The sequence below is a fragment of the Rhipicephalus sanguineus genome, chromosome 11 (genome assembly GCF_013339695.2).
Source record: "Rhipicephalus sanguineus isolate Rsan-2018 chromosome 11, BIME_Rsan_1.4, whole genome shotgun sequence".
NCBI classification, from domain to species: domain Eukaryota; kingdom Metazoa; phylum Arthropoda; class Arachnida; order Ixodida; family Ixodidae; genus Rhipicephalus; species Rhipicephalus sanguineus.
Window position 1 is genome coordinate 135,247,235 of NC_051186.1, and position 244,278 is coordinate 135,491,512.

The 244,278-nt window shown below is 46.2% G+C and overlaps 2 protein-coding genes across 2 annotated transcripts in view; one reads left to right on the forward strand and one right to left on the reverse strand.

The window, feature by feature from the left end:
• LOC119374614 (saccharopine dehydrogenase-like oxidoreductase) overlaps window positions 1-4,335 on the reverse strand; it is a 199,011-nt gene extending 194,676 nt beyond the window's left edge. The window contains exon 1 of the mRNA XM_037644780.2: window positions 4,071-4,335. Coding sequence (XP_037500708.1) covers window positions 4,071-4,245 — 175 coding nt within the window. The 5' untranslated portion in view covers window positions 4,246-4,335. The remainder of the gene's footprint in view (window positions 1-4,070) is intronic.
• A 6,728-nt stretch (window positions 4,336-11,063) lies between these two features.
• Window positions 11,064-233,128, forward strand: LOC119374617 (protein brunelleschi). Its single transcript, XM_049420300.1, has 24 exons — window positions 11,064-11,425; window positions 29,806-29,920; window positions 31,981-32,047; window positions 41,659-41,843; window positions 46,104-46,276; window positions 53,937-54,091; window positions 67,223-67,294; window positions 75,413-75,532; window positions 86,312-86,375; window positions 88,270-88,363; window positions 111,790-111,936; window positions 115,390-115,600; window positions 128,944-129,070; window positions 146,140-146,332; window positions 153,972-154,057; window positions 157,368-157,490; window positions 165,462-165,502; window positions 167,391-167,533; window positions 183,625-183,774; window positions 183,827-183,910; window positions 189,595-189,689; window positions 196,063-196,161; window positions 212,142-212,266; window positions 232,950-233,128. The coding sequence occupies exons 1-24, from the start codon at window positions 11,158-11,160 to the stop codon at window positions 233,115-233,117; spliced, it is 3,105 nt and encodes a 1,034-aa protein (XP_049276257.1). The 5' UTR covers window positions 11,064-11,157; the 3' UTR covers window positions 233,118-233,128.
• Window positions 233,129-244,278: the final 11,150 nt, after the last annotated feature.

Here is a 244,278-nt window from a genome sequence, read left to right on the forward strand (position 1 = left end):
ACCCTGCCCGAGAACATAGCTTCATTGTCCAGCCCTGACACATTCCATCACCAACTAATTACACATTTCATTGAGGTCACCCATTAACAAGGCTAGATTTGTATTTATTGTGTCCGTTTTGTGCATGTATCATGTATTTATTCTGTATGTATTATGCATTATGTACGTATTATGTATGAAGTGTTGAAGTTTTCTATGATGTACAATAGTTTCTTTCTGTTCTTTGATACCATTTATGTTGTGTTGAATGATGCGATTTTAAAGCCCCCTTACACAATGCCCAACGGGCCTGTAAGGTATTTCAAATAAATAAATAAAGTAATGAAACATGGCAAATTTTGACAAATTTCACTGGTAAAACCGAAACTCGGAAAAGCGCAACAGCCATACTCTTTCAAGACGTGTAGAATGAGCAAGCCTCGTTGTACCAACCATCTACTGACTTTGCTTTGTGGCTGTGTGGGTTTCTTTTGCAATTAGACCACCTAGGGCGTACGTACGTTAAAAATGCATAACTAACACGCCTGCAATTTCCGTCGTGAACAGTGACGTCATTCTGGTCGTCTGCTAGTTGCACTCACGGGAGATGTGGTTTCGGTTTCGCCAGTGAATATGGGTGAATTTCATTGCTCCGCAATAATTACCAGAGGCTGATTTCTCAAAATCTCAAAGTGGCAATGGCCTTTTCACAGGAAGGACAGCAATTCTTCCATTTGAACCGACCGTCTGTCTCCACTAATTAAAAAGTTAAATTATTTATTTTATTTTATTAATGTCGTAAAAACTGTGTCTGGTCATTTTAAAATGTCTCCCACCACAGAAAAAGTAAGTATGAAGGCAGTGAGCAAAGATTCCATTTCTCTTATTTTTGATTATTTTTGGACACATTTCTTGAAACACCCTATACATTAACAATGCCAGGACATGTAGCACTGTCAATGTGCTAATGTACAGCTAGTATACAAGCTGCATACTAGATGATAGTACAGAGCTCATTTTGGTTTTCGTTTAGGCTCGCTGGATGGTCACACGGTTAAAGTTCATTGTTTTTAGTTCCCCAATGCCATTTTGGAGCAGGTTTGGAGCAGTTACTAACAAATATTACACTTTGGAGCAGAATGGAGCAGCATTTCTCTTTTGGAGCAGTTTGGAGCAATTGGAGCAGCACTTCCATCACTGCAAGTTCTTTTAATGTGAACTCTTGTTGCAGCCGAGAAGCACACCTGAGATACCTAGAAGCCGTGGCACTGTGCCCGCTCAGCAAGATACCACAGGCGACTACAGCTTGTGAAATACCTGACAAATTCTGACACCTGTATGGTATCAAAACTTAAGTGCCCTGTGTACTCCTGGACAAACAGCACTACACATTTTCATAAAACACGCATGAAACAGCCTGTCCGAGTATATACATGTATTGTTCACTGAAATTAATGTAATCAATGATCCAGGGAAAACAACGGCCTCTTACAAAAACTTATAATTGCATCACGCAGTAGTTCTCTCCAGCTCAACATTTCGAAACTATTTATGCTACTTGATAAAGTAAATTCAATGCATGGGCCAGTTGGCATTTTTTGCTAGGGGTGAGCCCCAAGCCATATCCCTTCCATTGCCTGAAAACATTTAAGGAGTACTGACACAAAATTTTGAAGGCGAGATAACTTGGGGGATAGATTTCTGTGGATACGCACATAATCTACAAAATATGAATGGCTAATATTGCTTATAACGTATTTAAAATCAATTTTAAAGTGTGCATCACACAATGTGAAACACCCCATCTCACAACATCAACTTGGTCTCAATGGAAACAGCCAACAGCCACCAGCATCATGAGGTTGTGTTGGCTGCCATAATCCTTGCAAGCACTCTCTCCTAGGAGACCTTTTTTCGACGAAAAAAAGGGAGCACCTCCTTTACAGACTTGCACAGGAGTACAAAGGCTGACGTCCTTGCCTAGGCAGTGCATTTTTGGGGGGTCGTGCATATTTACATCCCGGAAAAGATTACAGCAGCACCCAGGAAGCCTTCATTGAATGGAGTTGTCAACACGGAGCTCATGTGAATGCGGTTTTGTCTTCTCACATAGCCATATATGTTCACATAAAAACCATTCTAGGTCCCACCTCACTTGGTGCTCAGTGAAACTGCGACTGGGCACAGTAAAACCATCTCCAAATAATTAAACATCTCAAGCAGTTGTGATAAGCTACTTATTGGAACAGAAAAAACAAGATGTCAAAATTTTGTGCCAGTACTTTTTAACACTGCATTGTTTCTAGACACGAAGTAGATTAGTGGAATAAACTTTCGCATATGAACTTCCAATTTTGATCCAAACAATTACTGTGTGCCTCTCTCAACACACGGCAACCTTGGCTTCACCCTCCTCTCATTCCTGGGCGTCATGGTCTGTACATAAAGAGTTCAATCCGCTCCTCAAGCTTAGATACGTACAAAGCAAATGTTGCACGCACGCTCTTGCTCCACAAAATAATGGCATTGCAGTTTATGGCAGGGCAAATGCTTCGATGCTGAAGTTGCCATTTGCGAGACACTGTGTGTGCACGTCTTTGCAGCAGAGCAAGGCAATTGCAATGGGCACCGTTGAAGTGTGAATGGTGGTTTGGCATGCTGAATTCATCTACAGGAAAGGCTTTTGGTGTAGCACAAAAGGAAACACCGACACGAGAAGGCACAAAGGAACCCCACACAGCGCTGTGTGGGGTGCTGTGTGGTGTTCCTGTGTGCCTTCTCGTGTCCGTGTTTCCTTTCGCACTACACCAAAAGCCTTTCATGCGAGTAACCAACAAGCCCACGTTGCAACCCTCATCAACAGGAGACAACTGCAATTTACTAGCTCATTGCCTGTACCATAATGCGATAGTATCTTCAGTTAAGTGCTTCAATTGAGTACTTGCCTTTAGAGATCTTTCCAATTATGCATAGTGCTCACCTTTCTGCTCCAATGACTACTCATAATTACAGCAGTAACTAAACTTGACACCTTTTTCTATGAAAAACCACAAAAATGACTTCTATGTGCACACTTGGAGCAAACAATGATATTGAAGAAAGAATGAGCAGGCTGTAGTAGGTATTGCCTCTTGGCACAGTTTGGCCAAGCAATCACATCACTGCATGCCTGATGACGCTGTGCTCTTTGTGCACTAACTTATGCGTACAAAGGGCTATGCTTGTTCACCATGTTACCCACTGCAGGTAATAAATACTTAAGCAACAGTTCATATCAAAAGACATAACAAGTGGAATACATGCTTCACAGTCCAGTGTACTATTTTGTGATTGTAAAACTTGCAAGTAAACGCAAACTATCCCAGCCACACAATCTATTATAATAAGCAACAATGATGCAATTCACCTAGATTTCTTTTTTCTTTTCCGATTGCCCATAGGTGTTGGTATTCGAGAACTATTTGATGACCATTCTGAGCTTCAAGTAGTGAATATTTCATGCAGGCTTGCTCTGAGGCAAATAATTCGTTGCTAAAATTTTAAGAATATTCGCACACCTCAGGAGATAACATAATAGCAAGGCCTGATACCCATGCGATTCGTACTATTTCTGTCAATATTGTTTCTTAGCGATTATTTTCTGTGCTTAAGTGTTCTACGTGCATCATCATAAAATATATATTCAGATACGCCGTAGGCTTATTCGCGGCGACGATCTGAAGGCTCCCGAAGCGATCCTTTCATGACTTCCGCCACCGAAATTGTTTTTAATTATTTGGCAGCTGTCACCACAGTGCGTCGCTGGTACATATTCCGAATCCGGGCATTCTGCGCGGGAGTCGACTGTTCTACTACTGAGCCACAATGCTGCTCTCAACTGACCTTTCAAATAGTCGGCACAGCTAGTTATTGAGGTGCAAGTGCCAGCAACAAAATCGCCCTTTTTTTTCTTTTTTTCAAAATGATGGCGATCAATGCGATGGCATGTTAATTCACTAACTCGCCGAGTAACGTTTCCAAGACATGAAGGCGAAGAAAAAGAACAGCGTCAACGGAAATCAGTGTATGTCATCTCGGTCGACACCTCCTACCTTCTAGGCTGAGGTTCTTGGCGGCTTCGCGCAGAGTGCTCCGCAACTTCTCGGCGTTCCTCCCGGCGACGCCCCACCGAAGGCCCTCGGAAGAACGGTGCAGCTCCTCCACCACATACAAGCCCGTCACACCCGTGGCGCCGAAGAGGACGATGTCGAGCTCTCGCGAAGCCATCCTGTCGTTGTCCACGCTGCGCACCTTCTACCGCTTTCGAAGGCGTGTCGCTGAGTCTCCCCGAGTTTCCGCGTGCGTTGTTGATGCAAACTACCGTGCAACTGTGCGGTGGCTTCAAGTGAGAGTGGTGATAGCAGTGATAGCACGCGTCGTGTGTAGCTATGATCCATGCCAGTGGTGGCGCACACGTCGCATCCACAGTAGCGAGGTGCGCCGGTGCGGCCGCTGCTACCGTATCGGCGCACCGGATGAGATGCATAGTCCGGATTTTGCAATACGCAGCAAAAGAGATTACACGTGTTACGTGTCCGCGTCCATAATGCCGACATGTTTCGTGCCAGGCTGCACAGCGGCAACAGGACGAACAAATGACCGCGACGCTCTTGGACTCTGCATGATCCTGCGGCTGGATAAAAGGCTAGCTGCCAGACAAATTTACTGTAAAAGTGCTGCTTGCTGATCAGCAAGCAGCACAAGCAGCCTTGGGGGGTGCAAATCCGTGTTACATCGCGGCTAGGGAAAGGGGGGGGGGGAGAGAGAGAGCTGGCATAGCTTGGGTGGGCAAGTGCCGGTGTGGCTTGAGGGTGGCAAGTGCCCCTTTTGCACCCCCCTGCCTACGCCCATGGCCACGGTGGCCCATGGCTGAGCCAGTTCTTCATACTGAACTTGAGAAAACCCGCGAAAAGAGACGCAAACATTAAGTTAGGGCAAATTTGATGTTTCACCCCCCTTTTTTTAACATTCTGAGAACATGTGTGTTTCTGAGGCCAGTGTGGTTTTCAGTTATTTCTCAGTCCAGCGTGGTGTATTCCTTTCCTTCGTGTATGCGTCTTCTTGCTGTTCTTCTCAAGTATCATTAATGAGCAAGTAATGAAAGCCAGGAAATGGATCGTTCTTCCTGAATATCTTCAGAGGGTGTGTAATTATGCAAATACTGAAGTAACCCCGCAAACATTTCAATTAAACATGTCATTTATGCGCATTTTTACATACGCCATTGTAATTGATAAACGTATCACTTTCATTAATTGAATTTTTAATGATATAGCTAATCCCAAAGTCGAGTTCGGAAAGGCTGCATGCTCAAGCTGGGGCTTGGCCAGAAGTTTATTTCCCGAGGGAGGGGGGGGGGGCGTAAAAATACCGAGAACATCACCTGACTACGTGATACTGATTTGCAGTCAAAGTACATGTGAGCAATAATTGCATGGAAAAGTTCATATTTTTGTTTATGGGGTTTAACGCCCCAAAGCTGCTCGGGCTATGAGAGACGCCGCGGTGGAGGGCTGCAGACAATTCAATTTGACAACATGGGGTTGCTTAGCGTGTCAAGCAGCGATGAAACGCGCCGGCCATCTCCGTCACGCGGATGCGCATGGGGAGATGCTGGAAAAAGGGGGAGGGGGGCGTCGTTTTAGCAACAACTGCGAACTTTGATCAAACGAGGCATCTAGCATTTCGCCTCTACCCATGTAACACAAAAGAAGCTATTTCCCGTCTAAAAGACGTCTTGAACGGCTATCAAAAAGGGCTAATAGACGTCTTGGTCAAGACATTCCCGTAGCCGTAGACGTCTATCCGACGTCTGATAGCTGTGCTAATGTCCCGCTAGTTGACGTCTTTAGAAGACGTTTTGAAAAGACCAAGATAAGACGTTTTATAGACGTTCTTGTTTTTTCGCCGTTTTCGAAATTTTGGACTTTCGAAATATAAAATAAACTAATATAACTGTCTTTGCAGATGTTTGGTCGGCAGCCTGACGGCTACCATAGGAAGATAGAGATTGAAGGGACCGAAAGAGCTCCCGCGAGAGCACTTTCCTGTTTTTCTCACACTTCCTATGTCAGTCGTCGAGCAAGTGACCAAACAATCAAGCAAGATCACTAACATACGTACATACCTGTTCACCCACGCATGTCCCCACTGTTGCATATATAAGTTTTCGACGCTGAGTTTGCTCGCGTTTATTGCGGACCGAATTAAGTTGTTGCGGTCGCTCGTATATGCCGCGTGAATTATTGGCTACTTCAGCACACCATACATATCCAATTTTCATGTAAAAGACATCGGTTTATAATAAATTTGAACACGTACGCAGGGGATCAACACGTATACTGTACTACATAAATGATGTTTAGCGGATGGCGCGCAAATAAATAATCGCGCTTCTCAGCAACAATAAATTATCCCATGATGTTGTCAAATCGGCTTTATTAATGAATAAAGCACAACCAAATGTGGCACAAAACACGCCGGAAGGTGACCGCACAAGGTGAAGCTGAGTGGCACGGCAGCGACGTAAATAAAATTCTGCATGAATGCACTCCAAGTCTCGTCAAAGAAACTGCACTGGCTTCCGCATTAGCTGGCGTGGTCTCAGGCCCAATATCTTGCACAAACAGCAGTGAAGAAAAGCTGCATACAGAGAAAGCAAGTAAGCTACGTAGGATTTACAACAAATAACAGATCATCAAGTCACTCTAAAGAAACATTTCCAATTACAGATATGATAAAATGCTGTCATGTATTAAGAAACGCAGTGATGCTACCGAGGACTTCTGATTTGGAGCAATTTTTGGAGCAGCAAAATTTCCGTTTTGGAGCACTTTGGAGCAGCAAAATTGTCATCTTGGAGCACTTTGGAGCAGATAATTTTGCATCTGGGAGCACTTTGGAGCAGCGAATTTTACATCCTGCAGTGCAATACAGAAGCATATTGCATTAACATTCAAGCACCTCAGTATTATTGTGGGGCTCTTATGAAGGCTAGAAATATTTCGATTCATTGCAAATCTCGTGGAAAAAATCATCTCAGGAGCATAGGCGTGCGCACAGGGGGGGGGGGGGGGGGGGCGCAAAATCTGCCCCGTACATTGACCCTTGCGATAGCAATTATATGGACACTCTCGGCGGATTTTTGCCGTCGCCGCTGCCGTAATTTTCCGTATAAAGTCCAAATTATTAACATCACCACGCGCATTCTATCCGCGGGTAAAAGCTCGCGAGCGCTGGCGACGAACGCGGCTGAAGCGGATATTAAACTAGCTGGCCGTCTGTCTCCGCCGCACGGACAGCGCATGAGATAACATCTTCCCGCGTGCGGGCCTGCCGTCGATTGCTCATCAGACAGAGAGGAAACGCCCCGCCCGTCTTCCGTAAGGAGCATGAAGGGACGCCAGGGGAGCGGAAGGGGGGGGGGACCGCATCGTTCGAAGGGCGCAGTCGCTTGCGCGCGCGCTATCTCGAGGCATCAGGAGACGGCTCGTAAACTTGCCGTGCTCTCAACGCTTACTTCGCGTTTAGAGAACTCAGAGCAAGAAAACGCTTCGGTTCCTGGAGGGGCTATATTCCCTTCAACCAGCGTTTTGTTGAGTTACGCGAGATCGGATCCAAAAGAGTTAGCTGCTAGTCTTACTTCGTTTCACAATACAATTTTTGGTATCGCATTCATTGCTTCGCTCTTAAGCGAAACTGAGTTTTTTTAGGCGGACGTGTAACATGGCGTAGCCGCTTCACTGTGGGCCGTCAGCGACGGGCCCGCTACTGACAGCTGCGCATTTGCGGCTGCTCCGACCAGGAGATATGATTTTACTAATGAGATGACATTTTTAAAAAAGCAAGCAAAAAAATCGAATTGGAACCCTATCACGTGAGCTCGAAACGGCAGGGCCTTTTAGGGGGTATTTACCGCAGAGTGATTACCAACTCGGACGTGCTGGCGGAAGGAATTACGAAAAAGCTGTTCTGGACGAAGATCCATGGATAATGTATATCTGAGGGAAAGTGTCAACGCGTTTCCACCGTTCGCGTGCTCTTCTATAAACGCGAAGCAAGGAAAATTCGATATTGTCCCATATATCTACTGCAAGCGATTCCGCGATGTCCGGAAACAGAAGTGACAGACATTTTAGCGGCACTCATGTAGTTATTACTGAACATTGCTTTCCTTACGTGCCGTGCGACGCTTGAAACGAGCTATCAGCAGCGTTTCTGGAACAGACGACGTCCGCCGATGGCCTTTGCGGAGAGCGCGTTTTGCTGTCGAGCCGACTTGCAGAACAGAAGCTGCGTCGGCACCGTGCATGACATCGTGGCTTACTTGGAACGCACGCGCGAGCGCTATTTATTCAGCGGAATAATTCTTGGTCCATGATTGCGACTTTATTGGCAGCCCCAAGATCGAGCTGCACATGTTCTGACGCGCCGGCGGTGCGATTGCCGGTGATAGACGCCCCCGAACCCGAGACTTTGGCGCAAATTTCGTCGATATTATCAGGATGGCGCAGTAAATACAATTTGGCGCACTTTGGCGCAGTTGGCGCAGGAGTGGAATCACTGGAAACGACAATCAATCATAACCGCACCTACAGGCGAGGCGCCTACGGTAGAAGCTTTGCACTTTGTCAGCGACAGGCCGGCGTAGTTGTAAGCATGCTTGCCTAAACTATGTCGGCCTGTCACTAGCGTGCGTGCGTGGAGCCACGAGCTGTAACGCGCAAAACATAATTACTCAAAATAGGGCGAGTCAGTCTGGCTTACGATTCGCACCGGCGCGTATACTATAGTTTCGCGTTCGACCACGCGGTTCAACCTCGCAAAGAACTGTTCACAGTTTAATCACAATGCTAAAACCTTTCAGTAAAAACGACGAAAGGTCAGGTGCACTTACCGAAAAAAGCACTCTATCCGAACGTGCACGCGTTCTTAGCTGTTTGGCTGCAACGAAGGTGGTGAGCAGAACAATCGCTTCTTGAAACGAACGTACCGACGAACGTACCGTCGCAAAAAGCACAGTAAAGCTTGTTTCACCAAATACTGATGGAAAATATGCGACAGACAGTATGATCACCGTTACTTGATGCCAAACAGCCCGTAATCCGTTCATCGCTACACGTAATCCGTACAACGCTACACGAAACGCAAATCACCGCCGGCCGTCGCCTAGCTCTGCTGCCGATCGAGCCGCCGCAGCCGCCGCGAACTGGCGGCTGGCGCGAACTAATGGAGGAAGAGGGGAAAGGGGGAGGAAGGAACAAGTATTCTGAAACAAGCCTCACCCTTCACTTGACCGAGCTGAGCACAGCGTCACTATTCAACAGAAAAGACACAACGGTTCTCACAAAATAATCCCGCCTATTGCTCAATATTTAGTGAACATTCCTGCCAATAGGTGTATCTGCCATCGTTCGCTGTTGCGCGAGCGTTGCGCGGCCTTAGCCGCCTTGGCTTGAAAAGAATATACTTACCAAACTGCTGATAGAAACGCGCCTTGCGGAGCGAAACCAATTATTTTGAGGGCTTTGTTTTCTGCGTCTCTTCTTTCACTAAAGCGACAGTCACCGCTCTTTAGACATGCCGTTTTGGCGTCTTTGCGCTCGTGGACAAAACATTTGAAGAATCATTTATATAGTCGTTGCGCGCGCACTTTCCCCCAGAATGTCTAAAAATGTCTCAAAGTAGACGTTGTGGACTTCTTTGGCACAATACACTCTGGCTATGTCGTAGCTGTTGAAAACGGTAATAAACAGTACGCAGGCATATTTGAGAGGCAAGTGCTTTATTTTGCAAAAATGTCTATTCTTGATCTTCTCATAAACCAAGACGTCTATAGCCGTCCGTAGCCGTTTCGAGACGTCTTTTAGAGGTTTTGTGTTACATGGGTATTGAAATGAGAAGGCCGCGACCAGGATCGAACCAGCGTCTTTCGGGTCAGCAGCCGAACAGCTTTAAACCCCAGGAGCATATATGGGACCATGAGGCGATGCGAAGCCGGGGCACTTGCACGATCGCGTTCCGTTGGCTTTCGTTGGGCATGCTACCGACCTCGCGTCGTGGAACGCGAAGAGGAACGCTACGCGCGTCGTGTCTTCTCTCTAGTCTTGCAGTTAATTCTCACAGGGCGAGCGGGGAACGCGGTCGCTCTTGGCGCGCTTTCTCTTTCGCTCGGAGTCGCGCTCGCTCTTTGCGCGCTTTCTCTTTCGCTAGGGAGCGGACACTTTCCCTGCATTTCACCGATCACAAAGCGGTGATAATGAAGGGACCACGTAAACCAAATTTACAATAAAATGATGTTTAATGTATACACGGTGTTTCACACTCTTTATATGATGTACTGGGCGAATTTCACGGAAGAGTTTCACGGTTTACCGATGATTCCTTCCGGAGCTTCATCATCATTCACCCCGTGGATATGCTGTGATCTTTTCCCCTTTTCCTTAATGTTGGCAGTACAGTGCCTCTACTATGATTAAATCTACCTTACATAGGAAAAAAAAATGAAAACGCAAATTCTCTGTCCTTCACGGCACAATATTTTTGTCCTTTCTCTCTAATTTTCTGCCACCAATACTCTAACCGTCTCTTACTTATTTCATTCGCGGGCGTGTTCAGCTTTCCATTGTTGTCCCTAAAACCCAATCGTGCCCAAACGTACACCTGGGTGGATATCTCCACATTCAATCAGGACATGCTCCGTCGTTTCCTTATCTTCCCCACAGCATGTGCATTGTTCTTCTTCTTTACTGAATCTCGCTTTATAACTACGCGTTCTGAGGAACCAGACCTCAAACAGTAAAGCGCTTCCCCTACGGGTTCGGCACGGTAGCGCTACGGTGCGGCAGTTTACAGAAACAGTTTCACGCGTAGGCGCCTAGGAGGCGCTTTCGCCACTCTACTGTAGCTACACTATCCACACAACTGTCGGAGCCGACGCGTCTCTATCACCTAGGCAACTACAAAACCTCCGCGCATGCGCAGAGCGTAGCGCCACAGAATACTTATACTGTAGCGCGTCGCGTAGTCGTGTACGTACCACGTGAGTGATGCACCTCGCTGCCTCGCTGCCAGAAGTTTAGCTGTTCCCTCCTTCCGCTGTTGAGGTGCAATGATTTTCTCTCATACTTACTGTGCCTGATGATGAGCTCTTCTGCCGTGGACTTTGACGCTCGGCTTGAGGACCACCAGTGCCTGTTGGTGCTGGTGCAGCCACTATCGGCGCCCAGCACTGAGCTCTGGGAGCGCGCCGTCGAGCACATCAAACGCGTCCGCTTCACGCGCCTCAGTGAGCAGCCCGAGGGAAGCCGCAATGTGTGGCTGCGCTACTCGACAAGCTACCCGACCGACGGAAGCCTCTGGGGAGACTTCCAGGCCCACCGGCGCGTCCTGGGAGTGCTCAGCGTCGGTGCGTATCCACAGTGCTGTCAAAGGAGTGGTAGCATTTTGTCACCATCAGCAACACGAGACCTTGTTTGCAAGTTCTTCATTCGCGGCTTGGTAAACATTCATCCTTGTGTAGACACAGGGAGAAGACTTGTTGTGTTCTGTCCTATCCCTTGTGTGCCACCGGGGGAGAGTGATGACATCTCTTCCGGGTCGCATGCGTTAGGAGCCGTAATTAGCGGCTGCATTTTTTTCTACACATCTAGTGTTGCGCGGAATGAATCTTGCACAACAAACTCCGAAATCACAGCAGTGACACTTACTTTGTGCACCTCACTCTCGAATGCACGGCGCCCTGCGGTCCACGCCGGCTGTGGCGACCCTCCCCTGGGCAAATGGGCCTCCGCTCGCCACCGTAGCTTGGAGATGCATGACGTTGATGATATTGTTTGTACACTTCCGTAAAAGTGGCCATTATGTAGCAAAGAACTAGCGCAATTTGTTGGCCCTGGCATAATTCTTGAACGCGTAAATGATGAACATTTACACCGGTGTCAGTCACTTTTTGAGCGCGATCGGTCCTGATTCGGATCGAATTTCTTGATCGTGATTGGCTTCTTTGCGCAAGCTGCAGAAGGGAGCCAATCACTGTTGAGCAGTATGATCAGGGATGGGCTTATTCACGATCAGCATTGCACCGTGTGCCACCAGTATCAAAAGCACGGAATACTGTGTGAGTTGGACATCCACACTCAAACTGAAGCGCACTACGAACAAGGTCGGGAAGTAGACAACACGGGCGCAAGAAAAAAAAAATAAATAGGCGGGGGAAATCTTATTTTGAGGTCTTGCGGATGCATGCCGCTGATTGCCCATAGGGCAAGTGCTTAGTAAATGAAAGATTAGTAGATGAAATTGGACCCGTGTCGCACACTTTTTGTCCTTCGTCTTTTGCACCCTTCAGTTTGAGGAAAAACTTTAAAGGCAACTGGATGATTAACAATAGGCACGCGTAGTGCTGTCTTCCTCTTTTCTTTTTCCTTCCTTGCATTAAGGACGCGTATTGGGAATCACCACCAACTCGCTCAACAACAAGTATTGCTGGATAGTTCAGAGCAAGTCGCACTCCTCCGCCGGTGTTTATTCACGGTTCTCGTTTTGGGGATAGGGGGTGTTGTCAATTTACTGGAAGGGAGCAGAAGGAAATACAAACTATGCAACTGTACAAATCAAACACGACCTAACAGTGACATCACAGCAATAATAACTTGTTATTGTTTTAAAGGTGACTCAATTTGGCATATGATATACATCAATTAATAAAATTACAATGATGCTAGATGTAGTTCCTGGCAGAACATGTTTTGACAATACATTTTGGTGGGCACTGATCACGTAGGGAAGGTAATTGAAATTGCTTGTGGCACAATGGGGAAAGATTTGTGTCTATGTGCCAATTTCACAAGCGTGCTGACATGTGATGCGATGTGTGCAAGAGCAAAGGGCACAGCTATATGCAGGGAATGCACCTGTGAAGCAGGGGCTGTCTTGTGCCTGTTAGTCAACATCACGTTTAATTTCTGAGTTATGGCTTGCTCTGTTTTTGATAGCTTCAATTATTCGTATTTAGTATTTTGAAGAGTTGACCAAACTTGAGAGGGGTATTTTGATTGGGGACGTGTGAAGGCTAAGTAGGTGAACTGGGTGGTTACACATATTTCAATGCAAGTATTGTAACTGTTTCAGTGCTTTGGAAAAAAAGTGGCACTTTATGTGGCAGGACCATGAAAGATTAGTATAAATGACCACTAAACATTTGTATGAGGTGGTTCAGGACAGTTCACTACTGTTAGTTTGGTATGCAAAATGAATATGGAATGATGAATTACATTTCCAATTGCTGAAATCTGTTAACCACTTGGTACGGCAACTATACATGAAATCAAGATCACTTTGAAGGGCCGTATGATTGGCAGAAGAGGTTACAGCTTGATAAATAAAGCAGTCGTGTTACTGTAACATAACTGCTTTTATTAGTGATGGAAGAGCTGCTCCTAAAGAGAAATACTGCTACGTGCTGCTCCAAACTGTGATTTTTGTTATACTCGGATACAGGAAAAAAAAATAGCGGCTTTTCACCGTCCCCCTTCCAGCCAATGGCGTTGCCATGTCATTGTGACGTCGGTGCCAACCCCATTGTGCCTACAGGCAGCGCTTGGACCTAAGCTTATATGAGTGCGTCTGCGCTGTAATGTAGTTCCTCTGGAAGCCTTCATTTCGAGCGAAATTTAAGTTCAATTTTTTTTTATTTCCCGATTAGAACACAACACGTGAAAGAGTTTATTGGTAAGCTGGACCAGTGAATTGCAGCTTTATTGGTGGCGGTGAATTTCTGCTCTTCCAGGTTTTCCCTCAACTGCTTAATTCTGGTTTTGCGCATTGCTGGCTTTCTTTTTCCGCCATGGAGTAACGAAGCGGTGACCCTTTGAGAGATTCTACACCAGGCAGCCATCAGTTTGACGGGGAGAATAAGTGGGAACCACCCGCTAACGTCGTCTGCTATGCACAACCATAATATTAACAATTTACTGGCGCAATCAGTGAGACATAAACAAGCAGTTATTGCCACCTGTCGCAGTCACTGGTCTGAAAACAGGCGTGTAAAGCAACGCACACCACAGATGCAGGAGGGACAAAGCGGCAGAACGCGCAACACTTCACGCTCAAGACAAAACACCGCAGAGGATGATGACGACCGGTTTGTATCACACAGGGTATTGAAGCGCCGATCACAGGCAGTGCCAAGTGCTTACGCAGCAAACAAAACACCACAGCGATCGTCGTTACCAAACTCTGCGCACAACACATAAACAAGGTTTTTCGTGGAATTCAAACTGGGTTGAACGGCACTAAAGTCAGCTTGCGAGAGCTTGATCTCACTGACGACACTGATGGATTGTTGCAAACAGCGGAGGCGGCTATTTCGGTTGAGGCCCGTAAGCGCAGAAGAACACACTTTTTGATTCCTCTCGTGAGCACGGTGCGAAGGCAGTCGGCTGCGATGACACGGGGACGCCAGTGGCTGGAGGTGGGTCCTTTGACGGTGCAAAGCTGCTTTTTTCTAGACCTGCACATGAGTAACTGCTCCGAACCTGCACCGAAACAGTGCTGAGAAAGTGAAGACAAGGAACTTTCACCGCTTGACCAACTTGCAAGCCCTAGAGATACCAAAAAAAATTTGTACGCTATCATTCTAATATTCTATTAGTACGCAATATCGGCTCTGAACTCATTTAGGCAGCAAGAACTGGCACATCAGGCATGTAACTCATATAGCGTTTTTTTGTTTTTCAATTGTTGACAAGCAGGCTATTTCGGCAAAATGTGAAAATGACTCGGATTGCTTTGATCCCATGCTGACTATCAACTGCGGCTTTGGCAACAGTTATATGTGACTGTGGTTACTTCTATAATGTGGTGCTCAGCTTTGCTTGTTTGATTTCATTTCTGCCACAAGAACTGGTGTTTTAAATATGTAGCTCATTTCATCATCATGGAGCATCCAATAAACAACCGTCTTTTTAATTGTTCGTTTTGTGCAATTTTTGTTGATTGTTTTTTATGAAATATCTTTAATAATAAATAATAATATTTATGAGGCAGTTTGGCAGTGCTTTGAACTCCAGGAATTTTGCCACCTGCTGCTAAAACACCATTAGCTGCTCCAGACTAGCATTTTGTCTGCTCCGGAATCACATGTGGCTGCTTCAAAGCAGTACTTTTTATGCTTCGAAATCTGCTCCAAAAAGTAAAAAGTCACTTCCATCACTGCATATATGAAGAAGGGTTTTTTTTCAACACCATTTCTGAATATAATTTATTCACATAGAAAAAAAAAATCCCAGAGCCAAGATAGTGCGAAAGACACAGTTAAAGGCAGGTAATATTGAAATAAGGTGACACAATCAAAGGCCTTCAAGAACTCATGAAAACCACAATCTTCATGTTGGCTCAATTCCATGTTAACATGTCGGTCCATTGTGAATTCTAAGAGGAAGTGTTCTTGAAATGGCGTTGTGTGCAGCTGAAGAATTCATTTCATTCAGGATGATGATAAATTTGAGAAGAAATTATGTGCTAAACCAATTTACAGCTAACAAAGGCCAATCAAGTGGGGCGACATTTTCTAACTAAATCTTAACGTCCTGTTTTAAGTACGGGAATAACTTCAGCAATTTTCTATTCTCTGGGTAGCTGACCAAAGGCAGACTACCTGACGAGAGAAAAATATTGACGAGACATTGAAATAATATCTTTCTTTAGTGTTGTGAAACTTCTGTTGTCAAAACCACATGAAGTAAAACTGTTACAGTTAATAATTATCTGAAACATGCCTTCAGTTTTATTATTTATAGTTGCTATGGGGGGTAACTGAATTCTGGAGAAGCAGGGACACTAGGATGACCTTCCTGACTTCAGAGAGACGACACATAAAGTCAGGCTGATAAAGACTGGTTCGGTCTGAGTTTAAAATTAAGCATAAGAAAAACATAATGCTCGCAACACTGAGCTGGTTCATGTATCGGTTTGGCACACATTGCCTCAGGGGTCCTATGTTTACTGGGGACTTCACAATTTTCCATTTCATTTCTATTCATTTCCAATTATGTCTTGTGGCGAGTGCTTGGTGCATCCACAATTTTCATCACGAGGGGGAAGAAAATGGCTCGTTGGCAAACTGTAAGCAGTTATTATTGTTTCTACACAAATATCAGAGAGATAGGGTGAAGGCATTCATAAGCACGGCCACCTTGTCAGCACTGCATTGCATGTGTAGCCCTTGGAGGCACCGATTCTTAAGCTCTCTCTTTTCTTTCACTTGCTAATCATGCTGAGAACAGGTTCCCACCGACGTTGCTCTCAGTGAGGACTGAACCTGTAACCTTCATATTACGGGCAGGAAGTTTTGTTCTCACTTCCCTTTGTTTCTTTGCACTTCAATAAATCTGGTAAACATCTCCATGGTATCAGATTGTTGGCTTCATATGGCATCACGTAAATGTGAGTGACACTGCACACACATACGAGTGACACTGTGTACGTAAAGCAAACGAACACGAATAAAAATGTTCCAACAACACAACAGGGTTTCAATTCTTTGCATCTTGTGCATGAAACGTTACACCACAGGCTTCATCAGGAGAACTACGGCACGATGCCCCTTGCCAGCATGTGCATTCGTACCCCAAGATGCTTGCTGATGTCATTCTCTGCACTGCTACACTACAACAGAATAAACTCTTACCTGAGTAAACTGATTGTATGCCATCAAGAGCGCAACTCACTTAATGAAGCTCCACACTTTCTTTCCCAGGGTTTCTGCTTGGTATAGTATGTATGCATGGTGCTCAAATGCTACTCAGTCGAACCTCGATATAAAGGATTGTACTTACAGCTAAGAAACTGCATTATATCATGAATTTTGTTCAGTTCATATTTTGATCATGCAGCACTCAAAAAACATCATAGTTTGTAGCTACCTAAACGCAGGTTATTGCAAGAAAATTATACTTGAGCGTTTGATTAAGAGAACTGGTGCAGACGGCACCCAAGACAAGGCACCAGCGTGGTATGCAGCTTCCGTTTGTTGCATGTGGCCTGTGCCATAGCAGCAAGCCTTGGATGCAATGGTTAACCGCACTTACTGTTCACAGCTGTCTTAGACATTGCCCGCAAGTTAAAAAGGGAGGTAGTCAAACTACGATTCATTCTTCACTCAAAAATAAGCAGTCTTGTTCATGTTACTTCTGACATCGGCTTACATTACATCATGCATCAGCCTCAACGGACATTTCTTCACGAGTGTTGTTCTTATGTCTTCCTCGCAGGCCAGCAGGGCAATTGCGGCCTTATTTCTTAATGTGCACCCGCATGCGTTCACAAGTGAGCACCTGGCCCAGAAAATGGGCATTGTCTCTCTCTCTCCATTTGGAATATATATATTGAGTTGGGGGATGTGTAGGCTCCATCCAGTTGAGTGTACATTGGGTATGTATAAATTTCTGCTCTTTTGCTATTATGGGAAGTGGAAAGACATCCAGATGGGATGGTTATAAGGGAATCTCAAAAGATCAGACGTAGTGAAACCATAGTACTGAGCACTGTTAAGGGATCGTGAACCATTGCTCGGCCTTGGTGAACAAACACATCCTGCGGAAAGCAAACAGTGCTATGAATAGCTGTGCAAAATCTTGCAGTCTTGCTCAGCAAGGAGAATTTAGAAGAGGAATGCACAGTTGTCGTCTTCTAAGGTGCCCTATTTTCATACAGAGGCCTGTGCTCTTCAGAGCTGCCGGTGCCTGCTGTTTGATGTCAAACAACAGATAGCATGGTATATTGGCCAATAGCCAATGTGAACCAAGAGTGGTGTTTGGATCAGTTGTGCTTTTTGCCGGAGGGTGCTGCCATGTGCCGCGCTCCACAGTGTGCTAACATTACACAATGAGCCACACTTGCACTCGGGAATCTCAGCGGGAGAGAGCGATTGCGTCTCATCACATGTGCTCAAGGTCATTATGCGCACTGACATAGCTTATTTCCCCTGTGCTGTTCGTCCCTTTGTAGCTTCCAACATGCTCATCGAGATGACAGAAGAGAGAAAGCACTTAAAGCGCGCAACAAATCCCTGTAACTCTGCTTTTCTTGACAGATTCAAGAAATTTTTGCATCAGTCGATTCGTGATGCAATAAACTGAGGTCATTCGATGAAGAACTGAACTGTATTTGCGCAAAAGACTTCATTGCCTCTAGAAGAGGGCAACGCCTAGTGGTCAGGCCCGCATTCTAAGGCACCACTAGCCCTCGCCATCATTTCGGTCCTCTGGACGATCACGTCTGGAAGAGTGATTCACGTGGTTACCTTTAATTGTGTATCAACTGTAATACATAGGGAAGAGGATCTGCAAAGAGATGTGATCATCAGCCATTATTATCGGTGTGCTACCATGCATTTGATAAGTAGCACATTTTGCTACAACATAGAAGACATGGTACTGCAAGAACCACCAGGTTGATTAATCTTATAGGTATGTTGCCCTCTGTAGCATACTAAGAACAAGCAGTTTTTGTGTTGTAGTTTTGACCAAATTCTTTGCAATGCACTGCCAAATGGCTGAGAATATGCCTTTACCATCAACTGAAGGGGCTGCTCAGGGTTTGTCCGAAAGGTAGTGTCTGCGATTATATTGTGAAGCAACTATACACCGCAGTGCATGCATGGTTGCTCAGTTGCCTGTGGCCATCTGGAGAGTAAGGGCAGGTTTCTTTGTGGAACTCCTTTTCATTTCCCTTGCAAGAGGTAGTACAGGGCTTGCTTGATCAAAGGATTGCCATCAGGTTTTGTGTGAACCTTGGCAAATTTGCACTGGACACATTTTTCAGAATAAAGGCGGCCTTTCATGATAATTGTTTGTCAGAACGTCAAGTGTACCAATGGTGCAAGGCCTTCTTAGAAGGTCGTGAAGATGTCAGCGATGAAGCCCACGCTGGACAGCCGTCAGTGACCATCACCGATGAAAATGTCATGCGTGGGATAGATCTTCTCAACTAAGACTGTCGCTTTAGTGTTCGTTTAGTGGCACAGACATGAAGCATTGCAAAAGGTACCCTTCACAGGACTTTTAGAAGCAATTGGCAGTCTGAGTTCAGAGGATTCCTCACATGTCACATTTTTCAAGCGAAGCGTGTATTGCTTACTCGTGTCGCCTTCGGCGTAGCTGCATGGTATGTGAAAAAAAAAACACTCCTCACCCTCAGCTGGCATCCTGGAATCCCTCTACTTCCGCAAGAGGCATGCTGGATCACACCACTTTCCCAGCCAATCACAAGCACTCCCTTCCTCTGGTGAAGGGAAAGGAGGGTTCGCTCGCTTCACGTGCATTGTTTCTGGAGAGTTCAGTGCTAGCTGTGCTATGGGTAGGGCGTGCTTGGTCCGCTTTGCAGAAGAGGAGGCAGCCTTGTAGGAATGACAACGGAAGCATGCCAGTGAACATTGGGACGTGGACATTGGTTGATCATCGGTGAACGTGTACGAGGGTTGAGTGTGGGTTGGTCAAGGGTAGGGCATTTGGTTTGATGGGGATTTCATAAGGGATTGGTTTACGGCCTCACAGAGTTTGACAAGCTTCGTGTGCCCTCTTGTTTCTGGTAGGGGAAGGTGTGTCACATTTACGGCAGAGCTGTTAAGCTCGACGTTTGCCACGTGTGACGTAGATAGTAAACTGTCATCATCGTGAACCGGCACGCACTCTCTTCATTCTCTTCTTCATCTTTGTGCTCTTCTTCCCAGAAGACGTGCACCAGTTTGTTTGGCATGGGATGCAATAACTCTTGAGGCCCAAGAGAACGAGTATATAGAGAGAAAGAGAAATTCTTGGCGAGGCGAGATTCACACCCACTTACCCACAATCCAAAGGCGAGCGTCGTAACCGCTCGGCTGTGCTGGCACACTAGCAGAGCATAGCAGAGCCTTGTATAGTATATAGTATAGCAAGGGGGTGAGAAGGGGAATTGAGGGCGAGGGGGATTGATACGACAGTGAGGGGAAGGAGGAGGGGATAGAGTAAAGCATAGCATAGAAAGACAGAAAAAAAAGAGAGAGAAATAGAGAGGATATAGAAAGAAAAAGGAGCATGAAATAGAGAGCGCGAAGGAGAGGGCAGAAAGAGAGAGCGAGAAAGAAAGAAATAGAAGTAGAGAGAACAAAGAAAAAGAGAGCACATACTGCATAATGTAGCAAGTGGTGGGAAAGAGACTGGTGAGAAAGTAAAAGCTTAGCCAAGCCAAGACCAGCTAGGAGCCCACCAGCTCTGCTGTGACCCAGCCTTGCGCAACTTAGTGCAAGCTGCGCTAATTTTTTGTTGATGATGGTTGTTAAGCCCGTCAGAATTTACAACTGCACACAGCCCTTGAAGCAGCCCTCTATCAGTTCTAGAAACATGAATTTCATTCATTAATACATGAGTTACCAGAACGTTATCTAGTTAAAGATTTAAATGCATACAGGAGCCTATATTGGGCTAGTCTCGCGTTGATATGACGGACCCCTGCAACTGCCTTTCACTGGGCTCTGGGGTCCTACCTGTATAATAATAACCAGCCATTGTATGTATGTTACACAATAAAACTGATTGATTGATTGATTGATTGATTGATTGATTGATTGATTGATTGATTGATTGATTGATTGATTGATTGATTGATTGATTGATTAATGGCTGTCCAGCATGAGCTTCATCACTGACCTGACTTGTGGAATGTCAAGGAACTACTCCACAATCTGGGCAACATCCAAGAACTTCTAAATGAGTTCTTTCAAAGATGCTGTGTGCGTTTATAAGAAATACACTTCAGTTCCGGGTGCACAAACTTTCTCCATGACTATAATGTTTTCCACAAAAATAGTAAGGACAGTGTCATATCATCTGGCAGTGTAGCCATTATTCTTGACAAAAGGATAGCCCGTCAGAATTTACAACTGCACACAGCCCTTGAAGCAGCCCTCTTATCATTTCTAGAAACATGAATTTCATTCATTAATACATGAGTTACCAGAACATTATTTAGTTAAAGATTTAAATGCATACAGGAGCCTATATTGGGCTAATCTTGCGTTGATATGAAAGGTTTAGTGGAGCAATTTCTTATCTCTCCTGGCACTTATCTGTTTAATAAGGAGATACATATTATAATCTCGCAGACGGAGCGTATTCCTCTATAGATCTCGGCATTGCATCTTAAACCCTTTTACCTTATCTTAATTGAAAAGTTATTAAAAATACTTGCAGAAGCAACCGCCTCTTGACAGTTCTAAGCACACCTAAATCAAATGATCTCCTCTCCAGGTTCTGCGGAAAGTTCACTCAGCTGATTGGCAACAGTTCCGAAATTTTAGTGTTATAAAGTGGGCTGACATGTGCGCCTCAATCATAGATGCTGCTGTAGACTGCTTTACTGCTTTTCTGATTGATGTCACATCCAAGTCCATCCCAGAAACAAGGGCACTGTCCGGCAAATGCAGTGTTTCATGGTGGGAGGATGAGTGTTGAAAATGCGCACAATAATTAGAATAAAGCATGCAGATTGCTCTGCGATTTTCTCGCTGTAAAGTCCCAAGGATGGAGGACATGCAAACAAGCTAGAAGGGAAGGTGGGCAGAAGTCCTTTGTCAGGCATCAACTTTTATTCAGATGAGGTGAAAGTCTTGAACAGAGTTAATACAGTAAGGGGCCGACGATCATGTTTACTACCTTTGGCAAACACCGAGGAAGACAGCTTGGAAGATCCAGGAAACTTCCCTGGCACAGGTTTTGAAAATTGACACTGTTCATCACACTACTCTCGAACGTTCTGAAGATTCAAAACACAAGAGCAGCAGCCTTTAGAAAGATTTTCTAAAAGCAAGGCACTCAACAACCATTCTGCTTGGTAGAGCTTGAGGCAACACTAACCTGTTGCAACCATTCTGCTCCAGATTCTGATCATCTAATATATGAAACAAAACAGTTACCTTCTAAGCGCAAAACAAGCTCCTTTTTCTCTACAATGCCCTATGGTCTTTTAGCCACATTCCCTCTGCTTGGAAAGACACCATTGTAGTTCCGATTTTTTGAAAAACAGTAAGGACACTTTTTTGGTACAGTTGTAGTCCCGTAGCATTGATGAGCTGTCCTCGCAAACTCTTAAAAAATAGTTAACAGCTACCTGTTTCATATTCCTGAAAACAATAATGAAGTAGTCCCCCGAAAGTGTGACGATGGATCACCTTGTTCGCATCAAGGCCTACTATCTGTAAGCACAAATGCTTAGGCTTCATTTTAGATTCGTAACTACTATTGAACCCCGATCTCGTACACCTGAAAGAAAGATAACTCAGAGTGTTGAATCTGCTGAAGATGTTCACACATACAAAGTGGGGTAGCAATAGAAGATGCCTTCTGCATTTGTATAATAGTCTCATATGCTTGCCCTTTGACTATGGCACTGTGGTGTAAGCATCGAGGCACGAAGCAGACGTGGACAAAGAACACCGTAGGCAGGTTCTCTCTCCTTGTCTGTTTCGTGCCTAGATGTCTGCATAAGTATGCGTTACCAACCATGAGGAAGTGTGTATGGTAATGGAAGAAGTCCAGTGTAATCCCGCCAGTCATGACAGAGGAAGTAAATAAAACTTTTGAGGAAATGCGGGCAAGGCCACTGGTGAGGACCAGGTGGCATCAGATCTGTTTAAAGACAGTGGACATATATTACGCTAGAAAAACTGGCCACCCTGCATAGGAAGTGTCTTTTGATAGTGAGCATACCAGAATCTTTGAAGAATGCTGGCATCATCTTAATCCAGTAAGTAGCCAGAAATTTTTTCGAAGTGGGGGCGGGGGGTGGTTTAACTATACTTTGTGTATGTCCGTGCGTTTGTATGTTGTGTCCGTGTCTGCATGTATGTGTGTATACAAACACACACATGCAAAATTGAAAAATTTTAGAGGGGTTTGATCAGCCCCTCTCCCCGCCACCTCCTGGCTACGCCCCAGTCTTGATCCATAAGAAAGCACTTGGAAAAATTACTGTCCATTGCCTACAAGCTATTTACAAAGGTAATTGCTAATAGAATGAAGGCCACATAAGAATTCAATAAACCAACGGGCCAAGTAGCATTTCGTACCGGCTACTGAGCAATAGAGCACATTCACTCAGGTGATAGAGAAATGCGCGGTATATAACCAGCCTTCATAGACTACGAGAATGCATTTGAATTGGTCGAAATCTCAGCAGTCATGCAGGCTCAACGGAAGCAGGGTGCCGACAAACTGTATATAAAAATTCTAGTAGAAATCTACATTGGCTCCACAGCCCACCATAGTCCTCCATAAAGAAAGCAAGAAAATTCCAATAAAGAAGGGTAAGGCAGGGGGGTGCGATCTCTACACTGCGTTTTTACAGGATGTTTTCAGAGCCCTGGATTGGAAACAGTTAGGGATAAAAGTTAATGGGGAGTACCTTAGTAACCTGCAATTTGCTGATGACACTGCAGGTTACTTTGCTTTGCTGAGTAACTGCGGGACAAATTACAAGTCATGATTACTAAATTGGACAGGTAAAGCAGAATGATGGGTGGGAAAATTAATATGCAGAAAACTAACCTAATGTTGAACAGCCTCAGAATAGAGGAGCGTTTTGCGATAGGTAGTGAGTCACCGGAAGTGGTAAAGGAATACATCTACTTAGCATAGGTAGTGAATCCGAATTATGAGGCCAGAAGTAACTAGAAGAATAAGAATGGGGTGGAGCACATTTGTCAGGCATTCTCAGATCATGAAGGGTAGTTTACCACTATCCCTCAAGCGAAAGGCATATAGCATCTTGTCACTGCTTACAAAAAGAATTCAACTTAAATTGAAGAGGACGCAGAGAGCCATAGAAATAAAAATGATAGGTGTAATCTTAAGGGACAAGAAGAGAGCAGAGTGGATTAGGGGACAAACCTGTGTTATGCAAATCTTTGTCGAAATCAAGAAGAAGAAATGAGCATGGGCAGGGCATGTAGTACAAGGCAAGACAACTGCTGGCCATCAAGAGTAACAGACTGGATTCCATGAGGTTAAAATTACGGTGCAAACACGCAAGACGCCCACAAGGAAAAGACACGACACAAGCTCTGACTAACGTGTTTTATTCCTTCATACGTCAATGCATATACAGGGTGTTTTTTTTTTGACAATACAGGTCTTTTATGAAAATTCTATGACAGCCAGGCCCTTGTTGTCTGCACTAATGAACTCTATACTGAGGCGGAAAAACTTTGCCACACCTAAAGTTACATTCTAATGACTAATTAACAAACATTCGTTAATTAACTTTTTAATTATTAACTTTAGTGCCTTTGTTTATATGGAAGGGTTGTTGGACATGACAATTTATAACATGCCCATTTTTTTAAAATCACGAAAAACGCACGTAGTTTCAGATAATAATCACCAAAATTCAAGGTCCCATTGTAGGTGGAACCGACACTGAGCACACCGGGTGCGCAGGAAATCTGCCATCCCTGTTGTGAAAGACCGGAAGCTCCTGTGACAATTTTTGAAAAAAGGCGCTTCACAGCAGAATATGGTAAGGAAAAACGCCAAGTCGTCCCAAATACCCAAATGGGCCTCTTATTCTTTACATTTAATTAAGGGGGTGCGAATATTCGAAATTTAGAATATTTTTCAAATAGTGTTTGCTATTCAATTCGATTCGTGCTGGAATTTTGCTATTCGAACTATTCGAACTTCCCAAAGACAAATACAGTCAACGTCTGATTGAAAGTGACCCCTTCAGATTTTCAGTATGCTTCACAGCATTACACTCTCGTATTGCGGCAAAGCTGCCTTTTAAGCACTGTTACGGTCGAACTTGGCCAAAACACAGTCAACGTCCGATTAAAAGTGGTCCCTAGATTTTTGGTGTGCTTCACCTCATCACATCCTCGTATTGCGGCAAGGCTGCCTTTCAAGCTCCGCTACGGTCGCAAATGTATTGACTCAAGAAAAGGCTGGTTCCAACATGGAGATGAAAGATGTGGCAGAGGTGGGGGCTCAATTAATGCTGTTTTGGACCTGAAATTTGGGCAGGAAGTCTGAAAAATCGGACGCCGAAGCTTTTTAGCATCCAAAATTTCAGATGTTCTTATATATCGACATCTACGAGGCAGATTTGGAACTCCGGACTTGAAGGGAGCACACCCTTGTCCACCACATCAGTTGGGCCTCCACAGGAGTTGAAAGAGGAGGAGAGGCTGAGGAAATGGCATCTTTGCCTATCACATGTTAAGTGTTGTCTCTAGCAACTGGGGCGCTAGCTCTCGCAGACAAGTGAACGAGTTCTTTGCACTTCTTTCAAGTTTAACAAATAAACTGCTAAGCATTACACATTTTAGAAGCCATGGCCATCGACGAAAGTGGTCAATCATGCATCAGTACACCATTCATACTACTAACGGAAAAAGAAAAGATTCATGCGCAGAAATAAATAATCTGCTAATAAGTAAGCAATGCATTCGCTAATAACTGCCGCAAATGTGAAAGAAAACTTTCAATAAATGTTCGGTTGCTAGAAAACCAGCGGTGTGTCGTATCTCTTTCTGTCCTCGTCGAAGTAGTTGGCTGATACCCTCCTCGCCATAAATTGTCACGTCCTGCAACTCTTCCATATGAACAATGGCCCTAAGGTTAATAATTAAAAAGGTAATAAACAATTTTTTCTTAATTATTCGTTCAAATTGAACTTTAGGTGCGGCAAAGTTTTCTCACCTAGGGAAAGTTTTCCCACCTAAGTTTTCCCACCAATATCATAGGTAACGTTCGTTGTGGTGTATACCTTCGGGGTCGAGCAATGCTTGAATATAGCTTACTGAATACAAATGTACAAATACATAGGAATACAAATGTAATGTTTTTAGACTCCTATGGCTGATAATTTTAAGGCCGTTAGCGAAACTGACTGTGCCCGGCGCATAGCAAACGCAACTGCTCTGTTACGTCAGACCGGAACTAGCCTCGACAAGGAAGCGACAAAAAATTAAATCAAGTCGCGCCGAAGGAGAATCTCTTCAGGAAAATTAGCAAGCATTCTGAAATACACTAGTAGGCTGCTTATTGTTTGCATGCGATGTGTGGTGCTTGTCTGTTTCTTTCTTAAACTATAAACAGGCATAAAAATCTATTTTGCCTGTGTGCAAGAAGATGCACCGCAGCGGCTGCTCCTGAGTTTTATGCTTCACAGGAAAAAAAAAGGTTGATATAGCATTTTTTTTTTGTGCACAGCTCGAAAGAAACAGATAAGCACCAAACGCCACAAACAAAGGTAAGGCGATGAACTGGCGTAAGTGAGATGACTTTCCGCTTTTCATGAAATGGTATGGCCACGATGCTCCTTCATTCAAATTTTGTCACTCCCGTGTCACGTGTAGTTCCGGTCTGACGTAACAGAGCGGTCGTGTTTTTTGCGTGCCGGGCGCGGTCAGTTTCGATATAGGCCTTAAAATTTGATGATGAATGTCTCGAACTACGTGCGACTTTCATGATTTATAAAAAATGGGTGTGCCATAAATTAGCACGCACTACAATTTTCTAATATAAACACCTGCCCTCAAGTCAATAGTTAAAAAGTTCATTAACGAGTTTTTGTTCGTTAGTCGCAACAGTGTCATTTCAGCTGTGGCAAAGTATTTCCCCCTCGATGTGGAGTTCCTGTGCAAAAATGACAGGAGCCTTTCTGTCATAGAATTTTTATAAATAATCTGTATTGTTTAAAAAAGACACCCTGTATAGCCAGGCAACCCTTAGTAAAGCCCTTCCATAGATGTTGTTGCTGTGGCAGTAATTTTAATAAAGTGCTTTCTTTCCCGTCCTTTCATCTCATGAGTGAGGTGAGACATAGAGATTGTCTCATTCTTATGTTATCATTGCACCAAGATATATTCTTGTGCAGTGCTCAAGGATTTTAATGGGACAACTTAGGGCTAAGTAAAACACATACTTTCAATTGCACCGTCTTCAATTCAGGTTGTATCGGCCTAAATTCGACTCAGACGCGTAGATCAGAGCCAGCATTATCTTTAGAGACCAGATTCGTCGCGTCGTGGCATGGTTATCTAGAGCAGTTGCGTATACCAGTCGTTATATTAAAGCATTTGATGTTGCGTATGAATCCGTGAGTACTGTACATATTGATAGCTTACATGCGAAGTCATAAACGCAGATTCGTAATGTAGTGGTACTCGAACATGGTGGCTTTGATGACGTCAAAATAGCGTAATTATGTGGGGGGGCTCAACTGCATTAATGTGATAGTGATGTTGCTGGAATGTTCTGGCCTCCGTGCATGAATAACAAAAGAACCTGCATGCAATGTACAGAGCGTTTCACGGAGAACATCAGAGTGTGGGTTGATTGCTCAGCACCACTGCTGGCCGGCGGCTGCAACAAGCCTCACGCAGGTGCAGTGCACGCTGTCAGAGGTGCTCTTTTGCCACCCACAACTGTCTGCTCCCATACTTCGAATTGTCGTGAAGTGAACCATTCATGCGCCAAAAGAGTGTGAGTGCGCGAAGCTCACAATAGGTGCACAAAGCTTGTTGCTGGTCACCAGTGGCGTCAAGTGGCTGCCATGCACTATGATGCCGCTGTGTACTGATAACATTAACGTGACATCAAAAACTTTGTGTCCCGCCATGTTGGTACTCCAACAGCGATGCAAGCCATCACCCCACCTGTTATGTCATATGTGTATTTTGTGCACTTGTGTTGTAATTGATTTTAGGTCTCTCTCTGCTGCGATGTGGCATTTTTCATTGTATTCTATTGGTGATATTGGCGACACTTATAGTCATGCTGCTGTTTGGTCACATTTGACTCTTATGCCAATAAACACTGTGATCATCATTAAAAAAAATGGTACCGGTTCAAACCGACATTTATACGATAGGAACAAACTATGTGGCATTTTCACGCCCTGGCTACCTGTGTTGATCCCAGGTAAGAAAGCAGCAGGTGAAGAAATTAACTTGCACCCATGCTCAGTCTGCCTGAAAAATTAGCGCAACAAAAGACAATAAGGAGAAGTCGCAGTTGTCTACCTTTAATGTGTCTGTTGTCACTTTTTTTTGGCTAATTTACTTCTTCAGCCCAGCAGTTCTTCTAGTGCCACTTGAATCTAAAAATATTGAGTGGGCACATAGTGTTGACTGTTAATACCCGGTCTCTGTTAACCCTTTCACTGCCAGGTTTTTTTGGCACTGCTGCACACTCCCTTCCGGGCTTTTTTTCCTGCACATTACGTGGTAATTTTCTGTTAACAATGCAGCCGGATGCTGTTAAGGACGTGTAAACATTTTTGTTGGGGTTTATCTCACAAAATTGGAAGCAGTGCTCATTACAAGCAATGAATTGATGAAATAATATAATTACCCAATAATTCATAGTTGCTGATTCACGAATTATCCATTTTTCTGGAGACGGAATTAATCAAAAGCTCCTGAATTTCTTCTTCTGTCAAATAGCGCACGCATGTGTCACGCTGACTCACCATGGCTGCGCTGCTGAATCGCTGGCAAAGAGACGCGAGCCGACGCTGATGTGGAAGCATGCACTACGTCTGTTGTGAAAAATTTCACTACAAGTTATATTTGTTTATATGTTCTCTCCATAGACGGCGGGACATGCCCGCGTTGTATTCTTTTTTACAAGCGTTCTCTCGCAAGTGGCAGGGAGTCATTTAAAGAGGCAGAACAAGTATACTCGGCATTGTCAAGGCGTGTGTGTGTGTTATCTCGGGATTGGCAGTGAAAGGGTTAATTATCATATTTAACCATTATAAAAGAACATTTCTAGTGGCTGTATACTTGCACACCACATTGTTTATCTGCATAGATTGCTTTTCAACAGTCAAGCATCTTGCATCATCTGCGAAATCCACATCTGTCCCCTTTACATTTTACAGCTCTCATCATAGGTTCTATGTGTTACGCATTTGACGAGGCATCACAAACAGTAAGAAATGTGGCAGCCATTACGTCATCAATAAATAACCGCACCCATCGAGCAGTGCCTGCATTGTGTCTTTTTCATGTTAAAGAGATAGGCGGGCAAGCGCGGACACAAGAGAGAAGTCAAGACGCCACAAACACCACAGACACCACGGTGTTTGTGGTGTGTTGATTTCTCTCTTGTGTCCATGTTTGTGCACCCTGTCTTTATAACACGAATACCTACCAACTAGCTCAGCTCTCCATTATTCTAAGTGTCTTCTTTTAGTTATTTGCACTAACATATACAGCTCCATTTCAACATGAGAGCACATCTGATCTTGTGCTCTTGTCCGACAGCCATGTTCTCGTACAGTGAAACGTGGAGTAGCAATAGCATCCGTGCTGTGGAAGTGATCAAGAATTTGCCAAACCTCAAGTTTCAGAAAGTTTGTGCCAGAAACAGACTAGGAGGGCTGCTTATTGCTGTGAGTTATCAGTTGTATTATGCTATTAACAGCAGGTCAGAATACGAAATAGTTCTGTGCTGTGCTGCGATGTAATCTGTAATTTTAGGTGCATGGTATAGGCTGCACTTATAGCGGCCTTTAACATGCGCTGGAAATGCATGAAATGTTAGTCTCAAGTTTCCTAATAATCTCAGCAGTGCTTCAAATGTTATTTGCTCTGCACCGTAATTCCAAATGTAAAAGAACTAGCAGAAGAGTTATCTTGAGAAACAAGACGGCTTCTAAACTAAGGCAGGGTGTTGAAATACTTGCCTTGAAGTTTGCACATACCGAGTGATCACCACAGCATTGTCACTGTCGTGCTTGCAGGCGAGTGTGACCAGGATGGTGTGGAGCCACTCCATCGGCTGCACGAGAAGCTTGTGCAGCAGCATCCGACAGCCATCGACTCGCGCTGCCTGCTCTTCGGGGCGCCCTCACCTGGGTGAGGCCTAATTTTCGGTGCACGAAAGTACGTTGCAGCCATTTAGTGTGCAGGAGACCTATCGAGGACAAGTTATGATTGCTTATTTAATACAATATTTCAATCATTTCACACTTTACAGTATCTTTGATAGCTGGGCAGGTGGATATGAATATGTCGATACAAACAAGTAGTTTCCCTTCTAACTTGTCCCATCTTGCTGTGCATTGTGAATCAAACAGCGCGCATAAGTGACCAGGACACGGAACGGGAACATACAACACACGTCAATTTTGCTGTGCAGTTTATATCAACGCGTCTGCATTGTATATTGCAGGCTTTAGACTGCTATTCTGTAGACGGTCATTTGATAGCAGCATCCTGCTTTAACAGTCACTGTCGTTACAATGTGAAACAACGTTTTGCTAAATGTTCTCATGCATTCGTGAAATATACTCTTGGAAAACAACAGAAAAAAACTTAAAGCCAGCTCCATGCCTGTGAAATCTGGGTAAACAGCGGAGCTGGCAAGCAAGCGCCAAACACCTTGCAAACGCAAATTGAGTTTTTTCTTCACTTCTCTTCTTCCTCCTTCTTTCTTTACCTCCTTTCCCTCCTCCTGAACTTCACTTCTTTTTCCCATCCCCTTGCTGAACTACACTGTACACGGTTATGCTGTGGTTTACCTTCTCACCTCCGGCTTTTCCTCCTCCTTTCCGTCCTCACCCTTGCATCAGTCCTCCTTACTTTGGCTTCCCATTCCCTTGCTAGGCTATACAATACGAGGCTAAGCCATGTTCTCCTCCTTTCCTTTCTCCCCACCCCCTTTCCCACCCCCTCGCTACACTATACTGTGGATGGTAATGCTATGCTCGGAGCTACTTGGCACAGGCCCGCTTTCTGCGGCGCCCATCTGCCAAGTTTCCCAAAATGACGGCTGGCACAACCTCAAGCGTAAACAGCTTCACTGTTAAGGTGTCACACCTGCTATGTGACGACTCTTGCTGCTAAACAATCCACGAAATGCGCGGGCGATGGTGAGCAGTCGTGTTAAACAGTTGTTGTATGTGCAGTTGGTGACCGATGGCATGTGTGTTCACATGAAAACGTGCATACTTTATGTACAGCATAATTTATATTCAAATTCATTGTGCTCACGACATGTTCATCAGTGCAATTATGACACACTTTATAATAATTCCAAGGGCAGCGAAATTTCAAGTAGTGAGTGACAAACCTATAAATAACTATATACAGTAAAAGCTCGTTAATTCAAACTCGAAGGGGACTATAAAATTGTTCTAATTAAATGGAGTTTGAATTAGCGGGCGGGCGCTAGAATGAACAGACATCGCGCCACACCGTGCGGAGAGAACCCAGAGACGCCACCTCTGGACTCGTTCCCGCAAATTAGGCGATACTCCACATTTGTGGCAGGTAATTTTGTAAATTAAGTTCATGCTCAAACAGCGAACAGAATTTATTGATCAGTCAGTGATATGCCAGAAACAAGCAGTGACTTGCATTCATGTGAGCAGTGAGCTTAATGCCAAAATATACGAAGCTATTTGTGCTCCATAACACATTCATTTACATGACACAGTTAACGCAATCAAAATTTAAGGTCTTTCTTTCTTAGTTTATTTATAGAACAATATTGAAATTGTCCAAGGGGACACGGCTAAAGGCAAACGTTACCTGACTGGGCCGTGCCACCCATACAGCAGTAGCAGCAGATAGACGACATTTACAACCATAAAATCATACATGGAAATCAATCACTGCACTTGTTTTACACAGATGAAAGTAATGAGTAATTTCAGTGATCATTCTGGGCCGATTACTGTGCGGAGGGACGAAAGGGCTCCCAGTTCGAATTGACCATTGTAGATACCGATGCGTTTGAATTATCGGGAGTTTTCCCCCATAGAAATACATAGGGCTGTGCCGGGACCAGGGCGTCTGTTCGAATTAACCCAGTTTGAATTAACGAGCTTTTACTGTATTGGTAAGCCTGGGAAAGTGCGATTAATGATGAACATTGCTTCGTGGCTACATAATGACCGAACAAATGTGTGCAGGCCGGAAGAAGATACCGGGGAGCAGGCAGCCCCCTTGAGCAGCAAGCTCCGCAGCACCCAGTGCTTGGTGAGGCGGGAGGGTCTTCATTTATTGGGTCTGCTAGAACGACAGCACGCATAGAGCTTCTTACAATTACCTAGAGGGAAGACTGCTGCTGCAATGCTGTGGTATACATGAGAATGCTAGGATGTGTCGAATTTGGATTGGCATTGCTCACGAAGAGCCCGGACACCTAGACGACACTTCAGGGTAGAAGCGTTCCTCGCATCAATTTTGTATTGAAGGAGCCTGTAATGAGCTGTTTTTTCTTAGCATTACACAGAAACAAGTTTTATTTAACTTTGAAAAACTTCTGATTTGGTGTGCAATTTTATGAAGCGTAAAAACCATCAACTGGCCACTAAACTTGGAAGGCAGATGACAAGGTCAGTGTTTGCTCTACGACAGTTTGTTGTGTGTTTCTTCCTTTAGTTGTTTGATTTTGTACTACGGGTGAGTAAACCTTTATTGTAAAATGTTGTACTTGCGAATGAGATATGTTCAAGGAGGTTTTGATTTAGGGAAGCTTTGTTTGTGCAGCTGTATCCATGTTTTGCTCAACGCCAACCGACTCAAGCCTCCTAGACACATTTACTATAACACAGTGCCCCTTAGTAAGCTTGCATAGACAGAGGCACCAGATTTCCCTCTAGGTAATATTGTGAGAAACTATGGTTGCACAATGTTAACGTTCGGTCACACTGTCACTGACTGTGAGCTGGACAAGTGGCGCCATCAGTGGCAACATCAAGCGCTGCTTCAATATGGCCGCTCTTTATGAAACTTAATTACATTGTGATTGTAAACAAGCAAAGCACAACCTTGTGAATGTTTTTCTGCTGTCAGAGCAATAGTTGGAAATCTTGATATTGTGCAATATTTTCAGTTTTGTTCATGATGTTATTTTATCACGTAAGATAATTAAAGCTTGTTTTATGTCACCTGGAATTATCTTTGTTGCAACAGTGTTGTCTGTAATGTAGTGAGACATTTTACTTTTTTTGGAAGTTCTTGCATAGAACATTGAAGGAGTTTGTTCAAGATCAGCATTTAAACAGAGTGTCACCCTCCGAACTTGAGCAAAATTGCATGAGTGCGTGAATTGGGCATTATTGTAGGGGGTAAATGCAAACTTAAAGTTGTAAATACTGGAATGTCATCAAAACACCCTTAGTACTAACACACACACACATTGTGATAAAAGAGGAAGACAACGCATTCAGTGCCAAGCGTAAATTAGTGTGCCATTATGAAATTTGTTGCGCTATGCTTAAAACAAGAGACTGGAAGTATCATCTGCAACAGACTGATGTAAAATTCTGTATGGCAGATGAAAAATTTGGGGTAGACGCTATCTCATTCGGAAGTATATTTCATTCTTCAGTTGTTCGGGGAAAGAGTGAGAACTTCAATATATCTGTGTATCATTTTTCGATCGTAATGACAACTGGCAAAAGACCAGGGCACAAAAGATAGATTGTTTATTGGGGTCGATACATATATAGGGCCGTAGGGAGAGAAGATTAGTCTTAACAAGTGAAAAAGAAGCACGTTGCACACGAGCAGCTGATGACGGGAGGCATGCACCGGCACTGATGTGATGGAGCCAACACACCACTGGTAGGGCAAATATCAAAGAAAGAAGCTAATTTTATGCTCAAACCATGCCACAACAAAGTTGATGCGAGAAAGAAAAATTAATTATATAGGCCACACATATTGATAAATACTGTACTAGTACTTATTTTATATGCCTGTTGGAGGCATCTAAGACCAGCACTGATCGTATAAATACGACCAACAGGCATATGAGACCAATACTGATCAGATGATTACCAACGATCGACGTCGACGTCTGTGCTTGCCTCTTTCGCTGCACTTTGTGCGTTGCTTCTTTTGCTGGTTACAAGTTCACCCAATATTTTTACCGGCTGCAGTTTGCTTTCTTCACTGTCGCAACCACAAGACAATATTCTAGCACAGAGCCATGCCGAGGCTTCCTCTCTAGCAATAACCGCAGTAGACAATACAGTTTCCACAATGAATGTTTTATTCTTTCATTCATTCGAGCAGATATGGCATGCAGTCAAAGTTCATATTGCTGGGCATGCAAATATCTTCTGTATTCTAGATTGGAATGACACGTGCAGTGTAACAGTTCCTATAATATAGTTGTTTAGTGGTGAAATTTTAAGTTTGGATTACCCTATTTACTCGAAACTAACACGCAGCAAAATTTACAGCGAAAGCTGTTATGAGATCACAACAGCCGATTTTGGTGTCGTAGTTGTCCGCCGTTGTGGCCGGTGTCTGTGGCCACTATTGTGCACAATGAGAAGATATCCAAGATCGAGCATGATTTGAACCCGGGCCCCCTGCATGGCAATTGATTATTCTACCTCAGAGCGATGCCGGTGCTTCAAGCTCCAAAGTAAAGTCAGGTGTCAAACAATGGGAATTGTGCAACGAGTGGGTGGTTCAAAGCTTCCCACCCATTGCTAAGGGCTCAGCCATAATTATTCATCGTCATCAACTACAGCACCATCAAAGTGCACATAATGCCTTACAAATGTGTAGCGGGTACCGTGCTTATCTGCAGAAAAACGAATAATGGCATAGTGGGTGCTTCCCCTACTTTGCAAAAGTGTGATGATTTATGGTGTAGTGGGTACCTTGCAAATGCACTTCCAGCTGTGACCCCAATAGAGTTTAGAACGGGCTCAAGAAAGGCCGCTTCTCCGGCTTTCGCTGTGACTGTGCTGCGTGTTCCGCGCAGACCTGGTGCTTTCCTGCATGTTCAAAATAAACATACACTTGAGTATATTGTTACCAGATATAAAACATAAAACTGGCAAACTTTTTAGAAAATTGTGCATTTATATGCATATATTTTGTTGTTGTTGTTGTTGTTGTGTGTTGTACGCATGCGTGAGGGTTCCAGAAGATGAGCGTCGATTTAATAAAAATCAGTTGCGAGTGTGCGCTTGTCTGTGTTACTTCTACGTCCTCGTTCTTGGTTTGCGCCAACGATTTTCTAACCAGCTATGCACCAACTAGCCCGACAGCATACGTTATTGGCATACTTTTATGTTGACTAGAAAAAATCTCAATTTCATCGCAAGGGCGAAGCAATGAATGCGATAGCAGCAAATTTTAATGTTATACGAAGTAAGGCTGGCAGCTAGCTCCTTTGGATCCGATCTCACGTAACTCTACGAAACGCTGGAGTAAGAGAATGCGACCGCTCCGACAACAGATGCTCTTTTCGCACAGTCTCTTCGCGTTGACAGCGCAGCACGTAGAAAGGTATGCGAGCCATCCACTGATGCCTGCCGAGATAGTGCGCTTGCCAGCGATCGCGAGCGCACCGTTAGAATGAAAGTTCACGGTTGCTGCTCGAGCGACACCCCATACCTGTGTCCCTTCGTGCTCGTTAAAGATGGGCGGGGCGTTTCCTCTCCGCTTGAACGGCAGGTCTCCTCTCCGCTTCGACGGCAGGTCTAACACACGGGGGGATGTTATCGCACCCTCTGAGCGACGGAGATGGTCCGGCTCGTTTGATCTCTGCTTCAGCTGCATTTGTCGCCCCCACTCGCGTGCTGTTTACCCGCGGGTAGAACACACGATGCTTGGGGATGTTATCAATTAGGACTTATATGGAACATGACGGTGATGGCGACACTGACGGCGAAAACGCGTCGAGGGTGTCCATGTAATTGCTACTGCAATAGAAGAAAAGGAAGAGAAACGTGTACACAGGGGTCCACCACAGTTAAAGGGAATATTTAAAAAGGAACAGTTAAAGGGAACGGCCGGCCGGTGGATCTGCGAGTGATGCTGCTTCGTCGTTCGCTACTGTCTTTTGCGGCGTTGCCAATCGTCAAGAAGTGCACCATCATGCTATGAAAGACCACCACTTACAGCATTTAGTGCGCTTGCACGAAACTCGTTGCAGCCGCTGGCCAACCGGCACGCGCTCCATTGTTCCCTGCAGCAGCAGGGGACCCCTGTGTACAATTGGCCTGCATAAAATGACAACTTTATTTGTGCTTTCGGTCACTACTGGGTACGCTTACTGGGTACGCTACGAGCTTGTTACCTAACAGCTTGGTCTACAAAGTTGTTTTGAAAAGTTTGCATGCTTATTTTTGTGGTCGGGATATTTTTCCATTTTTGGCCATTATAAACTTCCTGGTCGACATGCAGCTGAAGATCTCCCTTTGTTTTCGCTACTCACTGTCACTCACTCGTGCGTACACATGCACACGCTTTTTTTGAGCTGTGATGCAGCTTTTTTCAGTGTGCAGGAGAGCCTTCCTTTGACATGAACTTTAATATTGAAAGCGGTATGTCATCATTTGCACTTGGTTGGCAACATGCAATGCATGCAGGTCGTAGTCGCACACGAAAAAGAGAAGTCAGGCAACTTCACCGACTTAATGTCGTGAAGGCTGGTTAAAACTGCGGAGCGGCTGGTACCATATTGCAAGGCATGGTCTGCATCAGTACAGACGAGGCGATGCGAAGTGAACATTCCAGAATGAATGCAAGCTGTGGAAACAGCAGGAGCGCCCATCGCGCTCCTCTTTGCCACACCACCTGCCTCACTCCCGACATAACTACGCCTTTGCTCCTCTCTGCCCATCTTCACCCTCTCTACGTCACTACCTTTTTTCTACCAGGCTCAAATCGCTACACTAGGCTTTCCTCTCACCCACTTAGCTTTACCCATGCTCTCCCTCTTGTCAGGGTTTGCTCTCGCAGCTGGGCTAGAAAGTGGATTTACATACGCGAAAACGGATTTACATACGCGATCTACCAACAAAGTGCACTCATTTGCGATTTTGTGATGGTAATAACACTGCGTATGAACTTTTAAGACAGGGGTCTCCAACTCACCTCACTTAGGGAGCCGCAGTCATGAAATTTAGTCCCGCGAGAGCCAAGACAGTGATCGAAGGTGGGAGCAGGGGGGGATGAAAATGTCTGCCAAATGTCCGCCCTACAGGTATGACCCACATATGTGATATGGGAAGGCCTTTCCCATATCCCATATATGGGTCATTTTTGGAGAGGATTTGGCGTCAGGACTCGAGAAACATATCGTTACCGATCTCCAGGATGCCTAAAATCTGTGTGCCGGTTCTGAAATACAGTAGACTCCCGTTAAGACGAACTTGAAGGGACCGCGGTCATTTGTTTGTCTTATCAGGAGTTCGGCTTATCAGAAGTGCCCCCAAAATGTGACATGCTAACATGCTAAGTGCATCCAAATATGTTACTTGAAAACATTGAATGCATAGACTTACAATGGGGGTGAGACGACTAGAAAAAGCATTTATTTGGCTCAGCTTGATAAAAACTATGCTTTCAAGTAGAGTATTTACACCAATCTTAAGAGCACCCGATTTCATGTGTTCAAAAATGAAAATGCTCATGAAGATATTTGCTGCCACATTTTAATGATAAAACTGTAGCACACGCCTATGTTGACGATTAGAAAAAAACTGAGAGACAAGCACAATTTTCCTTCAAAGAATGTAAAACTTATTGTCCTAGCAGTTCCTTTGCTTCTGTGAGCCTGTTTTGCTGGCTCTAAGATCACTTCTGGATACGCCTCAGTCGCGTGCTGTGGCCTTGACAAAGTCATTTTACGCCGAGTTGCTTAAGAAAGTCTGCAAGGTTTTCTTCGAGGTCCGGATATTATCCCGTTTTTGGCCAGTAGTAACTTTTCCTGATCGACATGCAGCTGAAGATATCCCATCGCGCTACTCACGGTCACAAGCCTCGTGCTCATGAAAAAGACACGACGTTGCTATATTCACTGTGCAAAATAGCCTTCCGTTGTCGTGCACTTCCATAGTCAAAATAGCTCATTACAGTTTGCACTTCAATGGGGACAGATACAACGCGCACAGGTCCTACGCGAACCAACGTGAATTGACTGCAAAATGTGCTCGGCCGCTATTGTGTGATGGCGATGACAATGCGCCTGACCCCTCTGACGAGAGTGTGCCGCAAAGATGGTTTCGGTTTTGTACTCGATTGTAACGCACAGATAGAGTGTACTACATAGGGGTAGTGGGGTGAGGGTGAGCTCTCCGGTGAGGCCACTTGCATCGACGACAGAAGATGGGGCCACTGCGACTTTCACCTGGGCGTCGCAAGTGTGCTGGGCCGGCCGCCTACCAACCTATTGATGCACCTGCGCTCTTATCCAGTCTTTGAAGTGAATCCGCATACTTTTTAACTATTCAGTCTGCCAAAACTGCTTATTGCATTTGAAAACAAGCAGGAACATTTCATTTACAACAGGATACAACAGTTGAAGGGTCATGAATTTGTGCACAATTTTCATCTGTGTAGTCCTGTTCAGTTTAAGGTGCTTGGCCCTCTGACGCTTAGTGCTGTTAGCACTGTTCAGGCCTTTAACCAAAAAGTGCAGGCGCGTAAGAACATAAAAAGAAACAACTTTGAGACTAATTTCCTCACTGTGAATTGTGGCGAAAATGTTTGAAGCCCGTGTACTTAGGGCGGTTCGTCTTAAGTCAATTTTTTTTTTTATTGAGCCTATGGGAAACCAAACAAACGGTCCCATGTTGTTCGGCATAAGTGAGAATTCGTCTTAACCGAGTTTGTCTTAACGTGAGTTCAGTGTATAGAAGTTTTGTTCAACGGTTATGTTTCAACACATGGTGACCGCAAGGTGTGCAGTTTTTACAGTGACAGCTGTTATGTTATCGCAACAAGGGCAGTATTTAGTGCCATAGTTGTCCGCCGCCGACGCCGCCGGTGTCCGTAACCGCTATCACGCGAATTAAGAAAAAATATCCAGGATGGAACGGGGTTCGAACCTGGGCCCTGTGCATGGGAGCCCAGTATTCTACCCCAGAGCCATGCCAGTGCTTGAAACTGCTAGCAAAAAGACCCTATACAGGCTTCGTATCAGGAAGGAACCACGTTAACATTTGTAATGTAGCGTGGTAGAAGAGTAAAATAACAACCAGGCGTCACACAACGTGAATTCTGTAACCAGGCATCACAGAATGCGAATTGCACAACGAGTGGGTTGTTGAGTGCTTCCAACCCAATACAAAGGGCTCTGCCGTAATTTTTCATCATCATCAGGCACAGTTTGTAACCCCCCTGCTGTAACGCCTCCGGGCAAAGCGGGGTTATGTATGAATAAATAATAAGGAATAAAGTATCAACAAAGTACACATAATGCCTTACAGGTGCTTAGCGGGTACCACAATTTTCCACAGAATGAAGAAAAGTGGCATAGTGGCTGCTTCCCTACTTCACAAACATTACGGTGATTTATACTGTAGTGGGTTCCTCGCAAGCGCACTTCTTTTGGTTGCCTAGGAAGCCCATGAGGCCCCTATGATCCATTTCCTCAGGGTCTCAATAAACTTTTCTCCTTCTCTCTCTTTTTCTCACATTACCATATGTTATATAGCATGGTGGTAAGAGTGAAATAACGACCGGGCATCACACAAAGCGAATTACCTAACTAGTGGGTCGTTTAAAGCTTCCATCCCATTACAAAGGGCTCAGCCATAATTCTTCATCATCATCAGCCATCGCATCAACAAAGTGCACATAATGCCTTACAGATGGTACCTCGCTTCTCCACAGAATGACGAATAATGGCGTAGTGGGTGCTTCCCAACTACACAAAAATTATGATTTGTGGCGTAGTGGGTACGTTACTAGTGTACTTGTATTAGTAGCCCCAAGAGAGTTTATAATGGACTCTAGAAATTCCGCTCTTCCAGCTTTCGCTGTGACTGTGCTGCACTTTCCGCGCAGGCCTGGCTTTTTTTTTTGTGTGTCGTAAGAAAAAGAGATATGAGAGAAAGACTTCCGTGTCTGGGCCGGGCCGGTGGCAAACGTGGAGGCAGCTACGGTGCCTCCACGTAGCTCCACACGTAGCTGCCTACGTGTGCACGATTCACGTGGCATGATGTTCAGTATGGTTAGCAATGATATAGACGGTGACTGAGACACCACTTCAAGTGAACAAAGGTCGTTTCTCTAAACTCATGCAACGCAAGGTAGAATGAGGTAAGCAAAGTGCGATACCTCTAGACCACGATCCATCTGGCTGTGTCCCAAGTGCAACGGGCAGCTCCGCAGAGCCGTAGGCCTAACGAGTTACTCGGCAGCAACCTGCACCCAGAATAGGTGCTGAAGAGGGAGCCACAAGGAAACATCAGCTCTGTGAGGAGGCTCTACTCCGTTCGCTGCGTGGAGCAGCTGATCGAGCGATCGGCGCCCATCGTTCCCTGAAGGTGTCGGAACGCCCCAATGTCGAGCCCAAATACGGGACAACCCCACACCCGCGGCCACCCAGCTCCCTGAGCCGCGACTCCCAGAGTCAAATAGATAGATGCTACTTACAGAAAACTTATATCTGAAAACTTGGACCACCTATGAGCCTTCTGTACTCGCTCACTTTGGGCTTGCCTACAATCCACGTGCTCTAGGCCTCGCTCTCCCAGGATGCGAACTCCATAGCTCTCGTACCAACAGTCTGACGAGGTTCTTAAAAAAACAACTTGCAAACAAAAAGAAACTCTTAACATGTGAACCATTTCAAACACCACAGCAACCAATATCCTTACTCTCAATAAAGCCTGCTGCCTACACTAGCGTTCAAAATCCCCCCTAGGCCTACTCTGATCCCGCTCAAACAAAGGTTGCCCCGAACAGATAAGACTGTCGTCCGATCTTCCAAGAGCTCCCTGTTGGGCAGTCAGTGTGGGACCTGACAGAGAGCCGTTTATGGAACATGCGGGCTCAGCTCGCACCGTAGTGTAACGAACACAGACATTTACTCTCCTTTTGCGCAACTGCAAGCCCGCCAGCCGAATCTTACAAATAACTAAAGTAAACATGAAAAATAACCCAATAGAATGCCAATATAACACATACACACAAAACAACTCAAACACACACACAAAGTAAATCAGTTCTTCGGAATCCCGCAAGGTCGCAGTGACAAGGTGGCTATTTTCCCTTTCTTACACACAAAGTACTGCGTGTGCGGCATCATCGACATTCGACTCGCAACGGGAGCCTGCGGGAACGAGCCATGGTTGATTCCCCACGGCCCTCCCATTAGAGATGGCTGTCCAACAGCATTTCGGAGCCCCAAAGAGGAAGAGTTCCGCTTCTCATGACCCCACAGTGGCGCCAGCCGCAATAGTGTTCCTGTATATGATACCGCAGGTAGCATGTACAGGAACACAGGAACACTATCGTGGTTTAGTAGGAACATTATTGCCGTGTGTAGGAACACTATCATGGTGTAGCGTCCCTGTATATGCTTCCTGCGGGAGAATATACAGGGATGCTGCACCGTGATAACACAGCATTAGCTCTCGCTCGGCGGCGACTAAGCCAACTACATGTGCAGGACACGCAGGCGGCATGAGGCGAAAATAAAAAAAAAATGAACCCCCACAGAGAAAGCTGTTGTAGACACTACAAACATGGCTTCAGTTTTGTACTTGATTCTAATGCGCAGGCAATTTTCGCGCTTGTTCTATCTAAAAAAAAAAGAGAGGCGCTTGTTTGATTCAAGTAGATATGCTAAACTTGCATGGCACCCTGATTTGCCGTGGGTGCAGCTTTATCCAGAGCTGGATGGTGACAAGTTGGAGCGAGACATCAGCGAGTTTGCAGCATCGCTGGCATGGGTGCTGGAGTCACGCCGTCTGGAGCGCTTGTTCGACCGAAACAACCCATCAGCATCTGCACTGCCCCTGCTCAAGGCACCATTCGAAGATTTTGTTGGCCTTGACACTGAGTCCAGGTAGGTCGTCTGCCGTATTTACCCTAATAACAGTCATACTTAAGCCAAGATAACACCCCTGAATTTTCAATGCGATAGCGTTAAAGAGCTTGTTTTGCAGAAATTCCGGTGTCGGCGTCGTTGGTTGTGAATGAAAAATCACCACCTTGTCCGTAACTGAAAAATTGAGAAAGATGCAAATAAAATATATAATAATATATCTTCGGTTAGAGCGAGAATCGAACCCGGGCCGTCTGCATGGCAAGCAGCTGTTCTACCACAGAGCCACGCTATTGTGAAACTGCTTCGGAAAAAAACACCATATGAATGTCATGTAGTGGAAGGAGTCTCCTTAAGGCATGTAATATTGTGTGGCAGAAGCGTAGAATTGCATCAGGCCTCAAAGCATGCGAATTGCGCAACCAGTGGGTTTTTTAAAGGCCCGCCCATTACAAAGCACTCAGACATATGCAAAAAAAATCAACAAAGTGAGCAGCTGCATAGGTTCGCATGTTGCCTTACGGATGCGTAGCGGGCCCTTCGCTGATTCGCAAACCGAAGAATTATGGCGTATTGGGCATTAAACAACTGCACTTGCAGTTGGCATTCTAGGATAGTTTGAAACGACCAATGTTACACGTACATTCGTTCATTTCCTCCTTACGGCACGGTTGAGGCGTGCACCGAGAACCGAAGCGAGGATAGCAATTGAGAAGGCAATGCGCACGGGGCCTGATTACGCTATCGCGTTCTACTCTTGAAGGCTAAGCTCAAGCATCCTCCACGTTCTTTCACCAAAATTTGAATTTTTCTTTTACTCCGCTTAATGGTTGAGCCCGGAACTTGCTGTCACGGTGGTTGCAGTGCCGACGCAACATATTCACTGCTTTATGGGGCGGCTACTGTGCTGCATGCTTTGACCTTGCTTCGTTCCATTTTGGCATGTCCAGTTACAGATCTGCCATTAACCATTTCCCTGCTGAGCCTTTTGGCCAGAAATGATACAAAAATAGCAATTTTTTATTTGCCTATTTGATTCTATATGTGTGTTCAAAGAAGTGAAAAATATAATGAGAGGCGCTTTATTTGCAAGATCATGAAAAAAAAGATTCTTTTGAAAATTTACAAAGGATTGGCCTCTATGCACTGCACCATGGAGAGTGTCGGAGCTTCTCTAGTCCTCAGTGCAGAAAAGGCCTCTTCAAAATTAAAAGAAAAAAGATACAGCGAAGTGACAGGCGAAGCTGTGTAAAAACACCTTGTTTTCCTCTATCGGCGTCCACTGCCGATACGCCAAGACACGGTTGTCGTCATCCGAATCTGATGGTTCAGATAAGATATGATGCTCTGTGTAGTTCCGGCCACACTCAGAGGAGAACAGAAATTCTTCACTCTCCCAGTCCGACAAAACTTCGATGAAGAAGCGTCTCTTTCTTTTTGTTATTTTGCAAGTGCAGCTGTTGCCAGTACACGCGTGCACACAGACACCGGAGGTCGCCATTTTTAATTCTGGTTGCAAGAATTAAGTTTTTCTCGACCGAAATGCATGCTTTTAGCATGTTTTTAAATTTTTGACGGAGCCATCTGTCGAAGCCAAAGAGAACTCTGCAAAATGCGAACATTCGCCGCCGTGCTGACATGGCACGAGCGGTTGGCGAATGTGAACCCGTGGAGAGCCACGGGAAGGAGAGTGAAGAGCAAAAAAAAGCAAGAAAAATGTGACGTGCACGCAGCTTTTGTTTTGTTCGTAAGTTACTTTTTAAAGTGTTCACTGCAGCACCGTAGCCAGAAATTTTTTCCGGGTGTGGGGGGGCTTCAACCACACTTTCTTTGTGTTTGTGCGTGCACACATATATATATATATATATATATATATATATATATATATATATATATATATATATATATATATATATGCACGCACGTTCACGCAGCACTGTGAAAATATGTCGATTCTCAATCACTGCAGCCTCAATATCGAAACATTTCAGTTTTGCATGTGTGCACACACACACACACACACACGCACACATATATAACTTTCTTGGGAAAAACTATTCTATTTCTTGGGAAAAACTATCAATGCTTTGTAAGCGCGTGAATGCCCAAGCCACACGAAGGAGCGTTTGCATAACAAAACACAAGAGGCAGTTCGTTGCATGTGCTGTGGGTGTTGTGTACTTAATCCCGTCGTCTTGTGGTAAGAAGTACGTTGGGCAAATGGGCAGATACTTGAACGAGTGTTTAAGAGAGCATCACTATCATGTCACCACAGCTGTTCAAGGTCATCTCGGCATACATTGTAGACATTGTGGTTGTAAACCAGAATTTGAAAAGTGCGCCGTTGTCGCGAAACACCGTGAGCAGCTTACGCGGGAAATCATAAAGCTAATCAAATGTAACAGCTGGGTTACCTCTGTGTAAGCATGTCATCAGTTGCCCTAACCAAAAAGGAAATCGCGTATCTGGCTGTGATACAATAGGTTGTGCGTTTGTGCTGATGCGTGCCGGTGTTATCAGCATGATATATTTCTAGCATTTTCGCTAATAAAATTTAGTTGAAGTCAGCGCCTGTGTTGTGTCCTTTCATACGTCCTCGTTCACGTAACGCTGTGCAAATACTATATCGATTACAAATCACCCACTAGCCCATGCTCCCATTCTCTCAAGTGATTGAGAAGACACTTGAGATGTGGACGAAACAATATTGTCACGTGGTAGTTACGGTGAAGAAGATACCAGTCAGGCTGGTAGAGCCCAAACTCTTTATTGGGCGAACTTGTGTCACGAAAATTAACTCAAATTAGAAGCAATGCACTCTGTGCACTGATAGCGGCGATGCACAGTCGTCAGCCATTGTTAATCTGATCACCTCTGGAACGCGCCGCCTTTTATATATCAATGATTGAACCTTCCAGCGTTATCGCTAATGCTCGTATGAGCTCTCGAACAAACTTGACTATTCGCGCCCTGCACATAATCATAACGGAGCAATCTGAAATCACGAAGCTTCCCAAACATTGCTGCCCGGCCTTCAACCCGATTTGGTGGACTAGTAGTTACGGTGCTTGACGGTTGACCTGAAGGCCGTGGGATCGAATCCCAGCCGCGGCGGCTGCATTTCGATAAAGGCGAAATGCTAGAAGCCTGTGTTCTTGGATTTAGGTGCACGTTAAAGAACACCAGATGTAAATTATGCGAAAGTTGCCCAATCACACTATTGCATTCTGCTCTTGATGGTGAAGCTGAAATGTCCACAAGCTTTTTGTAAAAATTAAAAAAATTCTTTCAGCTTTTTTTCATTTTCAATCATGATCTTTTCCAGTACATCTCTGTGCATTTACACTGTAATTCTTCCTCATAATATAGTCCCTTGCTGTAGTGATATTCTCATCTTCATTTCTTAATTTTTTTCGTTCTCTCGGTCACGCACAGCAGATGTATTTGCTAGGGGTGTGCGAATATTCGAGTTTCAAATTCAAATCGAATAATACTCAATCGAATAATTTGATTCGACTTTAGAATAGCTAGTATTCGATGTTTCGAATAATTCGACAGAGCGAATATCTGAAACGCGACAAAGGCGACTTGGTTAGGGTGGAGTGGCTGAAACTAATGCTAACGTCGTTGCAGTGGGCATTTTGTTAAAACATTCCCCGAAAGCCTCGTTAGAAATCGAGCACCTGCTTTTTGTAAAGCATATTATATCATTTTCGCACGTCAGAGATCCAGCAAAGAAGGTCAGTGAGCAGACGGGGAGACTGAAACTGCTAGCGTACAAAAATAATCAGCACACTGAGCTCAGACCTTATAGCCAGTATGTTAAAAAATTACTTCAATGAGCCCCTGATCCCAAGAAAGGGTGTTCCTTTAGGTAAAGCATGGAGATGCCCTTCGTCTAGGTACCGCCAAAATCGCGTAACACCGCGGTGAGAGAGCCTGAAGTCAGATCATCTGGAATGGCTTGCGACAATATGTAGTCTTTTGGTAACAGTTACTCACCGTGTTATGCGCTCGATGACATAAACATTCAGTTTTTTTCGTTCTTTCTTTCAACTTTCAACAAAATCTTGTGTATTCAATATTCGATTCGATATTTGGTATTTTTGGCCACTGTTCGACACTATTCGATTCGAATTCGATTCGAGGTGAAATTTCAGTGTTCGCACACCCCTAGTATTTGCCTGTTTTGTCGACCGAGCGCAGGCACGTGCAAGGAAACTGCAATGGACTAAAGATGCTTGCCCTGCTGCGCACTCAGTAGCTACCAATGTGGTGCAGGCAGTTTCGTCGTCGGTGTGGAGGCCGCCAGCGCAAGCACCTGGGTGACCTGAGCCTGCAGCTGGGTCTGGCCCGTGAGGCACATGCCCTTTACACCGAGGCCCAGGAGCTGCTGCGAGGGGTGCCTGACTGGCTCTGGCTGGCTGCTACTCTCGAGGGGACTGTGGCCGCAGGTACCTGACTCTCTTGTTTTTACATCAGTCTGGCCAGCCAGTATTGAAGAATAAGGATCATGTGGGAAAAGGACACCAGCACTTAAAAAATAAAAAGTTATTCCAGGATCTGTCCTGTTTAAAGGCACACTAAAATGAAAGAATAAATCAGTTTAGACAGACAAATTATTTTTTCAGAACTCTATTGTCATTATTGTCGACATCATTGGATAATTATTAGAACAGGCGAAGATGGTCAAAGTTTAATTTTTGAATTTTGCGCCAAAACTGTGGCACGTGAATGTCAGTGTGACATCACAAATTTAAAAGGTTTCTTGCATATTTTGGCCTATTTGTTTGGTGAAGTTTTCTGAAGCTTGGTATGTTAAGACTTTGGGTCCCTAAAAACAAAATCTAAACATTTTTTACGGATAAACGATTGCTGTGCGTCGGCTCTTGCAAAAACCCTCAAAATCTACGAGGTCATGTTGAGCTGGTACCTCAAGGTGGCACATTCCCTGTATTTTCTTTTTGCACGTCTTGTTGCTCACCAAGTGTTTGCTCATCATAAGACTTTTGTAATGGGAAATTGGGATTTACTAATGCAACAAAAATTGTTTTTAAGCACCAACTGCTTTTAGCTCCCGTTGTCAGCGGCCTTCAAGTGGCCTTGAGGCAAAAGCCAGAGCCATTATCTGTGCATTGTTATGAGAACAAACAGAAACATCCAGGCAACCAGCCAAAAATCTTAAACATGCAGTTTTCGGCTGCCAACCCTTTCTACAGAATCATATTACATGCGCTAATTACAGCCCAGACAAATTACAAAAGATATTGCTTCCAAATTCTTTTTGGCGTTTGTTCACCTATCACTGGAGCTGTAACTTTTAGCACGCGGAAATTTTATTTGTCATTTTCAGTACTAACATTCAACAAGAAGACACAGGGCATCATAGACTTGCTCTTTTTAAATGCCAATGCCACACCTGTGCTCTTTTAATCACCAGCATTTGGTGAGTAACCGGTGTGCAGTCAGAGCTAATTGCAGAGGCAATGGTTTCGCTGTACGGGTTGCTGCCTTCTTCAAGAGAGATGGCACTACGCTTTGCACGGCTCGCCAATGTGATGTCATGTCGTAGCCGTATTCGCAGCTTTAATACAGTAGAACCCCGCTGTTACGTTCCTCACTGCTGCGTTTTCCCAGCTGTTACGTCGTTTTCCGCCGGTCCCGGCATAGCTCCCATAGGATACAATGTATTGGGAACCCCGCTGTTACGTCGTAACTGTCGGACCGTTCCCGTATGATACGTCGTGAAGTGCGCCCGGAGCCGACCGAGTGACTACCAAAGAGAGTGGCCATGGTGCATTTTCACGCAGCTTGGCCTCGTTTGACCGTAATATTAGCCGCATGAGAGGGGCAAGCAACAGAATCTTTCAATTGATGCAAAACAAGCATGGCCTTCAAGATTCAAATTGCAAAGATGGCGTCTATGACGTAACTGCTCGCGAAAGCAAGGCCTTCGAGATTGGCATTTACCATTGACAAAAGCATAGCACTAAAACTTTAGCGCAAAACGAGCACGGCGGACAAAGAAACGACGAAGACAGGCGCTAACTTCCAACTATCGTTTATTAAAGCAACACACACATATATACCTGTCACATGTGATTACACAGATATCAGTCAACGCAAAAGGGGGCACTTATATAAATAAAAGCAGCAAAACTACGCAGGACCTACACGTGCGGGTGAATTTAAGTAATCTAGTTCCTTTTTTGTTAGTGCGATGGATGGCTTGCTGATGCAGCTTCCATTAGCAATCGCTGCCGCCTCAATGATGAGCCTGATGCTATCCTTAGGGTGAGATGCCAACACTGATGTAGTGTCAAATAAAGGCACGCATTTACATTCTGCGCAATGAGCCGCCAAGAAACCTTCACTGCCTTTTTTCACTTTCTGATTGTGCTCGAGCAATCTCACATTCAGGCATCTGCCTGTCTGTCCGACGTAACTTTGACCACAAGACAAAGGGATGTGATACACTACGCCCTTCACACATTCGACAAATTTGTTTCTGTGCCTAATTTTGCAGCTATTGGAAGGCCTTCCTACCGGACTGGTTCTGGCACATAACTGCGACAACTTATTAGGCGCTGAAAACACAACTGATATCCCCGCTCTTTGACCAATCTTTTTCAGATTGTGGGATATACCATGCAGGTATGGAATGACAGCCACCTTCTTACGCACTGCTGCCTGCGAATTAGTGCACAGGTCACTGCTCTTCGAACACTTTCGGAGCTTCTCTGAAACAGATACCAGCAGATGACGTGGATAACCAGCTGCCTTCAAGCGAGCAATCTGCCCGCAGAAGCTTTCATGCATTTTGTTTGGTTTTTGTTTGGTTTCAATTGCTGATGGCACTGTTTCTGTCGTCACTACCCAGTAGCGTGCGTGTTATTTCTTGCATGCACAATGGTAAGGGTAACGTTACTTCTTAAAATTGACGATTGTCTTGTCACTGGTTTCATTCGCTGCTTGATGACTTCTTGTGGTCTTCCACTGTTTCTTTTTATTAAGTAAGTGTAATAAAATCACATTACCGGTAATCGGATATGTCTCAAGTAGTTTCGTTTTGCGGTCGCAAAGGGCAACACAGCAGTTTTGTGTATTTACTCCACTTTGTGCTTTGAAGTGAGCTGCACAGTCTAAGCATGTCTCCAATAGCTTGTCTGATATTACTGAGAAATATTACACGTGGCAATTTTATTATTTGTGACAAATTTCCATTGTAATATCATCCTGGCAACTTGGAAGGCGTTGCAATGCGCGATAAGCGCTTCTAGCAACGCGACGTGAATGTTTGTGCATTTCCATTCATAATGTGGTTACATTCGTGTGCCAGAGATTCTCTCATATATAAACATATATGTTACCGCTCCTCTGGTTGCACGAACAAACACAAATCGTACGAAAACTGAAACGCACAGAACTGCGCTCTTCTCCTAAGGTTTGCGCTCCTATACCCTCTGCAAAGTTGTGATAATATTAACGACCGCCATGTTGGATATACAGTGGTGCCGCCTATTGGCCGTGAAAGTTGCAAATACGCAAGGCAAAGTGCAAGATTTCTCCCATACAGTGACAGGAAACAGTGGCCTCCATATGGACCAGTGCACAGTGTAGCGTGGTGTTGTGTGCCCTTGCGCACATGCGCTGTATTCATAGGCGTGCGCAATACATTGACTTAATAGGGAGGGGGGGCGTCGCGATGCACCTTCGTCCCCCCCCTGAAGAGGAACCCTGCGAATGCCTATGACTATATTGTCATGTGGTCGTGACAGTGCAGAAAGGAAAACGCAGTCAGTAAACATGAAATGCTTTATCGGGCGAACTTGGGCCCAGCAAAAGAAGTAACACTCCAAGTGCAGCGAAAGCGGCAAGCACACATGTCGGTAGTCGATTATCTGGTCAGCAGCAGAGCGTGTCAGCATTTGCACGTGTGGCATTGTAGATTCCAGCATTATTGTTGGTGGCCAGATTAGTTCCAGAATAAACTCTCTTTGTTTGTGTTGGGCGCACAGTCTTATCGGAAGATTCTAAAATAATAGGGAATGTTCCCAGATATTTGGGCACGGTTGGCAGAAGGTAGTGGTTACACGTGTAACGGGCCGGTTACTTGAAAATAGAAAAAGCAGCACGCATGGTATTGCCCCCCCACTCTCTCTGAAAAAGCATTGTCCCAATGCTTAAAACAACATGGAATGGGGAAAAAAAAATGCATGCACAAAGAAAGTGCAATAATAAAGCAAAAAGTACAGTCCTCAGGTTCGCTAATGTGCAAGAAATGGCTTAAGGCATACGACATGGACGAATTCAGGTCGTGTGCGGCACCCCTGAGAGTTCGTAATGCCGTCCAGGACAACCTCGTAGTCCAGTGAGCTAAGACGTCGAGTAGCTTGTATGGCCCAAAGTAACGTCGAAGAAGTTTTTTGCCGAGTCCACGTCGGCGTATCGGTGTCCAGACCCAAACAAAGTCTCCGGGTTAGCATTACATGTTGTGTCGATGATTGTAGTGACGGCTGTCCACCCGACTGTAGCGGCTGTCCACCCGCTGCAAGTAGGTAGCAACGCTGGGATTTTCTTCATCAGTGATGTTTGGCAGGATAGCGTCGAGCATCGCTGCCGGGTTCCTTCCATAGACCAACTTGTATGGTGTCATCTGTGTTGTTCCTTGTTGTACGCAAAGGTCACGTACGGAAGGATGGCATCCCACATCTTGTGCTCTATGTAGACGTACATGGCCAGCATGTCGGCGATGGTCTTATTTAGATGCTCGGTGAGGCCATTGGTCTGTGGGTGGTAGGCGGCGGTCCGGCGGCGGCTTGTTGGGCTGTATCAAGATCATGTGAGTTAGGTCAGCAGTAAAGGCCATACCTCTGTCAGTGATAAGTACCTCTGGGGCGCCATGACGAAAGACGATGTTCTCAACGACAAACTTGGCTACCTCGGGGGCACTGCCTTTGGGCAGCGGAGGGGTGGTGATGTGGGATTCGCATCAAAAGTCTAGACGGGAAGGTAGGTTTTTCACTGAATCATGGTTGTCAGAAGCGGGTACCACCTGACAATGGCAATTTCACGGTGATAAGAATGGTTGGAAATTCCTAGAAGAAAAGCTTAATTCTCATTGCTTTTTGTTGTGTATCTGCCATATCGGATGGATTCAAGAGCCTTTGAAGCGTTTATACTTATTGGCTGGACTGTTTATTGTGACTAAGGTATGACTTCATATTTTCTCCTTCTTGGGGACAGGAAGTTTGAATGAAGCATGTAAAGTTTGAGATCATCGAAGTTGTGCATGTATATATCTTTCACGACATGTACCTTTGATGCAGATGAAAGTGACTATTTCTGGGTCCTTCTACAGCCATGCCACATCTACACCATGTAATTCATTCTGCCATTGTGAACTCATTAACACTGGCTTTGTGCTCATAGCCACACTTTGGCCTTGCACCTGAAAAGAGAAAATTGCTTGCGTATTCGACAGTCCTTTCCACAATGGAAAAGGACCATCGACGATTGGATCTACAGTGTTGCTAGATGGCACAGCATGGTCAGAGCAAGGCACTGCATTACCCTCCTGAAATGTTTTGATGTGTTGCTTCAATGCTGATTGCAGGTGGGTAACAGCTGTGCCAGTTTGATACACTTCCTAATTTTTGCACGAAGTTGAGCCAAAACCGTGAAATTTCTTGAAACGCTGCACCAAAATGCCCCACCATCCTCAAGGTTTTCTCAGTTGCGCTAATTTTAGGAAGAAATGGAGGCCTCGTTGCTACCTTCAGTTCTGGCAACAACATCCACTGCAGAAGCGTTGACTCTAACCCTTAGCTCACCGCGAAAGAAGAAAGAAAGGACAGCGTTTCTAAAATTTCCTGGCCTTGTTCTATCGTTTGCAGAACGCTTTTTAAGCCACTTTCGCTGCAGTACACCGGTGCTGTGTGAAAAAGCGGACTAAAATTTAGAAGGCGCTGTTATACACCAGAGCACGCCTGTCTCGCACCCAGGCTGCTGGCGAGCCGAGCGGATACTCTCGCACCCAGACGCCGGGCCGCCGGGCTGCCAAGGCGCGCGCGGGCTGCATCAAGTAAACAGGGCAAGCTGTAGTTCTGAGACTTTAAAGTGCGAAAAAGTACCCGTTCACGCCGCTTCAGCGTATAAGAGCTCGTCTGGGCACTACTGCGTCGTCTTCGGATGCCAAAATAAGCAGCACAACAAGAGGATATTAGCGTTGTCTGCGACGATTACGACGCGCCACGGAAATAGTGCCGGTGCGGTGTTTTCAGCTTCGCCGCGAGTGGATAACTGTGGTTCAAGCAAAAAAAAACTAGGAGCCGAGTGAAAATGCGCGAGTAAGTACACTAACTGCGTGTATTCTGCAGTGTGATGTCCACCTATTTCATTTTGCGAACCTAATTTGCGTGACACGCAGCTGGGTTGAAGGCAGGCGCGAGCTTTGTGTGGGGGTGCACTTCATACCTTTGAGCGTTTCCTTTGACGAAAGTCTAGTGCAAGGTAGCGCTTTCAAGCACAAGCAATCAGCATGATTTGCCACTTTCAACGTATAGTATTAAGCTTTAGTGCTTTTGATGGCATCCACGCCTTCGAGATTTCGTCTTCAAAAGGTAATAAATGGCACGGTGCTCCTCAACAGCTGGCCAGAATTTCGTGCTTTCATTTCAGTGTTTGATGTCTCCAAATTTATTTGGACACGAGGCATCCAGCTGCACATAATACATATATTGGCACGTAAGTAAAGAGTACTCGCGCCAGTGTCCTTTACGTCGCAGGCGTAGCTAACCGGCTTAACTAAGAGTAGCACAGTTTCGCTTGTAAAGTACCATCGTTACAAGAATAAAATCGCGCAGGTAGCTTCCAAAAGGGATCGCTGAACGATACTGCAGGTTATACTCTCTGATAGCACGCTTTTGTGAGCAAGACGCATTATTGTAAGAGCGCTCGTGAAACAAAAATTACGTTCCGCGAAACTACCCGTAAAGCGTACTCTAATTGTTACGCGATGCATGCTGAAATGATTAGCTTTCACAAAACTTTGTGCACAACTTGTAATATGGGGCAACAAAACATCGTTTCACTCTTTCGCGAGCTGCACTGTAATTACGATTCACGCGTACTACAGTGAGAACGTTTTTTTTACAAATATGTAACAGCGTACGTATCTGACGAGGTTGCTTCCGCAGCCCACTCAGCACGTACTGTATACATTGTGGACTTGTATGAACAAGATGTTCTTGATGTTCCAATAAAATCAGCGAAAATGTCCAGGCTAGAAAAGACGCGAAACACGCTCTCGAACGGGCTGAGTTTCGGGAGTTTCACGTTTGCTCTGTGTAGCGTCTGCTGGCGTGGCAGCCCGCGCATGTTGTTTCGTCGCGTGTGCGATAGATGGCGCGATGCGCGATGCAAATATGGCGATGCGCATGGAATTCGCTGTGTTCTGGTCTATACTACCTGTCACGAGACACAGCACATTTTGTTCCTTAATTACTTATGCGTGCACGCCCCGTATAACTACGAGTACTAGTATGATCGCTGATGTCTAAAAAAATTACTGGCGATCATTCAGAGCTGTGTATGATGTTTCTGCAGCCCTGAGAAATGATAAACAAAAACATATGCCGGTTTTCTTTTTTCGCCACCCCCACTCGCTCCTGCTTTACGAATCTCCCGAATTTTGAGGTCACCAGGTTGGCAGGTTCACATTAGCATTGGCTGCGCCTGTCAAATGATTTGGCAGGTGCTGCAAAAGCTAACGACGACTTTGTCATTGTTTGCACTGCGGAGCGGTTCCAACACACTGCTTTTATTGAAATAGCAGTGCTCACGTGCACTGTGCATGACCGATGTTGAATGGTTTGTACATATTTTTTCTTTTCTAAATGTAAGCCTTCTTTGTTACACTGCTCCAAATTTGGGATTTCGGGCTAAAAAATGGAGGGTTTTTCCCGCATAACCTGCTCCAAATTGGATTTTTGCACTCCAAAAGCAACATTTTGCTGCTCCAAAAATTGCTCCAAATCCTATTTGGCTGTTGCACCTCTTTGATTGCATTAACAGTTGACCTTTTCAGCATTTTCAAACCAATGCCTGTTTCAGCTGCTGGAGGTGAGGACGGGAAGCGGACCGGCGCCGTAGATGAGGGCTGGGAGCAGCTGCGTGAGAGCTGTGTCCACTATGCCAAGTACTCCCCGGTGGCAGTCATTCAAGCCGAGTGTGCCATAAAAGCAGCGCGCTGGCTCACTGCTCATGGGGTCAGTGTTTATGCTCAGTTCTTATACCACTTGTTGTTCATCAGTTGACACTGAGATCAACAAGGCTTCGACCGGGGTTAGTTGGTAGACCATCATTCTTTTGCTGCGCTGTACTGTTACACTAGGACAAAAAAAGAAAAATATCAAACACACATGTGCGCAAACTTACATCTGTTTTTTGTTCGCAACACGTACACACACACACACACACACACAAACGAAAGGGTGGAAGGCAGGTAAAAGAAATTGACAAGATGAGTGCAAACCCAAGGCTCAAAGTGAGACGTGTGGGTTGATGTAAGGGTCATCTATGAAATTGACAGTGGGGTTTCCCAGCCTGACAGAAGGAGAGCTGACATGGTTTGTTGGGTCATTTTTCAGCATGAAGTAAGCTTCGTCAGATTTCTCCCCTTTTATCGCGATAGCAACTATACGGACACTCTCGGCAGGTTTTTGTCACCACCGTCGGTGTTATGTTTGGTATGTGTGTGTTGTGTGTGTATATATATAAATATATATATATACAGTCAACTGCCGATTTTTTCGGACTCCCTAGGGACCGCGAAATCGTCCGAAAAATCGAACTCATGCTTTTTTATTCAGCTGAAGCGGTCAAAGCGCCCCAGCCACGTCCGAAATAGCTTTAACGCCTCCCAGTACAATTATCAGGCATTTTGGTGCGCGCCCAGGCTCTCGCAAATACATTCGGTACCTGCCGCGAACCCCGCTTAACTACGTACGTGCCGACCGCTACTTTTGCATCTCGTGATGAGCGCCGCTGATAACAGCAAAGCGCGGAATAGATTATGGCTATCTCGCATGAAGCGTTTGTGAACGATGATGCGGAACACAAAGACTGTGGCGGAAGAGCGGACGACTCGTCCGGTTTTCTCCGATGCGTGTGCGCATGTAAACGATGCGCACACACATCACCGAATCGCCGCCGATACGCAGCATTTGCTGCGTGTCAAGCCGATCGTTTCTAGTTGTGTGCAGCACATCGCCAACTAAGCTGACGCCGTCACTTTACTGTTGCTGTATCGTACGCACGCATTTATCATGAAAGGGTTCGTGATGCACACTTAGTTCCTGACTGCACACGGGCGTGGCAATGGCGAGCTGGTTTCGTCCGCGATGGCAACGCGTCTGCGGCGCACGTAGCGGTCTCGCACAAAGACGCAGCAGGAATGGCGGCGCGGCGCATTTGGGTTCTCACCTATTAAATGCGTGCAGTATGCATGCAACTGCGCTAGGCCACGTGCACTACCGAGCAGTGAACTGAAGATGCTTATCGTAAGGGTTGTCAGCGATTAAGCCGTACTGGCGCGTTTGCTAGCTGCCGCCATCACGCCTCCGTGCATTTCCGCTGCTTATCCGTAACATCGCCGCGATAGCGGCCCCTTTGAATTTCTGGCCTGCTTCACCCCATAACGCTTCGTCGTTGCGGCAAAGCTGCTTCTGTCTCGAACAGATCGACTCGTGTAAGCGCTGGTTCGAACCTACGAGATAATAGACGCGGCAGAGGTGGGGGCTTCAAATAATGCCTTTCGGACCTGCAATTTGGGCAGAAAGTCCGAAAAATCGGACGCGGAATAGCTTCAGCGTCCGAAATTTCGGACGTTCTAATACATTGAAGTCTATGGGGCTGGTGACGGTGCCGCGAAAGCGTCCGAATTTTCGAGCATGTCCGGAAAATCGGGCGTCCAGAAAATCGGCAGGGCTGTTGACTGTATATATATATATATATTGTTGCGTGGTTTTTACCTACGCTAATATGGCATAGTGGGATATACCCTGAAAAGGCAGCTGGAAAGAAGGTGAAGAAGTCGACATTGTGTTGTGAGCTTTGCTGTGGCTTGCTACTGACTCAATATTGTATTTTTCTCGTAACATTTTTGGTGGAGGTGCTGGGTACTTTTGTTTGACGACGAAGCTCCGCAGTGGACGCCTCCTTAAGTCTGCAACCATGGCTCCGGGTGAAGATACGCCTTCGCCAGCTACGTCGGCAACATCTCCGACAACAACAGCCCAGTACGTCGCCTTAACGCAATCCCGTGACCCCGGTACCTTTACTGGGGAGAACAACATTGATGTGGACAAGTGGCTCAGCATGTATGAGCGCATCAGCAAGCAATATGGCTGGGATCCAACCGTTATGCTGGCAAATGTCATCTTCTACCTCGACAAAACTCCTCGCGTCTGGTTTGAGACCCACGAGCACAAAGTTACAAGCTGGGACATGTTTAAACAACAGCTCCGTGACCTTTTCGGCAACCCATTTGGTCAACAGCTTGCTGCACGGAAAGAATTGGCCGTACGTACTCAAACGTCAACCGAGCCCTACTTGACCTATATTCAAGACATGTTAGCCTTGTGTCAAAAGGTTGACCACAACATGACTGAGGCTGACAAGATTTCTCACATTTTGAAGGGTATCGCAGACGATGCGTTCAATCTGCTCGTTTTTACCAACGTCACGACCATCGACGCTCTAAATGAGGAGTGTCACCGCCTGGAACAAGCGAAGAGTCGGCGCATTCCGCACCAGTTCCATCGTCTCCCCAACACCGCTGCAACGTCGTCTTGCGAAGGAACCCCTTTTCAGCCGTCCACAACTGACGATGTGACACGCATCGTCCGACGCGAACTCGAGGCTGTGTGCCCGGCTGCCCATAAACCGACGTTGTCCGAGACACCGGCCCCCGCTGTCGCCCTGATCCAGGTCATTGTCCGCCAGGAATTCGCCAACCTGGGTCTGTGTTCGACTATGTGCCATGGGGATACTGACACCTCCATAGCCCCTGAGACAACATGCTGCCGTCAGTACCCTGTTCGTTCCAGGAACCCTTCTGAATGGCGAACAGCAGATGATAAGCCGATCTGCTTCCGCTGTGGTCGTGCAGGCCACAGTGCTCGTTACTGTCGCAGTCAATGGCTCTCTACTCCTCCTAGCCAGTATCCCGCTTACAACGGCCCCTTCCGCACAATGAATGGCCGTTATCCGACCCGCACTGAGTCTTCAGCATTCGCCGCCCCTGAGGACTATGGCCGCACCTTCCCGTCGTCGCCGCCTCCAAGCCGTTCCTCTCGTTCACCAACGCGTCGCCACTCGCCCTCGCCGTCATTTAGCCGCCGCATGTTCCCGGAAAACTAGGCTGCGCAGCTTCTGGAGGTGAAGCCGCCCTGTCGACCTTACCCCAAAAATCCTCTGTTGCCCTTACATCTACACCAGAACACACTTGAAGTACATGTTGATGGCACTCCTGTTCAAGCTTTGATCGACAGAGGCGCTCACGTCTCTCTCATGAGTGCGGATTTTCGTCGTCGCATTAAGAAGATTCTGACGCCACCCTTGACCAATGTGGTACAAGTCGCGGGTGGCGGCACCGTTCCTGTCATTGGGATGTGTACAGCTCAGCTTACCGTTGCCGGTTATCAGGTGGTCGTCCTTTTTACTGTCCTTGCCACATGTCCCCATGACCTCATACTTGGGCTGGATTTTCTGGCCACCAATTCTGCGCTTATTGATTGCTCCGCCGGTGTGCTGCGCCTTGAACTGCCACAACTCAGTGACCTCCCGTCCCAACCTTCGTGCCGATTACATTGCAGCGACTTTATTCATCTGCCCCCGCAATCTGTTACGTACGTCGATATGTTGTGCTCACCAGCTGTGTCAGACGGTGACTACTACGCTGCGCCTCTTCCCGACTTGCTGCTCACGCATTGTGTTGCTGTTCCCTATACGGTTCTCAGCATCACGGCTAACAGGACCTGGCTACCAGTGGTAAATTTCGGCTTCGCAAATCAAGTGCTCCCACAAGGCATTTCCGTAGCCCACCTTTGTTCGCTACTAGATTCACCGGTCGAAGCTTTCGCCTTAGATGCCGCTGTTCCTACGCAGCGGACGCCACCGACAACAAATTGTGGCAGCCGTCAAATTTTTAACATGATTGCCACTGATTTTCCGCCTGAACGCGTTGAAGCCCTCCAGCGCGTTCTCGAGTCCTACCAGGACATTTTTTACTTCGGTGACCGACCTCTAGAGCAGACGTCCGTTGTCCAGCATCGCATACACACAGGTGATGCCAACCCTGTTCACCGCCGCCCCTACAGAGTGTCTGCGTCTGAGCGGAGCGTCATCCAACAGGAAGTAAATAAGATGCTAGCGAAGGACATTATAGAGCCGTCCTCCAGTACCTGGGCGTCTCCGGTAGTGTTAGTTAAAAAGAAGGACGGATCGTGGCGCTTTTGTGTGGACTGTCGCCATCTCAACAACATCACAAGGAAAGACGCCTACCCTCTACCTCGGATTGACGACGCCCTTGATTGTCTGCATGGTGCCGCGTACTTCTCTTCCATCGACCTCCGTTCCGGATATTGGCAGATTGCTGTGGATCCCGTGGACCGAGAGAAGACGGCCTTTGTAACACCCGACGGCCTCTACCAGTTCAAGGTCATGCCTTTCGGCCTATGTAACGTCCCAGCCACATTCGAACGAATGATGGATTCTCTGCTTCACGAATTCAAGTGGTCTACGTGTCTGTGTTATTTAGACGACGTAATTGTGTTTTTGCCCACAATCGAAACGCACCTTGAGAGACTCTCAGCAATTCTTGAAGTGTTCCGTCTCGCTGGACTTCAGCTTAATTCGTCCAAGTGCCGGTTTGGCCGCCGCCGCATTACGATCCTTGGGCATATTGCTGATGCCTCCGGCGTACAGCCTGATCCGGAAAAAATTCGAGCTGTGAAGGACTTACCTGTGCCGACAACCGCCAAAGATGTTCGCAGCTTTGTGGGACTCTGCTCCTACTTTCGGCGGTTTGTCAAAGACTTCGCCGAAATTGCTAGGCCTCTCACGGAGCTGCTCAAACAAGACACGCCCTTTAACTGGGGTCCCTCGCAAGCAGCAGCGTTCTCCAAGCTCGTCACACTGCTCACATCTTCCCCTGTTCTGGCCCACTTCGACCCTTCTGCGCCAACAGAAGTCCGCACTGACGCCAGTGGTTACAGAATCAGCGCTGTGTTGGCCCAGCGCCAACATGGGCAGAATCACGTGATAGCTTATGCCAGCAGGCTGCTGTCCACTTCGGAGCGCAATTATTCAATCACGGAGCGCGAATGCCTCGCTCTGGTGTGGGCAGTTGTGAAATTTTGCCCTTATATATACGGCCGACAGTTTACAGTGCTCACCGACCATCATGCCCTTTGTTGGCTCGCCTCTTTGAAAGATCCCACAGGTCGTCTCGCTCGCTGGGCACTCCCTTTGCAGGAGTATACCTACACGGTCGTGTACAAGAGTGGAAAACTGCACCAAGACGCGGATTGCCTATCACGCTACCCTGTGGCTGACCGGCACTCTACGAGCACTGCCTTGATCGACTGCGTATTTTTCCTCTCCCAGCTGCTTTGCGTCGGCGACGAGCAGCGTCGGGATCCGCATATCAGTCAAATAATGCAACGGATGCGAGCCTCCTTGCACGACGCCTCTGTACGCATGTTTGCCTTCAAAGATGACACCTTATGTCGGCGTAATTTGTCACCCGCCGGACCCGATCTACTGCTGGTCGTACCAAAGCACCTACCTGCGTTCCACAGTCCTCCACGAGCTTCATGACGCCCCAACCGCTGGGCACCTTGGCGTTTCTCGCACGTATGACCGTGTGCGCCGCTGCTTCTACTGGCCTGGCCTTGCACGCTCTGTGCGACGTTATGTCAACGCCTGCGAGGTTTGTCAGCGCCGCAAGAAGCCGTCGGGACTTCCTGCTGGGTATCTTCAGCCTATCGACACCCACCGGAACCCTTCTTCCGAGTCGGTTTGGATCTTCTCCGTCCCTTTCCAACATCCACTTCAGGAAACAAGTGGGTTGCCGTTGCTACCGATTACGTGACCCACTACGCAATCACGCGAGCCCTGCCAACCAGCTACGCTACAGACATCGCTGATTTTTTACTTCGGGATCTTATATTAGTGCACGGTGCCCCACGACAACTGTTGACAAACCGAGGCCGTACTTTCCTTTCCCAAGTGATTGACGATATCCTGCGTTCCTGTTCCACCCAGCATAAGCTCACGACCTCTTACCAATCCCCAGACAAACGGGCTGACAGAGTGCTTAAACCGGACCCTGACAGACATGCTTTCGAAATACGTGTCGACCGACCATCGTGACTGGGACCTTGCACTGCCCTACGTGACGTTCGCGTACAATTCCTTCCGGCACGACACCGCTGGATACCGTTTTACCTTTTGTTTGGGCGCGAACCAACGTTGCCATTGGATACCTTCTTCCGGCTGCTGCAGAATCGACCACAGAATACGCACGCGATGCTATTGCCTGCGCTGACCACGCCCATCAGCTTGCCCGAAACAGATTGACGGCTTCTCAAGAAACACAGAAGCACCGTTACGACGAGCGGCATCGTGACGAACGTTTTCCAACGGGTTCCCTCGTTCTTCTCTGGTCCCCAACGCGACGTGCCGGCCTCTCTGAGAAGCTACTCTCTCGATACGCGGGCCCATACCGCGTGCTTCGACAAGTGACAGACGTTACATACGAAATTGTCCCGGCTAATCCCACCAATTCTTCTGCTCTGTTATCCCGTGAAGTCGTCCACGTATCCAGACTCAAGCGTTACCACCCTCCTTCTGCTGTGGCCCCATAGACGTGCCGGGTCGGCGCTTTTGCCGCCGGGGGTTGTGTTGCATTGTTTTTACCTATGCCAATATGGCATAGTGGGATATACCCTGAAAAGGCAGCTGGAAAGAAGGTGAAGAAGTCGACGTTGTGTTGTGAGCTGTGCTGTGGCTTGCTACTGAATCAATATTGTATTTTCCCCGTAACATTTTATATATAAATAAATAAATAAATAAATAAATAAATAAAAAGCCACAGAGAAACATAATTCGGAAGAAGTATTTTCCGAAGTGTGCAACTGGGGATTCGAACCTGCAACCACGCTCTGCAGCACACCGCATTAGATAACTGCACCACGCAGCATATGCCCTCCACCATACTAACAGCAAGGTATTTATATGCACTGTTTATCATTGACGATATGCAAGATTGGAGGTGCTTCAGCATGTTCGCCATCACTCATCAGATGGCGTGAAGGGCACACTTTAAAGGTCGTCGCGCTGCTCGTACGTCACAGGAGTTATGATGGTACTTTGACCTATGGGGCGTGGTTGCCCGTGCTCACGTGGGGGAGGTTTGTACATCTTGTGCTTTCACCGCAAAGTTTGTGTGAAAGCTATAGACCGCACGAAGGTCACTTCACTCACTGCAGCAGCTGCGTTTGTGAAAGAAGTGAGCTTCTAGCTAGAAGAGCCAAAGTAGTGGCTAGTTGGTTGTACATAGATGACGCTTGCAGCACTATGCTCAAATACAAAGAAGTAACAACCATGACAGTTGTTAGTATGCACTCGTCTTGTGTGTACCTGTGTGTTCTTTTCATGTGTCCTGTTTCGTGTTTGAGGAGCGCGCTGCAAGTGTCGAGCTGTGAGAGTTGTTAGTTTGCGCTAACCTTGTGTGTGTTCTTTTCGTGTGTCCTTTGTGCTTGACCAGCGCTCTAAAAGTTTTGAGCTGCTTGCCGTTCTTCGTGTGACGTTCCAATTTGTTGTTATCGCATTCATGGCTTCGCCTTTGTGGCGAAACAATGACTTTTTTAGTCACGTAGCAATCCTTGGTATCACTGAACATAGGCTTGCAACCACATCGTACACAGTGTGCCGCCAAATGCCCTGGCGACTGTAGCGCTGCACGCACATCTCTGCTCTCTTAATTTGATGTTTGAAACACCTATCCAAAATCATGCCGTAAAAGCTGCAATGCAATCAGTTTCTCCTTGTTCCAAAGCTTTGTATTTTTTCTTGCTTGTACTTATTGTTGTCAGGTCAGCAGCATTAACCTTTTGAGGGTCGAATTTTTTCGCGAAATCCAGTCCAAAAATGTGTAATTTTTTATTTCAGAAATAAATTCTTCAGACGATTTTATTTAAGAAAAAAATTGTCTAAAATTTTTTTTCGTGACCGTAAAGTGACAAAAAAATCATTTTTGTTGCTACATACACATGGTTTATTCGTAGTAAAATCAAGCAAAATCCTGAAAAAAAAGCTTAACCGTTTTTTATAAATAAAAATTATGCATTGTATTAAACGTAGCTCCCAGACACACAAAAATAAGTGCACCAGAGTACTTTTACGGTTAAAAATGTTCGTGCTCTAACAGAACTTTTCAGCGTGTGATAGTCATTGAAGCATGGCTCGCCACGCGCGCTTTTCAGATGTCGCTCCATGATCGTCATCGGAGTCTTAACTCGTCAAAAAATCCTCGTCTGACAAACTGAAATACAATTAATCAGATTCTGATTTGGCACTTGGGCAATAGTCTGCATCGGAAGAATCGCTGCTCGACTCACTGGCAGCAGAGCAACCGGCGTGCGCTTCCATAGCATAAGCGAACTGCGTCAGTGAGCGCACGGAAGAAAACTGTATGGTTGTGCGCCTGTCCGGAAAGCAAAACGAGTGAAAAATCTACCGTAATCCTTCGCCTTATCGCCAACAAGAAGTAGTTAGCTTTTCCGAGACCCCAAAACTGGAAACGCAATCACGGCGTCGTTTGTGTAATTTAGCGCCGCACGGAAACAGATGTAATCGCGCCCCGGGGTGCAATAAACAAGAGAGTAACAAGCGGTCACCCTTTGAGAGATTAGAACCCAAACAGCCATCAGCTTTGTGGGCGCAAGAAGCGAAAACGACTCGAAGGACGAAATCGAAACCAACCGCACCGCGTGCGCGCGTTCCGATGCGCAACTGAACGCCGCCGCGCCGCTTTGGAAAGCAAAAAAAAAAGAAAGATGGAGAGACATCGGCGCATTAAAAAAAAAGATGCACGTATTCCCGAAGCGTGGCAGCACATTCCAAGCAAGAGAAATGATCGAAGAAAGCGCGCGTTTGAAACCAACCACTCCGCGGGCGCACTCGGTTGCGCAAGTGATAGCCAGCGTGCCGTTTTGCGAAGCATAAAAAAAGCAACAACGGAGAGACTTTGGCGCATGAAAAAAATTCCACGTATTCCCGAAGCGTGGCAGCACATGCAAAGCAAGAGAAATGATCGAAAAAGGCGCACACTTTCAATCAGCTGCACCGCGAATGCGCTCGGATGGGCAAGCGATAGCCGGCGCGCTGTTTTGGGAAGCAAAATAAAAATACAACGCAGAGACATTGGCGCATGAAAAAAATTCCACGCATTCCCGAAGTGTGGAAGCACAGGCCAAACAAAAGAAATGATCGAAAAAGGCGCGCGTTTTAAAAATAAACGCTATGCCGTACATGTACGACGAAAACCCTTTGGTACCAGGAAGCTTCTGCTGTACATGTACAGCGAAAACCCTCAAGGGGTTAAGGAACAGTCAGTTTATGGACCCACCAGACAACTCATTTAGTCAGACAAGAAGGAAGAATAAGTGAAATTTTTCTGTCAACACACTCAAGTGATGTACCGGTAGGCACTAACATTTATGCCCCCGCAGGGTCTATTATTGAATCAAAGGTAAACATTTGGCAGATATCTGCCTGTTTGGATGCAACAGGATTTAAAGAGGCCCTCCAACACTATTCAACCCCCCATTTTTTACTTGTGGGTTGCATAGACTGATCACTGGGGATAATTTTAGCATAGGTCTAAGCACCGATATCAACTGGTTTAGTATTCTAATCACGGAATGAAGTTGCTACATCACTGCTGATCGTATCAGTGCGTAGTGGCGCTCGCCAGAACCATAGAGTTTCCTACAATACTTACTAGAGGGAACTCTGGCGCTAGTGTCTATGGGAGCTGCAATGCATCGCGCTTCAGCCAGCATGGGAATCATGGGTAGTACACGGATTTGTCTAAACTTCGTTCTTTCGGCTCCGTTTGGCTCCGCGTCGCCTGCATCCGCTTTGTCGCAAAACGAAGTTCAGCAAAAATCAGCAGTTTCACTTCACCGCTTTAACTTCTTTAGGCTCACCGATTCAAATCTGGTCACGAAGTTCACAACGATTCAGTCTTTTATCCGAAAGAAAACCAAAACATAGCAATAAACAAAGCCACAAGTGCGTTCGAAGCCCATAAGCACGAAGACTAGGCAAATCCGTGTACTACCCATCATTCCCATGGTGGCTGAACGATCGCAGTGCCAGAGTTCCCTCTAGGTCATTTTAGGAAACTCTATGGCCAGAACTATTGCAGGCGGAACTGACGACGATGCGCGCCAGCCTACGATTGGATAAATGGAATGTTAGAAGTGAGATTACTATCGTGTTTCGTTTTTCTTTTCTGTGCTTTTTCAGTGAACTCCAAATAGATGCCGTCGCAACAAAAAAGATCACTACAGCCACAAAGCACTACAGAGGCGCTGGCTGCCAATTCGCCTCTGGTTTTTTTGCCTGCGCCGGTCAGATGTCCATACGAAACGCTTCTCCCTCTTCCCTCTTCTTGAGCTGCCTCTTTCCGCACGTGTGATAGGCTCTTGATCGTTGTTGAAGTGGCGCAAGTAATCCTCTTCGTTGAATGACCCTGTAATTCGTCGGGCTGCTCACCGAACAACCCGCGTAAAGGCTACCGTGTTTCACCGCCCTCGCCGCTCCACAAATTCCCTTCTCAGAATGAGAGGAAGGAATGACATGGAATGTCGTTGTAAGGAACAGCAGACAAAGCCTCCAGAAGAATTGATGTCTAGGCAAGTTGGAACTGGTTATGCATCTTCGAAATGGGCAGCGCAAAAACAAGGACAAAGGAAAGACTACACACCACAGAGCGCCTGTGGTGTGTAGTCTTTCCTCTGTCCATGTTTTTGCGCTACCCGTTTCGAAGATGCATAGACAAAGCCTCGCCAGCCTCGCTTCAAAGCAGTAGCGCCTGCTCAAGTTCCGACAAGTCAGGCGTCAGGCACCACATTTATTACCATGGTAACGACGTCAACAATATGTTGGAAAGGACAAGCAACAATGGTGTGCAAGCTTCCCCTATGTACGAGCTTTCAGCTCATTTCATTGAGGCTCTCTGGAACATCACAGGGCGAGTGAAATGGGGTCATGTGACCGTGCTAAAATCAAGTTGAGGGTAGGCATTTTCTTTCTTGTATTTTGAATTTTCTAGATCGAATAACTACGGACTGCGTGCCGCTATCGTTGCCGTTCTTGCTGCACCAACCTGTCCGTACTTCAGTCTACGCAACCCACGAGAAAAAAGTGAGGCGTTGAAGAGTGTTGGAGGGCCCCTTTAAAGGAAAAAAGAAAACTTCCACCAAGATTTATTTTAAATTACCCAACGTTTCAAAGCCTGACCAGCTTCTTTTTCAGGGCAGAGCACAGCACCGTATGGACTAATCCCGTTGTCAAACTGCTCACGGTGCTGTGCCACCACTGTGCTGCGTTCACTGTTTAGTTTACGAATTCTTGTGTTGCTGAATTCTTTCTTGAAAGTTCTTAGTTTCTCTAAGATTTGGGGTGGGGCAGTTGATGTGCATGATCTTGTACACTTCAGCCTGCACGTTTTTTTAGGTCGAGGGAAGCCACCGATGGTGGTGGACGGCTTGTGGGAGATGTCGACCCCTGCCTTCCTGAGTATACGGGCTATTGCCTCTCTGGCACCTGTGATGTATGGGAATTGACACGGGGAACAGACGGGTGTTAAGGACATCATAGTCAAAATCAAGAAGAAGAAATGGACAAGGGCAGGGCATCTAGCGCGTAGGCAAGATAACGGCTAGTCATTAAAAGTGACTGAGTGGATTCCAAGAGAAGGCAAGCATGCGACGGGGAGGCAGAAATTTAGGTGGGCAGATGAGATTAAGAAGGCTGCAGGTATATAACGTGGCAGCAGCAAGCACAGGACCGGGTTGATTGGCGGAACATGGGAGAGGCCTTTGCCCTGCACTGGGCGTAGCCATGTGGATGACGACGATGATCGTTGTGGAGCCGCAGATGTTGCCGCCTCTTTCCTTCTGCGGAGGGCTCGGCAGATATGTGCATTTGTGTGGCCGTTAGTTACTCTCTCCCTTTTCTCCTTCCGCAGCTGTGGTGACAGGATCTTTTGGGCCCTGTTGACAAGGCTTAGGACCACGGAAAGCTTGTGGCAGATGGGGTGGCTGGAATTGAAGTGAAGGTAGTGTCCTGTGTGTGTTGGCTTTCTGAACGCAAAAAAGGAGAGATTTCGTCATTGCCTTCTCACTAGGACATTGAGGAATGGGAGAAACGAACAATTTTTCATTTCCACCATGAATTCTATGTGTGGTTCTACGGAGTTCAAGCGGGCAAGCAAGTTCTGAAGCCCGGCAGACTTCACTACATAGAAGCAATCGTCCATGTAGTGCTCAAATAATTTGGGTTTGGGGTCGAACGCGGAAAGCACTTGCTTTTCAATGTCCTCCATCGCGAGTGCTGCCACTGTGGCCGAGATTGTGGCCCCCATGGCGGCCCCACTGGTCTGTTGAACAAGTGCTTTAAAGGCATAATTCTGCCTTTCAAGCGTATACTATCCGAGCAAATAAGTATAGAAACAAATGTGTAAATAAATAAATAAATAAATAAATAAGTAAATAAATAAATAAATAAATAAATAATCTGCATGCTGCACTTCTGACTCTTGCAAATCTAGAGGTGCTTTAAAGGAGCATATGCTAAATTAAAAAATTATAAATAGATGTGTGAACTAATCAATGAAATAAATAAATTAACTAAGAAATAAGTCAATAAACAAGCTAACTAACAGATAGATAACCTACCATTACACTTTTGGCACATGCCAATTGAGGTGGAAGTCCTATATGCTAAATTAAAACCTCTGTGCCTTTTCGTACCTGTCATCAAAATTATGTGTCACCACTATGCAGTGTGCTACACAGTTTTGCTGGTTATCCACCATAGCACAGTGGAATGGCTCATGAATTTATTTCTCAATGCTTTGTTCTTGATATACATAGCTTTGTCCCACTCTCTGGTGGATGGCAACTTGGGAATTAGCCAGTGAAGTGACGTTAGAAACATTTGTGTAGTGCCAGAGGGTTAATAAATGGGCTTTGCATGTGCATCAAGTCGGTTTCAGCTCCTGCTTTGTGTGCTATAGTGCAAGCCTTGGTGTCATGCAGCGACCCCTGGGTGCAGCGGAGTTTGTCCAGAGTGTCGTCTCCATGAACATGGCCCAATCAGAGTCGGAAAAGGTATGCTTAATCTTTTATGCACGAGGGAGGTAGAACTGTGCACTATACGTTCACATGACGCATTCACACAGCACGCTCACACAACACATTTGCATGAAGCGGGCAATTGCCAACAATGTCGATGTTGATGACCTGAGCATGTCAGTATGCACTTGCAGCTAGCTTGCACCTCTTTAAATGCGGTTTGTTTATTGCAAAGGTTTTTTAGTTGTACTGGCTCATCTATTTTTTCTTCACGTATATTCTGCATTTTCAATGGAGGCAGAAATGTTTGAGGCCTGTGTACTTAGATTTAGGTGCACGTTAAAGAACCCCAGGTGGTCGAAATTTCTAGAGCCCTTCACTATGGCGTCTCTCATAATCATACCGTGGTTTTGGGACATTATTATTATTATTATTCATGTATATTTGCACTAAACAAACAGAAAAGGTGCGATGGTTCACGAAAAAATAAGTTAATTATTTTGCAGTAATCTCTGTCGTAAAATGGCTTTGTCCTTGTCACTTTTACCACCAGAGCTTTGAAATCCAGAGGTCTGAAATCCCAGTGGCAAACATTTTTTTCACAATCCTATCCTTTAGTTGAGTTCCGACACAAAAGTTTGAACACAAAATAACTGCTACATCTCATACTGGCAGCAGATATGTCTCATCTGTGCGGTATCGGCCACAAATGCAGCTTAAAACATGTTTTATCTGAGTTCTAAAGCTCGTGCAAGCACCAAATTGGAAAATGAAGCACCTAGCGATGTATTCATCAACATAAGTCAGTTTGTAAACAATGTACGTCACGAGTTTTGGCAATGTAAGCTTGTAAGCTTTTAGAACACATAATTTATTCTCATCTCGTAACCTTTCTAGATACAAATTCATTCTTCTCTCCCAATCAACATGGCTTCCGTAAACATTTTTCATGTGAAACACAACTGGTTTCGTTTACACATGACCTTTTTGCGGCATTGGACAGCGGACTAATCATTGATTGTATATTCTTGGACTTCTCTAAAGCTTTTGATCTTGTTTCTCACCAGTTACTCTGTTTTAAGCTAAGTAAATTAAACATTGACCGCAATATATTAAGATGGATCGAATACTTTCTCGCTAACCGAACTCAGTTTGTCACCACCAACAATAACAATTCACATGAGTCTCCTGTCACTTCTGGTGTGCCACAGGGGTCAGTTTTGGGCCCTCTTCTCTTTCTTGTTTACATCAATGACCTGCCTAATAATATTCTATCATCAATTAAATTATTTGCTGATGACGGTGTTATTTATAGAAATGCTTGCACTAATACTGACGCTAATTTCCTGCAACGAGATCTTAATGAAGTTTCTTCCTGGTGCACTAGATGGAACATGCGACTTAACGCTAATAAATGCAAGGTAATGCGAGTTTCTCGCACCTCTAGTTCTATTGATGTTCCCGAATACCTAATTAACGATAGTGTTTTAGAAAGTGTTTCATGCTACAAGTATCTTGGAGTAAAATTTACCTCTAATCTCTCATGGCACACTCATGTCACCCACGTAACTAACAATGCCAATCGCACTCTTGGCTACCTACGAAGACACTTTTCAAGGGTACCTTCAGCCCTTAAACTCATACTATATAAAACCCTTGTCCGTCCTAAGCTCGAGTATGCAAGCGCTGTATGGGATCCCGGCACTAACACACTAGTTGAAACCTTAGAATCCGTCCAAAATCGGAGTGCACGTTTCATCCTTTCAGACTATGCACGCACATCTAGTGTATCATCTATGAAAACAGTTTTGGGCCTTCCACTTCTTTGTTCGCGCAGGAAAGTGTCTCGTCTTGTTCTTTTTTATAAAATTTACCACAATCCACAACTAAAACAAGACCTTTCCAAACCACACTACATGTCATATAGATGTGACCATCCCCACAAAGTACACATTCCTTTTTCACATACCAAGTTCTTTCACGATTCCTTTATTCCCACTACCTCGAACGAATGGAACCACCTACCCTCCTCTGTTGCCCAATTGGCCGATGTCACTGCTTTTAAGGCTGCTGTTGAATGCGATGTTTACTCTTAGCAGCATTTTTCTTTGTTCACTCTTATTTTTCCTATTACTATGTATACTCTTACCCACTCCCTTCTGTAACGCCTTCGGGCCCTGAAGGTACTGAAATAAATAAATAAATAAATAAATAAATAAATTAATCTCGGTGATGTTGGACAACATTCGACATGACGGCGACACTGGAGATAGTGCGCCTCTCAGCATCTTGTACTGCCAGGCCCAGCACAGCTTGTTCATACAGTTCGTACTTTTGCATACTACTGGTTACCGGAGACTGTATGTGATGGGCAACACTGGTAGCGACATCTGATGCACACCTGCTAGCTCTCTCAATTTTCTGGGAGACTCCTGAATTTTGAGCAGTCCTGCCAGTTGTACTGGCGGCGCGGCCATAAATCTCCCGAAAAACAGCCCTAACCTCCCCACAAAAAGAAAACAAAAGATGTGATTCTGAAATTTTTTGGCGTTAGTTTATCGTGTGCCAAATGCTATTTTCACCACAGTACATTGATGTCGCAAGAAAAAAAGCAAACAAAGATAAGGAAAGGGTTACCAGCTGTTTCGGGACATGGCACATTTTGTCCCTTAATTAGACACGCGTGCACACGCTGTACGATTACGACTACCACTACTATTGCTGACATCTAAAAACTTTACTTACTTTATGTGCTCAGAGCTGTCTATGACAATGCTGCGGCCGTGACAAACAATATAATCCAGCAAGTTCCATGCCGTGAAAACTGTTGGACAGCAGACCTGTCGCGCCTTTCTTCATTTGCCTCGTAAGCTTTGGCAGTGTTTTCACTAAGTATTTTATATACAGTAATACCTCGCTAACTTGAAGTAGTAAGAACAGGAAAAAAATTTGAGATGAGCAAAGTTGCGAAAGTTGATGTGAAAAGTCGAGTTCTAACTAAAAGCTTTACCACTACTCAGCAGCTTCTTAACAAAAGTGTTGAAATGGCTCTTCGTAAATCTTTAAAAAGAAAACCAAAGACATACCAAAGCTGACAACCAACTGTGTATTGCGGCACCACCTTTTTATTTAGTGTAGAAAGATCAAGTAAGGCTGTATTAGAGAAGTGAGTTGGGCTAGTTGGTGAGTATACAGACACAACTAATTAGTGCAAAAAATTACGGACAAGGTGAAGACAACAGACAGGACTTGGCACTAACAGGACTAGTGCCAAATCCTGTCTGTTGCCTTCACGTTGTCCGTGGTTTTTCGCGCTAATTACTAGTTATGTCTGTAGCATAGGTCGGCAAAAAGGGGAACTCGCTCAGGCTCACTCATAAAATATATTTTGCCTTTAGAGCTCACTCGAACTAGCACTCACAAAAATTTTCCTCTACTGGACTCGCTCAGACTCGGACTCACCAAAATATTACTAACTCGGACTCACTCGGACTCACGGCTTGATCTGAGTCTGAGTGAGTCGACTCATGAGTGAGTTTGCCGACCTATGGTCTGTAGTCAAGTTAGGCCGGTCTGCTTCATGGTAGCATTTGGACCTAGCAATGCGTCCTCGTGGTGCTTCACACGCTGCATGTGCTGATTCTGCCCACCGCTGCACTCAACTTTATTTTGCATACTGGTTTCGGCTGATGTCGGCACCCCTTGATTAGCTGCATCGACACTGTCACGTTCACCGTGTGGAGCCTTCAGCACCACCTTGTTTAGCTTAACAAAATGGTCAAGCCGGCTGATGTTGAAGGAGAGATTGGTGTAGCCCACCCCAAAGTCCAGAGCCTCTTCTGTCCACTGGAAGGCTGACTGCTCTCACACAGTGCAGCCACACGATGAGTGCTGCTTCAACATCCGCAAACTTCGAGCCTCGAGTCGGCTTTGGTGACTTGCTTTGCTTTAGCAGTGTTACCCTCGCCACACCGCTTGGCCAACGAAAAAATTTGTGCCGTGTACGTTGCTCGAATGGAACGAATACAGAAAGTGCACCTCAAACTGTAAACAAATTCTGCTAAACAAAACTGACTGCACCAAGCGTGCTATTTTGTACGGCCTGCCTCTGTGCACGTCTATCGCATGATGACAATGATGTCTGCTGCCTCTTCTCTTTGAAGCGGGAGATCGACAGGCTAAGCCGAATCTGGCAAAAAGAAATGCAAAGAGGAGAGTAAAGTTAAAGGGGCCCTCTAACACTCTTCAACCCCCCATTTTTTACTCGTGGATTGCGTAGACTGAAGTACGGACAAACTAGTGCAGCAAGAACGGCAGCGATAGCGGCACGCAGTACGAAGTTATTCAATTTAGAAAATTCAAAATACAAGAAAAAAAATGCCTACCCTCAACTCGGTTTTCGTGGGGTCACGTGACCACATTTCACTCTCTGCTGTGACGTCGGATGGCGCTCCAATGAAATGGGCTGAAAGCTCTTACGTAGGGGAAGCTCGCACACCATTGTTGCTTCTCCTTTCCAACGCATTGTTGATGTCGTTGCCATAGTAGCAAACGTGGTTCCTGAAACCTGACTTGTCAGAACTTGAGCGGGCGCTACTGCTTCGAAGCGTGGCTGGCAAGGCTTTGTCTGCTGTTCCTTACAACGACATTCCGTGTCATTCCCTCTTCTCATTCTGAGAAGGGAATTTGTGGAGCGGCATGGGCGGTTAAACACGGTCGCCCCTACGCGGGTTGTTCGGTGAGCAGCCCGACTGTGCAGCGACAACAATTCAACGAAGAGGATTACTTGCACCGTTTCAACAACAATCATGAGCCTACCGCACATGCGGAAAGAGGCAGCTCGCAAACGTACAGACGCAAAAAGAAGGAAGAGGGACAAGCGTTTCATATGGACATCCGACCGGCGCAGGCAAAAAAAAAAAAGAAAGCCAGAGCAACCAGAGGCGAAATGGCAACCGGCGCCTCTGTCGTACTTTGTGGGTGTAGTGATATTTTGTTGCGACGGCGGCTATTTGGAGTTCATTGAAAAAGCACAGAAAAGAAAAACGAAACACAATAGTAATCTCAACTTTGATGCAACGCCGTTATTACTTCTAACGTTACATTTATCCAATCATAGGCCAGCGCTCATCTTCGTCATTTCCGCCCGCAATAGTTCTGGCAAGCGCCACTACGCGCTGATGCGGTCAGCAGCGATGTAGCGACTTCAGCGCGTGATTAAAATACTAAATAATTTGATATCGGTGCTTAAACTTATGCTAAAATTATCCCCAGCCATCAGTCTACGCAACCCGCAAGTAAAAAATGGGGGGTTGAATAGTGTTGGAGGGCCCCTTTAAGCTTAGAGAAGATTTTATCAAAATGGAAAGGGAAAAAGATGAGTCTTTTCCAATGCACCCTTGTTAAAGCCGCCGCTATCGCCATGGCGCTCGCATTTGCTGGGCATTTTTCTCCACCAATGCTTGAGCTGCCGCTTTGTAGCCTCCAGAGCTTCCTAGCTGGGTGGCTCGCTGGTTCCATGAGAACCGAGAGCCCTTGACAGCGCACTGTTGTCGTTCATCATGCCCATTGCATTTTACCCAGAGTCCTGAGCACCAGGCACCGCAGGATGCAGGCCAGTGCGCTCTAACAATATGCCAGATTGTCTTTTCTGCATCCTGGCACAAGGGCCACGTTGTGTCGAGCTCGGCAGTGAACTTGGCTTGCAGCAAATGCGTCTATCATGTGACATCGCACAGGGTTGCTCGACAAAATTCTTGTGCCACTAGGTTTTGACTTAACATTTGAGGACAGCGTCCGCTTTGTTGTAAGTGCAGCAGACTTGAGCAAACCTTGGGAAATGGTCCGGCGGCGAAGCTTTTGTTCGACTCTCACATATCCGACAGTTGACACTGAAATACTTCGAGATAAATGAAAATAAATACAGTGCACCATTGGGACATCGTTCACTACAGCAGAAAATTTTGACAGCTGATTGTTCAGATATGAGAGTTCCAGTTTGCGAGGTATTACTGTACCTCCTAGCTGACTAGTTAGAAACTTCTTGGTAAGTTCGTGTTGGCATCGGCGAAACGACCCAGAGCGTCACCACTGCCATTTCGTTGCTAGCACCCAGCGTCTTGGGTGCACCATGGCTGCTGAACATAAATAGCAATGTTGGAGTGAGAATGACCTCCGCATAGTTGCACGCATGATTCACTGCAAGAGGGGAAGGGTGAGTGGCCCATGTGGCCACTCACATTCATATACTTCGCTTGAATTCATGTTGTGCAAGCGTGGGTGCGAGCCTAGCAGTTATGGCACTTGACTGTGAGGACCCGGGTTCAAACCCTGCTTATTCACTCCCCATTTCAGTTACACCTCCTTTCGATCGCGTGACGTTCCCTTTCCCCTCTCCAGCTTTCTTCTGGTGGCACGACCTGTTTGAAAGAACCCCGGATGTCACCGGCACAGAGTCCGCAGCAGAAACCGCTTGACTGTAATAAACTAAAGTATCCACCAGTTTTCTTTTGCCACATTGACCCCTTACCTCCTTCCCCGCTTTACGAATCTTCTGAATTTTGAGGTTGGCAGGTATGCTATGATGCAGAGCCTAACAAGAGGCACAGGAAGTTAACATCGCAGTGACTTACCTATACGCTTTAGTAAAACTTGCTGTCGGGCTAGTTGGTGCATGTTTACAAGAAAATTCGACGACGCAAACCACTGAGAAGAAAAGACGAAAGGAAAGAGCGTCAACTCGCAACTGACTTTATTCTTGCAAATCCACTGCAATATATATACCATGCCACACATGCGCAATAACACACCATGCGTCACATCCAACATTCGGTCACTCTCAATGCACGTGCTAGTTCAGAAATCTGTCAAAAAAATCAAATTCAGCTGAACGCAGTACCACCGACGTATTGCTAATACAGATATCTTTTTTCTTTTGGATGGGGAATGCTTCTAGCATCTCTCGCTCAATCACCTCCTTGCTTCTGCCTAGAATAGTGATATTGGCAAATCTTGCCTCACATCCACACGTGCTGCAGTGCATAGGCAAATGTGCCAAAAGGTTTTTTTTTTATTGAAAGAGCATTTTCTTGTATACTTATATGCTTTACTTACTTTGCTGTAAAGCACTGACAGTGAGATAATCATTAACTGCCTGTACTGTCATTATTTTTTTTCTACAAAAACATTGGCGCGACTGAAAAAAAGAAATGTTTGAATGTGTTATACTTGGACAAAATGTCACAAGATGTCGCTACCAGACCTGCTTCTGCCATAAATGGTTCACGTAACCCAGTGTCCACAAACATTAGGCAGTCTAGGAAAAACTAAAGCTCTCTGCTTAGGATTGTACTGTGTAGTGGACACATCAGTGCCTCCATCACACAGCAGTGTCTGAATTGGCCCATGTAGTAGCACAGTTCCACATCCTGTTGAATGGACAAGTGTACCATGCGTGGTACTGTGTGCCTTCAAAAGTGCCACTTACATGTTATACTCCATTACAGCTGGTGCATGAAAGCAGGTAAACATATAGCAGCCAACTGCCACAAAGTGCAACTCTAGGGGCTCAATGAAAAGGTCACACCAACATGGTGCTAGCTTCCATTCTCACTCCTTCACATGCTGTTTTAGAAATGATCGAAGCGAGAATGGTTCAGTATGTCTAATAATGTAGCAGCTCCAGGGCTCACACAAATCGTTGCCTTTTTTGAATGACGACAGTGACCAGATAAACATCGCAGCCACTGGCAAGATTTGTGCAATGAATCAAGGTTTCCTAATTGATATTCATGGTCTTTCTAGCTCTTTTGCTAGGACCTGGTATAGATAAGTGCCTTGGTCTGATTATCAAAGAAACAAGCACATGCAGTGCACGACAGGAGAGCTGACTATGTGGCAGAAGCTAGCCACTGGCATCACCAGTATGACTGCGCATGTAATCGTCACTGTTTGCAAGCTTGCCTTGTGTGTCATGGGGCCACCAAGTACTCTTCACAATCGAAACTGGTACCGGTGATAACGCACGAGTATTTAATATAGTGCAATCTTCTCGTGCTGGGGCAAATGAATTTCTTGACCACAATTAACGAGTGCGAAAAACAGAGCCTCGGAAGTAGTTTTTTGAACAGATGCAGGATGTGTGTGTGTCTGCAGGTCTCATGGTATGGCTCCCTGGCTGGTCTCTACCGCGAGTTGGGCCTGGGGCGCAAGGCAGCCTTTTACACCCGTGTGGCTGCTCTCAAATGCATGGCAGGGAAACCAGACCCTTTCCAGGTAAACATCCCTCTCTGGATGAACTGTATCCTCGTTTTTGTGACAGCACTGGAAGAGAAGCGGCAGATGCGTGAAATGCCCCAGTGACCAGTAGTGAAGTCTATGCTGGACAAAAGAAGTGAGCATGAAGTGTCACTAATGAACACTTTGAATCACTAAATGAGAGTTTCACGAGAAACATGATGTGGAAAACACCTGACTTGTAATGGAATGTGAGGCGTACAAGAGGGCTTTTTAATATTTGCCTATTGAGAATACTTCACAGGCTCTAGGTAGGGCATGTGTGAGAAGAATTGCACTCGTAAAAGGAATATTTGTTCACAGGGACAGGTTTACATGTGTATTTGAAATGTAAGTATGGTTTGAACATACAGGAATAGAAATAATTACCATAAAATCCCAAGCAAGTGCCCCCCCCCCCCTACAGCGAAAGATAATCCAACAAGATTTGGAGGGGCGGTGCTTGCTAGGTCGTAGATCAAAATTTAAGATGGTGGTGGAAAAACCACTCACGATAAATAAGGCACACCCATGCTTCTAATAAAATGCTTTATTGAACACACATGCATTCACTGTTTTTATTCACCTCATTGAGTAAATAAAAAGAGTGACTGAAACAATGAAACTGGCGGGAGGGAAGGGGGAGGGCTTGCTTGGTCAATGGCACATATTTCAAATCTACCGAAAAAGGGAGGGGGGTCACTTGCTTGGGATTTTATGGTACCCATTTTAGCAAGAATATGGGCGGTTCTCACACCAAAATGACAAGTACAAAGCATGATATGTAGCTGTGGAAACTATGAAAAAAGAAGTGAGGTATACGTGGGAATAAGACAAAGCGGCCCTCGCAAGGAACAAGAGACATGCATTTTGTGCAGTATTCTCTGAAACAGGCTATGTCATTTTAAATGCATTTGAGAAAATTCCTTTTGTTTGCAATAAATGGGTTTTGCCAGTAAAGGGATGGCATGAAAACAGACACAAAGAGGGTACCACAGTTGTGTGTGTGCAACTAGTTGTATGTCAGGCTCAACCATACAAATACTATGAATGTGGGTTAAATGTCTGAAACCTAAAGCATGGAAAGTATTTATTTTTAACAACACAACAAATGAGTATTATCATTAGGTATTAATGGTAGTAAATTTTATTTCTGCCTCAAGAAATACCGGGACAGGGGAGCCACAAACAAATCTGTCATAAACAGCCTCACTGAGCTGCAGTCCCTAAATGCAGGCAATTCGAAAGCAAATCATCACACATACACGGTATAACCAGATTTCATTAGAATTGTTTAAGATTTGGATATACTATACTGACCAGAGTTGCCAGATACTAACGAGCTAACAAGCAAATAATCATCATGAAAGAAGCCAAAAAAAGCGGCGCTACTTTCGCAAAGAAGCCCAAACGATGTGGAAATTTAATAAATTTTCCCAGTCTCGAAAATATTTTTAGTTATAATAAAAAGATGTCTCTCAGATACGTAGGGCAGTTGAAAAAAGTGTTTTTAAGTATCTTGTACAGCGAAAACATGCGCAACTATGGACGAGAGCACACATTTTTAACATTGTCTTCGGGTAGTCTCCATTAGGTTGACTGATTCAACTTAAAAACGCAGCGCTAATTTAAACATGGACAGAAGAAACAGCAAACGAGGACAGGCGCTGTCTCGTTTGCAGTAGTTTTGCTTGCCGTACCAAAGAGCTCGCATCCAAACTCTTCTAGATCATTTAGGTTGACTGCATGCTTGCCAGTGCATGATTAACGTTACTTGTTGATTCCCTTATCATATGTTTGACTTCAACGCTCAACTACTCAAAGTCATCGACAAACGCGATATTGATGAACGTGATGATCACTAAAACAACTATATTTGCTGGGAAAATGCAAATAAGCCAAAAAACGTGACAAGCAGCTGGAAAATTCTACAAGCGACTCGACGAAAAAAAAGTCCAAATCCGCTTATTATAAATGGAACTGGCAACTGTGATACTGACTGCAATTTCCCCAAATGCTGTGGAGCTATGTAGCCGAAGAAAAAAAAGCCTAGTTTTGTGTGACACCCAGGCTAAGTATGTACAGGCAGGTAGAGAACAATAAAAATTTCAATTCATTTTCTGGAATTGCCTGTGACTGAGCAGTGAATGTGACAAATATTGACTCGTAGCACCAGAAAAAATGTAAAAATTTAAAGAAGAGAAAATGCAAACTCTGACACAGATGTGACAAAAAATTTATTCATTTCCGATTTTCCAACATTCCTAACATGACAGCACTTCCTAGATGTCTAGTGTGTTGCTTTTTCAAATGTTCACATGTGTGCACACATCATATAGTCAAATCCCGCTACAACGAAATTGACGGGATGTGTGAAAAAGTTGGTTGTCGCGGAATTTCGTTGCAGCGAAATTTCATCTATAGACCACAAAAGTTATTGAAGACCTGATGATCATGACTCGTCCTTTGGTCCTGGCAAGCGCATGCATTGTCCTTTGCATTTAACTCTCGCTAACTCGGACGTACTTGGCCGCACACCGAGTGAATGTACTTTCTCGTGTATAACACGCACAAAAATATACAGAAAATTTAGCGCTATACTCGGGGTGCGGGTTATACACGTGGGATTTACACGAGCAAATACTATAGGCCTCCAACGCTCAAGTTTGCGCAGTGCCGTCCACCGCCCCAGCGGAGAGAGGGGAAAGCTCCGGTAGCTCGGACGGGTCGCTGTTGCTTGGTTTTCCCATTGTGCGCGCGGAGAACGTGCTCCCCGGGCTTTTATCTCGCATTTTTCATGCTATGGGTGCCATTCTTTCGTCGTACTCGAAAGCAGGCATGCAGTCCTGCTGCATTGTGAACTTTCACAAAAGTTTAAAAATGATGAACAGCCGAAAACTACGCGTCAAGTTCTACCGGTTCCAATGCAAGCAGTGCGAGGAGCAGAGCCGTCAAGAGTGGATTATTGCAGTCCGCCGCGATGCTTTCGCGGTCTTGTCACCTTGAAGCAATTTTTGTCGTACACAGTATTACGAACTATTAACGGGAGAAACGCGATGATCGTGCTCATTTGAAAGGGAAGTGCGTTTGTGAACGAAAGCTACAACAAAGAGACAGCCGCTGTACGTTTCGAGATTGCGCGCTGGCTTTCCGACTCAACCATTTGTAATGTGACAGCAGCGGAGCATGTGGGCATAATACACCACAGTTTAAATAACGTACCGTTAGTACTAAGTGTTTAATTCAGCTGATTGCGGTACATTTCCCGTCGCGGCTCCCTGTAAACAGAATTAAGCTGCATGTTTGCACTGAATGTTTATATTGGCCTTGCACGGGACACGCCGTGATTGCTTAGCAGGCTGAAGTGTTGCGCTGCTAAGATCGTGGTCATGGGTTCGATTCACGCATACGGCAGCTGCATTTCGATGGGAGTGAAATGCAGTAACACCGGCGTACTTAAATTTACGTACACATTAAAGAACCCCAGGTGGCCGAAATTAATCCGAAGTCCCCCACCAGGCGTGCCTCGTAATAATGTCATGCGTTCGGCGCGTAATATATAGCCTTGTATGCGCGTGAGCCGCGGGCAATATAGAGTTGCCGCTTTGGAAACGAGCTGAAAAAAGAACCAAGGCGGCAATTAAATTTTCGATGGCTTCACGAATTCAGATGCGCTCATCATCGGGCACAAATCTTGGCATAATCATAAACATGAGCGATCCCAGTGGGTATTGTATACTAGTATGATGCTGACCAAGCGAGCTGTCGAAACAACCAAAGCGACATTCGAATAAGCGAACACGGTGCGTGATCAGGCGTCGATATTATTCGAAATGAAACACGCCTCTGCAAGAAACATGCATGGTCAAAGTGGGCATGAAAAATAATATTTTTTTGAGCGTATCATTATGCTGTCAAAGGGAGCTCTAAAAAAATCGAAGGTGACACTAAACTTGCGATCCGACGTTGTTATCATTCGATGCAAGCCTCGGCAAAAGTGAAAATCCCACGAAACTGATCACTGCGCATTGTGATGCAGCCAGTGACTCAACAGGGCAGATGTAAATTTATGCTCTTCACACTGAGCTCATAATAAATTTAAAGCCGCACGACAAACTTGGCATCCAAGCAATCGAAAAGTTAATAGAAAACGCACGTGAAAGCGTGGTGGATGTTTGCTGACAGCTCCGAGTAGACACAACTGCCGCAACGAATGTGCATTTTACTGGTAACGTAATTACAGAACTCGCGCAGTCAGTTCCCTATTCATGTCAAAGAAATGTGCCCGTCCAGCATCGGCACGCACGTAGCGCTCGCACAAACAGCATCGTCCTTGACGACCTGCTCGGTCCCGAAAAGGTGGTTGATCAACCGCCCTCCTCTGGTGAGATTCCCCCCGTGAAAACGTCTTTTCCATCTCTGGGATCTTTCTAAACCTACACAGCAAGCGACACGTGAAGTTGCACGTGCACGGCAAGCAGAAAACAGCGCGTGCAGGGTGCGTGAACGTGCTGAGACAGCGCTGTCAAAAGGCAGGCGCGGGGAGAGGAGCGACCGGTTTTTGCAAGAAAGGCGGCGAAACGCATGCGACGCAGCACCCCCTGGCCAAGCTTGGGAGGCCTATATGCAGGCTACCCTCGAAGCGTGCCGAGCGCGCAGCGCCGCGAAGGAGCGTGCCAAAGTTCGCTAGAGGCTAACTGAAAACGAAGTGCCGAAGCTCCGCACTACCACAGTCATAAGTGAGCGAAAGGAAGGCCGAAACGGTTCGTGCCGTTTTACGACTTTATTGCCTTTAATCTTTCTTCCGGTGTGTTAGCTGCGTACTTGAGCGTATTTGCTATCGATGATTGCGACGATAGCGACTGCGGTTTTCTGCGCAGCGGTTGCGGCAAACAATAGTTCCATTTTCAATCTGTGCGCGTTGGCCATGCGCGTGCCTTCAGAGCTGCGTCGTTGCCATCTGTGATCACGTCTATCGCGGTTTTGACCGCAGCATTGCTTTGAGTCGGTGCGTGTCGTGGTCGCCCAAGATCGCGTCGACACGACCGCATTTGTGTTCGCAGTGGTTGCTGCAGAATGTAGTTACGCTTGGACTAGGTGTGCGCGCTGGCCGCACGTGTGCCTTCAAAACGCCGTGGATGTCATTCACGATCGCAGGGCTTGTGACAACGAGCAGTAGTTTTGTTTTGAGTGCTACGTCAAAACAATGGCAGGAGTTCTTGAAGAGCGATTCACGCGCATCCAACCCGCCGGCAGCACCATGGCGGATGGACGATCTGTTGCCGAGCACCTCAATGGCGAATAATTTACTGGGATGTGCTTGTGGTGGCAGAAAGCATGTCTCCGATGAAGACATGGGTCTTGCGACGCGGCCGCACAGCTCTGGCAACGAGAAATGGTCGAGTTTCTAGCGGAATTTCGCGGCAATCCTAGGCAAGCTCCTTTTCCTTATGTGGTGGCACTCGTGAAAACTTCGTTCAAGCGGAAATACCCAGAAAAAGTATTGGTTGTGACGAGACATTTTTCGCATTGTTTTCTATAGGCGGCTGACGGGGAATCGAAAATTGTTCGTTTTGGCGGAAATTTCGTTGTAGCGGTATTTGTTATAGTGGGATTCGACTGTATTCAGTGTTTTGTCAGCTCCAATCCATCACTTGTGTTTACAGCTGAGTGCCTTTAACAATGGCTTCCTCTAATACATGTGTCGAGTGACAAACAGTGGGAAAACAGGAGCAGCTTCATCATTGAACTTGTCTTCCATCACGACCTTCACAAATATACAACATATTTGCTTGCTCAAATGTCGGCTTCAGGCTGAGGCTCGCCAACTGTTGCTCAATTGACGTGTTTATGTCACGTTGCAACCTCTGTGCCTCTTTAGAATACATAAACCCAGGTGCTTTTTCAAGATCATCCCATAAATTGCACTTTTCAGGTATCTGTGAGCTTAGAATGACTGAAAGTGAAGTTAGTTGGCAGGAATTCGCCGTAATAAAAGATAGTTGTGCAGACAGGGACACAAGCAAAAGAAAACAGCATTTAGTATCAAGAGCAGGCAATATGTGCAGAAAAATTTAACTTAGGAATGGGGGTTTCCAATGCCATAAGCCTTTCACCAATGTGTTTGACACGACCTTAATGAAAACCAGCAGATAATGAAGAAAGCCCTCAAAGTTCCCTTCCTTCATTCACAAATGTGTTGTCATGTTGCAGCTCAGGCTTATCTTCCTTGTATGCAAGCAGTTGTGCTGCTGTTAGCTTAACAAAGCTGAAACTCACAGATGTGTGCAAGATGATAAGCAGCACTGATGCAACTATTGTACAAGAGCAGCTTCTCAAGCTTCATTCTCCATGCTTTAAGTGCTATGCCGAATGAACACGAGGAGAAGTGTTTACTTTATTTCAGCTCGAAATTTCCTATATGTTGAACTCTGGGACTGACATCATTGCTTGCTGACATGTTTACTGCTTCAGTCACTGTTACCAATATACAGAGAAGAATCTATTGCGGCCCTGACTTGGCAATTCATTTTGTTTTTTTCTCGCGCTTCGTGTTACGGGATAGGGACGAGACAGGGACTCCAAGACAGGTGGTCCTGTAGTCCCTGTAGACCACCAGCTAGCCCAGTTCATCGCTTTGCTAAACTTGCTGGAAGGTCACGTGAAATAGCCGTTTTGCTGTGGGTTGTGTTGTTCTTTAACACGTGGTATCCCGAGCTTTTTTATATTATATTTTGTTTTAAATGTCAGAATTTTAGATGACTTAATGAGAAAACTGTCTGTCTGTCCATCCCTCCAACTGTCACTTAGGGTTGCCACCTATTCCCGGAAAAAAAAAAACAACAGCCCTTTGACGGGGGAGGGGGGGGGGGGTTAACAAGAGATTAAATTAATGTTAAACAATAGATGCAATGTCAAGTCTTTGGCATGCAGTGCCATTTAATGTAACGTTGCTTTCCTTGAGCCAAATAAACCTAATGCAGAAACAAAAACAGAACACTGAGCTAACCAGCTAGTCTAATTGCTGGCATAAAAATACCCGTGATTGGAATGACGCTTCGCTTATTCCTCTGATTTTGATGCACTGAAAAGGAGCCGCAATACTTCGTCCATAAAAAGCTCTTCTTTTTGTCTGAATCCAACAGGTCAGTGGCATTACAGACACAAATGAACGTTAAAATGTATAGAGTGCACATGCCACAAAAATGTCCGATATTCATGTACCACACGCGCGCAATAATATGCTTTATTACAATGATCGCTACGCTTGAAGGGATCCTAGAAAGTGGTTGACTAATAGCGTAAGAGTTTTGGTGATTGACGATAAGTACTTACTGTTGTAGTTGTTGAACTGATGCTTGTAAAACACACACACAAAAAAAAATAATCGCGATATGACAGAAAAAAACGTCCAATGGCGGCCGGTGCGGACCGGCAACTGACCCACTATCCAAAAAACCGGCCGGGCCAGTCTAAAACTGTACAGGTGGCAACCCTACTGTCACTTAAGTTGAATTGCTATGAAGAAGTTAGTGTATAAAGCGAAGTAACTCTTCTTAGCGGGGATGGCTTTCGAACCTCGGGCCTCACGGTCCAAAGCAGAGTGTTTTACCTACTTGGCTAAACAGCCATGCTTGCAGAATGTGAATACTATATCAGAACTGTGTGAATGCATTGTACCGGTGGTACAAAACAAATGTAAAAGTAGAGCACTTTCTATAAAGGTGTATCTATGATAGGCTCGGAGAACGCAATAATGACGTTAATGATGCATGTGGTGGGTGGATCGCAATCTCTTGTATAAAATGTGAACCTTTGTTCAGTTCATGCACCATTGTATGCTTCATGAAGGAAAGAATGTGACTTTTAAGGGCTCGTTTCTTAGTTAGACACAGTATTAATGAGAACCAACAGACAATAATGCCAAAGAAAGTATAGGGGATGTTATTCATTGTTATTAGGATAAAGTGTGAAGAAAGTAAAGTGGACGAAAAGATAACTTGCCGCCGGCAGAGACCATACCTGCGACCTTCGAATAACGTGTCCGATGTTTTACCACTGAGCTACGGCGGCGCTCATCCTCCCATCCACTTTATGTGGTATATATGTGCATTTAAACCTAGGAGTGTTAGTCAGCGCCAGTCGCAGCCATGGCAGCAAGTGTGGAACACTCTTTTTCTGCCTGTTGGCGTCACATAGCACGTGACACCAACAAGTTATCGTTTCGTCCACTTTACTTTCTTCACACTTTATCCTAATTACAATGAATAACATCTCCTATACTTTCTTTGGCATTATTGTCTGTTGGTTCTCATTAATATTGTACACTTCATGCATGACAAGCTCACAAGACAGATCATTGAAACTGACAGCATCCCGAGATTAGGTCCCGAATGCATTAGCACACAGTCCATGGACCTTTGTGATAATGAACTTGTTTTTCTTAGGAAATAATCTTTTGTGCATGAGCAGAGATCTTGTGTAGGCATATAAAATTGGGGTCTGGAACAACGAACACCTATTGGTAGTTTAAACTTTGTGTGTAGTCTTGTTCTTCATTTTGCAATTGTTCCCCCTGTGCTATACATCTTGAGGACTTTCTGTGAAGGCTTTGTTGAAATATTTGGTTGTGGTGTAATAAAAGCCCTCTCTAGGGCACCATGTTAAGCCAACATGGAGGATTGTGCATTTCAGTGGTAGCGAAATGTGCGTTCCGTGGGGCTGTTCCAGATGTCAATGAATGATGGAACAAAGATAGAAGGCACTGTGCTGATGCTGCTCAACAATAGCATTCCAAGGAAAGCCACACCAAGGAGATTTTTACAATAAAAACTATGCTTGTGCGTCACTTGGACAGCACCTAAAGGAGACTCTGTGTGGAGTTTTTTCTTTCTTTTTTTAGTGGCACACACAGCAATTGACACTCATAATTGTTTCTCTTCCAAGTACTTTTCGTCGAGCGCTTCTGGTTTTCTGAATATTCAAATGCGACATGCGCGCATTTAAGCGCGCATGTCGCTTCATGTGGATGCACGCCATGCTTCACGCAGATTAGGATCCTGGGAAAAAGTAAAAGCAAGGTAGCGCAGGATATTTTGGAGGCATATCACATAAAGAAACGGGGTATCAATTGTGTTAGCGAGACGTCACTCAGCCTGTATGACTCGGAAGTACGGTATCTGGAGAGAATGTGTCCGATAGCATGATTAGGTAAGCGAGCATGTTGCGCATGTGTTGATGAGAAGTGGGTGTATATTAGCCTGTTTCCTCAAGGAATAAACAGTTGTAAGTGAGCGCCCGTCCTGTCTTGTGTTTCTTCTTCTGTGTGAATGTGAATTTGGCGCGAAGTTGACTATTTAATTCATTCAGGAAAGTCTTTTAAAAGATAAAACTGGCACAAAATCAATGGTTCTGGTTCGAATTGCGAGTTATATTGCATACACATGATATCGGAGCATAAGTAAGATGAGGACCAATTAGCTGCCAGGATACTTGTCCCTGACAGTGAATTAAAGGTCATATGTCAAGAATAAATTACCTTCAATGGCCTGGCCCCGACTGCCCACTGTTCTGCCTAGCACGAGCGCGTCAAGCCCGACTTCTTCCTGGCACCTGCCAGAATCACCAGCGCTCCCACAGTATGTATTGTGGTGAAGCATTCTGATAGCATCTGCAGGGTTGCAATGCATGGTCAGCGTTCAGTGCTAGCATGTACAGTTGCTCCCATGCAATAAGTACATGTGCGATTATTTGTGCCCCTAATAGTATTAATTATGGAGTACGATGAAGCGTGAGTGAGTTTGGGTGATGATAAAATGTACTGTGCACACGGGCAATGGAAACAGAGAGTTCTTGTTTGCTTTTTTCTCTTTCGTTTTTTAATAGGCAGGCTGCTCATGTTCTGGTTAAGGTGATTTTTCTGATTGCAGTGGACATTTTGACACCTGTCACTTGCAGAAACTGTATGGGCTATGCTCGCAGGGTCACTATAATGCTTCACAGCAACACTCACCTTGTATATTGCAGTGAAGCCAGCATATGGCAGTTTTTTCATGTGAAGAGCCTGATTAATGGTGGCTCTCTGACTGTTGGTCTTGCCTCCTTGTTTGCATTACTGCAGGATGCACAGTTTGCACACTAAAAAGAATAAGCACCAAAAAGTTGAACTGTACTGCTCTAACGTGATCTCAAACATCATTTTGTATGCTCCAGACCTGCTCCAACGTGCACTTTTTCAGCAACAAAGCTGCACCAAAATACAGTTTCTTCCGCACCAAATCTGCTCCAAAGCAGCCTTTTTTTGCTCCGAAAATTGCTTCATATCCTAAACTGGCTGGACCACCACTGCATCCTCTAACAAGCCCCTTGCCTAATGTGTGCTCAAAATTTGGCATTCATTTCTGAGGTGAAATTGCAATGAAACACTTTTGCAGATGAGGGAGGATAACATCTATTTACCTTTCTCAGTGCTGATGGAGGTACTGCGCACAATTCAAATAGATGAATGATTAACCTATTAACCTGTGTGTGAACCTCCAGAGGTCCCCAGGTTAACAGGTGTGGCATTAAGGCTGTGATCTCAAATAAGCTTGTGTTATTTAATTTTTTGGCAGTGTGAAGAGTTGTTGATTTTTGGTGAAGCATGCACTATGTTTTATTCCCCCGCAGTAGATGGGGGGTGCAAGAGGGCAGGACTAGTCTTGCAACTGTGAGAGCTATCCATCTTGAAGCTTTGGTCGCAGTGGTTTTCAAGATTATTGCAAACTTTGTTGTCTGCAGTGCTACCAGCTTCTGCTCAAAAGCCTGCCTGGGTACAGATTGAGCCTGGACAAGCCAGCTAAGGGTGAGCTGCCTGGTTTTCATGTTTACTTGACAGCATGCGATCACGTGACCATGGCTGATAAGGGGCGGGGTAAACCAAAAGGGCCAGGGGGCTGTTCATCAGGGACACCCACAAGCTGGTACGATAGGTGGCTGCTAAGCAACTAACCGTGGCCAGACTTGCTTTGCATCTACACTGCCAACTAGGCCTGGTTATTCTCAGCCACTAATAATTGAGACTCGACTAGGTGGGGTGAAGTTGTCCGTTTCTGTCTTTTATTTCTCGTCAAGGGGGCATTTTATTTTAATGTGGAGCAAAGAGAATGGCAACGGTGGCATGCTGCTTGGCGGAGGCACACCTAGTGTTGACACAGAAGCACAACTGCAAAAAAAAAAATGGCTGCGGCTTAGCACGGCTAGGTCTGGTTATGCAAGCGAGAGCTTGTCTACCCTCGTAGCCGAAGCACAGTTTGCCAGCCGAACGATATGGCTAGTCGAATGTTCTAGGCATGGAAGAAGTGTCCTTGGACCTAAAGGGCTTCCACTCGATCTCAAAGATGCCTGACAAAGAGCTTGAAAAAGGTGCAAAGCAGACCTTTTCTCATATATTGAGCCCACCTTCATGTCCGACACACAAAACATGCTGTCTGCTCCAACGCCATGCCTTAATATACTGGTGGCTTACTCCACTGGGAGGGGTCTCGAATGCCATCATTGCAGTGCTGAATGTTATTCCGTCCATAGGCAGGCAAAACAACATATGTGCTGAATGTAGTAAATAAAGGCACTAGCAATGATGCAAATAATTACAAATGAACACGTGTGCAACCTAAATTCGCAAGAGAAAAAGAAAAACCTTGGAATGTGCAAAGGCAGTAACAGCTGAATTCTTATTGCCAGTTGGCACGATTTAACGAGCACACTACTTGCATCCATGTACAATGTCTTCTGTCACATGAAGCAAAGAAAAGAGAGTGCTTGAAAACATTGGGAACACAAGTAAGACGATAGTTTATCAAGAAATTAACATGTTGCATAAAGATTGTGAGGCACACCACTTGTTGCACACTTACTGTAACAGGCTAACAGTGCAGCTCCAGTGTTAAATAATTAGTCTGCATATGAATATAGCTCCATGTGCATCACCATATTTAATTTAGAAAAGTGCTGGTCAGCCTTCAAGGACGAGAATGTACAGCACGAGGTGTGCTCGCCTTTTGTGAAAGGGAACAGTGCCTCACAGAGGACAAAGGGAGGAAAGCACTGTTTCGTTCCCTTTCAATCCAGCACTCTTCACACTTTGTGCTAGCATTGCACGAAACCAAGAATGGTTTCCAGATCTGTATGCTCGAAACTGAACTGTAAGAGCAAGCTTATTCAGCTGATGCTTCAGGCAAGGTTCACTGGTAGCAAACTCGATGGCTGTGCTAGGCGTTACCGTGGCTGAACGCGATGGCTTGAACAGCATGTCTGGCTCTGTAATGCTGAAGTAAACGTGCACTAGGTCATGAACATTGAACTCCTCGATGCTGCCAGACACACCCATGCAGTGTCTTTTGCTTGTCATTTCCGGCATGTGATAGATGTGCATATGTAGACGTCACAGGTGTTGTGGCCAATAATTTTGGGAAGCCTTGTAGTGATATGAAGTAGTCAGTGAAATTCGTTTTAAAAATATCTGTGCACCTTTCACTTCAAAATGAAAAAGAGCAATGAGAGGTCATTAGCAAAGACACATATAGTAACTATATCACAATGAGCTATTTGAACTTGTGCATAGATAACTGCAATGTGGTGGTGGCTAGATGAGACTGCAAATAAACCCAATGCGGATCTAAGGCCTTCTTGCCGCAGTGAACGTGTTGCCTAATAGCTAGAACACTTCCTGTGTGTGGATGGAGTCTTGCTGGGTGCAGGGAGGATGGAAGGTTGGCCCAGGCTTCAGATTCAACTGCTGCAAGACCTGCTGGTCACCGCTCGCAAGATGGACGACCTGCCATTGGCTGTCGGGTATGTGGCGCATTGACATCTTAAGACCGTTTGGTGTCTTCCACTATGTGCAACAGGCTCATTTCCCACTGCTTTAGGGAAATGTACGTGCTGCTACGATCTCTCAATAGATTTAGAGAAGAGTCAAGGAAATGACAGGAAACACAGGCTTTGGATTGGGATTTGGTTGATTGGTGAACTGACTTTATTTTGCTGGCTTGGAGCTCCTGCAATGGGCCACATGGGAGCACGAAGCCTTGGTTGCTGATAGTTGCGTAGGTGAGCTGGGCCTCACAGTTTGTTGTAGCATCACAACTTTGCAAACTGCATTCTTGGCTTGGTGTACCCCCCCACCCAAAAGCTGGCGCAACGTGAAAATTCCAAGAAAGCTATATTCTTTCTTTGTCTGAGAGGATAGCCTCTAAATAGATGTTCCAGCTTATAGTAGTTCTTGCGACCAACGCAGCTACCTGCTAGGCTAGAAGTGCCGTGCACTAAGAGAGCAGAAATTTGCACTTGCAGTGAAGCCCGCATTCCATAAGCTTTTGTGGGTGGGTGCACATTGTAGTGTTGTAATTTCTTATGGTTATCTGAAGGGAAGACCACGATGTTAGAATAGTTTAGGTGGAGCGACGGCGCGTTGGAATAAGGAGAAATTTGGGACCTCTTTCCCTTTCTTACCGAAAGGAGGCGCGCACGGGACGGTGGCCGCCTGGCTATACCCAGCACAAACCTGACGCTTCTAACATTCGGTGTTTTAGCGTTTTTAGCGATATCGTAAGGCCCTGCGAGGATTGTGTGGTATATTATCATACAGATAAGTTAAATATAAAGACTTAGTAGTGTTTTATGCATGACGGTTCGGCATGCGGCGTGAAGCTCATAAACACCACCTACGGCCCCGGCAACACCGTGGCCTAGGCGATCGTGCCCGCATTTTGTCTACAAAAGTAAATGTGCAGCTGCGTGACGCGTGTTGAATTCACCCTTCGTTTGCCCTCGAAAGATTAAGTGATGTATTTCCGGTCAGCATCATATAAAGAGCAGGTATCATGCGTAAGGGGCATTTCGCATATGAGATCAAGTGACCCTACAGAATCTTTTACTACGAACCGCTTATTTGCAAATTCTGTAAACATTTGCGAGAAGACGAATGCTTTAATGTAATGGAACAGAGTTACTCTATTTTGGTCTTTCGGGGCGTGCACTAGCATGTGACGCGCCGCTCCCACGTCGGAAAATACAGGATTGAAATAGAATGCAATAAAGTGGGCGACAGCTTGTGACCGTGGCTACGAAGCCGCTCTTTGATACATTCGAAATAAATAGACTGCAAGATATACAGGGTGTTTCAGCTAAAAAGCACCAAATATTAAAAAATTAAGAATAGGCGCTACGTGTCTCCAATTAGTGCAGTATTGTTCTGAGCCATATAGAGCACATCAGAATATTTTTTGCAATCGGCCAAGCTCGGCAATTAACAAAGATTGCTTAATTAACTTTTTAAATAGTAACTCTAGAGAAAAGTTTTCAACACAAAGGTTGTAGCGCTTGTTCAGGAACATCGAATTTTTCAATCTATGCTAAGATAACTCCCCTGCTTAATTTTCTTCTGGCCTTTCTTTAAAGTGCGCGAATTTTAAAAAATACCACGTGACTGCCGCCTAATGCGCGTCGCTTTTAGTGCCCTGAAATGTGAGTGGAACGAATTATCAAAGGCTGCACGAAGGTCGATTGAGCAGGCTACCGGTGACTGCGATGGACGCCAATTGATGATAGGGGCGTACCGTCTAAAGGAAAAAAAAAAAGTCTACGAAAGAGCGGCCACCACGTGTGAGCGAATCTTTTATCTCAGTCCTTCATCACGCTGTCACCCTCACCCCTTCCATTGCGTTTCTTCATTGGTGCGAAAAGAAAAGAAAAAAATGTCTACGCTGCATCAAATGCTGCCTATGGTCTCATGTGGCATTTGCTCCGTGGCTGCCACTTTTTCGTTGAAGAATTTTTTTTTGTTGTTGTTGAAACGGTATGCTCATTTTGTCACTTAACGTCCATCGCAGTCATCGATAGCCTGTTCCATCGATCTGCGTGCGTGAAGCAGCCTTGGATGATTCGTTTACCTTACATTTGAGGGCACTAAAAGCGCCGCGCGTTTGGCAGCAGTCACGTGGTATTTTTTAAAATTAGGGCGCTTTAAAGAAAGGCCAGAAGAAAATTAAGCAGGGGAGTTATCTTAGCATAGATTGAAAAATTCGATGTTCCTGAACAAGCGCTACAACCGTTGTGTTGAAAACTTTTCTCTAGAGTTACTATTTAAAAAGTTAATTAAGCAATCTTTGTTAATTGCCGAGCTTGGCCGATTGCAAAAAAATATTCTGATGTGCTCTATATGGCTCCGAACAATACTGCGCTAATTGGAGACACGTAGCGCCTATTCTTAATTTTTTAATACTTGGTGCTTTTTAGCTGAAACACCCTGTATACATTATGGTGCGCCAAGAATTTTATCACAGTATTGGCATGATCTACGAATTTTACATATTTTTGCCTGAAAAAGCTGCTTTAGCTCATGGTGTGGCTAAATGATAGGAAAGAATGTAGAATGGCACTCAAGAGAGTTGGTGGCAGTAAAAAGAGAAAACACTTAATTCATTCGACAGTGCATCACCTCTACCAGCACAACATATGCATTGACAGGATGAAAGGCACAAAACACTAGACGAGCTTCGAAACCTTTCGTAGCTTCTGCGTCTTCTCTGCTTCAACCTTCCGCAGCTGCTTACAGTATTGCCTCCAACATAATAATGAAGCACTTTCGACATAACATCAACCTTGTGAGGATGACAGGGAAATGATAACGTGCAATTTTCTACGACATAGTCTATTGTCATGTCATATGCATGCTTTTCTCCGGCATGTATGCAAAATATTGCTGCAAGTGTTTGGGCGTCTTAGTTCTACTACTGATACTGTAACAAACAGCACGTCTGTGACGAGAGGCACAATCAGAATGGCACATGGTGAGTCATGATGGATTGGTCGTTCTACGGACGTTAACCTTCATTGCCACGCGCCAGCCAGCACGTGTAAACGTTGCAAAGGTGGCTGCTTGAATGCATCCGATATGGTGCATGCACAGCGACAACCCGTGAGACGAATTTCTAACCTACCAATGTCAAATGTGTTGCTTTCTTCCGACCACCATCATTTAGTAAAATGTCACCCCCCCCCCTTCGGCCCCGCTTTCTTTTTCAGGGAATACTTTTTTCTTTTTTATTAACCCAGTTCAGGTCCGCCACGGTGGATCAGTGCAAGGCTAAGGTGCTCGGCTGCTTACCCGCAGGTCGCGGGTTCGATCCCGGCCACGGTGGTCGCATTTCAGTGTAGGCGAAATGGTAGAGGCCTCTGCGATGCCAGTGCACGTTAAATGACACCAGATGGTCAAAATTTTCGGAGCCCTCCACTATGGCGTCTCTGATAATCATATCGTGATTTTGGGACGTAAAACACCAGATATTAAAATTAACCCAGTTCGTCACGGCGGCCTCACCAAATTTGCCACGGTGGTCTTATTTGTGCACGAGCTAAAATATTTTTGAAATTCGTGTTCACCTGTAAACTCATTATCGCTGTTCGCAGAAGCTATATTTCCTATGTGTTTCCATCTGTTGGCTACTGCCACTGAATTTTCTTGATGTTGTGCATTTACTTTCAAATCAGAGTGATATGTGCGGTTACCCTGATAAAAAATGAGCAGCCTGCAGTTGAAGAGTTGTCACAAATGCAGCTTTGTAAGCGACGCGGCCCCCATTGAGGCGGCTGACCTGAAGCCTCGATACACCCAGCGCAGCCTGTCGGAAAAAATGCGAAGTGCGTCTCCGTGTTCGGCGGGGAGGCTCCGGGGCGGAGGCGGAGCGTTGGAACACCTAACCTATTCTAAAACCGTGGGGAAGACTGTCACTAGGCCCCGCAGTGGCTTCGGCCCTGTGGGGCACAGTGACAGCGTGGAGATGAGTGCAACGGCACTGAGCACAAGGGATCGTGTGTACCCGTGCACGGCTTAACCATGTTTTGAGAAGAGTGGAACCTGGGGGTTGAACTGATGCCGAGTGCTAGAATCAGTAACACACTTTTTTGTTGCTCTTTCATGCAGATAGCACCACCGAATTAGCCCACCCAGAAAACCTTTCCTTGTTCTTCTCCAGTATTGTTCTTTCTCCCACACTTTTAATTTTTGTTTTGTCTTGTTTTGTCTTTGCTTACTTCCATTTTTGGTTGCAAGGGTTAATCTGACAGAATGATAGCTTGGGCTAGTTGGTGATTCATTACTGACATGTTTGCACAGCACAGATTGAACGCGCTGACTTCCTAGAGGGACTACATGTAGAAGTGTTGTGTCCTCTCCTCCTTTACATCCTCGTTCAATTTTCACGGTGCAGACATGTCAGTAAAGGGTTAACCTTGCGTGAAAACAAATGATCTAGGTTATGTCATATTTAATTACAGTGGTAACATGCAGTTTGCATGTGCAGAACTTGTTTTTGTGTTATCTGCAGCATGCCCCGGCTGGTCTTCACAGCTAATGGCTCATGTGACTGCAGAAATCATTTAAATCTTTATGGCTACAGCATTCCCTCAACCTCCTACCAAAAGGGAGCGCAACAATGAATCCCTGATGTTTTATTTTTGCACAACAAAAGCAATCTTTTCAAAATTTCACACAGTATGTAGTAGTTAAAATGTATGATGAAGCTCTCAGTTCAATAATGCACTAATACCTCGTTAACTTGAACTCCAAAATGGCTAAGTCAAAATTGTTTGACGCACCAAACCATTTCCAATACATGCTATGTATTTATATTTACCTTCTTTCGAAGTCCTTTCGGGCCAAATTTCAAATATATCAAATCTTGACTAAGAGGGGAGCACAAGTTTCGCGCGGCGCTCAACAAAGCGGACAATGTCCACAACTGGGAAGCCAGAACATGGCGGCATGAAAATTTTGTCAAACTACCCTGTGGCATGTCACAGGACACAATATGTAGAAGTGCACAGAGGCAGGCCCTGCAAAATAGCACACTCGGTGCAGTCTGTATTGTCAGTGGTTTTGTAACTTTTGCTTGCTGTCGGAGGTGTGATTTCAATATTCATTTTATTGATATAACGCACACGGTGTGGATTTTTTTGTTGGTATCGTGGTGCTGCGAGGATGGTACAGCCAAAGCGAAGCAAGTCACCGATGCTGGAAAGCACGGTAGCCCCTAATGAAACAAGTGGGGAAGAAAAGGCCAAATGAATTCGAGCATCGCCCAATAATTTGGCATCTGTTTTATGCTCTTTCACTGGTGGTGAAGAACACGCAAAATGTGCGCAATAGATTTCATCAAAGCCCCTCGAGCCAGCAGAAGTGGGTTCAAGGCTCAAAGTTTCGAGACAGCCAAGCGGCTCTCACGGCGTGGCTGCACAATAAGGGAGCAGCCAACCTTCAGGTTCATAGATAAGGCCGATGCTGTGAACCTTGGAATGGGCTACACAGGTTTCACCTGCAACATCGGCTGGCTTGAACATCTTATGAAGCCAAACAATGTGGTGTCAAAGCCTGCACGTAGTAAAAGTAGTAGCATTGATGCAGCTACTCAAGAGGTGCCGACATCAGCCGTAACATGCTTTGCCTGCTGCAGAACAAAAGTGGAACTAGAGCCTCGATCCGAGCCAGTCGGCAGGGTAACATTTTCGTGCAGGTGAAGTGGGGAAAATGGCTTTATTATGAAAGAAGACCCGTATGTAAGCTTCCATTATTTGAAGCCACTGTGCATGCATGGGAAGGCACTGGAGAAGGTGCCCAACTTTGATCGCTGCCTAGCACCAGGGCCTCTTTTAGAGGACAGCGTAAGTGCGCCCAAGGTACAAACACACCCACATACACAGCCGCAACCCATGGCATCAGTGTAAATAAAAAATGTGTGAACAAAAAAATAATAAAAAAAACTGAAAACAACAAAAGTGATTATAGCTGAGAAAATGGACATTGTGAAAGAAAGGAATACAATAACAATGCGAAAATTGTGTACGGCGATGAAGATTCGTGAACTGCTAAAATCACTTGGTCTGAAAAGCAGCGCATGTGTAGAGACCGTAGGAAGAGGAAAGAAAAAGGCAACAAAACACAAGTGGCACTACATCACTTAATGTTGCAAATAATCGAGCTCTTTTGTCAAGATTGACACTGAAGGGGGCACTAAGGCAATAAATGCCAAGCCTTTCAATGCACAACACCTCACAAGTTTCTCTAGCAATCTGATTACTGTAACTCTTGACGATAAAAGTCTGATCTAACAAAGGCAAACACCCACACGTGGCACAATGCGTAGCCATATTGCTGCCTGATTTTAACTTGATGTTCTTGCTGGAAATTGTTGATACGTTGGCCTGTTTGACTGATGTAAGCATGTCCACAAGAAAGTGGCACTTTGTAGACGACGTTACAGTTGCAGGGCTCAATTTTTGTCATGTATTTTGCTTTGCCACTTGCGTTTACACATTTACACAGAGCTCTGAGCTTGTTGGGAGCTGAAAACACAACTGAAACACCCATGCATCCAGGAGCCATCTTAATGCCGTGTGACACTTTGTTCACTTAAAGGACAACAGCGTCCTCTTCTTCAATAGGGCGACACAGTTTCTGTGGAGTTTGCTTAACAGGATATCAACGAGGCTGCACTAAAGAAAGCCAGTATGTAACCTGCTTGTCTAAGTTGCTTGGCCTGCGAGGAAAGGTTCTGTGCCGCTTGATGCAGGCACAACCATCCTTCAAGGCAACCAGCGCAACAGCACGCTTCACCAACTTTTAGTGATTACAGCTGAATGGTGAAGGTGTTTCTTTGACTGAGGGGCATGCTTCCAACAGGTGTTCCTAGGGTAAAGTGCATGTCTAGATCTAGGAATCGATTGTGGCTGTCTACTGGAATTTGCTTAGGGAAACTTAGCCCTGGAAACATTTGGTGAAATACTGAATGCAAATTTTCTATTTTGTGTGGAGCATTCTTAGGGGCCCTTTGCAAGATGATGAGGAAATCATTGGCGCAGTGGAAAATTTTAATGACATGAGGCACCCTGCTGTCTTCGAGGTCTCTGTCATACTTTGCGAGCAAAAAATCACTCAAGCCTGAAGCGATGCGAGACCCAATCAGATACCTGCCCTCTGTAGGAAGAACTTGTCCTTGTGGTTTATAAACATGGATGCGAGATACACAGGCAAAAGTTCATTGAACCTGTCAACCGATGTGCCGACAGTGTTCTGAAAATTAACAGTGCCATATCTCCTTGGCAAGTGCGACATGCAGCCGGGAGCAGTAGAGTCTTTTATGTTGACCAAAAATGCGTACACGGATGGGGAGCATGAAGCTTCCAGAAGTGCTTGGTATGCTTCCGTCCTTTCACTGTCCATGTTTTTTGTGCTTCGTCTGCATGAAAATGAAATAAAGTTGGGTGCAGTGGTGGGGACCATCACTGAGTGCAATTTATGAAGCAATCAAGGACACCTTCCTAGCTCAAAGTGTTACTGCTAAGCAGACCAGCTTTACTCAGTCTTCCTGCATTAAATTAAAGGCAGTGCCACAAAACTCACCTTGTTGACATTACTGTTGTGTCTTTATTTTTTTTTTCCCTTAAAACTCTTATGAAGAGCCAGTTTAGGAGCTCCTGCTGAAAAGCTGGCCAGCAGTTGTGAAGGTTCAGATAGAACTGCAATTTTCACTGCAATTTCTGCAACATTGATTACCTAGAAAATCTGATTTTCTCAAAAATGTTTCCTATTTTTACTATCTCGAGTTAAGGAGGTATTACTGTAGTTAATCTTCAATGTAATGAAATCAATAAAATCTGCCACTTTGTTATATTAAAGGGACTGACAACTGATATTTCTCGACACAGGTTTTTATGGCGCGACAGGAAGCTCACCCTTCGTAGCGTTTGTAGCTGCAGTGGTTTATTCGAAAAGCACGTAGTTATTTTATAAGCAGTATTTTTCGGTCTGAAAAGCTCCAAACACGCATGGAGGCTTGCTCCAGCAACGCTGAGAATTGATAGCGATGCCGCTAGCCCTTGTGACAGCTGTCGTTGTTCTGCTTTTGCAGGAGTTACTGTATGCTATGCTTAACCACCTTTATTTTGAGCTTTCCAACCATTTTTGAAAATGGCAAGCTGTTACAATGAGATGTGTGGCTTTATACACCTTCCCGGTATTTGTACAGCGTTGTGTGCGCCTGCGCCCAAAGTTGCCTGTGCCTGTGCAGCGCCTCCTCTATTTTTCAGTGCCTGGGCGAACGCTCTCCTCGGGCCGTCGGGCGCGCGCTCCGTGCCCGCTCGCCGCTGCCGCATGGTGGCGCTGTGCAAGTAGACTACGGGAAGCTGGCGCTGAACGGCCGCGCGTATCACGAAGCTCACGAATTCGTGTTTGCATCCGAGTTTAATTGCATTTGTGCTTATTGCAGGCTTTCACAGGTACAGGGGGATGGAAAGAAACGCGAACAAAGCGGCGCGCTGTTTTCATCACGCTCTAACCGTGGTGGCAATAAAAAGATGCTAGATGGTCTTTTATTGTGCTATGGATCACGTCGTGTTCTCATCAACTATCGAGGCTATAACCACTTGAAAATAGATGGGAAACAGCAAAGAATGCATGTGCCGCATGTTCGCGTGTCTTTCCATCCCCGCTGTACGTATTCCTCAGGCAGTCTGTCAGTCCGTGCTGCCGGTTCGATACTTGCACTCGAGTTTGAAAGTATTCGCGTTTTATTTTCTATTTCAGTCTATTGCAACCGCCCCAATGCCTTAGTATGTTGTCATACTGCTGTGTTCCACTCTGCAAATGAACCTGAAAGAAATCACGGTTGTCTTATTTATTTTCCTTTATTGATAAAGAATAAAATCTCAAAGGGCCCTTTATCCATTCATCTAAGACGACTGAAAGGCGAACGCCATCTTGTTCTTTTTCTTCTAGTCAATGTATTGAACATTTCCTGCCTCCCTCCGAGATATTTCTGTGCCTAACGTAGTTTTCTTACAGCCTCAAGGATCGGAGGCAGTGCAAGCTTTCTGCACATCAGCGGAGGCATGCACTGCCTCCGTGATCGGCCCATTTTGACCAAGCGAAGATGTAATATGACGACGTCACGTTATGTGACGTCACGACGATGTCACAAAATTTTATGATCTGTGACGTCATATGATGACGTCATCCCGTAATTATTTTTTGCATCACTCTTGCTGACGCTGCCGTCGGTCAATTTTCGCGTTTGATGAGGCATCTAAGGCTTTCGCCTTAATACACTGTTCGGCTGTCGTTCCATGAAATTCCAGCTGCCGCTGGTGTTCGGTAGAGATGGCTTGCAGTAATTAGGCGGGATAATTGGTTTCCTAATACATCTTCAAACTACACTAGAATATGCAGCCGTCGTTTACGACACGAAGATTTCATAGAATATAAGAAGCGGCGGCTTACGAAGGATGCAGTAGCGTCACTCTGCAGACTACCCTTCACGTTTGCAGCCCAAGGTAACAACTGAATCAAGCATGGCAATTATTCCTAAACGTGACCGTAGGACCGTGTTGCGTCCAAACAGTCAACGAATGCATGTAGTACCAGCAGCAACGCTGCCTCGCCATCGCCGCCATGTGCATGCAGCGCTGACAATAGGTCCCGAAGCCGAAGAATCGGAGCCCATGGACACTACATGCGCTACCGGCTAAACAACCGACAATCATTATGCACTTTGTCACTGGAAGCAGCTTAGTGACATTTCATGCTGTTTAGCGGACGAACTCATGGCTTGCGTATAGTGTGCTGCACCAGTAGACGGTAGCACGCATCGGGGAACTTTAAGCGCCCAAGCTTTCAGTATTAGCTCTTGGCAAATCCTGCTTTCGAAAATCGACTTTCAGACAGTCAATAACCGACTCTCAGTCAAGCGAACGTAACGGTGACAGAATTTTCCGCGCATCACTGGCATGCGCTCTCTGGAATCGGGCTAGCAGACGACGCGCAAGCGTCTCGATCAAATAGCCGCGAAGGACACATGCCTTCTTAATGGGCTGGTTGCCCAGAACGACAAGTGCTTCATGATTCCAGTTTACAAGTTGTCATTATACTTCAGACAACGCGAATACAGCCGAAAACTGAACCATATAGCAGCTTCGAATGCAACCACGGCATTCGTTTCCGCGGGCGACGACGCGACGGCTGGTCTACTACGGTGGTGGCGCCCGGCGGCTAAAAGCTGCACTAACGCCGACGGTCGGCTCCCATTGCGCTCCGCTCCTTCGCCCAGGCACAGAAAAATAGAGGAGGCGCTGGCCTGTGTCATGAATGGCTTGTCCCGGCGTCGTTACTCTCTCGATACACGAGCCAAGCCAAGTAATAGAAAACGTAACTGTGCGTATGCATGGCCGCACCGAGTAGCAGCGCGCGTCATTTCTGAGACGAAGTGTAGGTAACAAAACTATGTCGCTCCAAAATCTTAGCGACCTGGAAACTGCGTGCACGGTTGCATGAGCACGCTGAAAGTTGCTCAAGACGCGCTGACCATAGAGTTTCCTACAATACTTACTAGAGGGAACTCTGGCGCTAGTGTCTATGGGAGCTGCAATGCATCGCGCTTCAGCCAGCATGGGAATCATGGGTAGTACACGGATTTGTCTAAACTTCGTTCTTTCGGCTCCGTTTGGCTCCGCGTCGCCTGCATCCGCTTTGTCGCAAAACAAAGTTCAGCAAAAATCAGCAGTTTCACTTCACCACTTTAACTTCTTTAGGTTCACCGATTCAAATCTGGTCACAAAGTTCATAACGATCCATTCTTTTATCCGAAAGAAAACCAAAACATAGCAATAAACAAAGCCACAAGTGCATTCGAAGCCCATAAGCACGAAGACTAGGCAAATCCGTGTACTACCCATCATTCCCATGGTGGCTGAACGATCGCAGCGCCAGAGTTCCCTCTAGGTCATTTTAGGAAACTCTATGGCGCTGACGAGCATGGGATCATTACGTCACGCGAAGGCAGCGCCACTTTAATGCATACTACTAACGCAGGCCTGTATGTACATTATTATGGAGTAATACCTTTTAATATAAAGAAACGAACAATATTTCAATACTAACAAAAAAATCGTCGGCCGCGTACAGCAATCAACGGTCACGTGGCCGTCTTCATCAGATCATTCTTGTTTTTGCCACCAGAGGCGTCACAGGTCATTTTTCGCGACTTTCAATTAAGAAATAAAAATAAAAATCCATCTCTCACGAAAAAAACAGGGTTGGTTTGAGTCAGTGCGACGGACAATCTTTACATCAGTGGAGTCAACTCATTTCATATTCTGGGCAGTTGTCGGTCCCTTTAAAGCTTTGTTCAGTTGAAATTCAGCCTCTTGTGCAAAGTATAGTCAATGAAGGTTTTTTTTTTTTGCCTCGAGAATGTTTGAACAATATTGTGGTGTAAAAAATTAATTTTGCAGATAAACTACTTTCAGTAACGTTTTTTAAATTGTAATTGTATTGAACTGAATATATAGTGACCACGACTTAATGCTGCACTGGCAAAGTCCTATTCACAGTGACTGTACATCAAGTGTAAAGCCGGAAGAAATGCAAATCCAACATATCGTGGTAATAAAGGCTAAGCAAAGTTGTTGTGCCCATTTTGTCATCGCAGCCTGTCATTAAAACCATTGCTGTTGCTCAGTGGGGTGTGACACTGGTGCTATCGTGTTCATTGAATGGAGCCACTTGCTCTCTACTTGGTCCGATGAACGAACAACATTTTTCTGTCACCCTTCATAAAAGCCAGAGCTTCAGTCTAAGGTCGCACGCAAGGAAAGGGGCAACCTGAATTATGGCAGCTCAGCTCATAGTGGCCACATTTCTGTTTTGTGACATTGTGCTTAATAACCTGGCACGGTGTTGCGAATTTCAGTCTACGCTATGCATTGGTCTTCTTGTAAGTCGGCCTTATTACAGAACACCAACTTAATTTTATAGAGTTGGTGTGTGTGCACCAGGTCACTTTGAGAAGCTGGATTGGTCAGCTGCTTAGAACTTGTTGCAGCAAACGACTCGCCAAAAGACGCCAGTTCTGCGCAGAATTCGCAGCGCAGTCACAGTGTAAGCTGGAGGAGGTGCCTTGATAGAGCCCACTGTGAACTCTCTTGGGATGACTACTGCAAGTAGAATTGCGAGGTGCCTACTAGGCCATAAATCGTCATTTTGTGAGTGAGCGAACTACCCACTACGCATCTGTAGGGCACATCTGTGTAGCTGCATACTTTGTTGATGCTGTGGCTGACGATGATGATGATAAACTGTGGCTGAGCCCTTTGTAATGGGCTGGAGGCTTAAACAACCCAATTGTTGCACAGTTCACATGGCATGACGTCTCGTGCCATTCTACTCTCCTGCCACGCAATGTTGCATCTGTTAACGTGATTCCTCGCCCGACATGACACGGCCTTTTTTTGAAAAGTTTGCCAGCACTGGCATGGCTCTGTGGTAGAACTGTTGCTTGCCATGCAGAATACCAGGGTTCAATTCCCGCTCAAAACCCCCCTCCCCCCCATTGTGCGTGATAGCTGCGACAAGCACTGGCAGCAGGCAACATCAAATGGGTTATCGTTTTGAGTTCATAACTGTTTATGCTGTAAAAAACATTCATGCCATAAAAAAGTGCCTGGAAGTCCTGGCTGCGTTCACTGGGCATGTGTTGTATTCTTCATAGAGTCTGGAATAAATAGCTTCCTTCAAGTTTAGGATCATGTAGAGTGAACTCTGCGATACCCAGAAGCAAGCGGTGACGTCTTTCTGTTTTCTCACCAATTGAGATCGCATGCAAAATACTAGCCTCTTCGGCGACATCCAGTTTCTGAAGGATCGCGATCCACCGCTGATCCACAGTAAATTGCATTTAGTACTACCACCACTACAGCTACCTATGCTTTCCTGGCCAGCTGAAGCGCAGTGACAGCAAAAACGCCAAATCAGGCGCACAGCATGGGTGGCGTGAAATACAGAAGTGCAAGACGATGCACTCATATGCGATGCGCTCCCCTGATCCGGAGGTGAGGAGGCACGCTACACATTCCCCCTTGCCTCCCAGCTGCGTTCTCTGTGTCGTCTCACGTGGATTTCCTTCGTCTTGTCTGCAGTGTATTCAAGTTGACGTTTTGTTTTCTTTTGTTTTTTTACAAGTGCACTGGATGGTGCAAAGGAACTGCAGCAGTTATAAGCAAATTGTATTGCTTTTCCTTGAATTTTTTTGAGCTCTTATTATCGACTTTGCCATGGGGGCCCACCACCGATGAGTATTCGGTTATTGGACGAATGAAAGTTCTGTGCATGACTAACTTAAATTTCGGCATAGATCTTGGTAAAAAGCTTGTTCAGAAATTTAATGGCAACATTTCCTGCCTGAGTTGAGTACAACACCTCAGTTTTTATGGGTTTTAATGAACATTATTTTTCTACCACCGATGCAGTATTCCTATTGTAAAGGGAGTCACTTACATGTTGTGCCACCGTTTTCTTTTTGTTGACCTTCATTTACCAGGCTACGCACCAAGATGGTACTCTGGTGAAGGCTGTGTTTAAACGAGCATGGTCATGTGGACTGTGTGTCTCTAAGTAAAGGATGCAGCCATTTGCAAATAACTTAAGGGGGCACTAAAGAGAAAGTTGCCGCACCAGTTCACCAGGATGTCATAGATTTTCACAGTGTCTGCTAGGTCCTATGTAATCGTTGGTCGCTAGAAATAATTAATGACATTAGAGTTCTGAAAGAATAACTTATCTGTCTAAACTGATTTAATGTTTACTATTAGTGTCCCTTTAATAGTATGCAGAATATCATAGCATATGCCACCAAAAAAAATTTAAAAAAATAGTGGCCCTAGCACAGAAGCTTGGTAGAATTCCGGGCTTCATCAGTTTTGTCTGACCATACATTATCTGTAGTAGCTACATGATTTCAGTAAGAAAGGTACACTTCAATTTATGAAACCCAAGCATCATTTTTCAGTATCAGTTTAAGTTTCGCCAGAAGTTTCTGATGTGATACACAATCAAATGTGTTGTGAAAGTCTAGGAATATCATATCAATTTAGGCTTGTTGATCTGAAATAGTTGCAATATCACGAACAGTCTCTAGCAATGTTGCAAAAATAGAAAGCTGTTTATGAAAGTCCGTGTTGTCGGTCATTGATTTAATTCTCCTAAAGAAAAAGTGAAAGGTGCTTGAATGTGATCTGCATATAAGGTGACTATGAGTTGCTGAGCATTATGTTTTGTGCACGAACTCAGCTGGGAAGTCAGTCTGTAGGAAGAAATGACAGAAGTGTTGGATATGTTTGGTGAAGAAATCATTTTTATAAATTTTGTTTATGAAAGTCATTTGAAAGCTCACCCTGCGATTTCTTCGAAAGGATGCACAAGAACTCCAAGCACCAATAAGTGTACCTCACAGGAAACGCGTTAGGTATGCCGTGACTACCAGGTGACTTCCTTTAGTCACTATTAAAAGGGACGAAATTCCTTCGCCAGATATTAAGATCTTGCTTACTAGTGAAATGTCATTAATTGTTTATGAACATAATTTTCCACTGTCATTGTCTGTAAACACTGAACAAGAGACTGTACTAAAGTAAGAAGTGTTTCAAAGTGACGTAATAATAATCTTTGGCTTTTTAAAATTTTAACCCTGTTTGGACAATGCAGCCTTTATGGGTTCTGACGATACTGATTTCTTCATCGGCTTTTGTTCCAAGCGAACAGCTAATTCACGGCCTTACATTTCTTGAAACCTTTACTTTTGCTGGTACAACCAAAGTGTCTTGAAGAAGCACGACAGTCCATCCACAGTATGAGCACTCAAATCAGGAAGTACAGTGAATCGAGAACAATGCCACTTTCCAGTATTTCAGTGTGCTCGAGAAAATGCTTTCTTCTTGCTTATCACTTCTTTTAGGATAATGTTCCAAGTACGCCCATTTGTGATCTGATATTCCATCAAGCTAATAGGTGTCAGTCACGCAACGGAGCATGCTATTACTAACACAGAAGTGATCTGGGGTTGAAGCCGTGGCATTCTGTATATGGATGTGTTGCTTTACTACAGGTTTTCCTGCTCGCTTTAATCCAAGTGCCAGCTAAAATAATCCAAGTGCCACAGAAATAATCTGAGTGCCAAACTGTTCAATCTATGTGCCATACACTTCATCCTTGTTCCAACATATGTAATCCAAGCGCCAGCGCAAATAGGCTGCGTGCCAGGGAGTTCAGTCCAAGTACCACAACGTTTATAATCCAACTGCAAACAGCTTTAATTCAAGCGCCAGCCATTTTAATTCACAAACACAAAACAAAAGGTTTACGAGTTTAGGCTGCCTAAATGTGGGAATGAAGTTAATGTGAGATGACAGCAGTAATTTTCTTGCCACTGTATGACAGCGCTTATGAAATAACATAGTGCGACATTTTCCAGAGCATTTAAGTTTGGTGAGAAACCTTAGAATTGGAGAAGCAGCATGGTTAAATTACATGTTTGGGTGTTAAATGTACACGCTCAGAGAGCACATGGTAAAGAGTTTAATTTAAGCACCAAGCCGGTTAAGGCTGCATCACCATTGCAGAATTTTTCGGTCATCATGTACACTGTTGATCGCATCTCACAGAGATTCACTATCGTCTGCTAGCAGACTGCACCCTACTTTCTCACTAAGGAGTTCACAGTTGCCTGCTTGGCCTCATGAGAGCAATGGTGACTTACGGACGACATTCACCCATTGTTCAAATCAAAGAACAACGATTTAAGACGACTATACTCCATTTCACAAGCTGGTTGCAGCACTGTGGATGCTACGGAGATGCTTAGCCAATAGGAAGAGCGAGCACCCCTCGTGATGTATTTATCCGCACGCGTCATCTGCTCGGCGTCCCCGTAGCCGTAACGCGTTGGGCAGGTAGAGCGAGCGCACGGCAGTAACCAGTGCCAACGCAACGCACGTTGGGCGAGTAAAGCGAGCACACGGTAGCGACCGGCGCTCTTAGCATTGGGCAGCAATGGTAGTACTGGAAAAAAAACAACATTGCAGCACACATTGACGCTGGTTCCTTGCGCCTTAAGATAATGAAGTCGCCGTCATGAGCTGTGTGGCCCATAAGTTCTGAAGCGACACCTGTGTTTGCGTTAAGTTTGCGTCCTGACGCTTCGACATCAAAGTATTCGTATTTATCTCGCAGTGTTTCCAAGATTCATTCTCAAGTTCTTGGGGACAAGGCTTAGCAGGCGTGGCTGAACAAACAGCTAATCTCAATATTAAGGACCAAACGTACCTGATACTTTGACCTCGGCATGAGACGACACAAAGTGATAGCCGATTCCACTGTTCATTTATTGTTGTCAAGACAGTGGGCAAGTAGCAAGCGTGAGTTCGGATCGAAGCGGGCGATCGCGTCTGCATGGGCGCTGCCATGTTGGTTCATCATCACAATTGTCGGCAGTTACCTATACAACGATTAAATGCTTATGACGTACATGTGAATCGTGATCAGCATATCATGTATTGCTATGATGCAGCTCGTGCCAAACGAACGGAGTCTTCTTCACCTTCTCTAATTAAAATGCATTTACAAAGATAACTATGTTTTGCTGCGCAAGCATGTTGTTTGTTTACACGTCGTAACTTCCACCCTGCTGCAACCAGCTTGTGAGATGGAGTATAACGATGTATTTACTTGTTTTATGGACAGTAAGTTCTGCATGAAAGCACCATAGGTAGTGCACATATGTATGTAACAGACGATACTATGTTGATGCGTGTTCGATTCTAACACTGTGAAGGGGCAAAACTTGGGCTTGACATCTCTGGGAGCACGCATGCCTCTAGATGGGTCATTCCACACCAAATGTCCCAGCCATTCTTGCAACCATCTCAAGTGTGTTAAAAAAAATTGTGCTGATTTACTACATTGGGAACAGTTAATCTCCAGAATGTTTCTGAGACAAAAAGAAATTTGTTGCATGGGAGGTTTCCGAATTGGAGCAGAATGTCACCTGAGGGATGTTAATCAGAAAATTTATTCTGAAACTATCGTTTCGTGTTCCAGTACAAAATTTGGTTTACATCAAAGACAACTTGTTTAAGGTGTTTGAAGCTTTCTAATATCACTGCATTTATTCTGCCTTATACAACACCTAAATAAATTTTGCCAAAATATGCCATGCTTACATTTTTCCCCGTGTAACATTGCTCTGTGTCTCTATATCTTAGTATGAATACCTACAATACAAAGGATAAAGTTTGCATTAAGCGTATTTTCCAACCAGTGATGTTTAAAAATGTTTCGAGAAAAAATTGCAAGTTAGAGAAAACTTCGCCTGCACTGAGATACTCACCACGTGGTGCTCGAATTAAAAATCAGCTTTCTGCCTCTATTGAAAGCAAATATATAGTTCTTACATGGTAAGTTTTGACGTTACACTTTTTTGCTGTAAACAAGATAATAATTAAAGATAGCTGTCGGTGGGGAACTCCAAAAAATATTTTCTTGCTTCAGACAAGAAGTTTCGTGATAAAAGTTGCCTGACAGGAACAACTACTTATTTGTGAAAAGACGAAGGCGGAGGAAAGAGAAGTTCAAGCACTTGTCCTTCTGTGTGCTCCATCTTCATCTTTTTGCACTGCATTAAACGTGTCACTGTGCCAACTAGCCCAACCATCAATACTATACAAATCTGCGGACCCACTGTGGCGGTTAGGTTCGTCACGTCGCAAGGCGTGTGACGCGAGGAAGATGGAGACAGTGCGTGACAAAAAAGACAGTTATATTGAGCGACAAACACGGAGGACAACAAGAACAACAATACGGGCTCGTGTGCGCGGTTCCAAACAAACAAACAAATATGCAGTCTCACAATTGTCTCCGAAGACGTCCAGTGCCTTGTGAAGCGAGGCTCGATGCGTCCCGCGTTGCGACTGTCGCTGGTGTGCGGCGGCCAACGTCCCGGCGCAGAAGGAAGCAGCAGGCTCAGGCGAAGCCACAAGTAGCAGGCGGCCACAGCTCGCTCGACGCAGTAGCCGGCGACTCCGGGGCCTCCAACGCGCTCGCTGTCTCGACGATGGCCAGCAGCAGGGCTCTCCCGGAACTTGTGTCCGCTCACGCCATGGCCCGAGGACTTTGACGCTCGAACAAAGGAGTGCGGCCTTCGGAACCTCGCGCGTAGTTGCGGGTCCGCAGTAGGCTCTTTCGCCTCGTCTTGTCGGCGTTCCAGCCACCGATCGTCTGTGCGAGCCCTTCCTTTTTTCGCGTTCGCTGTGCGAGCTCTAAATCTGATTTCGTTTTCTTCCTCTTCTTGAGGGATGCTCTGCTGTCGTCTGACTTACTCGGGGTTTTTGGAGGTGCTTCTTCACATCACCCCCCACTTAAGAGAGTTCTTTCGTTAGAAGAACTTGAGGGCACTGGGAACACGCCGGTTCACTGAAGGAAACGCGCAATAGCGCCATTGCACATCAGAGCAGTTCCGAGCACCGCACACTCGGCACATAGGTGAACACTCATACCAGTTCCGAGCACCGCACACTCGTCACATTTGATAATACAGTAGTACACACAATGAAAAAGTCGAAACAATCCACAGAACTACTAAAGTGTCATGATCCCTGCGTAGTGTCCTACCACACAGTAACAAAGAGCGAAAGAAAGAACTTAACTTTTTTTTTGCTCTTGTTGCCACACGCTATGTCTTAGTAGACACATCGCTCATGGGTACGGCAACCAGCTCTTATAGCCTACCCCTACAATTTCACGCCCTATAGCATACACAGTCTAGAAAGCGTATTTCATCAGTCTTCGAAACGATCGCGCTTCCTTTCTCGACTGTAGAAGTTACGTGGCCCGTATACAGTCGCATGTTTCCACCTGCCGTAGGCGGACTCTGTTGGTTCTTCTCGACGACCTTTGACTTGCAGGCGTCGGTCAGGAGCGAGAGAATTCAATCTGCTCACATCACCAGTTGATTCCTTTTGTTGAAACGGAACGAATGATCGCTTGTTTGGATTCTGTGACATCCGAGATAATGGTCCCAGATTATCGTTGGCGACTCTCTTAAATGGAGTATATTCCAGTGATACTCGACCAACTAGATCCTTGGGAACTGTTCTCTGACACGTGTGGCACGATTTAACAAATCGTGTAATGTCCGACTGGACACCGGGCCAGTAGAATTCTTCGAGCACACGGTGTTTGGTTATCTTAAGCCCTTGATGGCCCGAAAGAATCCCTTCGTGGGCCATTTGCATCACAAAACGTCGGAGGCTCCTTGGTACCACAAGCTGATCCACTTGTCTCTTCGATCGAAGCGTGAACTTGCGGTAAAGAATTCCCTCCTTCATAAAGAACAGGATGTCGGCGAACCTGGTCTTCACCTCTTGGTGAACTGCTTCGAAGCATTTGTGCAGGCTGCTGTCATCCTTCTGCCTGTCCCCAAGGTCTTGTGGGCTAATGTCCATGTAGTTGATATCTGGTACGGGTAGCAGATTCGGCTCTCGTGTTGCCTGTTGCTTTATTGCTGCACCTTTTCTATTGACAACTGATTCAGAGGCAGCTGATGTTGAGGTCTCTGCGGAGAAGGATCTATTGGTAGAACTGCTGTAATGTTCCGCGCTGGATGACTCATAGAAGGCACGAATATGTCTCTTCCAGTCACTGTCAGGAGCGGATACATCACGAACGCCTTGCACATTGCCTAGGACAACATCATATAAGGGATTGTCCATGCAGATAGCTCGAGTCTTGCCTGTGAAAAACGGTGAGATTATCTCCACATCTGCTTCAGGCAGCTTGAGCAATGTTCTGTTTAGAAGACAGACTGATGAGGTGTCTCCTGTCAGTTTGCTGTCTGATACGAGGGACCTCTTCACAATAATGGCATCGCACCCCGTATCACGTAGTACTGTAGCAGGATGTCCTTCAAATATACCCTCAGCTGTTGGCATACATTTTTTGTATAGTCTGGGCGTTTACATTCTTCCGTGTTCCAAGCTCCTGGAAACGCAGCGCAAAGCCCCTGACTCTGATTTAACGGCTTGCGGCAGATCTACGTGCTGTAACGAGCACGAGGCCTGCTCGATAGTGCTGGCCTTTTTGGGGCAGTCACCTGTCTGATGCTGACTGCAGTGACACTTTGCACAGAACAGTGGCTTTGTGCTTGGACTCTTTGTGTTGGTCCAGCAATCGGCAGCTTTATGACCTCTTTTACCACAAAGAAAGCAATGTGGTCTTTCCTTTTCATCTCGTCGCTCAGACGTTTGAGTTTGACCTGGCGGCTTGTTCGGGTTGTCGTCTTTTCCTTTACCAAGGTTTACTAACTCTTGCGCCTCCAGGTAATGGTCCGTAGCTTCTGCTAGTTGGTCAAGTCCTTGACAATTCCTTTCTTTAAGAAACACTGCCAGTTTCTCATGACATTGTACGAGAAACTGTTCTGAGACGATCTTGTCTCGCAGAGCATCGTACGTCCGGTCCGTCTTGGTCATTTCTTGCCAATGGTCAAAATAACCCAATAGACGTCTGGCGAACTGTCTGCCAGTTTCTGCATTATCAGGTTTCGCTGATCGAAACTTAGTTCGATAACCTTCCTCTGTGAAGCTGAAGCGTTGTAGTAGGGTTTTCTTCAACGTTATGTAGTCCATGGCATGCTCAGGTGCCATCCTACCTACAACACTTAAGGCCTCTCCGGTCAAGCAAAGGTCAAGCAAGTGATAGGGCCCATTTCTCTTGTGGCCAGTCTTGGCTTGTAGCGACGCGCTCAAATCGCTGTATATACGCATCCGGCTCATCGCGTCCTTCGTTAAATGCTGGGATGAGCTTATGTGGACTTTGGTAGCACTGCGTGGTGCCTACAGACACACCCTCGGTAAGCTGCCCAGTAGTTGTGCTACCTGCTGTTGCACCTAACTCACGCAACCTTAACTTCAATTCGAGGACTTCCTTCTCTGCCTTTAGTCTAGCGACTGCCTCCGCCTCGGCTTCTTTCGCGGCATTGCCTTCAGCCAGACGAGCGTCACGTGCCTCTTTTTCGCGTGCTCGTTCTTGGTCCATCCACTCTTTTAGTGCTGAGCCGCTCAACCCTAACTCCTTTCCGATTGCTGTCAGCTTATCTGCCTCTATCATCGACCGTCACACATACATATGCGATGTGATGCTCTTCTTAGATGGAACAAGAGCAGTCCTGTCTCGCGGACGCCAGATATGTGGTGGTTAGGTTCGTCACGTCGCAAGGCGTGTGATGCGAGGAAGATTGAGACAGTGCGTAACAAAAAAGACAGTTATATTGAGCGACAAACACAGAGGACAACAAGAACAACAATACGGGCTTGTGTGCGCGGTTCCAAACAAACAAACAAATATGCAGTCTCACAATTGTCTCCGAAGACGTCCAGTGCCTTGTGAAGCGAGGCTCGATGCGTCCCACGTTGCGACTGTCGCTGGTGTGCAGCGGCCAACGTCCCGGCGCAGAAGGAAGCAGCAGGCTCAGGCGAAGCCGCAAGTAGCAGGCGGCCACAGCTCGCTCGACGCAGTAGCCGGCGACTCCGGGGCCTCCAACGCGCTCGCTGTCTCGACGATGGCCAGCAGCAGGGCTCTCCCGGAACTTGTGTCCGCTCACGCCATGGCCCGAGGGCTTTGACGGCTCGAACAAAGGAGTGCGGCCTTCGGAACCTCGCGCGTAGTTGCGGGTCCGCAGTAGGCTCTTTCGCCTCGTCTTGCCGGCGTTCCAGCCACCGATCGTCTGCGCGAGCCCTTCCTTTTTTCGCGTTCGCTGCGCGAGCTCTAAATCTGATTTCGTTTTCTTCCTCTTCTTGAGGGACGCTCTGCGATCGTCTGACTTACTCGGGGTTTTTGGAGGTGCTTCTTCACACCCACATTATTTTGTTTGTTTATAACGATCAAAATAACTAAAATATAGCTTCCCATGTCATAGTCATCAGTGGCAGCTTGTGTTTTATGTGCACTGCAGGACGCAAGTCTCTTCGAGTGATCTCCAGTTTGCCCTGCCCTGTGCGAGCCAGCTAATTTCTCAATTTTGTCGCTCCACTTGACCCTTTGCCATCCTCACCTAGCTTTTCCAGTCTCTTGGTATCCATTCCGTAGCTCCAACTGACCACAGATTATCTGTGCTTCGCATTATGTGACCTGCCCAGGAACGGCAGTACAGCATGCAAAAAGCCCAATTCAGTTGTAGTGGGGAACACGTTTAACTACACAAGGTTGCATTTTTTGGGCTTGTTGGTATACTGAATTAGAAACCATCTAGCGCTAGCAGACAAGGACGAAGGAGAGACGACACCACAATGCGCTTCGTCCTTGTCTGCTAGCGCTGAAGATGGTTTCTAGTACACAAGGTTCTTTAACTTGCTCGTAATGAACAGCACACGGATGCTTTTGCTTTCGCTTCCCTGGAAGCGATACCACCCGAGCCGAATTTTATTCTACAAACGTGTGCTTAGCAGAGTATGAGCACTACAGGTGTCGCTCAAACAAACATGGCCATAGTTTATATCATAAGTAATAGCAGTGACTACAAATATTAGTGCTGTCATCTACTTTTCGATTATTATAGTATTCATATGTGGCAACAGTATTTCAATAGCAGTGCCATTTTCACACCCCATCTTGCTGTTTCTTTTGTATGCATTAAATTGACTGGCACTTAGATTAGAGCTGTTGGCGATTGGATTAAACATGGTGACACTTGGATTAAATTCACTGGCACGCAGCCTATTTGGGCTGGCGCCTGGATTAAATATGTTGGTGCCAGGATTAAATGTTTGCCACATATAGTCGGATACAACTTAAGAAGGCAGGAGAGGCCCCGCCCAGACGACCGAAGCGCAGCTGCTGATCGCCTGCGCGACTAAAGAAATAGTCCTGCTCATGCACGCGCCGATGTTCTCCGAAGGCGGAGCCATCGGCTGTCCCGTTCGTGATGTCGGACCCGAGTGCACGCCCATTGGTGCAGGCTTGTGTTCATCCACCTTTGAGAAGGAAATGCCGCTGACTTCTAAAGTTGTATCCGACTATAGATTAAATAGCTTGGCACTCAAATTATTTCTGTGATGCTCAGATTATTTTAGCTGGCACTTGGATTAAAGTAAGTGGGAAAATCTGTGGTTGGGTTAGATCATGAAAAATATTGCTACATCAACAAAGTGTTTAGTAGCATTTGGCCTTCCAACACACTGACTACACGGTTGAGGAGTGATGCCGCCATCAGTGGCTGGTGTTTCCCGCTGTCATGGAAACACGGCACTGCTTTATGCTCGCTCAGATTTCACAGCATGATTGTAGGTCGTAGCTTGCGTGTTTAACCTTCCAAAATGGCTTTGTAGCAGTGTTGGGATTGTTTCAGACATGTGTGCCAGCTTCTGGAGTGGCTTGTAGAGTGGCTGTCCCCAGCAGAGCGGTCAGAGGCTTGCCAGCAGCTTCAGACACTGGCTGGCCGACTTCAGGGACCAGCATCTGCTTGGCCGCCATTGCTACACCTGCCCCTGGTCCGGTGAGTTGTTCACAGTCAGAGCACAGGAGAATGATGTTCAAATAAAAACAGCTCAGCCTTTTATTCACTTTTTGAGTGTATGTTATGCACAAGGAAACTCAGGATTTTGAAATAGATGTTTGAGTGAGAATTTTTTTCATTTTAAGGGAGAATGACTACAATGCAGTTGAGAAACCACAAGTAATGTCCCCTATGGTTTGCTTAGCTTAACTGTCTGTCGGTTTCATTAGTGGTGCATAATGCAGAAAAACGAGCCCCTCGGATAATTCCCCTACTTTCGTACTATGCTTTGTGTGGTTTCGTAACACGTGGTGCACAGAGCTTTTTCATATTCTGTGATTTCAGTAAACTTTTATTGTCGATAAGGGCTCGTGTTGTCCTCTCCACCTTGCTTGTTCATTGTTTTTAGCGCTTCATTTTATAACTATCATCTTGCATTGCCAAAAGTCCTGTTGCCCATTGGCATGTCCTGTTCCAGTGATGTGAATAGTATCTTTTGAAACGCTACTAGTTTGGGAATTTGGGAATGTCACCTTTAGGTTCACATGTAAAAGTACACGTATATATCCCAACTTCTTGGTCATACAACCCTGAGATTATAGCTAATCTATGGCTAAGAATGAACAAGTCGTATAATCCAGTTGACTGGGGTAGCCGGGGGTGTGGTTTGGAAGGTTCGAACCCCCCCCCCCTTCTCTCCCAAAATTTTCACATTTTGTATGCATGCACATATGCGCACATACACAAACACGACTCCCCCCAGCCCCCCAAACAAATTTCTGGCTATGCCCCTCATCCATTTAAAGAACCCTCCACTGTAGAAGTAGGCAGGCCATGTGGTTTGAAGAGAGGCATGAGGGAACTGAAGGGACAGGAAAATACCAGTGATAAAATTGCGGCTGGTACGAATTTCGGTGGGATATGATTTCATACAAATGCATTGCTTACAATGTGGAAAGTAATGAGTGTTCCAAACACATTGCCACACTGCTACGGATTGTACAAATGTGCGAGGAACCGCAGCAGCGGTCATGGCCGAGCAAGGGGAGTGACCGGTGCAAATGAGCTGGCGCAGGGAGATTCATAGTTGCCTAGCAACCGGCTATGCCACACAATTGGCAATTTGCCATTGGTTCCACTGTTTGAGCAGAGCAGGCGATGCTTGGCATGCACGAGAGAGGATGCAAGAAAGTGTGCGAGAGCCGGCCAGCCCAGCCAGTTTTCAACAGCCAGCCGGCCCCTACGAGACGTGGTGGGCTGACCCGAGTTTCATTTCTTTTTGAGTGGGAAAGCATTTCTGCCCAGCCTATATTCCCAGTACATCGCGGTTCTACAGATCTAAAAACTGTAGGCAACCTTGTTGCGGTAGCTCTACCATCGATTTAAGGCTTTGTCCTTGCTCTTTGAAGACAGCTAAAATGGCTTCAGGGGATGTTAGGTCACCTTTCTTACCTAAAAGTAGCCGTGTGGAAATATTCGAGTGCTTCGAATATCTTAATGAATACTACAGGTCAAATTCGTTTTGACGTGAATTTAAAATTCCTGAAATTTCGAAGCATTCAGAGCGGCTGAATGGACTAAAAAATCATCATCCTTGTCTGCCTTCTTTACTTTCAACTTATTTTCTTTGTAGAAGAACACCACTGTGTTTAGTCTCTTGTCCTTGTGTTTTGCTAGGCCTAGTGAAGTGCACTTTCATAAACAATCTGTGCTGTCTAGAAAGCAACTGTCATTACCCCGATAGGTGTTCACCGACAGGTCTTGGTTGAGGCTGACCGGCTCACGGGCAGGCTTGCCCTCTTCGAGTGTAACTGCAATTTCCGAGACACTACTGCAGAAGTTCGAAAGAAGGGGAATTGTTTGAGGCACATGTTCCTTTGTTAGACAACACTAATGAAACCAACAACAGACAATTAAGCCAAGGAAAGCATAGGGGACAATATTTGTTTTTTTTTTAACTGTAGTGTAATGATTTTGATCTAAATTGAAAGGAATTAAAGTGGACAAAAAATCACCCTTTCCTTTGGTAGTATCTGAATGCACAACCTTTGAATTACGCGTCCACCAATTGAGCTACAACAGAGGGCACTCCCTCGTCCACATTGTAGGGTATTTATGTACGCTTAATCCCTGGGAGTGTTAACCAGTGCCATTTGCGGCCAAGGCAGCACGTGTGGAACGCTCTCTTTGCCACATGGCATCGCGTGGCACAGGACCTTCGCACCAGGTGGCAAGCATCGGTAGAGCATTGGATGAGTAATTCGAACATTGTGGGCTCAGATCCCACCGGCGGAAACGGTGATTTTTTGTCCACTTTAATTCCCTTTAATTTAGGTCAAAATCATTACATTACAGTTAATAAAACAATAAATAATGTCCCCCGTGCTTTCCTTGGCTTAATTGTCTGTTGGCTTCACTAGTGTAGTCCATCACAGAAGTTGAAACGTGGAGCATATGGGGAGACGGCTGCTATGCAGACGACAAGGATTAGACCTTTACACGAGTCCGATATCCACAAACTCTGCCGTTGTCTAATAACGTAGTGGGCAGGCACGGAGGGCCACTGGCCTTCCCGTTGCTGGGTAAGCTGGGGAAGCTATGCTCTCTCATATGCAGTGACAGAAAACCTGGCGGCAGGGAAAAACGTGAGGCTACTTTTATCAAATGTTCCACTGGAATTTACTCGACTCGATTTATTGATTTCCATTTACACACACACACACATACAAAAGAGTGGTATATGGCAAAAGTTGTTTACTGTATCCCTCTTTCCTGCGGTAAGTGTGCATCGGGCATACTGAGCAATGTTTAAATGGTTGATTACGAGAGCAGACACAGAAAAGTTGAGAAAAATATCAGTATGCACACTTCCTTGCACATGCCACATCTTGTGACTGTGGGCCATGCTTTCATGACACACAGATGTTTTTGCAAGGAGAACGGTACATGTTGCCCTAGGAGCCTTTTCCATTTGAAAGAATGACCACCACTGTGTCAGTGAACAATCTGTAACTTTGTCCTCTGCAGAAGTGTCACTTCTGTATTCAAAGCTGTGACCAACATATTCTGTCTTTCTGATAGTGGCTTGAATGGTGTGGATCCAATCGCCGATGTATGTAACTTTCTGTAATGATCTGTACTTACATATGAGCATTGAAACAGTTGGAAGTGATTGCCGTGTTTGGTGGACATATCGAGTGTGTCTGTCTGTGGGTGTGTACGTAATCGCAGCTGTGTTAAATATCTAGGACTGTCTTTGAGCGCAGCCAGCGTTGTGGAATTGACTTGTTTCGGTTTCTGTTTGATTCGTACACTATTCATCGATTGAGTGGAACGGGTGACTGCGGAAGGGCTGCGTCAAAAAAGCGGGCTGAACTTTGCTGTGCATGTGTGGCCTCACTTCGCATGCCCTACTGTGAAACCGCACCTATAATGTGCTCCTTTGAAGTGCAGGCGATTCCAGCCACAGGCTCTGGCCCCGCACCTGCGACCGTTGCGGCTGGGCTCTTCGCAGGTGGGAGGCAGCAGCCCTTTCATCTTCTCCCCGCTGCAGCCACATCGCCGCCCAGGACGTGCACCACTGCTCTGGGTGCAGGGTGAGGTGGCTGCCGTCGCCTTGCAGCTCTGCAACCCGCTGCCCACAGAGCTGGCCATCCAGCACATGGTACACTCAGTTCATTGTTTGTTTTTTCCATGGCAAACCTCGTTGGTCTTGTAGAGCTACCTGTACGGTTGTTGACACTTGCGATGCACTGTTTGAGCACAAAGAAAGACGACAAAAAAAAACACATACACAACACGAGCACAAACTAACAACTGTTTAATGTTGTGTGCTTTGCGCACACTATCGGTCTCCTTTCTTGCACCCTGTGCATATTTGTCATTTTTTCATCAAATGAACAGTTGTTCACCCTCGTGTTGTGTACTATGTGTGTTTTTTTTGCGCGTTTTTCTTCGTGTTCAAGCAGCGCGCCACAAGTGTCAACTATGCACAACCAACTAGCCCCTATTCTGGCCCTTCTGTACAGTTGCCTAAACCATGTTTTTGAGCACTTAAGCCACACAGAGGTCACGAAATGGGGCTGTCTAGGATGTCTGTGACAGTTTATTTTAAGCCGAGGGCCTTAAATGTCTATTTTTCAAGGTCATCTGAGTTCCCAAACAAAGGATTAAAAAAAAGTGAGCATGCCACTCGCACGTGAGTGCACCAGCTATAGGCGATGCGCAAAGCGCCGACGACGCCATCTGCCGCCACGGCTCGGAAGCGCTGACGGGTACCGGCGAGCAGTGTTCCCGCTAGCGTCTACGCGAGTGCACGGATGGATGTGTTTCCATCATGATTTAACGACGCTGTCCGGCCTCAGCGATGTCGAAAAATAACTGCTGCTTTGTCAGCTGCTCAAACACACACAAAAAATCACTAGGAACGCACTGCTACAGGTTTCCGGTGTTACTTCATGAGCAACGGCGGCGGTGGATTACGGCTGTACGACCTAGAAGGTAAGCAATCGCGCTTTGTTTACGGCACTGTTAGAACGATTACAGTGTTTTTATTTCTCCAATTATGTCGCTATGTCTTCAGCGTTCGCTTCTACGTTTACACTTGGTCGCCTCGCCTGCATTGTAGACGCTACAGTGCACATGAGGTTGTTATTACTAATAAGACACGATGCCTAGGCTCTCTTGAAAAATGAATGGCGCGAAGCGCAATGCCAGAGAATGTGGGCAGGTGACGGCTCCTTTACAAAAGCGCCGTGGAATCACACATGTGCTGCACGAAATCGGCTGCATTCTACCCAGGGGCATTGCCAGAAATTTTTTTCAGGGGGGGTGGAGGTTCAACCATACTTTATGTATGTTCGTGCGTGCATTTGTATGTTGTGTGCGTGTATATATACGCAAGCAAAACTGAAAAATTTCGGGGGGGGGGGGGGGTTGAAGCCCCCCCCCCCCCCTTGGCTACGCCCCTGATTCTACCTAATGATGGCACTGGAATGCGATCACCGGTGCCTGCGTATGGCTCACAAAGGAGGTGGCTGAAGAAGATCCACTGAGAGGATCCCATGGCACGTCGGTAACGTGAAACGCATACGCTGAGTGGCGGCACAAGCGGCGCTTCTGCAGCCTGACCTCGCTCGCCCGCTCCCTAAAAAAAGAAAAAAGAAAGAACATAAGAAACAGCTCAATTCGCTTAAGAAATGTCGAAATAATAAGAGAACGCCTGCTTTCACTTATAGACAACAAAATATATTTTTTTCAGCGAAATTACAAGGGGTCGACTGACATGCACCGACATACTTATCTGAACACACCCAGAAAATACGTAGCCAAGCTGCTATGACAAGCTAGGTGACCACCAGCTCCGCAGTGACTCAGTCCCGTGCCACTAGCGCAAGCTGCCGAGATATTTTTTCACAAGTTTATCGTGCTGGTTTCAAAGTTTTACCAACGCTGACCCTTCGCGTGGCCGCACCCGTGAAATCCATGCGCTTGTGCGACAGCGCTCCCTCAAAATCTACTATATAAACACATGGCACGTAAACGAAGCTACTGTGTCGAGAGAAAAACGTTGGTTCACGCGTCAACGCATGCAGGCATTAGTGGTCGGGACGTTATAAAGAAAGCGGTGCACTTAACGCTGAGCTCCACTTCGTAGGAAAGCTTGCCTGTGGAAAGCTTGTCTGTGGCAAAGACTTGGCGCGTATGGTGACATTGTCATACAACACAGCTGTGACATCGGACACATGTCCACTATTACAAAGTGCGGCTCCTTTGTGCACACTATCACCGCAAAAGTAATTATTTGGGATGCGCACAAGCGGCAAATCGCACGCGCGCACTTCCGTCATGCTTGCAGTGAAAGGAGGCGTCTGCTACGCGACCCGCCAGCGGTTCCAACGGCCGCTGCGGCTTTCAGTGGCGCCCCTATAGGCGCTGCACATCGTGTATATGTGTACTTCGTTCACTTTGTTTTCGTGACGTTCGAGGAAATGAAAAAATAATTTGGGCGATGCTTAGAGCTTTCCAAGAATGTGAAAGCCTGCTTGGGCCTTCTGTTGATGTGCTGCCGAACGTGCTGCTGATGCCATCCGCACTGCAGTGGTAGTGAGGAGGGGGGTGGTGAGGCGTGTGTGATCACTTTTGTACTGGAAGGTACCAGTGAGGCAAGAGTGGCTGATAGGCTCTGCCTTGGAGCCTGCACCACTCTACCTTTTAGAACTTCTTGCTGGGTGGTTGGTGCATGTTCGTGGTGGGAATCGCTGTGCATTCAATTGGACGAACACAGGAAGGAAGGTGAGTGACACTTCTGTTGCTCTGTATAGCGCAGAAAGCAATTTTCTGCGCAGCTTTTGTTTTTGACGTGAGGTATCCTTGACATGTGTTTCCTCCTCGTTTCTTCTCCCCTTCTTTCGTTTTATTTGGGACGTGTGATAAAAAGTGCATATATATGCAGCAACCAAATGAATAAAGACAGTTTATAGTTTGCGCTCTTTCCGTTTACTCTGTCCTTCCTTCCTGTGTTCATCCGATTGAATGCGCAACGATTCCCACCACGACCACTCTACACTTACGTTCCTTTCCCCTTCGGCATCTTCAGACAAAGGTACTGCTGCGGATGGCAGTGCCACTACAGTAGCAAATGAATCGCCTGTCTGAAGTACGCCAGATGTCAGACTTCTGTGGGGATGCAAGATTATCATTGATGCCTAAATCAGTGCACGCTGATTGTATCGTGATGGGAGGGAGGCACAGTGGTGACTGAGACTTGGGCGAGAAAAGGCACTGAGTGTCGCGATTACTTTGCACATGCAAGGTGCTGAATATCTGCGGAAACAGGAACTGGTGTCACACTGGTTGGCAAAGCAATGGGTATTGACCAGAGCTGGGCAGAGATACTTTGAAGTTGTATCGCGATGCACTTAGATACAGGTACAAGATACCACCACAACTTGTTGTAGCAGAATTCTGGTTTCAGCTAGTTGGTACAGGTTCATAACTGAAGATACTTTTGGCACAAATCAAGCGAGGACACATAACACAAAAGAACAGGATGGGCGCTGATTCGGCGCCCGTCCTGTTCTTTTGTATTATGTGTCCTCGTACGATTTGCGCCAGAAGTATCCTCAGTTATCTACCACAATTATTGCATCCGATACGATACTGTCCAATTATATCTTCAAATACTTTCACTACATTTGCAAGTTTATTATAGATATGTGTAATGTAGCAGCAAAGGCCTATGCACAAAAAATGTTTGCTTGAAAACTTTTTAAGTGTGCCCAACTTTGTTTAATTTTAATGAAATGTCTGTTAGTATCTCAAAAGCTTTTTATTGCTTGCTGAAAGGATATTAGTTTCATGACACCTTGACATGACAGCTCCTGTGACACCTTATCTCAAAAGTATCTCAAAAGTTTTCTATTTCTTGCTCAAAGTATATTAGTTTCATGACTTTCATGAGTTTCATGTAAAGATATTACCGTCATTTTTTGTGATGCATTGTGTATACATGGAGGACATAAAACGGTGATGGCTTTTTATATTCTACTTAAGTATATACAGTCGAACTCCGCTACAACGAACTCCGCTTCAACGAAATTTCCGGTACAACGAAAAATTCTCGGTTCCCCGTCAACAGTCCATAGGAGTCAATGCATAAATACGCTCGCCACAACGAACACTTTTTCTGCTGCCGTTCCGCTTCAACGAAGCTTGACGATGCCATTCCGGGCTCAGAAATTTAGTTTACCGTGCAATAAACACAATCTCGGACATTTTGATGCATTTTAGAACATAAAAATACGAATTCAAAGTTTGAATCGCGTGTTGGAGCCACCAGCAACCGCCGCTGTTGACTGAGCACGGGGGCCGCCATTGCATGATAGCGACGGCGATCAGACTGCCCTGCTTTCGCAACTGGCTTGAGTTGCTTCTGAGTCGCAGACAATCCGAAGCCAAAGCTCAGTTGTCGACACTGGGGTGCAATTGCGAAACGATAGCTTTTCCGATGCCTTTCCAATACTTTTCGTGCTTTTCGCGCTTCGCTAGTGGTCAGAGCGACGGTACATCCGCCACACCCGCGTTATCAACGCGAGCAGCCCTGGGGTGCAGTCGCGGAATGGTGCCTTTTCCAATGCCAATGCTTTTCACGCTTGGCCAGTGCGACCGGTGGTCGGAGCAACAATTCGTCCGCATTATCAACGGGATCAGCCAGCCGCGAGTGGTGGATAAGAATAGCATAGAATAAGGCGTAAGTCATCGCTTCGCGATAGCACGCCTGCATGTCGCCGTTGTCGGCGAATAGCTAGTGTTAGCGTATTGGCGCAACTGTGCAGTTCGTGTTGCGCGCCCGTGCCTGTTTGATTCGTTCGCGGAAGCCGTTGTTTCTGCGTGCTTTTCAACGTGGCGTCGCTATGCATATATGAGAATCGCGTCGTAACGCTACTGGGGACGCAAAGGAAGCAGCAGACACTTTTTGAATATTGGAAATAAAAGTTTCACTGTTTTACTAGCTCAGGTCAGCCATATTTTTTTCGATTTCACTACAACGAAATGTTCGCTTCAACGAACATTTTTCCAAGCACCGTCAATTTCATTGTAGCGGGGTTTGACTGTATATCTGCTGGCGTAAAGCGTTCGTTAACGACATATTCGTTAACGTGCAATCTTTTAAACAATTTTTCTTCTACGGAAAGACATATGCAGCCCAGAAACATCTGAGATGTATTGTACAGTTGCACAAAGCATTGCGGAACACTGCCGCTATTCACACTGTTGCCACTTATAGCTGCAATTACCATATAGCTCCGATTTTACTAATCAGTAAGCAGAATTTTTGCTACTGTATACTCCAGGCATACCCAGATTATCATATATATGTCCTCAGCATCACCTTGACATAAGAGTAAACTCAAGCGTAGGGATGGGTGAATATTCTGGTGTTTCGAATATTTGATCGAATAATACAGTATTCGAATTCGCTTCGATACGAATGTAGATTATTCGAAATTTCGGAAGTATTCGAAATGAACGAATATATGTATACATTTGACCTCACACAACCCCCTGTAAAGGTGGTTTCACTGCAGCATCTGTTTGCTGTGATGTGAAACGACCCATCCGGAGGAAATCTGCACTGCCGCGAAGCCACACTTCAAGGTTAAAAGTACATGTTTTTTAAGCGTGTTATATGGGCTTATATATGTGCTAAGTAGAGTCATTTTTAAATTATAACATGTTGTACCCCTTATAACTTGCACTCTACTGCTATTCAAATCTTGATAATATTCACGCTTGCTTCCAATTTATTTCAAACCAAAAAAGTGACATTCACTCATACCTAGTTCCAATCCTTAAAAATATTGCGCAAGCGTCATGACAAAAATGTTCATTTTTCATAATAATATGGGGTACATGCTATTCGAACTATTCGATTCGAAATTATTCAACCAAGTCACTATTCTCATCGGATTCGCTTCGCACCTCAAATTCACTATTCGCCCATCCCTACTCAAGCAGAATATAAATATGTAAACAGTTGTAGATATGATGCAGACAATTAAAAGTTAATAAAGGAGAGAGCTTATTTTGGTAGCACGTTACAAAAGACGTATAGCAGTAAACAGACCAGAAAAAACAGTAGACAGACCTAGGTAATGTATGGGATGTAAAATAACGTCAGCTAAGAAAGGAATTGTGCTAGCCATCAAATTACGATTTTAAAAACTCTGAATAATGATGGCAGGAAAAAAAAAATTCAGGAGCCCTTCCGCTATTGGGGAAATGGGGTCAAGTGAAGCTTGGTGTAGGCATGCCTGACATACTGCTATTCTTTCTTTCTTTCACATTGCACAATGCTTCCTTCCAACTTAAGCGTTTAGTTGTAATCAGTGCTGGACAGTATCGAAGATACGTGTATCTTAGATACTATCTTAAATATAGTGGACTCTCAGTAAACGGAACCTGAAGGGACCAGGAAAATGTGTTCCGTTTAACAGGAGTTCCGTTTACTGAGAGATGAACAGGGGTGCAGAATCCAAGTATGAAACCAGTCGTGTTAGATGCAGTTGTTCCATTTAAGCAGCAGTTCCGTTTACGAGATTTCCGTTTACTGAGAACCTACTGTACTCTTTTGGTATCTTGTATCTGTATCGCGATACGTCTCGCCAAATGAGTATCTGTATCTGTATTTCCGATACATTCAATATTGTATCGTGTATCTTAAGATACAAGATACTCCTATAGGAACACCACCCTACGAAACAATAATCGCTGGCTCAACTCCGCTTCTCAAGCTGGTACTGGTGCCACTAAACTACCTGAATAAAGCTAAGGGCAGTGACATATTTTTATCTTTCTGGAAGAGTCCACCAGTTAGGGCGAGCGATGAGGTGTGCACGTCCGTTTCTGTTAGCAGAAGAACATGACAGCGCTCGCGCAGTCTCGACGGAACAAGCGCACGAACGTCTACGCTTAGTTCACGTGCCTTTCCTTTTGTCCATTTTTTTTCTTTTTACTTGTGCCAGTGCCATGACACTTGCCCTTATCCACTGTCCAGCGCCACGTACCACAACGCGTGCGGCGATTATCGCGCAAATTCTGATGCCACTCTCCTGCGTGGCGATTTGTTACGAAATCTGAAGCATAGGGTCTTTGCGTCTCGTGGCTTTCACAGATCAGCAATTTGAAGGATTTTGTGTATGTAAGTTCGATTTTCTTGCGATTGACTTGTGTGCAAATAAGATCCAAACTATAGCACCTCTAGTACCGATGCTAGATCTGATAGAGCAAGCGTTTACCTAACGGAAGATATCTTCGTGTACCCTATCTTTTTTCTTCCTGTTGTCGATCGAGTGCCGGCGGTCGCATTTTCGATGGAGGCGAAAATACTTGAGGCCCGCGTGCTTCGATTTAGGTGCACGTTAAAGAACTCCAGGTGCCCCAAATTTCCGGAGCCCTCCACTACGGCGTCCCTCATAATCTTATCGTAGTTTTGGGACGTTAAACCCTAAGAATAATTATTATTATCTTCCTGCTACCTTTATTCAAAGAGTTTTTCAAATCATAATTTGATTGTTAGCACAAACTTACTTGTTCTGCTCTTGCATCCCGTACATTACCTGGGGCTCTCAGCTGTTTCTTTCTGGTCTGGTCACAGCAGTATGTCTGTTGTAACGTGCGGCCAAAATAACCTCTTTCTCCTTTATTCTTACTAATTGAACTGTCTACTTTATTTCTGCTACTGTTTACACATTTATATTTCACTTGAGTTTACTGTTCTGTCAAGGGGATTTAAAAAAAAAATGTAATTATGTAGGCGCGCACTGAGTATACAGTACCAAGCGTCCTGCTTACTGCTTAGTAAAACAGTGAAATTGAGTTTTCACTATAATAGTGGAAAGAATTAGGAGCCATATCTTAAAGTCTTTAGGAAGGGAATTCGAGAACCATTGCTATACTAAATGATCCGTTTTTCTCATGAACGTCCCAATGAGCAGTTTCAGTCAATTTTTCGTAGGCACTAAATCTTTTTATTGTCTTACAATAGCAGGTAAGTTGACGATACTTCATGCTTAATTGCCATAGCTGTTAGGGGTGCCGCCTGTATCGTGCTTCAATACTTATTCACCATAAATGTTTGATACAGAACGGCTTTTCTATTTTAATTACGTATATTTGTTTTTCTTTTTGAGGTCTCCCTATTTTTTTTTTTCCTATTACTAATCACCAGGTAATCGGAGCTTAAGTGGCAATAGCGTGAATAGCAGCGGTGTCCTGCCCTGCGCTCTTATTTCTTTATTTTGGTGTGATCGGGTTTAAACAGTAGAAGAAATATTAGCAGCGCTAGGCTCAAGCCGCGCTGCGAGGTTTCGAAATCTTCGCGATTGTTTCAGATTGTTCCGTTAAGATTACGTGCGAATCCCAGCCGCGACGGGCATATTTCGATCGAGGCGAAATGCTAGAGACCGGTGTACTTAGATTTAGGTCCACGTTAAAGAACCCCAGGCGGTCGAAATTTCCGGAGCCCTCCGTTACGGCGTCCATCATAATCATATCGTGGTTTTGTGATGCAAAACCGCAAAAATTATTATTAAAAATATGCGCAGGACGCGAGCACTCTAGTTCATTCGGGAGCTTACGCGAGCACCAGCGGTAACGCTGGAAGGTTCGATCGCTGATGTATAAAAGACCACGCGTTCCGCCGATGATCACAATATCGACGGCCGACGACTTTTATAGGGAACCCAAGCTCAAGTTTGGGCACAACACTCGCGCGGCTGAGCTATGCGTTTCTGGGGGCAGACACTGCCCGCGAAGGCGGTTTGTCGCCGGATTTGCCAGTGGTGGCAGCAAGGACACTTGCGCGCATGCGCTCCTCATTCGGCCCAGAGCACTGCTAGTCAACAATATTTACACTGTGACGCACCGCAGATGCATCCGAGAGCTCTGCGCGTGCGCGGAAGCAGGGGCATCAGTGTTGTGGCCATGGATGCCCCCAGTTACGATAAGAGCAGTGGCGCCGCTCGACGTTGCTTTGGAAGCCTATCAGTGTATAGAGTGCTTTGTTTGTACTTTCTGGTACAAGTTTTCTGGTACAAGAGTTAGTTTTCTGGGCACAAGCTTGCCCAGTGAGCAGTTTGGTCTCTACTAGAGTGACTGCCGCCTTCTCCATCGTCATCACCACGTGACAATGCAATAGGTATTGGGCATTTCTGGGGTGCACATGTTCTCCCGTTGAACAAAAATTGTTGAAAGATTGCATGTTACTGCGTATATTGATAACGAACGCTTTACGCCAGCAGATAAGTAGAATATGAAATACTGCAGTTTTATTATCTCTACGTATACACAATGCGTCAGAAAAAATGTCGCTAGCAGCTTTGTTGCTGCTGTACACCGTTGATTCGGTATTGCGTAAACGATCTTTGACAGACAAGCTAAAACTCCACACCGGTATTTGTGCCGCCGTGCGAAGGCTTCTTATTGAAGTTCTTGTGATTAAATGGCAACCCGCTAGCTGGTCGGCAAGCTGAGCAGCGACTGCCATCAATTACAAAAATGACAAGCAAGAGCCGCTGTCAGTGAAGAGCTGTCTTGTTAAGCAGTCAAAACAAACCCCAATAAGTTCTGTCGGAAATAAACTAATGCACTTTGAGCAAGAAGGACAAAACTTTTGAGATACTAACAGACATTTCATTAAAATGAAACAAAATTGGTCACAATAAAGAAATTTTCAAGCAAACCTTTTTGTGCATAGGCGGTCGCTACTACGTTATGGGGGTCTATAATAACAAATTTATGAATGTATCGAAGTGTCTTAAGATACAACTGGCCAGTATCGTATCGGATACAATTATTGCGGTAGTATCTTGTATCTGTATCTCCAATACTTTTTGCCTGAGTATCTTGTATCGTATCGCGATACAATTCCAAAGTACCTTTGCCCAGCCCTGGTTGTAATATAGGTAGCGGCCATCCCAGGAACGCTGTTTTCGGGCCGAATCGGCATGGCATCTTTCATGTTCTTACCAGCGTTCCTCAGCCTGTAGAACGGTCCAACAGAAGGACCATGGAAATGTGGGTTGGGAATTTCATTTTTCTTGAAGTCTGAATGTACAATTCCTGATGTCGATCTTGCGCCAGCAGATCGCTTTTAGTCCACCAATACAAAATATTTCAATGAAGCGCCGACAGCAAGTGTACTGCTTTCCAATTGTTTTTGCATCCTCCGTAGAATGCATTAGTATGCTTCAGTTCGGTTTACATTGGTCAAGACACTCGCTTTGGAACTGGTGGGATTCAGGTTTCGAGCCCCAGCCCTGGAAAAAAAAAACCTATTTTTTTCATTTAAAATTTCTTTCGTGCACATCAGCTGTGGGTGAGGAGGGTTTTTTGTAGTCTTGTGCAAATAGTAAATTTTAGATACGAAGCAAATAGTGATTTGGTCCAATAATTTCGAATTGAATTCGAATATAGTATATATTACATATTATAAAAAAAAGGAGCATATTTGTCAGGACCCAACTAACCTGCACAGTATTCTTTAAAATTGAAACAGGGCATGTGCAAATGTCATTTTGGTTCAAAGGGAAGTGGTAGCAACTTTGAATATGATATGTGGGGTTTAACGTCCCAAAACCATGATATGATTATGAGGGACACCGTAGTGGAGGGCTCCAGAAATTTCGACCACCTGGGGTTCTTTAACGTGCACCTAAATCTAAGTACACGGGCCTCAAACATTTTCGCCTCCATCGAAAATACAGCCACCGCGGCCGGGATTTGATTCCGCGACCTTCAGGTCAGAAGTCGAGCGCCATAACCTCTAGACCACCGTGGCGGGGTGCAACTTTGAATAGTAGCAGGATTCGACTTTCAATAGAATGCAAGTGTAGCCTGTAAAATATGTTACGTTTTAAACTTTACTATAATTAGAGCATATAAGCCGGTATAACAAGCTTTTAAACTTAACAAGACTATTTGTTGGCCTAGTTGGTACTTGCTTAACATTTTAAACTTAAAAAATGATGAATCGATGGGAATGTAATTTGTTCATTTAACATTGAAGTGGGGCTTCACGGCAGTGCGGATTTTTCTTGGACATGTGTTTTCACGGCATAGCACTCATGCGCTGCAGTGAAACCACCGTTACAGGGAGGTTACATGCGGTTTATGTATGTCTATTCGTTCATTTCGAATACTTCGAAATTTAGAATAACTTAAATTCGTTTTGAAGCGAATTCGAATACTGTAATATTCGTTCGAATATTCGAACTACAAGAATATTTGCACGAGCCTAGTTTTTTGGAACACCAGCTCCATAGGTCAGTCAATACAAGCCTTACCTGAAAAGATACAGTAAGCCAAGATATTATCTTCTGGTAGGTAAATGCTTGTTCTACTACACCTAGCATCGGTACTGGTGGCGCCGTAGTTGTTAGAATCTTATTACCGTATAAGTCAGTCTCATTGCATATAAGTCAAACATAGAGCCACGAGATGCAAAGCAACCCTATTTGTCCACTGTTCAGACTTCTAAACAAAGCACTACGCTAGAGAAACTTCGATGACAACATTAGAGCGACGTTAGAATTTGCTTGACAGATGCCGTACTCACTGGAGTATGCGGCACGGAACAGTGGCTAAGAGCAGCGTGGTGGCACTGACACAACAAAAGAAGAAAAAAAAAATTGAGAAAACAAAAGGTTGGATTCACATAGACGTTCGTGTACTTGTTTTTGTCAGGACGGCGCAAGTGCTACCGCGTGACTCTGCTTCACCAATAGGGACGCGCAGACCTCATCGCCTGCCCTCTATGGTGGACTCTGGCAGAAAGATAAAAGAATGTCACTGTCTTTAGTTTTATTCAGGTTGCTTTGGGGCAACAGTATCGTCTTCAGAAGTGGAGCCAGCCAACATTTATCGTTTCGCATGATAGTGTTGCCATTGCAGTATCTTGTATCTTAAGATACACGATACATTATTTCTTGTATCGGAAATCCAGATACTGATACACGTCTTGAGAGACGTATTGTGATACAGATAGACAATATCCAAAGAGTATGCTAAGATAGTGTATGCTCAGTGCTTACTGAAACTCGTCACACATGGCGCTGGTGATATGGTGATAAAGCCTACATGGGCTTGGTGAGTGCCCATGGTGCTGTATTAAGTATTAGATGATTTCCTCATAGGTGAATTTTCACATCTCTTGAGAGGTCCAGGCCGGGTTTATTGGTCATAAGGGCAGCAGGGCTCTTGCCAAATGCATCGATTTGGCTCAAGCGGGATTGTGCGTGGACTTCTCTCCCTTTTCATGCACATGCCTCTGCCCTTGCATTGTAGCCAGCACCACAGGTGGCAATATGCTGCCTTAATTGCGTTGTTGCTGCACATCGCACTGATCTCTTTTGCGTGCTTGTGAAACAGTGTGAGGAAAGAGTGGTGGCACAAGTGAACCAAGAGCTCATGAGGTGGGGAAAATGATAGGTGTAGTGCTTAGACAGGAAGACCACAGAGTGGATCAGAGAACAAACAGGGGCGGCTGCTCTCTTTGTTTACATCAAGTGGCATAATTGTTGTGAGGACTTGCACTTATATCCCCTATCCCAACAATGGGAACAAATGTGTGCTAGGCTTCTTGAGTCCTAGAGCAATGGAATAGACACTGGCAGACGGGAAATGTAGTTGAGTACAGCAAAATGTTAGGTTGGGTGATGAAATTAACAAAGTCGCTGGCAGAAAACGTAATTGGCTCTGGTAGGTGGTTTACTGGTCAGCTGCCAGCTTGTAAACAAGATCACGTGCTACGTGACGCCGTCTGGCAAAAAGAGTGTTCCACACTCACCGCCTTGGCTACGAGTGGCGCTGGCTCCCAGTATTTCACTTGCAGAAATACCCAACAAAGTGGACGGTCGAATGCCTGCCATTGTAGCTTAATTGGTAGAGCATCAGATGTGGGATTTGAAGGTAGTCGGTTTGGGCCCCACTGACGGCAGAGGTGTTTCTTCGTCCACATTAATTCTTTTCCATTCAGTATGTCATAATTATACACTACAGTTAAGAACTACAAATAATGCTCCTTCGTTTCATTATATTTTAGTGTATGATGCACATAAATGTATGGAATAAGACAGGCTAGTTGTTTTACACATGTGCTAGGCCTAATTATCTTGTGTGTCCTTGCTTGACTTGTTCAGAGACAGTCTGGTTGTGAAACCCTTTCGTGTCGTATGCCCTGGATATTGGTGACATGTGGGATGAAGTTGGCTAGTCACTTTATACTCACATGAAGGCCTAATCACCCTGTGTCCTTTATGGACTATGCCTTTGTTGGACCTGAAGGAAGAGAATTTTGAGGGTTCGTTTCTTTGTTTGACACAGCTGACACTGAAAAACCAGCAGATGGTGAAGCCAGGGACAGTCCTTGGCTTCATTATTTGTTGGACCTGTTCATTTTGGTTTGGACCCATTAGCGACGCTTGCATGATTGATTTCACCACGCAGTCTCTGCTGGCGGATGGTGTACCTTTGGAGAGCTTCCCGGCATCTCTAGAGCTGCCGCCAGAGTCTAGCCCATACCCTGTCAAACTGCTGGGCACGCCCAGGGCCATAGGGCAGCTCCAGCTTCGCGGTGAGTTGAAGGACGTCTCAACGTCTACAGTGAACTCCCGTTAAGACGAACTTGGTTAAGACGAATAACAGAGAACCGTTTGTTTGGTTTCCCATAGACTCAATGCAAAAAAAATTCGCTTAAGACGAACCGCCCAACTGTACTCTTCTGTTAAGACGAACTTTCGCGGTGATCGACAACGCTGGTGATTCTGCGAAACGAACATTGCAGTCTTGGTGGGGCATTCAGGTGACCGGGAAAAAGCAAAAAAGAAAAAGAAAATCGCGACATGGAGGGCGCGGGATAAAGGAAAAAGAACGTTCAACGGATAAAGATGGTATCCCCCTCACCCTCAGCCTGTGGGTGGGGGAGGTGCAGGCTTTGACAAATAAAGTAAGGGGATTTACAACTGGCACCCCCAAGCCATTGCGTCCTTTTGTATTCCCCCTCGGGTCTTCGGTTTCCCATCTGGAGTACAAAGGGGAATAGAAGAACACAAGAGCTTGGGGCTCCTCCGCTGTGGTCAGAGGGACAAACGCAAGGGGAGTGAAGGAAAAAAAAAAAAGAAAAAGCGACAACGGGAACAAAAATTGTCTGTGCATTACAATCGAGTATGAAACCGAAACCAGGTTTGCGGCGCTAGCACTTCTGTCAGAGGATTCAGGTGCATTGTCATCGCCATCACACAATGGCGGCCGAGCACATTTTAAACACAGAACGTTGGTTCGCGTAGGACCTGTGTGTGTTTATCTGTTCCCAGTGAAGTGCAAATTGTGATGAGCCATTTTGATTACTAAAGTGCACGACAAGGGAAGGTCTTTTTCGTGTGCGCGAGGCTTGTGACTGTGAGTAGCGCAATGGGATATCTTCAGCTGCACGTCGATCAAGGAAAGTTACTGCGGGCCGAAAACAAGAAAATATCCGGACCTCGAAGAAAACTTTGCAGACTTTCTCAAGCAACTCAGCGTATCATGACTTTGTCAAGGTGCCAAGGTAGTTGTGTGCACTGACACTACACGCCTGCCCGCTCGCCCTCGTGCTTCTATTTATGTGCGCCGCGGACTCGCCCACTGTGCCATTGACATCACCAGTGTTCTGTGCAGTGGGGTTGAAAGTGCGAGTTGGTGAGTGCGACATGGCAGTGACGAGTGTGTACGTCGAGCCGGTGCACAAATGGGACACGTCTTTCGTGACGCGTTTGGCGCGGCTCCTTCGTGGCGACATCGTTATTTGCGGGGACATAAACTCGCACCACACAGCGTGGGGAAGTGGCCGCACGGACCACACAGGCAGGGCCTTATTGGACTCGGTTGCAGAGACCGGCCTCCTTGTGATAAACATCGGCAGTCCCACCTTCGCCCGTCGCGGTGTGCAGCGCAGTGCCATCGACCTTTCCATCGTCAGTGATCGAGTCAGACACGAGTGGAAGAGATGGGCTGACACATGGGGCTCGGACCACTTTCTCGAACCCCTCGATCGGTGCCACACGCTCACGCGCACGTATAGGTTGTATTCACATGACGTCAACGCGGTGCTGTGAGCAGCGCTAGCAACTATGGTGACGCCGTCCTTAGGGCGGTCCGCCATGGTCCTGGCCACTGTATAGCGTCTGTGCCGTAGTGTCCCACAATGTGTGTTTTGCTTTATCTGAGATTTTACAGGTGCTGCCCTTATAGGACAGGAATTCTTGCTGTTTACTAGCAACTACCACTGAATAACCCTACACGGACGCGGTTGAAGACGCTGCGAAGTGATGGGCGATACGCCTTTAATCAGTTTGAGTGCATATGCGCAAAAGCTTGGATGAGACGGCAAGGGAGCACTACGTGGAAAAATTCAAGTTTTGCGCCAGTGTTGAGCCACTGTTCCTGGGCATGGACGAGTTGCACTTCGACGTCGAGCGTGTGCCGAGGGTGAAAATTTCCCACATCAAGGATTCTTTAGGGTTGCTTTCGTAGTCTCCCGAAGACTTCATGCCTAGTTGGGGTTTGTCTCGTCCAACAAATAGGATGGCTTTCCTGCAAGTGAGTAATACAAGTGTAATTACAGATCTTGTAGTACGCCAGCACCGCCTCTTGAAGTGAGAAGCAATCACCGAGGCAAATCTCAGAGCGAACGTTTTACAGGAGAGACGTCGCAAGCGGAGCGAAAAAATGCAACTGCGCCAGTGCACGCTGACATTATCGTTTACAATAAAAATGCGGCGACGCAAACGTAAACACCCAGCCAACCAGAAATTTAACTGCCCATCTCCAAGCGGCGTGATGACGGGACAACAAACATGGACGCTCTGAAGCATAAAATGCGTCAAGTGTAACATTTGCAACCTAAATTGGTACTCACCAGCAATGAAATGAGCGCTGCACACTTCGTAGTTAGTTCAACGTTTGTTGATGTGAGAGCCAACAATGCGGCGAACCACTCGGTACAACACCTTTCCAACAATTCTTGCGTTGGTTGTAGATGGCTGAACGAAGTCCATAAAAGTTGACGCTCTTTTTTCGCCGTGACCTATTGCTACGTCAATAGACGGCGCAATTTACCATGATTTCAGAAACTGCAACAGAACATGGTCAGCTGCTGCTTCGCGAACTGAGGCAGAGAACATCCACACGCACCGAGAGAGCTTCACAAAGTGGCCAGGATCATGGCTGATGGAAGCGGAAGCAGCTCACGCCCTTCCCATCAGCCCGCGCGCCAGTGGGGGCGTGTCCTCAGTGAATACAACCTATACACCGTGATGGACTGGGGCTGGTTCCGCGAACTTTTGTCTGCTTTTCCGCCCTTGGGCGTTGCCTTCCTCTCTCATGCGTTGCGCTGTGTGGAGGCGGCTTCGCGCGAATGTGTTGTGCCAGTGGGAACACCAGTGCCGGACTTGAAACTGCTCAATCTCCGCGCGATTCGCCGCAGAACGCGCCATCAAGTCCGTCTGCAGCGAACACTGGACGTATTGCAATCGACTTGATGCCGTGTGTCCCCGGCACGTGTAGCGGCGCCGCGACCAATCGTGGGGAAGCCTGCGCGTCACGCTCGATGACCCGAGACGTCCGTCAAGGGCTTAAAGGATTTTTGGGGCCATTCTTGACCCCTCGGGTGCGCGCTTCCCATTTCTTTCCACTGTCGTGAATCGGGGCCTCACGTATGCACAACTGGCTGAGCTTACTCTGTGCCTCAGTGTTCCTGTTTACGCGGACGACATCGCTGTGTTCGCGGCACGCCCCACAGACAGCTGACCACACGTGACGCGTTCATCAGCGGCAAAGGGATGCAGCTCTCCCCGGCGAAAACCACAGCGATGATGGTGCACCGCAGTTCTGTCGCGCGTCACGACACTGAGAAATTCACTCTCAGGAGTACCGCCATCCCCTGGTCGCGTCAAGTGAGGTGGACTCATGAGCCCAGTGTACGAACGCGAGAAGGGTCGCTTCTGCCGCCTGTGCGCTCCTTGCGCGTGGCACCGGATGTTCGCCGGCCCTTGCCCTGCGCCTCTTCAACGGCATGGCCGCTGCACACATCCTGTACGGCCTCCCTCTTGCCTCTCTCACCCGCAACAACTGGGAACAGCTGGATACGGTACACCAAGCTGCCATCCGGCAGTACCACGGACTGCTCCGCATCTCTCCCATCGGGCTGACGCTCGCTGAGGTGCGCGAAATGCCACTCTCGTTGTGTACCGAGTTATGAGTATTGAACCACATCGAGCGCATGCACCGATCACACCATGGCCAGCTGCTCGTCTTTTGACTGCACTCGCTCGCACACTCGAGGATGGGACGCATTGCCGCCACGTTCAGCACCTTGGTTCCGGACACGCCGGACGTGAATGACTACAGTGCCCCACCCTACAAGCATCGCCCTCTGACGATCTGCACATGCATACCCGGAATTAGGAGTGCGCGCTTCGGCAAGAAACTACTGCCATGCTGGATGAGCACCTCGCAGGACGACTGCTCCTATTCACGGACGGGTCAGTGTTGCGCGATGGATCGGCTGCTTCTGCGTTCACAATGTGTTCACAGTGCCTCATGTGTGGGGCGTCATCGACGGTCGCCGAGCTGGCTGCACTTGATCTTGCCGCTGATGCGCTCCTCCAGCTTCGAGTTTCATCGGCTGCTATCCTCACGGACTCTCGTGCTGCACTGCAACTGCTGGCGAGGGATTCCCAAGGTTCACCACTCGCCATACGTATCGGGCGCAGGCTCAAGGTGGCGCAGGACCAGGGCTGTGACGTCGTCCTGCGGTGGATACCGGCACACATCGGAATCCCAGGCAACGAGGCGGCCGACGAGCTCGCCAAGGCAGCGCACGCAGCGGACACGCCCACCACAAACACGGTGAGCTCCTTTGACGTGGCGCGTAACCGGATTGCCCTTTCCGTCACCCCTCGCCACCCAGACCAACGTGTCGCGGCCAGCAAGCCACCACGCCCCCTCCCAAGAACCGGCTTGGGGAGAGAGAAGCACGCCTTCCTCCTCCGCCTTTGCGTCGGCGTGCCCAGGGCCGGCGGTCCGACTGACGGGGGCCGGCGATCCCCTCTGCTCTTATTGCGCCACACCAGAGACATTGGAGCACATTCTCCTGCAGTGCGCGCAATATGTGGAGGACCGCCGTGAGCTCGTCCATGCCTATCGCGAGCAGGGACTTGCCACGAACAGCGCCGACGAGCTCCTATTTCCCAGGGCGCACTCATCCGCTGTTGGGAGAGCCATGAGTGCGCTCATCGTGTTCTTCAGGTCCAGCGCGCTCTTCGAGTGTCTCTGACAGCGGAGCACGCCTTGGGAATACCCTCAATCAACAAGGTTCATTGGACTTAACATCGTGAGTTCGACGGACCTTGATTTTTACAGTGCCGGGGCTATGTGCGCTCGCGCGGTCTGTGGTGCACCTTTTTTATTTTCTTCTTCTTTTTTGGCCCGTTTGCGGCTCTCCTTGGTGCGGCGCTCCCACTTCTCCCAGCCTTCTTGGCTGCCTTTCCTTCTTGGCTGCCTTTCGACAGAGTCACTCTTATTACTTATTTCTTTATTTCCTCCCTATCTTTCATTCCCCATCCGCGTGCCGACTTGTTGAGGTGTCCTCGTCAGGAGACAGTTACGAGTCGGCGCTTTTCTCTTCATTCTTCCTTAAATAACCACTTAGAGATATGTACTGTGCAATTCGACCAAATGCAGTTTGAAATTGCTGGGAAAATCAATGCTTTTTCAGACCTAGTGGTCTCTAAACTTTTGGCGCCGGCTGTACAGTGTGATCACCATAAGGCTGCACAGATACATGTCAGGGCTTTTCGTTGTCTAAGGCAGGGCCATGGTTGCTGGCTCTCACTGGTGGTCCCAGGGTGGGCTGGGAGTAGTTTAACACTTTATAACCTTGTTTGTAAATAGACAGTTGTATGCCGGCCTTTGAATATCTTGATAACTTGTGAACTGACAAAGAACTGCTTTTCCTTTCTTTCAAAAATTTGGCATTCCATGAATTATGAGCCTATTTCAACCAAGTCTTGTTTCATATGGCATTAACCCTTCGTATCCCAGCAGCAACAAATGTTGCCATAACGCATTTTAAAAATAAAAGTAGCGGGGCATGGGCTCGGGGGGAGGCGTGAGAGAGGAAAAGGAGGGAGGAGAATGAAGTGGGATTTGGAGCTAGCCCTCGCACAATAAAGACGTCTACGACCACGGGTCCTCGTTATTTATAACGCATAATGGTGCTGTGAATCTCATCTCTGAGCCTCGAAATATCAATTTCGATTACGCGCCCCACTGAGGTTTCAAAATAGGCCAAATAGATGACACTACCTATAATTTGGAAACTGCAGCAAAAGAAAGTAAAATGGCTTCCTCAACAATGAACTTGAGATGGTATGTACCTCAAGTTGCTTCCATTTTTTCGTAATATATTTGTTAATTATTTCATTTTGATGCTTGGAACATGATAGAGGAATACACAGGGAGTATTGCTATGTAAGTTTTTTGGGATTGAAGTGCACAGAAATGCTTTTTCTTTCTCTTTACTTTGTTGTTGCCATCACGAATGCAGGGTTCCCAATGTTTCCATGTTTGTTGTACTGCGCAATAAAGGGTTCTGAAATGCAGCTTGCAGAATCCAAGTTACAGCTTGCCTAATGAAGTGTGAGAAGTCAAGTGAAGCACCCCTCCATGATCGTTCATTCACCTAAAATGCCCTCTCGAACCGAGCTTCAGATGTCCCCACTTCCGTCAGGTATGATGGTGTAAACCATGTGCCGATCAAAGTGTTGCATAGCAGTGCTTGGAGGTGCAAGCTACCGCAATGCACACAAAGAACATGGCTTCAATGCAAGAAGTGCAAGGTGTACCTATATAACGGAGAAAACGGAGCAGCAAACTGCTCCAAAATGTTCCATACAATGTAACCCTGTATTCCTAGTGCACACATATGTGTACATTCATTATCTTAATAAATATAGTTCACTGAGGGATAGCTACTTCTTTCTGTGTCATTTGGCACTTTCTGATAGAATCAGCCATTAAATTTTTGCTTATTCGCCTGCGAGCATCATGGGATACAAAGGGTTGAAGCCACTAGAACAACACCTCTTTTTGTTATCCATGTTCTGTGTATGCTTAATGTAGTGTCGAAGGTCGACACTAGGTGACTTTAGTTATGTTCAACTGTCATCAAGAGATGGCGCCACCTCTGGCATATATAAATACGACTGTCACCGGAATAAAGGAGTTCTTGTGTGGCATGGGTTGAGTGTGTTCGTTGTCCTCAGTCGCGCCGTGTTGCCGACACTACAATCTGGCGACGAGGTTTTCGATCACACCGCGATGGCTTCCGCCGCGCTTTCGCCGCCGCCCCCCTTTCTTGCCGCCCCGGGCACTCCAGCCATACCATGGACCCGCTGGATACGCCTCTTCGAGAATTTTCTTCTCGCGTCTGGAGCGGCCGACCTGCCTGCGCCCCGCCGTCGAGCCCTGCTGTTGCACTGCCTGGGCCCGGAAGGACAACGTATTTTCGATGCGCTTCCACCGACGCCCACCGCACCCCAGCTACCGACGACTGAGCCGTTGGCCGCCGCTGCTACCTCAACCGGTGAAGTCAAAGACCGTGGCGTGCCCTCCAAGCAAGAAGCAGCAGCGACGAGTCTCCCAGACGTATACGACGCGGCCCGCGAGATTCTGGAACGACATTTCACCGGCGCGCGCAACATTCGCCTAGAACGACATCACTTCCGAGAGCGCCGTCAGCTACATGGTGAGTCCATCCCCGACTTCGCCCTCGCGCTTCGTGAACTGGCAGCCTCTTGCGATTTCGCCGAGCAAGCCAACGATAATATGTGCGATCAGTTCGTTACCGGAGTTGCATCCCCGCAGTTGCGATCACGGTTGCTCTTGGAAGGTGACACGTTGACGTTCGACCGTGCCGTTGAAATTGCGCTACTCAGCGAGCGAGCTTAGCTGCAGTCTGAAGCTTTTTCTAATTCCGTTGAGCGCATCACACGCCAACATCCACGTCAGTATGACGCTTCCGAACAAAACACGCACGATAGTCGCCGGTACAGCAACGAGGCACGCCCCCTTTATCAGAGCCGCCCTAGCTTGCCGCACGCTCGTCAAACGAGCTCACCATCTTCAGATACCAACGCTGCCGATGTTCAGTACAGCAAAAATACGCAGGCTTGTGGTAATTGCGGCACACGTCACTGTGAACCGACGGCATGCCCCGCTCGCGGTAGAACCTGCTTCGCATGCGGCCGCCGTGGCCACTTTATGCGAGTGTGTCGTAGCTCACGCAGAGGACAACGCCCGACTCACATCCAAGAAGTAGTTCCTGAACAAGATGCATCAGATGTCATTAGCCTACTCACTGTTCACGAAGACAAGCGCAAGGGCGTCTACATTGATGTCGTAGTCACGCCAGTCGCCTCGAGCTCAGAACCGCGCGTTGCTAAGTTCTTGGTCGACACGGGATCAGCTGTGTCAATTATACGGGAACAAGAATTTCGAAACATGTTTGAAGGGGTTCAGTTGACCAGCTCTGCCCTTACATTGTTGGACTTCCAACGCCGGAAGATCCCCGTACTGGGCCAGTTTAAAGCAAGCATCTCGTTTAAAAGGGAAACAGCCGTGATAGCCATTCATGTCACCCCCGGAGGAACTTCTCTTCTGGGTCTGGACGCGGTGCAAGCTTTAGGACTGCACATTGTGGGCGCGCAGCTACGCTGCCTGTGCACGGCTGCCGAAGCTTCAGAGACCATGAGTCAGAAAACAGCAACATCTGCGCATACGGGCGGCGCAGTTCCTGCAAGCCCGCCGAAGTTCGATATGCCACCTCTGTTATGGGCTAAGTTTTCACATTTGTTTTCACCGGGCCTTGGCCTGGCCAAAGGCGTCCAGCATCAGGTCAAAATGAAGCCGTCAGTCCCTCCAGTGGTGCAGACGCTGAGACGCCTCCCACTTTCCCTGCGCAAGCCAGTTAGCGACCAGCTTCAGCGGCTCCTCTCCGATGATGTAATTGAAAGGGCTAACGCCTCTGAATGGATCTCTCCTATAGTTGTCGTCCGCAAGAAAGATGACAGCATCCGCCTATGCGTTGACCTCAGAGAGCCCAACAAAGCAATTGTAGTTGATAGCTTTCCCCTGCCTCATACGGAAGAGCTGCTGCACTCTCTTAATGGTGCACGTTACTTCTCAAAGCTCGACTTGGCCTCTGCATATTACCAAGTTACCCTTCATCCGGACAGCAGAGACCTTACGGCTTTCATTACGCACGACGGCCTTTTCCGGTTTAAAAGAGTGTGCTTCGGATTGGCGTCTGCTCCAGCCGCATTTCAGCAACTCATGACTGCAATCCTGCATGGTTGCAAGGGGGTCCTCTGCTACATAGACGATATCATCATCTTCGGCAGGACAGAGTCAGAGCATGTGAGAAACCTGGAGCAAGTTCTGCTGCGCATCTCCGAAGCTGGACTCAAACTCAATGATAAGTGCATCTTTAATGCATCAGAGCTATCATTTCTTGGCCATCATGTCAGTGCAGAAGGAATAGCACCCCTTCAAGCAAAAGTTGACGCAATTGTACATGCTTCCACCCCCACAGATGTAGGCATGCTGCGTTCATTTCTTGGTCTTGTGGAGTATTATGCCAAGTTTATTCCCAACCTTGCCGAAGAGGTAGAACCTATGCGTAGGCTACTTCGCAAGGACGTTCATTTTGAATGGGATCTTGCTGCTGAACAAAGCTTTACAAAGGTAAAGGAACTTCTTGCATCGAGAAGAGTTCTGCGAATGTTCGACCCAGCGCTCCCAGTTATTGTAGCCACAGACGCGTCTGCATATGGCCTGGGTGCAGTACTGCAACAAGTTGACGGTCCATCCATTCGAACCGTTGCATTCGCATCACGAACCTTAACAGAGACAGAACGGAAGTACTCAACAGGAGAACGCGAGGCCCTGGCCTGCCTATGGGCATGCGAGAAATGGCACATTTACCTCTGGGGACGATCATTCACTTTGGTAACAGATCACCAGGCCCTCGTATCCTTGCTGTCAACACAAAGCACAGGACAACGACCACTTCGCATTGCAAGGTGGACTGCTCGGTTGCTGCGTTACAACTTCGTTGTACAGTTCCGGCGTGGAGAACACAACAAAGTAGCAGACGCTTTGTCCCGGCTTCCTGTCCCAGGCACAGAAGACGGCCTTAAGATTGAAGGAGAAATAGTGTCCATCGTAACGTCTTCAGTCCATATCAATGATCTCCGTATTGCCACAGCCGAGGATTGCAAGCTCCAGCAGGTTGCACAATGCGTTCAGGCTACATGGCCAACCAAGAAAACATTGTCACCTGAACTAAGACCTTACTATGATGTGCGAGAGGAACTGTCAGTAGTGGACGGCCTGTTGATGCGCTCAGAACGCGTTGTAGTTCCAGCCAAGCTCACAGCTACATTTGTTCAACTAGCCCATGAATCACACCCGGGAATAGTGAAGACAAAGCAACGTCTTCGCGAAAAGTACTGGCGGCCAGGTCTGGACAAGCAGGTTGAGAGTGCTATCCACAGCTGCGCAACCTGCCAAGCTGCAGACAAGAGTGTTAAGAGCTACCCCACTCCACTGCAGCCAGTAGCTCTTCCCGACCGGCCTTGGAGCAAGATAGCTATTGATGTTGTTGGGCCATTTGAGCGTGCATCAGCTGACTGTCGTTTTGTCATCTCTGTAGTCGATTACTTCTCAAAGTGGCCGGAAATAGCTTTCTGTCGTGAAGCCTCCTCCCGTACAGTGCTTGACTTCCTCTTGTCGATATTTGCACGGGAAGGCTATCCGGTTGAACTCGTCTCGGATCACGGACCACAGTTTACATCTCAAGAATTCGAGTCCTTTCTTCAAGACAGAGGCATCAGGCACAGCTTTTCGGCTGTATATCACCCCCAAGCCAACGGACAGGTCGAAAGGTTTAACCGTGTCCTCAAATCATACATTCAGTTGGCAATACTGGAGCAGCGCCCAATAAAAAATACTGTTACAGAGTACTTGGGAATCTACAGAGCCACTCCTCACAGTACCACTGGACTCTCTCCGGCAGTGCTTCTACATAGCCGGCACATGAGGACATCCTTGGACGTCATTGGCTATCCCACTGCAAACTTCTTCGCAGATCCCGCTCAGGAGATGTCCTCACTTCGGAAGAGGGTGAAAGAGCGCCAGCTTAAAAGCAAGGATTATGTTGACCGACGGAGAGCTGCCCGAGTACCCAAGTTCCAAGTTGGAAAGTACGTGAGGGTCAAGAAGCCAGTCCCTGGTCCGAAAGGCACTCCCACTTTTGGACCTCCTTTGAAAATTCTCAAGCGAATAGGACGCTGGTCCTTCTGCCTGGAAGATGGTCGCACGTGGAATGCCTCTCAATTGACTGCAGTTCCCAAGGAAGCCCTGCCGCACCATGCGCTAATATGGAATGACAAAGGACACTCCCACGACACCGTGCGAAGTCCACCGACGCCTGGCAGACCGACTCTCTCCTCTGAGCTTCACCAGCACCCTGCTCCTAATGATGATGATCGTGATGGTGATAGTGCTCCAGTGGATGGTGATGGTGATAGTGCTCCAGTGGATGGTGATGGTGATAGTGCTCCAGTGAATGGTGATGGTGATTGTGCTCCAGTTGTTGGCACCGAACCGGCTGGTGAGCCACCACCTCCTTGTAGGTCCGCAAGAAACCGAAGACAACCCACGAGATTTCAGGACTATGTATAATGTACCATGATGTGAACATTGACTCTTTTTGTAATTATTTTTGTGTAAATATGTATATATTTAGGGAGGAGTAGATGTAGTGTCGGAAGGTCGACACTAGGTGACTTTAGTTATGTTCAACTGTCATCAAGAGATGGCGCCACCTCTGACATATATAAATACGACTGTCACCGGAATAAAGGAGTTCTTGTGTGGCATGGGTTGAGTGTGTTCGTTGTCCTCAGTCGCGCCGTGTTGCCGACACTACACTTAAGTTATTCAGGATATGTTAGACATCACCCAATGAGGTCAACAAATAGGGAAGCCAAGGAAATTGTAGGGGACATTATATGTAGTTTTTTAACGCACGAAATGCTTTAGCTCCTTTTGTACGTAGCCTTCAAGTAACCTTGAGCCAAAAGCCAGTGCCGTGATTGTGGCATTGTTTCCAGAAAAAAAACGCGAACATCCGGGCACACGGCCAAAAGCTTTTAAAAAATGCGCTCTCTGGTCGCTAACTCTTTGTGCAGGACCTCATTACATGTGCTAGTTACGGCCCAAACAAACTACAAAAAACGTTACTTCAGAGTTCTCAGTATTTCTTCACACTGCCACTGAAACTCTGGCTTCTAGTGTGCTGAAGTTTTATTTGCACTTTCCATTAGCGGCGTTCCAAAGGCAAATACAGGGCACCATGCACTTGCTCTTTTAAACCCCAGTGCTACGCCTGTGCTCTTTTAAATGCTGGTGGCTGTGCACAGCCTGAGCTAATCACGAAGGCAACGATTTTGCTGCACATATTGCCACATCCTTCGAGAGATGGAGCCATGCTGCATGCGACGCACCATGCGACGTGAGCCTAAGACTGTGACTTTTATCATCTCCAACCAATCTGCTTTGCCGGTAGCCATTTCATCCTTACATCTACTCTCAATTACGGGAAAGCCAGCCATTCTTTTTTTTTTATTTAAGTGTAGTGTGGCAACTATGACTGTGACATAACACGAATTGAGATAATGAAAAGATTGTTTGTAGGATTAATAATAATAATAATATCTGGGGTTTAACGTCCCAAAGCCACGGTATGATTATGAGAGACGCCGTAGTGGAGGGCTCCGGAAATTTCGACCACCTGGGGTTCTTTAACGTGCACCTAAATCTAAGTACACGGGCCTCAAACATTTCCGCCTCCAACGAAAATGCAGCCGCCGCGGTCGGGATTTGATCCCGCGACCTTCGGGCCAGCAGACGAGCGCCATAACCACTAGACCACCGTGGCGGGGCTGTTTGTAGGATTGGCTGAAACAAACCCCGTTTTTCCCATTAAACGCTGATTTAGATTTTTATTTCTTCAATAAAGTTGTGAAAAATGAATGTTGGTGGCAACGAGTGTTTGGAAAACTTGTTCACCTGCTTATCTTCAAAAACAGTTGAAAATGTCAGAATGAAGGGGGTTAACCACAGTTGCACTCACTCCTGTGAAAGCAGAACGTTAAGCATAGTGGACAGTTTGCGAGGAGAGTTATCAGCATCACTATCGCTTGTCAGTAGAGCTGTGCGAATAGCAAAATTTTGGGTGCGTAGCGAATTCGAATATTGAAGTTTGCATGTGAATTGAATCGAATACTTCTCGAATATTTCTAGAATATTTTTCGAATACTTTGAAGCTAAATTGCAGAAAAAAAAGTTGGAGAGGATTCCTAAGCATATTCTTATGAGATAGCAACATGAAAGTGTTTCTTTTTGCTAGGTTGAAGCGCAATGTAGAGCCCGAATTGTATTTATAGACATAATTTGGTGCAACCAAAGTGTTGCCAACAACACTTTACACGTGATAGGCAAAGATGCCATTTCCTCAGCCTCTCCTGCTCTTTCAATTTCTGTGGAAGCCCAACTGATGTGGCGGACAAGGGTATGCTCCCTTCAAGTCCGGAGTTCCAAATCTGCCTCGTAGACGTCGACATACAAGGACATCTGAAATTTTGGATACTAAAAAGCCTCGGCTTCCGATTTTAGGGGCGTAGCTCCTCTTAGTCTAACCTTGTCCCATGTCAGGCGTAACCGGCAGTATCTCCCGAACAGTATAATAGATGGCACTGTCTCATAGAAGTACACCTGGAGAAGCACCTGGAGGCACTTGGGATGCCGCCCACATGGACTGGATTGCTCGGACGCCTGTATAGAGATAGCTCTGTTGTGTCCACCCTAAACGGAGCCTACTCGAGTGAGGTGAGGGTGAGCAAGGGATTAAAACGAGGCTGCCCTCTTTCACCCTTACTTTATATGTTGTATACCGCCGGTGTAGAGCACAAAATACTAGCCTCTGGGGTGGGCTTTGTGGTGGAGCGCATAAGCGATGGGCTCAAAGAACAGCAAACCCTGCCGGGACTCGTATTCGCTGACGACATTGTACTGCTGGCAGGAAACAGTGGCGACCTGCAGACCCTCGTTACCAGCTGTGCCGAGGCCATGGCGCCACTGGGACTGCAGTTCAACACGAAGAAATTGGTGGTGGTCAACTTCTCTGGCCCGGGGCTTCCTGGTTTGCTGACACTGCCAGGTGGAGGACTGCTGCCCGAAGCACCTGAGTACCGATACCTCGGGGTGAACTTCTGGGCACAAGTAGATTATACAGCAAACCAGGAGAGGCACCTGAGACAAACATCCCAGAGGGCAGGCCAAGTACTCCGTAGGAGGCGCCTGTGGGGTTTCAACCGCCCCATTATGGTGCGCGAACTATGGAAGGCGGTACACGTGCCGGCGCTGACTTTCGCTAATGCAGTGATTTGCCCCGCTGCGCAGACCCGGGAGTGGCTTGAACGCAGTCAGCGCGCCGTGGGACGACTGGCTCTGGGGTGCCACGGCAACATTGCCGAGGCAGTCCAAGGTGACCTGGGTTGGTCCTGTTTCGAAGCGCGGGAAGCTCGGAGCAAGCTGTCCTACGAACGCAGGTTGCGCCTGATGCAGCCACATCAAATATTTGATTATGTTCACCGAAACGGCATCCGCATCAGATGGTCGAAAAGACTGCAGCACCTCAGCAGGAAATACGGCTTCTATACGAGCCGTGTGCAGGAGGACACCAAGCGTAAGTGGTCCAAAGCAGTTAAGACCCAAGTGCGAATGACGGAGGCTGACACTTGGTGGCGAGACATGGAGGAGAAGAGTACACTGAGGATCTACAGGGAATGCAAACAGGAGATCCGTGTCGAACCTCTATTCGACTACAGTGTAGCCAGCAGCTTCCTCTTCGAAGCACGAGCCGGCGCTCTCAGAACTCTGGCATATCGCCGGCGCTTTGATGACAGCGTGGGAGATGCAGTGTGCCGTGTGTGTGGTGCCGACGAGGAGACAATCGAACACTTGGTCATGAACTGCGAGGGCCTCACAACAGCACCTACAGATGGCACTACCTTACAGCAGGCGCTTGGCTTCTCGCCCAACGACGCTCCTGATGGTGGCGGAGTGGCTACGACCAAGAAGCGACTCAGTGAGTGGTGGACAAAGGTGCGCGCACATTGACATGTCGAAACTCTCCTCGTTGAACATGTGCATGTACAGTGGTGGTTAGATGTGTGTGTAGCCACTTATGTGTATGCGCTATCGTTTTCTTTTTTTCTTTCTTTTTTTAAGTCCTTAGGCCAGGGCATCGGTTGATGCCCGCCCGTTACAAAGGGTGAGGCCATAAATCCAAATCCAACATACAAACTGCAGTTGACTGATGAAATTCTAGATGGCGCTGTACACAATCTGTGTTGGTCCAACAGAAGTGTGTGCAATAGTGCGCTTGTGTGAATCGCTACTAGATGGCGGTGGAAGTGCCGCTGCTCTCCAATCGGCTGCTGCGCGGGCTGTGCCTGGGTTGCGGGGAACGAGTGCCTCTCTCAGTCTCCTGGATCGTCGCCGTACGTGTCGGATCGTTGGTGGGGCATGGACGAAGCGGAGCGGCGGGCGCAGAGGGCCGCAGCGGCTCGTGCTCGTCGCCAGGATCCCGCAGTGCGAGCCAGAGAAGCGGCGGCGAGCGCGGCGCCTGGCAGACCTTGATGGTGCTCGTGCGTGGGAAGCGGCGCCAGCGGTCTCACATTCAAGGAGCCGACGCGCGGTTCGAGTGGGAATTTCTCGCTCATTCTTTTGGCCACAGTTGCGACGTGTGTGATCGACTTTGGTTTGATAATAACCTCAACGCGGTGTTTCACACTCTTTATATGATGTACTGGGCGAATTTCACGGAAGAGTTTGCGGTTTACAGATGATTTCCTCCGGAGCTTCGCCCGACTCATCATCATTCACCCCGTGGATATGCTGTGATTTTTTTCGGACTTTCTGCCCAAATTTCAGGTCCAAAACAGCATATATTGAGCCCCAACCTCTGCCACATCTTTCATCTCCATGTTGGAAGCAGTGTTTTCTTGAGTTAGTACATTTGTGACCGTAGCAGAGCTTGAAAGACAGCTTTGCCACAATACCGGGGTGTGATGAGGTGAAGCATATTGAAAATCTAGGGACCACTTCTAATCAGACATTGTGTCTTGGCTAAGTTCGACTGTAACAGAGCTTGAAAGGCAGCTTTGCCGCAATACGAGAATGTAATGAGGTGAAGCATATTGAAAATCTGAAGGGGTCACTTTCAATCGGGCGTTGACCGTATTTGTCTTTGGGAAGTTCGAATAGTAAAATTCCAGTGTGAATCGAATCAAATAGCAAACATTATTTGAAAAATATTCGAAATTTCGAATATTTGCACACCTCTACTTATCAATGTGGCTGGAGCAAGAATTCCAACTTTTTTAGTGGCTTCTCACATCGAAAAATACTGCTTACAAAATATCCAGGCGCTTGTGGAATTTACCCACTGCAGGTATAACCACTAGAGGGGTAGCTTTTTATTGCGCCTTAAAGAACTGGGTTGAGAAAAATCAGTTGGCAGTTTCTTTAAGGTAGCGTGTGAGGGTTTTTGATATCGGGGGTCTCATCCTGGCAGACTTCAATCCTTTAGATAAATATTAAATGAAACGATGCTCGTACTTGTTCACCTTCTTTCCAATAACCATTCTGATGAGCTAACAAATGTTACAAATTTATTGCTCGACACAAAATGAGCATCATTTGGAAACTTTTCAAATTTTATCAATTCTTCTAATCATATTGCATATGCATTGTGAATAAAGGTGTAGATTTCATGATTTACGCACATGTTTGCCGTGAGTGTTCGTCGTGCCCACCACGTTCCCGACTGCGCACGGGCGTTGCGATGGCGAGCTGCTTTCAGGAATGAAAGCAAAAAGGCAGCAGCGAACGGTGGCTCGGCTCGTTTGGGTTGTCACCTATTGAAAGTGTGCAGTACGCTTAGAACTGTGCTAGGCTATATGCATTACTGAGCAGTTAGCTGAAGATGCTTATCATAATAGCGTTGTCAGCTGTTCAGTGATACTGGCACATTTTTCACCTGCCAACATCACGCCTTCGTGCATTTCAGCTACTTATCCATCGCCGCACTGCTCTTTGATGGTTGCCCCTTCAGATTCTCGGAATGCTTCACCCCATCACGCCTTGGCATTGTGGCAAAGCTGGCTTTTGGAATCCGCTAGCGCTGCAAACGAATCGCCTCGCAAAAGTGCTAGTCGATCCTGTGAGATGGTCGACGCGACAGTGGTGGTGGCTGCAATAATGCGATTTCGAACCTGAAATTCCGGCAGAAAAAAATCGGATGCTGAAGGGTGTTGGCGTCTAAAATTTCAGACGTCCTTATACATTGACTCTATGGGGCTTGTGGTGGTGCAGCAAAAGCATCAGAATTTTTGAGCATGTCTGGAAAATTGGCAGTTGACTGTACATGGTTTCGCTTATGCTGAGGAATGACATTGAAAAATGTGTGTGCAGGCTACAGCACGTGTGTGCTGGGTGTACATAGTGAGTGTGTGCTGGCCCAGACAACAGCCCCAGTGACAGTGGTGCCACCCCTGCCACTTCTTGAGGTCACTGCCAACCTACCCCTGGCACCGGACTTTGCCACCATCGGGGACGCAGCCCATGTGGTCAACAACTATGCGCTCAGCCTGTATGCAGGCGAACAGTGAGTACAGCCTGAGCAGTGGCGCATTTAAGCAAATTATCACTGGTTAAAGGTCTGCGTTCATACTGCCAGCGCAAAATTGAACAAGATTTATACACTGCAGAAAATAGACGGGAAGTTTACTTGGGTGGAGTACTGGGTTTATGCATGCAGGCTTAAGAAGGGATGTTGCTCTCAGAAAACCTTTTATATTCTTAAATTACATTGAGGAAACTGCAAAGTTTATGTACAGAAGACTCTCAGTAAACGGAGGAAAGACGATTAATTTAAGGGCTCGTTTCTTAGTTAGACACAATATTATTGAGAACTAACAGACAATAATGCCAATGAAGTATAGGGCATGTTATTCGTTGTAATTACGATAAAGTGGGAAGAAAGTAAAGTGGACAAAAAGATAACTTGCCGCCGGCAGATACTGAACCTGCGACCTTCGAATAACGCATCCGATGCTCTACCACTGAGCTACGACGGCGGTCATCCTCCCGTCCACTTTATGGGGTACATATGTGCATTTAAACCTGGGAGTGTTAGTCAGCGCCAGTCGCAGCCATGGCGGCGAGTGTGGAACACACTTTTCACACTCGCCACCATGGCTGCGACTGGCGCTGACTAACACTCCCAGGTTTAAATGTACATATACAGTGGAACCCCGATTTTACGACTTTGAGGGGACCATGCAAAACCTTCGTATAATCCGGGCGTCGTATAATCGAAAAACTAAAAATATTGGGAGTGGCAGACAGCTTTGCCCAAAAAGGGGAGGTTCTCCAAGGCTAATAGATTAAAATATTTTTGAAAATGGCAGCTAATGGCAGCATTACTTTGTTAAGTGAGGTGTGAGCGAGTCGTTACTCTTAACTTTAAAATATCGAATCCAACGCGCATCTTTCTCCCGATAAATCGAGCCTGAGAAGTGCCTGCACGTGAAAACGAAACCGAAACCGCGTCGGCAACAGCCTCCCGTCAGAAGAGTCAGACACAGTGTCATCGCCATTACATAATGGCGACGGAGCACGAGTTTGCGTAGGATACTTTTGTGCGCGACTGAGCTGTGCGCATCATTTTTGTTCCCTTGTGTAGTCCCTTGTGTGATGTCCCGCTGTTATTATGAACGTCCATGTCAAGCGAAAGTTATTTTGCACTGTGAAAATAGCTGCGTCGCGTCCTTTTGCGTGCTCAAGGCCTGCGACTGCGAGTGCTGCAAACAAAGGCAGGAGATCAGCTGGATGTCGACCAGGAAAAGTTTCCACGGACCGAAAACGTGAAAATACCCGGATCTCAAAGATGTGCTTTACGGCCAGTTAGAGCTTCTCCGTGTACTAGATAGAGCTTGTCTAGGTAACAACTCTGGATACGCACGCGATCGAGGCGTATCCTGAAGCGATCTTAAAAGTAAGGGAAACTGGATCCCAGAAGCGCATGAACTGCCTGGAGAATAAATTTTCCATTCTAAGAAGGCATACTGTCTCACTCTCTACTTTTCTAATCGACAACCTAGGGGAACTTAAGTTCTTATTTTGCACTCTGGAATATTTTTGTCGGCATCCGATTCGAGTAAAGGTGGTGTTTTCTCTCGGACGGAATCGAAAAGCCGTCGTAAGATGTGGGATCGGCGTAAAATTGCGTCGATAACCAAGGTTTTAAATACATTATTTCTATGGGGGTTTTGCGGGGACCAAACTGATTCGTCGTAAAATGTGGGTTGTCGGAAAACCGGGGGACGTAAAATTGAGGTTCCACTGTATATCCCTTAAAGTGGACGGCGGGATGACCGCCGCCGTAGCTCAGTGGTAGAGCATCGGACGCGTTATTCGAAGGTCGCAGGTTCGGTCCCTGCCGGCGGCAAGTTATCTTTTCGTCCACTTCATTTTCTTCACACTTTATTGTAATTACAACGAATAACATGCCCTATACTTTATTGGCATTATTGTCTGTTAGTTCTCAATAATATTGTGTCTAACTAAGAAACGAGCCCTTAAAGGAGTGGTGACACAAAAATTCGGACACAATTTGACTGTTGAATCACACTAATGGGTGCATATAGGTGCCATCTGTACAATATCAACTACAAATACAGCCTAAAAGGTCTTTTAATTGAGTCTTGAAGTTCGTGAAAGTGCCGGATTGGAAATAGAAGCAAAAGACGATGAGGTCATCGAGCAGATACCACATACGTCACGAGTTCTGGCCGGGTTACCGGAGGCGTGTACGAGACGGACAACGCTGATAGCGACACCTGATGATGCGTAGCCTAACCAGAGACCTACAATATAACATCGCAGCGACTTACCCACTTACTGATTCTGTGTAAAGCATTAGCAGTGAAATAATTAGCAACTCACAGTATTCTCATTGCTTTTTTTCCTGACAAGAACAGCAACGCGACGGAAAAAATAGAAAAAAAATTTTGTAGTTGGGCAAAATGCCACAAGATGTCGCTATGGGCTCCGCAGTTGTGCGCAGTTGCTGCCATTGCTGCAGCCGTCAACAGCTCCGGTAGCCAGGTACCCGCAAACATTAGGAAGTCTACAGACGAACTAAAGCTCTCTGCTGCCGGGATCATAATGTGTAGTGGACATATAACTGCTTCGGCCCTCCGACGTGCATACGTGGGATTGGTATGCCTTGAGAACGCGCCATTGCCCGATGGAAATATGAGTCAGTAAAGCGTACATCGCATCACTTGCATATTTGAAGTTTTAAGGCGCGAATAAGACACGGACGAAGAATAGGAACACACACACGCAGCGCCTTTCCAACATAGATTTATTTCGAAAGAGCACAGAACATATATCGTCCGTGTCCCATTCGCGCCTTAAAACTTCAAATATGTGTAACCAACAAGCCCAGTCTGCCATTCTCACATCACTTGCATGTTACGCATAAACAATGTTACAGAGGGCCAATGTTGTGATTTCACTGCTTCCTTTGTCACTTCTCATCCTGCTACTTTACGAATGATTGGAGCGAAAATGTTTCAGCACGTCTAGTGCTACGGCTACTCCAAGCCTGGCGGAAAACGTTGCCTCAGTTTGACGACGACGACAAGAACAAAATCGCAGCTACCGGCGAGATTCGCAAAGTGAATCGAGCTTTTCTTACTGATTTTTACACTCCTCCCAGCTCTTTCGTCCATCACCGTACTAGATAAGCAACGTAGTTTGACGATTGAGGAAACAAGCAGTCGCAACGCTCAACACCTGCTCAACACAGCAGACGAAACAGCAGTGCTGACAACATGGAAGAAGCTGGCCAGTGAAGTCACTGGCTCTCGCGGCCACCTGATCGAGGTGACCGGCTATGTCAAGGGGCCACCGAGTGCTCTTCAAAATCGAAACTGCCTCCGATCGTAACATACGAGCATATAATTAAACATTTGCCTCGCGCTGGGGCAAATGAGTTTTGTTGCCGCTATGATCGAGTCAGTAGACATTGATTAAGAGCAAAAAACAAAGGTTCACAAATTCTCTGTCACCACTCCTTTAAATTAATCATCTTTCCTTCATTCACAGCGAGGGTCTCGTTCTGGCAGACTTGATGCCTTGAGGTAGTATGCGAGGGATTATTGGTCAGCTGCCAGCTCGTAAAAAGGTCACGTGCTACGTGACTCCAACAGGCAGAAAAAAGAGGGTTCCACACTCACCGCCATCGCTGCGACTGGCGCTAACACTCCCAGGTTTAAATGCACATATATACCCCATAAAGTGGACGGGAGGATGACCGCCGCCGTAGCTCAGTGGTAGAGCATCGGACGCGTTATTCGAAGGTTGCAGATTCGGTCCCTGCCGGCGGCAAGTTATCTTTTCGTCCACTTTACTTTCTTCACACTTTGTCCTAATTGCAACGAATAACATGCCCTATACTTTCAAGTATACTTTCAAGACAAAGATAGGTCCACCTATCGAAACGTCGGCCAGCCTGATCTGAGGCACTTTCTCCTGTTTCAAACCTGTCCCCTATACTTTCTTTGGCATTATTGTCTGTTAGTTCTCAATAATATTGTCTCAGTAAACGGAACTGCTGCTTAAACGGTACAACTGCCTCTAATATAATCGATTTCGTACTTGGATTCTGCTCCCCTGTTCATCTCTCAGTAAACGGAACTCTCGTTAAATGGAACTCATTTTCCTGGTCCCTTCAGGTTCCGAGAGTCTACTGTATATGTGTGTTCTGGTTTGAAATATTCAATTATTTTCAGTGCATGTATGGCTTTTAAGGTATCAAACATTTTGTGTGCCTTTTTCTGAGTAAAATTTTTCTAAGCTGAGAGTTGCAAGTAAATCAGCATATCTCAGTAATATATCTCAACAGATCTCTCGGAACATCAAGTTGCCAACCTGGAACGTAGCTGGAGTGTGCTTTTTGTTGTAGTGCTCTTCCTGGCTGGCCCTTCAAGATGCCTGGGACACATCCAGCTCTGCAGCTAGGGCACGGGGCGCAGAAAGGGGCACTTATTTGGTGCCTGCCGCGTGGTTACGATGGTTCCACAGTGTAGCACAAGAAATCCAGTGGCTACGTTTTGAAACGTGCGCATTGCAAGTGCCACTTTGGGCAACCTCTTGTTCCAGCCTCGATGTGAAGTGCAGTAGCCCACTAGGCATTGTTTAACCATTGCTTCATGGCTTTCCACAGTCTGTCCTTCTGGTCTTCAGTGAACAATGTAGGGGAACGGTCTGGACTGGCCATGGTGCGGGAGGCGTGCAGGTAGATGAAGGCGCGTCAAGTGCCGCAGGGTCGCTCTTGGGATGTTTGATGCCGTAAAACTGGAGCACGGCGTGTCGCAGATCATCGTAAGAGCAAGGGCTCCACGAGAAGTACGTGAGGTGGCGTTTGAGGCCATGCGGAAGATGGTATTCGAGTACCTTGAACATGAGTTCTTGGAGCCAGATGTTGTCGAGCTCCAAGGCCGCCTCGAACTCCTCGAACCATGATTGTAGCCAGGAGGTGCGGAATGGTGGCAGCGGTGGATCGAATTGCGGCTGCCAGGCTTGAGCTGGCTGGAACATGGCTGCGGAGCTGAGTGGCAGTGGTGCAGTGCCGGTCGCTCATCCTTGCGTCCGAGGTCACCAAATGTTGCGACGTGACGGCGTCCGACGTAGACGTGCCGTTGTCACTTGTTTATTGAGAAGACGAAGGCGTACAGCCGAGGAAGGAAGCGAGAGGCCGAAGCCATGCAGCGGGCGTGGCGTCCAGCCAGCCAAAAAAAAACACACGAACGTCCTAACTGCCTCGCGCCACGAGCCACCGGCTCTCGTCATCTTTTACTCCGGCCGGCTGGCTGCCACTGGCGCGGCGCTACAAATGTATATTAGTCCGCATGTAAACCCCCGGACGGGATCAGGGCATCGACGAAGCCTATATAAACATAATGGAAGAAATCTACAGCGCATCCACAGCCACTATAGTCCTTCATAAAGAAAGCGACAGAATCCCAATAAAGAAGGGCGTACGACAGGGAGACACGATCTCTCCAATGCTATTCACCGCGTGTTTACAGGAGGTTTTCAGGGCCCTAGATTGGGAAGAATTAGGGATAAGAGTTAATGGAGAGTATCTCAGTAACCTGCGCTTCGCTGATGACATTGCATTGATGAGTAACGCGGGAGACGAATTACAGCTCATGATTACTGAACTGGATACGGAAAGTAGAAGAGTAGGTCTGAAAATTAATATGCATAAAACTAAAGTAATGTGGAACAATCTTGGCAGAGAACAGCGCTTCGCGATAGGTGGCGAGACGCTGGAAGTTGTAAAGGAGTACGTCTACTTAGGACAGGTAGTAACCGCGGAGCCGAACCATGAGAGTGAAATAACTAGAAGAATAAGGATGGGATGGGGCTCATTCGGCAAGCACTATCAAATCATGAATGGTAGTCTACCACTATCTCTCAAGAGGAAGGTATATAACAGCTGCATCTTACCGGTACTTACGTACGGAGCAGAAACGTGGAGACTTACAAAGAGGGTTCAACTTAAATTGAGGACGACGCAGCGAGCGATGGAAAGGAAAATGATAGGTGTAACCTTAAGAGACAGGAAGAGAGCAGAGTGGGTCAGGGAACAAACGGGGGTTAAGGATATCATAGTTGAAATCAAGAAGAAGAAATGGATATGGGCCGGGCACGTAGCACGTCGGCAGGATAACCGGTGGTCATTAAGGGTAACTGACTGGATTCCAAGAGAGGGCAAACGCGTAAGGGGAAGACAGAAAATTAGGTGGGTAGATGAGATTAAGAAGTTTGTAGGTATAACGTGGCAACAGAAAGCACAGGACCGGGTTGATTGGCGGAACATGGGAGAGGCCTTTGCCCTGCAGTGGGCGTAGACAGGCTGATGATGATGATGATGAAACCCCCTGTAAAGGTGGTTTTACTGCAGTGGATGGGTGCTGTGCCGTGAATACACCTTTCCAAAAAAAAATTGCACTGTTGCGAAGCCCCACTTCAAGGTTAAATTAACATATTACCCTCACATCGATTCATCATTTTTTAAGTTTAAAAGCTCATTATGCCGGCCTATACCCTCTTAAGTATAGTAAAGTTTAAAACCTAATGTATTTTACAGGCTATCACTTGCATTCTACTGAAAGTCAAAAAATATTGTGCAGGTTAGTTGGGTCATGACAAATGTGCTCAGTTTTCATTACAATATGTGACATATACTATTCGAATGTGATTTGAAATTATTTGACCAAATCACTTTGTTTTGAACCTAATTGGCACAGGCCTCGTCCTTAGTCTCTTCGTGTCACCAGTGGTTGCCTCCTGCATGCGATTCTTTGCTGCCTGGCATCGGCCCCGTACTCTCACAACCTATGTTTGCATTTTCAGCAATTTGTCATTATTTGAATGCTGTGCGGTCATACGATATTAACCCGATAGCGTTAAAAGAGTTAATTTTGTAGAAATTCCGGCGTCGGTGGTTGTGAGTGAAAAATCAGCGTTGTACATGACCAAAAAATGGAAATAGATGCAAATAAATAAATGAATAATAAAAAATCTGTTTGAATGGGAATCGAACCCAGGCCTTCTGCGTGGCAAGCAGGTGTTCTACCACAGGGCCACGCCCTTGCTTGAAATTGGTTCGGAAAAAAACACTATGTGAATGTTAAGTAGTCCGAGGAGTGCCATTAACGCTAGAATGTAATGTTGTGTGTCGGAAGCGTAGAATTTCACCAGGCTTCAAAACATGTGAATTGCACAACGAGTTTCCGGTTTAAAGGCCCACCCATGACAACATTCTCAGGCATAATTAATCATCATCAGCAACAGCATCAACAGAGTGGGCAGCAGCGCAGATGCGCATGTTGCTTTACGGACACGTGGTGGGTGCTTTGCGAATTGGCAAACACTCGCAGTAAGCATTCCAGGACAGTTTGAAAGGGCCCATGCTACACGCACAGACATTCGTTTCCTTGCAGCACGGCTGATGTGTCGACCGAGAAGGGTAGCCAGGCTAACGACGGAGAAGGCAATGCGAGCTGTGCCCGATTATGCTGTCGGGTTTTATTCTTCAAGTCGAAGCTGAAGGGTCCCCCAAATTTTTATCACTTGAGGTGCATGTCAATTATGAGATGCACTGCACGTGTTTTATTCGGTGCCTGTCTCTCGGCTTGCTGAACAAAGTGCATCTGCTGCAGGCGCCAGTGTGTGTTGACGCTGACCAACTGTGGAGCTGAGCCAATTGAGATGCTAGAACTGAGCCTGCAGACAAAGCTGGACCGAGGTGAGTGGCTGCATAATTGTTGACCAGAGACTGACAGTTCATTGTCCGTATGTTGACGTAGGTTTGTCTTGTGCTAATGCTGTTCGTGGACAACATCGGCTCGAACCTGGATGTTCCAGTTGACACCCTCTTTTGAGATTTCAAAAGCATGCTTGCCAAAGTGCCACATCAACAACTTCTTCTAAAGCTTTCTCACTTAAATTTTATTCCTTTTGTTTTAGACAAATAAAGAGCAGTTCGCTAATGCTAACAATCATTCTTATTGTCCTGGGACTCCTCTTTTTCCTTATATACATTGTAGAGGCGTTTATTGGACACTGGCGTAAGGGTTGACCTGTAGCTTGATCGACTGCTCAATTCAAGGACCCCGAGCGTTCATGGTGTTCACGTGCAGTGCGCGGTAGAGAGAGACCCAGTAGATAAAGCTCACTATAGGAGTCACTACTAGAGCGTTACTCGTCGCTAGAACATTAACAATTTCCCCGCCATCGTCTCATTTAACATGCATCTGTTCTTGGATGATTGCATTGTTTATCACGCCATCCGTAATGACTCCCGATTGATTCAGGAGGATTCACTGCTTGGAGCAGCCAATGGCTGATGTCGCTGAACACTACTAGAACATTACTAGGCTGTCATTCCATGCCAAACATCCCAGCCATTTTGGTGACTATCTCGAATCTGTTCGGAAAAAATCATGCTGATTTATTGCATTGAAAACAGTGAATTGCTTTCGATTGAGGTATAAAGCTGCTTTTTAATTGGAGCACCATGTGGCATAAATTCCATTTCAATGTGGATCCAAGTAAAGATTTTCTCAGATTTGCGATTTTTTCTCGTAAGATTTAAGAACTTCAGTTGTCTGAAAATATTTTAAGCGCAAAATATACCTTCCGTAGAATAAGTATCGATTACTCAAATATTCATACATAGCACAATATTACAAAGGAAACAATGCAGAAATAGAACATTTTGGCAAAATTTCTGGAAAGCATATGGCTGGAAAATTTCAATAATATTATTGAGCTTTGAGCATCTTACACAAATGCCTTTGCTTAATAACTAAACCAAATTTGATATGGTAATGAGGAACGATACTCTCAAAATAAATTTTCTACAAAGGTCACTCAGATGATGTTCTGCGAAATTCAGAAGGCTCCCATGTGACCAATAAATTTTTCCTCTACGAAATATTCTAGCTATTCACTGTTTTTGATGCAATAAATTCGCAGGATTTTTTCGAATACATTTGAGATGCTTGCCATGATGGTTGGGACGTTTGTTGTAGAATGACGCTAGTTTCTTTTACCAGCAGAAGGAACTTTCCTCCACCAAAGTACGCCTAGATTTTATCTGTCGATACATGCAAGTACCTCACCACTTCAAGTTATCTTTCCTGCTCCTCTCAGATCACAAGCATCCATAGGTCGGCAAAAAATGTGGAGCTCACTCAGGAAACACATCTTGACCTCAGGGCTCACTCAGACTCAGGCTCACCAAACTTTTCCTCAACGGGACTCACTCGGACTCAGACTCACTGTAATTTTTCTGTCGGACTCGCTCAGACTCACAAAAATATAATTCACTCGGACTTACTCAGACTCATAGGTCAATCTCAGTCTGAGTGAGTGTCCATAACCCTATAATTAGCTTTTTTCTGCCATAGTGTCAATGCTCTTTAACACCAATATCTCGCATAATCGGTGCTCTACTTGGCACATTTTGATCTCGTACCTTCAAATACGAGTTATCAGAGTTTACAATTCAGTAAGGACATTTTTATAGAAAGAGATGACTCACACGTGATATTTTTGTCAATAACTTCCCGTGAAAGAGTTTGCGGGGGGAGGTCAAGGCACCTCACAAAAACATCACTCACCGGACTCACTCAGACTCGCGTCTCGATATGAATCTGAGTGAGTCGACTCATGAGTGAGTTTCCCGACCTATGCAAGCATCGCTAACAAAACTAATCGCACCCTAGGATACTTCCAAAGACACTTGCGTCTTGCTCCTCCTCAGGAAAACTTATACAACGTGTTTGGCGTAAGCTTGAATACGCATGCTGTGCTTGCGACTCAGACCAACCTAACCTTTCTGAAGCACTTGAGGAAGCTCCAGACCATGCTGCTCAATACACCCACTACACCCACTCCAATTACTCCTTTCACACTAGCGTTGCAAAACTAAAATTGGAAGCACGTCTTGATAACCTGTGCCTAAGAACGCCTTAGAATTAGGTTGTGCCTATGGCACAGGGACGACTGACAGCAACTGCACAAAAAACAGAGCTCAAAGAAAATGTAGCTCAAAGCTAAGAAAATGGAACTTGGAAGGAAGCTTATTTTATTGTTCATTAGAGAAATGCGGCAGTGTGGCTACCTTGAGCTCCAATTCCTCCTCTTTACGATGATGCCAAGCCTTGTGCCAAGCTGCAAGATTTGCATTTTTTAATGCCCTTTTTTTTCATAGTTTTTGATGACAGCACACTGGTAAAGTGCTTTTTGCTTTTTTTCAAACTTCTCCTGCTTATTTTGTTGTAATATTTCACCATGACATAAACGATAGTATGAAAATTGCAGAACAAAATTTTTTAATTGAACATTTTTACCAAATTTACCGTTCCCATTGCCATGTCCCCACTTAAGTGAAGCAGTAGTAGTTGTAGTACTTTTAAGAAGGTTCCTGATGCTGAACTAAAGTTTTTTTAAGGTTGAAGTGGGACATTTTGGAAGAGTATGGAAGTTGCATTCTTTGACTTCAATTTCGGTTTCACCAATGAAATTGGTTGCATTTTCATCGCTCCACATAAAATGACCAGCGGCCGCTTTTTGGAAATCTTCAAGTGGTAATGGGCTCTTTACAGGAAGGGCTTCGAATCTCCCATTTGACCTGACCACCTGTTCCTTTAATCGAGAAGTTAATTAATTTTATTTTTGTTATTACTGTCATAATTTATGTCTCTAGTCATCTTAAGATGCCTGCCACCAACTATGAAGACAATGAGCACTGATGCATTTGCCTCCTTTTTGAGCATTTTAGGACACAGTTTCTGGAAATGTCTCATGCATAGATAAGTATATTCATTTTTTCCTCTTGTTACTTAATAAAATGGATTGTTTGATGAGGAGTGAATGTATCGAAATTGCCGGCCTTTTTCCTTTACGATGCCTTTTTGCCCCAAATAGTGGCTGCAGGCAGTGTTCAACTAAATGAGTGAAGAAGTGTGTGTGGCACTGCAGCGTTGTCCTTTGCGTTACACTGGCATTGGTGAGACATTCTGATTGGCGCCCACTGTGGTTCCTCGCAGAGTCTGAGCACAGCCTGATTCGTTGGAGCCCTGACGAGCTGCAGTCGCAGCTGCCAGTGGCTGCGGGTGGTGCTGCTTCCCTGACTCTGCAGGTTCACGGCCAGGCCCCGTTCCTCATTTCAGGTGGGTGCCTCGACGGACAGGGCCTCGACTCTTGCAGGTATTCATTCGTATTGTGCCCCTACAAATTAGGCAAGCTGCTCAGGGACTACAATATGTGGAACATTGAAGAAGGCCAGCCGAGAGCATCAGAAGGCAGTTGTGCCAATTTGTCAATTCCTTTCTGGAAGGATAGAAAGTTGAGCTAACAGAGATTCATTGTGTGTGCAAACATGGACGCAAGAGGAGAGCACCAGAGCACACAAATGCCAGTGTTTGTGTTGTCTTCTCCTTTCCTCTGTTTACATGTCTTCTCCCTGGAGGGTTCCACAAAGGTAACCTCATTTCACTGGGGCAAGTGCATGTTAAGAAACCCTCATGATGTTGCGTGAATCATTCTGCATCGATCTACCCCATTCAACATCCCTCTACTAATGTTTGCAGGGGTGGGGGATGCAACATATTAAAATTTAGGTAACGCACACTCAGAAAAAAAGAGAAAGAACTTATGGGGTCCTTTGTGCATTTTGCCTACGACGACTCGAAGGCGAAAGCAGTCTTTCTTCTTTTTCTTGTCGGTCAATGTATTGATCCTCTACCTCCCTCCCCTCCTGAAAGCCTTGCACTGCCTCAACGATTGGCCCACCTTTGACCAAGCGCCGGTGTCATGTGATGACATCATTGTGTGATGTCACGATGACGTCACACAATTTGGCAATCTACGTCATCGTGTGATGTTGATTTTTTGCATCACTCGCGTTGACACCGCTGTTGCCAATGGTCAATTTTCGTGTTTGATTACGTATTTAACACCTTAACTGTTTTGTTTTTTGAGAGTTTTTCCGTCTAAAATGATTTTTTTTCAACTTGATATTGAATATTTTGCTAATGAAAAGCATGTTTTGATTGACAAAAAGAAATTGCAGCATATATTAAGTAAAGTTAGCATAACGAAGTTTATTGTCCCATGGCCTATTAGCGTTTTTCACGAGCCGCGAAATAATGCCATCATCAAGAAACTGGTGAGCATAACACACCGAGTCATCAAAGTAAGCTTCAGTATCTGAATAATTGGCACCTGAATAGCTGTACGATGACGAAAGGCTTCTTGTCCGCGACGATGCGTGACCAATGCACACGTCACCTTCCCTGGGTGCCATTTTCTCAACACAAGTCGCGAAAAAATGTGAAATGGCAGTTAAAATAAAAGAAATTGCCGAGCAAGTGCTGCCATCTGTGAAGCGACACACGAACTAGCTTTGAAACAAGTGTGTCTGGTTCAAAACGCTCATGGGGAGATAAAACAGTTTGGGCACAGTTTGGCAAGGACAAGCTGTGCTCGTCCGAAACGGTTAAGGGGTTAAGGCGTTTGCCATAATCAGAAGGGCAGTTGTACTCTGCACACACTGTATTCGAATGTTAGAAGAAACAGGTCGTACTGCAATGTGCCACCTAAGCAGAACATGAGTTAATGTTACTGTAAAATAAAACACTGCAGTTATACATTGTAAAACAGAAATTTTACACTACAAAACACTGCATTATTCATAGCAAGCGAATATTGGAAACATGCCAAATCTATAAATAAGAACACCACAGTTATAACATTGCAAAACACAGAAATTTACTCTGCTTAAACAGTGAGTTAAAAATGACATGTAAATATTTGAAATACAGTAAAAGCTCGTTAATTCGAATTCCACGGGAACGCTGAGCAATTTCGAGTTAAACAAAATTCGAAATAATGAAAGTGAGCAAAAATGGGTGGATTTCGGGGGTGGGGGCACGAAAAATATTTATTGGCCAAAAAAGTCGGTGATGACCATCTGCTTCTTTTCTCTGAATGCCACAGCTGCGGCTCTCTGTTCCAGCGCGCGGACGCGGCGCAGGGAATCCTCTTCACCCTCTTCAAAGCTGAAGAAGAGATGCGCCACATTAAGTGCCTCCATCACCGCAGAAGCTGACGGGCGCACAGGCGCTTCGTCATCTTCGTCTTCCTCACCTTCTGGCTCTTCAGCAACAGGCTGCGCACCGGCTACTTGAGCGATAATGTCCTCATCAGTCAGGGCACCACACACCGATGCACCGGTGTCAACTTCAACATAATCGGCAAAACGTACGCCCCGAAGAGTGTCGCGCAATGCCACTGGCATGAGCTCCTCAGCCCCGTCCACGTCGACGTCACAACTATCCTGCGCACTTCCAGCTGCAAATCCACTGTGGCGGAAACAGTTTGCGATTGTGGTCGCGGTCACCTGTTCCCATGCGCGCACCAACATGTGCATGGCAGTGAGCAGCGTAATGCCGAAGTCCTTCCTGTCGCCCGCGCACAAAATCATTCTCTCCAGCATGTGACGCCTATAAAAGCACTTGATGTTCCTTATCACACCCTGGTCCATTGGCTGTAGGGCCGCAGTCGTATTTGCTGGAAGGAACACTAACTTTGTTGCTCTCAGCTCAACGTCGACTTTGTGCGCCGAACAGTTGTCGACGACAAGAAGAACGCGTCTGCCGCCCAGTTCCATTCGCCTGTCGAATTTCAGTAGCCACTTCTTGAATAGGTCACCTGTCATCCAGGCTTTCTTGTTTGCGGCGTACTCCGTCGGCAGTGACCGAATGTTTTTGAAGCACCGTGGCTTGAGTGCTTTGCCAATCACAAAAAGGGGGACCTTTTCCGTACCGGTCATATTTGCGGCGAACAGAACAGTGACACACTCTTTGCTGCGCTTGCCGCCGTCACAGCTGTCTCCCTTGTAGGTGATCGTCTTGTCTGGCTGCAACTTGAAAAATAACGCTGTCTCGTCAGCGTTAAACACATCCTGTGGTGAGTAGCTCTCCAAGTACTGCTGCAGGGTGTCGCTTCTCCAAGTAGCGCATGTTTCGGCGTCCACTTCCTTTGCCTCGCCGGATAACGTGCGGAATACGAGATTGTGCCGCTCCCTGGAACGATGAAACCATCCCTCGGAGGCGACAAAGTCTTCAATGTCCAAGCGCAGGGCGAAATCGGCTGCCTTGGCCATGATGATAGGGCCGCTCAATGCGATACTCTGGGCTCTCATTTCTTTAACCCAGATAATCAAAGCTGACTCCAGTTCCGGGAACTTCGCTGTCCTTAGCCTTTTTCGACTGGCGCCAAAATCCTCGGCTTCATAGGCGTTTTCAATGGCCGTCCTGTTGCGTATGTAGGTTGACAACGTGCTCGGAGGTATGCCGTGCTTCCTCGCAATTTCGTATTTGCTCGAGTTCCCTTGGTCAACCTCTCGCAAAATCTCCACCTTCTCCTTGACAGTCTTCGCGCAGTAGTTTCCCCGCGGCATCTTGCAACTTCGATGCGGAATAAGACGGCTTGACGGCGTGAACGAACAACGTGCTCGAGGAACAAAGTGACGCTGCCGGGTGCGGCCTAGGACTGCTAGGACTACTCCGCCGACTCCTCAGCGTCCCGCGGGTCCCGCGTATACAAGTGGCGCCAGGCGCTGAGATAGCGGGAGGGCTACGGAAAAAAAAAAATTGCTCCCTGGATTTCGGAGGCCATACTTTGCTCGCCCTTTGCTCGGAGGCCACTTGAAGCTCAAAAAAACCGGTCGTGCCACCTATCGTTCGGCCGTAAAAGCTTCCACTAGTGTTTGACGATGATGACGCTCGGCGGCGCGCGCTTCGAATTATCCGTAGAGGCGGCAATTTCTGTTCGAATTAACGAATCGTTTTGCACATGGTCTCCTATGCACTGCGGACCGGACTGCGGCGACCATTTCGAATTATCCAAAATTTCGAATTAATGAGGTGTGAATTAACGAGCTTTCACTGTATGAGAAATTAGCAGCCAGGGCATGAAACATATTGGAACAAGTTTCTGAGCTTCATCAAAGCCATGTTCTGTTGCAATATCAGATGGTAGGTTGTTTCGCTTGGCTGTACTACTTGGTATGAAAAAATGAGCATATCGGGATATGCATCAAAATGTACACTTTAGTCTGAAGGAATGATTACGATGAAAAATCGTGACAGATCATGATAAAAAAAGTTGTCTTGGAACGAAAGGGTAATGATAAAGCTTGCGAAAGTATTTGAAACATGTAATTTTGCAACAAACTGGCAAGCTGACGAGTTGAGCACATTGCTTTCACAGTGTCGTGCCGGTTGAATGTGAAGAATCTGAAAATTTAAATCTGTCGGCATGATTTCGCAAGCCTTCAGTGCCATGAATAACATACTGTAAATCTGTGTCGCATAAAGCTAACATGTACTTGTTCCGTAGCACAATTAATGTAGTGTGCACTAGTTTTCTTACGTGGGCTGAACTGTATCTCACATTACATTTGACGAGACTAAGGCGGCAGCTGGTAGATGAAAGGATGGTTTCGATGTGACTTTTTCATGTCAAGTCAGTGCAGAAAGGGATCCTTGATTCTTGTAGTGGGTAGAGGTGTGCGAATATTCGAAATTTCGAATATTTTTCGAATAGTGTTTGCTATTCGATTCGATTCGCACTGAAATTTTACTATTCGAACTATTCGAACTTCCCAAAGACAAATGCAGTCAACGTCCGGTTGAAAGTGACCCCTTCAGATTTTCAATATGCTTCACCTCATTACACTCTCGTATTGCGGCAAAGCTGCCTTTCAAGCTCCGTTACGGTCGAACTTAGCCAAGAGACAAAGTCCGGTTGGAAGTGGTCCCTAGATTTTTAATATGCTTCACCTCATCACAATCCCGTATTGCGGCAAAGCTGCCTTTCAAGCTCCGTTACGGTCGAACTTGGCCAAGAGACAGTCAACGTCTGATTGGAAGTGGTCCCTAGATTTTCAATATGCTTCACCTCCTCACACCCCCGTATTGCGGCAAGGCTGCCTTTCAAGGTCCGTTACGGTCGAACTTAGCCAAGAGACGGTCAACGTCCGTTTGGAAGTGGTCCCTAGATTTTCAATATGCTTCACCTCATCACACCCTCGTATTGCGGCAAAGCTGCCTTTCAAGCTCCGCTACGGTCGCACATGTATTAACTCAAGAAAGAGCTGGTTCCAATATGGAAATGAAAGATGTGGCAGAGTTGGGGGCTCAATTAATGCTGTTTTGGACCTGAAATTTGAGCAGGAAGTTTGAAAAATCGGACGTCGAAGCTTTTTAACATCCAAAATTTCAGATGTTCTTATATATCGACGTCTACGAGGCAGATTTGGAACTCCGGACTTGAAGGGAGCACACCCTTGTCTGCCGCATCAGTTGGCCTTCCACAGAAGTTGTAAGAGAAGGAGAGGCTGAGGAAATGGAATCTCTGCCTATCACGTGTAAAGTGTTGTCGGCAACACTTTGGTTGCACCAAATCATGTACATAAATACAATTCGGCCTCTACATTGCCTCACTCTTGATAAGAAAGACAACTATGAAATATGACCCCACCAGCGCTTCATCAACCTAGTGAAAAGAAACACTTTCATGTTGCGATCTCACAAGAACATACTTAGGGATTCTCTGCAACTTTTTCTGTAATTTCACTTCGAATTATTCGAAAAATGTTTGAGAAATATTAGAAAATTATTCGAAATTATTCTATTTGAGTCACACTCAATCTTTATTATTCGAATTCGCTTCGCACCCAAAATTTTGCTATTCACACAGCTCTAGTAGTGGGAAGCAAGTTCAACATTAGTGTTATTTTAGCACATAGAAGGCTTGAATTACAGAAGTTTTATTATTACGAAAAACTGTGCAAAATAAACAGGGACAAGTGAGACACACGCACAAGCGCAGACTAGCAACTGGAAGTTCATTGAATGAAACACAAATATAAGTAACAAGAAGAACCACGTGAACGATTAGAGGTTGGCGGTTCGATAGTCTATCTCTAGTTTGTGTAACGTAAGCGAAGGCCTTGCAACGCACATGCTGCCATACTTGTGGATGTAGAATGCCTCAGCCACTTCTCGCGCTGTCCTATCTCTATGCCTTGACAACACCTTTGTTTCCTGCAACAACGGGTGACATTTGCAAACTTTGCAATGCAAGCACAGATTTGACGAAGGCTGAGCCTTCAGCGAAGCCCTGTGATCCATTAGACGATTGTTCACACACCTCCCGGTTTGCCCGATATAGCATTTTCCGCAAGACAAGGGGATGTGATAGACAACACCCTTGCCGCATGCAACTAACGCCTCCCAATGATTAACTTCACATTGATTCCACTTTTTTCCTTTGCCTTCGACTTTCCTATCCACTGCTGCACAGACTCGGCCCAGCTTGTTCTTAGAAGAAAAAGCCGCCTTAACACCACACCGGTTTCCCACCTTTTTCATACGGTGGGAGAAAGCATGAAGATACGGAATGCAGGCGATGGGCATATCTTTATCAGTGGCCACCCTGTTGCCACCGCCCTTTCCTTCCTGTTTGAGTTTATTCAATAATGCTTCACTTATACAGGCCAAGTTTCTTTCAGGAAAGTTTGATAACCTAAGTCTTTTGTTCTGGTTATCGAAAGCCACTGACATTTGATGCGGGCACGACTTGCGCAATGCAGATTCTAAGGACGATGCGGCGATACCGTTCTTTACTAACTTGGAGTGACAAGAATGGAAATCGAGAATGGGCTTAACCAACCGAGGCGAATACAACCAATACGTGTGCTCCTGCTCAATCTTGATTTTCGAGTCCAAAAATTGAATACAATCGTCTTTTGGGACCTCAAAAGTAAATTTTGAACCCCGCCCCTTCTCCTTGAACATTTTCAGCTCATTGACTCTAGCATTCACGCAATTGTTCTTTTCAACAAAAACAAGAAAATCATCGATGTAACGCATAGTCTTAAGTGCTACACATCCCAAGGCCACTTCGAGGTCATAATCAATCCTACCTAGGTACACTTCACTCAGTATAGGCGCAACACAGGAACCGATACAAACTCCCGATTTCTGCCCGTACACGCCACCTTTCCACTCAACCAGAGTCGAGCGTAAATACACCGACAACAGCTCCAGGAAGGCCCCCACAGAAACGCCACAGTCATTCTGGAACCTTAGCTCGTCGTTGTCCTCCTGGAGCTGTTGTCGGTGACCAAGCGGTGACTTCACATTTTAATGGCAATGAAACCAGCCTGACCCACACCCAAACAATAGACTTTACCAAGTTCGAAAATTAAGTTGGCCTACATTAAAAACTGACCTGGCCCACCCCCAGAATTTAAGTGGACCAGCGCCAAAAGTGATTTTGCTGAATCCGAAAATTTCCTTGACACACGTTCGAAAGTTTGCACCCCCGAAAATTTGGGTGGCCCACCCTTGAAATTCAGTTTGCCCAATTTGAGCACCTGACCAAATGTTCGGGTCATGTGACTATGTAAGAAGCTTCACTTGCAAGGTCACAAGGCCACGTGATTACGCCATGTGGCTTATGTCGCGTGACATGGACATCAAAATAGCCGACAGGTTCTATTCTCGTGGCCATGCCAGTCTGCTTGGTGTCTCTGTGTGCTGTGCACTGCTTCCGCATTCAGTGCACATAAAGAGACTCCAGTGCCTCTATTATGAGTGCTCATGAAGGTTTCTTTCCACTTTTCAGGAGTTGTCCTCTTTCCCATCCCTCTAGTGTAGCGTAGTGCAGTCACCATCCACTTAACGTTCCTGCCTTTATTTTCCCCTCCGTGAAACAGTTGTGTCGTTAGAGCAAGCTTACATGCATCAAGCACAGAATTGCAGGCAGCTGTTTCGTATGCCAGCTGCACCAGTGGCTCGCAAGCAGAAAGGCTCCACTTGTGTCCTAAATTGGGAATGACCGGGCACAATTCAGTAAAGCACTCCTTTGGGCTTGTCGGTGCATGTTGGACGTAGGTGCCGCTTGTGGCATAAATGTTCCATAAATGTTTTGTACTGCCTGTATTGTGCAGAGTTTCCCTACTTATGCTGATTCAAGAAGACTTGATTGGCCTTGTTGGTCAATGACAATGCTTGGGCAAACTGCGAAAAGTGTGGTGTGCAACGCATGCTGCGTTGTTGTCCGTGCAGGAGGAGGCTCACCAAAGGGTTCACAGAATGTACAACCCAAGGTAATTTGCCTTTCATACTAGTCCCATTATGAGCACTCATTATTGCAGCATTATTGCAGATGTGCAGCTTGTTTGGCAGCCCGTCTATAAAGTATGTGTATGTTTCACTGAACCCAGTATGTTTACCCAGTACCCGTTTTTACCCAGTATGTTTTACAGAACCCCTTTATAAGAGACACTTATGTCAGAGACAAATGCGTGTAAGCAACACCAGTGTCCCTACATCGAAATAGGGTTGGTCACAAAATGAAAACCTGGTACCCTGCTCCTCGGTGCACGTCTCTTATAAAGGGGTTCAACTGTACAGGCAGAAGGACATGCACAATGAAAATATAAGAAGTTGAAATACCTCCAGCCACAAATTCTTGGAGGAAACCCGACGTTTCGAGACCGGCTTGGTCTCTTCTTCAGGGGTGACTGTGCTGATCAGGGGGGCTTCGTCGCGGCTTGTTTTTGGCTCCGCCTTTCTCTTTCCCTCACGTTCCGGAGGCCGTGCACGTAGATCGGAGGCATTGTTCCGAGGGACCGGTTCACATTCGCAGGTGTGTTCTGGATGTGCCACGACTCGAGTAAGAGCCTCCTTCCCAGATTCCTTTCCGTTTCTATGATGGAAGCGCCCTCCCCTTGCAGAGCATTGCGAGAAGCACGACCACAAAATTGACTTTGAGGGCGCTTCCATCATAGAAACGGAAAGGAATCTGGGAAGGAGGCTCTTACTCGAGTCGTGGCACATCCAGAACACACCTGCGAATGTGAACCGGTCCCTCGGAACAATGCCTCCGATCTACGTGCACGGCCTCCGGAACGTGAGGGAAAGAGAAAGGCGGAGCCAAAAACAAGCCGCGACGAAGCCTCCCTGATCAGCACAGTCACCCCTGAAGAAGAGACCAAGCCGGTCTCGAAACGTCGGGTTTCCTCCAAGAATTTGTGGCTGGAGGTATTTCAACTTCTTAATTCTTCCACCCAGCCAGACAGACTTCTGTCGAAATGTTTACATTTAAATGAAAATATAGTACACATTCGATTTTAACTTGTGCGATAAGTTGCCTTTGATTCTGACACATAAAAAATATGTATTTTTTCAGAGGCTACATTTTGTTTAAATTTATTTGTTTGCTTATTTAGTTATTTCAAACACATGTAAGGCCTAAAGGAATTCCAGAGCAGAGTGCTAAAACAGGAAAATGCTTATGCATTAAACTTATCAAAAAGCACCATAAGCAGCACATTTAGAGTTGCTACAATCTTTTTGGGAGCAATAGAACCAGGAATGTGCCACCAGCCGACACTCGTTCTGAGGTGAAAGAAATCACTAAAGTTCATATGGAAAGCAGGCACTTGTTTCGGACTGCCTCAGGCTGCCTTATTCAGTCTGAAGTCCAACCGTAACATGAGTAACAGTTTTTCAGAATTTCAGTATCATTTCTCCTCTGTTGTTCCTAGAATTTATGCCATAGTTGTTTCCTTGTCCTCCTGCTTGCTTTGTACCTACCTTGGACGCGTGCAGTTAGAAAATCATTATTTGCATACTCACTTCTCCATCAAGTACGCAGGTAACAGTACTTTTTTAATTGTGCGCAGCTACATGTATATTGCAAACATACAATGCTCTTCTTCAAACATGGTAACTAGCCCACATCGTAGCCAGTACTCCTTTCACCACCAGTGATCGCTTTGTGTTCAATGCACTCGCAGTGCTTTACAAAAGCCCTTCAAATTTATATACATACCAGAATGCATCTGTTTAATCTCACCAGCACAGGTTCTTTATTTTTTGTGATAATGAATGATGTGTTCTATGTGACAAAATCTTGATCCATCCTACTAGACAGATGACGGCAGTAGTCAAAGGTTAGTATTGTGTAACGATGCCTTTGTGTTGTGCCAGGTGGTGGAGGTGGTGGTGCAGCTTCGGTACAGTGGGGGTCCTGGCCTGCAGGCCCGCTACTGTCGCCAACTGGGGCTGGCCCTGACTCTGGAAGTGCAGCCATCGCTCCTCATCTCGGGCTGGGATGTGCTACCAGCACAAGAGTGGGTGCATTTGACCTAGGCACCACATCACATCGAAGTGTGTCTGCACTGGAGCATGCAGTCAGACACTTGGCGATGCTTTGTTTCATTCTTCTTTATCCATCTGGCACCTTCAGGGTTACAAATGCTCATTCTACATTAGACCTGTTTTTGTGCGTACAGGGAGACCTTGTAAATTTAGATTTCACGGGACCAAAAAAAAAGTCCAAATTAACTGAATGCTGTGTTATCGAAAGTATCAAGAAAGCAAAGAACAAATGTCTATTACATTAATGTACCTTTATTTTCTGCATGGCTACGTAAATCCTTTTATTATTGTGCATAAGAACAGTGCAAAAGTTTCGATTCTCATCATCTCGCAACCTCCTTCATTATGTGAACGTGCTGCAAGACCACCAAGTCGTAATTAATCTGAAATGTGCTCTGCGCCCGTCCCTTGTCATGTACTGCTGCCACCAATGCCACGACACACACGTGACAATTTTTTTTTATCGGCAGTATGGCCAGCAAGAGCACTCATCCATCATGCTCATCACTATCATCAGCCTGAAATGCACCCACTGCAGGGCAAAGGCCTCTCCCATGTTCCTTCAATCAACCCGGTCCTGTGCTTGCTGCTGCCACACACCTGCAGACTTCTTAATCTCATCTGCCCACCTAACTTTCTGTCTCCCCCTTGCACGCTTGCCTTCTCTTGGAATCCAGTCTGTTACTGTTAACGACCAGTCCTCTTCTTGCCTTCTCACTACATGCCCTGCCCGTGCTCATTTCTTCTTGATTTCGCACAAGATTTCCATAACACAGGCTTGTCCCCTAATCCACTCTGCTCTCTTCTTGTCCCTTAAGATTACACCTATCATTTTTATTTCTATGGCTCTCTGCATCCTCTTCAATCTAAGTTGAACCCTTTTCGTGAGCAGTGACAAGATGCTATATGCCTTTCGCTTGAGGGATAGTGGTAAACTACCCTTCATGATCTGAGAATGCCTGCCAAATGTGCTCCACCCCATTCTTATTCTTCTAGTTACTTCCAGCCTCATAATTAGGATTCACTACCTATCCTAAGTAGATGTATTCTTTTACCACTTCCAGTGACTCACTACCTATCGCAAAACGCTCCTCTATGCTGAGGCTGTTCAACATTAGGTTAGTTTTCTGCATATTAATTTTCCCACCCATCATTCTGCTTTCCCTGTCCAATTCAGTAATCATGCTTTTCAGTTTGTCCCCTTAGTTACTCAGCAAGGCAATGTCATCAGCAAATCTCAGGTTGCTAAGGCACTCGCCATTAACTTTTAACCCTAACTGTTCCAAATTCAGGGCTCTGAAAACCTGTAAACACGTGGTGAATAGCATTGGTGAGATCGTAACTCCCTGGCTTACACCGTTTCTTTTTTTTATTAGAATTTTACTGCTTTCTTTATGGAAGACTATGGTGGCTGTGGAGCTGCTGTAGATTTCTACTAGTACAGTAAAACCTCGTTATAACGAAGTTGAAGGGGGAGTCGTAATTACTTCGTTATAACCATTAGTTCGTTATAGCCAATATCCATTTCTACCGACAATTAGCGCGCAAGAGAGGATGTATTCACCACCAAACCCCACAGCAGCACGCCACACAAACGAAAAACGGGCCGTTGCACAGAGAAAAACTAGCAAAAGAAAAAAAAAAGAAAGAACAGCAAAGAACTGCTACTTTATTCACACCAAACTCGGAACACCAGCTGGCGGCTCACTTAGCAGAAAAAAAGTCCTTAATAGACTTCTGCCATGTCTTCCTCAGACGGATGATGGCTTTTTCGGCTGCTGCCGCTATGTCGAGTTCGTCCTCGCCGTCATCGTGAGCGCCGAAGAAGCAGCTCAGCAGGTCTGCCGCATCCAGCGCTTGCGCGGACTTCGGAACGTTCGTCACTGTCGTCATTCACCACCCCTGTCACCGCGCACACAATTTCAGCCTCTGTCAGCTCTTTGGTTGTCACCGCGTCAGCATCGGCACTGACGTACGTGCAGAAGGTGTTGCAGTCGGGCACAACTCCGGCGTCAAGGAGAGCGTCCCACGATGCCAGGTCTTGGTCACCCGCAGCACCCTCATTGGCGGCAGCACCGATATCTTCGCTGTCACCGCTGCTGTTGACGCCAGATGAGGCATGCCGGAAGCAGTTGGCGATCGTGCTTGCTGTTACAGACATCCAAGCAGCCTGTAGCATCTCGATCGCCATGTAGAGGTCGATTGTAGTCTCGCGCTTCATGCTCATATTGAGTAGAATTCGGTCGATTACACGCTTGCGGTACCGTGCTCAACGCTACGCCGAAATCTTAGGCAACGTTTTTCTTCTTGACGCCGGACTCAACGGCTTTCAACATAGCCACCTTCTGCTCGATTGTAATCGTTTTGCGCTTTCGTTTGCCATTGCTGACGTCCATCTCCTGTCTAGCGGCGGGAACCGAGAGAGACGCTGTTCTGAACTTCTGATGCACACGCAGCGAACGACAAGCAACAACAAGGCTCGCAGTCGCCACGTGGCCGTGTCGCCGTCCACGCGCGCTACAGGAGAGCGGGTGGGTCCACGAGTCTCAGTGGAAAGGGGAGGCAGGCAGACGCGCACCCTCGCGCGTGTTGGCAGGCGGCTCCTCGGGAGCGCGAGGCGCGAGTTTTGAATTACCGCATCCGTCATGGGACGTAAACCGTTGCGCGTTATAAGACATTGACTTGCCGGCTACCAAAATGATCAGTAAATGCTCGGTGGGGAAAAAAAAAAGGTTCGTTATATCCATTGTGAGGAAATTTTAGCTTTGTTAAAACGAGGTTTTAAATACATGGGCGTCTATGGGAATTTCAAGGGGAATTACGATTGCTTCGTTATATCCCGCTTCGTTATAACGAGCTTCTACTGTATTTTTATGTATGGTTCGTGAACACCTTGATTCCGCAGTGCCCGCATGACTGCCAAGATTTTGACCGAATCCAATGCTTTCTCCCAATTTATGAAGGCTATATACATGGCTTGGCTATATTCCATGCACTTCTCTGTCACCTGATTGATAATGTGAACATTGATTGCCACAAAGACTCCTTTCTTTCTATGTTTTCTGTGACTGGCCCATTGCACGTGTAGCTGCTGCCTTGCACAAACCGCGCCAGAATGTCTGGGAACATTCGAGATTTTTGTAGGGATCATCTGTTAGGCTTGAGCGCGCAAATGCAAACAGCTGAGTTTATTTTCGAACTAACGCGGCCACAGGGATAAGGCTTGAATGTTCGATAAGGCTCGAACAAAGTCTACCACTGGAGTACGGGCCTCCGCCCGACAAGACTCGGAAGACCAAGGTCATGACCACGACTGCGACAACGATGACAGCCACTGCGCCACCGCCTGCAGTCGTAATGCAGCAGCCGAGGGAGCCGCCAATCTTTCGGGAATCATAATGTGAGGATCCAGAAACGTGGCTCGAGTCGTACGAAAGGACTGCGGCCTTCAACAACTCGGACATAGACGACAAGTTGCGCATTGTGTACTTCGCCTCGAAAGACAGCGCCAGGACCTGGTTCGAAAACAGGGAGTCTACCCTGACAATGTGGGACATCTTTCAGACCAGCTTCCTTGCAGCGTTCACAAGCGTCGTGCGAAAGGAAAGGGCCGCCGCTTTACTGGAAACACGGGTCCAGCTCCCAAACGAAAACGTGACAATCTTTGCGGAAGACATGACTGACTGTTAAGCCGCACCGACCCTGACATGACCGAGGAGAAGGTCCGTTTCCTCATGTGAGGAGTAAAGAAAGAGGTCTTTGCTGGGCTGATGCAGAACCCCTCCTCGGCAGTTCAAGAATTTGTCTTAGAAGCAACGACTATCGAAAAGACGCTGGAAATGCGAACCCTCCAGTACAACCGCTGCTTGATCCAAGACAGTGCAGCGGTTGCACTCCGACAATCTGCGCGAGACCATAAGGCCCATAGTGCGTGAAGAACTTTGTCGAATGTTCCCGTCATGCCAGCCTGAAGTTGCCTCGGTCGCAGACATCGTCCGAGAGGAAATCCAGCGGTCGCTGGGTATCTCCGAGTCAGCGAAGCCGCAGCTGCAAGCAATGAGCTATGCTGCTGCAGCCTGACGCAACGCACCCCTTTCGCGCCCACGTCAAGACGCCGCGCTGCCGCAGCACTTCCGCCGCCAGGCACCACCACCACCACTGACATCATACCGCACGCCAGCCGGCCAGCAATACACGCCAAGGAAGACTGACGTTTGGCGCGCCCCCGACCACTGCCCACTCTGCTATCCACTGCGGAGATGCTGGCCACACCTACCGCCGCTGCCAGCACTGACAGATGGGACTGCGTGGGTTTGCCATTGATGCGCCATGTCCACAGCGGGGTGAATGACCATGCGACATCGCCGACTACTTTGCAGGAGCACAGTAGACACCCCGACAACCTTCCCGTTCGCCATCGCCAGGCTGCTATGGCTGACCGCAGGGCCGCCAGTACACTGGCCGAACCTGGGACCAGTCGCCTAGCCCCTATCCGGAAAACTAAGGGCAGTAACCGATGGAGGTGCGGTTGCTGTTTGACGAAACATTGAAGATCCTCCGCGGCTGACGACGACGGCGCGACAAAATCTAATGAACACGCTGCAATCCAAATGGAGCCCTGACGTTGAAACTTCGCGGCCCGAAGAAGACTTGACGGCGCAATGTGGAAGCAGCAGAGCAAACAGACCTAGCCATGATCCGATGTCATGACCTAACCGGAATGCAAGGCGACGGACTAGCGACCTCGACATTCTTATCGACGGCCACAACGTCACCGCTCTCGTCGACACTGGAGCCGAGTATTTGGTCATCAGTGGAACGTTCACCACAAAGTTGAAGAAAGTTAGGACTGCTTGGCAAGGCCCCGAAATCCGGGCCGCTGGAGGCCACCTAATAACGCCGGCTGGAGTCTGCACTGCAAGAGTCACTATCAATAACCGGACTTATCCTGCGAGCTTTGTAATCTTACGGCATTGCTCCAGGGATGTGATACTTGGGATGGACTTTCTAAGCCACCACGACGCCGTCATCGATCTGAGGTCTGAGTCAATAACACTAACCTCAGAAAAAGCGCTGCCGCCACACATGACGCCAGGGAACCACGCATTGAATCTGATAGATGAGCACGTCACCGTTCCGCCTCTGTCCAGCGTCATCATTTCCGTCGGCACCGAAGAACCCGCTGACCTTGAAGGTGCCATCGTGGGCGATCAGCACCTGCTTTTGAACTGTCAGATTTGCTTCGGAAGAGGCATAGCCGAGCTGCGTGATGGCAAAGCAAAGGTAGTGCTGACAAACTTCAGCCACGAATATAGGCACTGCAACATTGGTATGACGGTCGCCTACATCGACGAATTCGTGGACAGCCAGCAATGCTTTCGCCCTCTTCGATGCTACCATACTTGCTTCGACGGATCAAGGTCCCCAACCAAATTTCGACGTCAACCCAAGCCTCCCGAAGCACAACCAAGACCAGCTCAAAGCCCTGCTCCTGCAATTCAAGGACTGCTTCTTGTTGTCGTCAAGAAGTCAACAGACCCCAGTCACGAAACACTGCATCATAACAGAAAAAAAGTGCCCAACCAATCCGTCAGAGCCTGTACCGAGTTTCAACGCGAGAACACGAAGCCGTGAAAAAACAGGTCGATGAAATGCTATGCAATGGCATCATCCAGCCGTCCAGAGTCCGTGGGCGTCACCTATGGTGTTAGTGAGGAAGAAGGATGGAACCCTACGTTTCTGCATCGACTATCATTGCCTGAACAAAGTCACAAAAAGGAGCGTGTGTGGCATTTTTTTTTTGTTGGAGGTGGTGGGTGGTGGTTTTTTTTGTGGAGGTGCTGCCACACACGCTTCTTTCTATGTTTTCTGTTATCGGTCCATTGCACAGGTAGCTGCTGCCTTGCGCAAACCGCGCCAGTATGTCTGGGAACATTTGAGTTTATCGCTGGTGGCCGCATTAGTTAGTGAAGAAACTCAGCTGTTCACAACATCGTAACTAAATTTTCTTTATGAAATGCATTCGCACTTTTCTTTTTTTCACCTTGCGAATATAGGGGGTTAGACCTACATTCAAACCAACTAACGGTTGTGTAAGTGCAGTACGTACGTGTCTGAGGACAGCGCCTCCTCTATTTTTCAGTGCCTGGGCGAACGCTCTCCTCGGGCCGTCGAGCGCGCGCTCCGCGTCTGCTCGCCGCTGCTGCGTGGTGGCGCTGTGCAAGTAGACTACGGGAAGCTGGCGCTGAACGGCTGCGCGTATCACGAAGTTCACGAATTCGTGTATGCATCCGAGTTAAATTGCATTTATGCTTCTTGCAAGCTTTCACAGGTACAGAGGGGTGGAAAGAAACGCGAACATAGCTGCGCGCTGTTTTCATCACGCTCTAGCCGTGGTGGCAATAAAAAGATGCTAGATGGTATTTTATTGTGTCGTAGATGACGTTGTCTTTTCATCAATCATCCAGGCTATAACCACTTGAAAATAAATGCGAAACAGCAAAGAATGCATGTGCCGCATGTTCGCGTGTCTTTCCATCCCCGCTGTATGTATTCCTCAGGCAGTCTGTCAGTCTGTGCTGCCGGTTCGATACTTGCACTCGAGTTTGATAGCATTCGCGTTTTATTTTCTATTTCAGGCTATTGCATCCGCCCCAATGCCTTAGTATGTCATACTGTTGTGTTCCACTCTGCAAATGGAACTGAAATAAATCACGATTGTCTTTTCTTGATTTCCCTTTCCTGATAAAGAAAAGAAATCTCACAGGGTCCCTTATGCATTCATCTAAGACGACTGAAAGGCGAAAGCCATCTTCTTCTGTTTCTTCCAGTCAATGTATTGAACATTCCCTGCCTCCCTCCGAGATATTTCTGCGACTAACGTGGTTTTCTTACAGCCTCAAGGATCGGAGGCAGTGCAAGCTTTCTGCACATCAGCGGAGGCATGCACTGCCTTCGCCATCGGCCCATTTTGACCAAGCGAAGATGTAATATGACGACGTCACGTGATGTGACGTCACGATGATGTCACAAAATTGTATGATCTGTGACGTTATATGATGACGTCATCACGTAATTACTTTTTGAATCACTCGTGCTGACGGCGCGCCGACGGTCAATTTTCGCGTTTGATGAGGCATCTAAGGCTTTCGCCTTAATACATTGTTCGGCTGCCGTTCCATGAAATTCCAGCTGCCGCTGGTGTTCGGTAGAGGTGGCTTACAGTAATTAGGCGGGATAATTGCTCTCCTATTACATCTTCAAGCTACACTAGAATATGCAGCCGTCGTTTACGACGCGAAGATTTCATAGAATATAAGAAGCGGCGGCTTAAGAAGGATGCAGTAGCGTCACTCTTTGCAGACTACCCTTCACGTTTGCAGCCCAAGGTAACAACTGAACCAAGCATGCCAAGTATCCCTAAACGTGACCGTGTTGCGTCCGAACAGTCAACCAATGGATGTAGTACCAGTAGCAACGCTGCCTCGTGATCGCCGCCATGTGCATGCAGCGCTGACATTAGGTCCAGAAGCTGAAGAATCGGAGCCCATGGACACCACATGCGCTACCGGCGAAACAACCAACAGTCATTATGTACATTGTCACAATAGATGAGTGCACAAGGCTGAGCAGGCTGCCCTATGTGACAAAAGCGTCCAGGTCGACAGCCATTCGGCCTCTATACTTTGCTCACTACCGAAAAGGGCAAATGGAAGAAAAAAGAAAGATACCTGAGGAGCCAGATACAGAGGCTACAACAATCCGCCGACAAATACAAACGACTTGCTCAAGCAACTGACAACAGGCCGCGCCATTTTTCACGCCTTTCACATTCGCTCAAGTTTAGATTCGGCAATACGACTTTATACCTGAACGACAGCGTCTGTTCACACACATCGGTCAGTGTTGCAGCAAGCGCGTGGCATATGTCGCTGTTTTTATTTGTTTTTTGTACCACCATGATTTAACTGGTTGAAGCTCTGTAATCGTGGAATCACTTGGCATAGTTCTTCTTTTTCTGGCACCAGCTGTTCCTTTCTCTCGGTGGCAACAAATGTAATTCTCCAAAGCTTTACGAAGGGAACGGGCGATCACGTATATCCCTGGAAGCAATCTAGTGACATTTCATGCTATTTAGCGCATGAACTCCAGGTTTGCGTATAGTGTGCTACACCAGTAGACGGTAGCACGCATCGCGGAACTTTAAGCGCCCAAGCTTTCAGTATTAGCTCTTAGCAAACGCTGCTTTCGAAAATCGACTGTCAGACAGTCAAAAACCAACTCTCAGTCATGCAAACGTAACGGTGACAAAACAATTTTCCGCGCATCACTGGCATGCGCACGCTATCGGTCTAGCAGACGACGCGCGAGCGTCTCGATCAAATAGCCGCGAAAGACACATGTCTTCGAAATGGACTGGTTGCCCAGAACGACAAGTGCTTTATGATTCCCGTTTACAAGTTTTCATTATACTTTAAACAACGCGAATACAGCTGAAAACAACCATATAGCAGCTTCGAATGCAGCCACGGCATTCGTTTCCACGAGCGACGACGCGTCGGCGGGTCTACTTCGGTGGCGGCGCCCGACGGCTAAAAGCCGCACTAACGCCGACGGTCGGTTCCCATTGCGCTCCGCTCCTTCGCCCAGGCACAGAAAAATAGAGGAGGCGCTGCTGAGGACCACTGGGATGGGGAGTGCACCTTACCGTTCGTGACCTTTGCCTATAATTCGTCACGTTACGATATTACCGGTTATTCTCCCTTCTATCTGCTGTTTACTTGCTTCTGCCTCTCGACTCACTACTCCCTTCTTAGGCAAGCTCAACCACTTTGGGGTCTGTAAAGACACCGCTCTCGGAACACACGGAGACAGGTCACGCCGTCATGCAACCAACATGTGTACATTTATTAACCTCTGCTTTTAAATCACGGTGAGCTCACAGCCGAATCTAATATATAACTAGTGCCACGCTAAGTAACCTTATACAATTCCAGTACAACACACAGAAAACATAACATGTACAACGTGTGCAAATGCTGCATCGCCGACATTCGACTCACTACGAGGGGCCTGCGGGAAATGAGCCGCAGTATCATTTCTCACGGTCCTTCCACGAGAAATGTCCATCCACGCACGCTGCCAAACCCCAAGGAGACTCGCTGCTGTTTTCTACACGCCGGTCTACCCTCACCAACAGGGTGGCACCACAGCGCCACCTCTCGTTCAGCGGCTAGTCTGCGAGACGCACATGCACCATGAGGCGCAAATGACTTTACAGGGGGTGATAGCAACCCCACACCACGTTCTATGCAACACAGCTTTTTGGCCTAGTGGGCATCAGTTCATGCTTAAGAAGCGCGAAAAAAACGTGGAGGCGAATCACTTAAGTGCTTGTCCATTTTGTACCTCTGCTTCATCTTCGTGTTTTTTTCACGCTTATCAAGCATGTTCTATGCTCACAATGCCATTGTTTGTGCAGCCATGGCACGTTGCGTTTCCTGTGATTGTCTTCTGGCACCCCAGGCCATTCAAAAGCGCCAGTACGACAGCCATCGCCGGGATGTTCGTTTCTGCCCTGGGTCTCTGGTGTTGCTCTGGCTGCCTTCGCGTTGCATTGGCCTATGCAAAAAACTGCTGCAGCACTACATTGTGCCTTACTGAGTTCTTTGCCAAGTCACTGAAGTTACATACGAGATCTCGCCACTGACTCTAGAGCCTGTGGGGTCTGATGCGATAAACGCCGCCGCCCTCGAAACACACGGAGACAGTTCACGCGGTCGTGCAACAAACACGTGGACATCTATTAAACACTTCTTTACAATATGGCGAGCTCGCCGGCCGAATTAGTAACACGTAACACGCTAAACTTATACGATGACAATGAATACTGGGAAAACAACACGCACACTCAAGACAATATAAGACATACAATACACCATAACATAAGACATACAATAAGACAACATAATACAATACAAATGCGGCGCCGCAAATGCACGACACACCACGAGGGCCCGAGGGAAGCGAGCCGCGTTACCGTCCACCCCGGACCCACCGTGGCCGACATCCATCCACGCGCGCCGCTACACCCCAAAAGACTCACTGCTGTTTCTATGCGCCGACCTAAATTCTCCGCGGCGGTGATGCCGGTGCCACCGCACTAAACTCGAGTTACAGCCAGTGCATCCCTGACCTCGGCTGAACGTCTCCGCTTACGCGCAAAGCACGTGCGTTGCATACACAGCGGCCGCACCCAAGCTACGGTAGTCACCTTTACAGGGGTGATATAGCACCCCCACAAGCCTTCATCTGGTTCACTAGCTGCTGAAATTGTGCACGTTTCCCAACTAAAGCCCTACATCATGTACACCGATCCGACGCAGCGAGGCGGTACTTCTGCTGCACTATGCCACTGTTGACCACTGTGGACCACTTTTTTGTGCCACTGTTGACCAAGGAACACTGCGAGGCAAAGAAGTTGAGTTGTCTCGGTCAATGGGGTTGCTCTGGTCATAGCGCATTGACGCTAAGCCTCATACGTATTGTAAATGTACCATAAATATACTCGTAACAATATCTAGTTAGGAAATGCCAAATGTAATGAAGAATCTTTTTGTCACCGCTGTCATTGTTTCTGTTTGCTCTTGCTGTCTTTATTTTTATGTACATGTGGCGACACACTGCGCACAAACCGGCGCAGCCTCCGCCTCGTCACTAGCTAGCCCGGCGTGACACGGCTGCATGCTGCACCACGTCTCCGATAGGGGATAGTGCCACCGCAGCGTCACCGGAGGCTTACGTCACCGACGGTGGCTATAAACCCAAGCTGCCAAGTTCGGAGGCTGCCTAGCTCATTCCTTCGCTAACCGTTCGAGCGCAGCGTCAGTATGCTCGCCCCGCTGCTGCTACTGCACTAATAAACAGTCGTTATGTTTCATGTTGGGAAGCGTCCTTCCATCGACACGGCATCCCACATCTGGTGACCCGAAAACTGAACAAACCGCAACCCCGTGGCTGACCCAGAAGCCCTCACCGCCCTTCGCCAGCAAGTGCAACAACTTCAGCAGGAACTACAGACCCACAACAGCAGCATTCTCGCAACGCCTCCACAACCGAGGCCGTGCCTGCCGCCTCCGCTGAGGACGTCAGAGCTCTTATAGAAGGCATCCCGCACCCTGCCTCATATGACACCTGGCGTGTCGCTGTCAAGCTTCCGCCGTTTTGGGTGGACTCGCCCGAGGTTTGGTTCACCCAGGTCGAGACCCAGTTCTCCCTGGCCCGCATCATGCAAGACCGGACCCGCTACGATTACGTCGTCGCCCACGTGGACGCACGTTATGCCAACGAGGTCCGGGATATCCTTGCCAACCCACCAACGGCCAACCTCTATGAACACCTGAAGACTGCACTTATCCACCACCTGTCGCTCTCGGAAGAACAGAAGATACGACAACTTCAGTCCGCAGAGCTTGCCGAGCGCAAACCTTCGCAGCTCCTGCGCCACATGCGTGTGCTCGCGGACAACATGCAAGTCCAGGATTCTTTCCGGCGAGCGCTTTTGCTCCAACGACTCCCACCGCACGTCCAGGCAATTCTGCAGGCTCAGGTTAGGCTACCTCTCGACGAACTTGCAGAGATTGCTGATCGCGTCATCGAGGCCTCCTTGCCGCAGTTGTCGCCCACCATCCAGGCCGTCGGCGCACCGCTGAACAACACAGAGTTTGCACGCCGTATCGACGACATCAATCGACAGTTCACCTCCGTTTAACAACGCCTGGGTGAACGTCTTCCGATACAACAGTGCCGCCACTCGCAGAACCACAACCATAACACCACTTCGTCGCAGCAACCTGATAACAACGGCCTGTGCTACTACCACCGGCACTTCGGGGACAGAGCCCGGCAATGTCGACCACCCTGTTCCGTGGGGCATGCGGAAAACACCAACAGCAGCTCGTAGAGACGGCTGCAAGCTGCCAACCCGGAGGCCGTTGCATCTTCGTCACCAACCAAATCACGAAGCAGCGGTTCCTTGTCGACAGCGGTTCCGACATTTGCTGCTACCCGCGATCCCATCTTCAAGGTCCTCGTCTGCCTACGTCTTTCGAGCTCAGTGCGGCAAACCGCTCTACAGTCAAGACGTACGGCTCGCTCCGCCTGCACATCCAGCTCAGAAACTTAACGACGTGACCTTCACTTGAACTTTGTCATCGCCAACGTCGCTGAGCCAATACTTTCTCTCATACTTTCTGGCCCACTACAACCTCCTTCTGGACTGCCGCAACGACTGCCACACCAGGCCAGCGAACGACCGCCCAACAGCGGAGCATCAAGGTACTCAGTGTTGACAGTCATTCGCCGTACCACTCCATCCTCGCCGAATTTCCCGGATTGACGCGCCCCAGTGGACTGCCACGCATAGTGCAGCACTCCATCGTGCACTACATCTGGACCACTTCAGGCCCCCGGTTTTCTGCCGCACCCATCACCTCTCCCCGGACCGCATGCGCATAGCCAAAGCAGAGTTTGAGGCCACGCTTCGCGAAGGAATCGCCCGCCGCTCTGAAAATCTATGGGCCTCGCCACTCCACCTTGTTCCGAAGAAGACCGGAGGCTGGCGGCCCTGTGGGGACTACCGTGCCCTCAACGCGTGCACCATCCCGGACAGGTGCCCCGTCCACCACATACAGGACTTCGCCCATCGCATTCATGGCTGCCACGTGTTCTCCGTGCTAGACTTGGTGAAGGCCTACACACAGGTACCCGTCAATCCGGATGACGTCCCGAAAACGGCAATTATCACTCCCTTTGGCTTGTTCGAGTTTCCCTTCATGAGCTTCGGCCTGAGGAGCACTGGACCAACCTTTGAGCGCTTCATCGACGAAGTCGTCTGCGGCCTCAACTTCTGCTTCGTTTACCTTAATGACATACTGGTATTTTCCCACGACGCCAAAGAGCACCACAGGCACCTTTGTCTGCTGTTCCAACGCCTCGATGACCATGGTCTACTCGTCAATATCCAAAAAAGCGTGCGCTTCCTTCGTCTGCTTCCTCAGCCACGAAGTTTCATCTGAGGGAACTCGGCCCTTGCCCCAACGCATCTCTGACCTGCAAAATTACCCTCAACCCACCACCGCTAAAGACCTTCGTCGTTTCCCCGGCATGCTGAACTTTTACAAGCCTTTCTTGCCACGCGCAGCCGACTACCAGGCTCCCCTCCACGATGCTTTGGCTGGCATACTAGGAAACGAACCCGTCACGTGGATACCGACGTTAGCAAAAACTTTTGAAGAATGCAAAGCTGCCCTCTGCACCGCCACACTTCTCACCCATCCCATGCCAGACGTTCCCTTGGGACTCTTCACAGACGCATCTAGCTTCGCCATCGGCGCCGCCCTCATGCAACATGTGGACAACACCTGGCATCCCTTGGCATTCTTCTCCAAGAAACTCGCAGCTCGGAAAATGATCCCTTCAACCGCCAGTTCCACTGACGAAACCATGACCACCGCCCCGACCAGTTTGCCAGCCTACTACAGAGAACTTCTGGCGATATACGAAGCAGTGCAATACTTTCGCCATATTCTCGAAACACATAACTGCACCATCTATACCAACCACAAGCCTCTTACCTACGCCTTCTCTCAACGTCTTCTCTCAACGTCGCAACAAACTCCCGCCTGTACAGCAGAACCAACTCTCATTCATTGCACAGTTCACCACCGACATCCAACATGTCAGCGAGAAAGACAACGTGGTCGCCGACGTGCTTTCACGTGTAGCAGCCATCAGCTCTGTGCAGATAACAGCGGACATCCTCGCCAAGGCTCAGACTACAGACGCTGAACTGCAGGAACTTCTCAAGGGCAGGTCCTCACTACTGCTGCAACAAGTCCCCATTCCAGGGTCGACAACCACAATCTGTTGCCACATGTTGACAGGATGAAGCAGGCCCTATGTGCCCCGGTTCCATCGCCGTGGTCTTTTCAACCAACTCCACAACCTCAGCCATCCCGGCGTATGCGCCTCTACACGCCTCGTGGCTGACCGCTATGTCTGGCCCTCCATGCAGCGGGATTGTCGCACCTGGGTGCACCCCTGCATTCAATGCCAACACGCTAAATTCACCACGCACGTCACGTCACCACTCGGAACATTCCCTCAGCCCTCTGGTCAGTTTGAGCACGTCCACCTTGACATCATAGGACCCTCTCCTCCGGCTGGACCCTATCGCTACTGCCTCACTGCCATCGACCAGTACACTCGATGGCCCAAGGCATGGCCCCTTGAGGGAATCACCGCGGAAGACGTTGCCTCGGCTTTCTTCACCGGCTGGATTGCTCGTTTGGGCGCCCCCTGCCACGTAACCACCGACCAAGGACGACAGTTCGAGTCACACCTTTTCAGGCTCCTTGGGCTGACCATCGGTTTCGAATGCTTGAGGACGACCAGTTACCACCCCTGCGCCAACGAAATGATCGAGTGTTTCGACCAACAGTTCAAAGCAGCCATTATGTGCCACCCGGACTCAACCTGGCTTGAAGCCATCCCAGCCATCATCCTCGGTCTTCGCGCCACCTTCAAGGCGGACATCCACGCTACACCAGCAGAACTCGTCTACGGGGAACCACTCCATCTCCCAGGTGAATTTCTTGCTGCCATCCAGCACTACAACATCTGATCCCACCGATTTCATCGCCCGGCTCCGACGCACCATCGCCGCCTTACGCCCGTCACCTGCAGCCCACCACTGCAAGCATACACCTTTCGTGTTCAAGGAGCTAGCATCGTGCAAACATGCTTTCCTCCGCGACGACACCGTCCGCAGGCCTTTTCAGTCATCCTACAGTGGACCCTACCTGGTCTTCCATCGCGACAACAAAAACTTCACTCTGCGCCTGAACGGGAACGATGTCCGCGTCTCGATTGTCCGGCTCAAGCCCACATACATCGCTGCGAACGAACCGGGCGGCGCCACTCCATCCACAGGCATCTATCCACAGCCGCCGATCTCGCAGCCCGTTCATGTCACAACACGCTCTGGACATCTGGTACGCCTCCCAGATTTCTACAGACCCTGAGGGCTCTGCATTCCAAGGGGGGATGTGACGACACACTGCGCGCAAACCGGCGCAGCCTCCGCCTCGTCACAAGCTAGCCCGGCGTGACATGGCTGCATGCTGCACCACGCCTCCGATAAGGGACAGCGTCACCGCAGCTTATGTCACCGACGGTGGCTATAAACCCAAGCTGCCAAGCTCGGAAGTTATCATTCCTTCGCTAACCGTTCGAGCGCAGCGTCGGTATGCTCGCCCCGCTGCTGCAGCTACTACGCTAATAAACAATCGTTATGTTTTATGTTGGGAAGCGTCCTTCCTTTGACACGGCATCCTACATACGTGTGTCAGGGCTGCTATTACTGTTTTGTTTTTTATTATACATGCATTGTTAGACGATATCGTTTTCAATACATGTGATTCTTAGTGTTGCTGTCGTTATTTACTGCTGTAAAAGCTCTGTACAGGGCTGGCAATAGTCACGAATAAAAGTTCTCTAAATTGCATCTGTTGGTTAGACAAATGTGGTTTATGAGCTTACAACTTATGTGAAATCAGTACAATATGTACGACAGCAAAAAAAGCTGATGTTTCAGTGGAAGCAAAGGCCGGTGTACTAATATTCAGGCGCACATTAAAGAACCCTAGGTGGTCAAAACATCCGGAGCTCTCCCTCCACTACTGTGTGCCTCATAACTATATTGTGGTTTTGGCAGGTAGTAATACCCCAGAAATTATTATTACTATAAGTGGAAGCGAAAAAAGGCCTTTCATTTTTCCTTCTTCATACTGTAGAACGTTAGTACAGTGCTACGACTCCAGGTTACTGGGTTTCCATTTCTGCAAAATGTGATCAGAAGGAATTGCTGATACTCATCATTTCATCCTGTGTGAATATTGGGAATGTTGTGTGCGTGCACATTTGTTAATTGCAGATTGATTTGCAGTGCAAGGCTGCCACATGAGAGCATGCAATCCTGTGTCAACACATTTTTTGCCTGCAGGCCCACCAAATGCCACCTTGTGCTGGACTTGCGCAATGAGACAGACCACGAGCTAGAACTGCGAGCCGACGATGAGCGGCAGCCCTTGCTTCTGGAGGCCAAGGATTGCTGCCGTATCCCAGTGACTGTCCCTAGGTGCACAGCCGACAGGTGAGTGTTAGGGAGCAGTCAAGCAGCAGCAGCAGCATTTGTGCTCTTGCAGCTGGCCGAGTGCAGAGGGCCCTGAGCAGCCGGAGGTGGCCTGTCGCCAGCACCTGCGAGACACGGTCAAGCTACGCTGGTGGCTCATATCCTTCTTGCATGCAAGCTGCCGAGGCAGCTGAGGAGAGTGGCCGTGTAAGGTGCACTCATGAGCCTCGCGATTTCTGCATACAGATTGTGCACACGGAAAAGACACGACGCAGCTATATTCAGTGTGCAAAATGGCCTTCCTTTGTCGTGCACTTCCGTAATCAAAATGGCTCATCACAATTTGCACTTCACTAGGAACAGATACAACGAGCACAGGTCCTACGCGAACCAACGCGAACTGACCACAAAATGTGCTCGGCTGCCGTGGTGTGATGGCGATGACAATGCACCTGAATCCTCTGACGGGAGTGCTAGCGCCGCAAACGTGGTTTCGGTTTCGTACTCGATTGTAATGCACAGACAACTTTTGTTCCCGTTGTCACTTTAGTTTTTTTTTTTCCACTCCCCTTGCGTTTGTCCCTCTGACCACGGCGGAGGAGCCCCAAGCTCTTGTGTTCTTCTATTCCCCTTTGTACTCCAGCTGGGAAACCGAAGACCCGAGGGGGAATACAAAAAGACGCAATGGCTTGGGGGTCCCAGTTGTGAATCCCCCAACTCTTTGTTGCTTTCCTTGCTGATAAAGCGGGCACCTCCCCCAACCTGTGAGGGGAATACCGGCTTTATCCGCTGACCTTTCTTTTTTGTCTCCGCGCCGCGATTTGCTTTGCGTCTTTGCTCCAGGAAGCACTTTTTTTTCCTGTTTTGCTTTTTCTTAGTTGCCTGAATGCCCTACCAAGACTTCGTTTCATGTTCGTTTCACAGAATCGCCAGCGTTGTTGGCCACTACAAAAGTTCGTCTTAACAGAAGAGTACAGTTAGGCGGTTTGTCCTATGCAGATTTTGTTTGCATTGAGTCTATGGGAAACAAGCAAACGGTCCCGTCTTGTTCGGCATAAGCGAGAATTCATCTTAACCGAGTTCGTCTTAACGGGAGTTCGCTGTATTTTCTAGAAACAAAAACCTATCGAATACGGTAAGTGCACCAAGGCAGAGCTGTAAAGGACAGAGACCAACGGCATGGCTGCCTTCTTCTTTCCCCCAGTAAGACTTGTTGTTTGACTAGTAAGTGAGTGTTTCATGGAATAAGATGCAAAACACCAAAGGAATTTGCAGTTTCCAAACATCAAAGCAATATTGTGATGTCCTCACCAGAGTAAAGTCAATTGCTAGTTGATGCTGTTTCCTTTTGCATGTTTTTTTTTTTCTATGGTGTTTGGGTCTTCTTATTCCAAGAAGCTTCTTTTTTTTCCTTCAATCTCACACTTATCTTCCTGATGATTGCAGGCGCGCAGTGCATGACCATCATCGTCTTCCATTTTCAACATCTTCCCACCCGTGACAAAGACGCGAAAACAAAAAGTTGGCATAAAGAAGAATGACTCCCGAGCCCGTCACCTTAGCGTTGCAACTAATGTCATTAATAACACCTTGCGCCGTCCTTTCATTGGCTAGTTGCAAATATGGAGATTTACAGTACACTGAACGTCCAGCACTAACCACTACATAGCATTCACAGATTAATCACGCACATACAATAGCGATCCTTTAAGTTCGGTGTTGTCTTTCATGCACAGTTCACAATACACTCAAACCTCATTATAACAGTCACATCTGCCACGAAAATAACTTTGTTATATCCGAAAATTCATTATAAACGTTTATTTGTAACACTGCATCTATGACAACACTATTCTTCATTTACTTCGTTATAACCGATGATTCGTTATATCCGTGTTCGTTATATCGAAGTTTGAGTGTAGTCCCAGTTCAGTCGACAGTCGCACTGTCAAGTCAAAGGTATCTGGATGTTATAGTGAGGACCTTTTCTCTTCAATTGATGTTTGAAGTGTTTGGAGCTATCTTAAGTAACAGTCGCTCTTCCAGCATGACCGCGCTGCTTGCATGCCGTTTGGTCAGTCTGTGCCCTGCCCATTCTTGGTGTAATGTCGCATACTTGAAGTCTTCACGTGCTTTAGTTTCAGGCCTTGTTTGGCTCTCACATGAGTAGACGTTTTTTCCTGAATTCCTTTCCTTTCGACGGCATTATTTCGTCTTTCCAAGCTGCCATGTGCTTTCGTCTCGTTCTTGTCCTTTACGCTTTGAGCACGATGGCTGCGTCTTTTCGATCGCATACCACGAAAGTGCGCTCTCCCCTTCAAACTTGTTGTTTTCGTGGCTGATACCAATTATCGTGTGTCATCTTCAACAGTATTTGTGTGTTTTCTCTCTTGCAAGCTTTGATTTTTTCTTCGTTTGGTCCTTTTGTCTTCACAGCCCACGTTTGACGCTATTATCACAGTGAACTTGGATCTGTCGTGATCTCCAGTTAAAGAATAGCTGGAAATGTCTTCTTCAGGATTCCCACAACTGACAGACGAGAGAGCACGGGGTTTCAGAATTGTAATTTTGACACAGTTGTTGCTCATTGTTTCAGTCGACTTATCCCGAGAGGCTGTCATTGTTTCATCTTTGCAACCATTTACTCTGACACTTTAGAGTTGGATACGAGACAGCATCAGAGGATTTCACTGAAATCCTTGGTCCTCAAACCACGTCTGGGGCTGCCGCCAAGCAGTGAGCACTGGTAAACATCCTTTGCTCTTTCAAATAAAATTCCATTGTTTCATCTTTCTCTTTCTGTGGAAAAGAACTATGTTTTGCCTCCTTTCGTATTTCTTTCATACGTCGTACGCCTAGCCGTAACTACAAGTACGTATTTTTGGCCACCATTCATATGACCTTTGATGTATTTCTACCTGAGTTTCGATCGCTACCCAAAAACCCCACAAGGTACAGTACCACAGTATTAAAGCTGCGCGCGTCTATACTATAGTCGTTACGAATCTTTCGTGTTCAGTTGGGTACTCAGACCCAACTTGCTCGACCCAAATGCATGATGCAGTTTGGTAAAGCTGCCCAGGCATAGTATACAGTAGTGTTTGTGTCAACGATGTGGGAGCAGCCGATAACGTCACGAAGCAGGAGCGCAAACCTTGCAGGCAGATATGAAACGCCGGTATAAGAGCGCTACCATTTGAAATCAGCAAAAACTTGGCATCACGGACATTTTGAGGTTAAAATCTACGGAAATGCTAAAGACAGCACGAAGACAGTCGATTGTAAACACATCGAGGGAAGGTGATCCAAAGCACTTGGCCACAATTTTAGTCCGAAGTTAACAGAGTAACAAGTTTGAATCTCTGCCCCACTTTTTTTCTATCTCTTAAAGCACGCAAGTGCAATAGATTGTTAATACCTACCTTGTCAGTGTTCTTGGTCGTCACCAAAACACCTGACTGATATATACTCCCTGTGTTATCTCACTATCACTCACTCCCTTGCCAGAAAGGGAATTGGCCTCCCTGGTACTGTAACTGGTCAACGCCTCGCAAATGAACCTCTGCCGTGGCCGTCAGACTCCAGCAACTGCTGAACACATGACCACGGCAGTGGTCGAACATGTAAAGCAGTGGAAGGTACTAGTAATCTCTGGACTCGAACGGGCCGCTTCTGGAACTGAACCTCGAAACATTTAACATAAGGACCTTATCAAGAGAAGCTTAACTGGGATATTAATAGCCTTAGTGAGGTTAAAAAGAGTGGGGAAGCCTATACGGTTCTAACTAATGGTCACATCTCCTGCCGTATAGGATTCCCTGAAATAAAGGGGCCATGACACCCAATTTTCGCTCATAATCTGTGTTATGTGGGTTAATCCTTGGGTGTTCACAAACAAGCTAACGAAATTTCAGCACATTTGGTCGAGCACTTAATTTATAGCGAACATTTTTTATAAACACGCGAGCATCCCGAGAGTCGGACAACACTGGCACACTCGCAAGCCGTGACGTAACAAGCCGCTTGCTTTGCGAGCGTCTGTATTCCGGTCAACGACTTTGTTTCGTGGTCAGCTGCGTGTACAATGGAGCTATTTCAGCTTTCTTCAGCTTGACATTCGAAATTGAACGATTTGCAGCAGCTTAAACTTAGATGGAAGACGACGGCTCCACTCCACGAATCACATGACGTCACACACGCCATGATAAAATGGCGGTCGCTAGCGGTGGGAAACTCCTAGGGCTCATTTTGCACTGATATACTCTTTTACAGTTCATTTTTCATATATGTACAGGCACAATTGACATTCTGCTTCTATTTTCCGCTGAAAACTACAATTGGGGGGGTGACCGTGTCATGGCCCTTTAAAAAAATGTGGTGTGGGATTTCTAATTCACAAAGACCTTGCAGGCAACATTGAAGAAGTCTCTAGTTCCAATGAAAGGGTAGTGAGCATCGTGATAAAACTAAACAGGATATACAAGATCAAATTAGCACAGGTTTATGCTCCAACATCCAGTCATGACGATGGAGAAGAACAGCTATACGAGGATATTGAATGAGCAAGGAAAAAAAAACGTACTCGGTATGCCATAGTCATGGGTGACTTCCATGCAAAAGTAGGAAGAAAAGAAAATGGGGAAGAAGCAATTGGTAACTATGGTATTGACTCTAGAGATAACAGAGGAGAGATGTTAGTAGAACTTGCAGAGTGCAATAGGCTCCGCATAATGAACACCTTCTTCTGAAAGCATAGAAATAGGAATAGGAAGTGGACATCGAAAAGTCCCATTAGACAAACAAAGGACGAAATAGATTTTATTCTGTATGGTAACACAGGCATAGTACACAGTAGTGTTTGTGTCAGTGATACATAACTCAGATTGCATCACGATGAAAGAAGGTTTCTCGCATGCGTGTAGATGAATTTTGCAGTTTGTATGGTATAAATATGAGTTTCTGTTATTGAGATAGCCTGACACTCGTGCGAAATTGCTTGCACTTGAAGCATCGTTCTTTGTAGTGACAACTACAAATCCATTTCCCTTTAGGTAGCGGGAGCTAGTCAAGCTGCTTTAGGCCAGCTTTTACTCCCGCCACCCTTCATGTAACACACATGAACATAAATATTCCATTCAATGCAATTAAACTCTTTCGAGAAAATTGAAGCATAATGTTGATTAAAATTTTCGGCAGATTCTTTTATGTACAACAAGTTAGCATTTACACATTGCAATTGTCTGCTGGTAAACTTCTTTTGGATCTACTACCCGTCTGAATTTTCAGCATCAGACTGGGCAGAGTGCAGCTAAAGTGCTTGTTGTTATTGAGGACTGTTTCCTGTAGTTTTTCCAGTCTGAATTGGTATTTGATCTTGACGCTTTTCTAAACGTTCGTTCTTTCTTGTTAATAGCTTTTTCACGTTACGCGCGAACCAAGAATCATCTGATTTGGATGAAAGAGTTAGTTTTGGTACGCAGCTATCTTCCATTTTCTCAATATGGTCTCTAAGTAAGGACCGTTTGTGGTTAACTGATTGGGCTGCAAAATCATATAGGAATACAGCAACAAAATTTGCAAACATGCTGTTCATTTTGGTCACATTTGTAATTAATGACAACACATAAATTACAGCTGTGATGATTATACTACAACACGGTAAATGGAGTGGTTTACATAAAAGGATGATAATCCATAGTGCTGGTTGGAATAATTGAGTGGGTGCCGAAAGAAGGGAAGTGAATATGTAGTTGGCAGCTCCTAAATTTGTTCCAATGTTGAAGCATTGGATGCCCAAAGGAGCTTGCGAGGGCCATTGATGGCTCCTTGACTCGCATTGCACCCTTCCTTGGAGCATGGCGGTGAAGCCAGCCTGGATGAAGTGCCTTGGACATCGCACATGCTGGACACCATCCTCCAGTCACCTTTGCAATGGGGTCAGTCTTTCTCGTATGCCTTTGATGTGTGGCAAAGGTTTTTTTTTTTTAAAGCATCGCGAGTATCAAGCATGCATGACCATCGAAGGGAAGGGTGCTTGGCCTCCTCCTTAATTAATGATGCCACAAGGGGGAAACACAGCTGCCGATTGCTTTTCTTGAAACTACTTGACTGTGCGTGTACGAGCCTGAAGCTCAGGAGCAGATGGAAGCTTGAAGAGATGAAAAATTCACGAACGCAGGCTTGAAAAATTCATAAAGAGGGGCTGTGCTCAGGCCGACGTTTCGGCAAGCGCATTTGACATCTTCGGGGCTGCAACTGGCTGCGGCGGCTGCATTTTTGATGGAGGCAAAACTGTTTGAGTTTTCGGGCCCGTGTACTTAGATTTAGGTGCACGTCAAAGAACCCCAGGTGGTTGAAACTTCTGGAGCCCTCCACTATGGCGACCCTCATAATCATATCGTGGTTTTGGGACGTTAAACCCCAGCAATTCTTATTAAGGCTGCAACTGCTTTCTTAGTACGAATGTATAAGCTTCGTACCCTCACCTCCAACCCAAACAAAGGAGGAAGAGAGGGCAACAGAGACAAGTCCACTTGTCAAAACGTCAGCTCCAGCACAACCCCTGTTTACGAATTTTTCATCGCAAGCTTACATCTTCTCCTGACTGCTGCCTTTTTTTGAGCACGGGATGTTGCTGGAGCCAATGTTTCAACGGGTCGTCTTCTCTTCTTCGAGGCTGCAGTTGAGAAGATTGCTTGTCGAGATGTTAGCTCCGGCGACGCCCTGTGAGCAACTATGCTGAGGCTTAGGAAGATGCATTGCTGTAGTTCTTGTGTATGGAATTGACACTGCTGTAAAATGGATAAGTTTAAATTACATTTTACTGGAGATAAACAACGCATATTGAAATTTCTTTTTATCCTGCGCATACCTATGGTCTCGGGCCAAGTTATTTGCTGAATTAAACGTATCCAAGGTACTGTGCACTTTGGCGAAAGGACAAGGCCTATTGTCAAACTGACGCACAAAAAATGTTCTCACTGCCATGGTACTCGTTAAACCTAGGTACTCGTTAAAAGTAAAAACTTTTTTACGTTGCAAAAATGAAAAAAAAAACAACGCCTCGGGTCCCACTCAGACCCTTCTTCGTGGACGACTGGGGGGCACCAGAAGGCAGTGTTTATATAAGTAGAACCCCGCTGTTACGTTCCTCACTGCTGCGTTTTCCCGGCTGTTACGTCGTTTTCCGCCGGTCCCGGCATAGCTCCCATAGGATACAATGTATTGGGAACCCCGCTGTTACGTCGTAACTGTTGGACCGTTCCCATATGATACGTCGCGAAGTGCGCTCGGAGCCGACCGAGTGACTACCAAAGAGAGCCGCCATGGTGCATTTTCACGCAGCTTGGCCTCGTTTGACCATAATATTAGCCGCATGAGAGGCGCAAGCAACAAAATCTTTCAATTGATGCAAACAAAAGCATGGCCTTCAAGATTCAAATTGCAAAGATGGCGTCTATGACGTAACTGCTCACGAAAGCAAGGCCTTCGAGATTGGCATTTACTATTGACAAAAGCATAGCCTTTGAGATTTGTATTGCACAAACATGGCGTGTATGACGTAATTGCATGCGAAAGCAATACCTTCGAGATTGGCATTCACTTCTGCCATCGCGTTGGCGTAGACTCATCATCATCGTTATTTGTCGGAGAGCGGGAGGAGTTCGAGCTGGTTGGAGCTCGCGTGGTCGTGCGTGCGGTTCGCGGTCGGACTCGCCGCGCCGGTCGTGATTGCGTGTGCTTAGTTCTTTCATGCCTACAGCTGTTGGTGTTAAAAAAATCACATACGTTGATTACATTTCTGTGGATGAGGCCGTCCTAAGCTCCGCGTTTCTATCCATCGACTAGATCGCGGCTGAGCGCGCCAATTTTCGTGCTGCTCGTAAGAATTGAAATAAAATTCTGTACCACTAAATATTTTGCCGTTTTTCCTGTTTTTCGGCTCTTACGTTTCCCGTCTCTTACGTTTATTTCCTACGGTCCCTTCAAAAACGTATCAGCGGGGTTCTACTGTAGCTTTCTTTTCTTCGGGCTGTGGGGTCACATGCTCTCAATGATGGGCCGAAGTACGTTGAACGAGGCACTCGGCAGCGCACCTGTAGACCGGTTGGCATTACCGGGTGTCAAATCGATGTGCCACGATTCCTCAAAAAGCTGCTTGTGCTGATTAGCCTCCAAGTCGATTATGCAGGAGTTGTCAAATGCGATGCTGTGATCATTCACACCTGATCATTCACTTATCAAGTGCATTCCTCTCACAGTCGAAGTTGCAGATATCATTCTTGTGTTGCCACAGCCTCTCGGGGAGGTTCTTTGTTCCCCCGCCCCCGTATCAAGCGTCATGATCAGCACATCATCATCATCATCATCAGCCACATGACTATGCCCAGAGCAGGGCAGAGGCCTCTCCCATGTTCCGCCAATCAACCCGGTCCTGTGCTTGCTGCTGCCACGTTATATACCTGCAAACTTCTTAATCTCATCTGCCCACCTAACTTTCTGTCTCCCCCTCGCGTGTTTGCCATCAGCACATGGTATAGAGTAAATCACTACCTCTTTGGGTGGTCTGTCTTTTGGGCACAGAAAGAAGCAGCCAAGCTTGGAAAATGGCTTATGTGCCACTTTAATTCCCAGCTCCGACATGATGCACATGAGCTTTTCGCTAGTGCCTTGAACGTAGGGAATGCACACCCGTACACGCTTGGGAAATTGTGGGTCAGTGTCCCCTGGAAGAGGCCAGAGGGGACGGGCCTGGCAGCATACAATGTTTTCAAAAAAGGCTTTTGAGTAGCCGTTCTTTAGATTGCATGTGATGTTCCATTCCTCATATTCCTCATTCTTTCACTTAGCATCCGAAGAACAAACCCTCCGGGTGTGGGTCAGTAGTGACAATACCACTGCTTCTTTATGGTGGAAAAAGTGGTTGGAACTGCTGTCGTGGTAGCAATTGGTATGTGTTGGCTTTCGGTACTCCGGGAATTGCAGCAAACGACCTATCTTTGTCACGAGGCCATCGAAAAATGGCAAGCAGTTGATTTTTCCTGTTCCATGGTGAACTGTATGGCTGGCTTGATAAAGTCCTAAAAACTTCTGCTGTAGACGCATTCACTGACCATCTCTCTATGCCACATGCCTTCAGAACTGCGTAGTCGCCATCCATGATTGTGCTGGGTTTTTTCTGCAGCAGATGCGATGCTCAGCAGTTTCGTTTCGACTCTGAGCGTAGGTCATGCATTTGCCTTCAGAACTGTGTGGATGCTATGCTCACATTGTTAGCCACGATGGTTTTGTCCACGGCGGATGCAGCACTCAGTAGCTTCGTTTTAACTTGGTGCAATGCGCATGCAATGTCACAAAACTCTAACATGATGGAAGCTGTTGAAGATAACGAGCTTCAGCCAAAGTCCACATACCGGCATAAAACGCTCTTGCTACATTGTGATGGATGAATGATCAGTTAGTGGCCACTTTGCCGGTGCACATCCAGATTATTGTCAGGTGCACATGGTGCTAGTGGTACATAATAAGAGAGGAGTGCAAAGCGCGCTTTGGGTGAAAGGGCCAATAAGTGGGCTCCGACATTTTTTTTTACATCTCCCAAACAAGCTCGCCACTTCATGCAGAAAGCTGTGGCAATCATATTTTCACAACACTGTGCACCGTGAAGACGCTCTATTTAAAAAAAAAAAACATTAAACTCCCCTTTCCAGCGCTTGTCCAGTCCTTTTTGCCCATGAAGAAATGTAAAGTTGCCCATGGGCAACTTTGCGGAGCACTGACCTCGTCGATTGGTCCTCTGCACTACGAAACAGTACGTTGGCCCTGCGGTGATGCAGCTTTAGCTGCGCAGTCACTGCGTTTCCTCACCGCAGCACTAGGACGACCCTAGAACCGCTCTGACACGAGCGACACGTGGAGAAGGCCTTGCTCGGTCATTGGCTGTAATCACCGACGTCATGTGGTGTTGCCGAAGTGGGCTTGGTCACAACAACGAGCTACGCCTACCCATCTTCGCGGCAAAGAACGATAGCAAAGCCTTGTGAGAAACTGAAATTAGCTGAAGCGAGTTCTTCTATACCCTGTAACTTCCTTATTACAGCACTTATTCGCAAAATTCTTGCAGCATGTTCGCATCGAGCAAGTACGCAGTCATGTCTTCGTCACAAAATTGTGATGAAGATATAACCTTTAAGTAAGATACGGGGGTCTTGAGCCAGGGTCACATGGTGAACAATGTTGTGAATGATGAAAATTGCGACTTTTACACTGCGCTTGTGCAAAATAAACTCAGGATTTACTTATTCATCAAGAAAATGATAGTGTATTGATGTTATACACACTTGTTTATTGTTTTCTTGATACTTTTGAATATTCAGCATTTGTTTATTTCACACCTTTTTTTTTGCGGTCCCGTCAAATCCGAATTAACAAGCTTTTACTGAATAGATGTTATATTAGGATACTCCAAAAAGTCTTTTGATTGTGTCAGTCCTCAAAAATTATTGCATAAGCTCAAATCAATTCTGGAAAAAAAAAAAAGATTGTTCCTGAATACTCGTCATGCTGACCCATATCCCAACTAAGATTTTTCTTCACACGAACCTTTGTCGGGATATTCTTACGGCAAGCACCTTTCATGGCTATCAGGAGCAACTTCGTGGAATTGCTATACGAAACAAATCGTGCCGGTAGCTTTAAGAAGCTTGAGTCCTACTGTTTCAAAATGACTAAACAATCTATGAAATGTGAGGCATTTCTTAAGGAACCAAAGGCACTTTGACTGTTTCTGTCTCTCTATGTGTATGGATGTATATCTCTATCTGTATGGATGTATCCATCCATCCATCCATCTACCCGCCCGCAATGAGCACCTAAGCAGAGCTAAAAATATAGTGCGACTCACTCCATGCAATGCTCAGCAACAGCCACTTGGTCGCACCATCATAAAATGCGGTGCCATATGTTTAAACTCAGGCTATAGTTAGTTGGGGCACCCTGTATATATGGCTGAAGCAGTGGACTCGTAGCTTACATACTGATGACCGACGACTGTGCTTCCTGCTGCTGTAGTACTATGAGTGGTGTTTGTTTTTCCGGGCACAAGTTCACCCATTAAGAGTTCAATCTTTAACTCATGCTTTGGTTGTTGTAGTCTTCACTGTTACAATAGTTCAATTACATATGTGAGAAAAAAATTTGAGCACAGTAGTAGTTCCTTGCCAATTATTTAAGTACAGTTGTCTCTTGCTCACTTTTGCTGGGTCAAACAGAGGGCATATTGCCACAGGTCTTTTAATTTGTTCAAGGTTTGCATATGTTGTGTTTCATGAACCCATTTTTAACCACCGCAGTACTACTAGTCTAGTTGTTATTGTTCCCGACTGTTGACCCGAAGGTTGCGGGATCGAATCCTGGCCATAGCGGCTGCATTTCGATGGCGGCGAAATGCTTGAGGCTTGCGTACTAAGATTTAGGTGCACGTTAAAGAACACCAGATGGTCAAAATTTCTGGAGTCCTCCAGTACGGCGTCCAAAACCCCAACAATTATATATTTGTGTGCACATTTATATTGTCCCAAGTTGTATTTTGATGTGAATGGCTTCATGCATAACATCATTGATAATGTCATTGTAGACGTTTTGATGACAACTATTTGCACTAAATATTTTTTAGAAGTGTTACTTACTTAAGCAAAAGAAATGCACACACGCTATTGTTTTTCTGTTTGTTTATGAAACATGGACGCAAGTATAGGCTTTCGATGTCATGTCTTGCTGAATTGGGGCTGTTGTGGTGTGCTCTTTACTTTGTACATTTGAAAAGAGAAAACAGCACAGTACAAATTAGCTTAGCAAAACGTTTTCTTGGGCTAGTTGGTTCATGACTTCTGAAGAAAAAATTGTAGCACACAGTCCCGCGCTCTTTGTCTGTCTTTGTGTTGCTTTGCGCTACAATTTTTTCTTCAGGACACATTAGCTGCAGAGCTACATAACAAACTTCATGCTGAAGCAAGCCATAAGGATGAACTTGTACTTGGCTGCTTCAAACGAGAGTGCGAGGGATTGTCGCAGGCCATTGAGCCTAGTGATGTCACTGGTTACTGCGTAATGCAACCAGTAAATTATTGACCCGAGTGTGTGCATGCATATGCAACAGTTCTTCACCCAAATTAATTTTCTAGCACTTTCACTAGTCTTGTGAGTGACTGTGAATTCAGTGCAGGATAATTTGGTCACAGAACGGTTTTTCAAACATGCCCTATTTTACTGTGTTGTCCGTGGACCTTTATTTAAGTGCTTTGGGTGTAGAAGTGCAGGTTGATGGTCGGGTCCACCGACCGGAGCAGGAGTACATGTTTCCAGTTGGGGAGCCCCTGCGACTCAGCGTGCTTCTCCGCAATGTGTCACGTGAGTAACCCTTGCTGAGTGTTTGATGGGTGTGTCAATTTCAGTATCTGTTAATATCAATGGCGTGTGTGATTGCTGTATGATAATGTGAGGCCCTGATGCGTGCTGTATCTTAGATGTTTTGTCGCATGCTGTTTCCATGTTTGCCTTGCTTTATGGTGTGTCCTATTATTTTTTTGCTACTGATAGAAGTTATGAAACTATGGAGGTATGGTTCCGTTATTCATCGTTTGCCACAATTACTCTCAATGACCGGCTGCTCGTCGTTACATTATTCCCTAGCTGTGCAGGACCTTTATAGTGCCTTAATGAGAACAGAGACAGCCACGATAAAGGAGCTTTCCTGGCAGTGGTATCAGTGTCGTGGGATTCCACAGAACTGACTTGTCAGCTGTGCTAAGGTTCTTATGTCATTATCGAGTGCAGATATGTGACAATCCAAACAAGGTTGTGACAAGGGGACCTGTCTTTGTTAGGGTAAAGAGAAGCTTTTACTCGAAACATGATCCCAGCATTCCCTGTTCAACGATGCCTCATCGGACATGAGGAATGTGCAGGTTTAACTGTCTCAGCTCTTTAATAGGCTGTAAATTCACATTCTCTTTATTTGCATCTTTAGAATTCAGGCATGCTCGGCAAAAAGTGGAAATCCTTTTGCTTGAGAGGGGCCGAGCTTTCCACGTGTGGCACACAAGGATCACATCAAGCTTACAACAGACAATGAAAGTGCAACACCACTAATTAAATATTAAAAATTCTAATGCTAAGAGGTTTATTGGCAGAGAAGCGTGTGAACAAGCAGCGGTCAGCAGCGTTCGGCCAAGCGCAGCAACCACGAGCTCACGGCGATGGCGATGCCGCTGAGGCGCAGAGCAATGCCGCTGAGGCCACTCTTCTTCTCTACAATCGCCCTCCGCAGAAAAAGGCGCCATCCTGGCGGCTTAGGGTGAGGACACAACGATTGGGTCGTAATACGGCTTGATGCGAGAGACGTGGACAAGTTCGCGGCCACGATAGCGTAGATCTGTCGATGGCGTGATGGGCTCCACGAGGTAATTGACGGAGGACATTTGCTCTACAACGCGGTATGGTCCGAGGTATTTGGCAACGAGTTTTGCGGAGCGGCCGGGTGCGGTAGCGGGTACCCGAAGCCATACCAAAGAGCCAGGGGAAAACGTTGGTGCTGATCGGTCGCCAGGTTGACGGGATTGCTGCTGCCACTGGTCCTCGGTAGAAAAGGAGCGGGCAAGCTGGCGGCATTCTTCAGCATGTCGGGCAGCTTCGGACAGAGGGGTACTTTCGGACTGGTCAGGCTTATATGGTAGAATGGTGTCAATCGTATTAGAAGGTTCTCGTCCGTATAGAAGAAAGTACGGAGAAAATCCAGTAGTAGCTTGTACCGCAGTATTGTAAGCGTAGGTGACAAAAGGGAGAACTTGGTCCCAATTTGAATGATCAGAGGCGACGTACATTGATAGCATATCGCCAAGAGTACGGTTGAAGCGCTCTGTCATGCCGTTCGTTTGCGGATGGTACGCTGTACTTGTGCGGTGCACGATTCGGCATTCGTCAAGTAGTGCGTTCAAAGCGTCGGCAAGGAAGGCACGGCCTCTATCGCTTAGGAGCTCGCGAGGGGCACCATGGCGCAGAACGAAATGTCGCAACAGAAATGTTGCAACGTCACGGGCTGTGGCAGTCGGCAGTGCGGCTGTTTCGGCATATCGTGTCAGGTGGTCTATCGCAACAATAATCCAGCGGTTACCTCCTAGAGTTGATGGCAGCGGTCTGTATATGTCAATGCCAACACGGTCAAAGGGTCGACTAGGACAGGGAAGAGGTTGCGACGGATAGACTTGTGCGGGAGGTAACTTTCGTCGTTGGCACTGAGCACACGAGCGAATGAACTTCCGCACGTAGTTATACATGCCGCGCCAATAAAATCGCAGTCGAAGCCTAGCGTATGTCTTGAAGAGGCCTGCATGCGCGCACTGTGGGTCCGCGTGGAAAGCATCGCATATAACAGCTCGGAGATGGCGGGGTATCACAAGAAGCCACCTGCGCCCGTCGGAAAGGTGGTTGCGTCGATAAAGAAGGTCATCCCGGATGCAAAAGTTGGTAGCCTGGCGGCGGAGAGCACGAGACGAGGGAGAGGTGGCAGGATCAGAAAGGATGCCAAGGAGGGCACTGATCCAGGGATCCTTCCGTTGCTCCGCCGTTATGTTGCGTAGGGCTGGTGATGCAAGTGCAGGCTCAAGGGCAGATAGGTAAGCACCGTCATCCGATACCGGTGAGCGAGAAAGGGCGTCAGCGTCCGTGTGCTTGCGACCGGATCTGTAAATAACGCGGATGTCGTACTCCTGAAGTTTGAGGGCCCAGCGAGCAAGACGTCCAGACGGGTCCTTAAGAGTGGATAGCCAACAAAGGGCGTGGTGGTCAGTGACTACGTCAAATGCGTGACCATACAGGTAAGGGCGAAATTTTCCAAGGGCCCAAATAATCGCTAAACACTCTTTTTCGGTAACCGAGTAGTTAGCCTCGGCTTTCGTCAAAGTTCGGCTCGCGTAGGCGACGACATATTCATGAAACCCTGCCTTTCGTTGCGCGAGCACAGCGCCAAGTCCAACGCCGCTGGCATCAGTGTGAACCTCCGTAGGAGCGGCAGGATCGAAGTGGCGGAGGATGGGCGGCGAAGTTAAGAGACGGCGTAATTTGCTGAAGGCGTCGTCGCAGGCTGGTGACCAAGCGGAAAGGTCCTTGTCGCCGCTAAGTAGGTCTGTCAGGGGCGCACATATGGAGGCAAAATTTCGAATGAAGCGTCGGAAGTACGATGACAAGCCGACAAAACTTCGGAGCTCCTTGAGGTTCTTCGGTTTAGGAAAATCGGCGACTGCGCGAAGCTTGGCTGGGTCTGGAAGGATGCCATCCCGCGATACGACGTGTCCAAGAATGGTGAGCTGTCGGGCGCCGAAACAACACTTTTTTAGGTTGAGTTGAAGTCCTGCGTCAGTGAGGCATGTGAGAATGCGCTCGAGACGACTTAAATGGGTGTTGAAATCGGCGGAAAAGACAACTATGTCGTCGAGGTAGCATAAGCATGTGTTCCACTTGAGGCCTCGTAAAATAGTGTCCATCATCCTCTCAAAAGTGGCTGGGGCATTGCATAGGCCAAAAGGCATGACAGTAAATTCGTATAATCCGTCAGGTGTGACAAATGCTGTTTTCGGGCGATCAGATGCTTCCATGGGAACTTGCCAGTATCCAGAGCGTAAGTCCAGCGAAGAAAAGTATTCCGCTCCCTGCAGACAGTCGAGGGCGTCGTCGATTCGTGGTAACGGGTAAACGTCCTTCCGGGTGATCTTGTTTAAACGTCGGTAGTCGACACAGAAGCGAATGGAGCCATCCTTCTTCTTAACAAGAACGACCGGTGACGCCCAAGGACTGTTTGAAGGCTGTACAATACCTCGCTGGAGCATGTCAGCAACCTGATCGTCAATAACACGGCGCTCCGACGCCGAGACTCGATAGGGACGTTGCCGTAGAGGCGCATGGCTTCCTGTGTCAATCGTGTGAGAAATGGTCGATGTGCGACCGAGACCAGAAGCATGGCTGTCAAAAGAAGCGCGGAATTTCTGCAATAGGGTGATCAGCTGGCTTCGTTCTGAAGAAGATGTTGCGGCATCGATGGAGCGATGGAAAGCGTCAAGGAGTGGCTGATCAACGGCAGGGTCAGAAGTGAGTGCGCTGAGGTCCGTAGAAAGTGAAGTAGGCGGAGCGTGAAAAATCTGAACGGTGTCGATCGGCTGTACGCGACCGAGGCATTCACCATGGAATAAAGGTAAGGGCCACGCCAGCGTGTTGTGAACGAGCGTCTTCGTGACGCCACTGCGGAGAGTAAGGAGAGCGACGGGCAGTGGAGAACATCTGCGATGAATGAAGAGGTCAGAGGGCATAAAGAAAACATCGCCATCTGAAAGAGCGGCGCAGGACACAGGCACAAGCATGGAAGAGCACGGAGGAACGGTTGTGTCGTCGGATACGGACAGTTTATAACACGGAGGGGGAGTTTCGACAACATCAACGTCTTGAAGTGGAGAAAGCTCGAGTTCGGCGCGACAGCAGTCAATGACGGCGTTATTACTCGCAAGGAAGTCCCAGCCTAATATTACGTCATGGGAACATGAGGGCAGCACAACAAATTGCACGATATGCACAACTCCTTGGATTACGACTCGTGAAGTGCAGGCCGCGAGAGGTGTTATGCTTTGTGCGTTCGCCGTTCGAAGCGACAGGTCGGATAATGGCGTCAGAACTTTTCGGAGTTTGCGGCACAGCTGGGCGGAAATTACGGATACAGCGGCTCCTGTGTCGACAAGTGCCATGACGACGATACCATCGACAGACACTTCAATGACGTTGGCTGGAGAGGGGCGAGGACTTGTGCATGACGGCGTGGACGCAGTTCGTGCCTCGGGAACTGCGGCCATCAGTTTTCCTGCTCGGTGGGTCCGGTACGGCGACGCATCGGAGAAAGCGAGCGACGACGTGGAGATGGCGAGCGTCGGGTAGGTGCGAATGAGCGATCAGGGTGAAATGAAGTGGACGGATTGCTGGAAGGCGCAGAGGAAAACTGAGGAGCGAAAGGCGGCACTCGTCGAATGTTCGGTGAGGACGCTGGGCGACGACGGCAATAACGCGCCACGTGGCCAACACCACCACAAGCAAAACATATGGGACGGTCATCGTAGGTCCGCCATTGGTCGGAGTAAACTCCAAGCTGCGGCTGGGGGGTCGGAAAAGGTGGCCTGTGTGGAATCGGCATAGGGGGCGGCGAAAAGGTCGGTGGTTGATAAATAGGCGGTGGCTGGAGCGTCTGGTGATGAGGTCGGGCAACGGCCTCGGCGTACGTGAGTGGAGCAGTGATTGGCGGTGGTTCACGGGCTGGAGGAATAGCTTGCGCGACCTGGTCTTGGATGAAGTCGCGGAGCGTAGGTGCCAAACTGCGTGGTTGGTCTGGGACGCTAGACATCAAAGAGAGTTGACGAGCGACCTCGGCGCGTACGAACTCTTGAATCTTCGATAGCAGAGGAGCGTGGTCGTCTCCGATGCCAAGGCTGGCGAGAGAGTCGTCAGGCGCCGAAGGACGTCTGGTGTGAAGACGTTGCCGGCGTAACTCTTCGTAGCTCTGGCATAATTCTGTGAGTTCGACGACAGAGCGAGGACTCTTCGACAGTAACATTTGAAAAGCGTCGTCCTCAATGCCCTTCATAATGTGTTTGATCTTCTCCTCTTCGGACATCGACGCGTTCACCCGCTTGCAAAGGTCAAGGATGTCCTCGATGTAGCTGGTGAAATTCTCACCAAGCTGTTGGGATCGAGTACGCAAGCGTTGTTCTGCGCGGAGTTTTCGCACCTCGGGCCGACCGAAGACCTGGGTGAGGCTGGTCTTGAAAACCGACCACGTAGGAAAACCGACCCCGCACCTCCACCACTTGCTAAGAGGTTTATTGGCAGAGAAGCGTGTGAACAAGCAGCGGTCAGCAGCGTTCGGCCAAGCGCAGCAACCACGAGCTCACGGCGATGGCGATGCCGCTGAGGCGCAGAGCAATGCCGCTGAGGCCACTCTTCTTCTCTACACTAACTTCACATGTTATACAGTGCAATGCAATAGGGACAGCTGTACAGTAAGCTACAAAAAGAAGTTAGAAGTACGATAATAGAGACAACGAAAATATTCGCATCTAGAAATTGTTTTGCATAATATTCATCTTCTCCAAAATAAATACCCTGGCAGATTAGTTTGCTCAATAGTAATGCAGCGGCATGATGTTATATCTGCAGTCCTTGTTCAGGGTGACATAATGGAACGTGCCAATATTCTTTGTTAAAAAATTGATATGTAGCAGTGTCAAGAGACAATATGTACACTGTTGCATAGCCAGTGACTCAGCCATGGGCAAGCATGCGTAGACACAGCTGATGAGGAACGAACATTTATGCTGTGGCATTGGCCAGATATGTAGCATAAGGTGGTAAACATCAGAAATGGCTCTCACTTCAGCCGTCAACAGAAACACAGAGGAGGGAAAGGGGGGACACTGAAGTGTCAGATGCACTGTTTGCAGCACTTCTTAAAAATGGAGCCGTTGCACTGGCTTGCATTGCTTGGTAGAACGCCGAGGCACGGGTGGTCACCAGTAGGACAAGTCTGTGGCACGCTTGACACCCGACGGCCATGGGGGCTTGCGCTAACGATCCCTTGAGGATACAGCAATTTAAAGCCTGTTGATGAAGAAAGTGGCGGTTGTTCTGGCAGCATGAACATATTAGGAGAGGTTGGTGACGGCATACTTGGTCAACGTGGTGTCTGAGCAAGGAAATAGGAATTTGGACGGTCACCACGCAATATCCCAACATCGACTTGACACACCCTGGCATCCATTTCGCTCCCACACCGTAGTTGTCACGTGCACGCTGCTTTCCATGGGAACTATCCAGTCGTCCGACTCTTGCGGCAAATCTGCAACAGTTGAAGGAGAACATGCATCTAACTGGGATCGCATGACAGAGATTTTTCCATCTTCTGTGGAGTTCTTCTGTAGTTGAACAGGAACCTCGTAAGGTTGGCCTCCAAACTACCCTGCCTCATTTTCCAAAGCCCATATTTAAAGGGGCCTTGCAACACTTTTTGAGCACGGTCAGAAAACGCTGCAGATCGGTAGTCGAGGCTCCGGAGAACGTGCGAGCCAGACATTATCGCACAGCACGCGACCTGGAATTTACAATTATTTCTCAAAGTCAGCTAGAACTCGCTCCCTCTTCTCTCTCTACAAATAATGCCATATAGCCAAATTTTTGCGTTATATACCCAAAGTCCACAGCCGTTGGCTAATTTGAGCATCGTGGGCTGCATAGTTACTGTGGCCGCTGCGAGATGTCGCCGTGTGCCCACGCACGTGCTCACGATCACACTGAATGTAAGCGACACATTCGAAGAAAAAAAAGAAGAGGAAGGTCATGATGCGCGCTGACAAAGGGACGCATCTTCTTGCCTCCTTGTCATCCCCCTCCCTGCGTAGCTTTCAGTGCGCTCACTGGTACGAAAGGAGAGAGAAAGCACCTAACGCATGCGACAAATCCCTGTAACTCTGCTTGTACTTGACGGATTCTAAAAATTTTTGCGGTATATGATTTGTGAAGCGCCGTGCGCTGATAATGAGACTATTCCATTATAACTCAGAAAAGTGTTGCAGGACCCCTTTCATTCTAAAAAGACGGGGCGTGCAAACGACACAAGAAAGAAGTCAGGACACCACAAACGCCGACTAACAACTGAAGAGACGCACAACGGCTGAAAAGAAAGAAGGCACGAAAACTTATCTGCGCATGCCCATGCAACAGGCGAACCTATCAATCCGGCACGCGTGGCGGTCTACGTGGAAGATAACTGTTAAGGCATTTGATTTCATCTTTATGCAAGTTAATCGACGGTTGGCTCACGCATGCGCTACCACTATTCTCGATATGCCATGCTTCAATCATCAGGTGCGTTTCTTCATTTCTATGACGGTACAACACTGCGCATTCATCAAATTTTGGCGTGCACCTACAATCTCGACAATGCAAAGATAGATTAGAAGGTGAGCCTCCTGTTAGCGATCTCTTATGTTCCAACAATCTCTGGTTAATGCATCGGCCCGTTTGTCCTACGTAGAAGCGGCCGCAGCTGAAAGGGACCTTATACACCACACTCGTACGGCAATCAGTGAATTTGTTGGTGTTTTACGAAACAAATATCGGTCCGCTTCTTTTCTTTTACTGGCTTAATCTTCCTCTGCACAGCGGCACAAATCTTACCTAGCTTATTGGCAGCCGTGAAAACAACATTAATGCCGTATCTACTTCCTACTTTCTTTAGCCTGTGAGATACGCAATGAATGCACGGTATACCTACGACACGTTTCTTCTAGAGCTGTGCGAATAGCAAAATTTTGGGTGCGAAGCGAATTCGAATAATAAAGATTGAGTGCGAATCGAATCGAATAATTTCGAATAATTTTCGAATATTTCTCAAACATTTTTCAAATAATTCAAAGTGAAATTACAGAAAAAGGTGCAGAGAATCCCTAAGTATGTTCTTGTGAGATAGCAACATGAAAGTGTTTCTTTTCGCTAGGTTGATGAAGCGCTGGTGGGGTCATATTTCATAGTTGTCTTTCTTATCAAGAATGAGGCAATGTAGAGGCCGAATTGTATTTATGTACATGATTTGGTGCAACCAAAGTGTTGCCGACAACACGTTACGCGTGATAGGCAGAGATTCCATTTCCTCAGCCTCTCCTTCTCTTACAACTTCTGTGGAAGGCCAACTGATGCGGCAGACAAGGGTGTGCTCCCTTCAAGTCCGGAGTTCCAAATCTGCCTCGTAGACGTCGATATATAAGAACATCTGAAATTTTGGATGTTAAAAAGCTTCGACGTCCGATTTTTCAAACTTCCTGCTCAAATTTCAGGTCCAAAACAGCTTTAATTGAGCCCCCAACTCTGCCACATCTTTCATTTCCATATTGGAACCAGCTCTTTCTTGAGTTAATACATTTGCGACCGTAGCGGAGCTTGAAAGGCAGCTTTGCCGCAATACGAGGGTGTGATGAGGTGAAGCATATTGAAAATCTAGGGACCACTTCCAAACGGACGTTGTCTCTTGGCTAAGTTCGACCGTAACGGACCTTGAAAGGCAGCCTTGCCGCAATACGGGGGTGTGAGGAGGTGAAGCATATTGAAAATCTAGGGACCACTTCCAATCAGACGTTGACTGTCTCTTGGCCAAGTTCGACCGTAACGGAGCTTGAAAGGCAGCTTTGCCGCAATACGCGGGTGTGAGGAGGTGAAGCACATTGAAAATCTAGGGACCACTTCCAATCAGACGTTGACTGTCTCTTGCCTAAGTTCGACCGTAACGGAGCTTGAAAGGCAGCTTTGCCGCAATACGGGGGTGTGAGGAGGAGAAGTATATTGAAAATCTAGGGACCACTTCCAATCAGACGTTGACTGTTTCTTGCCTAAGTTCGACCGTAACGGAGCTTGAAAGGCAGCTTTGCCGCAATACGGGGGTGTGATGAGGTGAAGCATATTGAAAATCTAGGGACCACTTTCAATCGGACTTTGTCTCTTGGCTAAGTTCGACCGTAACGGAGCTTGAAAGGCAGCTTTGCCGCAAACGAGTGTAATGAGGTGAAGCATATTGAAAATCTGAAGGGGTCACTTTCAACCGGACGTTGACTGCATTTGTCTTTGGGAAGTTCGAATAGTTCGAATAGTAAAATTTCAGTGCGAATCGAATTGAATAGCAAACACTATTCGAAAAATATTCGAAATTTCGAATATTCGCACACCCCTAGTTTCTTCCTATCGCTTTCTGCAACCATGCTCGGACTTAACACAATAGACTTCTTTAAACGTTCAGCGACCGTGGCCACTGCATCACGAGGATACCCTACATCTACAAGACGCGTAACCTGTGCGTTAAAGCTATCACTCATTTTGTGCTCACACGACTTGGTGAGGGCTGATTTGAGGCAAGACATGGCGATGCCGTTTTTTACAACCTTCGAGTGCTTCGACGAAAAATTTAACAGCGGTTTCGAAGATCTAGGAGAATACTGCCAGCACACGTGGTTCTTCTGGAACGTTAAGGAAATGTATAGAAATTGTATTTTATTATTCTGAGGCACCTCTTTAGTAAAGCTCAGCCCACCTCCATTTAATTCAAATTTTTCGCTCACGGAAGTTACCACGTTTTCAAAGTCCTCACCACTACAAAATTGTGTTAATGAATGTATTAACGAACAAGCGCACCTGACGGTTTTCACCGATAAATGTGGTGTTTCTACCGGGGCATTTCTAGAAATCCTTTCCACGTATTTAAAGTCGACGCTTGTAGGTTGGAAGGAAGCCGTTTATGTGCAGAAATCAGGGATATGTATTGGTTCTAAGGTTGCTCCGGTTCTTAGTGATTTATACCTTAGCAAGATTGACAATCTTTTGGAAGGCGCCTTAGGTAATTCGGTTATTAAGGTTTTTCGTTATGTGGACGATTACTTGATCTTTTGTAGTGGTGAGGACTTTGAAAACGTGGTAACTTCCGTGAGCGAAAAATTTGAATTAAATGGAGGTGGGCTGAGCTTTACTAAAGAGGTGCCTCAGAATAATAAAATACAATTTCTAGACATTTCCTTAACGTTCCAGAAGAACCACGTGTGCTGGCAGTATTCTCCTAGATCTTCGAAACCGCTGTTAAATTTTTCGTCGAAGCACTCGAAGGTTGTAAAAAACGGCATCGCCATGTCTTGCCTTAAATCAGCCCTCACCAAGTCGTGTGAGCACAAAATGAGTGATAGCTTTAACGCACAGGTTACGCGTCTTGTAGATGTAGGGTATCCTCGTGATGCAGTGGCCACGGTCGCTGAACGTTTAAAGAAGTCTATTGTGTTAAGTCCGAGCATGGTTGCAGAAAGCGATAGGAAGAAACGTGTCGTAGGTATACCGTACATTCATTGCATATCTCACAGGCTAAAGAAAGTAGGAAGTAGATACGGCGTTAATGTTGTTTTCACGGCTGCCAATAAGCTAGGTAAGATTTGTGCCGCTGTGCAGAGGAAGATTGAGCCAGTAAAAGAAAAGAAGCGGACCGATATTTGTTTCGTAAAACACACCAACAAATTCACTGATTGCCGTACGAGTGTGGTGTATAAGGTCCCTTTCAGCTGCGGCCGCTTCTACGTAGGACAGATGGGCCGATGCATAAACCAGAGATTGTTGGAACATAAGAGATCGCTAACAGGAGGCTCACCTTCTAATCTATCTTTGCATTGTCGAGATTGTAAGTGCACGCCAAAATTCGATGAATGCGCAGTGTTGTACCGTCATAGAAATGAAGAAGCGCGCCTGATGATTGAAGCATGGCATATCGAGAATAGTGGTAGCGCATGCGTGAGCCAACCGTCGATTAACTTGCATAAAGATGAAATCAAATGCCTTAACAGTTATCTTCCACGTAGACCGCCACGCGAGCCGGATTGATAGGTTCGCCTGTTGCATGGGCATGCGCAGATAAGTTTTCGTGCCTTCTTTCTTTTCAGCCGTTGTGCGTCTCTTCAGTTGTTAGTCGGCGTTTGTGGTGTCCTGACTTCTTTCTTGTGTCCTTGTTTGCACGCCCTGTCTTTTTAGAATGAATACTTACCAACTAGCTCAGCTCTCTGTTATTCTAAGGACCCCTTTCATTGTGAATTGCTCTTTTGGCCACTCCGTTAGACTGCGAATGAAAAGGTGCTGTTTGCAGATGCATGATGTTGTTCTTTGACGCAAGAGTGGCGAACTCCTCACTAGCAAACTGTCTACTGATATCAGAGACACTGGTTCGGGGAACACCGAATCTGCGGAACATGGCATGCAGGCAGCTGATTATGTCTGCTGTTGTGGCATGTTTGACTGGCATGGCTTCCATCCACCTACTATGCATATCCACTGATACTAGAATCATTTGGCCTGCTAACGTTCTGGCAAAATCTGCGACCATTTTATTGCAATAGCAATTATATGGACAGTCTCGACGGGTTTTTGCCGTCGCCGTCATGTCCTTCTGGTATGAAGTCCAAATCGATAAAATCCCCCCCGCGCATCGTATGTTCTACCGCGGCTAAAAGCACGCGAGCGAGGACGACGAACGCGGCTGAAGCAGAAATCAAATGAGCTGTCCCGTTTCCATAGCTTGAAGGGTGCATGCGATAACATCACCCCACTCGAGAGGCCTGCTGTCGAGGGAGTGTCGCGCGAGGAGCAACTTCGAACTTTGAATCTAAGGGCGCGGGCGCGCGCAGTATTTCGAAAGCCATCACGACAGGCGGCTCGTATACCCTTCTACGTGCTGCGCTCTCAACACGAAGTGACTATGCGGAGAGCATTGCTCTTTGGACCGGCCGTATTCTCTTACACCAGCGTTTTGTAGTTACGCGAGATCGGATACAAAACAGTCAGCTGCCAGCCTCACTTCCATTTGTTGCTATCGCATTCATTGCTTCGCCTTTGCAGTGAAACTGTGACTTTTTTCGTGCATTTGCTGCCTGTTGACTAGTGCTGCTGCAGCTGGCATTGGCATGTTTTGGACACAGTTTGTGCAACAAGCTGACAGCTTGTCAATATCACAGTGTAGTCGGTGCCACCAAAATAATATAAAGCACACAAAGACGCTACCCTACCACGCAAGTTCTAATGGTGCTGCCGAACACCTAGTGCAAACCACTAAACAAGTGTGTCTGAAGCAAGTGCTTGCTCAAGCTGAAATGGGAGCGAAAAGATTGCTGCAGGAGGGAATAGATAGTTTCCTTGTGCCCTACCACGATACACCGCATTCACTTACGGGTAAGATGCCAGCCCAGGCTAGTCACTCGGTAGGCCAGGGTCAACCCATCCTCAGTTGCTAATCAAATAACTTGAAAGCAGCACACAGGTCCAGACGAGGGACGAAGTGAGGGGACATAGCACTTTTCTGTGTCCCCTCGCTTCATCCTTCATCTATTTTGTGTGCTGTCAATATCTTGTGCAATGCATGTTACAGTTAGTCCAACAAACAGACTCCCTGGCCCACTATTGGCAGTGGCACACTCCCTGATTGCGAGAATGTCCTGGCGCAAGGCAGAAGAAATGACAAATCATCAGTCCATCAGAAGGATGCCATCGTATATATGCTCAACCTGTCCCTGTCCTTCCAAGATTGAGTGATCTACAGAGGCACTTCGGTTTTATCTGGCCATCCTTTCGTACAGTAGATAATAACTGCAGAGCAGACTCCATCTTGGGCTTGGTGCATGCGAACATCTGCTAGCCGTCCTGCTGCCAATTCCTTTAACACTTCACTGATGAACAGCTTCACAGTGTCTACTATGCGAGTAGCTGGCAAATCAGAGGGAGCTAGTGACAAAGTGTCTGCTGTAGCTGAGTACTTTCCAGGCACATATTTCACCACATACTGATAATGCATCAGCTTTATCTGCATTCGTTGTAGGCGAGGTGGCATGAGTTCTAGGTCCTTGTTACCCAAAAGCGTGACCATAGAAAGGTGATCTCTTTCTGCTTTAGAGGTAAGGCTGCAAAGGAACTCGTCGTGTCATGGCATGGCCCAAGTCAGCGTGAGTCATTCCTTCTGTTTAACTATAACATGCGTCCGTCGGATTGAGCACCTTTGAAGCATACACTACAGCCTCTTGAGTGCCTTAAGGCTGGTCCTGTACCAGTACAGCTCGCAGACCATAGAATCCGGCATCCATGGACACTACAGTATGGTAGCAAGAACCGCATTTTGCCATGCACATGTCATAGCTCAACAGCAACTTGAGGCGTGAGAAGGCCTTTTCTTGACTGGGACCCCAAGCCCAGGTGCTGTTCTTATTCAGGAGGGAACGAAGGGGCTCTGTAACATTGGATAAAGGAGGTGTAAACCATGCAGTGGATTTGGTCATTCCCAGCAGTCGTCATACTCCACTGATGTCAGTCTGTGGCTGCAGCCTTCACTTTGTCCAGGTCTGGTTCTTTCGAGTTCGGTATCACAGCGAGTGAGCTGTGTGATATCTCCAAATAAGTGGCAGGATCTTTTTTCTCGCCAGTCAAGATGGCTTGCAAGACTGCAGGTGGTATCTGTTGATATCGCACTAAATTTTGACCAAGTGTATTGGGCCGCCTTGGCCTGACACCTGGAATAGGTTGTGAGAGAAGAAAGGGAGTGAAGGGTGCGCGTGTGTTGGGTGCGTGTCTCGGAGGCTGTGTGTAGTTGCCGGGAGAAGAACTAGATGGCGCGTGTGTCAAGTGAACGGTGAGAGGGCGTGCCTGTGCACGCAGGAAAACGGGAGGAGAGACAGAGAGGGACGGAAAGAGTCCGACATATGTGGCGCGGGCACGTGGTTGCCGATCGTCGAGTGTGACAAGTTTCATGCAGCACAAAGGCTGGTTGTGGGTTGTAGTGTGTCTGCCAGAAATGAAAGGGACAAGGAATTCAATGGGAAAACAACGTTTATTGCCCCCCCCCCCCCCCCAACACTTATGCGCTTATAGTTAAACAAGCAGTGGGGGGAAGGTGCACTGAGCACGCTATTTTACGTACTCGTGCACACATGCGAACTAACTCTGTGTTATTTTTTTAGCATTACACATTCCAGCTCTACTTTGGGCTATGACAGGAGTGAGTAATTATACAAATGTGCACTATACAAATACACCTGACCAATTTTTTTAGCGTGCCTGAAAATTCGGACACCTTCTTCTTGTAGAGTCATTCTGTAAGAACATCTGAAATTTCATACGATGAAATTCTTCAATTTTTTGTACTCTCCGCTCCGATTGCATTAGGAGGCACAACTTCTTGGACGTTGTTTATCCCACTGCCGCACATCAGCGCTGCCATGCACCGATCTGTTTGCAGCCGTAGCAGATACCAAAAGTCAGCTTTGTCGTAGTGCCAAGGTGTTATGAGATGTCGAGGTGCAGTGCCAAGATGTTGTGTTACTGGTGCGACATGGCATCAAATAGTACTGCATTTAATGAAGCGGCAGAGGTTTTTTTCATTGCTGTACAGCCACTGTTCCGTGTCATTGTTTCAAAATGCTCCTTGGTATCGCAGCCATACACCATGGCAGGTCATGTGAGAGAGCTGTAGCTTTTTCTGCACTTTGCTGATATCTGCAGAACTTGTCAGGAGACAAAAATTTGCACTTGGCAGTTAGTGCATAGAATGGACTCCTTGGCAGGTATCGAATGTATTCATGAGAGTTTGCTGCACAAGCAGCCATAGGTCGGCAAACTCACTCATGAGTCGACTCACTCAGACTCTGATTGAGCCGTGAGTCTGTGTGAGTCAGGTTGAGTAATATTTCATGAGTCTGAGTCCGAGTCAGTCTGGATGAGGAAAATTCTGGCGAGTCTGAGTCTGAGTGACCCCTAAGCGCAAAATATATTTGTTGAGTGAGTCTGAATGAGTACTTTTTTGCCAGCCTATGGTCCTATCTACTAAACTTCAGCATTACTAGCAGCCATATGTAGGCTCCCGTTTATACTCACATCTACTCACGCATACTTCAAAGCACTAGCGTTCATACGTCATTTCAAAATCTATTGATCAGAGGTGTGAGTTATGGAAGAGGGGGTGGGGGGGGGGGCAAAACTTTTCACAGGAAGTTCTTGATAAAAATACCTCGTGAAAGTCATCTCTTTCAATAAAAATGTCCTTACTGGATTGTAACCATTGATATATCGTGTTTGAAGGTATGAGATCAAAATGCGCCAAGTAGAGCACCATTTATGTGAGATATTGTTTTTAAAGAGCATCAACGCTATGGTCGAAAAAGTTCATTATACGATAATGAGTCTGAGTCTGAGTGAGTCCGGTTGAGAAAAATTTAGTGAGTCTGAGTGAGTCCAGATGAGGAAAAGTTTGGTGAGCCGGAGTCCGAGTGAGCCCTAAGGGTAAAATATATTTCATGAGTGAGTCTGAATGAGCTTAACATTTTTTGCCAACGTATGCAAGCAGCACAATGCCTGATAAGTGTAGTTGCTGGCTTTCAGGGCTATTTCAGATGTGGCTGTGGTAGTTTGATCACTTGAGCAAAGTAAAAAAAGCATGAATTCGTTATTCAGACTGCCTGACTATTCTGGCAATGCCGCGGTTCGTAGGGAGCCCCCCCCCCAAAAAAACAGAGATTTAATCCAGATATACACAGCACAAGATGGGAGAAACTCAAAACGAAAAATAGATCAGTAACATTAGACTTGTTTCTAAATATTTTATAATACATGATACGCTTGCATTGAATAGAACAGTGATCATTGCAGTTTTTGCTGTAAGCATTCCAACACCAGCAAAGTGTTCACAACAGCAGTATGCCGTGTTATGCTGCCTGCCAATGCTCACCTACGCTGCATCGACGTGCATGCAGAGGGAAGTTTTCGCCATCTCTGGCTATCTGCTGTTGGCTACCAAGACCGGCAGAATGGGACACTCAGCTACCGACTAGATTCCAAGGCCATATTTGTTGGCTCTGACAAGCTCTTCATTGAACAGGTGCATTTCTCTCTTTTTTTACATGCCGGCACTGGGACTATTGCTGCAAAGCTACACTGCCTTTAGACTTTATTTAAAAATACACATGTGCATTGCATGTTGTCTTGCATTTGCAGTGGTGGTGAAACATTACAAGGAGGAATTTTTTTCTGTAAAATGTATTCATATGTATGTCATAACATATGATGCATGTCACGATATGACATGTTATACTATATGAACATGGTAGATTTGCATGTACGTTGTGAAAATCGCCACTAAGAAAAATGGCGAAGCTTGCGCTCAGTCACACAAGGCTCGAAACGGCGAAGCTGGACGATGCTGAAGTCTAATGTGGTTGCTTCTAGGTTGTTGCTAGGTGATGTTAAGTCGTTTCTGGGTTGCTTTGAAGTTGATGCCAGACTTTACCTAATTGATGCTAGGTTGCGTCTCAGCACAGAGAGGTTCAAGTTAAACCACAGACAGTCACAGACATGACACGGATGTCCAAACTCCAGAGACAGAAACTCGTGCTGAAACTGAGTGTTCGCACCTCCCATAGGTCTACAGTCACGTCGTTGTTCGCGTAGGGCTTCTACCACGTCGGGGTCTTTTCGCAGCCGCCATTGCCTTTCCCATTCCCTAGTACTCTCCCCTTGGTACGTACCACTGAAGTACTACATACAGATGCTTCCGCGAAGCTGAAACGTGCAGCCACGGTGCTTATCATTAGGTTAATCCCGGTGGTTTATTAACACTTTTCTCAATTACTGGGTACATCTGCCTAGAATGCTTAATAGGTGTTTGCTGCCTGTCTGTTGCCTTCTTCATTTTTAGTAGACCAAAGGTGAGTAGTGGGATTTGCGCAATTTCTGCAGCACATATCTGTTCTAGCTTTTTGTACACACCAAAGTTTTTATGGCTGGCTTAAACAGCTTCGCTGTTAAGGGGAGATGCGGGTCAAAGGCACTTTTTTTTTTTAATATTCATCCTAGAGCAATGAAACTTGTGGTATTCGTAGAAATTTTTATGCTGATTTCAAATATATAATTAGTTTTCTTGTAAGTTGCATACTTTTTGTTCTGCACTATGACAAACGTGTAAAACATAGGCCTTGTAGCCCCCCTATTTCGATTCTTAAACTTCTATATGGTTTGACAATTGATGGCTCATATTGTTCCATTTGAACTGTAGAGTGCTGAAAACTATCCAGAAAGTGCATAGAAAATATTTACTAGACATGAAAAATTCAAACATGGAAAATCCATTATTACCCAGACCACAGTAAATGATTACTTGCAAATTTTCTAATATGCATAAATAATATTGAGATTTAGAGGATATAACTGCACTCCTCACAGTTTAGAGAATTTGGGCAAAATTTCATGCAGATCCAAGCACCAGAAGTACCAAAAACAAGATGGCCACGCTGAAAAATTTGCCAAAAAGTGTGTTTTGAGAAAATTGAATTTTAAAGTTAAGATTGAAGTTTTATTTATGAAAGAGGTCATTAAATGCGATCACATTTGCACACAAAAGAGGGAAATTGTTCTTCTAGTAGCCACTGCCACTAATATGAGCCCACACCATAACTTTCTCCCTCGCGGCGCTTTCGAGCCGACTCCTCCGCAAGAGATTTCCTCTTCAGCGCACGCAGACGAGCCCTTGCTTCTCCTGTTAGTTTTCCAGACATTTTTTGCTGGCGTGTGCAGTCCCGTGATGTGCCAAGTGCAACCAGGTCATGAGGTGGGATCACGCCCAGCTCTTCCAGAACATGTTCAAAGCTGGAGTGCCCTCAGTTAAACCACAGAACAGCCATGGCAGTGGCCATCTCCACAACATATCTTGAGGCAAATCGTGTCTTTGGACAGAGGAGCCAAATTTTACTGTTTAGTGACTCCGCTGCATTCTGAGTTTTGCCCTGAACACAGCGCGCAAGCAGTTTCTCGTCGGTGAGCCTTTTGTAGATGGGGAGTATTGCCCTTCCCTGGGCCTAGGGGTGTGTGTGCCGGTGCAGGTTTGCCCAAGGCTTCGGCACGCCTGTGTTTGCACCAAGATCCTGGCCCATCTGGGCAGAATTCGTGAATGCTCGCACCATCGGATGAGCAGGAATGAAAGTACGAGGCCCAAATCGCCTGGTGCCTGTCCTTAATGTTGCCCCTATTGCTTGGGATGGCGACCTGATAATATGCCTGCAGCTTCTGAATCGCATGCTCTTTTAGCTTCTCCCCTCTTGGCAGTGGCTCTTTGAGTTTGCGAAGAGCAGTCCCGAGGCGTTTTGCAAGATGGTTCGTGCAATCCTCTTTTTCAATTTTCACAGCATCACCATAGACATTCGCTTCAACAACTGCCGTGTACGCATTTGAGTCGCCGTCGCTGAGGAACTTATCGAACCGCAATGGTGTGTCATAAGTCTGGCTCCTTTGCCAAATACGTACGGCAGCTTCTGCTTCGATAGCGTGAGCCAAACAGTCAATATTTCGCTCACAGACAGGGCCATGAAACGCTTGCCAAATTTCTTCCTCTTCATCTGGCAGAGCCGTTTGCCGACTGCAGGCTAGGCAGAAGTTCGACAGGACTTTGAAGTCTAAACAAAGTCCAGTGTCGAGGGACACAACTGTGTCAATGCCATTGTGGCTTTTGTGACCGCGTTTATGCCACGTACCATCGTACATTACAGCAATGTCGTCCCTACCAACTTCACTCATTGTGAGTTCCCTAGACCTCGCAAGGTTTGTAGAGATGGCATCCATTGCCGCGTCACGGACTTCGCGGCTGATGGCTGTGAAGGACTTGTGGTGCATTGGCTTTTGCAAGCCAATAATTCCCGCAGATCGGACCAGCTGCTCGCAGCCCATCCCGACAGAGCGCACCGCCACAACAGTTTTCACATTGACAGCGTAGCTATCACGCGAGCTCCCGCTGTCGTAGGTCCTGCTTGCAAATGGTCCGTCACCCGCCGCGCTCACGCTAGCCTCCCCGCTCGAAGAAACTCGCCGGGATGTATACGTCGCCGAAAGAATAGTTTCGGGGCCCTCACTGTTCGTGCAGTGTAGCTCCACAAACGACGCAAGTCTTTTCCGTTTGTCAGCTGGTTCCCGGATGCGTAATCCCGAACAGCGACACGTTGGACACACAGCACCGCTCACCAGGATGTTCAACAATGTAATGTCAGCGATCAATGAAGACTCGTCATCCCGTGATCTTTCTTCATCGTCGAAGAGTCCGATCTTTTTTTGGGAGGCACTGACGTACTCGAACGCCGCGGCAAACTCGTTGGATGCATTGGCATCGCTGTCTCTTGGCCTGGTGGCAGCAGACGCCCTTGCCGTCAGGCGAGTGTTCGGCTTCGATTTGCGCCGGTGTCCTCGAAATTTGTTCGCTGAGCGATACTTCACTGGCCGGTGAGCGTGCTTGCTATGGCTTTCTTCATCCATAATGAAGATAAAGACACGAGAGAACCGTTTTTCAGCTGCGCAGCTCGATGAGACACGGACCCTGCAAGTAGGCTTCACAACACACAAGGCACGCAGCAGCCAATGGCAGTCTCCGATCCGTACCACATGATTTAAAAGCCAGTCCCAGCGCTCGGAAAACGCGGGAAAAGCGCGGGTCTGCGGTGTGGCGGGGGGCGAGCGTGCATTCAAACACGCGCGCGTGTCCGGTCACGTGACCACAAGAAAAGAACCAATAGCGCGCAGGCCCTCCCGGCGGGCGCCGCTAACTCCCTCCTCGCTCTCTCTTTTTCCCCTTTCGCGTGCATTGCGGCACCAGCAATTCATAACACGCATGCGGGAAACCGTGGTTATTTGAAGAGTGAGGCTTTGCTGAATGCGATTCACAATGGCGAGCGGCTGTGCGTTATCAGCCGTGAGGCGCTAAAAGACGGCTCACTTTCGGTCTTTTAACAGCCACCTTGTGCTCTTTAGAAGCAATTTTAACGCATTTCCAGTTGAGTCTCGACTTTGATTTTTGTTTTCGGAACAGTAGAGATACTAATCTTAACAAAACAAGTCAAAACAAAAAATCGATAACTTTTGAAAAAAGTCTCGTTTTTCGACCTGCACCTCCCCTTAAAAGTGCGCTTAAGGGGGGATGCGGGGCTAAATGTCAACCTGTGAACTGCTGCATTAATTTTTAACAAATGTTCAGGGATGGTTAATCTTCTTGCTTTTAGGACATATCCCAATTTTCAGCACCCTAGTGTGAATACAAAAAAAACCTGCAGCAGTTATAATGATCAATCATGTATGCTAACTTAGGGGTCGGAGAGAATACAGCGCAAGATAAGACAGGTACCAGGAAGGGCGACGCACACAGAGCGCTGACTTACAACACTTTATTCGTAGAAAGGGAGGGATGACCTGTCTTATCTTGCGCTGTATTCCCTCCGATGTCTAGCCAACACGCCCAAGCTTCGATATTAAGTTGCTAACTTAGGAAAGCTATCATTTCAAAAATAATGAAAATGTACGGGTTATTTGTCTTTTTGAGTGCTTTGGAAGGTTTGTAGTGCAGGGTAGGGCCAGTCACATATTTTTTATGATGCTTCTATGAAAATGCCACCGCTCTAAAAGGGAAGATTATTTTTTCCCTGTCGCTGCATGTCAGTGTCAGACTAGTGAATTTGCTTTTGTGTTAGAGACTACTTAGGGATCACAAAAGTACCTTATCTTGTTCCTGACAAAATTTCAGTCTAGAAACAACCTTGTAAGCAGCTTTTGGCAAAGTAGTTTGGAAATGATAGTTTTTCTAAGAGGCTCGTTCCCCCAAAAAATGGGAACTGAGAAAAAGGAGTTCAAAGACTTCACAACATGCTCTTTATTTCGATGGCCAAAAAAAAATTTATCAGACTTCCTGCATAAATACGGCCTTCCTCATCAACATGACCCTGTTCAGTGAGAATTTTGTGCAATCGTCATCAATTTTTGGCAGCTTTCGAGCTGTGAATGTTGCTCACAACACGTGTTGGTCACAAGACAGACCATGCACTGATCACAATGAACTCCCAGGAAAACGAACATATAAGCCGAGTGGCACACAAACACAGCAGGAGTAACTCATAATATGCGCAAAAGCAGCGGCGAATGGTCACGTGATACGTTTCCGCCAATTTGAGCTTCAATTCCAATTTTCCAGCGACTCTGCTGTCGGCGCGAGGCTTGAAATGTGTCTTCTTAATTTATTTGTTTGTCCTCTGATGTACTCTCGACAGAAGGTCTTCTGTGAAAAAAAAAAGCGCGAAAAACAAACAATATAACACGGGCATTCACGACGCGTTCACCTTCTTGCCCGCTTTGCAGCTGCGTTGAAAGGGGTGTTTCAGAGCCCTCCCGTAAAAAGAATTTTTCAATTCTTTTCTACTGTACAAATGACAACCAAACTTGGTGAGCACGTTCTTTAATGAACCATCCATCCAAAACATGCTACTCGAAGGCCAAAGATGTGAGTCGAAAAAAAAGTTTTTTTAATATGTAGCCTAGGGCAATAAAAATTTTTGTTTATCTAGTTTTTTATGCTGATTTCAAATATGTAATCAGCTTTATAGTGAGCTGCATATTTTTCGTTTTGTACCGTGAAAATGTGTAAAATGTAGCTCTTTTTAGACACTTTTTCTGTCACTAAAGTTCTATATTTATGAGCCATTAATGGATCATATTGCTCCACATTAGCTGTAGAATGCAAAAAACTTATTAGAAATTGTGTATAAACATTTTAATGAACAGGAAAAATTATAATATGAGAAGTCTTTAAATGTTCAGACCATACTTATTGCTTACTTTATGTTTGTAATAACTATATAAGTGATGGGAACCATCGTTAAAGGCGCAACACCACACAACACAAGAGAAGACCAGACGAGCACAGGCGCAAACTAACAACTGATTTATTGAAGGCAGATCTCCAGGCATATATACCAACAGGCTGCGCAGGCGCAACGTCACAACAATCCTCGGAATACATCAAAAATATCGCGAAAGAAAATCAATTTCAGCTTTGTAAAGCGCAATGGAAGTGTCGCTGACACACGCCTCACCTGCTTTCCTGATTAGAAACGCTTCTAACGTTTCACGAGCCGTTTTTTGTCTGCTTCTACCTACAATTTTTGCGCATCGGAAACGTGGTTCACAATTCGGGCATGTCATGCAATGGTCGACAAGATGGCTTCGCTCTTTGTTAATTAGATTTCTTGCGTGTTCCCTGAGCCGGTCATTGAGGCAGCGCCCCGTCTGGCCGATATATACTTTGCCGCAGGTCAGGGGAATCTCGTACACTGAACGAAACGTCGTTCGTGGTTCTTTTTGCAGCCGCCCTTTTCCTCCGCACAGGTGGTGCGACGGCTCAGCTGAGCGAGCTTCTGGGGGGCCGAGAAAGCCAACGGCACGTTGAACCGGCTAGCCACTTTTTTCAGGCTATGTGTGACCTTATGCATGTACGGCACCACTTCTGGCCTCTGGGCGCCCACCAGGGGCTTCGCGACATCTGAGTAGCAACGGTGCTTCAACTTCTTAAGCAGCGTCTCAGCAACAGACAAGACGACCGACCCAGGGAAGCCGGCTGAAAAGAGCCTCCCCAATTGAAGGTTAAAACTATCCTGCACCTTGTGAATGCACGACTTCCGAAGTGCTGAATCTAAACAGAGAGTAGCGATGCCTCTCTTTACCGTTTTTGAGTGAGCTGAATTGTACGGAAGGAGCTCTTTTTGTGCACGCGGAGAAGTGTGTGCTAGAAGATTTTAAACATCATGGGAAAGGGCTAACCTTCACTTTTGAACGTCCGGAAGAAAGTAGGCTTCAGTTTTTAGATTTGCAATTGACGTTCAACGAAAGTCATGTTTGCTGGGCGTACTCTCCGCGTGCACAAAAAGAGCTCCTTCCGTACAATTCAGCTCACTCAAAAACGGTAAAGAGAGGCATCGCTACTCTCTGTTTAGATTCAGCACTTCGGAAGTCGTGCATTCACAAGGTGCAGGATAGTTTTAACCTTCAATTGGGGAGGCTCTTTTCAGCCGGCTTCCCTGGGTCGGTCGTCTTGTCTGTTGCTGAGACGCTGCTTAAGAAGTTGAAGCACCGTTGCTACTCAGATGTCGCGAAGCCCCTGGTGGGCGCCCAGAGGCCAGAAGTGGTGCCGTACATGCATAAGGTCACACATAGCCTGAAAAAAGTGGCTAGCCGGTTCAACGTGCCGTTGGCTTTCTCGGCCCCCCAGAAGCTCGCTCAGCTGAGCCGTCGCACCACCTGTGCGGAGGAAAAGGGCGGCTGCAAAAAGAACCACGAACGACGTTTCGTTCAGTGTACGAGATTCCCCTGACCTGCGGCAAAGTATATATCGGCCAGACGGGGCGCTGCCTCAATGACCGGCTCAGGGAACACGCAAGAAATCTAATTAACAAAGAGCGAAGCCATCTTGTCGACCATTGCATGACATGCCCGAATTGTGAACCACGTTTCCGATGCGCAAAAGTTGTAGGTAGAAGCAGACAAAAAACGGCTCGTGAAACGTTAGAAGCGTTTCTAATCAGGAAAGCAGGTGAGGCGTGTGTCAGCGACACTTCCATTGCGCTTTACAAAGCTGAAATTGATTTTCTTTCGCGATATTTTTGATGTATTCCGAGGATTGTTGTGACGTTGCGCCTGCGCAGCCTGTTGGTATATATGCCTGGAGATCTGCCTTCAATAAATCAGTTGTTAGTTTGCGCCTGTGCTCGTCTGGTCTTCTCTTGTGTTGTGTGGTGTTGCGCCTTTAACGATGGTTCCCATGTCTGAACACCAACTAGCCCAACAGTCAACTCTCTTAATATATAAGTGATATCAAGTTTTCAAATAGATAATTGCACTCTTCACATGTTAAGGAATATGTGGGGAAAATTTCATCCAGATTTGGCCGTCTTCTGAGAAGTACCAAAAACAAGCCTGACTTCCAAACTCAAGAAGTCGCCGAAAATTGCACCTTGAGCAAAATGCACTTTAAAGGTAGAAATGAAAGCTCATCTATATGGCAAGAATATGCTTTTTAAAATTATTTCTTCCATCATGAGAGCTTGGAAATCGTGGTTATTTTGAGCATGTGACTTTGGTGAACTCCTCATGCGAAATGCAATGGCAAGCAGCCAGGTGACATTTTCCAGGGGACTCTAGACAAAGGGCTCTTCTTAGTTTTTAATAGCCACCTTGTGCTCTTTAAAGGCGATTTTAACCTATTTCCAGTTTAAATACAACCTTGATTTTTCTTTGCCATGAAAGTAGAGAAACTAAACTTGAAAAAACAAGTAAAAACAAGAAATATGTACTTTTGCAAGAAACTTGCTTTTTCTTTTTTTCAGTAGCATCTCCCCTTAAAACTTGGCTCAGCACTAACACAAGTCTCAATGTGAACGTTTTGACAGATCTGTCTTGATGGGTAGAATGATTCAAGAAGCTGAAATGGTTCAACCAAAGTTTTTGAAAATACTCCAACATTTTGAAACCAGTTTTGTTCCTTCCTCGGGGGTGACTGTATTGGTCGTGACCCGCCACGGTGCTCTAGTGGTTGTGGTGCTCGACTGCTGACTTGCAGGTCGTGGGATCGAATCCTGGCTGTGGTGGCTGCATTTTCGATGGAGGCAAAAATGTTTGAGGCCCGTGTTCTTAGATTTAGGTGCACGTTAAAGAACCCCAGGTGGTCAAAATTACCGGAGCCCTCCACTACGGCGTCCCTCATAATCATATCTTGGTTTTGGGACGTTAAACCCCAACAATTATGTAATATGTATTGGTCGTGGAAGCGGCTTTCCCTTTGCATCACATCTCGAAGGTCGTGCACATATACAGAAGACATTGTTCCCAGGGGTGTCATGGATGTGGCACAACTCGAGTAAGAGCCTCCTTCTCGGGTTTGTTTTGGTTTCCGTAGCAGAAGCGCCGGTCCAAATCAATTTTATGGTTGTGCTTCGCACAGTGGTCTGGAGGAGTGCTACTTTGTGTTTCCATTCTCTTTGCACCGTTCCTGTGTTGGCATAATTTCTCATGAAAACTTTTGCTTTCACCGATATAACTGGCTAGGCACTCAGAACACAACACCTTGTAGACCACGCCCTGATGGTGTTCCTTAGAAGGTTGGTCCTTCAACCGTGGCAGCAAGTGGAGGAGTGTCAACTCCGGCTTGTGAGTCACCCTGATCCCCACTGTTCCCGAGGACCCAGTGAAGCCGTTCACAAATTCCAGAAATATTGGGATGGCAATGTGCTGGACTGACTTCTCTGTCTCCATTGTTGCCGGCAGGAGGGTGGTCAGGGAGGAAGAGGGGTTGGATGGCGTGAGGCTCTCAGAGACATCTCTGCAGTGGGGTGGTTGCACCTCTCCATGCGTGACGTGACACACGACAGATGAACGCTTCCGTGTATCCGTTTCTCTGTAGCGCGGCGACGACATTCCTTTTCTCTCTCTTTCTCTCCTCTTCTGAAGTGCAGATTGTTCTTGCACGTGACAGGAGGGCCGACACCATGGAAGCTGTGTGGGCAGCTGGATGATTCGAATTGAATTGCAAATACCTGTGATGTGCATTGGCTTTCTGTGCACCAAAAAAGTCATGTGCTCACCTTGTCGTCTGACGAAAAGATTAGAAAAGGGAGCGTCCTGTCTTGCGCTCGTTCCACCGTGAGCTGTATGGCCTGGTCAGCGTAGTTCACGTGGACAAGGAAACTGTCCACTGGTGACTTCTTCAAAATGATCGAACGTTGGGCGAGTTGGTGTTTGGACATAAATACCATCGTAAGTAGTGCAACGAGACAGGGCAACTGGATAAAATCAGTTGTTAGTTTGCACCTATGTTCATCTGTTCCTTTCTGTTGTCCTGTCTCGTTGCGCTACCTACCATGGTATTTATGCTGGCTTCTTCATGATGTAGAAGCAGTTGTCCACATACCTCTCAAATACTTTCGGCCTGTAAATAAAGGAGCATAGTGCCTACGATATCCGGAAGTAATGAAATCAAGGCTTCGACGGACGCCCGTCTGGTCGGGAAGAATCATTGAATAGAGAGATGAAGATGCCGACCACGAGAGAATAAAAATGTAATGACGTTTCGGCACCCAGAACGGGAGCCTTGTTCACAGTGAGAGCGAAAGGCGGAAGCTAAGCGTTTAAATAATCTACAGCACGTGACCTAAACATCTTGCGTATGCAGGGGCCAGATTATTGTCCATGCGGTTGAGCGTGCTGTTTCTCAATTGTATTGTCAGATTCCAGATACAATTTAGAAGTCAACTCCTTCTCGGTAGCAACGACACGTGCTCTGCCCCAGTCTATCTCATGATTTGAGGCTTGCGCATGCTCGGCGAGGGCGTTTGAAGACACCTTCTAGTTTTTCACATCATTGCTGTGCTGTTTCAGCCGTCGCTCAAATTTCCCGGATTCACCTATGTACTCACTATTGCAGTTTGCGCACGGCACTTCGTACACAACACCAGGAAAGCACTCTTTTCGTAATTTGTCTTTCATCTTCACGAGAGTGTGTTTCGGCTTGCGCGTGGGTACATGAGCTACGTGTACGTCGTACTTGCGCAGAACACGGGCCAAAGCTTGGTTTGCAGAACACGGACCAAGCACCACATTATGAAGTTTTTTCAATTTGGTTTCACAAAGCAGCTTTCCACTGAAACTGCTCTCCTAATGGATAAAGAAATCACACTGGATGCATTTCAGAAGGAAGTATATACTCTTTGAAATTTTGTAGACTTCTCAAAAGAATCTGACAGAATTAATCTCACTACACTAATTAAAAAAACTAGAGCACTATGGTTTCCGGGGTAGCTTTTTAAATGTCATAAAAACCTATTTGAAGTACCGAGAGCAAAAAGCAGGAATTAATGGCTACGCTTCCAGTTTTAAAGAACTATCGCATGGCATGCCCCAAGGCAGTATCCTGGCTCTGCTGCTTTCAATATAAATGACGTGGTAAACATCGGTAATAATGCAACCTTTATTATTTATGCAGATGATTCGAGCTTATTTTTTAACCCTTTCCTTCGCATTTACGAGTACAGTCGTCATGAGATTTCGTACCAAAATGACTATGCTCGTCATCAATAAAAATTGTCCCACATCTCGTCATAGTTGTGTTTCTTGACGCTAGATGGCCACCCTTGTCCATGCTGTGCCATTTGTCTTGGCTTTCATTTTATTGCCGTCTTTCACTGCATTGCCATGCGGTAAAGCCATCTTTGAGCTATCTTTCTGTGCAATAGGTGAAATAAATGAACCCCATTGAATTGAAATAATGGTGCCATTTTATTCAGAAAGAAAGCTCTGCAAATTAGGCGAAAAAACTTTTTTTGGTATTTTTTTCACGGTAGGGAAACGATTAAGGACTGCTGTTTGTACAAACTTAAAGATAAAGCAAACGTTGTCTTGGAACTACAGAACATTTGAAGCATAAACAATTCTCTAATGATAAACACCTCAAAAACAAAATCTGTACTCTTTCGTCATATAAATAAGCCCATAAATAGCAGTTTGTCCGTATTTATTGGCTCAGAATCTATTAAAATTGAACCTCCGTTAGGGGGTCCTGTCAGTAACTCCTCAGGATCCAATAAAGTTCATTGTCTGTCTGTCTGTCTAGTGAAAACTCCGGGAGTAATTTTACATGAAAACATGCTATGGAACGATCACACTGAGCTTGTTCATACTAAACTTTCTCATATCGTAGGTGTCCTATCGCGTTTGCATTTTCTTTTGGCACAAAAAATACTCTGATATAATTTTCTATTTTTATCTACATTAAGTTATTGCTATCTGGTATAGGGCACCACAACGGAAAAGAACTTAGGCTGAATATATATAGACTGCAGAAAAAAGTTCTGTGCATAATTACATGTGTTCCACGCACATCTAATTTGAAGCCCTTAATTTACAACAAATGCCTGACATTTATAATTTGATTTTAGTGAAGTGATATGAAGCAATTACCAAAAAGAAACATGATTGTTTCCGTATTGATTTAGCGCATAGTACACGTGCCCCTATTGCACCTGAGCCAATGATGACTGGTAAATCCCTTGCACACATACTAACTATGCTCGCCAAATGATGAGCTACTTACTGCCATGAACATTACACAGTTTCTTACAATAAATGATTTTTATCGTTCCTTTCTATAAAAATTTTTCTGCGTGTGTTTTAGAATGCAAATTGATATGATCCTCAAAGACGTGTTTCGATATTGTACAATGACTAATGATTTCATGCTGCTGTTGGGGCAAAAGCCTTTCTCAAGCCTTAAAGGGACACTAAAGGCAAATATTAAGTTGACGTTGATTGTTGAAATAGCGGTCCAGAAGCCTCGTAGTGCTACTTTTATGCCAAGGAAGTGCTTATTTTGAAATAAAATCACGTTTTAGTGGTCCGCATCACATTAGCGCACTTCAAATCACCGCCTGAAAGCAGTATTTCGCACGTCACTGGTGCCGTGCCCAACGTTGCCCGCCTTTACTGCGCGGCGGCATGCACCATTCGGGCATCCGGCAACATCACATTCTTGCGGTATTTTGTCGAACTTTCTGTCAGAGCGACTTTCACGAGTGTGCAAAATACACGTGGCAGTACGCGATACCGAAACTACCACTGAGACGCGACCGCGTGAGCAAAGCAGGGCGCCGGGCAAAGCGCACTTCGGCGAAGACGGAACTTTTGAACCACGCGCGCCATTCCCCATGGCAACGCCAAAGAGGTTCTTTTTTCCATGAATCAAACAGAAACGAACAAGCAGCATTTTATTACGTCTCTTGATGCACGGAAGGTTCTTTTTTTATTGCAGCTAGTTTGATTACAGTCAACTGCCGATTTTTCGGACGCCCGATTTTCCAGATATGCTCGAAAATTCGGACGCTTTCGCGGCACCGTCACCAGCCCCATAGACATCAATGGTCAAGAACATCGGAAATTTCGGATGCTAAAACTCTTCGGCGTTCGATTTTTCGGACTTTTTTCCGCCCCCACCTCTGCCGCATCTATCATCTCGTAGGTTCGAACCAGCGCTTTCGCGAGTCGACCTGTTTGCGACAGTAGCAGAGTCCGAAAGTCAGCTTTGTCGCGATGCCGGAGTGTTATGGGGTGAAGCGGACCGGAAATTCAAAGGAGCCGCTATCACGGCGCCGTGCGGCGATGTTTTTACACATAAGCAGTGGAAATGCACGGAGGCGCGATGGCGGCAGGTGGCAAACGCGCGAGTACGGCTCAATCGCTGACAAGCCTTACGATAAGCATCTTCACTCAACTGCTCGATAGTGCATGTGGCCTGGTGCAGTTGCATGCGTAGTGCACGCATTTAATAGGCGAGAACCCAAACGCGCCGCGTCGCCATTCATGCTGCCTGTTTGTGCAACTGCTAAGTGCGCCGCACAGACGTGTGCCTTCACGAACGAAACCAGCTCGTCATCGTACAGCAATCACATCACACTGGTGAAGATACAGGCGGACTTGGTTGCACGTAAGCGGAAGTGCGGGCAGCAACGCATTGAGAACTTTTTTCGGCCACCAGGACCCTGAAGTGTCAATAAAAGTATTTTTTTCTTACACATTCATTTTTTCGGACATTCGATAATTTGGACTTATTTACGTTCCCCGTGGAGTCCGAATTATCGGTCGTCGACTGTACTAGTCACCAGGATCACTTCCAAAATGTTCCACTCGTGGCGCTCATTGTGTGATACATTTAGCTTAATTTCTCGGTAAGTAGGGCACTGCTGTTGATAATACTGCCGTTTTAGACGTTGTCATATATTGAGCTTTCACTCTGACATAAATTGTTATTTGCCTTTAGTGTCCCTTTAATGGCTTTTTGGTTTCACCCCACAGCATCACTGTTGTAACTGTTCTAATGTCTCCTTTGAGGTTGAAATAAACTAAATTGAAAATCGAACTTCATTGCTCGCAGCTCAGTATCTTAGCTTACTGTTTCTTCCATCGATCATCACACCATCATTTCTGAGCAGCGCAAGGACCCCTGGATTGCCTTGATAATAGACTTGCTCTCTGATAAATTGACACCACTTGTGCATTGCGCTGTCAAGCTCAACACTTTGCCATTAGCGAAGACCCGCTTCACCAATGCAATTACAGCTCCAGTGGTCGCCAGTGGTACCTCACAGCCTGCGTTCCAAAATACGCACAGCTTTCCATGGCTATCCACAGTGTGCACATCCTGCAGTTTTCATGACTTCGACAGCAGCACTACTGGTAAGGGATGTACACCTACGTTCAGAATTAATGAATACACCGTGCAAAAATACTAGACCAGAAGGAAAAACTTACAACCGACAAGTGCAATATCAACTTACTGTATTTACTTGAATGTAACGCGAGCTTTTTTCCAGATTTTTGCTATACCTGAAGTCGACTCTCGAGTTACAAGCGAATGCCGAAATTACAGACGTTTAAGTTGTCTCAAAAGTGCAATGATGCACACAATTCTTTTATATTTGTTTTATTTTTTTTTCATGGACGCAATGAAAGGTCACCCCTCGTTTACAATCGTGGTCGTGTTACAGTCGAGCAACTACGGTAAAATGCACTTGTGTGTTGTAAGTGTTTCCACTCCCAGGTGTACGTGCATAGAAATACCCGATAAGGTGGACGGGAGGACGACTGCTGCTGTACTTCAATTGGTAGATCATCGGGTGCGTTATTCGAAGGTTGCAGGTTCGGTTCTTGCCGGCGGCAAGTTCTCTTTTCATACACTGGAATTTCTTTACATTTATACCACGATTACTACAACACAAAAAAAGATCGAAACGAGTTCTGCCCCGAATGAATGCTGTACAAACTGCAAAGCATTGATTTGCCTGTGTTTCCCTTGTGTTTATTGGCTCTTTTCTGTTCCTTTTGTGTGATTATGTGATATCTTATATTCTTTTCTTTTCTGTTCTATGGTTTCCTTTCTACTGTTTTTCTACTGTTTGCGGCTCCAAGTGTGGTGCGTCTAACTCCCGGTGCTGACGTTTTGCTTCCGCTTTTCTCTTCCATAGATCTGTGTCTAACTCCCAACGCTGGAGTTTCCCATCATCGTTATGATTTTTATCATCGTCATTGTCGCTTTGTTTTATTTATTTATTTTAAAGGTGTGCGAATAGCGAAATTTTGCGTGCGAAGCGAATTCGAATAATAAAATGTGAGTGTGTATTGAATCGAATATTTTTCGAATATTTGTCGAATATTTTTTTTAATACTTCGAAGCGAAATTACACAAAATAAGTTGCAGAGGATCCCTAAGCATATTCTTATGAGACAGCAACATGGATGCGTTTCTTTTTTATAGGTTGGTGAAGCGCTGCAGGGTAATGTTCCCCAATTGTCTTATCAAGAATGAGGCAATGCAGAGGCCGAATTGCATTTATTTACATGATCTGGTGCAAGCAATGTGGTCTCGACAACACTTTACATGCGAAAGGAAAAGACACTCTTTCAACTCCTGTGGAGGCCCAACTGACCTGGCAGACAAGGGCGTGCTCCCTTCGAGTCCGGAGTTCCTAATCTGCCCCATAGACGTCAACGTATAAGAACATCTGAAATTAATTGGGACGCTGAAACTCTTTGGCGTCCGATTTTTCGGTCTTTCTGCCCGAATTTCGGGTCTGAAACAGCATTAATTAAAGCCCCCACCTCTGTTGCGTCTCTCGATAACCTCGTAGGTTCGAACCAGCGCTTTCGTGAGACAATCTGTTTGCGGCCGTGAAAGAGTCCGAAAGGCAGCTTTGTCGCAGTGCCAGAGTGTGATGGGATGAAGCATATCGAAAATCTGAAGGGGCCACTGTCATGGCGATGTCTTTACGGATAAGCACCAGAAATGCACGGAGGCGTGATGGTGGCAGGCAGCAAATGCGCCCAACCCTTATGATAAGCATCTTTGGCTAACTGCTCAGTAGTGCATGCGGCCTAGCCCAGTAGCATGTGTATAACCTGAACGCGCCACGCCGCCACTCATGCCGGCTCTTTGTGCAAGACCGCCAAGCGTGCCTCACAGACGCGTTGCCTTCACGAACGAAAGCAGCTCGCCATTGCCACGCCTGTGTGCGATCGGGAACGTAGTGGCCATGTCATAACTAGGCCTCTCCGAACGAATGCTAGCTATCACGGCAAGCGCAAGCGCCCCGGCAGCTCGGTTGGTGATGTGCTGCACACAACTAGGAACGATCGGCTTCACGTGGCAGCAAATGCTGCGTATCGGCGGAGATTCGGCGATGGGTGTGTGCACACGCATCGGGGAAAGCCGGACGAGTCGTCCGCTCTTCCGCCACAGTCTTTGCGTTTCACGTCATTTCGAAACGCTCCATGCGTGAGAGCCGTAATCTATTTCGCGCTTTGCTGGTATCAGCGGTGCCCATGACGAGATGTTCATTTGCAATAGGCGGTTGGCACGTAGTTAAGCGGGGTTCGTGGCAGGCACCGAATGTATTCACGAGAGCCTGGGTGTGTACCAAAATGCCCGATAAGTGTACTGGGAAGCATTAAAACTATTTCGGACGTGGCTGCGGTGATTTGACCGCTTGAGTGGAATAAAAAAAGCGTGAATTCTTTTTTTTTTTTCGGACGATTTCGCGGTCCTAGAGAGTCCGAAAAATCAGACGTTGGCTGTGTTTATCTTCCGGAAGTTTGAATAGTCAAATTCCGGGGCGAATCGAATTGAATAGCAAACACTATTCGAAAAATATTTGAAAGTTGGAATATTCGCACACCCCTAATTTATTTATTATAACTACCTCTCTAGTCGTGTGACCTGTGTGATGCCTACTGCTGCTGCTATGATGGCAATGGCACGGGGTAGCCTAAGACAGCTTCGCTGTAAGCGAGAACCATTGCACATGCACACACGGAAAAGAAGTCAGGGAAATGTGTCTGCATCGTTCCAGAGAATGCTCCATTACAGCACCGTCACTGCGGCACCCCATACTGCAACCGATGTTCCAACCATTGTTTGGTGATTTCCACTTGTGTTCCGATGCTTGGAAGCACCAGAACGCTTGCTGATGCTTCAATGCTTCGCTTTTGACAAACCGAGTGTGGTCCATAGTGGTCTCGGAAAGTGGGTGAATACCCAGCAAGTGAGCGACTATGTGCTCTATTGTCTCCGCTACTGCATGACAAAGGATGCAATGCGAAGTTAACCAGCACGAAGACGAAAGACACATGTACAACAGGACCAGTGCTGAACTACCAACTGAGCTTTATTCAATAAAGGTGCTTTTTATAGTGTCACTAGTCACTACTGTCAAGAAGCCACACGCACAAGAGTAGCCAGTAATAACAACAATCATGACTGCTATCCCTTGACAAAAAACAGGGAGACAACATATAGTTGAATATACAGAAGCACATGGCAATTGTCGAATCACACTGAAATTGGAAATTATCACTGTGTAACAATGGTAGTGCGCACATTTAGCATCTCGTTAAAACACAGCACTGCACTTGTTTTTTCCGGAGGAATAAGCACAGAAAAGCAACATATTAAGGTGACTAAAATGTGGCAGGCTAAAGATGACAAATGTACCCAATTTGAAAACTGAAAAAAAAAAGAAAAATAGAAGTTCGAAGATGCTCTGTCATGCAGAAGTTTGGTCATCATACGAAAAGCTAGCCCTGTCTGTCATACGGAAGTTTGGTCATCTTAGAAAAAGCTAGCCCTGTCTAACACTGTCTGGCCTGTCTAGGCACCATATTCCTGTATCTCAGTCTTGGTACTACTACTATGCAATGTGTTTGTGCCTGTCAACATAGCGTGCCTTCCAGTGCCAAGTACACAGTGCCCCAAAGTGTGCCTCCGCCAACAAACTGTTTCCTCGTGAATTGTCGAACAGTGCATCCTTGGCAATGTTCCACTGCCCTGTGCTTACATCACCATGGATGACTTCTCGGCTACTTTCACCCACTCCTCTGTCTCCTGCTGCCACACCAGCTGACATATACTGACCGCTGGCCTTGCCTCCTTCACATCACTTTGCATGGGCTTCGGACAGACTCTGTGGAGGTGGTACCGATCCCATTGGGTGCATATGCAACATGCCCACCTTGTTGAGCTGCTGGCAAAGATAGTAGGTCCGTTCGATTCGCCTGCACCAATCGCAACTGGTTCACGGCGGTGCACAAGAAGTTCAGAAACTGTGCAGTGGGAGTTCAGTGATGCAGGCACAGTGCCACACGAATAACGGTCATGACTTGAATAACGTGATTTCCCTGCCATGTGCCTCATGAAATGCTCTCGACCAGTCACATGCGACACATACCCATGTATCCCGGCCCATGGTGCATGGGTATGCGCCACAGGTGATTCTTGGTCTATATCAACCCAGACTTTGAAAATCTAAACCTCACAGTGTGAAGGAGCTCGTGTCACAGAAAATGCGGGGTCGGTGGTGGTGTCTATTGGTGAAATATCCTGACAGAAGCAAATAATAAAGTTATGGCTCGAGCTGGAATCAAACCCAGCCTTTCTGCATGGCAGTCAAGTATTCTACCATAGAGCCACGCCAGTGCTTCAAACTGTTGTGGAAAAAAAGAAGACCATTTACAAGCTTGATGTCAAGACAACACCAACTGGGGTGGCAGTGTTGGCTATCTGCTTTTATATCAATGTAACAAATGTACAACCGCTACGTATAATATGCAGTGTGCACTTGTGGTGATGAAGCTGATATGTCTGTTCTAACGTAAGTACCAATGTTCCATAGGACCATGAGCTACCCTTCACACGCCACTGCTTTGAGCGTGCTTCAAAGCACACGATATGCAGACAAGTACTCAATTTACGCAAAGACATCGAACCATTTTGTAACGTTTGGCTCAAAACGAAAAATCCGGCATAGGCTGCTCTTTGCATGAAGTTGATTCCGACAATGTGTGGGGTCTGCTGGATTTTTTCACATTGTCTGCGTGCTGCAGTGTGCTTCGTCGCAGAACCCGTTTCACCGGAGCACCTAAATCAAAAGCTAGGCAGCTTTCAACTGTTTCCAGATGAGCAACGACCATTCCGCTAAACCTAGAGAAAACCTGCATTTTTCTTTCCTGTTTTTTTTTAACACAAGAGAGGCAGAGATCACGTAAAGCTGTAAATGGGGGCCTGACCCCAGAAAAGGTAATTTTTGGGGGTAAATAAGTTGCACACATGTGACACAGAGTTGTTCGGGAAAGACTGGAAATGCCAAATCTCTAAAAAGAAATATCTATTTCTTTTTTTCAAAATTTTGCCATACCCTGTTCTTAAAGCGGCCCTGCAACACTTTTCCGAGTAGTCATTGAATAGATTCATAAAGGAGTTCATTGCCTCACGAATCAATGACCTTAAAAATTTTTAGAATCTGTCAAGAACAAGTGAACTTGTGCTTTATTTATGGACAGCATATTTATTGTTTAGGGCATCAAACTTTCATTAATTTGAAAATATCCGTAAACAGGGGGTGGGTGCTCAAGCCGACGTTTCGACAAGTGGACTTGTCTTCTTCGAGGCTGGAACTCATTAATCTGGTCATATTTGGCCGCAGCCTGGTTGATTCGGACAATTTTTGGAGTGTGCCGAGCGCAAAGTGCCGCAAATGTGCAATGCAAAAGAGCGCTAAAGGCGTTAGCGGACACCACAACCGAGGCGACGCTGTCCACAGTGCTATCTTCAATAGTTAGTGACCACAACTTTGTCACCACACGGATCCGGTATTAGCAGCGTCGTTTGAACTTGATGTGAAGCGTTTATGCAATAAGCTTTTTGACCATGCTCAAAAAATGTCGGGGGTGGGGGAGGTACTGACACCATTTTTCAAAAGCGAGTTCATTCTGCGATACAAATCTCCTGTATACAGAGACAGCTCTGAGCAAGTGTGAAGCTCAGCAAATGTTGATAAGATATTTTATTTTGATATTAAAGTCAGTTTTACCATGATGCACCAACCGACATCGACACTAGCTTGACGGCAGGCTACAGTACTAATTCTGGTGACTACATGCAGCAGTCTGGCTAGTTGTGATGACTTCAGCTACCAAAACATCCAAAATGGGAGCTTACACATCACCAAAACAATCAAAATGGTCACTTGTACGTCACCAACGAAGCCACAGTGCAAAGCGGCTGTGGAAACACCACAATATCTTGCGCGAGCACGTGACGAGAAGCTCATACTGTGTTGTGACGTCAGGGTACAGTAAGAACCAAAAATAGCTTTTAAAACGTACTATAATTACTTTTTCAGGGTGCATTCACGCTTAGCAGTACGTTCTCTAGGCTGTTGAGGGCTAGGCCTTTCATTTGATGCAAGAAAACAACTGAAAATTTTCGTGTCAGTACCTCTTTAACTGGAGTTCATTTTCCTATTGTCTGTTCTCTGCATGCATAACTAGCACATAGTGTGTAACAATGAATGCTACTAAGAACGCCCTATTCTAACACATCACCAGCTTGAAAAAGTCTAGTGTCACCATTGTTCATATGCACTTGAGGCTGCCACTGAGTGCACTGTACACATATGGTTGCTTTGGCTGTCTGAAATCAAGCATTGAAGCTTGAATATCAGATTAGTCCAACTGGGAAATCATACATTCAAATTATGGCGGGACGTTCGCTTATTTACGTTAAAGAAGAAGGTGTTTAATTTAGTGCTCAAACCACTTTATCAATGATGTCATCATGGTACCACTCTTAATATTGTTCTATTGAAGAAGAATTTGTCAAAACATGCACACAGGTGGAGTCTGGCGCAAGCGAGGTGCACGAGTTCACGCTTGCCTTCCTGCTGACTGGCGTCTACAAGCTGGAGCTCAGCTGCCGTGCCCAGGAGCTGGTCAGGAACAACGAGCGTGTGTGGAAGTGCTGTCCACCAATAGAAATCACTGTGGCGGCACCACAGCAATAAAGTGGAGAAATATCGCATGAAACGACCTTTGCCTGTGCCATTAGTTTGTTGCTTTTTACCGTCGAGTCTAGCCTTCGATAGCGAATGGTGGGACACTGAATGACCTTTACTGCTGGAGCAACACCACCTAGACAAGAGAAGGCCTGCGCACTCCCTCCGTGACGTCACAGACCTTGCCCGATGGAGAGGGACACGCAGTTTGCGCGTTCATGCAGTGGCAGCAGTGGACGCACTCGGTCAGTCAACGCTGCACACACGACAGGGGCGCGATGGGCTCATAGCGTTATAGTGTTCCAGCGTCCCTATCCGCCGGGCAAGGTCATCAAGGAGGGAGCGTGCAGGCCTTCTCTTGTCTAGGCGTTGTTGGCTGGAGTCGATGCTGTCTGAAGAGGCTGAGGGGAAGATGGAGGCTTGAAGTGAGGAGGAGTCCTTGAACAGGGAATGTCGCTGCAGCTAACGTTTTGACAAATGAAGTCTGCTTGGTCGCGTTTGTTCAGTGCCTGCCTTAATCAGGACAGTTCAGCTCGGCAAAACATTCGCTCCAGTGACATTCCCTGTTCTACAATCTGCCTGAAGAAGGTACTTGGATATCAGAAATGTCGCACGGTCCCTTATGCAGTCGAAGGCGAAAGCTGTCTTCTTCTCAGTCTATCCCCTTCAGCGGCGGGGTGTACAGTCGTACACACAAACTACGGAGGCACGTCATGCACTGCGTGTTTCTTCAAATGGCTTCAGATACAGTGTGCACATTTCTACAGGCTTCCGGAGTGGACGACTAGAGCTCACTTAAAGGGACTGTCTACCGCTCAGAAAATGTTTTGGAGATTTGGCGAAAATTAGAAGATTGCTTGGTCACATCGGCAGCAACGAGCATGCTTTTGTTCAATAATAAAGAAATTGTATTTTTAATTTGGCTCTGAAAGTCGTGAAAGTATAACCGCTAGCGTCGCCCAACGGCAATGTGTTCAAGCTATTTGTAGGAGCAAATAACTCGCAGGCAGGCTTATTTTGCTCGAAAATAAATATGTATAGCATAAAATTGCATTTTATGCACTTTTCGCAGCTATCCTTGACGTCAGAGAGCAATTTTAGCTTTCTTTTTTTTTTCTTCGCGCGTTGAAAGAGGCACCTGGTGGCTCTGCCGGCGCTGCGTTCGCCTGCCTGCCTACACACTATGGCAGAGAAACGGGAGCCACATGAGCACATGTCCGGCACCACTCGGAAGGAAAAAGCGTCTTGGGAAAATAGAAGCGCGACTGACTTCACGGAATTTTCTAACCATGACCATCGGTTCTTTTTCGTAAAAGTGCACCAGTACTGTAAAACTGGTACACCAGCATACTGGCACTGTAATATTCGTAGTGTACCAGTATTACACCAGTAATATTGGTAGTGTACCAGTATTTTGTAAAAGTGTGTACCAGTGTACCAGTAAAAGTGTGTACCAGTATTAACGCTAAAATCACTTTGCGAGTTGCGACACAGTCAACCCCATGGGTTCTACGTTGAAAAAGATTTTGCCTGCAGGTTCCGCTTCACCAAGGCATCCTTGTTGGCTGTCATGTCGCACATGCAACACGGAACACCCAAACACAACTGAAAAACGGCACGGACCTTCCATTCTGTGAAGCATGTCTCATTTTCGTTTCAGTCGCATGTTTAGCATGAGTGGAACCACAGCAGTTTGTTTTACAACGCCGGCATACCAACGTTGCTGGAACACACCAAGTTTTCCGTTTGATTGCGGTGACTTTTTAGGCTACCTAAACAAAGCTTGAAAGAATGCGGTAATAATACTTTATTTGGCAGTTTACGAGTTCTAAATCACCATTACAGTAATCATTTTATTATTAAAACCTAATTCAGCCTACAAAAACTGCATATGGTTCTAGTTTTCAAGTTTCACTGGCACAACCATTGCCATTGTGTGCAGTATGCAGTGTTGCGGGCATCCCTACACTAATGGAAGATGACAGAACGTAGATAAAAAAATTCCAATTTAAAAATTCCTGCTCGTTTTCCAGAGAAACAGCTTCAGGGTTGGATACTTCAGACGGTATGCTTTCTATTGCAAGACAAAAGAACAATAAAGCATGGTAGACAGTCCCTTTAGCTTCAGTGTGCTGCAGAGGATCAGTTTGCTGGAGACACTACCATGTTCGACGATCGTTGAACGTGCCGCGTTTCGGGATCGTCAAGAGTATTTTTTTTTTCTTTGCTCGAAATGAATGCAACAAAAAGCCAAACTGTGCATGCATTTTAGGCCTAATATTTTATTCTTTTAATGCAAGAATTGAACCTTACTGATTGCAGAATAAGAAGATACTTAATTACACGCTTATTCCCATTATTTACTGAAAGTCTCACAAAAACAATGTATTGCCTCATTTTCTTTCTTGGGATGTAATATCGAGTGCCTTAGCATTATGTTGCATGAATTTGACACATTTTTAGACCGTCCATCATAATTCATGCCTGAAGAGGCTATTGTATTGATCCATCCTCCCTCCTGAAAGCTTTCTTCACCTAATGTGGTTTTGCTCGCACTGCCTCCAGGATCGGTGGCGTCGCTGCTATCTGCATCTCGCATGGTTTTGCAGAACTGCCTCCGAGATTGGCCCATGTTTGACCAAGCATCTACGTGACGTCACAATGATGTCATAGATCTTGTCAACCTGTGGCATCATATGATGTCATCACGTGATGATTTTTTTGCATCACTTCATGTTAACACCGATGGTAACTTTTCATGTTTTATGCGGCATCTAAGGCTCTTGCCTTGGTAATCATGCTGACATAACAGACAGCTGTTCTGGCCTGCATCCTTGCAGGTCAGCAAGCATGGAGAATGAAAATGAAAAATCGTACTTTAATCCATGATATACATATCGGCTACGCTAACAATTTATGTCATTACTTCCAGGAAAAGCAGTTTTAGTCCACAAACCGCAAATACGTTTTGGTCTCATAAATTGTAGATATTGACAAGCGTGCTAGTTTTCCTTCATGGCAACTGGCTTTCACTGTCTAAACTTTTTCACACACAGTATCGCCCAGCGCAGGTCATGCCTGAATGTACAGGAACCTTGTTCTGCTCAGCTTGCATGCATAACACTTATAGTAGAGCGCATTCAGAAACTTACTAGAGGTCACCAGTAATAATGCTGGAATGTACAATGATGCATGTATAAAAGCTTGCCAACGCATTTTGCCGAAGATCAGATAAGCGCATGCGGGCTGCTGTTTAAAACCGCTTGTTAGCAATGGAGTAATAACTAATGACTCGGGCAACTTGGCAAATTGCTATCGCTCTCCTGGTGCATCATTTGAATCGATAAGGGTCATTTCTGATCAACCTCAAACACAACCGATTTTGCACGTGTGATCACACGTCTCGCAAGGCGACTTATATCCACACGCAGGCAAACAGCCAAGCCCTTGTGCACAGGTGATGAGACTGATCCATTGAAACCAAGCAGGTGGGAACGTGAAGGATGACCACCACTTGTGCTTCTAACGATGATGCAGGAGCTGTCTCCGAGGTTACTCACCCATGGTTGTCACACCCATCCGCTCTTGGCAGTCGTAGGCCCCTCCACTAATTTGTACACCTTCAATTCATCACTTGTTATAAAACTTGCACTGTGCACAAGGTAGTCTGTTATGTCAATCGACTCCACCCATGGCACGCGGCTCACATCATTGCTGTTGTATTGGTCGACACCTCCAGAAGGGGTCCTGCCTTATTATCATACTGAATTTTTTCTGGACCCCGGAGATTACATGCGTAGGCACTGAACCTCATCATTCACTTGTTTAGACAAACCACACACAACCATTTGCCGCTGCTTGCAGTTGCAAAAGAACCAATGTGGCAGCTAACCGCAAACATGGCGGTGGCAGCTCAAGCCACGATGGATGATGTAGAGTGCTGATCTCCAGAGGCGACACATCACCGTTTTACAGCATTATGCTTCAAAAATCATGACTATGCCACGCCTGCAGTGATCCAATGTAGCAGGTGGGTGAAATTATCTCGAAACAACTTTCATGAAGTCTTATAGATGATTTTCCGCAGCTGGTTTGTGCAATCAAAATCTGATGGCACCGTGGCTTTGGGCAGCGCGCTGCTCAATATGTCTTCATCTGCTCAGCGTCCCCATAGCGTCTGCACACGTGCATTAGGTAAGAGCGAGCAGATGGCAGTGCCCCAAAAAATACAGCGTGGCAGCACCCGTCAATGCGGGTTTTTTCCGCCTCGAATTTACCTCGTCATCATCGTGTGCTGTGTAGCCTGAAGTTCAAAACCTATGCTTGTATTTGCTTTATATTTCTCAAATCCTTGGAGAGGCTTAGCAGGCATGGCTGAACAAACAGCTGATCTCAAATATAAATATAGACCATACCTGATGCTCTGCATGAGATGACACAGCAATAGCCAATTTCAACATTTATTTATTGCTGCCAGGGCAGCGGGCAAGTAGCAAGTGCGAGTTCGGATCGAACGGGCGATTCAGTCTGCTCGGGTGCTGCCATGTTGACATGTAACCACAGTTGCTGGCGGTTACTGATAGAACAAATAAAGGCATATGATATAAATGCGAAGTAGAATAAGCACATCACACAAATTTCTCAAACTTTTCAACTTTTAGGCAATTACATACACAACTACGTTTTTCTGCGCAAGTATGTGCTTACACCCTGCTGCAACGAGCTTGTGTGGTACAACCATGGTTGCATCGCTGGCCGGAGGCGAGTCATGATCACATGAGCAAATGTGGCCACACCTGTGCGCCGCTGCGGAAAATCGTCTATACCTCTGTCACAGAGCACATGTAATGTCATTCACAGCGAATGTGATTACATGTTAGTGCCATTTTTGTTGCTGCTACATGAGCATAACAAATGACATTCACAGCTAATGGCGTTCGCCCACTGAATGCATTTTCCAAACATACACGCGCAACAGGTGTAATCTCGATGACAGGGGCTAAACAAAGAAATGGCAAAATGGATTAGTTAAAACAAATGTGATCAAAGTTACAGAACTTATTTCTGTGTTACCATTTTCAAAATTTTTCATGTACTGCGTGACAGCTGAAGCAATTTATCTATATTCTTCTTCCCAGGCTCCGAGTTGACGTCAGTGCTTCTTGCCTGTCACATTGCAAATGCTTGTCTATTTATTCTTTTTAGGGGTGTGCGAATAGTGAAATTTCATCTTGAATCAAATTCGAATCAAATAGTGCCGAATAGTGGCCAAAAATGTCGAATATTGAATTGAATATTGACTACAAAAGATATTACTGAAAATTCAAAGAAACAACGCTAATGCTGCTCTTCATCGTCATGAGTGCTCCGGGCCCAAAAAGCTTGGGCCACCCGTTCACAGCAGCGTTTTAACTGCATGGCAGAACGATGGGAGTATCTGAACAAGTGGTGCGGTGCAGCAGTGGCAACTGCACAGTGTGAACAAATTTTCACATGTCAAGCCAATCACCAAGGGTTGCGCAGGCCAAATTTGGGACGTTTTATGGCGTTTGCAGCATACGCGACCGAACTTCGCAAGAAGTCTGTGTCTTCGTTTCGGAAGCGAAGTTGTGAAGGGCTTGGTAGTTCTCTCATGTGTTCTTTTTGTTTAGGGAAATTGCATAATCTCCTTTAAAATAAACATGCGGTCACTTAGAACCAGGATATCAGTGCAAGTTTTAACGAAAGGCGTACTGTAAAGGCGTTAGCGTTAGTTTTAGCTACCCCACCCTAACCAAGTTGCACCGTTGGCCTTTGTTGCATTTTAAATATTCGTCATGTCAAATTATTTGAAACATCGAATGCTAGCTATTTGAAAGTCGAATTGAATTATTTGGTTAGGTATTATTCAATTCGAATTCAAAATTCGAATATTCGCACACCTCTAATTCTTTTTCACTTCCTCCATGTTGTTTTGGTGGGGTGGTGCAGCGGCAGCAAGGTCTGAATTTTGTAAGCGATATGATCCACCAGCAATGGAAACAAACTCTGCATAAGTGCACTGCACTGGCGACAAACATCAACATCAATTGCGAATGCCATTTTGTATACCCTAAAGTTCTTTGAAGTTTCCCTTTTTTCCTTAAAAGAAGCGACAAATCTCGGGACACATATGTAGACAGGCAACGCCAGAACGCGATGACATTACATGTGCTGTGTGACAGGGTTTCAAATTCAAGGGGGCATGCCGTTAAAACTCAAACTAATGAAACCAGATTTTTTTTTACTTTGTCATCTAACGAAGAAATTTCCATTTCCTTACAGGTATTCATATGGTTCAATGTTGCCATCAACCCGAATTAAACTAACTTCACCATCAAACCCAATTTAACGAAGTGTTTTCTGAAATAAATTACAGGGTTTTCTTTGAGCGCACGGTCTAACGCTATCATGTTAAGGGGGGAAGAAGGTTTTAGACATAAGGTGCTTTATTATTTAAGTTAAAATGATGAGAAACTTCACTACGTATTTTTATGTGCTCATATCAAGTATTAGCTCAGCGTTCATGCACACCATACCACTAATTTTTAAATGACTTATTCATGAAAACTTTATTTGATTACATTTTTAAATTCGAGACATTAGAGTTCGATTCAAGATCTAAGTGACCTTGAATCGAAGTCCAATGTCGTACTATTGGAAAAGGTTGCTCATTGGTTATCGAATAATAAACTATCTATAAATACCGATAAGGCTAAATGCGTCACATTTCACTCTAGGTTGAAACTCATTAATGCTAATGATATACACATAAAAACGCTTCTGTGATCGAGCAAGTAACCAGAATCAAATGTCTTGGTGTCACTATAGATAACAACTTACATTGGCAGATGCAGATTCAGAATGTGTGTTCCAAATTAGCCTCAGGGTGTCATGCACTTACTCAGGCTCGTCAACATTTTAATACCACTACTCTACGAATACTTTATTGTGCTTTCATTCATTGTCACATCTCATATTGCATTGGGTCTTGGGGCGGCACGTACACAACTTACCTGGACCCGGTTAGACGACTTCAAAAACGGGCTGTAAGAATCATTACTCGTTCCAAGTATAACGACCCCAGCAAACCTTTGTTTTCCTAATTACTTATTTTGCCCTTCGACAAGCTATCGCAATTAAAACTAGCCAAATATGTACACACAGTTATTAATTACAACCACCCTTTTCATGTGTCGATGTTTTCCACCCCTTCTCGTTCTACCAGACAGCTAACCTTTGGCAAACGGAATATTCCACGAACTAACAATGTATATGGTGAACGGCTTTTACAGTTCGATGGTATATTAAAATCTGGAATGTTATTCTGTTTGAAGTAAAAATGTGTTCTAATTTCACTAAGGCACTAGAAAAACACTATTCAGAAGAATGTACTGATTTATTAATGTCCTGTCATATTTAGTCTGATGACTGTCTTAATTTTAGTATGTAAGTAGGTGACTTTCTTTCTTCGTTCTTTCCTGTGCTGTAACGGTTTTGTGCGGTTATTTCATGTACTGTAATGTTTCTTTGCTGGATATTATATAACTTTTATAAAATCTTTCTTTTTGGACCCAAACTAGCCTATGGCTATGGGTCCACACAGTGTATACAAAGTAGAACTCGCTGTCGGGCTAGTTGGTACATGTCTGAATTAAATAGTCAACTTCGCGCCAAAATCACATTCACACAGAGAAGAAACACAAGACAGGACGGGCGCTCACTTACAACTGTTTATTCCTTGAGGAAACAGGCTAATATACACCCACTTCTCAACAACTCATGCGCAACATGCTCGCTTACCTAATCATGCTATCGTTCACATTCTCTCTAGATACCGTACTTCCGAGTCATACAGGCTGAGTGACGTCTCGCTAACACAATTGATACCCCGTTTCTTTATGTGATATGCCTCCAAAATTTCCCGCGCTACCTTGCTTTTACTTTTTCCCAGGATCCTAATCTGCGTGAAGCATGGTGTGCATCCACATGAAGCGACATGCGCGCTTAAATGCGCACCGTCCTTATTCTTTACCGTGAGAGCGCGTTCCCTCGCTCGATCATTGACGCAGCGCCCCGTTTGGCCAACATAGCTCTTCCCGCACCTTCTGCAGAAGGTAAAAAAAGGCCCAACGGAAGCACGAAAGGATAAAGAACGGCCGGAGGTGGTGCCTTATATTCATAAGGTTACACACAACCTAAAAAAGGTTGCGAGTCGGCATGGTGTACCGCTGGTGTTCGCCGCCCCAAACAAACTGGCGAAGTTGTGCCCTCGCATCAATGGAAGTCATGCTCAACAGCCGAAAGGCTGCAAAAAGAAGCATGCGCGGCCGTTCACGAAGTGCGCCACCGGAGTGGTTTACGAGATACCCCTGTCGTGCGGGAAGAGCTATGTTGGCCAAACGGGGCGCTGCGTCAATGATCGAGCGAGGGAACACGCTCTCACGGTAAAGAATAAGGACGGTGCGCATTTAAGCGCGCATGTCGCTTCATGTGGATGCACACCATGCTTCACGCAGATTAGGATCCTGGGAAAAAGTAAAAGCAAGGTAGCGCGGGAAATTTTGGAGGCATATCACATAAAGAAACGGGGTATCAATTGTGTTAGCGAGACGTCACTCAGCCTGTATGACTCGGAAGTACGGTATCTAGAGAGAATGTGAACGATAGCATGATTAGGTAAGTGAGCATGTTGCGCATGAGTTGTTGAGAAGTGGGTGTATATTAGCCTGTTTCCTCAAGGAATAAACAGTTGTAAGTGAGCGCCCGTCCTGTCTTGTGTTTCTTCTCTGTGTGAATGTGATTTTGGCGCGAAGTTGACTATTTAATTCAGTGTATACAAACTTTTTGTAAAAAATGTGAGCAATAAAATTAAATTCAATTCAATTCAAAATAAACTGGCCACTTAGATCCTGCTGAATGAACTGTCAGCAGATTCTACAGATATCAAAGAGTGCAGCAAGAGTGATTTTATCGTTCTATCTTTCTAGAACAAAAGTTATGAAAGTTATTTCACCATTTCTAAAAATTTACACCTCTCCAACGCAGCATTCAGTACCTTATTGCACTCTCTCAACACTCAGCTTTTCAACAAGACAAAAATGGTCAAAACTGAGTGCACCAAAGCTGAGAAACGCTTGTCAAAAGAATTGTAAGGTTACAAAAGAATGAAACAGGGAAAACAGCAAAGAACAAAACACCATCGGTTGCCGATGAGATATAAAAAGCTGTACTAGCTAAAACAATGATCTCGGATCATCTAAGATCATCTAGGATCTGGGAAAACTGGCAAGGTTGTGCATCAGTAATGGCAGAATCAAAAAAGAACATTTCTGAAAAATCTTTTTTCCTTTGGCAATGGTGGTCCCAAAAAGCAGCTTCACCCCTTAAAACACCTAGGTGCCCAAGTCATGGCCCTAACTTTGTTACAACGATGCTGCATGCCACGCTCGTGCATGGAACACAGTCAGCAGTGCTCTTAGTTGCAGCCACGTTCAGCCAGTAGGATGCATTAAGTGGCATGTTCAAACAGGTTATAGAAAATCTCAGCAAATAAAAAACTGAAGTTCAAGTATTTAAAAAAGAAAGAATAACATTGTTTTTATCTATACTAATGATGGTGTCTATCTATGATGGTGTTTATCTATACTAATGATGGTGTTGACTCATGTTTCATTTCACTTGTGAACAAGGCTCCCGTGTGGGAGCCGAAACGTCTTTGCTGTGTGTTTTAATTTTCATTTTGGTCGGCGCAGTGCCTCGAGGTTTTTACCTTCACCATGTATCATCCCGACCAGACGGGCTTCCGTCAAACATTAAACTTTAATGATGGTGTCAGTCTAGCTCGTGTCACGGAGTTTAAATACCTTGGTGTAACTTTGACAACAAATTTAAAATGGCACACGCATGTTGAGACAATCTGCAATAAGGCTCTTCGAAAACTTTGGTATCTCCGACGTACGTTAAGCAACTCGACAAAAGAATGCAAATTGACAGCGTACAAGACTTTGGTCAGGCCTATACTCGAATATCCGTCGGTTGTTTGGTCACCTCACCACAAACATGACATAGCTATGCTAGAATCTGTTCAAAAAAAAAGCAATAAGGTTTATTTTTCGTCGCTATGACCGGCGGTTCTCACCTAGTTCGCATGCGCATGTTTTATCGCTGCAGCCTCTCGAACATCGGCGCACTTGTGATCGAACCATCCTCCTGCATAAGATAGTTCAAACCGGCTTGAGTGTTCTAGCACTTATTTCTTTTGTTGCAGCTTCTGCACGCCGTACGCGATGATTCAATTCCCTAAATATTATGCCCTTTAGAGCTAGTCTTGATTGTTTTAAGTTTTTCTTTTTTCCGCGGACCGTGGATCTATGGAATGAGCTTGATGGGTCTCTGCGCATACTCGATGCTCAGCAATTTGAAAAAGAGTTGCGAAATCATGTATTTTGTTAAATTGTATTTTTTTCATTGTGTTGAACATCTGTATCCGCTCCTGCTACGTCTCAATAACTGAGACAGCAGTATTTGTAAATAAATAACGAAGACGTTATACAAAACACTACTCTTCAGACCATATCCCTGTTCTCTGCATCTCATCCACTTATATAGTGAACACAATTCTGGTGCAGTTACAGCACCTGGAAAACCTCAGGAAGAGAACTTGGAGGGCTTGCTTCTTTGTTTGACACTACGTTAATGAAAACCAGCAGATAATAGAGCCAAGGAAAGTGCAGGGCACGTTAATTGTACTGTTTCAAGTGTACTATAGTAATTGTAATATAGTTGTGAAGAAATCTATATTACATATATCTATAATATAATAATATATAGTATAATATAATATAATATCTGTAATATATAATATGTAAAATAAATCTACATTACAATTACTACAATTAACATCCCCTGCACTTTCCTAGGCTTCATTATTTGCTGGTTTTCATTAAACTTATGTTTTTGTGACATTGCTTCTAGGTGCAGTCTTTTGTGCAACTGCGTGTTATTCTAAGCATATTTTTTGTCTATTTTATAAAAAAGGACGAACCTTTTATCTGGGATAGCCATATTTACTGTGTCTGACACCTTGATTATATTATTTATACTTATGTAGAGACTACGTTTTCATGAAGTTACGATATGAACAATCTGC

Coding starts and splice junctions, on each gene's coding strand:
- LOC119374617 (XM_049420300.1), top strand. CDS start 11,158: ATGATGAGCTCTTCTGCCGTGGACTTTGACGCTCGGCTTGAGGACCAC. Junction 41,844..46,103: donor GGCCTTGACACTGAGTCCAG/GTAGGTCGTCTG, acceptor AATGTGGTGCAG/GCAGTTTCGTCGTCGGTGTG. Junction 189,690..196,062: donor CCAGTCACCTTTGCAATGGG/GTCAGTCTTTCT, acceptor CTTTGGGTGTAG/AAGTGCAGGTTGATGGTCGG.